Source organism: Neopsephotus bourkii, unplaced genomic scaffold (genome assembly GCF_033783945.1).
Source record: "Neopsephotus bourkii isolate Nb327-2 ecotype Australia unplaced genomic scaffold, CSIRO-AGI_Nbou_v1 NB_42, whole genome shotgun sequence".
Classification (NCBI taxonomy): Eukaryota; Metazoa; Chordata; class Aves; order Psittaciformes; family Psittacidae; genus Neopsephotus; species Neopsephotus bourkii.
Genome location: NW_026900559.1, coordinates 879,067 through 1,167,424, shown reverse-complemented (window position 1 = coordinate 1,167,424; position 288,358 = coordinate 879,067). Strand labels below are relative to the sequence as shown.

Here is a 288,358-nt window from a genome sequence, read left to right as displayed (position 1 = left end):
GTAGCTGGAACAAAGTAGTGATGTGTATAAAATAGCTTCTAATCCTTTATTTGTTTTGCATCAGTTTGAGACAAGTGGAGGCAAAAAAAATTAACTGGTGAATCGAGAGGTGACTCTAAGCTGTCAGTATTCATTGATTTCATACAGCTATGGAAACGCTTAATGCTTTTCTAGAGAATATTAGAAAAGATAGTTCTAGTAGAGAGAGAAAAATGTCTTATTTTATAAAATACTGCTAAATCTAAATTCGGAACACTGTGTACTGTTTTGGTCATCTGTGTTCAAGAAATATAAACTTAATTTGGAACAGATGAAGTTCTTGGAAAGGCTCCTGGGATGAATGAGAGAATGGAATATCTGTCTTTAAATGGAGAGAACAAAGGAGTTTGATTTATTCTAGAAAGGAGATATGATTCCTTTTTGTACATAAATTCAGGGCATAAATACTGGAAAGGGATAGAAACTGTTAAAGACAAAAGGTACATATCACTTGAATTTGGAATGGAAAGTAAGTTTTCCTAACCATTCAAAGAGTAAAGTTCTGAAAGGGTCTTCCAGATAGGATACTGTGAGCCTGGAACCTAACCTAATTAAAATGGATCTTCAAAAAACTGCATAGTTAATCAGATATTATGGAGACAATAAATTACGTCTGCAATACAAGGCTTTGGGTGTCTATATACTAGCATATTCAAGAAATTTTGAAAGGAAAATCAGTAGATTATGCCATGAATCTCATCCTTTGGGGCTTTTGCTAGTCACCTATGGCACACAGAAATATATTTCTTCTCCTTAGAACCCTTAGCTACTGAATGCTAACAGATGCTGAGGTAAACTGCAGGCATGTGTGTTCACCTTCTTAGAGATATTAAATTCACCTGTTTAAATGCTCCGGTTTGCATTCATCAGACTTACTTTAGAATTATGAAAGAAGTTTTTTTGGAATTTGGAGTTATTTTGGGATCCTCTATGACGGTCATATATACATTTAATATTCTGCCAATTCAAGGATTTACTTGATGTTTCTTTCTGTAGCATGGTGTTGTTTTGAATCACTTGATTAACATGTGAAATAGGCAAGAAAGTGTGGGAAGTGTTTGGGGAACATGAAGTATATGTTCTGTAGCGCCTTCTAAACTGTACACATTGCTTATTGTCAACAATGGACTTTGGGGTTGAAGTTCTAACTTCCATACTGGTTTTCCTTTAGTTTAGAGCTCAGTTCAGAACCCATCCAAAATCTTTTATTTTGAAGTGTATATATATATATATATATGTATATATATACATGTTTGAAGTATCACAGTATCACACAGTATCACAGTATGTTAGAGATTGGAAGGGACCTCAAAAGATCATCTAGTCCAATCCCCCTGCTGGAGCAGGAACACCTACATAAGGTTACACAGGAACATGTCCAGGCGGGTTTTGACGGGTTTTGAATGTCTCCAGAGAAGGAGACTCCACAACCCCCCTGGGCAGCCTGTTCCAGTGTTCCGTCACCCTCACTGAGAAGAAGTTTCTTCTCAAGTTTAAGTGGAACCTCTTGTGTTCCAGTTTGTACCCATTGCCCCTTGTCCTATCATTGTTTGCCACTGAGAAGAGCCTGGCTCCATCCTCGTGACACTCCCCCTTTATATATTTATATACACTAATAAGGTCACCCCTCAATCTCCTCTTCTCCAAACTATAGAGACCCAGCTCCCTCAGTCTTTCCTCATAAGGGAGATGCTCCACTCCCTTAATCATCTTAATCATACCAGGTCTGTTCAATAAAGTATATATGCTTCAGGAGTCATGCATTTAGAAAGAGCAAGGAATATCAAACCCTGAGCAGGTACCTAGCAGAGTGGGGCCCTCATTCCAGCTGGGGCCTCTACTACAGCATAAATTGTTAAAAATACTGCTCATGTGTTTGAGAAAAGAAGAGGTATGTAGTGAATTTGCAAAACCCAGTAGCCATCTTATAAGCATACCCCAAAATAATGCTTTCATAAGTCTTCATTATAGTGTGGATATTTGCCATTCAGTATTACCCACTTCAGAGACAAAATGTGACTCATTATTAAATTACTTCAATCTGTCCTGATGTAGAAGCACCCCTGACACATCTCTTTGTGAGCCATTTCTTCAGAGTAATTGCATTAGTAATAGCCGATTACACAGCAATCTTATGTTCCTACAGAATTAAGGTAATTACTGTAGCTAGAAACACATCCCCCTGTACTCTGTCCTAGCAAGGAAGCTGATAAAAGGCAATGTAATTGTCTTTTCAATTCTTCAATTCCTTCTAATAAGGGAATCATTAAGGTATAATTATATTATTGATGTGGTGTAGGAGACGTTTTCATATCTGAAAGAGCATGGAAACAAAATTATAGTTTGAAGATAAAAATTCCTAGTCCATAAAGGGGAAAAAAAGATCTTTTGCATTTAGGTTCCTTAACAAATGTGGAGGAAATGTATTAGAAATACATGAATGAGTCTGTGTTCTGCACTTTGGAAGTAGTAATGTCTGTCTTTGGAATAGATTTATTATGCAAAAGGTGTTTTTTCTTTTGAACTGGATTTTCCAGAGAAGCTGATACAGATTTGTTTCTTACTGGAGTGAATAGATATTAATTTGTTCATATGGCAGACCTTCTGAATACTACTGGCAGCTTCTAATAAGTCTGCATGCTGTAGAACTTAATTTGTGTTTTAATTTTCACCTTTCTTTGAATGTCTTTGAGGAAAACCTGACATTTCACGTTTTGTTTAATGCATTATGTTTAATATAACAGCAGAGGAAGAGCAGACAGGCTATTCCCTGAGAATTTAGCTAAGTAATTCAATGCTAAATAGTCTAAAAGGGATACTGAAAAGTCAATCTCTTCACAGGTATTATGGGGTGTCAAAATTCATAGGCAGAGAGTGCCACTAGGTCATTTGAGAGTGGCAGCTTGTGTTTGGCTGTGGGCTGATGAGGGAATGTTCCATGACAAAAGTACTCCTTGAGGTTTTACTTTCTCTGCCACTAAGGTGCCATGCTTGAATTGCTGAGTGCAAGCTGATGGCCCTGGTGTAGAAAAGAAATACTCACGGAATAGTTCTTGCAATATATGATACACAGAACTGATAAGAATAACAAGCTCTTGATTCCAAAGGTAAAGCCCAGCAAATGAGTATGGACTGCTTAACTAACGTACTAGAATACAAGAAAAGTTTCAGATTAAGCTAAATCTCATCGATGCAAGTATCTCAGCAAATGTGGTATATAGTTGCCGTTTATTAATAATAGTGAATGAAGTGGCTCCTTTAAAATGTCTTAGAAATAAGAATTGTGATGGGATCAGGTTTAAGTTAAGACATTGTAATGTCATAACTTCTGCATGTGGATTTCAGTATCTTACATTTTTATTTTTCTGCTAGAAGACCTGATAAAAGAGAAAAGGTAAAAAAAAGATAAAGATGAGGGGAATACAGGAATATCTTCCTCCCAAAATGGACTGGTGTTGTATAGCTGATATTCTGAAAATTAAGAACTTATTTGATTCCAAAGCTTTTCTGCCCATGTCTAGGAGCAATATGAATTCAGAAAATTTGTAAGAAAAAAGTAATATCCATGAGGGAAACTTTGGCTCATTTTAACTAATGAGAATCATTTACAGAGTTCCAGGAGTTGGGGTATAGACAATAAACTTAAGTAGACTGCCCCAGTTCTATTGTGTAGAAGACAATTGTGACTGCTGAGCAGTTTGTTCTTTATTGAACAGACCTGGTACGATATTTCAGGAACCAGTCCTTGCAGAGATGAAGTCTGGCCTCTGACAAGTCTTTCCTGTGTTATAGGTGATAAAATGAAGACATGCAGGTGGCTTGCCAAGCAATCAGCTGTTGCATGTATAATAAGGTGATTGATAGGCAGAAATATAGGAAGATATTTTCCACAAATGTACTGTGAGTTCGATCATTAAAGCTTACAGTTAATTTACAGCTATGGAGATTTTTAACTCTTTATTGACTCAAGTAGCTAGAGCAAGCTTCTGGCAGGAGCTGTGATCCTATAGGGAAATCTTGCTTGAGTACTCCATTAAGGAGCACAGTCTGTGGAAAAGCCGTAAGGTGAAGAGCGTGAGGAGGAAAGAGCCACAGACACACAAAGCATTATGAACTGTCACTAACCCCCTGCACTGCTGGTGGGGGAAGGAGGTAGAAGGGTTGAGAGTGAGGTAGAATCTAGGAAGAAGGGAGGAGTAGGGGGAAGCTGGTTTTAGATTTGCTCTCATTTCTCATCTTCACATTCTGATTAATTGGCAATAAATTAAAGAGATTTCACTAAGTCGAGTCTGTTTTGCCTGTGATGGTAATTGTTAAGTGATGTCCCTATCCTTATCTCAACCCACAAGCTTTTTTGTCCTGTTTTTCCACCCCTGTACTATGAGAGGGGGGAAGTATAGAGCAGCTTGGTGATCACCCAGCAGCCAGCCAAGGTCAGCCCATCACAGTCTGGTGCTGCAGAAAGCCCCTTCTCCCTGAGCAAGAGGTTTCTAATGGGTATCCTATTATATCACTGCTCCTTTTATCTTCCTGTGCATGTCTTAAACCAATTTTTCACTCATGTCCCCTGGATTTCAGGATGGAATAGATACACGGTTGTTACAAACAGTCCAAAAATTCCTCCTTGTTTTCTTTCCATCTTTTCCTAGGCAAACTGCAGAGATCTGTAGCAATCTGTTCAAGCAACCTCCCATATTGTCATTTCAGTCATAGCTTTGATAATTTGTTACAGATTTAACCCCATTCACATCCACCCCATGCGCTACTACTAGCCTCATTGTTAAAGAGATCTGACAGGATTTTCCCTGATACCCACTCATAAATCCTTTTCTGCCTTGCTCAGGCCTGTACGTTTTTGGTACTCTTCATCTTGGATTGAAAAGATTTTTACTATAATTCTATAATGAATACAAAAAGAACATCAGGTAGGCTATGACAAAGGAAGATATAACTTTTAAGTTGGTTTCTGTGAACTAGTTATTTCAAAACATCTGTATTACAATGACCATTCAAGACAATAAGAACTCTAATAGCATACTGTAGCACAATACAAACATATCCACAATGCAGAAGGATGTGACATTGGCCCATGCAGTATATGCTTTTACAAGGAAAGAACTGAGGGGACCCACATCCCCTTTAATCTCTGTCAGAAGTGTCATATCTTGAATGAAGTCTGCTGAGCTGTTTGATTTAACATTCTCCAGGTAGCTCGCTATAGCCATAGTGAGGAATAACATATAGGTAGCTCTGTCCATACAGGACAGATATATAGGTTTTGCATTCACCTATGTACAGCACTGATTCCCGAGGGCATAGCTAACTCATCTTACTGCTCTTTAGCAATGTTGAAAATCTTGGGCTGAGAAGCAGGGCTAATTCACCTGTGAGGAGCATTATGTAGTGCAGACAGACCTGTAGCACAACAGGAGTCCAAGACCCTTTCAGAGTGTCAGGCTCAGAGTGCACACGCTCCACCCCTCCTGTGGATTTTGCTGTTTGGGCTGAAGGCAGCTTAAATATGGTGCAGGTACTCTTTGCTTAGGAGTAGTTTTTCATCTAAGTTCTCATACACGGTCCTTGCCTAATCTGTGTTTGAACCATTCCTGTACCTGGCTGATAAAGATCCTGATTTTGTCACTTGGTCTTGACAACCTGGCTTGATCTCAGACCTGCTTCATTGCTCTGAGCTTGTCTGGAAATGTGGACTGCTGGCTGAACCTGGTTACCATCACTGTACCTGTTCTGCTCCTCTTGCTCAGGTACTGTGGGACTGTGTCCATTCCAGTGTGGGCAGTGTCCCTGCCTTCTCACCCTCAGGTACTAGCTGGTTTCCCCTGAGACAGCCCACCCTTGCTGCTCCCTGTCACATAGCTGTTGGAAAGTGAATAACTTTGCAACATAAGGCTGAAGTTTTTACCTGCCCTGACAGTGTCTCTGTATGCTAGGAAACACCCTCTCCCCCTCAACCCTCCCCACATCTTCTTAACAGGCATCTGATACTTTGCTTTGTAGGAAAAGGTTTATATAAACAGGTTACCAACAATAGCAAAGGACTGAACTGGGTGGGCCAAGAGGTTTATGTTGTCTACTACCACTGAAAGTAAATCCTATAACCTTGCTGTGCAATTCTGCATGCTTATTGCCAAGTACTGTCTGACTGCTGTCTGACCTACCTCTGCCTATCTAAAAGCTGTTTATTCTTGCTCAGCTGGCTGTGGTGAGAACTAGAGTATTCTGAGAATCAGTCATGCAGTTCAAATCCAAGTGTTGAGCACCCCAGAGGTAATTTAGTTTTTCCCTGTTCATCTGCTTAAAGGCCATTGCCTTGTTACCAATACAGGTAACAATTGTAAGGTATTGTAAACCTTAGAGAGGTTAAAACCAAGACCTTTAAATGGGTCAAGGACGTCAGGAGAAAGGAAACAACAAAGTTACAGAATTATAATTAAATCTTATATGAGAAAAATAATATTGAAGAGGAACAATATATGTGAGCTTTTTTTAAAGAGAAGGGGGGGGGGGGAAAGCCTTCTGAAAAAGAAGACTATCTGCTCTCCTGTCGTATATATATTTTAGTTTGTCGATGACACCAAGCCGTGTGGCTCAGTTGATACGCTGGAGGGAAGGAATGCCATCCAGAGGGACCTTGACACGCTTGTAAGGTGGGCTGATGCCAACCTCATGAAGTTTAACCATGCCAAGTGCAAGGTCCTGCACCTGGGTTGGAGCAATCCCATGCACAGCTACAGGTTGGGCAGAGAAGAGATTCAGAGCAGCCCTGAGGAGAAGGACTTGGGGGTGCTGGTCGATGAGAAAGTGAACATGAGCCGGCTTCAGTGTGCGCTCGCAGCCCAGAAAGCCAACCGTATCCTGGGCTGCATCAAAAGGAGCGTGACCAGCAGGTCTAAGGAGGTGATCCTGCTCCTCTACTCTGCTCTCATGGGACCTCACTTGGAGTATTGTGTGCAGTTCTGGTGTCCTCAACATAAAAAGGACATGGAACTGTTGGAACAAGTCCAGAGGAGGGCCACGAGAATGATCAGGGGACTGGAGCACCTCCCATATGAAGATCGGCTGAGAAAGTTGGGGCTGTTCAGCCTGGAGAAGAGAAGGCTGCGTGGAGACCTCATAGCAGCCTTCCAGTATCTGAAGGGGGACTATAAGGATGCAGGGCATGGATGTTTCATTAGGGGCTGTAGTGGTAGGACAAGGGGTAATGGATTAAAACTTAAACAGGGGAAGTTTAGATTGGATATAAGGAAGAAGTTCTTCACTGTGAGGGTGGTGAGGCCCTAGAATGGGTTGCCCAGGGAGGTTGTGAATGCTCCATCCCTGGTGGTGTTCAAGACCAGGTTGGACGAAGCCTTGGGTGAAATGGTTTAGAGTGAGGTGTCCCTGCCCATGGCAGGGGGTTGGTACTAGATGATCTTAAGGTCCTTTCCAATCCTAACTATTCTATGATTCTATTATTCTATATGCCTAAGTGAGAATTTTTGTTGACAAAAGGAAATTGCTGTGGGACAAAGCGGTATGATTTCTTTCTTCCACTAACTTGCTACCTTCTGAAGGGATGACAAGCACCAAAATCACATCATTAAATAGTCTTTCTTCAGCGTGAAGAATTCCCACATGAATAGGGAGTGATTTATGAGTTGAATCCTTATGATGAAGAGCTCATATTAGCCACAAATTAGATAGCTAGAAGATGACTGAATTATTACTCACATGACTCAATCACGTAATTATCACAGAATTGGTGCAATCTTTCTACTTCATTTGATCAAGGATAAAAGGCCCAATTCTAATACTTTTAGTGGAGGTAATCTTTGATTGTGCAAATAGTGCCTTGATTTTACAGGGGATGACTTCCCACTCTGGACTTAGAAATGATTAATGATTCACTGGTAAAATGTAAGTAAGTTCATGATTTTCATTATATTTCTCAGAGAACAGCCAATGTAGAATACTGTATGCTGTAAAATCTGTCATGGCTAGAAGTGTTTGAGTGGAATGGGAGATTTACAAATCCAAATTCCCCCAGGCTTGGTTCCATTGATCTGAAATACACTTTAAATCGTCACACTGTTTTTCAAGTATCATCTTGTTGTCAGTAAAATCTGGTAATAAAAGTGTTTTCCCATATAATAATTGCTGAGCTACATGGTTAGAAATGAAGTGTCACTTTATATGTATCTGTCCTGGTTTAAACAAAGCCAGCCATAAATCACGCAGCCGCTCTCTCACGCCCTCCCGCTTTTTGCTGTTCTCCCACTCACGGAGGGATGGGGAGGAGAATAAAAAAAAAAAAATGCAACTCCCACGGGTTGAGATAAGAACAGTTTAGTAACTAAGGTATAACACAAATCACTACTGCTGCCACCAATAATAGTAATGATAAAGGAAATAACAAGGGGAGAGAATACAATACCTCACCACCCGCCAACCGATAATTCGCCCCTCCAGCCCGACCAAGCACCGACCGATACCTCCTGCAACCCTGCAGTCCACCTAGCCCTCCCGGGTAACTCCCAGTTCATCCTGGCCATGACGTGCTGTGGTATGGAATACCTCTTTGGTCAGTTTGGGTCAGGTGTCCTGTCTCTGCTTCCTCCCAGCTTCCCCTCCTCCCTGGCAGAGCATGAGACTCACAAATTCCTTGGTCAGACCAAACATTTAAGCAGTAGCTAAAAACATTGGTGCTATGAGGCCAAAAGTCAAAACCACAGCCCTGCACCAGCTACCAAGGAGAAAAAATGACTGCTGCTGTTAAACCCAGGACATTATCCACCCCATATTCCATACCATTCACGTCATGCTCAGATCCCACATTTTCAATATACCATCACTCTTATCTAAGTGCACTCTCATCGTAGTGCATGGACCAGTCCCTATAAATCTGCTGAGTCCATCTGGTCCATGATGTCAGGCTCCATCTCTTGTAACAGTCCTTCAGAGCAAGAGAGTCTGTGTGCAGTGTTCACACTCATGAATAGCTGGGCAACAGTATCCATTGCTAAGTCCACCCCTCGATCATGAGTCCATTTCTGTTGCATCTCTGCTCTGATGGCCTTAAGGGTCATGGGCTCACCAGGCTCAAAATAATTCACTGTCCCCTTCAGCAGTTTCTGCAGCTTGTTGCTGGGGACTCCATGCAGCTGCCTTCCATCTCCAGTGCTTCCAAATCACTGGAGGGGCCCAGTGGACTAGATACTTGCCCATACTGTCCCACACACCCTGCCACTCATGCCTGTCCAGCCTTGGGGAAAACCTCTTGGTCCTCCCATATCGTCGTCTAACCCCAGACAAGACCCAAACCCGACTCTGCTTAACTTTTGAGATCAGACAAAATGGTGGTGGGTAAAACATACTCTGCGTGTGTGCCAACATGGTGATCCCCATCACAATCAGCAGGCAGGTCCCAAGGGTACCCAAAGGCCATCCAAAACCCTCAGAACTCTCACACGATGCTGCTGTACTTGTCACTGGGGCTGGTGTAGCTGCTGTGCTTGCCGGCTCTCCCACCACCAGCTTCTCTTTTCCTGAGTCCAGCTCTTCCTCCTCTGCCTTGCTGGGAAATGCTGCGGGGTCTCCTGCGTCCTCCTGGGGCTCGGCGGGCGGCTTCCGGGGAATGCTCTCGGCCGTCCCGGGGCTCGGCTCCTCCGCGGGGCTCGGCTCCTCCGTGGGGCTGGGCTCCTCCGCCGCCTTCTCCCGCTGCTCGGCAGCCGCCCCCTCCCGCTCCTCGACCGCCCCGACCTCCTCCACCCTTGCGGTCTCCGGCCCCGCTCCCGCTCGGTCCCCGGGGCCGCTCTCCCGGGCCGCTTCAGCAGCCGCCGGCTCCCGGGGCCGCGCCCCCTCGGCTTCCCAGAGCCTCACGCAGACGGAGGCGAGGGCGAGGGCCAGGACGGTGAGGAGCAGCCGGAGGGCCAGGGACCAGTCCACGGCCATGTCCGTCCCGTCCTGCTGCTGGAGCCCACCCGTATTACAAGTCATTGCCATAAAGTACAGTGAGACAGGAACCTTAGCCCAAGCCCCACACTTGATAAACACTAACACAGCAAATACCGGCTCTAAGTAAGGTACAATATACTGAAGCTGTGAGATCAAGAGGAACAACTCTGAGAGCCAATAAATCAGCATTGTGACGAGTGACTATCAATCCAGTCAGATCTGTCGTTATCTCAACCCTTCGAGCCCCACATTGGGCCCCAAAAAGAACTGTCATGGTTTAAACAAAGTCAGCCATAAATCAAGCAGTCGCTCTCTCACTTCCCCCCCCCCCCCCCATTTTTGGCCTCCCCCTGCTCCTTTAGGGATGGGAAGGAGAATCAAAAGAATGCAACTCCCATGGGTTGAGATAAGAACAGTCCAGTAACTAAGGTATAAAAATGACTTATTTTTATAAGAAAAAACGACTGCTACTGCTGAACCCAGGACAGTGTCCTAACCTCATTTCCACCTTCTGGAAATTCTTCCCATGCAGCCTTAACACCAGTGTATTCTTTGGAGTCCACAGACTCCAATACACAATGTTTGGAAACACTTTTCTGCTGATCTATGTGAATTATAAGATAACTGACTTCTTCCTGGGACTGACACACTGCCTCCAAACTTTCATATCCAAATGTATGACTTTCTAAATTAATACATTTGCCTTAAAATGATATATATGTTGGATTTTTTCTGGTGCTTTTGAACACTGGAAGCTTTTCCCTCCTCTAAGTCCACCAGGATTTTGGATGATCAGTGTCTGACATCCTGCATTTCAGGTTTGAGGCCTCTCAAAGTGAGTGTATACTTGTTCCAGGTTAGGTACTCAGAGTCACCATCATGTCTTTAAGGCTGTAGAGAGTAAGGAGATGGGATGGTCTATATCTCTTCCCTCAGTTTAGTTATGACCTGTGTGCTGTCTAAATCTTACAGTCACATCATGTCTTAGTCAGTAAATTAGAGGATTTATGACACCTTCAGACCCAAGAAGAAAAGGTCAGACCCAAACACAGAAGCTAAAGACTGTCATTTTCACCCTATAACTTCCTGTCACTAACTGCAGTTGCACAGCTTCCAGATTCACAAATGGGACCTGCAGGATCATCTGTTGCAGTCAGCTGGGACCTCTTGATCCTCTCTTCTTCTTTGGACTCTGTGCCAAGATTGCCTTTTCTGAGACCTATGTGTGACAGTTGTGGCTATGATTCTTTACATTTGATGAGTAGTCCTAACTTGTTTTACAGACATCAAATACTGCCATCAATGGGGCACTAGAAAAAGGATTGTTTAGAAAGATGTTGATGTCAAACAATAGTTTCTGCTTCTGGCTAGTAGGGAAATTTAGCTCTAGATTTACATTGAAGTGATCAATGATCCATCACTTGAATGAAATTTCAGGTCTCAGCTGCACATTTTCTGCTTGTTTTAGCTACTTATTTGGGTGAATGATAAACATCATAGGATCATCATAGAATGCTTTAGGTTGGGAAGGCTTTCAGAGCTCATCCAGTTCCAATCCACTGCCACAGGCAGGGACACCTTGCACTAGACCATGTTGCTCAATGATACAGTGCTTACTGATGCAGTGGACCATATTATTTTTGTCTTCATTTTCAAAGCTCATAATTCCTTTTTAAGTACAATTATGTATCATACCTAAAGTGGTGATCATACTGTGGCCATCTTGTTTACATTTACCAGTATCATGTTACTGTTATTTGTAACTCATTTTTTGAGAAAGGATTTAAAGGCACTTTTAGAGCCCAGATTCTTTCATCCCTCTTTTTTCCAAGATAATGAGTCAAAACCACTTCCTGCAGATAGGAAAATAATTCTAGGTTTAGTGGGGATAGACATTCAGCATAGGAATCTGCAAGAGCATACATAGAATCATAGAAGGGTTAGGGTTGGAAAGGACCTTAAGATCACCAAGTTCCAACCCCCCCACCATGGGCAGGGACACCTCACTCTAAACCATATCACCCAAGGTATTGTCCAACCTGGTCTTGAACACTGCCGGGGATGGAGCATTCACAACCCCCCTGGGCAACCCATTCCAGTGCCTCACCACCCTAACAGGAAAGAATTTCCTCCTTATATCCAATCTAAACTTCCCCTGTTTAAGTTTTAACCCATTACCCCTTGTCCTATCACTACAGTCCCTAATGAAGAGTCCAACCCCAACATCCCTATAGGCCCCCTTCAGATACTGGAAGGCTGCTATGAGGTCTCCACGCAGCCTTCTCTTCTCCAGGCTGAACAGCCCCAACTTTCTCAGCCGATCTCTTATCTCCATATTTCACTCATTCTGCTCCTGAACTAACACTTTGAAGAAATACAAGTCTGTCCCTACTGGGATATCCTTTCTTGCAGACATCTCTGGTTTTTGTACCTTCCAAAACCACCTTCTTTTTTAAATGTTGTTTATCTCAGTATGTCTTGAACATTGCTATAATAATTCCCTTTGAAAACTACCCCCATCCCCAAACCTTTTTGCAGATCAGTGCTTACCAGAGAGCGGTGTGTGCAAATTGGGTCACTGAAACTGATGCCTTTTATTGCCAGTATTCACCTTCGAACTTCTATCAAAGTCCATGTTGTTAGTCCACAAAAGTAAATCTGGGAATCCTCAGTGTAGAGAACAGTAAGCCACAGAATCCAGAGAACAAGTGCCAAAGGTCTGACTGTCATAAAAAGTTATGCCTAAATCCAGATGTTCCCTGTCTCATTCAAGTCACCAACCCCACATTCTGCTGTTCAGATGCAGCCTGGGATTGTTGTTTGTGGTAAGACTTTTATTTTCTCTGTGTAATTTATTTCTCTGTATTTAAGCTGGTGCTCTGACTAGCAAGGTACAGAAATTCCCTCAAATAGCTAAAAATGGGACATATTCTGACCCAGTCCCTCAATGAGATATTTCTAAGAAAACTTGTTTGCACTTTGAGATTTGCACTAACAGAAAGATATACCTCAGAAGCTGCCCTATAACTTCTTGACAAGATTGTTTTCTAGACAGTGCACAACACTGTAATTTTTCCTATTGATAGTGTAAAACGGGAGTTTTTTCCCCATTATTTCTCACTAAAACAATGGTAAAGCATCCAGACAACCACTGCACAAGACTCTTGTGGGTTTTATTATCTGACTTATGTCCTTGATTTTTGTCATACTAATAGAAGGATGTTTTTAAAATAACAATATACAGTGGGTATGTATCACTTAGTCAGTGCATTTCTCTCTGTTGGTCAGTACACACTGTTTTATTGGTTCTCTTCTCCTGTTTTCTTCCTCTTTTCTAAAGCAACTACTGTTCTTTGCAATTACAACTCTAGGTAAATCAGACATTTGCGTGTCTTTAAAGCTGTTCTGTTAAGCACTCTTTAGCGTTTTCATGTGGAGCTCTATTACCACCTTGTGGCCATTTAGGCCATCTATTATTGAACTCAAGAAGAATAGGGCTTGGTATACTGCAGCCTCCTAAATTGGCAGCCTTCTCTGCTTCGTAGTTATCCTTTGCTTTCGTCTGGCTGCACAAAAATAAGAGAACGAAAGAATAAAGAGCAAGCAACCCTAACATGTTCTGTGTATTATTTGAAAATCAAAACCATTTCTTTAACAGAAAAAAAAAATAAAAAAAGGCCTTAAATCTTGATCCTGCAAATACTTGAACCTTTTCTTCTGGAACCCCTTACCATGTTTTCCCCAAAGTTTAGCATGTTGTCTTTGTTTACCTTTAGCACCTCCCATATGAAGAACGGCCGAGAAAGTTGGGGCTGTTCAGCCTGGAGAAGAGAAGGCTGCGTGGAGACCTCATAGCAGCCTTCCAGTATCTGAAGGGGCCATATAGGGATGCTGGGGATGGACTCTTCATTAGGGACTGTAGTGATAGGACAAGGGGTAATGGGTTAAAACTTAAATAGGGGAAGTTTAGGTTGGATATAAGGAGGAAATTCTTTCCTGTTAGGGTGGTGAGGCACTGGAATAGGTTGCTCAGGGAGGCTGTGAATGCTCCATCCCTGGCAGTGTTCAAGGTCAGGTTGAAAGAGGCCTTGGGTGATATGGTTTAGAGTGAGGTGTCCCTGCCCATGGTGGGGGGGTTGGAACTTGATGGTTTTAAGGTCCTTTCCAACCCTAACTATTCTATGATTCTATGATTAAAAGAATCCAAAAGGGTTGTAAGAAAGGGCATAGTAACTGTCTTGAGACATTCCGAGTGTTCAGTAACAGCAAAGGGAAAAATTATTCAGAGAATCCTCACAGAATCTCAAAACAGTCTGGACTGGAATGGACCTCAAAGCTCATCCAGTTCCAATCCTGTGCCATGGCCTGGGACACCTTCCACTAGACCCGGACTCTCAAAGCTCCATCCAACCTTCTCATGTCTGTGGTCGTTAAAATACATGTTTGGTAGAAAGGCAGAAAGAAAATTCCAGTTCTGTATCAGGAAATGCTTTCTAATCAGAAGCACTCACTGACTGGTTCATTGGAGAGATTGTGCAGACTTTAACACTGGAGGTCTTACAAACTGGCACTCTTGAGATATGGTTATAAGCAACTGATCTGGGAAAATAATTAGATGACCTCTTGCGTTCCTTTCCTGACTAACAGTTTATGAGCTGAAGAATTATTGGATTTACAAGAGGTAAAAGAAGTCCCTTTGTGAGGAATTCTTGCCATTTCTTTGGTAGATTGGTTGGCTTGATTGTGTGTATGTTGGAAAAGGATACAGTGACAGAATAATTTCTTGTTATGTAAGAACTGGCTTCTGAATGAAAAAAAGTTTTGTTTAGAATCCTTCCATAGATTTCTTCTTTTTTTTCTCGTATAAATTAATAAAGGTAAGGCTACCAAAGCTACAAGAAAGAGTTACCAGGGGCTAACTTCTTACTTGTGTTAGAGCCATAGAAATTTCCTGTTGACACAACTTTAGTAGCTATGTTATGTATCTCTCACCACCAGTGTCAATCTTCAAGCTCTCTCTCCTCTGTTAACATAAAAAGAAATTGTCAGCCCCAAGGTCAGCACAAAGTTAAGTCCGTGCTGGTACACACTTACTTTCAAATGCTGCAGTTTAAAGACTATGTGTAGCTTTGTCATTGAAAAAGATACCCAGAAACCACAAGCATGGCCACCTGTGGATTCCCAAAATCCTGGCAGCACGGTGTAACTTCCAATTTCAGCTATAGGGGCTTGCCTCTGTTGAGACTAAAAACCCAAAGGGACAAATAATCCAGGTAGCAGTATGAAGTCATTCTGTTTAACAGCTGTTTGAACAAAACGTCTGCTCTTACGTTACCTTTTAACACTTGCTTTCCAACTGGTATAAATCCATGCTGTTTACCAGAGCTCCACACTTTATTTTAGTTTGTAGCATTCCAGCCATTGGCGTTCTAGTTCCTCCGTTAGCTAACAAGCAAGTGGAGCAGAACCCTGGCTTGGCTGAGCAGGGATATTCCTCTTGAACTTAGGTGGAAAAGTTTATGGACATTGGAAGAAAGGACAGGTGACACAGGAGCAACAGAGACACTGCCACTACAGGGAGAAAATTCGTGCGGCCAAAGCCCACTTGGCAGACTGTATTTGACAGTGCAAGGCATTCTGTGTTGTGGAAACAAAAGGTATGGCCCATGTTACAGGTGGGCTCAGAGCTTGTAATGACAATGTTGCTATGTGTTTACCCTGACATTTTGCTAGGATTGAGGTGTTGGAGAGATCATTTTATTTGCTGTTAGCATCACGTTTGTGCTTAGATATATGTAAACTAATAGTAAGAGCAACTTTTGATAGCTCAAGTTAATAGTGTTCTCCACGCTTTCACTTATAAAGGGTCAGGTTTTTTAATGTATTTTGACATCCTAGGGTTCTTATTGGTATGAAGTTGGATCTGTAAGAGCACACAATTTCTTGCTTTAATAATGGTTGAGATTACATGTAAGTAATTAAATTTTCAAACCTTTTTGGTAGGTCAGCACCTGACCTCTTTTCCCGTAAGTCCAGCAAAGTGTGTTCTGCATCTCAAAATAAATTCATGCCTCCAAAAACTCTGACTTTGAATCACTTCTGAAAACAGGGGAGTAGAATCCTTTATTGCTTTGATTCTTCTGAAAAATATATCTCAAGTCTGTCCACAGGTGTGATTTCACTGAGTTCACAAAACATTATGTGGTAAAAATTGTTTTATTGTGGGGGGTTTTGGTGGGTTTTGGGGGGTGTTTTTTAGGTTGTTGTTTCTTTTTTTCCATAGTGGAAAACATTCTTTTTGTCTGAGGCAAGGAATAATGTAAAAGAGTAATACCTACTACAGATCATAAAAGGAAAAAATGTATTACATCTGCTTCCTTTTACCCAGCCATGAATATCTGGCTTGTCAACACTGTCACAAATATGTATTTTTGGTAATTACTGTGTTTTATGCTAACAGATAGCTACAGTGGGAAGAAGAATACCAAAATAATGATTAACACCACTGAACTATTATGTTTAATCAAACTGAGTTTTGGAAACATATGTTTGAGGGCTGTGGTGAGAGAGAAAATACTGGCTATAATGGGCTCTGAAAAAGGAATTCAAATGAAAAGGGACCAAAAGGCACAGAATAATGTAAATGTATTTTTAAAGGTGTTATATAGTTTGAACTACATAAAATTAATGAAGATTTCACAGGTGTGGGGACGCTTCTAAATAATACGGTATCATTTCATCATTTCTTTAATATACAGACACGGTATCATTTCATCATTTCTTTAATAGCTAGAATCACTACATTGTTCTGAAGGCCCAAAGTCCAAATCCAAAAGAAGGATTTAATGAAGAATGCACTTTGCAGCAGGCAGGCAGGGGGAGTGTTGTTTATGAAATGAGTGCAGCTATAGCTTTCGATTCTGAAATGATGTTCAGATCTGAGATTTATTAAAATGAGGGTTTTTTTAATAACGTTGCTGACTGGATAAAGTCAGCTGTTAACTGATGGAATTAAACCTACTTTCAAGGTCATCACTACCACTAGACTGAGTTTCCTAGGTCAGGATTTGGCACTCGTATATTGTCTTTGGTGACTATGTTGTGACTAAGTAGGTGACCAGGAAGAAAGCCAAGCAGACACAATTTGCAAAACTGTGTATTGAAAAGTGGTGCAAAAATGTAAGGCTTAGCTGTAAAATCACAGTTATTTTTCCAGTGTGTTCCTATTGGTCCTCTATGTCTTATGGCCTAGGTTCATTCTGCTTGATCGAATGAAGCAAACCAAAATGCCTAGTTTAAATGGTTATTCTGGATTTGGGGCCAAGGTGCACTCTCCAGCTAGAGGAAGTGATTCAGATCTTTGCTTAGCAGAACTACCGTTCAAGTGCCTAGAGCTCCTGTGAACAGTCCCATAAAAAGTTACCCGATATGTGTCCCCAAACACTGATTTGCAGAAGAGGTGCATAAGATGCTCACACAAATCTTTATAGACTCCTTTGAATAGTGTTTTAATAGCTGCAGAGAACAGTAGATGTGAAAACCACCAGAAAGCTAATGATTCCTATATCTATCTTTTAGATTAGGAGTTCCACAGAAATAGCACAACCATAAGAAACTGAAGAGCTTAGGGAAGCAGGATGTTACTCCCCTACACTGACATCTGAATAAAAAGTAAACATAAAATACTCATTCTACAAATATGACATAGGAACTCATATTGAAGTGAGTAATCAGAGCCTCAGTTTTGAATCGTGTCAAGAAATGCCACCTTTAATATTGATACATGTAAATAATAGTAATAATATTCATAAATCAGATCAATTATTTTCCGATAGAATGTTTTTTTATGAAATAAGAGTATAGTTCAAGGAATCATATGACCTCAGAAACATTCTGAAGGGGCAATGGTAGAAGCAATCCATTCTGAATTAATTATTTAAGTGTAAGTGGTAAATAGTCAATGTTTATATTTGGTACAGTACTGAAGGAAAAAAAATATGCAAAAGGAATGGAACATTTTATCTTGATTCGAGATAGGTTGTATTTTGGCATTTTAGAATTTCCCCTCAGACAGATATTCCATATGAGATCCAAGTCTCCCAGCACTCAGGCTGTATGATTTATATGTACTTAATTAGCGGAGAATCCATGGAGATCAACTCAATTAGAAATACCACAGATGACAGAACATACACAACTTGAATCTCAGGAGAATTTGATCAATATTTAGGAATAATGTAGTGCTTTGCAAGCAATGAGATTAATTCTCCTCTGCAGCTCAACTCTGGCTTTTTAAAGCTCATTTCTGGGAGCTGGCAAGTGTGACACATGAATTGTCAAAAACCCTATGGTCTGAGGTATTAAAACTCATAACAACTGACATCTGTATACCCAGCTACTGAATCTGAGTAATAGAGCAATCTGTGAGTAGCAGTTTTCTGTGGTTGGTCCCTATCATGCTCAGTCCTCACAAAATTAATAATAAAGAATTATGTCAAGCCCATTATCAAGCCTCCTCAGACATTTTCAGTATTCTGAGTCCTAGCTAATTTTTCTATGCTAATTTTGCATTCTGACCTTTACATGAGTAGACAGGTGGGAAAATACATGTATCCTGTCATCTGCCTAATGACTTCCTAATCTGAATAGACTGATGTTGGCTGTGCCACCACAGATTTCCTTTTTTACACTGCACTAATCTTCATTTAGACAAGTTGTAGTGAGACTTCCTGACAGATGAAACAGGGAAATAGGGAATATTCTTTTTCTGCATATGTCCATAATGTGTTCTAAGAAACTATTAATCAGATTTTTTGAGGTAGTGGTTTCATTTGGACCCTCAAAGGACTTTTCTTCCGTGAATAGAACTGTTTGTTTCCTTTCAGAACCTGCAGCCTCCACAATGTCCTGTGCCTGTCAGTGCCACAATTTCATCAGGACATGTATGGAAAATGACTTATTTTTCTGCAGGTGGAGTTTAAAAATGTTACTTTGTCATTTTATCAAGTCACCACTAAATCCAGGGTTACAAGAAGTGTGGAGACAGTGTTCTCACAGGAGAATGGGTAATTGGTACATAAACTCTGAATAATCCTGAAAGATACAGCAAGGCCGTGAGAGGCCCAAAGAAGTTTAAGCAAGCAAGATAAGAAGAAGCTGTAATTCACTGAGTTAATGAGATCTGTGGACTGTTGGCAAGCTTTCAAGGTCAAGCTCTCACACCTGTGCTTAACCAATTATATGTTAGTCACTAAGGGTCTTCAAGACATGTATCCAATCATAATATGCCAAATCACTGTAAGTGCCTGTAAGAAATGGTATATGAGGAGTTAAAGCTTTGTAATAAATTGGCATTCACTGATCACATTGATCGTTCCTGCGTTGTCCGTGACTCCCGCATCGACAAAGAAGTAGTGAATTTTGCTAAGCACTTTTACCACAACATCTAAAACTCGTCATCTCTCTCCTTACTAGTCTCTTGCTAGCTAAAGTTACAATATGTTTAGCCTCTCTCTGTGTATAGAAGTTGTTGCCTGTTGCTGAAGATATTTATCACTTTTCTCCACAGCTTTTCTGATTCTTCAGTGGGTATCATTTTTGCAATGAGCAAACTGCAGCTGGTGTCAGAGTCAGGAACAGTGGCATAATGATGTTTTCTGGTTTGGGTTTGGTTACTTTCATTATAATTCCTAACATTTCATCTGCCTTTCTAACGGCTGCTTAGGTTTAAAATGACATTATTTAGAGGACCATGTACCAGGAGTCTAAGCTATTTTTTCAGAGATAATTCAGGCCATCATTTTGTATATGCAAAATTAGAGTTGTTTTTCTCTGTGTATATACACTGCTGGCATCAGCATTCAATTTCATCTGCCATTTTGCTGTCCAGTCACTCAGCATCATGCAAGCCTTCTGTTCATTGTCAGAGTTAAATTTGCATGCTGAGTCATTTTGATTCTGGTAAACACTGTAACGAAGTTTGGCTCATTTTTTAGACTTTGGCTTTAGTCTTCGGTGCAGATGTTTGTTTCATCTAATCCTACACAAAAAAGGATACAGTGTATGGAAATGAGAAAATAAAATCGTAGAGAGGAAAGGGTTAGGGAATTTTTTATTTTTAACTGGAACTTGTGACATCTTTTTATTGTCTCTTCCTGTGGAAACTAATTGATTTCAAATTGTGGTTTTAAAGGCCATCCTTTATCAGGTGTTTGAGAGGCTGATTATGGAGATATTGCAAACGTTTGAAGAATGTGGGTCTGAGGTGTAAGACATGTTTTAGATAAATAAGAAAGTTAATACAATAAAATTGTTACAGAAATTGATCTAGAACACCCCTTTATTGGTTTTTGCTCCTTTTTTTTTGCAAAAGCTCTAAAGGGTGAAGAAACACTCTGAAAATTTTACCCATCTATGTATTTTGGAATATTACCAGTATGTGTTTGAATGCCCTAATTATTAACTGAAAGGATAAGGACCGCCTTTAATAATTAAATTATAGTGATCCTTTGTGGGTTTTATAATGTATGCATAGAGCACTGCAGCACAATGAGTAAGAGCTTTTGGGCCTCCCTGCTTAGACGATGATGCAAATTTTCCAAGGAACATGATCCTATGAGTTTTCATTATTTCAATCTCAAATTTCATAATTTCAAATAGATATTCTAACAAGACCATTCCAGCTATAATAAGCTAACATCATTCTAGTTTAGGTTTCAACTTTAATGAGCTGGTAATATGGTAATTTGATTGAACTAATAACGGTTTTCTAATTTAAAACTTAATTTCTTATTTCAACAGAAAAAAAAATTCAATGCTAAGATTTTGTTCTTTTTATTTGATCATAGATTCAGCTGCTTTGCCATAGAAAGATGGCTTGCTATTGAGTTTTGCAAATGGATACTAGTACTGAGCAGTCAATGAACCTAAGTCCATGGAAATCAATGAAAAGAATGCCTCTCTATTTTAGTGAGCTTAGCTTCAAGTTTATGGTGGGAAACGTGGACATTAGTCCTGAAAATGAGCGTTAGGAATTACTGAACTCTACTAATGTAGAGAAGTTTGACTCTAACTTTGCTTTCACGTTTTTGGAAGCCCATAAATTTACTAAATAATGCTGAACTGGCAGCACGTACGGTATTCACAGTGCACACTTCTTTATCATGTAAAAAAAGAACAAACCCAGAACAGGTGAATCAAGTTTAGTGAAACCTTGTCTGGATGGCTTGTTCAAGATCTTATTGGATCTAATGAAAAGAATATTTTGTACATCTTGGAAAGTGAACAGCAGACATTAGTTCGGATGACAAGTGATGACAAGAAGAATGCAGGCTGACTGACACAGGGAAATAACCTTGGGGGCTCAAATTAGACATTAGCAATTTGGCAACTAGAATGCGTTCTGCTATGCTAAATGTGAGATTATGTAATAAAGTTCTTAAAAACTTGTCAGTCTGTGCACTCCAATGCATAGCAGCATTTTTAAAGGATGATATTCCATTGCACTATGAATACAATGAAAGTCAGCTGTATGTGAAAAAGCTAACATTCGGTAGCCTCTCAAAACTTTCCTCATTCTTAATATGACAGTTATTGTATATGGCCCTAGCTTTTCTGTATGGATTAAGCATGGATCCAAGTGATTGCTGGACTTAGACTAAAACATCTCATAAAACATTTTTTTAATCTTAGGGTGGATTGAAGAGTTTCTTCATTAATGAACACAGACCCAGTATTCTTGGTGACATAGAAATAGAAGTCCTACACATAAATTTGGTGTAAATCTATTAATTTAACCTGGGCTTTGTATATGATATATGGCGTGCTGGTATGTATTTGATTTTAAAATAAAACAATGTAGTTGCTCTTTACTTTTATTTTAGCATTTCCCTACAGAAAAAACATACCAAGGAAAAATTTCACAATATAACTTTACAGGGGGCAAAGGTGGGGGTGGGGGGTATGTGAGAGGCAAACAGAGAGACACAAACAAAACAGAAGGCAGAATGCTGTTTACAACTGAACAGATTAATGCAAACAGTATTTCTCATCTTTCTCTCCTTTGGATCTTCTGTTTAAAATTCAACCTAAATCTACACTACAACAAAATAAAAACCCATTCTTCAAGTCTGGTTTGTTTCCTCTGGTGAAGGGAGCTCGTCACGGGCTCCCACCTCTGCAAAAAGGGAAAAATAAAAGTAGTAGCACATACGTAAGTATGCATATTAATCTTGGCAATTAAATAATGACATACAATTTCAGTAGTATACACATTCATCTTTTTCTTCTCAACTGTAAGAGGCAAATCCTTGAACTTTTCATATTTTAATGTATAAACCATTGTTGTTCTTTTATGTTAGTAATTTATAATCTGATAATAATTATATCCTGATATAATTTTACCTTTTTAGGTACAGCAATGACAGAATGATAGCATTTCAAAGGTTTAATGTTATCCAGTTATGCCTGCCATCCTACGGCCTGCTCCACATGGGAAGCCTTTAAAGCTTGAGGGAACAACTTTTAAGAGCGAGAGCTGAAGACCACTTTTAGTTATCACCAAAGTACTTCTTAGCAGCTAAATGTTCACTTCATCTTGCAGATCAAAAAGCATTCCTGATTCTGAATGCCATTAGTGGGAGTTTGTCCCCTCCCCTCAAAGGAGCATAACTAATATATCTGATGTAGTAAAGTTTCATTTGAGCAAAATTATTAAAGCATCTCTACCATAATAAAGCTTGTTTTTTCACCTCCTAAATCTACAGTTCTGATTTTGTGGAAGAGTTAGTACTGGGTCTTGCTAATAAATATTGTTAAGGGACAATACAACATTCTGTGTCTTTTGAAACCTGGGAATACAAGAAATATCTCAGGGAAAAGCCATTTTATATGATCTGGAGATTCTGTTATTTATTAAACCAGATAATAATACCATCTTTTCTGAATAAAGACAGCTGTTTGTCATCACTATCCCAAACAGGGAATTGTTACCTTTTTTACTTATTTGTCCCAGGGAATAAGTGATTTGTATTTCTTCCGTTCTGTTATTTTCTTTGCAAGTCTATATCATACTTCTGAATATTTTGTAGACAGTTTCGGAACTATCTGAAGATCAGAATTTTGTTTGAGTCTAGCTTTGTTTGTTTTAAATAAAAACTAAAGACAACTCAGAAGCAGCCAGGTTTCTTCTTCATGTAATGCTATAATAAAGTATATACCATTCTTATAGAATCAGCTGTAAACTAATTTTTACAATTTTTGCCACAATTTTGAGTCTCCACAGTTTTTACTAGCAGCATTTTGAGCTGTTTGCCAACACTGAGCTTACCATTGTTCCAATTTCATGATGTGATTTTATTGCAGAGCACATGTGAAAGGGAACTGTATTTCTTTTGCCACCAGCAAGTCTTTCAGCATTTCAACCAACTGTTTTTGGCGTTAAACTGAAGTCTTATTGAATTGATTTATACTAACCCCCATGTAATCAGTCTGTATTTAGTTTGTTTTCAACTCTTCTAAAAGCTGAGTCCACACGATTTTAGTGGTAGCTGTTATAATTTACTCTGGGCACTGTGAAAATAAAGCGATATTAGAACCCTGCTCTATTGGATATTCATTGACCTGCAGATTGGCAGGACCACATGCACTGTTTAAATCAGGCCTATTCCTAAGCGCACTAAACTGGAATTTACAGTTCCTCGCTGCCTTGAGAGATGCTGCTCTAAGTCTTGCACACTCAAACCTGTACCAGACATGTACTTTCAAGGATAAGAATATCTTTCCAGTAAGTTCCACACCAGAAAGTGAGAAAGATTAAAAAGATATTCACTAACCTTTAAGATGCAAGTAAGTCAAAAATTCAATTATTGTGCGCACAATATTTTCATCAGCCAGTGGTCTTCCAAGATTCCCTATAAAACAAACGGGTTGTTACTTCATGTTAACGTGGTAAAAAGATCTGTTGTGTGTGACATTGTGGCTAGGTTTATGAGTACTCTCAAAACAAAGCTATCTGAAGTTTCTTTTTCCTTAAAATCCTTAACAAAACACCTCCTTTCATGGAAGAGTAAAGCCACATAAAGGTAGGTAACTGCAATTCTCAGAATCGAAATTGCCCAGCTTCATATGGTATTGCTGCATAGGAGCTGCTTTGACACCTTAATGGTCATGATCTTAAAGGCCTTATAAGCTAAGTTGCAGAAAACTTATCCTCTGTTCTCCACTCCCTCCTTTATGTCCACTAGCCTCTGACTGAAGGGAAAGGTAAATCTAGCAAGCAAATTCATCGGCTTTGCAAAATGGAAGCTCTTTGGATAGTCTGACTTTGTTCCAAATAATCCACTCATGATAATGTAGTGAATTGTAGCCCAAAAGCTCAGAAAAGTATGTTTTTATATCTAATGCAACATACTCCTCTGATCTTGTGCAAGTAGACCTTTTGATGCTTTTTAAATGGCCCGGTTTATCAAGCTCCCTGGGAGCTTGTTATTGCACTTTGGGGGGTAGAGAAGTATGCTTTCTGTGTCTACTGAAAAAAGAAAAAGGAGAGGGTAGGAGGAAGTTATCTTGCTTTTTACCAGCAGGATGAATGATTGTTCTATATTGGAGAACAAAGGAGAGGTAATTTCCATGAGATTTTGAGTTCTCTACATACAGATCAGACGGGTACAAGTATCTGGCTGACACTCCATTATTACATCACTGAAAATACTATCCCTTGATAGTACCATAGAGAATGTGTTTAATCTCATAAAAGTCTGAAAGACTGACTTTGCAGCAGGGGGAGTGCTTCCATAATGAAAGAAGATTTTAGGGTTCTAGTGACATACAGGTCAAAAGCCTAGCACAAACAAACAATATCAATGGGGAACTGTGAGGAACACAGAGGTTTCCGGTACACAGAGAATCAGCATTTAAGAATGTATTTAAGGAATTTGCTTCTAAAAGTCTTGAAATCTAGTCTTTGAACTGACACAAAGATGCTCTTATTACATACATTGATAATACTTGTGGTATTTGAAGATTTCCTTAATTTTTATTCCCAGCCTAACCTCTTATGGATCTTTGTTATGATTAATCATTATATTAGTAGGTTACCGACTCAGAATTTTTTACCAATTCATATCTGTTGGATGAATATTTTTCTTTAGTGACTCAAGCATATCATACATTAATATTTCTATATACTCTATTGACCTTAATTCTGCATAGCAGAATAGATACTTGCAGGTTCTAGTAAAGACACAGCTATGCAATTCCTTGCACAAGTTCTTTTACAGTAAGAACATGTTAAGATACTTTTTTAAGCAATCAGCAAAATTTAGTTTAATAAAATTTCTTCTTTTTTCAATTAAAGTAAGAATCCCAAGTTCCTTACCCAAGTTTTATATTAAAATATCCTTTGGATAGGAACTCTATAATAAACTTCAGCTTCTAAGAAAACTTTTGATGGGAGAAGAGCATCTAAAATTATGTTCATAACAGAGGCAGTTATATAAATTTTCAGGTCACACCCAGACAAGTTTGATGGGGTTTACTTGTAATTTTAGAGGTGCAGGAGTACCCAGCAAAAAGAGTTCCATAACTCCTAAAAATCATATTCAAGTAAAGGAGTTGGTAGTATACCCCCAAATGGCAACATGCTGCTACATGAACTGCTCTGTTAGATTACAAATGCCTTCCTTTCACACTGTTTCTGACTGCCAAAGTATTATTTTTACACTAGTGTTTGAAGCAGGTTCTTTTTTTTTCCCATTCCTTTTCTCCTAAAAAGAACACCAAACCACCACCACCAAAACAACAGACAAAACAACTGCCACCAAAACACCACACACACAACCCTACTATGCAGCTATGTACCAGAAATAAACTGACAGTCTATTCAGGGAAAGTAACAGTTAGGAACTAAATTGACAGTCATTCTGAGACTGTAACAACTAGGAAATACATTAATGTTACTCTTCTACTTACAAAGTAATTATGACCATAAAGTTATAATTGAGCACATTACATTTATGAACTTATTTAGCATTAGACACATTTACATTGTGCTGGGTGGATTTAAAATAGCCTGCAAGAGCTCAGGGGCTGGGACTTTGTCTTCCCTCAGTGCAGAGATGAACACACTAGTACTGAAGTAAGCACTGCTTTCTTCAGCTGAGTGAGGAACAGATAACTCTTAACAGTCTAAAGATGAGGTTCATCCCAGTCCACTTTAGAGATCTACAGCAGATTTACTTTCTCCTTAGGAGAAATAACCTGGGGTGTTTTTTTCCAGAACTTTCTAGATCTTATTCTGGAGGAGGTTGTCAAAATAAACCCTAAGAGTGTCAGCTTCTCTTCCTAAGGGAATGTAGGCATATATTGTAGAGGCCCAACTTTGGATGGTGAACCCAGAACCAACAAAAAAACCCTTTTCATTGGCATTTATTACACTGATACATGCAACCTCAAAACATTATGTTGACTTGACTTCGGTTTTGACCAGGTTCTCAATCTCTTGATAAAAATAACCCATCTTGCTTAAGTATAGGAAATATTGCAAGACTTAACATTGACTTTCTGAAGCAATGAGGTCTCTTACAACATGCACCATGCAGCTTTGAAGTCTGGTTTCAGCTCTCAAGTGTGTGTGTGTGGGGGGGACCAAAAAAATAAAGCCCAACACACACAACTTCCCAGTTTCTATAGCTGTTCTTACTGGAAGATTGCTTTGTGGCTCACTTTGGTGGCAAAAAAAATGTCTAGGGTGACATTTGAAATACTTATTTGAACTTATGAAAAAAAAAAAACAACCCTAGGTTTATTCAAAGTAATATGATCTATTATACTTTAAAAGCAACATAAATGTACTTTTCCCTAGGCACCAAGATGTCTTAAAAGATGACAAAGAGCACACTGAATGGCCAAATTTCATTTTTCTCCTTTCAGGCGGTTATTAGGATTTCTGTTAAAGCCTTGTGCCTAGGTAGTCAGTTAACTCAATAAAAGTAAATAAATTACTAAACATGCAAACTAAATGAAAAATACCAGCTTTCAGAATTTCATTACCTGCTTTAATATCCTCCTCAGGCTGTATTTCACGTTTGCCAGTGAAACCATGTTTGTCATTAAAAGACCTGTGGTTATCTACTGCATCTGGTAAATGAAATATCAGAAGAGTTAATTGACTTAACAACAGCCTTTGTTATATTGCTTGCTTTTCATGGATTTCAAAGATCACAGTGGGGACTTTTGATGTACAAAAGGATGAAGCAGCAATTAATGCATCAATAAAGAACAAATTCAGATGAAAGGTTATTTTTTTTAATGATTCATATGATTTACAGACCCTGTCCTGTACTATGCACTTGCTGAAGCCATTACTGAATTCAGAGGAAGTTGTAAAAGAAGTGTAGCTTTGTACATTCATGTGTAATTTGGGAAGTTACTTTTGCTACTCTTTCCTTTAGTTTTAGAAAGTGTTGGCAGTAAATCTGCTTAAAAGAAAACTTCAGATAGATAGTTTATGTGAATAACCTTCAAAAACTATCTTACATGCCCCTGGTGCCTCTTCTCTCCCCCTTGCAGTGGGCATTTCGTTTATCAGTAAAAGCTGATCAATACGACCTGCAACAAAGGATGATTCCTATTATCCAGTCTTAGATAAATGGCATTTTGACAAGTACATTTCCCCACAGTGTGTTTGCCAATTTGGTTAGATCTGCTTCAGGGTAAATATACTTTCAGACATTTACAGACACATTCTATGATTCTAGTATGTTTAAGATGCATTAATCCTTTTTTTAGCTAACTTTAAGGATACTTACTATGACTTTGCATTCTTTTTTTAAGGTATCTGTAGTATTTGTCAATTATAACAGAATGAAAAACACAGAAGCATCGCTAATGAATGTTATTACATTAACAAGAAACAATGGTAGAAGGACAAATACTTGAGACAGCTTAGCACTGCATGTCACTTTTCTTATGGTCTACATTTGTGATTCTCCATCTTTGTAAATCGATGTGTTCCTGTATTTTAAAAACATTTTACAGTAACTATTTTTCACATAGTGAACTGTTAATATTTAGTTGTGAGTTTGTATGTTATTGTTTTAATTTGGTTTGCTTTAATTGGGAGGGTGAGATGGGGGAGTAGTATAGAAAAGCCAGGCAGCAAAGCCATTTTCAAATAGAATTAAAGGTGAAATCTGAAATACTTTGAGAAGTCCCCAAATACCACATTTTGTCATTCTTCCCTTCACATCTAAGGCACTAGAACACTTTGGAAGGGGGATGTTATTTGTTGTATGAAAATGACATTTCAGAAGTACAAAGAGGGACCAGATGTGCTTCTGGATATAAAGCATCACAGCACAGCTCTGCTTTAGAAAAAACAGGAGTTGGATAAGATAATTCTATGATACATGCAATAAACATCTAAACAAGTGTTCTCAGAAATTAGTTTCTTCAGTCTTGCAGGTTTAGATGGAATTACGGTATTGAAAAGTAATCAGCACACTAAAGTAAACTGGTTTACAAGGAAGAAAAAAGCTAAACTTCTGAATTTTGAAATGATGGAAAGCACACAAGTGCTTGACTTACGTGGCCCAAGCAGGTAACCAGCGCTATTCAAAGTCCAGCCCCTTTTTTCTTTTGCCTTAAAGGAAAAAAATGCAGGTATGCTATTGCATGAACTACACAGTGCTTCCTAAAGACAAAGCAAATCCTGAAGACAAAGCAAACAGCACCCAAATTGACATTCTTGTAGCAGAAAATATCTTCTGAAAGCTCCAAATCAAGAAATATTGTAGAAAATAAAAGCCAATAATCTTGAAGCAAACTGAACTCTTGCCCTCTCCTCACCTAAGTCAATGATGCTGCTATTGACACCATGTGGTGTGCAGATTGCACACCATGTAAGTGAAACTGCAAATCACACTTTGGAGGCAGAAATTTTTACTCTACACCCCATGTTTATATTGCTACCTGATAATCACCTTAGCAAACAGCAATGTTTTCTTTTAGTTGTGAGGACTTACACAGCAGTTTCTATAAAAGAAGTCCATACATGCACCATCTTTTCCAAGTCAGATGGGACATTCATTCAATTTTGGTCTATAAACTAGACACTCCTTTTCCCCTTTAGCCATATTACTGGTTTACAAGGGAGCTAGTATTTAAAAATCCCTAAATTCTTAACTAAAAACCTGTTATACTCAAAAGATTTTCAGGTGCTGCATCTTGTCTAACCCCTACATAAAAATACAGTGTATACCACTGCAAGGTTTACTGTTAGTAGACAGCTGAGACATGGATGCTGCCCAATGGATAAAAGGACCTCCAATGGTGAAGTTAGTACTTACTGAGAAAACCAGTCCCATTGTTTCTGACAGGGTGGCACAAAGGATTAAAGACAGAAACAGGAAACTAGTGCACCTCTGCATCTGGAAAGAAACAGTGTTATTATAGTAAGCGGTCCGAGATACCGCTTTGCCTGGATCCCCCGGGGCACCGCGAGCATCCCCGCCGCGGGTGCCGGCTTGGCACCCAAATTCCCACTGGGAAAGAGGCCGAGAGGGGAAGTACCTTGATCTGGAGCACGACGGGCTCTCCCTCGCAGCGGCCGCCGGATGCTGGTCGCAGGGCTGCAGTCCCGCGGATGGTTGCTCACTGCATGTCCGCAGGTGCGGACCTACACTCTCGACCAGGGCTCCCTCTGCGCTTTATGGGCTGCAGCGCGGCCGCGCAGGAGGGGCACCCCCGGAGGGTGGGAGGGGAGCCAAGAGCCGCCCGCCGCCCACCCCCCCTGTCCTCCGCCTCCCCTGGGTCATCTTCCCCTCGCCAGCCCACCGCATTAGGAAGGGCAAACATTATAGCAATTCAATTAGCGGTATTTGGGAGCGCGGCGCAGGCTGCAGGGAGATAACAGCCCGGGCAATTACGGCTGATTACGGCAGCCTTGGGCAGGTTGGTGAGCAGTGAGGGAAGCTCTCATCTGGGCAGCCTGGCCTGCGCTGTCACCTTCTGCAGCTTCAGCAGGGCTTGGGTTGGCATCAGAAGGCATAGAGTGAATACAGGTCACTTCTCAGAGACTTGGGCACGGAAGCAGAGCTGAAGACAAACATCTGCTTGTGATGCTGGCATACAAGATTCCGTGCCTATGCTTTGCATTTGGGAATACCGAGGATGTCGCACACCCCTGCTCTGTTTGTGATTACTGAAGCTCCCTGAAGTTCAGGCCCCTCACAGTCCCTTAAAATCCCTTTGACTCACACTCTGCTCTAGCATCAGAGCAAAAGGAGTTGAATCAAAGTTCTATTGTTGCACTTCCACACTGCTTTGTAGCTCAGATTTTTTTTTTTTTTTCTTTTTTTTTTTTTTTTTTTTTTTTTTTTTTTTTTTTTTTTTTTTTTTTTTTTTTTTTTTTTTCTTTTTTTTTTTTTTTTAATGTTATATGTGAACGGGTAGGGATGGGGCTGTGATTAAACTAGCCCCAGTCTGTTAATTCATAATCAGTGAAGTTTCACCAGTTTGCTTATCTGAGTGGTGGCTGCAGCTGGCACCAGGGTGTGCAAAATAGAATTGCAAGGCAGAGATTTCAATGTTAGTTCCCTTTTTTCTAGGCCAAATTGTATTTTCTTTGCAACCAATGAGTTTATTCACCGCAAGCCTCTCATATTCATCTTTCGGTAAGCAAAACATCAGATGTTGCACAGCATAAGTTATACTTACAGATCCTTTTTCTGAAGCTGCTTCAGATTAACTGCAAACTTTTGCATTAATGTGGAGCCAAGATGGCTATTAAACAGTGCAATACATCTATCATTCACCAGTTTTAAAGCAAACAGTATTTTAATTCAATGTAGCATAATGTTCATAATCTGAGCTAGAAGCAGAAGCTTTGTCTTGTAGTTGTGTCTCCTACTCTCTTTTGGCAGGAGCAGTACAGTTGTAGTAATCTAGCCATGTCACTGGATCTCTAATCTAAAACTGCTCAAATAAAGATTATTTTATACAGTTCTTACATGCTAATATATACAAATCAGAAGCTCAAATTTGCAGGTTTCATTTGATGCTTTTTAGCACTTGCTAAAGCTGTTACATCAGCCATTGCATGATCCTCACCCTTCAGACTAAACAAATCTGGAGAACAGCAACGTAAGTTTTGCAAAGTATTGTTTTCCTTCACCTTACCAAAAATGCATTTCTGGATGAAATTGCCTGGCTTTCAGCTCTTAACTCCCCCAAAGTAATTTATGAAACTTGAAGCTTCCGTGACACAGAACGTTTTAAAACCACAGAAGTTATATCAAGATGTCAAAATTTGCATTCAAGAAATAATACAGAAAAAGTGTTAATTGTGTTATCTTTGAACATAGTTTGTTCTTCACATTCCCACAAAAAGTATTTGAGACACTGTATTTTAACATGCAATTTTCATTCCTATTTTTCATTACAATACTTGCATCATCTTGTTAAATTACAGAGTAAAATGGTCTCTTCATCTCCACTGGAATCAGATGGGAAAGAAAGCCTCTTTGTATACTCAAAGGCTTAATCCTTCACTTGCTCATCATACTTCTTGTCTAAATCTATCTTTAAATTTGTGTCATTTAAATAATTTTATCAGCTATTCCTTCAATTGATGTTCTCATTCCCTCAATTTTCCTTGTCAAGAATGCAATTAGTCTTTTTCTCTTCCATAGGAATTTTATATTTTAATGCTCAGGAAGAATACTTAGAATTGGTTTGAATCCTGCCTTTTCTAGCCTAGCTTGAAAACAGCCATCTCTGTGATTACATGGTTTATTCTCTTATTGAGGTGACTTTTCAATGTGCTAATTCCTCCATTGATTTATTTGTTTGGTTAATTGTAGAGGCCTAATGCAATTTGCAGTAGCTGTTGGGTTATGCCTGGTCCTCACCAGAGGTTCACCATCAGACGAACTCACAACGGAGCTCATCTAAAATTTACTCAAGTCAATAGAACAATAAGCATTGATAACAAACTGTCTGATTTCTCTAAATTGATAGATAAGAGACAGGATTACCATTGGCTGTCTCGCAACACGTATTCTGCTCTAGAATTGTAACCGCATTTCATAATAATTAAATGAAAACAGAGTTAAGCACTGTTTTCAGCAAGAATAAAAAGCTTTGATTTTTTTAAGGAAATAATAATAAGGATTAAACAAGATAGAGTACTGACACATTGGGCTGGGGAAAAAAAATAATTGCATTTTTGACATTGGAGATTTAATTTTGAGAACAAGGATACTATTGCGTGTTTAATGATAATAAATTCCCTTATATACAAATGATGAGGTAGGATGACCTATCTTATTTTTAATTAACAAAAGTCATAAACCATCAACAATGGCTACTTTTTATAATATTCAGGAAAACCATTGAATAAAAGTGGGTTTTGTGGAATATTTTGGAAGGGTCTGGAGTAGCAGTCTGTTCATTACTGAGAGATAATGAATGAAGCAGGAAAAAGTGTGTCTGCTATTTCTTGGTTGAAGTTGTAGAATCATGTTTGGTTTCAGCAGCCCACCAATGAGTATCAAAATCAAATATTAAAACCCACTTCATTCACAGAGTGATGTCCATCTGCATGACAATAATGTGTGAGGATTTTTTTCCTACTTCCTAGCTTCCTAATTCTAGGCTAGGGAGATAAGTTCCAGAAAAAATGGTCTCCCATACACTGGAGTAATTTCAGTGAAACACTGACATTACAGAAGGTAAAGGCTTTATTGGGGGCATGTCATCTAACTAGACTTGAAATTTGAAGATGTGTATCTTTGAATCTACTTCAATATTTACAGGGGACCACTAACATTCGGTGTCACCAGTAACTCATGGTACTGGCTTTTTCTTCATTGGAAACAATCTTATATTTTTGAGATCAGTATTTTAACCCTGAATACAGAGATTTGCCATAACTGAGCATGGAGATCACAAATGCAATGTTTTCAATGGCTGAATCTAATTCTGAGTGGGAAAGGAACAGATTTCTTTCCAGCAGTATGGTCATTGGTAGATTTAAGCATCCAGAATCAATGGGACATTCCAGCTGCCAACAGGGCTGTCGTTTGCTTCACTGATCTGAAGATTTGGCGCTATTTTGTAAGTAAATGAGGACACTGCCACAGTTAATGTAGTATTTCTTGCTGTTCAACAGCATTACCTCACCCTTCAATATTTGTATTTCAGCTCTCATTGTTAACCTGAGCAGCAGAGATAAGTTGCGGATGACACTGCTTGCCATTGTCTGAAGATGACATAGAACTTCAATATGCAGCTATCATTTTGAAAGTAGTTTGCTCTTTCAGTTTCCAGAAATCCCTTAATTACTTTTTCCCTCCCATGTATAAAACTTGTTTTTTCTTTAAGAACAGAGAACATGGTTTGCTTTGTTTAGATAGTAATCGAAGGGTCATTCTCCTCATCCTCCTAAAGCCTTTGCTATTGTTTTCTATTTTCCCACTTTGTAATTTCTGTAGAATGTAAGTAATTTTCATTGCGTGAATCTTTTGCCCATTTTACCATCTGCAGCTCAGTGTTAAAGAAAACTGAATATTATCAATAGCTTCTGAATGAAAGGTTTTCTGTTCTGAATTACACTCATATAAACTAATAATTTCCTCTATTGCATCAATCAGTGTGCACAACATATATCACTGCATACAACATATATCATTTCAGCAATACTGGCTGCCACATGTTAATTAACCTTATATGCTTTAAAAGTTATCTTGGTTCAAGAAGCACATGGATTTTAGACTGTCTATAAAAAAAGAAACAACAGAATGAAAACTTCGGAGGAAAAAGCCTGAAAGTTAATTACTATGTGCATCAATAATAATTGTGAGAAATGAGAAAAACCACTCAGTCTTGATTCCCACTTCATAAATCTTAGAGGAGAACAATGTATCTGTCCTATTTGGTTAAAATCAGCCAACAGGTTCAAATCTATCAGGACAGGTTGCTGGTTAGTACAACCACACAAGCTTCACATCCTGAAGAAGTCAGATTAAACCAGCAGTTCTCTTCATGATGTTTATCTGTGAAAAGCACTGAGAATTTGAAATATCCTATGAAATACCATTTGTATGATTTTCCACTTCTGATACTAGTGGATCAATACAGATTGCACACCCTCCTGCCATTTCTAGTCTGATGCATCCCCAGATCACTGCTATCTGGACAAGGTGGCTCTATGCAGCTTTACTGGAATTCCAGGAGAGCCACTGCACCAGCAATTCTCTTCGTAGGCTGGGGAGGATGGCTTCAGACCCACTGCCTCTCTCAGAAGTAAATACAATATCTCAGCTCTGTAAGAGGCAACAGCACTTGCCTCTCAGCTCCTGCTAAGGTTAGAGCTCAACTCTTTGGGAGGCACAACTCTGAGTTCTGCAACTTCTGGGAACCTCTGGCTCAGAGAGCAGGTTCAGGACTTGTAGATGCAGTGGCTCCTTTCCCAAGTTCTGATTCTGATGCTTGCCTGAAGGAAGTTGGTACTTGGGTTAAACTTCCGTTTAATTCCTAACTTGCCAATGACTTCCTCCACCTTTGACAGTAAATGCAGTGGAAGCTCACACCTACCAAACACAAGCGAGATGTTCCTTCTCCTGCAAGTTCCCAGGAAGACTTACTGCCTACCCACTGATAGGAAATGATGTGAGGAGCAGCTGATGACAGCTACCTGTCTCCTGGTGAGGAATGTCTAAGATGATTACGAAAAGTTTTGAAACTTTTCTTATTTAGAAGCAACAGAGACCTGAAGTATTTTGTCTGAGTGTCCTACTCAGTATGAAATTATATGCTTATTATATCATTTCTCACTTTGATTACTAAGGGTACGTATGTGAATAGCTCTACCCAGATGCACTATGCCATATGATAAGGGTTTTTTTACATCAAGTGAAATAAACTTTGTGTATTTTGTCTTTTAATGTTAAACAATCTGAGATTTCTCCACTTTTTAAAAATCTTGCCTATGTTAAAAATAATACTAACTCTTTATTTGAAAACTACATCATCATAACACAATTAGGATTTCTGTAGTGGCTTTGATAGCTCAAAAGGTGCTTATGAGGCATCATGCAAAAGATTTCTACTATTAAATTATAGTTTTGCATTCAAATCAGAATTCTGCAAATATTGTACATTTTGCATGGGACTTAATTTCAGCACCTCTGGATAAGTATACAGTTCTGCAAAATATAAACAATTACCACACATTGTCTTAAAGTGTAGTTTAGAATGGAGTGTTACTGGTTTACATTTTATTAAAACACAAAATGGAATTAGTAGGATGATATTATGCAGCCTTCATTATTCTACTTTAAATGCATCCAATTAGTCTTTTTTCTGCTTTGATATGAAATGACCCATTCCATCTTACAGGCTCACTGTGTAATCTGAAAGTAGGTTAGGAGAAATCTGATGGGTTGCATTGTATTCCAGAAATGAAAAGGCTTGAGAACATTAGATCTCAGATCAAATACAGATCAGTCCTCTATGAATTTCGTATGTTCATATGAATGTTAAGTATGTTCTCTTACTTTGTTTCAACTTCCACTTGTGCTTTTAAACTAGTACTTCATTGCTCTGAGGGTTAAACAATATCAAGAGTCTGTTTTTCTATTATCACTGCAGACAGACAGATCATGCTGGTTCACTTTCTGTCATGCAAATATTATGCAAAAATCATACTCTTTATTCTCTGGCTTACAGGTTCTGACAGATTTGTTCAGTTTACTGTATCACCCCAAGAAATGAAGGGAAAGAGGATTTCTAGCTGCTTACAGACATGAAATTTGAGTATTAGATGTCAACCCTTTAATATCAAATGCGAAAGGGTTCCCAGGAGTCTACTTGTTCCTACTTTCTACTGTGAGAGAGATGAGAGCCACAGAGATGATTGGATGACAAGCAGGTGTCTGGAGTATGTCTCTTATGAGGAGAGACTGTGGGAGCTGAGCCTGTTTAGTCTAGAGAAAACTGAGAGCAGTTCTCATCAATGCATATAAATATCTCAAAGGCAGGTGCCAAGAGGATGGTGCCAGACACAATTCAGTGATGCCCAGTAACAGGATGAGGAGCAATGGCCGTAAACTAAAACACAGGAAGCTTCACCTCAACATGAGGAAGAACTTTTTTATGTTGAGGATAGCAGAGCACTGGAACAGGCTGCCCAGGGGGTGTTTGGAGTCTCTCTCTCTGCAGACATTCAAGACTCACCTGGACGTGTTCCTGTGTAACCTGCTCTAGGTAGCCCTGCCTTGGCAGGGGGCTTGGACTAGATGGTCTGCAGAGGTACCTTCCAACCCTGATGATTCTATGAGATATTTAAGTCTAATCTTAGGTCTGCCATGACTCTTCTTTCACCAAAAGAAAAGAAGTTACTGGTGTAATAAGAATAGAACCTTGTGAGTTTAATGTAGCTGAGGGACTGAAAGCCTCTGATGGAGATAGAAGACTCAACCTATGTGTGTGTATTATACAGATGGTACTTAGGTACATATGCCCAGCTTTAGATCAGGGACACTTACAATGGTTGGTTAAATGTCGTGTTTTGGAGAAATCCCAAGAGCTTTTATAAAGACCATGTCAGTAATGGATTTGTGGCAGTACATTTCCTGCATTTTCCTATTGAAGTTGCATGAAAAGAAAAGAAAAGCTTCAAGTCATAGAAAAGTGCTGATATGACATGTATTATGAAAAACCTTGCAGCACCCTTTTATCATTGAATTCAACAGCTTATTCTGTTCAAGATCATACAGTTTGTAGGTTGACACATTGTACATCTCTTACTTCTCTAGACTCTTGTTTTTTAGCTCCACTTTGCTAATTTTTCTTGTGATTGCTTTGGTCAAGTAAGTTATAGAGGTGACTTCTGTAAATACCCGAGTTTCATGAAAGAGAGAAAAAGCAGCAATAAATGTCTCCGCATGTTAAGATATTCTTGATGTATTCCTCAGAAAATTATCTCTGTCAGGTCTTTTTACATTCTTTTACATTCTACAAAAGCAGTTTAGAAAAGTATTGAAGAGACGATTACATATACATATATATATACACACACAAGGAAGCAATAAAATCAAACTTTTCGTTAACTGTAATAGGCTCCAAAAGTTTACAAAAATGACTAAATACATTAATTTCCATAGACCTTCTGCATATAACATTGCTAGATTTTCTCTTCTGGCTCTCCTTCTACTAGGCAATTAAAAAAGGCCCTTCAAAAAATGGTGCTCAGACAAAGAGTTACTACTTATGTCTCTGAACTGTAGTACAGTTCGCTATCATTCTTCAAAGCTTGTTTTACTCTAGATATAACCCTCTATGACCCAGAATTTAGATCATGGTTGTTGAAATTGTTTAAATAATAAGAATAGAGGAAATGTTGCTTTCTAAAAGAAGGTAAATGATTTCTGGCATTTATCATACCAACTTACAATTAGAAGAAAGCTCATTGTCCAGGTATTTGAATAAATTATTGTGTATATATGAGGGAATGTCTTTTGATTTTATGATGATTTCAATTTCCAAATATAAAGGAATTTCTGTTAAAAGTGCTGTACGAATACAATGCACTCTTTGTCCAATTTTAGTAGAACTGCTATAATTTAATTTCTTCATCACAAGGGGGCCTGACTTCTTTCTTCATACCTTCACACCTTTTTCAATCTTTATTTCTGCTTCTTAAATGGATTTATTTTTCTCTTTTATATTTCAAAATTTATTTTGTCATGTTAAAGGTCATTTTTAAAACTTACTTTACAGTTCAGTGTGCAAAGCCAGTAAGACCAGTGTATCATATTTATCTTCATAAAGTATGAAAGAAATACTGTGACAGAACTTGTGAACTTTGAGAACAGGAATAATTGCTTGGCAGAGTAAGTTATTTGTTACTAGGCTAACCGTCTTTCTTCTAACAACAACCAAACCATTGTTTCTTCCTGAGTCAGCTTAATCTCTCTACATAGAAACTGCAAAAGCTAGCTGTCTCAATAGTTCTTTGCTTGTAATCTCCTGGAATGCAATTTAACTTTCTTCTGATTCACCTAAGAAATGCTTCCAGGAACCTGATGATTCAGGATTTCAAGGAACACCTCAACGCAGAGCAAAATTTAAAATAAATTAAAAACTTGTACCTTTTAATGTGCAATGGGAATTTGCACATTTGGAAAGACTGATCATGCTAGGTGTGATATTCCTTTGCCTTGGCTGCTCTTACCAGGCGCACCTACAGTTGCTAAAATTTGGGCCGATATAATTTGGACTGCAAATGTAGTGAAAGATGTCTTCTGGAGAGATTTCTATAGCGAGACCTTTGCTGTTTTTGAAGGGAAATAAAACATCTTTTACTGAAATTTCAGTCTACCAAATATAGGTAAATACCTTAGATAAGAGTGGGAAAGGTAAATATATAATATCCTCACAAGTCTATGATATTAGAGTAATTTGGCAGTAAAACTACAGTTAGGATGATTCATACCTCTTTTGGAACTATTATTTCAAGCTATCTATAGGTTCAAGAAGACATTGCACAGGCCTTGATGGCTGTATTCAGAACCATAACTTTGCACTTTTCACTAAGCAAGCTTCAGGCAATCTAAATTCTGGTGTATAAGTACCTAAATTAGGAATCAGTGATGCCTCAAGAAAGTGATTATGAATATTTGTTAGTAATTTCCCTCTCTCTGCTAAAAATATGGGCAGCTAACATCTTGTGCAGCTAAGATGCTTAAGTCTTATTTAGATGCTAAAGGAAGATGGCATGAATGCCTCTTTACACATAAGAATCCACTTGCCTACATTACCTAGAAGCTTTTAAAAAATATCTAAATGATTTACAAAAAGGACAGATTTGTTCCTCAGATCTTCAGCCACAAATGCCTGACTTCATGAGCCATTTCACTGTGTTCTACTTTTTATTTTTACATAGAATATAACAGGTTTATTCTTTATCTGAAATTTTAATTCACTAAATGTACAAAAGTTGAGGAAAAACAAAGGGTAGTCTTTCTTCAGATCAGTTCAATGGTTAGATTCCTTCCCTCCTTCCTTCCTTTCCTCTTTCCTTCCTTGCTTTCCTCCTTCCTTTCTTCCCTTCCTTTTCTTTCTTCCTTCCTTTCCTTCCTTCCTTCGTTCCCTTTCTTCCTTCCTTCTGTTCAATTATTACTGAAAATGTACAGACTCCATTTTCCCTAAATAATCAAATAAAGCAAATTGAATAAACCAGAAAATCGCAGAAATAGCCTGGCAGACAGCTAGCTTACTAGTTTTCTTGTATAATTGAATAATATTTATCAAATAAGCTTCTATATACTGAAAAGCCACGAAACACTATAGACTTTTAAAATACTTATGTCTGTTTTTCATTGGGTATCTACTGTCTTGAAGAGGTAAATGGTGTGCATTAGCACTTCAGGAAGAGAACAAACAATTTCGTAAGCATTGCTGTAAAAAACACTTGTATCGAATGAAAAAGGCTTGCTCTAGTCCTTGACAGTTAGGAAATACAGACTCTGGTGAAGGTTGAAAGGAAGTGTTTCATAAACAAATCCCTAACACAATACTGAAAAACTGCACATTTTTGATATTCTGTGAGAGGGAGAGTGTTTATCCAATGGGAAGTTTTAAATTACCAAGGATTCTAAAGATTGTAGCTGATATTTTGAATTAGGAATAACAGGTGCGGGAGCAAAGGTGAATTTAAAGAGGGAGGGGGAAGGAAAAATGTTTCATTTTTACTTGCAGACATCTCTCTAGGCTAAAGAAAACTATGTTTTAAAATTTGTCAAAATACGTGGAAAAAATAGGGGTAGGATTTACTTTGCCCACCTACTTTTAGGCAGCTGCATATGAGCTATTCAGTTATCTTAGCTCTACTAGAGTTAAGAGACCTCTTCAATATGACCATTGGAACTTAAAGTGCATATACATCTAACTGTAGATAACTGTGTACTTTAAGATGAGATAGGTCATTTTCTGGACTCCACTGACTAGCTGTCTTTCAACTATAATGGTAGCTTGAACAACTAGTTCTTATGTAAAATACCTACACCTACACTATGGACATGGGAAGTTAGTTACTTACAAAAGGGTCAAAATTATATCTTGCAAGATGTCAAATATAATTACTTTTTGGAAAATGATAATAGCTTGTTTAGAAGGAGAACATTTTGTGCTCTATAAATCAGTTTTTGGTTTTCTACTCTGACTAGTTTTCACTTTTGTAGGAGTACAGGTTTTGACTGGGGTAGATTTTATTTTCTTCAGAGCAGCTCATATGGTCATGAAGACACCAGTGTTTCAGCTACTGCTGAACAGTGCTTGCACAGCATGGAGGCTTTCTCTATTTCTTATTCTGCTCCATGGGGGCATCCAAGAAGTCAGGAGGGGACACAGCCAGGACAGCAGTCCCCAGCTTCAATACATGTTCAATGTATTTCAAATATTCCCAGTATCTGACTGGCATGGCAGCCTGTCTGCACTGGCTTCCTGAGGGACTTTGTCGGAAAGTTTGTTTAGTTCATGCAAATGTAGCCTACTTTCAAAAATGTTTGCTGGTAATTGATGTTCTGGTCTTGTATATTACTCTATTGGTAATATGCTTACCCTTGTAAGTAGAATTAGTACAGCAGTCAACTATTAGAGGAAGTACGCTCTATATGTTTTGTAAGTAGGCATTTATTTTCACTGATGAATTCAAGACTGAGCTGAAATTGGACCTCAGCTGAACGTGAAGAAAGATGATGGATGAAAGATAAAATAAGAAATCTCAAAAGGAATCTTCCATGTTCTGTGTATCGACATTAAAACAGTATTTTAAGTCCCAGTGGCAAACAGCTGGTAAGGACTTGGTGAAATCCTTAGTATTTTAAGAGCTAACCTTGGAGCACAGCTAGTTGGAAGAATTCATTATATAGTGTGAGGAAACAATGCAAATGCTCTTGCTACCTTATTTAGCAGCAGACATCTTTCGAATATATTGAAGAACTTTCTTTGGCCTTCCTGCAAGGTGAAAATGAGACACACACTTTTCATTTGCTCCCCTTCAGATAAACTGAGATGCCTCAGTTTTCAATCAGGTTACTCCAGGTTTTCGCTGGGAAAAGGAAACACTTCAACAATAGGAACAGAATGGAAGGATGATCGCTGTCCAATCTGCGAAGTGGCACGTATGTCTTGATTTGACACTATGAGTGATCATTTTTGCCTTATTCATTTCCCATGTAAGTTAACTGAAACTGCAACAGCACCTTTGCAAAGTAATTCTGAAAAATGTTACTATCTATTAAATCGTGTTTCTGTTATCAGGCTTCAATCTGAAGCAAACCGGCTTGTTGACAAAACAAAATCCAACCCTAACCACGAAGCTGAAAAACCTCATTTTGTGTTGTCCTAAGGTTTCATTGGATTGTTTCAGATCATGGATGTATCAAATTCCAAGCTGCGCTTGTTAAAATGGGACGTTTTCCTTTTTCACTTCTAAACCAGGTATGGAAAAGTCAGCTAATGAAAACAAAACCAAACCCCAAACCTGGAAGATTCACTGACTGCATGAACAGCACAACTTGTCACATATTGTATCTAGTTTCTTTTATCACAAGGGTCCTACGGATGCTGTGTACATAATACTAGCAATTACTGCAGTTTCTGAAGACTAAGAAAAACCTGACCCTTTGAAGTGGCATTTCTGCTTTTTTCTGATCTGAACCTCAGCTATTAGAAAAAGCACAACCATTTTCTTCTCCATGATTACTGTCACCACAGAGATGTTTCTTTTGGTTTCAGAAATTCTCACCGTATCTTTGAAGAGCATCCCATTTTTCTGTCAGCTACCACTGTATGGCCTGGAGTTAGAAAATGATTTTCACAGTTTATATAAATGAAATTTACTCATTTTGTGTATATTTATGGTTAGCTTTCTTATTTTATTTTCATTTTATTCCTGCATTAACTCCTATTTGAAGAATGTATGTGATATTTAGGGAAATTTTAGTGCTTTGAAAGTCATTTCAATATTTAGAGGTGTCTAAAATATTTTTTATTAAACTTGTGTAAACGACGACCTTTAAAATGCAATGGTGCCAACCATGGAGCCTTGTGAGTCATTCTGGGCTATTAAGAAGCAGACTCATCTTTTTCCAAGATAGCATTTTTATAACAAAGTACTAAGTCATAGACTTCAGAAAACATTAAATAGTAAACCAGTCCTCTCACTGGCAGGACAATTCCACTGTAAGCAATGAGAATTACATTCATTTGTGTGCATTTGCCTGTATCCTTATCAGTCTGTTTTCTGGATGCTGTTTTATTGTTCGGTCTGGCTCCCTGGATACTCTCCATATTGAATTTTGCTGAAATTTTGCTGAAACAGTTCTTACCCTCTGCCTTTTTCTTTCTCTTTTATATGTTCTGAGCCTTTTCCTTTTCATTCCTTAACCCTGCCATGCCAATACGTTCATAAAGCTTCAGGGAATTGAGCAGGACTTGGCTTAAGAATGTATTAACACTGGCTAAGGGTGGGGGCTGCGGAACTATTGTCCCAGTCTTAAAAAGAACATCAGTTCTTTTTAAACAAACATTACCCTTATACCAACTGCAGTACATGGATGTGGTAACCACCAAGCTTCCTTATTAAGCCATGTTTAAATACTTTCCAAATTCAAAAAAGAAAACAAACAAAACCCCCTAAATTTAGGGTTCTAGCTCTGTATTTGGATACCTCAATATATTATTTGATCACCTGTATATTCTAGTTAGCCTCTTCTGCATCCATTTGCCTGTAATATTAAGTCTTCACAAAGTGGTGTTTATTGTGTGTGGTTCTACAACTAGTTGGGATCAGACTAAGAAAAATCCAAACCTTCAACATGTGCCTAACTTTATTTAGGAAACCTCTCCAAGCAGTTTTACCTTGTAACACGTTTATAAAGCATTTATAATTCATGTAATTTAAAACTGTTACAGTCAGATCTAAGCAAAACCACGGGATTGTTTTTCTTTCCCTAAATATGCCTTTGAAAGGAAAGCCATCCTAAGAATCTCTCATTCTTCCTCACTTTCCCTTCCTCCAAAGATTTTAAAGGAGGCAAATCAGGTGGGGATTCAGTTTTTCATGTGGTTAGATTATAAATTGCATTCATTGGTGTTGCTTTTCCAAACATGACATTCACTTTGATGCAGCACATACATAAAAGCACATAATTTCATAATACATCTTTGTTAGGCTATTGACAACCATATCTAAGTAGAAACTGCACAGGAAAATTGGGATAAACTATAATTACTCAGACTGGCCTTTGAGCATGACACAGAAATCTGTGGTGTGTTCATGTGGTGAGTATTATGGGATGCTGAAGAGTGCAGGCGCACAAAACAGCTCCTTCGGCAGCAGAGCCACATGAGCTACTCCTCTTTGTCTGCAAATGCTTACCCACCCTTTAGCAGGGAGTCAAGCTGGAGCTTTTCTACCTTAGCAGTGGGTGTTGGGTATGAAGCCGTGTCTCTCAGTGCACCCTGAATACAGCTTTTGTGCAAGGTATATGGTCCCAAGTTCCCTTCAGTCATTCAGCTGTATTGCAGACTTTTCCCTGAAACCACCTTCACCCTACACCTCTTATTTTTACCATCTTTTCTCCTACAAAATCAACAGTGATACTGCAGCTTTTGTCTTCCACACCAGTTTTCTACCACTGTGTTATTATTTTGCTCTATTTCCTTGCCAGTTATCTTTAATTTTCCATCTTCAAACTTTGCCATTCTGTGATGGGCATATTCCTATTACAGATGTTCATTATTACTTTTTGTACTGTATAAAGGAGGATTTGGATTCAGATCCCCTTCAGGTACTGTAAATCCCAGGATATTAAAATGTCTCTGGTACACATCCAGAATTATCTTTTTGAGAAATACGTTGGGATGTAAAGGTCAGCAGTCCTTGGCGCCAGTACTGAAACCTCCTTCGTTTTTGTCTGACTGACTTCCTGCAACTCGTAGCTGCAAACAGCTGACATTGCCCACTGCTGTGTGTTGTTAGAGCCAATACTGTCCACCCATACCAGCTTTGAGGCTCAGCTTTTTTGTCTTCAGACTCCACCACCACTGAGCCTATTCCCAGATCTGTTCTGGAAATTCAATTATTCCATCCTCAGTATCTATTTCGTGGCATGGTTGCCGGACAGCTTATGCAATTAGAGAAAATGTCTGTGGCTCTGATCCTGAGTTACTTCTTGTATCTCAGGATGAGTAGTTGTCCAATGAAGTACCAGCTGTGACCATTTACTTTCTATTGATGGCTTGTTGGTGTTTATTCCCCCTTGATGGCCCATTGGTGTTTATTCCCCCTTCAACCCTGATTCTTTGAGGAGTCTGGTAAGACCCTTTCCTTTAGTTGGAGACCCTATATAATGTACATCTGAGTTTCAGTACCACCCCCACCACACGGGACTATTCTTTAATGTGTAGCAACCTAATTGCCAGTACAGTTTTCACTAGCAATTACAATAAACCTCTTTTAACAGAAGTGGGTTCACAGAACCAGGCAATGATTCCTCTGTCTTTGTGTATGATGATGGCTTAGAGACCAAAGGGCCTGGATACCTCTACTCAGGTTCTGTAAAACTGGTGAAGAGGTTGTGTCCTATTTATCAGTAAGTATTTGTTGTGTCCTATTTATTTCAGTAAATAAATTCTGAAGTATAAGAATTATAAATACAATTCAAAGTATTATAAATACAATATATATAAAATATTATAAGTAAGTAAATAAACCTGGGACTCAGTCTGGGAGGCTAGGGCTACTGGGGGCTGGTGAAGCTGGTTTGACAACGAAGGGGAAGAATGGTTTTGGTAGAAGGCTTGCCAGGCTGGTCAAGGGTGCTTTAAACTAGATGTGTTGGGGGAGGGGGACATCATTCCATCCCAACACACCCAGTCAGTTGCCAGCACCTATAATAAATCATCCTCACTAACAAGGAGGGTCTGGTTGAAGGAGTGAAGGTTGAGGGCTGCCTTGGTTGCAGTGACCACGAGATGGTAGAATTCAGGATCTTGTGTGGTAGGGTCAGTAGAATAGCAAGTAGAATCGCAACCCTGGACTTTAGCAGGGCAAACTTTGGCCTCTTCAAGCGATTGCTAGGGGAAATCCCATGGGCTAGGCTGCTTGAAGGGAAAGGGGCCCAAGATAGTTGGTTGATGTTCAAGGACTGCTTTTTCCGAGCTCAAGATCGAAGCATCCCGACACATAGGAAGTCAAGGAAGAGGGTCAGGAGACCTGCATGGCTAAATAGGGAATTGCTCGGTATGCTCAAGTGGAAGAGGAGAGTTTACAGGTCATGGAAGGAAGGGCTGGCCACTTGGGAAGAATATAAGGCTGCTGCTAGAGGATGTAGGAAAGCAGCTAGGATGACTAAGGCCTCCTTGGAATTAAAGCTGGCGAGAGGGGTCAAGGACAGCAGAAAGAGCTTTTTCAAATACATGGCAGGTAAAACTAACACCAGAGGCAATGTAGGCCCGCTGATGAACGGGACGGGTGCCCTGGTGACAGAAGATACAGAGATGGCAGAGTTACTGAATGCCTTCTTTGTCTCTGTCTACTCTGCCGGAGGCAGTCCTGAAGAGCCCTGTACCGCTGAGACCTCGGATGAAGATAGGTCAACGGAGCGGTCTGCCTTAGTCGATGAGGAATGGGTTAAAGACCAGTTGAGCAATCTGGATATCCATAAATCCATGGGTCCAGATGGGATGCACCCGTGGGTGCTGAGGGAACTGGCTGAGGTCATTGCTAGACCGCTCTCCATCATCTTTACCAAGTCTTGGGAAACGGGAGAGGTGCCTGAGGACTGGAGGAAAGCAAATGTCACTCCTGTCTTCAAAAAGGGCAAGAAGGAGGACCCGGGTAACTATAGACCGGTCAGCCTCACCTCCATTCCTGAGAAAGTGATGGAACACCTTATCCTTGATGCCATCTTAAGGCATATCAAGGATAAGAGGGTTATGAGGAGCAGTCAACATGGCTTCACCAAGGGGAAGTCATGCTTGACCAATCTCGTAGCCTTTTATGAGGAAATAACACGGTGGATGGATGATGGCAGAGCGGTGGATGTGGTCTACCTTGACTTCAGCAAAGCGTTTGACACGGTCTCCCACAGCATCCTTGCAGCTAAATTGAGGAAGTGTGGTCTGGATGATCGGGTAGTGAGGTGGACTGTGAACTGGCTGAAGGAGAGAAGCCAGAGAGTTGTAGTCTATGGGGCGGAGTCTAGTTGGAGGCCTGTATCTAGTGGAGTGCCTCAAGGGTCGGTACTGGGACCAGTATTATTTAATATATTCATCAACGATTTAGATGAGGGAATTGAGTGTACTATCAGCAAGTTTGCTGATGACACTAAGCTGGGAGGGGTGGCCGACACGCCAGAAGGCTGTGCTGCCATCCAGAGGGACCTGGACAGGCTGGAGAGCTGGGCGGGGAATAACTTGATGAAATATAACAAGGGAAAGTGTAGAGTCCTGCATCTGGGCAGGAACAACCCCAGGTTCCAGTATAGGTTGGGGAACGACCTGTTAGAGAGCAGTGTAGGGGAGAGGGACCTGGGGGTCCTAGTGGACGACAGGGTGACCATGAGCCGACACTGTGCCCTTGTGGCCAAGAAGGCCAATGGCATCCTGGGGTGTATTAGAAGGGGGGTGGTTAGTAGGTCGAGAGAGGTCCTCCTTCCCCTCTACTCTGCCCTGGTGAGACCTCATCTGGAATATTGTGTCCAGTTCTGGGCCCCTCAGTTTAAGAAGGACAGGGACCTGCTGGAGAGAGTCCAGCGCAGGGCAACTAAGATGATTAAGGGAGTGGAGCATCTCCCTTATGAGGAAAGACTGAGGGAGCTGGGTCTCTATAGTTTGGAGAAGAGGAGATTGAGGGGTGACCTTATTAGTGTATATAAATATATAAAGGGGGAGTGTCACGAGGATGGAGCCAGGCTCTTCTCAGTGGCAAACAATGAAAGGACAAGGGGAAATGGGTATAAATTGGAACACAAGAGGTTCCACTTAAACCTGAGAAGAAACTTCTTCTCAGTGAGGGTGACGGAACACTGGAACAGGCTGCCCAGGGAGGTTGTGGAATCTCCTTCTTTGGAGACATTCAAAGCCCACCTGGACACGTTCCTGTGTAACCTTATGTAGGTGTTCCTGCTCCGGCAGGGGGATTGGACTAGATGATCTTTTGAGGTCCCTTCCAATCTCTAACATACTGTGATACTGTGATACTGTGATAAATGCTCGGAGCAATGTAGAGATATTCCAGCTGCTCCAGCCGATGAGCTGGCTTCATTTGGAGCTCGGCTCAGATGCCTCTATACAAATGCTCATAGCATGGGGAACAAACAAGAGGAATTAGAGATGTGTGCACATCTACGGAAGTATGATATAATAGGCATCGCAGAAACATGGTGGGATGGCTCCTATGACTGGAGTGTTGGAATGGAAGGCTACAGGCTCTTTAGAAAACACAGGCCTGGCAGGCGGAGAGGGGGAGTTGCCCTTTATGTTAGGGATAGGCTGGAGAGTATGGAACTCTGTCTGGGGACTGGTGAGCAGTTAACAGAGAGTTTGTGGGTCAGGGTTAAAGGGAAAACAGCGAGGGGAGACATTACTGTGGGGATCTGTTATAGACCGCCTGAACAAGAGGAATCTGCGGATGAAGGACTCTATAGGCAGACAGGAAAAGCCTCATGCTCACAGGCCCTTGTTCTCATGGGTGACTTCAACCACCCCGACATCTGTTGGAATGACGGTACAGCCCGGCACAAGCAATCCAGGAGGCTCCTCGATTGTGTGGAAGACAACTTCCTTCTGCAAGTAATAGAGGAGCCGACAAGGAGAGGTGCCATGCTTGACCTCGTGCTCACCAACAGGGAAGGGCTCGTTGGAAATGTGACACTCCAGGGCAGCCTTGGATGCAGCGATCACGAGATGGCTGAGTTTGAGATCCTCAGGACAGTGAGAAGAGCGTGCAGCAAGCTCACTGCCCTGGACTTCAAGGGAGCAGACTTTGGCCTCTTCAGGAACCTGCTTAGTAAGGTTCCATGGGATATAGCCCTAGAGGGCAGGGGGGCCCAAGACTCTTGGTTAGTCTTCAAGGATCACCTGCTCCAAGCTCAGGAGTGTTGCATCCCAACTAGAAGGAAGTGCAGCAGGAGGGCCAGGAGACCTCCTTGGATGGACAAGGAGCTTCTGAGGAAACTTCAAATGAAAAAAAGAGGCTTATAAAAGGTGGAAGCAAGGACAGGCAGCCTGGGATGAATACAGGGATGTTGTCCAGGAAGCTAGGGACCAGGTTAGGAAAGCTAAGGCCCAGTTAGAATTAAACTTGGCTAGGGATATTAAGGATAACAGGAAGGGATTCTATAGGCACATTGCAAATAAAGTCAGACTAGGGACAATGTGGGCCCTCTCTGGAAGCTATCAGGAGAACTGGCTAACCTGGATTTGGAGAAGGCTGAAGTTCTTAATGACTTCTTTGCCTCAGTCTTCACTGGCAAATGCTCTGACCGCACCACCCAAGTCTTGGAAGGCAGATGCAGGGACTGTGAGAATCATAGAATCATAGAATGGTTAGGGTAGAAAAGGACCTTAAGATCATCAAGTTCCAACCTGCCTGCCATGGGCAGGGACACCTCGCTCTAAACCATATCACCCAAGGCTTCGTCCAACCTGGCCTTGAACACTGCCAGGGATGGAGCATTCACAACCTCCCTTGGCAACCCATTCCGGTGCCACACCACCCTCACAGGAAAGAATTTCTTCCTTATATCCAATTTAAACTTCCCCTGTTTAAGTTTGAACCCATTACCCCTTGTCCTATCACTACAGTCCCTAATGAAGAGTCCCTCCCCAGCATCCCTATAGGCCCCCTTCAGATAATTCCAGGTCTCCACGCAGCCTTCTCTTCTCCAGGCTGAACAGCCCCAACTTTCTCAGCCTATCTTCATATGGGAGGTGCTCCAGTCCCCTGATCATCCTCGTGGCCCTCATCTGGACTAATTCCAACTGTTCCATGGCCTTTTTATGTTGAGGGCACCAGAACTGCACACAGTACTCCAAGTGAGGACACACGTTAGGAGGATTTATCCCCCGTGTCTCCCGGCGCCGCAATAAAGAATACCTGCTTGTCAGCTTGAAAACTTTGTTGGCAAGTTTGTTCCTGGAGTTTTCTCCGAATCAGAGGTCTCACGAGAGCAGAGTAGAGGGGCAGGATCACCTCCTTCAACCCGATGGTCACACTCCTTTTGATGCAGCCCAGGATACGGTTGGCTTTCTGGGCTGCAAGCGCACACTGAAGCCGGCTCATGTTCACTTTCTCATCGACCAACACCCCCAAGTCCTTCTCTGCAGGGCTGCTCTGAATCTCTTCTCTGCCCAATCTGTAGCTGTGCCTGGGATTGCCCTGACCCAGGTGTAGGACCTTGCACTTGGCATGGTTAAACTTCATGAGGTTGGCATCAGCCCACCTCACAAGTGTGTCAAGGTTTAGATTAGACTCTCACTTAAAGTTACACAATACGTATAAATGCAGTAGAGAAAACAGGACCAATATTTTAATTAATAGGAATGTCAGGGGCTTTTATGTGCTGAAGGCAGGGTGGATATCAAAGCATTAGCCCTATTGCCTAGTCCTTAACCCTCAAAAATACTCCCTGTTCCCTAGACACATAGCTTCTAGAAAACAGGGTTGCTACTATGTGGGTTCATCTTCATAAACCATAGCTATTCCTATGACTTAGGTAAATATTAATTGTAGCAGAATATCAGGTACTCTCTGTAATAATGTTTGGCAGTTTAGCACATCAGAATAAGAAAGAAATGTTTCATGTCAATGGAACATCTATATGTAATACTCCTATAGTAGCCACATCTTCCCTATGAGGGTGGTGAGGCGCTGGCACAGGCTGCCCAGAGAAGCTGTGGCTGCCCCATCCCCAGCAGTGTTCAAGGCCAGACTGGACAGGGCTTGGAGCAACCTGGTCTAGTGGAAGGTGTCCCTGCCCATGGCAGGGGTTGGAACTGGATGAGCTTTAAGGTCCCTTCCAACCCAAACCAGTCTGGGATTCTGATTCTATGGAGGATGATTCCTGAATCAAGCTCTAAATATCTAGACTTAAAATACAGGAAAGGTGTGTGTTGTCTTTTGAATCTATTAGCTTTTGACTTAAGAACTAACAATTTCAAGTATACAATAAAGACTTAGGAGAAACCCACAAAGAAAAAATACATATCTTAATTTGAATTCTTCCTTCCAAGACATCAACATTGTTCTGTAGCAATAGATTTGTGAGCCAGTGTGGTGGTACAAATGAAATTAGCTTGTAGTTGCAGCTCTGTTTCATTTGCTATAGTGTTTCCGAGGAAATACACTTGCAAAATTACTCTTTTTACATTTTGCTAACGAAATTATGAATATTCCACCCTTTTAAGATTGTATTTTCATTATGCAAATTTGTATGAAAAATTGATACTTGTGCCACACATCAACAAACATCTTCATATGATAACAAAGGAAAGAAAAAGTTCTGTGTTTCTTGTGCAGCTCGGAGTGTGTTGGCTTGGGGTTTTTGGTTTGGTTTGGTTTTTTTCTAGGTACCTTTAGCCTTATTTGTGCTGTACACCTTCACAGGATTTTTTTTGCATTGCTACCACCTAATGGTCATAATGTCTTGCCTTACCTCTAATGGTAGTAATTTTGTCTTACTCATGTACAGCTTTCAGACAGAAATCATACAATGGCTTTTGTCTTTTGATCAAAAAAATAAAATAGTAGTAAAATACTGAAATTACTGCCAGACTTTCATCAGCCAGTTTTTTTCTGTTTGCATGGTACAGTCTTTTTTCCTCAGTGTTCCTGAATTTCTAATGATAAAGAGGGTTATGATTAATTTGCAGATAGAATAGCCCTTTTCTAAATGCATACTACTCAATAAATGAACAAGCTGCTAACAGTAATTAAAGTAATGTCATCCTGTGCTAAAATTGCTTGTGCTAATAAAGCTAATTGGCAACAGAAAGCATTAACTGTGATTAGTCATATGCATCTAATGTCATCACCAGTGCCTATAATTTTCTACGTAGACGGAATTTCACATCTGTTTTAAATCACTTGTCTGTTGTCTGCCTTGGTGTTCTCTCCTATATTATTGTACCAAAGATTCTTCTACTACAATAGATGATAGAAAAGTTGATTTTCTGTTTCAAAGAACTGCACAGCAGAGAACAAGATATGAAGCATTTCCAAGTCACTTATTATGAAATAAATGTTCGATTTCAGATAAATTATTAAATCTGCATTTTCCTTCTTTTGCATATAGTCTGATACCTGTTTCTACAGCATGTATATTATTTGCAACAGAACATTCATCTAATCAACTTAGACCCAAGCTGTATTTCACAGTAAAGCAAGTGAGTCAAAAGATCCATTTTGTATCTGTTATGGAAATCTGCAAAAAATCACTATCAGGAAGACAAACTTTCCAGACTTCTGCACCATTTATGATAGACAAATACTTAGCTGCAAGAAGAACACTAATTCTTTGCTGTATCAACCCAAAAGGGCAGACCTTAAGTTGTCAAGAGCCAGGTAGCTGAAAACGCAGCTTTAGACACCAAAAAGTCACTACTTACTTTTTTTGCAGCATTCTTTTTTCGTATTTGAATATTTCCTCCTCCCTTCGGTTGTTTAAGAGTTCACCAATCACTTCTGCAAGTGCTTTTCACAAATTACATTTACTAGGCCTCTCTAACTCACACAGCTTTCTTTGTTCTCTGTCCAAACAGGTACCTTTTTCTAAAACCACAAGGGTGCTCTCGAGTTCTTCAGCTGAGGACTTTTACCTGTGCTGGATGGAGGAACTATTTTGTCTGACCCCCAGCATTGGCTACACTTCCTAGTTTCCTTTTATCCAGCTGCTTAGAATTACGGATTGTGTTCACCCGATGGTTGGCCTCATTGCCTATGTAAAACTGTAGAGCTATCATATCATCTCAGGATCAGCAAAGGCAAACCAACTGATCTCAGCTCACAGAGAGATGTATAGATTAAAGTAAAGGGAACATCTGCTCTTTGAACAGCTCCAATGAGCCTTTTTTTTGTTTTGCTGCAATTACCTGGCTTTTTCCACTTCAGATTTCAGGTGTACGTCCATTACTCAAAAAGCTACCTCATTGCTTGTGATGTTTTTTTAATCCCATTTCAGAGCATGACTTTTTTTCATTATTCTTCATTTTCTAAGACTAGGTTCCAGATCTACTCATAAAAATGCTCATAACTTTGGAATTTGTCATGCTATTACTCACATGAATTAAGATGCATCACTACGACCCACCCTGTGGTTAATGTGACATTAATGTCAGTACCCTGACTCTCACAGAATCATTAATTTCACAAAATAAGTTAAGTGCAAAGATATGAAGAGCCTGATACTTACCCATAGCAAAGCATTCTTAATCAGATAGATTTCTTGGATTGTATAGACCACAGATGATTTTGTTGAGTTTTTTGGTTGAGAGATCCAGTAGAAATCAGAGATCCAGATTTGAAATCCTAGAACTGCGGGTATTAACACTCATTTCGTTGGCTGACAATACAACCTTCATGACAATTCATTCGAAAGGTCCAAGTGACGCGTTTGGGAGCTCAGAGGAGTTGCCATACTGGCTCACTTTTATGTGTGCTTCTCTAAAGAGCGAGCCCCAAGCTTTTGCCTGTGCGTACTAAAGAGTAGTATGTAATTGTTGTTAGAGCTCATGACTGCCACTAAAAACCAGTTCATCCACTGCAGTGAACTCAGATACTGACAAACCCTGCCCATGGAGCACAGTCAGGACTTCTGGTCTTGTGGATAACAGAGTCAGAAGTATATGATCACTATATGAGCCATGTAGCTAATGGGCGGACCATTTACCAGATTTTTTAATCATTGACCAGAATTGGTATGTGTCTGAGGCATGTTGTAGGATAATCATATAGTAGTTACTTAATTCCTTGGCATTCTTCTCATCACTGCTTCTTCGTATCACCCTTCTCAGACTGAAGTTTTGTCATTTTATGTTCTAAAAGCTTTATGGTTCTTGCCCTCACTTTGGATCTTGCATCCTACATATTTATCATTTAGTGGTCTATTGGATAAGTAGAGCAGTGAGGGGCAAATTGACGTGCCTGAGAAAGAACAGCAATACACTGCTACCTATGTAACTGCTGTCCAATTTCCCAGAATATCACTTACATCGTATTTGTATTTATTGTTCTTCTGATTAGTAAGCAAGAAATTTGCAAGTGTAACTACAAAGCCTGTCTTTCTGTCACATTGCCTAATACAGATACTGATTCAGTCCAACATCAAAAGATTGGTGGAACAGGAGTAAGGAGTATTTTAGGGAAAGAAAAACCAAATAATTTTTGATGGAAGAACTATCCGTATAATTCAATTTTAGTTAATGCAACTATATGGCTACATAAGCCAGCTATTTCCCTAGGCTTTCCCAATAATCACTAGAGATGAAGGTTCCTCTGCAGGAACACTGAGTCTACCTACTGCAGCTCATGAATGCTGCCTTTTCAAATATAAAACCAATCATCAGACTAAATAAATATGCGAAGGTATTAATAGATGCTAATTAGACATCACTCTAATCGTTAGCATCTATTAAGAGATGCTAAAGCTTAGGCATCAGTCCAAGCTTTAGATATGAAAAGTGTCAACACAATGTCACCAGTAAGTAAAACACAAAAGTGTAACCCTGGTCATCATTTAAATGTATTTTCTACAGCAGATGTTTCACAACACGAAAGTGCCAATTCTGATTAAACCTCAGTTTAATTACTTTGTGAAGAGTTTTTATTTAAGTGCATGGGGAACATTACAAATCCCCTGACAGAATTCCAGTACTACAGACAAGACTGATGATTTTTAGGGCTTTCTCTGGTACTTCTTTTTTCACCATGGAGTTAGCCCACACCAGGCAGATGATTCTGGTGTACTTCATACAGTTTAAAAACTTTTCTTGTAAGACTGAATCGTACAGCTTTTCCGTATCCTTTCAAGACCACAAATGCCATAGACTGATATGAGTGATTACAGAGTGATGGATTATATGTGCAATTAAGGAGTACCACTATGCTGCTTATTATTATTATTATACTAAAAATCTAGGAAAAGGAGGGGGTTTTCCTAACACTGTTTATGAAAGGGCAGGTATATCTTTTAATATCAAGTTAACAGCTGTTTGAGAACCACCACTATTGATTCTCTGAAGTCATTAACAGTTGCAAAGCTGATGGAAAGAACAAAAGCTTTAATCTCAAAGTCATTTAAATATTGATATTTTTATTTAACACCTGTAATCTATTACAAACAAGTTTTTTATCTTTAAACTGAACAAATGTCTTAATTTAAAGTAGTAAAATATACTATAGGAAATGCTTCAGAATACTTTAATTCCTTAGAAAATGGGTAGAAATGCAGAGTGGAAAGAAAACCAGATTACATGCAATGGGACAAGTGGTCATGTTTTCCCTTCTGGTGACAATGCAACTTGGCTGTGAAGCTCAAAGTTTTGAAGTGTTGGCTACTACCAAAGGGAACTATTGAACTGTGCTGAGCCTCAACTTCTGCAGGGCATGAGGACCCTGCAAACTAAAACTCAAGCTGAGCATTGAGAGTCACAGGGGCTGGAAATCTGGGGACTCTGCCATCCCGTAAATGTTCTGCATCATCTCAGGCATCAGGTCTCAAGCAAGCCTCTTTCCACTGCCCAGCCATCAGTTCTTACTCCTCTTGCAGCATGACAGGCCATTTTCTCCCCCATAAATGCACAAGGAAAATACATCCTGTTTGTATTTCTACCATTTTGCTAGTTTTCAAGAGGTGGGCAAGGGAGGAGAAATAAACAAGAATTTAAGCACAGATTACCTGGGATTGTGCTGTTTGTAACTCAGAAGTTAAACTGAGCTACGCACGCAGCATATGACAGTACCACAGTTCCAGCTGATCTGGCACGCCTAAGTGGGTTACAGGGGGTGAAAAAACACAGCACCTTGGAATCTAGGGTGCAAGAAGTTTGAGTCTAAAGGCTCAGCAGTAGGCAAGTTCTGGGTTGCTAGAGGACTCCCAATCAGTGCTTAGGTATTAGTTGCATTTCACATTACTATTAGAAATAAACTAAGCAGTTCTGACCTAGTTCCTCAATGTGACAAATTAAAATTGCAGTATACCAAATCATATCTAAGAAAAAGGTAACTGTAATGCATCACAGATGTGGTGATGTACTCGGGTTTTTGCTTTTGCTTTGCAGATGCAAGGCACTGCAGTTGTATGGATGGCTGGTAAACTGAAGATAAAAGATGTAGAGTTTCTTCCGGCATAATTTAACTCTTCAGATATGGGGTAAGAACAGCTTTATTTCAGTTAGATCTACTGCCTGGATTTGTATAATGTAATATATGCCACTTCTGAATTTTAGACCTATTACCAATTACAAACTGGGGTGCTAATAGTGCATGCTTTTTTGACTGTTACTAGTAAGTAACTACTAATCCAGATCTATTAAAAGCCTTCAGCTAACATAAACTAACGCTCACCAGTCTGAGGCAAATTACTGGACACAAAGCAGCAGCAGTAGGAATGAAGTGAAATTCCAGTCTTTGTTAAGACAGCTCTGTAGCAGAGATGTTTTGAATTGCCTCTTTCAGCTTTAGACATACATGCTTTTCCTTACCAGCCTTCATTTCTATTTAGCTTCTAACACCCACTTACTTCATAAATACCTATGTCTTAAATATGTGATTTTTGCAGTTCTAATAGCAATTTATTCTATCTTTGCGGTCCCCAGTCTTAGCTCTGTGAAATCTTCCATGAGACATCAGGCAAAAGAGAATGCCACATACAACACTGCCAGAATTCTTAATGCATAGAAAGCATGAGCTAATCAAACTGCACAATGTATCTGTCACCCTATTCGCAACTGTCATCTTTGAGTGTAGAAACCCCCTCATTTCTGGTGCTGCTGTTTTCCCTTAAGCTCTGTAAGAAATTATCCTGATAAAGCCCTCAGACAAAAGGGATGTAAGTACCTTATAATGGAGGGTACTAGGCAGCGTTGACATAGTTTCTGCTCTCTCCTCCACTACTTAGAGGAGTTTGATTCAAAGTTCAAGTACTATACATCCACTGCCACTATAGATACTGCTATGGCAGCAGCAAAGCAGTGAGCAATCCTTACATATATATTCAGTACACCAAAAACTTAATAAATGTATGTCAGCTTAGTAGTAAATATCATTACTTTCTCAACAGAAAAGCTGTAGTTAAAAGTTTATGTTTATATTTGAATTTCTAAAACATTCTTAAGAGATTTGTAGCACATCAAGGCCCTTCTGTGCTTACAAAACAGTAATTCTTGCCCCATTACGCTTTCCACTCCGAGGATGAAAAAGCTTTCTTGCCATGAGAACATACAGTGAAGATTGTCAAAGGCAGAAGTATTCAAGCAGAGACATACTAGCTTGGGACAAAGCTGGAGCTAATCAAAAGTCCAGGGACCGTATTAAGTCCTATAGTCATATACACCTGTGGAATACCTCGATGATACATATGCCTGGGCGTTATGACGGTCTCAAAACAATCTTAAAAATTAATTAATTACCCTTTAAAAAATGCCATATTATCAGTTGTATCATTTGTGATACGTAAGACTAAATCTGCAGTCCTCATAGCAAGTCTAGAGAGAAGAGAAAGTCCCAAGACTACTGATGTAATCAGAAAACTATACAACCCTGTATTTTTTGTCTAGCAGCAGCAATCATTTCAATTTCTCCATCTTCACATTCCAAAGGGTCAGATTTCAGTACATAATACTCAGCCCATATATAGAGCAGTAAGGGGCAAATTGACCTGCCTGAGAAAGAAAAGCAGTACACTGCTACCTATGTAACTGCTGTTCAGTTTCCCACAATATCATAAAATCATTGTAATTTCTCAAATCTTCAAATTCCAAAGGGTCAGATTTCAGTACGTAATACTCAGTCCATGCCATCAGTATAAGTAAGAACAACTTATTCAGAGGATTCAATTACTGAGCATTCTGCTTCTTTCTTCTAGCGCATTTCACAACTTCATCTTTTTCCCTCATAATTAACTTCAGGCAAGCATCATGGCCATGAATTATCTGAAGAAAGTTCTCCCAGGGGCACACATCCATCCTGAGGTTCTTGTTTACATCATTTGCCCATTATTTTACTTAGCCAGCTAGAAAGATTCAACTTTTTCGAGCTCATTTAGAGCATGGCAATGACCAAAAAGAAACAAAAGCCTTCTTGAGATCAAAATCTCCGAATCTCCTTCACCCTCTCTCAGAGCTTAACTTCATAATTTATCTGCCTTCTTTCAAGCCAGTGTCTTGACATGCAATATAGATGATCTTCTCATTTGACTCTGTTGCCTACACTTTAACCCTGGTGGCAGGCAAATTCTTGCCTCAGTTTCTGGGAAGTTATAAACACATCAGCAAAAAGGCTCATGTAGTTGGACTATGATGGAAACAGAGAAATATTCTTTAACAGAAAGTGAAGTCGGTCTCAGAAATCAAAGACACCAGTTCCTTCTCCCATCATGTTACACTCAGGCTGGCTAGAGACCACTTAAGAGTGTCTACACATGTAGGTATGGGACCTTCAATACATTTTATACTTACTGAAGCACTCCAGAATGAGCTGCACCATAGGCACAACTACCTCTTTCTTCTTCCTAATATTCTATAGTTTAGGGATTTCAGGAAATGCACCACGCACACTGAAGCTATCCATGTTAAGAAGATAATACACCCTACCTATTGATGTGTGTGCATGTAAGTGACTACCTATATTATACAGCTTAGTTAAAAACTGTCTTAAGTGCTTGTACGTAGCAATCAATATGAATTATGTATGGATCACATAAATTAGACACTTAAAACAATTTAAATATTGTGAAGTCATCCACCACTTCTGAGTTCAATTACTTGTTTTTAGAGTACTTCAAAACAGACAGTACTGAGAAGAGCTACACACTTCCTCAGCCCTTTTACCTTTTTAGGCTACTTAATTCCGAAGAGACCCTGGAGAAAGAACAGGACCCCAAAACCCCGTGAACATGTCACAATTCTTAGCTACTACATTTTCTCATTTGAATGTTGGCTGATGAATATGCAGAGTCCCCCTGCTGTGCATACTGATCAAAAGCAACACCCTTCTAAATAAAAAGCACGTGTCAGAATGACGCCTTAGCAGTGACTACAGAACAACCACCTTCTTTAACAAGTACAGCACTAAGAAGTGTTTCTGGAAAGATAAAGCAGGAAAAGTGTTCTGGAGAAGTCTGGCAAAAACAAGGTCACTTCAGTTTTAGCAGACACTCAGTAGGCTTATCTTAGCAATCTTGTGCCACTGTCTGATACAAATACCAGCAGAAGACAGTCAACATCTTTACTGATGATGTGGAAGATGGGGTCAAATACACCCTTGGTAGGTTTTCAGACAACACCAAGTTGGGTGGGAGTATTTATCTGCTGGAGGACAGGAAGGCTCTGCAGAGGGATCTGGACAGGCTGGATCCATGGTCTGTGGCCAACTGTATGACGTTCAACAAGGCAAAGTGCTGGGTCCTGCACCTTGGAAACAACAACCCCTGCAATGCTCCAGGCTGGAAAGCTGCTCATTGAAAAGTGCCTGGCGGTGCCGACTGACGGAGCTGAACTGGAGCCAGCTTGTGCACAGGCAGCCAAGAAGGAGAACAGCATGCTGGCCTGTATCAGCAATACTGTGGCTCTCAGGACTACAGACGAGACCATCCCCCTGTACTTGGCACTGGTGAGGCTCCACCTCAAGTCCTCTGTTCAGTTCTGGGACCCTCATTACAAGAAAGACATTGAGGTGCTTGAATGGTTCCAGAGGTCAACAGAACTGATGAAGGGTCTGGAGCACAGGTCTGGTGAGGAACAGCTGAGGGAACTGAGGGTGTTTAGTCTGGTGAAGAGAAAGCTCAGGGGGACCTTATCACTCTACAACTACCAGAAAGGAGGTTGTAGCAAGGTGGAGGTTGGTCTCTTCTCCCAAGTAACAGGTGAGAAGACAAGAGGTAACGGCCTCAAGCTGTGCCACGAGAGGTTTAGATTGGGTATTAGGAATTTCTTCTCCAAAAGGGTGATCAGGCATTGGAACAGGCTGCCCAGGGAAGTGGCGGAATCACCATCTCTGGAAGTGTTAAAAAACCGTGTAGATGAGGCCCTCGGTGATACAATTTAGAGGTGGTCTTGGCAGCTCCAGGGTAAGGGTTGGACTTGATGATCTTGAAGCTGATATCCAACCTAGTTGATTCTATGAATGAGATTCTTTGAACTATCGTGTTGTCTTCTCAGTGACTGCCTGTGAACTCACTGAACGGGGGAATGCTTGATTAATTAAAGTTAGTCAAGAAGACGGTTTACTTTTTTACTTAAGTAGAATAATCTTGCTATAAAATCGAGTACAACACACTTAAAGAAGTTTAACTGGTTAACAGGGCATGAATCATGAACTCTGCCAGGTAACAGAGACATGGGTCTGAAGAGGCAATGTGCCTCTTCCAATGAACTCTTGCTTAAGTAGAAGAATTTTATCAGAAGAGTGCTAAGAGATAAACCCACTGCCCTCATCAACTGACATTTTTATGCTTTTATGCATTTATTCCATCTTCCTCAGTTTCCAGTGACTGAGTCTCTATGCACTTCAAAGCACACTGTGAAATGTGCAACGCTTATTTCATCCTAACTGCTGCTAAATGCTCTGTGCTGTAGGAAGTCAAACCTGTACAAAGGTATTGGACTTTAGTTCATCTCGCAAATGCATTAAATACCTTTTGATAAAGATGACTCAAATTCCACTGCATGCAAGTAAAATGTGATTAAACAGGCTGGGTAGCACAGCCATTCAGAACTCTCCAGCTATGTTCAAACCTTTGTAAGCCTACCTGAGCAGCATAAAGTGTTACTAAAAGATAGCAAAAGGTGTGTACACCCCCCCTCATCTGCCATAAAACCTTCAAAACACACCTCCAAAGCTTTCTCTTCAAGTTCAGGATTCCTATACAAGTAATAATAAAGTTAGCAGGTAAAACACATCCTACATCTCCTCAGAACAAGAGGATTCACACTACATCGAATCTAGGTTACATCCCAGGCTTAAATTTTGCCCCCCCCCCCCCAAGCTGTTAAAACCAACAATAATTGAATAGTACAGGAATAACCTTTGAATAGTACAGGAATTAGCATTAGGTAAGCCAACCTAGTTTACCTCTATTGCACCCTTTAATTAGAAGGCAAACTACACTGAAAGGTGAATTCAACTCACCACTACTCACACCTTCACTCAACTGGTATTACCTATCAGGAATGGAGGTAAGTGGGACAAAAATCTCCCCCTTTTCAATTTTGATTATTTTTATTATTCAATTTTGAGATTATTAACTGGATAGTGGAGGGATGTGACATTCATTAGCAGAAGGAAGGACAATATACTAGAGGACTGTGCTGAAATGCAGACAACAGGGCTGAAACAGTTTCAAGTCATTTGCTCCTATTATCTCCATCACTTTTAAGGGCTATGTAGCTAGATAATTCAACTTGCTTGCAAAGGACAAATAGCTCCACTGGAAAGGACAAAAGTTCTGTTCCTTACAAGAGTCACTTCTGTAGGCCAACACACTGCTTTCCTGTATTTGGAATTTCTACTTGAATTGCAATTCATATGGTGAAATGAATGGTTTTGTTTCCAAACCTGCTTGTTCAATAACAGATCAGAAAGTGGTAAGAGGACAGCCACCAACCTTAAAGCTAATACATAAAACATTTTTGGTCAAGCTGATCTGGAAGTAATTATGAAGTAAAAAAGCAACTTAGAAACCGATTAGATTACATCAGCTATGAAGAACAAAGAAAAGAACAACCAGAGTTACCAGTTCCACCTGTGATATTGTGGGGTTTTCGCCCCTTCAATTTTCAAACAACATCTCAGTTTGCAACAATTTGCGATGACGAGTGGCACTGAAATTTAATGTAGAAAATGCAAGAGGAAGCAATAAGGGCAATGCCATTATACATATGTAGTTTTTGTTTGTTTGTTTTATTATTTCTGTATGCAATGTAATGCTTAGGCACGTTGCTTGGGACGCCTTCTAAAATAAATCATTGGCCATTGTTTAGAGTATCCTTTTGGCTTTAAATACTGGTCAGGAAAACAAATGATGTAAAAAATAAATGAATATAACTATTACAGAAACAAAAAATGATTTGCATCTAAAAGTGCAGGAGGTGAAGTACTTTAACCCTTTCACCAGACAAGGTGGCAATACACACTATATTGCTTCTGTTTGTTTGAGAAGGCTGTTGGAATTTTACACTGACATAGAAAATTATAAATTACACAGAATTAGTTTCCATAATCACTATATATATATACACAAACCAGCTGAGAAAAAACTGGTTTAGAACATACAAATGAAAGCCTCACACAGATCAGTACAGTGAAAGTAACAATTAACATGCTCTGCTGCCAAAATTTGTATTAAAAACACTATATACTTTCAAAATGCATGTACTGTAATTGCATTAGCAGCACAGGCATTTCATTTATTTGACTTGTCTAAAAGGTTTATAGCATTTTAAATACGCAGATTGTTCTGAAATGTTCCATTGTATAATGCTTGGTATTAAACTAAATCTTGGTGGATGGGTTAAAAGGCAGGTGAATCACAAACACAACAAGCCATGTGCACTTCAAATATTCTAGTGTTTCACCTGTAAGGTATTGTTTCAAGCAAACAAGACTTAACAGAACATATGGCTTTACAGTAACATCAATTTGTCAACTAAGTTGTAGCAATAAATACTTAAAATCTCTACCAATAGACTTACATTTTTGATCTGTTCTGAACAATACAGAAAACAATTACCGATTAAAAAACCTGTTGTAAAATGTTGAACACCAAAAAATTCTTATGTAAATTACTTTTGTAAGCTAAACCAACCAAAATAACATTTATAGGGCATTTCAGTTTCAGAAGAAACATGAATTCATTTTTTTCTTTTCTTTTTACAAGGTGAAAAACGTATGAAAACTGCTAAATACTTTGGTCACACTAATTGTCAAATAGTAATGTCTCAAATACATTAGATTTGTGTATTCACTTTTTTATAAAACTATTCTTACAGCCATTTTAACTATAGTAACACTACTGTCATCATTACGTGGGTAGCAGGATCTTATTTCACAGGCCACCCATTATTTAGAACAATACAATATAAACATACGCAAAAATTATTGGTATTTCTCATTGTGCAATATTTTTACACTTATGAATTTCTGTACAATGTCTTAAAATCTAGAATATAAATGTTGCTGGTCCTGATCCCTTGCGAAATTAGTGCAGCAGTGACTGGCTTCAACAGGGTCTAGATGAAATCCTCAAAGAAACACTCAAACACCTGGATATCAGTTCATTTTCTTCAGCCAAGGTAGCAGACATCACATATCATACAGGGCCATTAACAGATGCCTCTCCTAAATGGGTGTGCTGATCAGTCCTAAGAGGCCAAAAAAAGATGTAAGCACACAAAAGAAAGATTCAAAACAAATTTGGGTAGGTGCAAAAAAAAAAAAGTCTCCCCCCAAAACAACCACCCCAGATCATGTGCAGCATGACCCTCGAGCTGGAGCATTAGCTTATTATTAGCTTATGCTTCCTCTCATCCCATTTATTTTCTGAAGTCCCCATTACCTAATTAAGCATAGCACTCTAATTAACTGAGCACACCTCTGCAGAGTGTTTGGTCTTTATTAACTGAGCTACTAAGTGATCTTCAGACATGTGATACCTCCTAAGAGAGACACTGATAAAAAGCACATTTATGATAGTTCTCCAAATCTTATTCTCCAAAGTAAAATGCAATACCAGGAGTATTTAAAGTTGCATTTCAACATAAGCAGCTAAGACAACAGGAAAAACAACAGCATCTTAAGAAAACCCCAAAATCCTGCTTTAGTTCCTAATCTAATCTACAGACTGCTATTTCGCAAGTACTTTGAATGTCAGTCCATTAGCAAGAAAAGTTCAGAAGCATGGAGGAAAATAAGAAGCAAACCTACAGAAGTGAAAACAACAATATATACATTTCTAGATAAGAAGTTAAGTGTAAACATGGCTCAGTTGCTCTGGACTAACACAAATATTAAATCAGCAGTGCATGAAAACATTAAAAATTGTAAGCAAGAAAGGCAAAAAATTTCAACTTCCATTCAGTACAGTCTACTGAATACATCTGAAGAGTCCCTTATAAAATATAAACCCATTTGGAACTACATATGAGAAAAGTTACCTGTAACTCCTGTTCTCTGATGGTGTACATCACAGAGAAGCCACTCTTGGGTCCGTGCTCTACATGCACATGACCAGCAGGAGTCCCCTAGCTAAGTCTTTGGCTGCTAAGCTCTAAAAACACTTTTTAAGAAAAATATGTACACATTAGACAAAAGACAGACAGAACTAGACAAAAGTAAACAGTTTTCAGGGAAACCAGGAAGGTACGAAGTAATTGCTGCATGGACAGGAAGTCTGATGGTCCACACAGCAGTAAGTCACTTGTTAACTGGGAAGAAGTCCATGACAGTTCATCTCCTTGTGGAGATTGCTGGCTACCAGCCAAAGACCTACCTAGGGGACTCCTCCCACTAGTCATATATGCATGGAGCCCCAAAAGCACAATTATAGTTATCTTGGTATTTATACTGCACTTGTATGTGTTTCTGCTGTGACAGCCACCTTTAGAGAAAGCCCTGAGATCCACTGCAGCCAGCGGGACTCGAGGGCAGGAATCCATGGAGATTCCATGCGACTCCAGCGCAACGCAGCCAACTGCTGGCTCCGAGCGCCCCCTGTTGGTTCACACAAGAGTCTTTACTCAGAAGGCAATCGGCTGGCACCCAACGGCTTTCTCCCTACAACTTGACGCTTATCGGCATTAAAACCAGTCTTGATAAAAACAGTACCCTCCAGAGAACAAAGAGGCTGTGAGAGACAGTTTAGGGGTTTCCCACATTAACCAAGGATATATGGTTGTTTGGGGTTTTTTTCTTGTTAGAATCCACTTCTTGATTAAATTCATGAGATTTACGCAGAGAGGGATGTCCTGTCTTACAGGAGAAGGTAGTAGCAGAGTTTTAGGCTAACAGCCAGTATCACAGAGGTAAGACATGCTAGCCCATAAACAAGCCTAAAATCCAGAACCTAAATTTGTCAAACATGCTTTCATCTTTCTTAGTTTGCACACAGTATAACCAGAACACGTAGTTCTTCCGTGTTGTATGTAAAGCTGTACTCAGTATCTTTGCCTACAAAAGCATTTCAATTTTACCCTCACTAGAAGTCCAGACACAGTGCCCATAAAAATCTTCAAAATTATTACTTCCACAGGATTTGTGAGAGAAATACTGCTTTTCTCTAATAGTTTAAAATCTATTAAGAAGCACAACAGCTTTTAAAAAACATCTAATTAAATACACATTTAGAAAATGTGTTACGTATATTCTGAATTCTAATTTTCAGAAACATACCCATTTATGGGCAAAAGTGACTTCTATAATTGCTTCTAATTAAGTAAAATCCTCTCTCCTTTCAGAACATGCTCCTATTCAGAGCATCTTCACCTCCTCAGAAAGAAGGCAGCATACCCAGCTCTGACCCCTCAAGCCCTGCCCTGCAGGAAGAGAAGCAGACCCTAGAGGCTATTCAAGAGTTTAGTAAATATACACTTAGATTTTCCTACACAGAGTTTTCTCTGGGACAGCACAGTTCCTCTGGGCATCCCTGAACTACATCTCAAGCAGGAAAAGGCAGCATACTCCCCTTTGTCTTACTACGAAAAAGCAAGCCTACGGGATTGTGCCTGATGTTCAATAAGCAGTTGGTAGTGCTGGGAAACCAGTGAACTCTTGCCTAGATATTAAAGAGCTTAGAAATACCTAAGTTCCAGAGCAAGGTCTTCACTGAATATTGCCTTCAATGGTCAAAGTCTTCTCACCTACTTTAAGCTCTTGATTGTTCCAGGCTTTTAGGATAAAGATGAATCCTGCTCTGACTAAGCCCTAGAAAGTAGCTCAGGTATGAGACATCTGCATTAAGCATTTAGAATATTTGGTGATTAATGTGTTACCCTATGTGCATTTGGTTTCGATGAAGCCAATTTTAAGTTGAGAAGCAAAAAAACACCCCAAAAATTCATACTTGAATTACTATTCTCCAAGACTGTACTAGCAGCCAGATGCCAAAAAAAAAAAACCAACAACCCCAAAACCAATAAATCACAAACCCTTCTTTCCTCCAGTAAGTGTGCTGAGCAATCCAGGCTGCTTCTGTATTTCAGAGAGGTTTTATTTGAAACAAATTATTTATGTACTTTGAAAAATCTTCACATCTACAAGTATTCAGATTAACCTCTGATGAAGACTAGGGTACAAACAACAACTGATTCACAATCAAGCAAGCACAACTTAAGGCATCATTTCCTTTCCATACAGCTGAACTAGTTAGTGGACATCCCCAAACTGTTCTATGGTATAAAACGCAGAATAAAAAAAATGGCAGACTAGCTTACATAAATTTTCAGGACAAAGTTAATCTTATTCCCCTAATATTTTCTTTTAGATCACCATTTTCACAACCGGATCTGTTCACTATTCTAACTTGACAATGTATCACAAAATAGAACAGGGATATTTACAACAGCCTGCAAGACAAACAGTACAAGGCAAATACATTTCTGTCAACTCAAGAGACTTAGAATCAACAGTAAGTATAAATTATGAGAATTTTATAAACAGATGCAAGCACATTTTTATATCGAGCCAGTAACAAACAGGAATTCATTAATCCCTTTACATCAATCCTATTAGAAAAAGTTGCAAACTGGTATTTATAGTATTGAAAGCATCCTTGAATGCAGTTACCTCTGTTCTGGACTGCTGTTCGTAGGCTGCAGAGCTGAAGAAGCCTCTTCTGTAACCTCTGCATTCTCTTCTACTACATATTTACAAGAAGCTTCCTGCGAGGTAGACAATTTTCCTTCCTCACTTAGAAATAAAGAAAGAAGTTATTTAAGTTTACTTGTAGGGAAATTTCAAGCAACAGGAGAAAAACTGGGAGACAGGTCTGTATTTCACATGCAAATGGATTTTAAATTATGATTGCAACATGAAGATCAAGCACATGGCTCTAGACTTTACAAACACCTAATAATGCACCGGTGTTTATGTCCATTAAAACTTGGCTGGGTAAAAGGTCAGGAATATGGTGATTACAAATAAAAATCAGAAAAGAAATAAGGAATGTGTGTGATGCCTGAAGTGGTAACAATCACAATCATGATCCTTTACTATACATACCGATAGGATTTCAACACTCTGAAGCCAAAAGTATGCAAAAATGGAAGAAAGTATAAAAGAAATCAAGATTCCCTCAGAAACTGGCATTAATAAAGTCTGTCCATGGAACATATCAGCAGAATCATTAACTCATGACCGTCTTCATTTATCTCCCTAATAATTCCACAGTGAGATAGGATGTATAGGTTATGAGGTACTAAGACTGCAGCCCAGACTATTTCATGAATATCCCCAGGGAGACAAAACCAAACAATTCTGTGAAAAAGCAGTACATTCACACTAGAGAGGGTGTTACCATGTAATTAGGTAGCCTCAAAAGTACCTAGCAAACACTTGTGTTTTGCCTCCAATTCAAAGCTTTTCTGCCTCTATCCTACACACTCCCACCTCAGCCACACCATCATGAGTGCACAATAATACAAATTTAACCGTATAAATGCAAGAGATAGTCGTAAGGTATCTCTGAAGTAGAAACAAACATCAACCTTATACTTCTGTGGCAACAAACCTATTTATGCAAGAAATTACGAACATCTTAAGGCTACTGATTTTTCTTCCTATTCTTATATTCCTCCTTTCAACTGATGCTTTAAATTTCAATGAAATTTAATCCTTTAAATTTCAATGAAATTTCCTTTTTCATCACGTGCCTCCTTACATCTGCAGAGCCTGCAAGAAACAGTCTTTTGCATTGCAAACTCTCATGAATATCCAGTTTTCCCCATCTGAGCTCTCCATATCATTTGCCTTAATGCTCTTTGCATTTATTTGAAATGAATCACTTGCCACCATCACTATCAGAAATGATCTCCTACCTTTTACTTTTTAAAACGGCATAATCTCTACTAGCATTCTTCACTTCATTTTGAACTCAATTCAGAAACCATATTCTTGGGCTTTGCAGTTTTCCACAAAAAACAAACCAACCAACCAACCAACCAAACATTAGGGTGCTTATGATGCTTCTCCTCCCCTCAACATTGACTTCAACACCACCAGTTTTCTATTGGCAGAAACCTATATAAAACTTAGGTCTGGAAGCATCCACTTTGCCAGGTACACAGGCCAGAGTAGGACCTCCTCTTGCTACTCATCTCTTAATCTAGAATCCTGCCATTATTTTACAAATTTATTCCAAAAGAAACACTACTTTTCTATCTCACTTTTGTTTTGGCATATTTGAAAGTTGAAGAAATCCACTTGAGCATTGACTCAGTAAGAGACCGCATACCTCTATCACAGTAGAACAGCCTTTGTATTTAATACCTCACCTTTCAGCTTCCTACATTCCCTTAATCTCCCCTTACCAACCAAATCAAGATTGCTACGGGTTTTCAAGATGTGACTGGACAGAGTGCTAGATAATTTCACCTGGGATCCCTTTTCCACAAAAGGTTGGAGCAGATTATCTTTTGAGATCCCTTCTGACCTCGGCAATTCTCTGATACTGCCTTCATTTGCATCTCTGTATCCTTTCAACTATAAGAATCAATGTGCTTACACCACAGCTCAAGCAGGAACTGGCACCGCATGCTGACTCCTCACCTTAATTTCTGCACCAGTATCAGAAGTCACAGAACTTTAAAGTGCAGGTGAACTAAACCAGTTAAGGAGAAGTTAAAAACAGCACTGATAACTACATCCAGCTGTATACATCTAACACAATAGCAGTGCAGATCATATAAAAGTGCTCCCATAATACAGGATAAACTGCAGAGCAGGTGCATAATTTACTAAGTCAGCAAGGCGCTACAGTTCCATGCCACAGCCAGCACCGCATCTCAACCCTCCCCTAAACTGCTTTGGTTCCATTTCTCTAACAACTCCCTTTGATTTAAGGGCTGTGTAGCCATAAATGCTCCCTTTTCTGTACTGAAAAAAATATCAAGTCAAGTTAGGTGTTAAAGACTGGTGGTGTTATTTATTGCTTTGATGATCAAAAGGACGGAAGTGAGAGTAACTGAAAGCCATCCAAAACAAATACTACTTATAACACTAAATAAAATGAATTTCAAATAAGGGCAATGAAAGGACAAACACTGGGAATTTTTTTCTATTGAAATGGACTGACTTTTTTTTTTTTTTTTAACTTTCAAGATACACAATTTCTTTTCAATCTTTAAAGCTAGAATAGGGACAGATACTAGGAAATTATCCTAAAATAATGAGAAGATGGTTGCATGTCAAAATGCTAGTTGTACGTTCCAATCTGTCAAGACTGGGGGAAGAGCAGGAATACACCAGCTCAAATTAATACAGGCATAATTATTTTTGCAGGTCAGACTTGGTAGCTTCTGTTTCCCTACATAAGCATTTAATGCTACATAAAAAGCACTTGATCATTAAATTTAAAGTCACAAAATCTGAGCAGACAAGATGGAAATGTGCTTTATTCCCTTGAAAGGATCAAATGTTGATACACGCAATAAGGAATATAACCACACTGTAAGTCACCTATTTCTGAATCAAGCACTTTGTATCAGAAGATACCAAAATTAACGAGTTTGTTCTTCTGGTTATTCTAGAATTCTATGTACCATCAGATCCAGAACAGATGTGTTTGCTTTTCTGCTAATGATGTGCAGGCTTTTTAGAAGTAACACTGGCTCCTGTTTTAAACAGGAAAAAAATTTAACTAGTCCAGAACAGATTTAACACGACCATCCATACCACCAACAGTGTCTGACAAGTTACTCAAGAGCAGTTTGCTCTTGAGATGGTTTGCCTTCATCTTCTGTCCTCCATCCTCCTATATAAAAAGGGATGGAGTTCCAATCCAAATCAAACAATTCTGTGCAAAATTCAAAAAGCTTAGCTTTGACATGCTATCAACTGCACGTTAGAAGAGTAACTGTATATAAAAAAAAAAGAACACAATAATGTGCATTAGGGTCAAAAGTTAGCCAGTCATCCTCTAATAAGCTTCCACTAAAAGCTTGATAAGGAAAGCATTATGTTATAATAACTACCTGAAAGGAAAATTTACTTTGGAAAATTACTTTGGAAAAAGTAATTTACTTTGGAAAAATTACTTTGGAAAAAGGTTTCTAGTTAAAGCCTCAGGAATTACCACTTGTAATGAGCTTTTTTTGATGATGTGTAGTGTTGTATCAACAGTGCTTATTTGACAAGGGTGGGAAGACAATAAATAGGTACTCTCACCTTTTGAAAACAGCTGTTTCAGTTTTAGCATCTACAGTAAGGCTCAGTGTCTCCTTCATGCTGCCATTCATTACTGTTTCAGTTACCTTGTCTGCATTTTCTATATCATCCTCTCCATCTGAGCTGGCCTCCATGGCAACACTTCCTGGGGCTAGAAACACAGAAATAACTTAGTACATGGCTCATTATCTAATGAGGAATCACAGAAGCCAATACAACCAGAACAGTATTTTTGCAGTTTTGTACACTTGAATTCTTCCTTACAGAGAAAAGCACCTTTCTGCAAACCCCACTACACATACATATACATATACATAGAGAGAGAAAGCTTAAATACCTACAGATGCTTAAGTCAGGTTCCATAACTTTTTTTTTTGCTACTGCAACAGGTTTGCCTGAACAAGGCTTTAGCAGGATTACAGTGATGTATTATTTTTCTGTACAGTCAAATTTGTTAAACAAGCTCATACAGTACAAATGTGATAGGAAGTTTTCAAGTCTTTGGGGAGTCAGACAAGCCTTTGGGAAGTCCAGTCTCCCTGGACTTCTCATTCTGCCTGTTATACGTGTATAATATATACAAAAAGCTGAAAGCCAAACATGCTAATTAACCAGTTCAGAGATGAAGAAAGAATTATCGCATCCATAATGAAGGTAACTTGGAAAGAGATGAGCAGGAAGAGGAAATTTTAACACACAGAGACTACTGGCCTACTGCCACACAGTAGGAGACTAAAGGCTACCACTCAAGCATCAGCTCAGCTAATGAAGCACTGGTACAGGTCAGGATTTTTTAACAGAAAACACTCAGCTTCCTTGTAATGCTTTTCTGTTCTCGAGGTGCAGGCTTTTTAGAGGTAAAAGTAACACTGTCCCCTGTTTCAAACAGGGAACTATTTTAACTAACAGTGACCACCCTAAATGTCTGACAAGTTATATTGGCTCTGATTTTAAATAGGAAATTCTTTGACAAGTCATTTTCATTACCTGTCAGAACAGAAGCAGAGCCAAATGAGAGGTCTCTGAAAACCCAAATTTTAAAGTTCAAGTTCTTGTTGGGTATAAGTCTTAAAAATCAATCTGTTTGCATTTTAGCATACTTACTCTCTAGGTGTGTTGCAAGAGCAGTTACATTTGCACTCAAGGGATCAATTGGGTCTGTGTTTGTTTCCATTTCTACAGGAGAATTACTTCTTAAGGAATCTTTTGAGCTTCAAATACAAAGTAAAAAAACTTTAGAAACACTTGTAAACAGCAGAATTAAGTGTTCTTAAAACAGTATTCTTAGTTCTGTATCAAACTTATGAGGCCTACAACTACTAAAACTGAGTAACAGCAAGTTTGTTTGCAGGAGTCATGGGAAGGTATGCTGAACAGAAGTTCAGTAACGCAAAATCCACCAGACATGAACTGAGTGTGTTTGCTGATAGGTTTATTTTACCTTTTATTTAGTTTGATTACAAGTAGTAACAGACATGTCCCTGATAAATAAGACCTGGTTCCTTGGAGTGTTTCCAACATGACATGAAACCGACTTTCTAAATGCACTCTTTACAACTTGAAAGATGATTCTCTGCTGAGACTGTCAAACACAGTTCTCATCGTCCACTGCAGAAGTGATTTTTGTAGCATAGCTATGAGTTTTTCATTCTGAAGGAACGCAAAAGACGAGATTTGGACACCTGAAACACTTCCCACCATTCACAGAATGTCTTTCTAGTCCCTAATGTGGGAACTCCAAGACTTTATTTTCTAAACCCTTAATGCTGTCATCAACGTATCTGCCTCAAGCAATAAACAATACACTAGTTTACACTGGGGGGTGTGTGTGTGTTGAATAATTATTTTATCTCTAAGCTCTTTAATGCCTAAACAGACAATTAAGAGCCAGATAATAGGAAGAGTCTGACTGAGAAGGAACCAGTTCTTGACAGCTAGTATGTGGTGACACAAAATCTACATCTATATGATTAAGTATTACACAGGAGATTTTGGTTATGTTTTATGTGGAGTTCAAAACAAGAATCAAAGTGTACCATAGGAATTCTCAAACAGTGCAGAACTGCCTAACCTAAGTAGCACAGCTGTACAACCATGCAAGTTTAAAATAAAAGAGAACACTGACAAAAACCTAAACCTATTTGTCTTATCCATGAAACAGAATCATCACAGACATTTTATGACCCTTACATCCAAGATTCAACCCTTCACTGGGCTCAGTTTAAACTAAAAAATTAATTAAAAAAGGAAAAAAAAAATCAATCCAAATTCTGGTCAGAGATCAATATTAAAAGACCCAAATATTCTTTGAAAACCCTCTAAAATAATGACATATTAGCATTTGTCCATCCTACAGACAGGGGGCCCTTTGGACACTACACACCTTGTATTCTACCAGAACACTGTCAACACAGTCTTGGGTGGAGATGGACACCCCAAGGACATCAAGCTTGCCCTGAATCACTAACATTCTTACCTCAAAGAGGATGCAAACTCGGAAAAGGAAACCCAACCAGTTTCTTTTGTTGGCATAGGTTCTTCGGTACTCCACACATCAGACCCAACAGAATCCAGACTGGCACCATGGGCTGTCTCCATGGGTACATCAAAATTAGCTGACCAGTTTGGTGCTGAAAAACCAACAAGTTTGTTAGGAAGAAATTTAAATAAAGGACATGAACGCATATGCGCCCAACTCACTGATTCTCTAAATGTACATTCCAAAAAGAGCAGCAAAATTCATAACTAGACTTTAAAGCACATGCAGAAGAATCCTCTTTATACTGTTAAAAGTAGGGAAATTCTGCTAGTAAAGCAGAATTTTAAAAACAGTAACTTGGAGTGTTCTGCTAAAACCCGATATAGCTTCTCTGAAGAACAAAACCAATAAACCGTACTAGATCAGAAGCATAATCACACTTCAGTCTTTAACCTAGTAACTTTTCTTATCATTTTTCAAAACAGGTATCTTTAACAATAAAAAAAACCCAAAATCTTAAGAGCTTTCAACCCTTTTTTTGTTTCCTATGCACATTTTCCTAAACACAGACAATTAGCATGTCAACTTAGACATGGACAGTCTCTAAAATAATTTCTCATGCACTAACACCACTGCTAAGTTTCAGAAAAGTTTAAGGCTTTTTACAACCTAAAATACTTATTTGAATTTTAAATTTTGGAGTAACTTAACAGTATCTAATTTAGGATAGGTCAATTCAAAAATACTTCACCTACCCAAGGGAAACATTTTTGTTAACACTTACATACAAAAAACCAGGCTGTAAAGGAAGCTCTGACTAGCAATTAGAAATTCCAGCCCAGACAGATATGGGAGGAGACCCACATGGATCAAAACTTGTTTGACACACAGATGCCAACGACACCAATCTGACAAAAGAAAAGAAAACCCTTAACTTTTCCTTCTATTTTAGTTTAATTCAATTCCTTACAGTCTAGATAAACACAGGGTTTTTACCTACTGATGTTGCCAGTTTAACTAATGCCAGTTTAGTCTACTGAAACTTTAACATGGAAACTTTAAAACCAGTTACATCAGTTAAGTTTCCACATAAGAATCTACTGACTCACATCTTTCATTCACATATGAAACCAAACCAATACAAATTCACTTGGCTTTATGTAGGAAGTCTTTCAGAGAGCACTGTTAGATGAAAAGTTGGTCTGAAAGGCTTCCAGTAAAAATCACAAGGTTTTGACAATTAACCTATTAGTTTTTGCAGGCATTCAAGATGTATAAATGATTACATTTCATCCTTCCCTTTCCAATTCTTCCTCCTTTTTCCCCCCCTCTTTAAGAGTAGAAACATGCGTTTTAGAGAGACTAAGTAACTTGACTCAAGATGTGTAAGGAATTCAAACTTCACAACATTTGCATGCTCTGTTGCAAGCACTCTTTACAGTGGGTAAGACTACTTTCACAGAATCATACAATCAACTAGGCTGTAAAAGACCTTCACGTTGAAGAGCAGTCGTTACCCAAAACTACCAAGTCCACCACTAACACTTTATTCAGATAGAATAAAAATGGTAAATGAGGAAACTACTACAAAGTAAGACTGCTAACACTTTTATAACCCAAAGCAGCTGGGAAAAAAAACTACGTACGTTCACTTAAGTCTACTTCCATTTTGTCCTCTGTATTGGTGTGTGATTCAAACAAGTCTTGTTTTGTTCCATCCTCTTCTTCAGAATCTGTACTTTCCTCACTGTCAGTGCTGCCCGAACTTAACATACAAAGACATAGTTTATATTCTGTATTTAGTATTAGACCCTAGCCACAACAAAATACTGGAGAGTTTGAGGCTAAAAAGAATTACAGCAGCTATAATTTCTGATAGATTAACAGAGGTATAATTTGTTAGATGCTAATATTCCCCTCATTTCTCTCTCAAAAAAAAAAACAGGACTAAAGGATTTTCACTTGATCATGTGAAGACGCTGTCTCATTTCCCCCCACGTTTAATACAAAAACTGGTTCTATTCCTGACACGGAAAAGGGAACAAAAAAGGAAAGTAAGGAATCGGATATGTTTACAGAAATTGTTGGTCTATTTTGTTTCTTCACACTAAACTGAAGCACTGAAACACAAAACTTTGTTCAAATTATATCTAATAAGATATAACTTGACTTACTGCAAAGTATCTAACAATAAATCTAGTAAATCTAAGTATCTCCCAACTGTATTCCAGTCCATCCTTTCTAACTACATACAAGCTTTAAACACTACGGGCATCCCTCTCTTTACTGGTGAGCACCACACAAAAAAGCATGGTAATGCGACAAGGTAAGGATGTTCCTGAAACACATCACAGTAAATAGCCACAATACCATCAGACAAAACAACTGATTTTGTACAGAAAGTATTTGCAACATGCATTTCAAAGGTTGCAAGGGAAAAAGAGAGCAGGTTTCTGACTAAAGCCATAAGGTCAGAAAAAACAAGACTACTGTGGGACAAAGTTCAGTAGATATTATGGGAGGCTGCAGAGCCCTGAGAGTTTTGGGGACCAGATGCTCCTTCCCCTCACTGCAGTTTCCTATGCGGGTTTGTCCACAACCACTCCAGTACTTAAGAGTTGTCAGCAAGCTCTGCGGAGGTACAGAGCTGGACTGGTCTTGCCCAAGGCAAGAATCATACAATGGTTTGGGTTGCAAGGGACCTTAAAGCCTATTTAGTTCTAGCCCCCTGCCATAAGCAGGAACACCTTCCACTAGACCAGGTTGCTTCAAGCCCTGTCAAACCCGGCTTTAAACACTGCCAGGGATGGGGGAGCCACAGCTTCTCTGGGCAACCTTTGCCAGTGCCTCACCATGGAAGAGCCATGGAAGAGCTTCTTCCTAACATCTAATCTAAATCTCCCCTTTGTCAGTTTGAAGCCATTCACCCTTGTCCTGTCACTACACACCCCTGTAAAAAGTCTTTCTCCAGCTTTCTTGAAGGCCCCCTTTACATACTGGAAGACTGCTGAGCAGAAGGAATAGCTGAGGAGATCTAAAAGCACTAGGAAAAAAAAAAACCCACCACCCCAACAAAACTAACAAAAGTTGAAGTACAGGAAGTGCCGGCTAGGCAGGGCAGCTGTTGTCACATTCTGCAGATTATGGCTGGAAGACTGACAGTAGAGCAATCACTCTACTCATTTCTCCACAGAATGAAGATAAGCTAGTTGTGCTGAACAGCCTGTGCTAAAAGTCAGCTTGAACCAAAAGACCTGCTGAGTACTGATGTCTCACTGTAGTGTTGAGACGAGAGAAACACTTCTCACCTGGAACGCCTCTGGGACTCTGGTGTAAATGCAATATGTTTTTCTTCCCAAATGTCTTCTTCATCAGAGCCACCATCATCAAACTGCTGTATCCGCTCCTTACAGCATGCCTCAAACAAGGCTATATTGCCCTAAATACGTCAAAAGTAAAAAATCCGTATTTATGATTAATCATTCTACTTATAAAAAGTGTAAACACTTTTCACACTACATGCCTGTTCTGAAAAGAATCTTAAACCAGTGGGGGTGGTAACAAAAAAAAAAAAAAAAAACCAACCCACAACAAAACAAAGAAAACCCCCAAAACCAAGCCCAAACCATTTCTGTAAAAGCAGCAGAAAGACAGAATGTCTTAACGACCTAAAGCTTGTCAAGAAAATATTCAGTGGTGCTTGTTTTACTCGGATACTAACAAGTTGAGTGGGCTATCAAAGAACAGCTAGGAGTTTCCATCATGTTTAAGAACAGCATACAAGAATGACACTGAAATGCTTTTCAGATAACCAGACCACCAAGTACTCCAGCTTTATTTTCCGTAGGGGGGTTCACTGAAGCTCAACTGACAAGTAGTATCTAGAGTGGAAGTCTCTGTCCTTACTTTCCTGGAACCACAGTCCCACTGGAAGACTGAAATAGCTTCCATCTGTAAGTGTGCAACATGCACAAATAAGATCGAAGCCTGTTCTTGAACCTGGCCATACAAATTAGAAGCAATTTTGTTGAATAATGATCTCAAAGAATCAAAACAGTGTCTTCCAATTAGAAAGTCTCAAGACACAGAAACAAGGTAGGGTAGTTATGTTCCAAATATTACACAAAAGAGTACATATAACAACCACTGCCAAAACATGGAGGCTGCACTGAAGTTTAAGAGTAGTTCTTCTGAGAGTACAAGAACACATACTTACACTTTCATTTGTATTGAGGGTAAAGTTGATGTCTGAGACCCGATCAAAAGAAACACTACAAAAAAATAGCAGATGTATACAATAAAACAAGATGTTGCATTATGACATGAAGACATTTAATTTCTCTTATGTTTCTCATTTGCCAATAATCTAAAAAAGTAAGATTAAAGACAATGTAATTTCTAAAATTAACACAGTCAAATTCCACGTTGAGGAGGCCTGGCACTCAAGTGTGAAATATGTTAAACAAAAATACAAGACAATGTTGTCTCTACCCTATATAGTTAGCTGTGAAAATTCAACAAGCCTAAACAAGCATAACTGAAGTAATACACACAAATCTCAAATACTATACTGTTACATACAGAGAAAAAAAAGAGGTATCAAAGAGTGCCTAATCTGACTACATTCTACCATGATACAGCTCAAAACCCTGCAAAGATCTGTGTTACAGTTCTTGTACCTTCTAGCTCTATACAAGGACCTTCTCAACAGGAAGAGAGAAAGTGGAAAATGTAATATCAACTTCTGTTTCCTAAAGAAAAAAATGGTATTTTTTTTGTAACCAGTCACTGGAGTTTATTTTCCAAACCAAACACTAAATACTAGGTTTTACGCATCCTCATGTATTAAGTTATCAAGCAGTTTCACTGCAGCGATTAAAAAAAATGTCTTAGTCAAAGACCTGCATTAGGCAAACTAATTTTCTAGGGGAAGCAAGGCTACACAGTACCAAGGGCACGATCTTAAAGAAATTCCAACTCCTATCCTTGTCAAAATCCAGCTGCTTCTATCAAATTTAAAGAGTATCTTCAGCTGCTTCCTCTCCCATCGTATCTTAATCTCAGAAGATTATGTGGTATAAAAAGGCAGCAATGCTTCTTAGATGGCACATGTAAGCTTCAGTGAACCATCACTTACTAAGCATGTTTCACAGAAGAGCACTGAGACACTTTCTAGTATTTTACCCTCCTAAAACTATCTTGAAGCAATGCTTTTTACCCTTTTCTGTATGTTCTTGTACCCTAAGACACGAATTCTTACAAGAATCAGTATCGGCTCTATTTTCAGGAAGAGCTCCCATTCTTTCCCGTTCCCCTTATGGCATCAGTTTATTTAGGAGGGGCATTTTTATGTTGGTTGGGTTGGGTTTTGTTTTGGTGATGGTTTTATTTTCTTTCTACCTGACCAGTATTCTTCTCAGTTCTTCATCACTTACTCTATTTGTAGAAATAAGTCTCAACTGTCTTGACCCTGAAAACAACAGTAGATTTATATGCCCTTCCTTAACTCTCCCCTACAGAAAAATACACTCACAGACGCGTTGTTCCTGTCACCTTTTCCAGGAAAACTTAAAAAGTAGAGCTATTTATCTTTTTTGGTACATATATTCAGCAGAGGGGGAATGGGGAGGATAAAATCACTTCTGAGGCACAGAGAAAGTGAAAATGCCCCAACAATGCAACGGCATTGCACTGGCAGACCTTACAAAAGATACATTTTTATATTTTAGCTATTTATTCACAAATGCTGTATTCTCATGTAGGCAAACCCAGGACATTATAAATGGAAGATAAGCTGTTGCTTTCCTCTGTAAACTGTTCAGGGAGGCTTCTATCAATGCACACAGATGATACAAAAAGACAGGACCGATCGACAACTGCCTCGCATCAGTAAAGGCTTGTATTTATCCTCAGCAAAAATACAGCCAAAAACACACTAAGAAAGGAAACTCCCAAGACTACAGTCAAAGCCAGTATAACATTATACTCACTTGCCGATGTCATCTTGATCAGCAAACTTCTCATCGTTGAAGCCAAACTGGTCAATAAAATTGGACGTCATTTGTTGCATCTGATAATCAGAAAAGGCCTGGCAACCCCAGGACCAACGACAGTGATATAATGATTCTAACAATACTCTAAATCCTACTTGCCCATTTTGCTCCAAAGAAATAAAAGTCTCTCTAATCGTAACAAAGGACAGGAAAATGATTTGTCTTAACCTCTGAATTTTAACTGGTAACACTGACTACACACCTAGTTACATCTACTGCCTTGAAAGGTAATTGCAGCTCTCAGTAAGAAAGTTAAATCTCTAGCCTGACCTCCTGTTAATCAGCGTATTTCCAAATGCACCTCAAAACCAGTGAAACACAATACACTAGATAAAAAAAGCTATCTTTGTTCAAGATAACATGGATTTATAAATGGCAAGGATTAGAAAATTACATCCTATATAGATACTACACCACAGCTGCATATTTATCATGTAGTTATCACTAGAAACATCAGTCTCAGCCACGCACACCAGCAACGTCTATTCAGTATCTAGAAGAAGGAAACTACTGAATATTTTACATCTCAATGCAGTGTCACTGACTCAACTGTGCCTTTTTATATTTAATAAAGATGCCATTGTCATCTGCCAGCCGATGGGTATATACCCATTAAGGTGCACATGGGCATGTTCTCCTATCCATAGTTTTTGTCCCTTATTAACAATAGCCTTGGGAAAATGATCACACATTCTCTAAGGACTTCTAGTAGCGTTATTTCCACGGGTAAAGTCAGCCAGTGCCAAGATATCCCAAGAAAAATAATTGCCAACTGTCCCGGTTTCTTGCCCAGGGAACTAAACGGATAGAGTATATAGCTGAAACCCCTGAAGAAGGTGGTAAAGCTCAAAAGTCTGGATTAAGGCACTATGAAAACTGGACAAATAAGGAGAGCTATAGAAGGATGATCAGGGCTGGAAGTAGGTCTTGAATAGCCCTCATAAGTGGTACAGCTAAGCCAAGGCCAAAGCAAGAACTCTTTTCATTTTGATCCTAAATTTAAAAAATCTGACAGTTACTTCTGATCAGGCCTTGATAGTTTGTAAACACAATTAGTTTATCAGCATTACACAGGTAGACAATCAATTACCAACTGCCTTACCTATAATTCCTCTGCTTTCCACTAGTTTGAACTCTCCTTTCCTGTAGAGTATATTCACTATTACAGATATTAAAAAGTGCATGTGACTGAAAGACATTAGTGATAATTACCTCCACGGGAAGAAAAAAACCATGTAAGTTAAACAGGCTTGCTCTGTTTTACAAAAGGTGCAACTATTAAAAACACCATTCACCAGGATAAATAAAATTAAATACATCAATTTTATTACATCAGTTAGTTACAAAATTAATGTGAAAGCTTACTGCTATGTCAAAATTGTATACAGTAAGTACATGAAACGCAGTTCTGAACTTTTAGCATATCTCAGACCCTAAGCAGTACCATCCTAATCTCAAATCTCCCTCTCATGTCTTTTCAGTATGCTTAAGAGACAAAAAGTGATATTGAACTAGTGGAGAACAGAGGAGCAATGCTTTCCTGGAGTAGAAGTTTCCAGAGCCACAGCAATACAGCACATTAAATGCTGCTGGCACAAGAAACCTTACAACCCAGAACAATGTGACAGAACATTTTCAATGTCGGTTTTGAAGTGTTATTTAGAAAAGGTGTCTCTGAATAAAAGGGAAAGGAAAAAAAAAACAAAAAAAACCTTCCTTTCTGGAACAGAGGGTCTTCATTAGAAGACAACAGTATCAAACATGGGTTGGAAAAGAAAGAAGTCATAGCAAATGTAATTCTGCACAGGCAGAAGTTAAATTTGACAAAAATAAAGCAAAGATGAACAAGTTCCTCAGTATTTTCTCCCCTTATCCAATTCCTAATGGGTCCACTTGAATTTTGAAAAATCTAGCTCCTATGTCCTCCTGTAGCTACTGGTCTAGAATAACATATCCTAGCTGAAGCCAGAGACAACTTCATGAATGAATTTGTACAGCTGGAGGATGCTCTAAGTAATTTCAATGCATTTCCCATCAGTGACTTATCTTGGTTAGTATCATGCTTTCTTCAGAAGGTCACTTTAGAAAGTATATTTCACAGAGTGGGGCAAGATGGGTCGGGGGAAGACTAAAAAAAAGTGGTGACAAATTTGAAAGAGAGAGTACTTCACCGTCTGCATTTCTCCAGATTAACTATCTGGAACTGCAGGAAATGCCCAGGCACAGCAGACATTAGGGGGATGCAGGAAAAACAGAGAGGATTTGAGGATTTTACTTTCTCACTGGAGCTGCTACAGATACCACCCAACTTACCAAGTTTGTAGTCAGGTGCACCTTACATGTACAAATAAAAATAAATCACTGAATCAGATAAAAATGCATCAGATTCTTAAAACTTCAGCCACCACCCACAACTCAAGTTTTGACAAGCATCTACTAACTATCAAACCATAAGATGCATACAGTTCCAAAGCCAGTCTTAGACTAGGTATTTACTGCACAGCTGTGAGTGCTGAAGGATTTGATTAATAATATGTTTGGTATATCTATTGGCAGTCATGTGCCATGTGGTTCCCACTTTCACCAACAGTGAAACAGTTGGAAGAGATGCGTGTTACAAGTAGGACAGCACTATTACAGAAATGCTGTCATTCTTCATCAAACTGGCACCCAGGTTCTCCGTAATCACTCACTGCAAAAATACTCTAACATCATATTAAACATGGTGTAGTTATCCATTAGTCAGCTTGAAAGCATTAAAACTTCAAGATGGATGCAAGTCTGGTTGATGGGACAATTCCCTAGGCATTCTTCTCTTTTTCATAGTGCCAAATGATAAATAACTATCCTTGAAATGAGTTGACAAGAGCAAATACTGCATTAAAATATAAGTGATCAAGTTCACTGGAAATTTAGTTCAGGAAGATACAGCTACGTACACTCACCAGGTACCAAAAGTTAGAAACACTCAAGCTGCTACATACAACCTATAGCAAAAGCAAACTGAAAGCCAGATTTGCTTTCACAGCAATTCAAACCTGCCAGAAAACACAATCAGAAGCCACCATTTCAAACTTCTATATCTAGTAAAAACTAAAGTTACTATAGAAATGACATTTAACTTTGCCAGACAACTGGCATATAAAATGTGTTCTTAGGCACAATGAGCAGAGATCTGCATCCACAGCACGATCCAAAGACTTAACAACTGGAAGGAACACCAAGATAGAGATGTGTTAAAAACCATACCTCTCTGGATCACAGTTGTGTGCATACACATCTAAGTTTAAAATAAAGCCTTCTCTATTTATATTTGCTTGTGACAGAAATACAAGTTCCACTGCCTTTTTTTAAAAAAAACCCTCTTATTTATTTTTACAAAGAGCAACTTAATGCTGTTAAAAGAATTCAACTCACCTGCTGCAAAGAAGAATCCTGTGAAAAGCCTGTTTCTTTAAAGTCAATTTCATCATCACTGGAAGAATGAATGTGGCAGGTAGTAACCTATGCAAAGGAATTGAGTTATTTGCACAAAATATGACAGCCACTCAAGTGTACCCATACTATCTGGCTGAATCTTCATTTTTGTACCAAAAGAAGAAACAGTTATTTTTAGTTTTCCAACTGCTACACTGCATAAAACAGTCCCTGGAATATACAGGGTGATATGGTCGCCCCTGAGCCTTCTCTTCTCCAGACTAAACACCTCAGTTCCCTCAGCTGCTCCTCATCAGACCTGCACTCCAGAGCCTTCACTAGCTCTGTTGCCCTTCTTTGGACCTGCTCCAGCAACTCAGTATCTCTCTTGTAGCAAGGGACCCAGAATGAACACAGGATTTGATGTGTGGCCACCCCAGCGCTCACAGGCAGATGATCATTTCCGTGGTCCTGCTGGCCATTGTAGCAGAACCTTTTATTGGTTAGAAAACTTCTCTGAAGTGGTCAAACCTTCTACCAGAATGCCAATTAGCAGTGGAAAAGAAACAACAAACCCCCCCAAACCTTCCTGTAAAGTCCATTACGAGGTAACTGAGATAGTTCTGTTACATGCTCACTTCTAAGTCTCCAGTTACTGTTGTTTTATAAAATGGACTAACAACTTGTTTGAAAGACAAAAAAGCCTAAAAAGTACTAGTCTCACAGCTATAGCAGCAGTTCATTATGGAAGGGGCCCTAGGACCACATACCTTCTTCCATTACAGTAAAAGAGCAATCTTTGTTGAGCACTAAGTGGCTGAAGCATTGAAAGCATTCATGAGACTAGTTATCTCCATAGCCTTCACACACCTAACTTATTTACATATCTTTAAAATAAGCTACACAACGTAGGAGTAAGTATACAGACAAGATCATCTGAGCTTCGTAAATCCAGTAAGTTGACTGAAGAAGATCACATGTAACAGTAGACCACAGTTCTGCCACCCAGGTCAGGAACTATGTGCTTAACTATTTGTATCACCCATGACTAGATTCTGCTCAACAGCTTGCTTAGGACGAGAAAATTCTGAATCAAGTAAGTCTACTCATCTACACAACAAAAATTTTAAGGCTAATCTACAGAAAATTAGGAAAGGTGTGCTTAAGATCTTACTCTGGAGACATTATGAATTGACAATTTAGATCAGGTACAAATACTAGTTCTAATAACCTATTGTTTTAGCCCAGGATACTTTCTTCAACTTTAAGAGCTCAAACACCCAGATGTACCTAACTGTCCAATTTATAGGTGGAGAGTATGTATCTATGGAAACCTAAGCGTGGATACATGGGACAGTACCTCTGGGAAGAAATACTGCGGGGCTGGGCTTCCAGATGTACCCACACAGTAATCGTAACTTAAATATGATTCAGTAAGACCACAGGCTCAGCTTTCTACAAGATCTGTCTTTTAGTATCTTCTGCATCACACTGCACTATACATTACTGCTTATCTTTGAGCTAAATGCTAATCCAAGGCTCATGAGAAGTGATCACACAAGAAGAGACTAAGCCTAGAAGTTCAGAAATTCAAAAGACACAGTATTTTCCAGGTGGCATTTTAGCTACAAGAATTTATTTTAATGCTTTGTGTTCCTATTCCAACTGAATATTGTGGAGTTTGGAGATATGTTGCAAATGAGGTTTTACTGTTGTTACATCAACTATGTCCAAGTAAATGATTACACATCTAAAGATCTAATTATAATGTTTTTAACTATATATCAGCTTAAAATTCTGCCTCTTCAGATGATTTGACTCTTAGCCTTGATGAAGAAGTAGCTTATAACAAGAGGAAAGTAACATTATTCTATGAGCCCTATGAACTTCTTAGTATTTTTGCCATGAGGCTGTGAATGCCAGCTGTACTATCTTGGTCCTGTCCACAAGTTGCAGAGTTTCAGATTAATTTCCTATTGCTTCTACTGCCACACACCATGGCAGCATTATGTTCCAGTTGCTATATTGTGCTGAATTACCAAATTTAACAGACTATTAGTATTACAGACCAAATACAGCACCAGCACAAGTTGAAGAAGCCTCGTGCAAAGAACTCCACTCCTGGAGAAGTCAGGTATACTCACTAACTTGTCTGCTGACGCTGGAACCAGCCTCTGCTTATTAAAGTCTCCAAGCACTTAAACTGTAGCTTTAACGTGAGAACACAAAACTTCTTCATACTTACACTTCACTTTAGCTTCTTCCTAAAAGTGGAATCACTACTGCTGTGCACAGAAATGTGACAGATGCACAACAGAAGTATGCAAAGTTCCTTAAGCAAGGTCAGTGACACATGCAATGGGATACAGGTAGCATTTTCCCATTAAATCTACATAGGCTCATCTACACACTGTCGATAAAGCAATTTAATACCAGCTCCTGCAGTTTCAGTTTGCGCTCTTCAAGCAGACAGAAGCTTTCCAGGTCACTCAGTTGAAGCTGTATAGAAAACTTCCTTCTTGGTCTGGGATAAGTTATACAAACTGAGCTACCTACAAGATTCCCATACAAAATATTAATGATACAGTGTTGAAAAGTAAAATAAAGAATTATCAGCTCAGCAAATGGATGTGTTTGTTGACACAAGTACATAGGTAACTAGGTTGTGCTGCTGACAAAAAGAAACTGGTCCCAAGTAAACAGCAGCAATTTTGATACCTTACCCACACTTACTTACCAGGTCCACTGTATTCCTCTTGTTAGTTTCTCCTAAGGAGTTTGTGCAGAATGTCTCCCATCGCTCTCTGACCTCCTCTGGAAGCTCTAGCGTAGGAAACAGTGAGACATCCTCAATTTGATACTACTGACAATGGAGCATGACTTTAATTTTCTCTTCTGCTATACCAGAATCCTCTTAAATCCTTAAGGATTATTCCATCCAGTTAAGTCTAAATAAAGTAGGTCAGCTTTTCATTGCATTTAAGCATATATTTAAGGGTCACAGAATCATCACAAAGCCACAGAAAGGTTTGAGTTGGAAGCCACCTTGGAAACAGAAGTTGGAAACAAATCCAGTTCCAACCCCCTGCCACAGGCAGGGACACCTTCCACTAAACCAGGTTGCACCGAGCCCCATCCAACCTGGCCTTGAGCACTGCCAGGGATGGAGCAGCCACAGCTTCTCTTGGCAACCTGTGCCAGCGCATCACCACCCTCACAGGGAAGAACTTCTTCCTAATACCTAATTTAAATCTCCTCTCTGTCAGTTTAAAGCCATTCCCCCTTGTGCTGTCACTACAGTCCTTTGTAAAAATCTCCTCCAGCTTTCTTGTAGGCCTCCTTTAGGTACTGGAAGGCTGTTTGTTTAAGGACGTCTTGTTTTAAATTGAATGCGTCAAGAAAGTTTCCTTCTTTTACCTGATAGCTGCCTTTAATTTACATTTGATTCATTTCCTCAAAATTTTATAATGAAAGCCATAAAGACAAATGTAAGGCCATTAACATTACCTTTAATGAGCTGCTGAACTTGTGTACTGTTTGGCCCCTTATCTGTACTGTGCACAATGCAGTTTGCTATTCGTGTCAGATGACCCATATAGCCATACCGTCTTCCTCCTTCAGCCCTGCAAGAGACAAAAGGAATTCAACTGCCCACATTCTGAGCAACTACACCACTGTATTTCATTATGCAACACTATAGCAGAGTCAAGAAGTTACCCATGACAAACACAGCAGGGGTTCTTAAACAGAGGGGTTGCATTGTAAAACCAAAGGTTCCCAAAAGGCTCAGGAATTAAAGATACCAATTGGCTTGACTACACTAAGCCAGTCTGGAAGACTTATTTATTAGGAAGTATCTGTTGCTGAGAGTATTTTTCTAAACCCCAGTGCACCAAACACTCTCTCAGAGCTTTAAGTTGATGATAAGAAAAAATTCTTACATCCTAAATACACTCTAACATTGCAGATTTTAACATTTCATTTAGCATACAGAGCTGGAAAGGTACAACCAACTGAATTTGTTTAGGTTACTGCTTTTTTAGGAAGGACATTTAAGTAACATACCAAAGGTACAATTACAAAGCAGTCTGCATATTTTTTTGTAACTGAACTGCTTTGTAGACACAGGAATTACCAGTTTTTACGATCTAGAATCATAGATTAATTAGGGTTGGAAAGGACCTTAACATCATCTAGTTTCAAACCCCCTGCCATGGGCAGGGACACCTCACACTAAACTATGCCACCCAAGGCATCGTCCAACCTAGCTTTGAACACCACCAGGGATGAAGCATTCACAGCTTCACTGGGTAACGCATTCCAGTGCCTCACCACCCTCACAGTAAAGAACTTCTTCCTTATATCCAATCTAAACTTCCCCTGTTTAAGTTTGAACCCATTACTCCTCGTCCTATCACTACAGTCCCTAGTGAAGAGCCCCTCTCCAACATTCTTGTAGGTCCCCTTCAGATAACTGGAAGGCTGTTATGAGGTCTCCACGCAGCCTTCTCTTCTCCCTGCTGAACAGCCCCAACTTTCTCAGCCTATCTTCATACGGGAGGTGTTCCAGTCCCCTGATCATTCTCGTGGCCCTCCTCTGGACTTGTTCCAACAGTTCCATGTCCTTTTTATGTTGAGGACACCAGAACTGCACACAATACTCCAAGTGAGGTCTCACGAGAGCAGAGTAAAGGGGCAGGATCAACTCCTTCAACCTCTTGTTCATGCTCCTCTTGGTGCAGCCCAGGACACGGTTGGCTTTTTTCTGTCCGAGAAGCTAGGGACCAGGTTAGGAAAACTAAGGCCCAGTTAGAATTATATATGGCTAGGGATGTGAAAGATTACAGGAAGGGATTCTATGGGTACGTAGCAAATAAAAGATAGACTAGGGACAAAGTGGGCCTCCTCTGGAAGCTATCAGGAAAACTGGCTACCCTGGATTTGAAGAAGGCTGAGGTTCTGAATGACTTCTTTGCCTCGGTCTTCACTGGCAAATGCTCTGATCACACCATCCAAGTCTTGGAAGGCAGGCGCAGGGACTGTGAGAATGAAGACTTTGGGCCCACTGTAGGAGAGGAACTGGTTCGAGACCATCTTAAGAACCTGAATGTGCACAAGTCCACGGGACCTGATGAAATCCATCCGCAGGTCCTGAAGGAGCTGGCAAATGAACATGCTAAGCCACTGGCCATCATATTTGAAAAATCATGGCAGCCAGTTGAAGTTCTCAACAACTGGAAAAAGGGAAATATAACACCCATTTTCAAGAAGGGGAAAATGGATGACCCAGGGAATTACAGCCCAGTCAGTCTCACCTCTGTACCTGGCAAAATCTTGGAGCAGATTCTCCTGGAAGGCATGCTAAGGCACATGAAAAACAACAAGGTGCTTGGTGACAGCCAGCATGGCTTCACTAAGGGGAAATCCTGCCTGACCAATTTGGCAGCCTTCTATGATGAGGCTACAGAACTGATGGACAGGGGTAGAGCAGATGATGTTATCTACCTGGGCTTGTGCAAAGTGTCTGACACTGTCCCACACAACATCCTTGTCTCTAAATTGGAGAAATATCAATTTGATGGATGGACCACTCGGTGGATAAAGAACTGGCTGGATGGCCGCACACAAAGAGCTGTGGTCAATGGCTCTGTGTCCATCTGGAGACCAGTAACGAGCGGTGTCCCTCAGGGGTTGGTGTTAGGACCTGTCTTGTTCAACATCTTTGTCGGTGACATGGAGAGTGGGATCGAGTGCGCCCTCAGCAAGTTTGCCAATGACACCAAGCTGTGTGGTTCAGTTGATACACTGGAGGGAAGGAATGCCATTTAGAGGGAACCTTGACACACTTGTGAAGTGGGCTGATGCCAACCTCATGAAGTTTAACCATGGCAAGTGCAAGGTCCTACACCTGGGTCAGAGCAATCCCAGGCACAGCTACAGATTGGGCAGAGAAGAGATTCAGAGCAGCCCTGCAGAGAAGGACTTGGGGGTGCTGGTTGATGAGAAAATGAACATGAGCTGGCTTCAGTGTGCACTTGCACCCCAGAAAGCCAACCCTATCATGGGCTGCATCAAGAGGAGCATGACCAGCAGATCGAAGGAGGTGATCCTGGCTGCAGCACCTCCCGTATGAAGATAATGCTGAGAAAGTTGGGGCTGTTCAGCCTGGAGAAGAGAAGGCTGCGTGGAGACCTCATAGCAGCCTTCCAGTATCTGCAAGTGGCCTATAAGGATGCTGGTCACAGACTCTTCATTAGGGACTGTAGTGACAGGACAAGAGGTAACAGGTTAAAACTTAAATGGGAGATTCAGACTAGATATAAGAAGTTCTTTGCTGTAAGGGTGGTGAGGCACTGGCATAGGTTGTCCAAAGAAGAAGTTGTGAATGCTCCATCCCTGGCGGTGTTCAACGCCAGGCTGGACAGAGCCTTGGGTGGCACAGTTTAATGGGAGGTGTCCCTGCCCATGGTATGAGGGGGTTGGAACTAGATGATCTTAAAGTCCTTTCCTACCCTAAGTATTTTATGATTCTGTGATTTCCTGTCCTCTTAGAACTTATGGTGTGTTCTTGTAATTTAATATACATAAGTAGACTTTAAAGTTTTTCAATATCATAATAATATATATGACAAGAATGACTAACTAGCATATTCTTCAATGGTCATGGGAAAAAGCATTACTATGCTATCAAAATATAGTATGAGAGAGCTTTAATTTAAATATTAACATTTAACAGTGTTTTAAGAACACTGCCAGCGCAGCTATGAATTAGTCACACATACATTTCACAATTCAAGTCTTATGTGGACAATTGCAGGTAATAAGAAAACTAGTTACTCACTGTTTCTTCTCATTCATCTCCCATGCTTCAAGTATTCGTTCTATTAATTGGCACTTAAGGAAGAGCTATCAAAAAAATTGAGAACAAAGAATGCTTAGCAGCAGTAAAGTGAAACACTATAATGCATTTTACGGTTGTTTTTAACAAATACTGAAGCCTTGCAAGACAACTAATTTCAGGCTCAGGATAAATAATTTCAAAGTGTTTTAAAAGTTCAGAAGCAGCAGTCATCAACCAGAAATCTAAAAGTTAAACCTACATTATTTTGACTTCTCTTTGCAGCTGCTGAGTTGTGGTAGCATAAAGGTACTGAAATAGCAATTTTTACTCTTAAAGTAAGAGGAACTCCTCCTTCAAGGAAAGTAAGTATTTGCAGGTCTGCACTCATGCCTGCTTCAAGGCAGCAAGTCTACTCTATGGCACTTTCATGTTTTAACACCCTAAATGGACATAGTAAAGAAAAACAGAAATATTCCTGTTCATTCTATAAATAAAGTAAGATCAGGATATGTTTTATGTAAGAGTAACTGCTACCACAGCTGGGAGACAGAAAAATTCAAAAGACTCCCCAAAACCCAGAACTTACATGCTTCAGCAAGAGATTGTCCCCAGTGGAATCCTGATCTGTAATTGTGCCATTTTCCGTGCTTTCAAGAGGATTTGCAAGAATCAATGCAATACAAATTTCTACTTGTGTATGCAGAAAGTTATTCCATGTGTACTTAAAGAACATGTCCTGAAAAAACAAATTCAACAAGGTTTACACAAACCAAGGTCTTGTCATTAAACACAACCAATAGTCTTGCCCCAGCAATTCATCTGTATTATTACACTGGAACAAATTCTGTAAGTTTTACAATAGTTATTATCGTGCGAGAGAAACCTTGTAACCTACAAAAAAGTTAATTATTGTGCTTGCGATAATCTGAACATAAGGACTAGAATACTGGATCAGAACAAAAACTCTAACTGAATTTTAAACTGTGGTAACCAATAATTCATGTTCAGAGAATGAATGGAGGAATGATGTTCCCTACTTACACTGCTTCTAGCTGCAGCCTGGAGTCACTGCAAGTCAAGAGTACAATGAATGCCCTGAGCAGGCCTTGAGACTCCTCTTTGAGTTCACTTAACCTTCTAACATCTACAATACTGTTTATAATGTGCTCCCAACTTCAGTGACATTCCTTACAAAATTATATCTACCTGTTTTGAACCCATCATCTACTAATTTAATTCTACTATTATAGAAGGCTACCTCAGATAATCTAGATGCAGTTTAAGATTATTAAATGCATTACACAAGACAGACAAATACTGAAGTTGAGATAAAACAGTGTTAATTTAGTTGTATTCCTAGTTCTCCATATTTTCCCTCTTAAAGATTTTTTCAAGCTCTGTGTCCCATTTTAGACTGACTGCAAAACTCAAATGACTGCTGTCACTCGTAAAATGAAATTAATACATGGCAGTGATTGGAACAGTATTAAAAAAATTTAAGTCTCATTCAAAACACAGCTAAAGATTTCAAATCCCTCCAAGTTACCTTCAGTCCTAAACTAAGGACATCCTTCCATGTGCTACTAGAGCTAAACACTTACTTTTCCTAACAGTCAAGTGTGCACAGTAATGCACTGGTGTTGCAGCAAATAGCATGAAGCACCAAGAAGTTTATATGGCTATAATTATTTTTCTTTCTTTATATAAAACCTGCAATAGAAAAGCAGGTTCAAACCTCACTGAATTTGGTTTACGAAATAACCTCCTTATAAGAACATGTAGGTATTCACAACATGTCATTCCCACAGACAACACACCCAGGAAATAGGTTATGGCGAACTTAGCACCGGGTTGCAAACCCAAGTTATGCAGAGGAATTCCAATGAAAACATTACAAATGTAGTTGTATTAATTAGTTGGAGCAAAAAGTGATTTTAGGGTAAAACCATTTGGGGCAAAGAAAATCCTTACACTAAGTTTGCAACAGCCTGCTTAGAAGTTTACATTTTGTATTCAGAAGTTACAGTGTAAGTTCCAGCATTTTTTGCTGGGTTGTTTTGTTGGTTTTTTTTTAATCCAATTACCAACATCTGCATTTTTTTGTCAACCTATATACAAAGAATATGTCCTGCTACAGCTGAAGTACAAGGCAGTAAATACTTAGAGTACACACTCCACATCTGCAAAAACAGTGAGCTAACTGACTGAAAGTTTGCTGTGCAACATACTGGTTTTAGAGGACTGAAAGCATACAAGCCACAAAGAATATCTGTCCCTTTACAGAACAACCCTGAGATATCATTTGATGTGATGTGTATTACTGAGAGGAAAAAATGTTTTGAGGGAACAACTTAGGAAAAGAATGAAAACAAGCAGGGGAAGCCTTGAACATGGCTGAAAACTTGAGAACATAAAAAGTGAAAAAACAAGCCTGCTAAGAAAACCAGTTTACTTATGAAGGTGTAGAGGATAAGAACAATTCAAGTGGTCAGAGGAAAATTCACCTGTTTGAAGTCAACATTAACAGTAAAATCCACTATGAAGGGTTGTTAAATGGCGAAAAAAAAGCTACAACAGTCTGAAAAATTAAGCTACTAAATTATCTGCAGTGACATAAAAAATTAGATCTTAATAACAATACGTAAAAATAAAGGCAGCATAAAGTTCTTACCAGTATTACTCCTATGCTGTTAAGCTCTATAAGCTCCTGATTCACACTGCTTGTATTCATCTGTAGAAGGCTAGATATTAATCTAATCACATTTAAACGCGTGTTTCCCACAGGTGGATCCAACACACCCCAGGTTGTCTTCATGACACTTTTCTGTAAAGAAAATTGTACATACATAAAATCCATTAAAATACCAGCTCATCATTACTATGCACAATGACAGAGTAGTGCTAAAAATATATATACAATTAGTCCTTAAATCTTGTCTTCACCCTGCAAACCCCCATTTTTTTATTCTGAACACTACAGCTTATTTTAACTAAAATTAGCCACACAAAACTGTAAAAACAGACATGAAACCGACAACATTGCAAAAATTTATTGTTAACTACAGAGAGGATCTCAAAGTAGATGCATTCTACCCAATCCTGAAAGGAATTAGGAGATAATTCCTAGGAAATGCTTCTCATTAGTCAATCCAGCTACAGTCTCCATTGCTACAATATTCACAAAACAGCTAGGTGGACAGTCTATGAATATTGTAATGAAATATTGTAAGAACTCAACAAACCAAGCTAACTTAAAAACAACTTCAGTAAGCAACAAGCTCCTCTGGTTTCTTGTTCTCATGATAGCCAGTTAAACAAGAACTATGTCACATAAACAGCCAATAAGAAAAACTGGTATTAGCTACTCTAAGACGTAAAAATCTTGTAGAAAATATGCAATGGGCAGGGAAATTCATAATGAAAATACCCTCCTATCTTAAGGTACAAACACATTTTGACAAGACCACTATCGCTGGATGTTATTTTTTGCCTTACCAGTGCCATCTCTGCACCAGAAAAAGAAACTGACATCCTGCTAGTTTGTTTATGCCATTCCTTACACATGACAAAAATCTAAGGATGCTCAAAATGCATATTTTCTGACAGTTGGACATACTTAGCTTTTGAATAAGTCATCTAGTGAAGTCACTGAATATGTTGCTCAAGTATCTAATGTGACCTTGCTTTTATTTTAATATAGACCTGTACCTTGCCAGGTTGTTGCAATAAAGACAAGACAGTTTCCTTATTACCTCTTCAGCATTTGGAAACTTTGAGGTCTCATCTTCTTTACGCTAAAATACTACTACTTTGATCCCCCCCTCCCCCCCCCATGGGGTACTTCATACAACTCTGGTCTTTATTTTGACTTTGGCACACAAGTCCTTTCCCCTTAGGGACTATGTAACACAGTTTAGGGTGCTGTGCTTTAGCTGAAATTCTGCAGTGACAATGGAGCATATGTAAACCCCCTATTTATACATCCTGTATTTATCTTCTGCAACAGCATGACATAGGTAAGTTGCCTGAATCAGTTAAAAAGCCTAAAGAATTTAACATGCTTAGAGTGCAGGGTATGTGCTGCAGAGCTAGTCTACTCAAGTTGTGGGCGAGTCTAGGGGAATTCTGCAGGCCTCATCTGGGCAATGCCAACATTCCCAACAACTACTGCATCCATAGTCCGTATTTCTTATTCAGATCAGATTTCCAAGCAGAAAGCAGGACCCACCTTAAGCATATATGGCAAATCTCTTTTCATTGCTTTCTGAAAAAAAAGTAATTGCTTCAAGGCTATTCTGCCAATTAAAGTTTAAACTGGAAAAGCGTATCAATTAGCAGAACACATTGGCTCAGGGACAAGAATAATGAACATCAAAGCTTTCAAGAGGCTAGAAAGAAGCCTGGGCACTTGCCCAAAATTTGTCAAACTGAGCTTGTTTTGTTATTATCGCCTGCCTGAAACACAGTCACACTGTGACAGTCTTGTCTCAATTAATTTGGTAACACAAGGTTTCACTTACTTTTGGAGGTTCAAGTAGGAGTTCATGGAAGGATGAAAGTCGTGCTTTTATGGCTTCTAAAACACTTTTATTGACTGAATATTTTGAATTGCTCATGCCAGGAGGACAGATCTCTATATGGCCTTCAAATCTAAAACACACACAATTAAAATCTGATAATTAATATCAAAACTAGTTGTAAAACATCTTTAAAGTCTTCTTTTGAGTGTGTCACAGTTCTGAAGGCATGTGAAAATAATGAAGCAAGTAAAAACATAAGGTTACAAACACAAAGTGTCAAGTAACAGCTGAGCAAGATTTTTCCAAACACTAACCCTAGTATTTTTAGGTTTATTGTGCTTGAAATCCCCAATATGGTTTTGAGATTATACATTACAGTTGTTCTATTTCCTCTTTTGAGGCAGATGAAGAGTTTCACTCATCTATCCATCTATCATATCTATCTATGATACAGTGGTACATAAACAAGTTGAATGTACCACAGAGGACAGCAGCTCAGCAGTTTCTCAATGTTAGGCTGTAATAAAATTAGAAATAACCTTTTTAAAAGTCAATACCCCCTCACTTTACTCTACATATTTTCATCAAACTCTTTCTGGATACAAGAAAGAGCAATGTAATTAGCCTGAGCTATCAAGTGGTATAAATTAGCTTCTAGAAAAAACAGCAGAAAGACCAATCATTTGGTGAAAGTGTAATAACGCCAACTGCAATCACTTGGTTTGCTCTTTTACCTCTTCAGTTACAAAAGGCCACAAAAATAATTTGGTCATAAGTATGTGAAGACACTATTGCTGAACACAGATACATTATGCAGGCATAATTTAAGTGAAAGACCACTTACGTCTGTCGTCTTGTCTCAAGTAAGGTCAATAATATTTGGATTGCACTGACTATTGCAGATTCATTTTTTTCTTTATGAAAAATATTAGATAGCAGCTGCTCTATGATTTCTTGCCTGAAAAGAAAAGTATTGGCATCAGATAAAACACTACCTCCAAATACAGCTGTTAACAGAAGTAGCTACCAGGTGCGCATGTAAAATTAATAAAGGAATACAGTGAAAACCAGTAGCTATTTCATGCTAGCAAGTACCACTAGGACAATCACTCCCATCCTCACTGTCCTGATTATATTTTCCTATTCTTTCCATTGAGCTAGATTTAGATCCTTCTATAGGATCTACTGAGAAACAACACTACAAAAAGGAACTTTTCAGTCAGACCAAAAACCTGATTCAGCTTCCCACAACAGCCTCACAAACCTAAACCTATAACCAGCAAAAGAAAGAATGGAATACAGAAGAATCTTCTCTGGCAGAAACACACACTTGGATTAAATTACAAGTAACAGATCAAAGCAGAAGTCTCCCATGTATACTCTGCAAAGTATCAAGCTGACCTCCACCTGTTTGATCCCACTAACTTTGGCAAAGCAGGAAATATTTTAATGAGACACATCTCACCCCAAGAAGTCCTCCAGGTGGGCTCTGCTTACTTGCTGAGTTATTTTGCACTACACAGATGACAGTCAAGAAAATTCAACTGAAGAGTGGAGCTTGCCATTTCTAATGTTTTTCAAGGTCGGAAATTAAAGACCTTTTTATGAACTGAAAATACAATCAGGAATGGAGCAAGCCAACTTACTTCTCTAGACTTGCAAGCAGTGGATCCGGTTCTGAACTGTTCTGTACTTGTAACATCTGGTCTCTGCTTAAACGAATAATTTCACACAGTGACTGTGATGCATTTGAATGCCTCTGGAACAGAAAAATAAAGCTTTTCACTGTAAGAGTAACAACAGGCTGCACTGTAACTCTTCCAACTAGAAAAGGTGGAAGTTTCACCTCAGACAAATCACTCCTACACAATAAACATTCAAACAATAGCTTTATGCTGTAACAAAACCTTAACAAGACAAACTTGAAGCATGAGGCAAGAATATTTTGCATATTAAGGTGGCAAAACATAGAATACGTATAAGGCTTTGACGTGGATTGAAGTGGGACCAAAAAGGGGGAAGGGGGGGCACAGCTTACTGAAAAGGGCTGAAAACAGTAAACCCAAAAAATTCTAGTACTATGTTGTACAGCAACTTGCTGAACAGACAGACCCAAAAGAGCTTCAGACCAATACTTACATCTTCATCTTGAGATGGATGTACAATTTCCACAAGCCGCTGGATGATTCGCTCCTCATTTAGCCACTGTAAAAGCATTTGTGAATCTTAGTGAGAATTTTATCCGTGTGAGTGAATTAACAAAATTAAAAGTAGTCATTTGACAATTGTGATGTCATACTGTCAATATTACTAAACAAGGACTAACAATACTTCAGAAATAAAAGGTAAAAGTCAGTGTTTCTGAGCAATTACATAAAATAAAGCCTTATTTTTAAATAAACAGCCAAAAATATAAAAAGATGTTCACTGAAGTCTAGAACTTTTTAAAAACTGCATCTGGCAGTTGTAAGTTAGATGTTAAAACCCAGGGGAACAGATCAGCCTCTCAGTTTCTAAGTCATCTCCACCAGCACAGGCTGTGTTGGAAAGGTACTAGCAGCGCCATGAAACAAGCAGCAAACAAAAGCGGCCCAAAACCCCACAAAACCAAACCAAAACCCACACACTGAACTTCAGCACACTGAAGAACTAAACTTGGTAAACCCAGCAGAATATAAGCCATTTTACAGTTCACAAATGTCAGATGAAAATCTTTTGAGACACTTCACTTACATTTAACACTTCTTGTCGAGGCTGCGGAGGTTCTATGCAAGTCAGTAGCCTGAGCAGCAAGTCCATGATAGCAGAGGTCCCTATGTGCTTAATAATGAGGTCTACAAAATCATGTTTCTTCTTTAAAAAATCCACAATCTAGAAATCAAAAAGAATTAAGCTTGTATTTACTTATCTGTATTTCACATGGTAAATTACACCAATCAGATTTAGCTTCTCTCTCCTAGCAAATGGAGAAAATAAGTAAGAAGTTCTTAAGACACTTTCATTACTTAAAGCTTGCAGTACAAGGCAAGATAAACTAATATACATGTATAAAGTAGCAAAAGTGGCACATGACAGATCCAGACAATGTGTGGTGTGTCTTGGGCCTCCTGTCAAGCCTAACTGGCTGACCATAAGCTACTTATAATCCAATGCACTGTCAGGTCTCCTTTTTGGTATAAATTACTCTCATTCCTTCTTAGTGAGCAAAGCTTGACACAGCAAGACCTTAACATAATGCGAAGAAATAGAGAGCTTGCTAGTTTACAGAACAGTCACAGACTTAATTTGCTGAGGTCTGACAGCCTGTCACTGCAGCTGTTTGCAGTACTGGGACACATGAACAGTGCAGCAACATTTATGAACAAGGACTCCAAACATCTCTTAACTTGTTCTAGACCAACTCTTCACATCAAGTTGGATGCATTCCTACCAATTCAAATCACTTACCTTCACCTTTAACAATTAATACAAGTACCCTTTAACAATTAATACAAGTACCATCATATAAAATATTGAGCTAAGCTAAGCCAAAAGGTAAGCACTCTTACACTGATCGCACACATAGCTCAGGCAAGTATGATGTATTTGATCTGCATTTATCGAAATACGTTTTTTTAATCCTGTGCATACCATTAAAAATGGTTAGCATCTTCAGCTAGTATAGAAGTTGAATGCCCTCTTTTGACTTTGCTGCTATCCTCAAACAGGTAGTCTTGAAGCAGCATTGCCAAATACAACTTTATTAGAGCACTCGTTAAACTGGAGAGGTTGCAAATATTTACCTCTTCTGGTTTTCTGCTTATTAGAATACTTAGCACCTTGCTGAAGAAACTGGCCAGTAAAGGGTTTAGAGGAGATTCATTCAGGAGGAAGCTGTACAGTTTCATAAGTAAGGATTCTTCTTCTCCCAGCCTATCATTGATCTGTGAGACATCTGATGTAAGCAGCTCACAAGATATGTTTGGATATCTGGCAGGGGGGGGAAAAAAACAAAAATACAACAAAATCATACTGCTAGTCATACTTCAAAGTTGTCATACTCCCAGCTCTGAATTCAGAATCTGGTAAAGCTTCTGAGCAAGTTTTCAAGCAGGATTTGTCTGCACTAATTAAAGCCGCAAACTACTGCACTGTAACGTAACTGTACATTCAGCATATAAACTCTGTTCTTTCACTTAAGAAATGGACTACTCTGATCTTCAGTAGCAACAGGACAACACTAGGGAAGTGGGGAAAGGAAAGGGCAAGCTTTCATCTTAAGATCTACTATTAAAGTCTTCTGTTCTATCATTAAGCCTATCAGTTCAAGTCTTCTCCTTGCAGAAGCAACTTTTTTTTTTTATAGGAAAAAGTTAATTACCAAGAAGTTGACCAGACTGAAGTACTGGACGAATACTGGGGAAAAAGTGTGTTTGCCTCTCTCTGATACAACAGGGATTATATTAAAATGGCCAAAAGGAGTCGTTTCAGGATATTAAAATATATATATACATATTGCAGTTATGTAGAAGCTCAGTAAACTAGTCAGTCTGACAAAACCTGCAAAACTAGCTAGTACTGCTTCATGACACTGAAGCAGAAGCAGAGTCCAGAATGTTGAGAAATTCAACTAAGAGGCCATCAAGACCAGTAATTTCCTGCATTTGATGTACTATCACCTACTCAGACTAAAGACGATTTTGACTGACAGCCTAAGGTTTTTAAATGAAAGCAGCTTAAGTTTCAAATGCTACTAGAAACACTTACAGGAGGCTTGGTTTACCAGAAATGGCAAAGTGCTGCAACTAACAGTGTAGCTTATTATTTTTTTTCTCCCATACTGTTTTAAGAAAAAAAGCTACTGTCTGCATAGACAACTCTAAAATAGTCCCAAAACAGTCTAAATTCTTTTATACGAACTGCTGGGTTGACTTTCAAGTTTGAACCTTCCCAGCAAAATAGCTGAAGTCATGGCCATAGCTAATTAACTCCTAGAAAGGAGTTCCTACAATTCCTCTGCAAAGGAAAACATTAGTAATCACATGTTAAGTACATTCTTCCATAAGCATCTTCAAAACATCTTTCCAATCATCAATAAAATAAAGCCAAGCACTTAACTATACTACCAAACAGGGATTTTCATTCAACTGTTTCCTTAATCACCACAACGACAAGATTCTTCATGAGAGCTCCGATTTTATTTATTTTTTTAATTTTTTGTTTAAACCTCCTTTGGTCAGCAATTGGTTTTGGATGCATTTGTGGATAAGAGGCTTCCATTTGAAAAAAAAAATGCAAATACTAGACTGATTTTTAAGTTCTACAAAGCCTCCTGAAAAAAAAAAATTGCTCTAAAGATAACAGTATTGTACTAGCAAATACGAATGCAAAACACACTATCAAATTAACCAGAGTAAGATACCCCTCTTTCCACCTTCCCAAGTCTCTCCCACCCCAAAAATTTTCCTACTTATATCGAATTTGTTCATCCATGTCTTGAGGTGGCTCTTCGATAATAAATGAAACTAAGTCTTCCAAACATTCTAACTTCAGCAGAAAATCTATAAGTTTGCGATTCTGAGCCTTGCACTCTTGCAGAACATCCTCTTCATCCATCAATTCCTTCAGTGTTACATCTTCTCTCTCTAGAAGTGTATCTATGTGGGATGACGAATGGAGGTCAAATTTCCAAAACATGCTGGTCTGGATAAGAAGAATATACACAAAGCATTAAGTTCACAAATCTATTTAAGCAGTATTTGTATGTAACACTTTATACTAGTATTTTATAGCTTCTAACCCCAAAGTTACCTGCATGCATAGAAACTTTAGAACTCAAAGGAGACACGACAGTAGATGCTGACAATCAAAAGTTACAAAATCAGGCTTGATTAAAGATGACTGAATACTCTGTAGTAATTTTTGTACCTTCAGCAACAGCCAATATTCTAACATCCAAATATAGACAGCTCCAGGGTTTTACTTACATGAAAGGAACATGCTACTCTGCATTAAAGAAATAAGGGTAACTCTGTTTTTCATCTGTGGACCAGGTTTCAGGTTCAGAACCACGTGCTCATTATTAACAGAGCTGGGAAAGATAAAATGAGCACTGCATAAATGCACTTGAGTACTATCCCTACCACTGAAGGCCACACCTATGAAGGTGAAGGAATTATAACTTATTTTAACTTGCTGGCAGTACACATCAAAGTGCTGGAGCTAATTTCAACACAGTACCTCCTCACTCACTGCCCCTCCCTCCACAAACTTGACACAGGAGGAATAACACTTGACAATAAAATATCTTATGCAAACATGCAAAAGGGCAGTGGCCCCAAACACAAACACTGCAAAAGACCGTAACAGAAATGGGTAAGGATGAGCAACTTCACCTTTCCTTTAAAAAGGCTTTGGCATATATTAATTCTGTTGCTCTAAGACACTTCGCAAGCAGTTGCTACCGAGACAACCGTGCTATCAGGGAAGAGTATTTCAGCCTACGATAGTGCCTGCTTTCACTTCACATTAAGCTTAATACAAGCGTTTGCTCCACCCCCTCCTCTCCAAAACAGGTCTTGGATATGACATTTAACCTCTGACACAGTATCAGCTGGTCTTACATGAATGCAGAACATGGACTAAAAGATACTACAGATACTAGAGTGCTGCAACAGAAACTTTTCTTTCCTTACAATTGGAACCAGTAATTGTTTTTTAAGCAGTATTCATAAGGAAACATTCCCTTTGCTCCTTTAGTAACTGCCTTCCAATTCAATACATTAGTTACTACTGTGGATTAGCCACATCAGCTGTGGGGACATGGTTAATGCAAAGAACATAGATGAATAGTAGTATTTTAGCAAGAACACATCTGCAAGCTGCAGGGGGTACGAGGCAGCAAGCTTAAATGCTTTTGCTGTACATTCTTATAAAAACCTACTGACACCCCCCCCAAAAAAAAAAAAAAACAAAACCAAAACCCAACTATCTACTTCTTATGCAAATTAAGATAAAAACAGATTTAAGCATTTATTTCCAAGTTAAAAGTGGATTCAGCATCCACACTAAAGCTATTTAAAACAGTGAAGTGTCAAATTTAGTACCTTGAGCAGTTCAGAAAACAGGTAAAAGTCCAAGCATCCAGCAAACCCCTTATGATTATCTTCAGCAGCAAGACTGCCAGGATTTGGCCAAACATTGAAAAGCCTGGTATATTCACTATAGAGAAGTTCTAATTGCTTTCAGGATTTTCACTGCTGCTTTAACCATTATACACTGATCACTTAATGCCATCTTGCTTTGCTTAGCGTAAGGCGTAAGTATACATAACTGCCCCTAGATTACATAGCTTTCTGTTTAAAGATAAGGGAGTCAAACAAATCAGGAAAAGGTACAGCTAATTTCAATTGCAGTATCAATCATATATAATCATCTGAGATTCCATGCAAGGATTAAGTGGTTAAAAAACAGAAAAATTGTTTTCTAATAAAAGAATTAGTAAATCTACAAGTAGGGTTCAAAACATCTGATCTCATGAATTAGCTTAAATCAAAATATACAAAGTTGTTAAACACACTAGCTTGTGGGTGGGTATTCAGCCTACACAGATTTACTGTAAGCAAGTGAAATTACTGCATTATTAGCCATGGGCTAAGTTTTGTTTGGTTTGCCTTTTTTAAGGCTCTAGAAAGTGGATCAAATCATTTCCCTTGCCACAATTAATAAAAGTAACATCTTTGCAAGTAACAACCATCAACGCTAATTCCAGGTGTAAATCCCTCTGCAGTGAACAAAGCTCATTTCAGTAGCTTCCATGTATTTCTCAGTTACTTATTTCAAGAGAAATTCAACAATGGAAAATAGCAAAAAAAAAAAAAAAAAAAAGGCATACTACTGCGAACATGTTACTGCGTTATTTCACAAACTGTCTCGCAGGCAAGCTCTTTTAGGGGTGCTCCCTCAACATGGCAGGTGCCGGCCAGAGATTATTCCGTCACTTTTCAACAGGAGCCCAGGTCCTTTGAAATAAGGAAAGATAAACAACATAAAATGCACCAAAGATGAAGTCCAGGAACCCTGGCGAAAACAGAATTTTCTTAGGCGTTATCTAGAATTGGTCTAGCATAGTTCTGAATGGAAATTTAAAATACAAAGTTGTTATTCTTCCCACAGCCTACTTTTCTACCCTCCCTCCCCAAACCTACCAATTCTGAAATTCTTAATTATCTTCATGTTTTTCAAATTTCAGTCCCATTAACATAGTCACAGTTACGCCTGATGTCCACAAATCACGGATGCTCCTCCTAAATTTCACTATCTGCAAAGATAAACTCCACAAATCAGCTGGGTTGTGGTACTGCCAATGTTCACCTCCACTACCAATATGAACAGAAAAATCATGTTTGGTTTCAACTAAAGATGTAAGAAACTGCTAAATATTAGATATGCTCAAGATTAGATACTTCTAGAAGAAAAGTAATCCAGGATAATACTAAAAACTCTCAAGTGTAGAAAGAAAAAGACAGTAAAGATGCTGCAGATATTTGTCTTTTGTAACTTGAGTTAGCTTTTCCTAATCTCTGAAAACTTCCAGAGAGCAAGACTAACAGACTTCTAATTCACGGAAACACCACTTCTGAATGTTCACGTCAACTTGCTGATGCAGAAGTTATGTCAATTCAAGATCTTAAAAATACTGCTTTGTTTCCCTGGTTAATACTGTTAGCAGATTTGAATGAATGCTGAAATAACATTCCACATGGTAAACACCTGACTTAAATCTGAAAAGAAGAAAGCACCCCACCAAAATGCAGAAAGCCTGTCAACTGCTCTGAGATAGAGGTAACTGAAATTCTCACTTGAATTGTTTACTAAAGGGAAGAAATAAAGCTTAGAAGCAATTCTTTCAGACCAGAAAAAATAAGAAGCCTTCTGCCTACTACAACTGAAGAAAACCACACAGTATTTTGTTTAACAGTAATTAAGTCTGTGGCTCTTTCTAGAGGCTGAAAGCTTAACTGACATCTCCATCAAAACAAGTGGTAACAACTGTCTCAATAAGTTTCTGTAACTTCCAGTCAACACAGCTATCAAACACCTTTCCTAAACACAGACATTTCTGCTTTCAAGCTACAGGATGAAGCTACGAATTCCAGTCAGACAAGCATTGTGGACAACATCTCCCATACTGAACTTTTTACAAAACAGACTCATTACTTTAAAGCATCCAGAAGTCCCTTAAGCAAGTAAGAAACCTATTCAAGTTAGCTGCTCATTTAACCTTTAAGCATCATCGTCACATAAAACAAACACAAGAAACACTCTGCCATGGAGTTACTTACAACTTGGTGCCTCATAACTCTACATAACAGGTGGGTATTGGTAGCTACAAGCAGATACAGGGATCTAGACCACTGCAGAAAGACAACCAAGGAACCTCTGCTAGTCAGATGAAGGCTGGTTTTAGATGACAACTGGATGTTAAAAGCATATAGAGCTTCCAGTAGGAACTTCACAGGTTTTACAGCAATACCTAGTTTCATTTTTCAGCAAGAGAAACTTCTGTAAGAAAAAGCATGTAAGTGTCAAGCTGAAGATTCTGCAATATACCAAAGTCTGAGAAATACTACATAGAAAATTACAAGGACTGTTAAAAAAACAAACCCTAACGTAACTGTCAATTTTTTCATGTAGCACCCTATTTTCTTACTAGAGGGTTCAAGCGCACAGATGAAAAATCAAGTTACTTTTGCAACAGCAAACTTTCCCATGACTAAAATACATCCTAAATTATTCAGCCTTACTTCAGCAAAACAGATTTACAGCTCCTGTGTAGCAACTAACAAAAGACAACTTAGTAGTTGGCTGCAAGGAAAGCAACTACCAAGAAAGTTCTTGGTGCCACTACAGGCTTTGAAGAAGGTCTTACATTTCTTGATGATAAAAGGAACTCTGATGCAAAAAATCCACTGCATTCTAAAAACCAGAGGCAGGTAGGTTTGGGGAAGGACAAAGTAACGTCGAAGATAAATTATTACTCTTTTATCATTAAAAGAATTTACCCATCTTTTTAAGACCTTTAAATGCGTTAAATTTCTTTAAAATGCTACACATGCCCTTCTGCCAGCTTCAGCTTCATATGACCTCAACCAGTTAGCTTTGAGGTACATTTAATCAGTTCCCAGTTCTATTTTTTTTCCCCTCCTTTCTCCAAGCAACAGACAGTAATTAGGCATCATAATCATTTATAAAGTGCTTATGCTTACACTGGAAGCAGACCACCTGTTCAAAGCAAAGCTAAGCACAAGTGCATGTCAAAAAATTTTAGAGCTAAACAGAATTACCAGTCACCCCACTGGAAAGACAAGACACTTGAGTGGCTACTTTTCAAACTATATTTCACTCAGCCAGAGCATCACCCACTAAGCCTGCTGCCTACAACTGCCGGCACCAAGAGGGGAGGCGGAGGCCAGTCCCTGTGCCCAAGGGGCAGCAAGATGGCAAAGTGGAGCAATCCTCAGGAAAGGGGCCCTCAGCCCACCTGAACCTCCTCCTCCTCCCATAAGAGCATCTTTTAGACCACTGCCCCCCTCAACTCCCAGAACAGTCATATTTGTCCACATACATTGCCACCACAGTGGCCCACAGATGTCACAAGCTACCTTGCTGCCTTTTGTTCCAGGCCCTATAAATACATTGGCCCTGACAGCTGGTCAAGCTCCTGAACTTCAAGGCCCTCAGATTCAAGGATGATTGGAACAAAAAGTTCCCAAAGCAGCAGAGTGGCTGCTCACTTCTGCATGGGGAAGGCAGATGGGTAGTTGCAGGAGACACAAAGAGAAGGCAGCATCAGAGGGAGTACACCATGGTAAAGATGGCCACTGCTCATACAGCTGATGGTGTGTAGCCCATGGAGGTGGATCCACCCAAAGACCAAGAAGAAATAATGGATCTATCTACAGCATAGCTCCCTTGGCAACACTGCATCACGCCAGGGCTCTTTTCCATAACACCATAAACACAGCATCACAGGAACACCCAGCCAGCACTCACCAATCTGCACAGACTCTGTACCTGTGGAGGTACATGGTACTTTGTCCCATGGAGGCTCAGCCTCCATGCCTGGCTGCCCTGAAGGTTTACCCATTCCACTTCCTCGCATTAACAATTATTTTACTGATTGCTACAGGTTGTGTGAGCCCTTCTCTTTTCCTTCTGAAGAGAGGCTAGACTAGATGAGCTTTAAGTCCCTTCCAACCCAAACCATTTTATGATTCTATAATCATCTTAGTAAGACCTCAACATCGAGTTGTAACATTCACGAATTGTGCTGGAGCATTCTTTGCACATAAGCTAGCAACATTTCAGTGTTTTGAACAATTTGCAGGTAAAGTTTCACTTATACCACCCCACCCCCCCAAAAAAACAACAAAAAACACAAAAAAAAAAACCAACAAACCCACAACCAACACCCCACCCCCCAAAAAAAAAAAACCAAACAAGACACCACACCTTCTCCCAAATGCCATCAAGAATTCCTGGGTAACCAAAAATCATTTCAGAATACAAGAGAAACACCTCCTCACGTTCATTGACTATTGGACAATTTAAACTTGTACTACAGATACAATTCCTGCCAGACCCTGTACTCATTTACAGCACATACAACCACTATACCTTCAAGAGTGTAACTACATACTCAAGTGAAAAGCAAGCAAAAGATATCAAGTGGTAGTCCTTGTTTGACTGGAAGAGAAACAAGTCAGAAAACTGCATAAGGACACAGTAATTTTCATAACATCCTCTTTTAACAGCTGCCTCTCCTCCTAATGAGAAGGCAAATATCAGACAAAGGAAAAGGGAGCCTGCTATGGCAGCAGAACAGTTAAGAATTGAGATAGAAATTATATCACTTTCACCCTTACTTATCACAGTAGCCTTCCTTATTTATGCATACTGCCTGCACTTCTATCTAGGCCAGAACTCTCTCTCTCTATATATATATACACACACACACACTTTTACATAATATGTAGATAATAGCCACAACGTGCATATACCCACATGCCTAATATGACTGTACATCCCAGTAATCAATTGCTTTGGCATGCTGAATTACATGAACAAGTCCAAACTAGTTAATGTTTATTCAAAGACACCAATCTCTGAAAAACTCAAGAGGTCATAATTGTCCAGCAAAAGCACAAAGATCAGCTGAAATCTACAGTTTGCCATGAAGTTACAAGAGCAATTTTATATCAAGTAGAAGTACATTCCTGACAATTCTTATACTCTATAACAACCCATGGTGTGTTAACAAATTAGATCTTCATTACCTGAAATAGCTACAAATTAGATACTGATCTCCCCAGCCAAAATAAAAAGGATGAATTATTTTCTAGTAACTCCACTTCAACAGCTGAATATTCACACATTTAAAACACTCCCTGGTCAAAAAATTCAGTTATATTCTTATTTTGAATTCTCCCAGCTATATTCAAAATGAATGTATCTATGTACTTACACAAGACAGCTCCACACTAATATAAAAAGCAAGCTAAACAGTGCATAGCTGTTCAGAGGACAATTTGCCACTGAAGTATGCAGTTTAGTACCAGAAATTCAGTTGCAAAAGACAGTATTACCACACTTCAATATCATAACCTATAGTGCTAAACAGCATTCATACCTAATGTATTTCAGTTTATGAACATATTTGCTTTGAAATTCTCACAAAGAATGAGAAAGTGGGCAGCAATTACACCTCCTGGCACAAAAGCAAAACACTTTAAAACATATTCTCTGTAAAACAAATAGAATAACCACAGCAGTGTGTCTAATGACCCTTGATTCCCATTGTAAGATCAAAGCAAGGCTGAGAAAGAACATAGTGTAACAGCAGGGTGGGTTAAAGACAAAGTTAGAAACAGCCATCTAGAAAGCAATCCAAGAAAACCTGCAAGGAAAGGGAATGAATGGGCACAAAGTCTGAACTGCAGAAAGAAGAGTAGCTTAGAAGGTTGTAAACATGAACCTACAGAAATCAGGTAGTAAGCCTTTAGCGGACATCAGGAACAAGAAAAACTTAAAGCACTCAGGAACCACTTAAAATGCAAGGCTTTACAGATGCAGAAGCTAAATCTACTGCTGTAGGTGAAGTGGAATAGTTTCTTACCTGTAAAAAACAATTTTTTTTTTAAAGTTAAAAAACAATGATTTGTATTCTTTCAGGCTCCTTGCCCATTACAGGGGATTCTGGCAACAGCAAAAAAATTTTCAGTCTACAGTATTAGCAGATTAGCAGGACTGAATTAGGAGTGAATTAGATGAAGTAGATTTCTTCCTACAACAAAAAAAAAGAAATATTATAATTTGATACTGTTTAATACTTATTTTTAAACCAACTTGAATTAAACATCCCCCTTTATTTTTGGGAGACAAACGAAGAAACTTCATTGCCTCATTGGAATAAAACTGCCTTTAAAATCTGTGCCTGACTGTGGAACCTAACACAAATCCAGACTCTTTTCTAATGAACAATTAGCAACTGCTTACGAAGTAACGTCTTCAGAGCTAGAATAGACGTTATTACTTGTTTTTTGCAGCAGTCTTATTTCCTTATAGCTATTCTGCTTATATTAAGACCCAATCTGCACAGAAAAAGAGCCACACAAACATTAAGAATGACAGTTATTTTGGCTAAGTCTGTATAAACAATTCAGCTAGTTTCAATCTGAAAACAGCTTGACTTGGAAGGAAACAATACAGCCCACATACAAACTTATAAAGAAACCGCATTCAGTCATGAAGACAACTTCTGCTTTTTATAGTTTAATTCTTCCAACGTAAAGGGAAGTACCATTAAAGAGCTTAATTAGATATCTACAAATGGCTTCAGAGTGCCTGTGCTTTGGTCACACCAAATAGGCAACAAAAAGCATCTGATGTAGCCGTTTCCGGAAGCTGGAAGATGAATTTCTAACACAAAAATTCACCTCCCTTCTCCATCAGTTACACAGGACTTTTGGATTTTGTTCTTCAATGCAGGTTTCAAGAAAGACAAGATGTTTATTTCTTTTGAGAACAGGGGTAACATTGGTCATTTAAAAAAAAAAAAAGTACTAGCAACTAAGGCAGCTAGCAAAGATTTTAGCACATTAATTCATGTCCATGTCTACCTAGCATATGCCCAAAAAGCTCTGCTATCAGAGTTTGTCACAAATGTATCTTCAGCTAAAAAAAAAAAAAAACAAACCCACAAAAAAGCCCACAAAAAAACCCCAACCAAACCAACGACAACAACAAAAAAAGCACAACAAAAAAAAAAAAAGCACCACTACCAAAACACAAAAACAAGCAAACAAAACAAAACCAAAAAACAAAACACACCAACCCATACACCTTAAAAAAGCATTTCAAGCGTCCTGCCAAAGCGAAGATTTTTTTCTGACTTGAAATACCAGGTTATGAGCTCCAACAGTTCTGGAACCAAACCCAACAAATACACATTTGCATTTTTTATTTTTTTTTTTTTCCACAAAAGCAGAAGGACTCCAAGCCTTTATACACAAACACTAAACACAACATTTTTATGCTATTTTAGTAACCAAGAACCTAAATTCAATGTAATATATTAACCATACTATTTTCAAAGATCATATGTTTCTCATATGCAGACCTTCAGGTCTGTATGTCTGGTAGACTTGCCAATCCCTTGGGAGTCAAGTGCCTAACTACAGCAGAAAAAGGGAGTATAATGGACTTCAGTTTGCATTACTCAAGTCTCCTTGGTTATCACTTCTGCATTTCAAATGCACACCTATGCTCAAAAGTAGAGCTCCAAAAAGGGTACTGCCCAAGAAGCTAGCGATCAGTTCAGGAAAGCTAAAGCCCAGTTAGAATTGAGTCTGGCCACAGATGTCAAGGATAATAGGACAGTCTTCTAAAGGAATGTTGCTGCCAAAGAAAGACTAGTGATAATGTGGGCCCTCTCTAGAAGGAAACAGGAGACCTGGCCACCCTGGATTTAGAGACTACTGAGGTTCTCAGTGAATTCTTTGCCTCAGTCTTCACTGGCAAGTGCTCTGACCACACTGCTCAAGTCACAAAAGACATATGCAGGCACTGGGCAAATGAAGCCCTTAAGCCCACTGTAAGAGATCATGTTTGAGATCATTGATAGTTCCCTCAGAACCTCTAAGCAATCCTCAAATGAAGTTGCTAAGCCACTGTCCATCATATCTGAGAAGTCATGGTAGTCAGGCAAAAGTTCCTGATGACTGGAAAAAGGGAAATATATCCCCACAGACCAGTCGGTCTCACCTCTGTGCCTGGCAAAATCATGGAGCAGATTCTCCTGGAAGCCATGCTAAGTCACATGAAAAGCAATGAGGCAGTTGGCAACAAACATGGCTTCACTAAGGGCAAATCCTGCCAGACCAATTTGGTGGCCTTCTATGATGGGACTACAGAACTGATAGACAGAGGTAGCGCAACTGACTTAGTCTACTTGGAATTTCCACAAGTCCCACACAAGACACTGTCCCACACAATAGCCTTGTCTCTAAATTGGAGAGGCGTGGATCTGATGGATGGATCACCTGCTGGATAGCCAAACCAGAGAGTTGTGGTCAACTACTCAATATCTGTCTCTAGACCAATAACGAGGGGTATATCTCTCAGGGGCTGGCGTTGGGACTGATCCTGTTCAACATCTTTGTTGGGGACATGGAGAGAGGGATTGTGCGCACCCTCAGCAAGTCTGCCAATGGCACCCAACTGTTTGGTGCAGTTGACATGCTGGAGAGAAGGAATGCCATTCAGAGGGACCCTGACATGCTTGAGGGCCAATGCAAACCTAATGATGTTCAACAAAGCAAAGTGCAAGGCCCTGCCCCTAGGTCAAGGAAATACCAGGCACAGCTACAAGTTGAGCAGCGAAGTGATTCAGAGCAGCCCTGCAGTGAAGGACTTGGGCGTGTTGGCCAATCAGAGACTGAACATGAGATGGCTTCAGTGTGTGCTCACAGCCCAGAAAGTCAACCATATACTGGGCCGCATCAAAAGGAATGGGACCAGCAGGTCAAAGGAGTGATCCTATCCCTCTACTCTGCTCTTGTGAGACCACACCTGGAGTACTGTGTGCAGCTCTCAACGTAAGAAGGATACGGAGCTGCTGGACTAAGTCCAGAGGACGGCCACAAGGATAACAGGGCTGAAGCACCTCCTGTATGAAAACAGGCTGAGAAAGTTGGGGGTGTTAAGCCTGGAAAAGAGAAGCTTTGTGGAGACTCACAGCAGCCTTCCAGTATCTGAAGAGGGCCTACAAGGATGCTGACAGGGATTCTTCATCAGAGACTGTAGTGATAGACCAAGGGGTAACAGGTTCAAACTTGAACGGGGGTATTTAGATTAGATATAAGGATAGGTATAGAGGCACTGGAAAAGGCTGTCTTTGTTGTGAATGCTGGCAGTATCCAAGGGCAAGCTTGACACATCCCTTGAGTGAGCTAATGGGAGGTTGTCCCTGTCCATGGCTGGGGGTTGAAACTAGATGATCTTGAAGTCCTTTCCAACCCAAACCATTCTATTATTCTATATAGAACGTCAGGTACTAGATGCTAAATAGGTGGATTACATGATCAAGACACAGACAACTGAATTGAGACTCAGTATCTTCCAGAAGCATTCTATCACCATTTCTGTCACATAAAGTGGTAGAAAGCCCCCTGCCTCACGTTATTTAAACCATGAGCACTTAATGAAAGTACAGATAGCAGCATAACTAGCTTTCCTTTTCTGAGAGACTCAGCTTACAAAACTAAGTAAAAACTGCTTTGAATATGAAGATTGCACCAAGTCTGACTTACAGAAGTTGAATGATTTACAGTAATTTTTATCTGGGTATATGCAAAAATAAGTTTTAGAAGAGAAATTAGAAACCATCAAAACAACAAAAGTTCATTGACATGTAAGAGTTTGAAGTGGCTATCAAGGTTATCTTTCTTTCCTCCTTCCCCCATACCCGAGACAATTCATATTTTGAGCAAATCACTCCGGCAATCCGAGTTTTGCCATGCTGTGCAATTATAAACAATACATATTCCAATTTTACCACATTTTCAGGCACAGATGTCTCTGGTACCTCCACTGAAGTATGCCTTTCCCACAGAATTCTTCTACATTGATGGAGATTACTAGAAAAATCAAGACTGCCTAGCAGGCAACCTTTTTCCAACTGCAATATGCACCCTACTTATTAAGAAAAAGCCAAAAACTTACATGGAAATACCAGATTTACTTACTGTTTTCTCTGCAATCTTAAAAAAAAAAAAAAGCATCTTTTTAAGCTCTACTTCAGTGCTTCTCTCTTGAGCATCAGAAGAGAAAACTTATTACACAGTGCCTTTCAAAACTTTACCAAAGCTGTAAGTGGCAAATAAAAGGAAAGCCTACCTCAAAGATTCAGTAGCATTTTTTAAGAAACCTGTTTTCAAAGGGAGATTACTTTCATACACTAAAACTTTCCACTGAAGTGATCATCAGCTGTGCAATATTCTAAGTGCATATATGCAGAGTTTAAAAAAAGCCATTCAAACAACATGCCATAGTTTAGGGGTACAATCTTTTGGAATGACCCTTATTTGAACTGGCTATGTTTCCTCTTATTTTCTTAATGCCTTTTCAAGACATGGTACAGCAATTCGCCAAAACACTTCTGGCACCCATTCCTTCCTATAAGTCCCTTCTTTAGCTCTCAACACATCTGTCAGCAGCTTTCTTCAACCACAAGAAGATGTCTCAACTTTCACCAAGAAATGCTACTTCATTACCTAGAAATTACCAAAATAACGTTATAATTAATCCAAATGCAAGACAAAGTTTCTGAAAGTTACACCACTACATTACAGGTACTGAAAACTACTGTGCTGCATGCCTAAAGCAAGTCATTTAAAATGCTAGCTCCAAACTTAACATGGTGAAGTATTTGCTACACCATTACACAATAGGGCTCTAAAAAGCAATACCCTGCTGATCAGAAACTTGTAAGTCAATTTACTTAAGAACTGAAGTCTTCTATCCTTTTAAATAATATTCAGAGTTTCATGCAGATTTTGTCAAATCTTATTACCATTCCATAAAGTGAAATCACTAGGGCAGCAAGCAGCACAGAAATAAAGTTAGTCTGAAACATTTGGAAGTCTAGACACAAAACTTTACAGGTGGTTTAGCCACAATAAAAAAAAAAAAAAAGGCAGCAGTTGCAACTCTTTCCCTCTCCAACACTTTCTTTTGTTCAACTGCCAGTTTGTTTTCAGGGTTATTCTGGGATGGATTCACTGGCTGTTGCTTGCAATTAATAATAATAAAAATAATAGTAATAACAACAACACTGCCACTTTTTTTTCCTCCACAGAAACCAACTCTGCAGTAAAAGACATTTACCATTTTCACTTGCATTCTGCTGCTTTGTATTTCCACTATATAGCATCAGTCACCAATTCACATTTCCAGAGAAGACCTTAATCTTCACAATCTCAAATTTAAACAGTTATAGACATGGAGATAATCTATAATCCCTCCCTCTCATACAGATCAGTACTGTAGCTGAATGTTTCCAGTGGCTCTATTACAACTTCAGTATGGGAGGGAATCAGAGGGCTGGGCTTGGTCAGCCTGGAGAACAGAAAACTCCGGGGAGATTTTGTAACAGCTTCTGGTACATAAAGGAGGCAACAACAATTCCAATCTGGACAACTAAATTCCTTATTTCTTAACTGGACAGTGAGGGATTCATTTATATTTTTTAATTCCATCTCTGAAGCAGAGCATCCAAGCAGCATGGACTCAGCTGTGTTAAGGCTCATTTGAGTTTTTTGGGTTTTTGTTTGTTGGGGATTTTTTGGGGGGGGGGGTGGCTTTTTGTTTTGTTGGGTTTTTTTCTTGTTGTTTGGGTGGTGTGCTTTTTGTTTGTGGGTTTTGGGTTTTTTTGGTTAGGTTTTCTTTTAGCTCTCAGAACAAATAAATAATACTGAAGCACAGCAGAAGAGCGATACTGTAACAGGTAACCACAGGGAAAAAAAAAATAACCAATATGCTCATCTATGACTGAACTTATACTAATAAGACAACTGCACCTGGCACAACTACTGAGAAATAAAAGCAATAAAACATTTATAATGGGTTGAGAAAGAGTAAAGTTGCAAGTTCAGTCCTCAATCATGTACTACTCGTCTCACAGCATAATGTGTAAGCTTTTGGATTATAAGTGACTCCAGAAGAGAGCCTCAGCCTGAAACAACAATGATGCTACAAAAGTAGAGAAAGAGCTTTCATAATCTGATGGCAGAATAGATCCCTTTTAAATGAGAAAAGACATCCCATAACACCACTGGTAAAGCAACAGGAAGGACCCAGTAATTTCAGAAGGAATTGTGAAGTTTTACAAGTATCTACCAGTTAATTAAATTTAAGCACTGAAGCTATTATGAACTCACAGCCATGACAGCAATTGTCTTTTCTTGCAACCTGCAGAGCTCAACAAGTTATGCAATGGTCTCACGCCAATTTTTATCAACTGCTGGATTTTTACCTGTGTTGCCTCTAAATCTTCCTTCATTTACCTTCTTTAAAGCACTTGTTAAAACAAAACCAGCACACTAATCACTACAGTAAAGGCAAGTAGCATAAGAAGGTTCATTTAGCTCTATGTTGACCATTAAAAAGCATAGACCTCTCATTAATGTTATCTTTACCACCTCATCAACCAAATTTCAGCTAAACAAACTCCATGTTCAGCATACATGCTTTTGCCATTAAATGTGGCTTGAAGCTGTAACAGAGCCCATCGCAAGTACACAGATAGAAGGATCCTTCGACGGAATGCTTGATTGTCATTTTCCTTCTTTTTTCAAGATGCTTGTTGACAGCAGCTAATTTTCTCAAACAAATGTCATCTACAACTAGTTTTCTAGAAGTTAACTTCCAAAGATACTTGGGTATTTGGCAAGTTTGCCAAGGGAGTAACAGAAGAAATAATGTGAATTACTGCAGTTCAAACCAGTCCTAAAGTTTCCAGTTAATCTCTTTGATATTGGAGACTGGTCAAAGTAGTACATGATAAGCAAGAACAGAATATGAAGACAGTCCGATGTCTGCTCTAAAGGTAATCTTTCTGTGAAACACACTGTAACAAGAGTTTTTTCACCAAGGCCTTATCTATGACTTTTACCCTATTGTAACTTAGTAAAAAAAACCAAACAACCCACAAGACAGAGTTTCCACCATAGTTACACAGAATAAAAGCAAACAGCATTGTATTTTTACAGTTTCTATGTAAGAAACACTAACTATATGGCCACTCCCGTACACAGATGCATAAATCCACCCTCTGGAGGCAGTGGCTGATACACCAGGTATTGAAATACCAATTTGTAGCAAACCTAGCCCTTTTTCTGTTTATTACTCCTTTGCTTTCTGCTCCAACTCAACCCCTCAAACCAGTTATGATACATGATTTAAAAAACCAATGTAGGCACATCCATACTAGCACTGGCTACAACCACTGTATAAAGCACTACTTGGGATTTTATTAACCTGCTTTTTTATTTATTAATTAGGGCACTACTACAGTGGAAAAAAAAAAAGTACATCACCTATGCGGGGACTAGGGCCTTACACTTAGGTCTTCTAGAGGTGCCTAACATATATTTACAGGAAGCATCTTTCTCTCTACTACTAGTTTGGGAAACAATGAGCTTCACTCCAAAAACATCTAGAAGTTAAAATCTGCACAATAAAATTTTACTTTATATACTTGGATCCAGTTAGAAATCCTGCCTATGGTCACTGAAGGTGGGGGCTTGTGGCACTGCACAGCAGGGACAAGAAAAGGCCTAGGATTCATTTCATACATAGTAAAAATGAGAATGCTTTTAGTATTGGAAATGCTATATTCTAGAACATATTTAATAAACCTAGAAACAAGTCACTAGTTTGTACTAAAAAACCCTAGGAGTTTCCATCCTCAATCCCAACCACATTTTGCTACCAAACTGCAAGTCACATGGCCCTTTCACAAGCCTCACCAAGGACCTGCCTTGTCATCATAAAATAGCTTTAGTTTCCTTCACGTTTACAAATATATTTTGGCACAACTGACAAGAGCTGGCCTATGATCTTTCAGTAATCATTTTCCAGAAGACTGTGGACACAGGATGGAGACCACTAAGCCATGTACTCTATCTCCTTGCAGATGCGCAACCTAGACTGTATCACGAGATTCAAAATGAAATAGAAACGTTTTCAAAACTTTGGCTAAGGAAACTAACCCCTTAATCTCACTATGGGGGAATTTCTGCTTGTGCGTACATACATGGTTTTCAATGCAGCTCTGCCTCCCTTCATGCCTTCAACCCAACTCTCACTACCAGTTTCACAGGTTATCTCCTTAGCCGTTTTGCCTAACATATACCACCACTTCAGTGCAGTGTATTACAGCTTCACAGTTCCATATGGTTGTACGTTGAGGTCCTTTTAGTACTCTTCTTCCACTGCTGGCATGCAACACACTCTATAGATTCTGTCACTGAGCATTCCAAGTTCTTAAGTCCCATGGAAGAAGAAAAGATACTCCCATTTAACAGGATTAGCAGCTGACTACAGAGAGTGAGAGACCAGTCAAAGGGTCAGTCAGGAACTTCTGCCCCTACTCCAAACATGTTTCTTGACACTTTATGGAAGCTACTAAGTAAATACAGGTCATGAAGACTCTTGTATTTTACAGTAACAGATATTTTTCCCAAATATTGTGTGAAGAACTATTCCATAAACAAGCAAGCTGTTAACAGTTTATAGATCTTTCTGATCCTACCAATTTAGTCTATCCTGCTTCCTAAGAAATGCCCTAAACTAGCTATAGAGCTGCATATAATATCCAAGATTAGAAAAACATTTTACTTTAGTTGCTTAGTAGCATATGGTTTCTAAAACAGATATTGGCACCCTGACACACCACAATTACACATGCTGTGCAAAGTTTTCAACATTATGTTTGTACTCGCTACACATTTTCTGATTGATCTTTCAGGCTTGCCTCCCACCCCAAAATATCAGGATCAAACGTGATCACTAAGTAGTTTTCCAAGTTCTGTAGTCTCTTCCTCCAACTTGACAAAGATGAGACAAGCAAGACATTATTCTTATTTATCCCTACATGTTTTATTACTACAGAAAGTTTTGCCACAAACAATGACTCCCCATCTTGCTCTTAGGATAATCCAATCAGACATCTGGTCTTCTAGAATTTGGATGTGGTGTCTACTTTGGAATAACACACTTTTCCGAAACCTGACATAGGAAATAACGTAACAGTACCCAGGGATCTTAAGGGTCACAAAGAAAGGTAGTATTATAAGAACCAAATCTAGACGGCAGAAAACATGCTTAAGACACCCTACATTACTACAGAAAACAGATCACCACGCTCATACCAGTCCCTCTACTGTGCAAGCAGAAAAAGGCATGGTTTTCATCTTAAATTCCAAAGGCCACCAATAAACCCAACTGTATGTGAGAAGTGAAGACACAAGCCTCCTGCCTACAAGGATGCTGTGTAGTGTGCTAGAACACTGAAGCTGGAAAGTGTCTTATTTCATTATGCTAAGTAATCTTAAACTGCAGAGTTAAGTAAACACTTCAAGGCTTTTTAAGCACATGGATGAAAGACGACACCAATGGAGAGAGTGTGTATCAGACAGCCCTTCAAAGCGTTTCTCCCTTCCACTGTTTCAATCCCGTATTTTTTTTTGAGCCAGCTTCTTAGCATTGCACAGTACATGCATCTCAAGCTTAAGCTGCAAAGCTGTTGAGCCATAACAATAGACTTCAGTCTCTAGCAGCCTGTTAATCTGTTAATACTAAAACTATATACATTTTTCTGCTTTAATACTTCTAAACCCAAGTTCTATTAATTTGAATTTCACTTGTAGAATATCATTTGATTCTCTGATTGGTATACAGGTTAGAGCATCACCTCTGTAAGTGCAAGAGAGAAGGGTTCTGAAGGAAACAGTCGTATCGGCTCACTTCAGTATAATCCACAGCAGTACAGTGAACAGTTTGCAGGGAGTGTTCTGAAGCAACATGCAAACAATTCAGTATCTTTAGCTTCATAGGGAATAATAATGGTTAGTTGGTTTATGTTTAAAAGACTATAAATATATTAGAGTCACAGCAATTTACATATAAATCTAACTTGCTTGCAAAGAAACTATAATGCACTACCCTGCTTAAAGACATTCCTGTTAGACAGGCTGTTTTTCCTGATTTTCTAAACTACAACTTTCAGTTTAACTCTGTGTTTACCTGAAGCTCATTGTAAACGAACCTTTTCAGCAGTTTTTCTGGCCAAGATAAAGTGTAAAAGTTGTAGAAGATAAATTTCTTTAGCATCTCATAAAGTGCAGGATTCAATACCACATATGTATTCTGCTTTCACACAGAAAGCAAGTATCACATATGCTCAAGCAACATTATAGGTAAACAAATCCTTTAAGTGAATGTTAACAAGTACTAGAATTACAAACTGCAAAGAAATAAACATACAGACTAGATACCACATTTGCATGAAGTCTCGATAACAAGCTATATATAAAAATAATTCTGCATTGCTCTTTTATATATGTATAATAGAGACTATTGCAAGTTACAGTGAGTCCATGCCTCACTACTGAAACCATAAATAAGTAACACATCATCACAGACTCTTACTAGAATGTATGCTATACTGAAAACACACACTGTACTCCAAATAACTGCGCTAATCTATTTGGAACGCTGAAACAGGGCCACTTCTCCTCTTTCATCATTCCAGAGGAGAAAAAAAAAAAAAGAAAAAAAAGGAAAGAAAAAGAAAGAAGGCACACTTATTTTGTGCAGTTCACAGGTTACTTTACTGCCTGGAAATCTTAAGCCAACTTAATATTCAGCAAAAAAAAAAAACAAACCAACCAACCAAACCCACACCATACACACCCCGTGCCATTACAGTACATTTAGAATCCCTCCCCTGAAGATTTTGAACTTAAGTACTATCACTAGCAGTAACATCTTTCATTTCTAAGTTGTCAACATCTCACAGAGAATATTTCCTAAAGCTATCCACCCACTCACAAGTTTCCTGCACTCCTCCAGTCAGAACAATTTCTTTAAAATAGCAACACACCTATAACAAGTATTCTACTGATCTAACTTAAATAACATTTACCCTCAGACATGATCTTTAGCCTCAGTTGTACTTGTCGGACAAGCCTATAACACTTATTCCCTTTTACACTTCAAAAAAGTTCTTAGCGACTAAGGCAAAAGAAATCCTGAAGAACTTTCAGAACTCAAACACTGCTGTTCTTCAAAACTTCTAACTGAAAGAAGCGGCCTTGTTAATAAATAAACAGAACACCACCCCACCCCCCAAAAAACAAACAAAAAAAACCCAACCAAAAAACCTCCCCCACGTCCCCGACAACAAAAAAGCAGCTAGCTAGTCAAAGAAATACTGAGGCACTGGGTTTGGTTTTCAAGAAGGAAAGCAAATGCAAGTTTTCCTATCAGCAACGCTTATCTGGTTTATTATGGGAGAGGTAACCGTAAAGCCAGAATGAAGTTCTCTAAGTTAAAGCAACAGCCCAAGTGACTGCCGGGCGACAGAGTTCTGCAGCCAGCCTTCCCCACCACTTAGACAACACCGCTCACCGCGCTCGGATCTGCTCTGCTTTAGCGGGGAACAATGCGCCACCCGCCAGAGCCAACCGCGCCATGACCCGCTCCCGCGCCGCCCGAGGCCGCCAAGGCTCCGCGCCCAAAAGCTGCCGTGGAAGGGCCGCGGCGTCCCCGCCCCCCCGCAGCTGCCGGCCGGCTCCCCAGCCGGGACGAAACAATGATGCCGGGAAGAAGCTTCGGGGCAGCTGCCGGAGGACCCAACGTCACGGTCGCGGGAAGAAAGAGGCAGGGCACCCAGCAGCGCGGCCTGGGCCTTCCCCACCGCACCCAGGCCCGCAGCACCCAGCAGCGCGCCGCAACCCGCCGCGCCTGACTCCGGTGCTGGGTGCTCAGTGGGCGTGAGCGAGGCGGCGCCGCACACGGCAGGCTCCAGCAGTTCTGCCAGCCTGGATCCGGCGGCGCCTGAGAACCGTCCGGAGCTATCTGCGCGGAGAGGAGCAGGCGGCAGGCCTGCGCCGCCGCCTAAGAGTCACCACCGGAGCGCTGGTCCGCCAGAAGCGGCGGCAGGGAGAGATCACCCCCACCGCCATCCCGCCCGTACCTCGGCAAGCACGCCACCCCGCCACAGGCCCCAGGCTGCCTCCAGTCAGGCCGAAAAACCACCACTTGCCACCATCACCGACGCTCCAAGATGGCGGACATTTCAGCTCCTAGGAGCCCTCCCCTCCATCCGTCCCGCCTGCCAATCATACCGCCCCGGCTCCACCCCGTCCTCAACTCTCGTCTCTCTATTGGGCAGTGTGCGGAGCTCGGCCTCTCACTGGCAGTGTGGTGGATGTCAGTCACTCAGCTGCGCGACTGCAACTGGGTACGAGGGGCGATGGCGGCGGGCTCTCGGCTTCGTTTTGGCCAATCAACGCATGGGGCGGGAGCATCTCGCTTCCCACCTTCCTGACTTAGCAACAAGGTGACGTCACCTGACGGGCGTTTCCCTCACCCAATAGGAAGAGCAGGTTCCTTTTAAAAATAAACCCTCTCCCCCCAGTTGCGAGCGGCGGGGCTCAGACCCGGCACCAGGGGGAGGGGCGGCGGTGACGTCACCGTAGCCTCGCCCCCCCGCCTAGCCATTGGCCAGCGGACAGAGCCCCGCCCCTCGGGGCGCGGAGCCGGCGCCAAGCTGCCTGACAACAAGCGGGTGAGGTGGGGAGGGGGTCCCGGCGAGGGGAATTGGGTCAAGCGGCTGAGCCTTCGAGGTGCGTGCGGCAGGGGTGGGGGTCGCGGTCCTTGGTCTCACTGTGTACCTCCGCCTGAGAGCCTGCAGTGTGTTTTAACGGCAGCGCACCAGGATACGCGTGTGTGAAAGCCAGGGGACGTGCAGGCGCCCTGGCCCCGGCCGCCTTCCCTGCCCGCTGCCTTCCCTGCCCGCCGCCGGCGGTGCTGCTTGGCTGAGGCGGCAGCTTTGCAACCCTTCTGGCAAGGGCTTCTGGTTAGAAGCTTGGGCGGCAGGTAGCTGGGCAGGCGGCTTTGTGTGTCCTCAGCTGGCCAAAAAACACCCACTGTGTGATGTTTCATGCCATGTGACTTGGAGGTACAAGCGCATTCTGGCCACGGCCTTCCCTCGCAGTCTTCCGAAGTACTGACAGGATAAGGGGAATGGCTTTAAACTGACAAAAGGGAGATTTAGATTAGTTACCAGGAAGAAGTTCTTCCCTGTGAGGGTGGTGAGGCGCTGGCAGAGGTTGCCCAGAGAAGCTGTGACTGCCCCATCCCTGGCAGTGCTCAAGGCCAGGTTGGACAGGGCTTGGAGCACCCTGGTCTAGTGGAAGGTGTCCCCGCCTGTGACTGGGGGTTGGAACTGGATGAGCCTTATGGTCCCTTTCAACCCAAACCATTCTGTGATGCTATGAACTATGTCTTTCGAAAGCAGCAGTGACCCCTCTGGCTGCTGTTCTTTCACCCCTCAGCACAGATCTCTAGATTTCAAACTGTTACTGACAGGATGAGATCCCAATCCCTGGAGAAGACAACCTCACTGGTCAACAGTGCTTCACCTGTGGGCAGCACAAGTAACCACTGTGTCTGGTTTCATTTTGTCTGGTTTTGGTGGGGTTTTCTTGTCCAACCTGCCCTTGAACACTTCCAATGATAGGGTAGTTCTTGCAGGCACTTTACATCAGACAGATAAAAACTAAAGAGTAGCACAGATCTCTCTGTTTGTTTCATATACCAAAGTAAGGGGGAGACAATACGTTTCTTTGACTTCATTATGAATCAGCAGTTTAGGATGAAGCAAGTCTCCTTTGAATAATGTATCTTCACATCTTTCACATGCTTATCTGACATACAAAGTTAAGCTCAGTACAACTGTACTTACGTCCTATTGTAAATCAATGTCCCACTCAGCAGATCTGCTCCCATTAGAACAAAATTATTAATATTACAAAGAGACATAAATATTGAGTGTGCTGCTGCAGAAAGCAGTTTCTTTTTCAGGAGAGGAACAGTGAGTCAAACTGGAAATAGGCTCAGATTCTCGGCTACAAGACCTGTCTATAGAGATAGGTCTTAATGGGAGCCTGTCTCTGCATGAAACATCTTCAAGTTGTTTTGTGGACAAAGGGAAGATGTAAAAGGTAAAGTGTGTGCTTATCTTTCTGAGTGTACTCTTTTTTCACAGTAAGGACTGATTTTTACCTGCAGATCAGAGAGAGTCCACATCTTCCACTTCACACTGGTATTGTGTTCAGGAAACTTTAAAGCAAGACATAGGCTGCTCGGGGTTCCACTGTTTTTTTATCACTTTAAATACAGAAAGACAGGTTAAGATGCTTACCTCTAAAGAGTAAGGTAGCCGTTAGATTTACAATAGCTGCAAAATGGCTAACATGTCCTGGTCTTTGTGTTGTGTCCAGCCACTCACACAGCAGAAACTTAGCAGCTACTCAGGTGCTTGGTTTCATAATGCCTGTTGCATAAAAGGCTGGACACAGCCCCACCAGATGACCAAACTTTGGCTCCTGTGCTGTCTGTAGGCATTCTTGGTTCTCCCAAATACAGACTCACAGAACACTTTACCCTACTTGTTCACATTGCCCACCAGGGTAGGATGGCACATCCTTATTTCACAAACGTCTGTGAACAGAAGCCATCCCCAAGCCATGGGCCTGCTGGGTTGCTTCCGTTAGGAGGAGAATGTTGGCTGCCAGCTCAGACACATGATCATCTTATACTGCCTGAATAAGTTAGTAGAGCTGCAGCAATTATGCATGTGTGTGATCTTAGTGTGTCGGAAACACATGGTAAAAATGCAGCAACATGAAATGTATTGATCCACAGAGTTACACAGTTAGGTCTCTGAGTGTGGAGCTTGTTTTTGTTTTCTTTTTCACTCTAGCAGATTTATTTAGTAAAATGTACCAAAAATGTTTAGCCTCAAAACAACCAGCATGAAATGGGATATTGTTTCTTTTTTCACTATTTCAGCTGGTGCTCAGTCCAGAAAGCTCTCTAGACTGCATTTGTTCCACATTTATTTTAGCTGTCTTATTTTTCTTTTCTTTCACTGGGTCTGATTTTGGTTTGTTTTGCCTGTGTCATGCCACTTGCATGTTCTAGCAGCGAGTACCTGCATTGACTACAACAAATGGAGATTTCACAATATTTAGCGTATAGAGGCAGTTCTGCTGTATTGTCACTTGTCAATGACAGTCTATAGGAGAGGCATTGTACTGGAAACTGTGAGCAGGAAGATAATAGGAAAGAATGGTGAATGAATTCAAATAATGAATAAATGAGAGTACAAAGTTAAAATGGCATTCTCAGGACAAGCAACTAAGGTTTTAAAAGGATGATGAGTTTATAACCTTTAGCAGGCACCGGAGGCAGTATCAGGAGAAGGGATTAAGAATGTGGAACAGCTACTGCAGTAAAATAGTTGACTACTTAGTATAGTTTCTGTAAGCATAAAGCTTGTCTTCTCAGCAAAGTAGTGTTAAATTGCACTGCTGCTGCCACATCCTATATCCTGAACAAATGTGCCTGGATGTAAGGGATGGATCTCAACTCAGAAGGGGCAGGATGATGTTTGTGCTGGCACATTCCTGGTTTCCAAGGGCTTTATAACCACCATCTCAATTCTGGAAAGGTTTGGGGACAGAGTTCCTGTCAACATATGCGTAAATCTTGATTTTGTATAATTCTTTTTTTTAAAACTACAACTGTCCAGCTGATACTACCATTGCCATAGCAGTTTGTAATGCTAGGGTGCTACTATCTCAAGGCAGAAATACTTCATGTCTACAAGGAGGATCTTAAAGCACTGCTGAAAAGTTGAACAATATGAAGAGGTTACGTGGCTTACCCAATGTCACGCAGTAATCTGAACCAGAGGCAAAATTCTGAAATCACAGGCCTTTATCCCTGGGACTTGTGTGCAAATCTGAAGACCTCCATGCCATTCCTGTACCTGTGATCACAGGAAAATCAGATTAAAAAAAAAACAAAACAACAAACCAACAAATAAAAACCTAGCATGCTTTGTGTGGCTGTAGTATTGCATGACTGGCTGGGAAACTGAGAACTTACAGGCATGGTCTGTGACCTGAAGCTTGAGAATGTTTTACTAAATGGGTTATTTGATTGCAGATGTCGGTATCTTAACTTTGTGGTGGCTGCTGCCTGTTGCACTTTCAGAGACAGCCACTTCTGATGGGTTCCTCCAGTAATTCAAGTTAGCCACTTCCTCAGGATAAAGTGGTATACAAATGAAAAAAAACCCCATCATCTTGCTCAGCCACCACCACAACACCCATCAACCAGTGCTGAGCATGTTTCCTCACTGCACACCATTAACCCTCACCCATAGCTGCTACTACCTCCTGAAGCTGGTTGGACCCAAATACAGAGGTGCCAAACACTACAGGGAGCTTTTGCTGGGGGCTCTGTGACTCAGCAGCTCTGCCATACCTTGGAGAACAAGCTTATCTTCCCAAGCAGTGGCATAGCCTGCCAAGCCAGCTCATCCTGTGGCTTTGCAATTGCTAGATAATGGCACCAGAGGAGGGGAAGCAGGACTGTACCCCTTCAGCAGCATTGCACTGCCAGTTGCTGCGTAGCCATAATAAAAGACCGTGAGCATGTGGTCTCCTGTGCCAGTTGTGCCAGGATGACTGTGGTCCTGTTCCTGTCAACACGTTGTCTTCCCTTTGGTTGTTCAGGACAGGGGGGTACCCTGTGAAGCGTTTCCAGCTGACCCAGCTTGCAGGCTTGAGTTTCTCCACAGGAGCAGGCAGTGGGAGCACCTATGTGCAGGTCTGGAGCTGAACCTTCCCATCGGTGACATCTGGCCATTTGATCACCTCAGGCATGAAGCCATCGCCTAAACCGGTTTTAATCTGATTGTAGTTAACTATTCTGAGCACTGACAAGTTCCACTTACGGAACAGACCTAGAAAGAGTGGAACAATGAAGTGCCTTGCACCAAAAGGTCCCCAGCTGTGTTAACACTAGATGAATACTTGTAGAGTAAGGTCAGCTGAGACACAAACACATCTGATTTAACCATAGCCCTTGCAAAATCCTTTATCACCCTCACAGCTCAGGAGAGAGTAAAGCCCTTTAAAGAATTTTAATTACTTAAAGTTTAGCCCAACATCTTGTTAAAATTGTGAAAACTAAGTAGCTTTAAGAAGAGGAAAGGAGCATTTCTGAACAATGATTTCATAGTTATGCTCCTGAGGGTGAACGTGGATGTTTGGCTGTACCAAACTCACAAGTTAATCCATTTAGTTGAAACAAAATGTTCAAATTCAGTTTTCTAATCTCATTCCCAGCACTGATCCTATTAGCATTTCTGAGACAAATCTGTTGGGGAGTAGGATGGGACCTCCATACCATCCCTGTGGCCCTGCTGTAGAGAGCATAGGCATGGAGGGAAGCTTTGGCATCAACCCATTTGATTTTAACCTGAGCCTTGAGTATTTTAGCCATCCCCCTTCCCTCACTATGGGCTGGTAGCAGTGCTATAATTAAAGGAATTACATTGCCATTGATAAATGCCTGCAAGTATCAGTATGCCTAATCCACCTGTAGAAAATCCTCAGTGGACCAGAGACTGTGATGTCTTTTATCTAGTAAGTTTAAGGGTTGCTCAGTATGCTAGCAACAGTGAATTGGACTGTAGTAAAGAGCTGTGAGGGATCCTCTGTCAGGTTTGATGCTGTCCTGTTGCCACAAGTGTAATATATAGTCCCTTTAAATGGTTTGACCTCTCTGAGTTATCTTTGTTTTTCCATGCTGTGTTGTATGCGCATACATATGCGTGGTCTTTCTTGCATGTATTGCACAACTAGGAAACTTAGCTCAGTACCTCTTACAATTTCTTCCCATCCATTTTCTAAAGGAACAGAGGAAACAGGGATGTAGTGAGTACAGCTTGGTCAAAACCTGTGCAGCACGAGGCAGCTTGACACAGTTTGCTGGAGACTCCTTGTACTTTATTGCATGGTAAAGTGGGTGCAGAAATAGAAGTCCTAGCACTGACCCCATGCATGTATGTCAGGGTGGTTTCCCTTCGACAATGACCTGTGGGGATTTTTGTCCAGATAAAAGGACTGGATGTTTACAGTTCATCTCCTATCCAAATGTAATAGTGTTAATTAGAAATCATGGGGAGCAGGGGAAGACCCGGTTCCACCAATTATTAATATAAGAACCAAATTATGCTCTAATAATAAAACAGATCATGCTGTAAGCAGAATAAAGAATGAAGTACAGTTTCCAATAAACCTTTGAGGCTAAAACCTGAGTCTAGGGATAAAGGTGAGCAGACCTGAATTAAATATCCATTAAACACTCAGTAGACACCATACACTTGCAGCACCCAGAGCAGACGCAGGAAGTTGGCTTCGATGACTGAGCTGCAGCAGCAGTCATCTTACTCTGGTCCTGCTGGCCTGACAGGAGGTTGGCAACACATTCCCGTATCAAGAGAGCTTGTAATCTGGTGCTTATAGGTACACTGCAGAGGTGCAGGTTGAAATTCCCATGGGCAAACAAGGAAATGGGAACTTGGTATCCTGCAGCCTCGTTAAGTGGACTAAGACCTAGACTTTTGTATGTAAGGAGCACCCATCACCTCTTTCTTCTCCCTGTGGCTATGCTTCAAAAGAGAACATCACCAAGGACTATAAATCGTGAAAAGTCCAGTACCCTGGAAGCATGCCTAGGACTTGGGATGCTGACCAAACTGAACTCTTGGGGACCCAGGCTAAGCAATACAGAGTTTCTTCATCATGATTCAGATGCAAGTTGCTTGACCCTCTCAGAGCCCTCACAGGGATTTTTGATACCTCAAAGCTTGTACAGCAGCTGAGCAGGAGGATTGCAGGATTGTAATTTTAGACTGGAGTGTCTTAATCCCAGTTCAAGCAGTTAAATGCTTTGGGTATAGATACTAATATCACAGAGGAAAAAAAAAAGGGAAGAAAGCTGCTAAAGAAATAATTGAATGCAGATTCAGGGAGTGTTCATTTTCCTTTTGCTCCTTTAGGCATACAGTGGGCACTGTTTTTGTTATGTAGTTACCTATTAAAAGAAAAAGTAACACTGAGTTCAGCAACAATGCTAATTACCAGCATAACCACATGACCATGCTGGGCTAATGATAGCCCTAAACCCGTGTTATCTTTTAATAGCTAAGCTGATTAAACTAGCATAGAGGTAAAACAAATTAGAGAAATTACCTTCATGGTACTTCTCCTAGGAAAATGAAGGTGCTTTCCAAGTGTGCAAAGTACATATATCACATGTCATTTCCCAACCAGCCACGGTAAAACTGCCTAGTAACTACTGAGTTCACATTTCCATGAAACTATAGCACAGGACTGAAAGAGATAAGAGAAACAGGCTGGATCATCCAGGCAAACTTGTGAACACAGGGAAGAATCATCTAATCCATTGCATGACATAAGCAGCAGTTTCAATTTATTTTTGCTTTAAGCTTTCCTCTCCCTTCTCTTTCTCCCCCTTCAATTCCACCCCAGAAAAGGGTGTTTCATCCCCCAAAGTGGTTAAGATAGGAGCTTGTACAGAGTTTAAGTACTGCAACCTTGAAATACAAAACCAAACTCTGGTTTTACCCCCATGTTCCATAGAGTAGGAACAGAGGAAAGAGGAGGTATTTCACTGTTCTGAGGCCAGAAAGGACAACTATGGTCAGCTAACACATGTTTTGGTTGCTGGAATGATTAAACCAGCACAGGAAAAACAAGATGGAGAAATTACCTTTTATGGTACTAGGAAAATGAAGGTGCTTTCTTTAACTCAGCCCCTTTCTCTCCCTATCTCTCTTAACCAGCTGCCCTCATAGTACAGTACATATAGGCAAACATGAGGGGTGCCAGTCAAATGGATTAGGGTCCTAAAAAGTGTAAGTGGTTGCAATTAACTGTGCAGGTAGTTTCCACCTCTGTGATAGGGAATGCCCTGCAGAGACCTCATGACCCACTTGGGCAATGCTATTTAACCCTTTTAAAGTTACAGAAGAGGCACAGACATACAAAGGATGACGTATCCAGTCTGAACAGAGCTTGAGATAACCTTTGCATAGATTAAGACAGATACCAGGATGTGAGGGATAGTTTTCCAGCCTCTGCTTGAGATTTTCATAAGCAAGTATCTCCAAACTCAACCGATCTCACTAAGGACTTGAGTTGTAACAAACGTGAAACACCCTTGGCCCTTCAGTCTGGCCTTTAGGTGTCGGATTTAATCCTTGGTCTGAGGATTTCATGGGACAATGTCTTTCCCAAGACTAATTTGGCTGTTGGTGTGAAAAAAATAGGAGGACATTGATGGGTAAGAGTTTTGAAACTGAGCTTAGACCATCGTGCACCAGAAGAGCTCTATAGAGTGCCTGAAACCTTTCTGTGATACCCCCAAACAAATACACCCCCCCCATGTCTTCTGCAGCATTTACAATTTTTCAGAAGTTTCTAATTAATGCCCAGACTGCTTTAAAAATCTGTGGAAGTTATAAATATTCTCTTCTCTGAAAAAAATCACACATTTAATTTTTCTGAATAAATTAGAGACTATAAATACTGAGTGACTCCACCGTGACTTGGCCAGAGAAACCCACCTAACTTAATGTGTCTCACCGCTGTCTCTTCCTGTCTCTCCTTACCTTCTGCCCCCATAGCATGACACAAGTACTCAAACGTGAGGCTTGGCAGTCAGAGGGATTAGGTTCCTAAAAACTGTACTTATTTGCAATTAACTGTTCATGTAGTTCTAACATCTGAGATAGGGAGTGCCTTGCAGAGACCTCATGACCTGCTTGGGTGATGCTATTTAACCTCTTTTTATATTAATAGAGACCTCTGCACACCAAGGATCACAACCTCAGAAGGATTTGCAGTTGTCTGTCTTCCAAACACTCACAAAGCCATCGAAAGGAATTAGTGCATAGCCTTGAGAATTTACGCCAAAATTATGTGACTGAGGCTGCTGAGGAAAACCTGGAATTCTGTATCTGTCCAAGTTTGTCCAAGCCTTCTACATGGGTACTGTGAATTTCTGCTTTTTGGGTTTGAAGTTTTTGAAGGTTTTTTAATGTCACAATCTTTTCCCCCGCATTATGTGACTGTACATATGTGCAGGTAGACCCACATTTTTTATTAGTCTTAATAGATGTGTAAGGTGTGTTAGAGGAGCCATGTGTACTTCAAGGATTTCTGTCAGGTTTCCGAGAATTAGTTGTATTCCCTGGCCTATTTCTTGGCTTTGTTTGTGCACTGATGTGTTGGTTTTCAAATTGCTTCCCACCCCCAATCCCTTTCCCAGCAATAATAGGTGACCTACTTTCAGCCCTGGACATCTGCTAACTGTAGCCCATCACTCCCTCTGTCCTTTAACCCCTTCTTTTCTTCCTCCCTTCCTCTCTGCAGAGCATCTGCCATCTCTCAGCCCTTCCAGGGAGCTGGGGCTGTCCAGCAGACTGCTTTAAGGCTGGGGGCAGAGACAGTGGCTGCCTGAGCAGAGGTTTCTGAGCCCCACACTGAGGGAGACTTTGGGTTCCCCACAGACTTCTTAGGCACCCTGTCCCCATGCTGAATAGGGATGCAGTGTTTTCTCAGCAGTGGTCTGGTCAGCAGCACCCATGAAGTAAAAATTCATCCTGCTTCTCGTGAATAGAATAGAACAGTTCACTTGGATGGGACTACAGTGATCATTTAATCCAACTGGATGACCATTTCAGGAATGATCAAAAATTAAAGCCTGTTATGAAGGCTCTCCGTGCAGAATTCTCCCTTTTACAGAGGCAGTGCTTCCTCCCAGAGGCCTCCTGTGCCATCACCGCTTTTCTGAAGCAGCCCTTGATGCTGCCTTGCAATCTGCTTCAAGACCAGTTTGTCTTGTCCCTCCTAGCCCCTTCCCTGCCCTCTGTTGGAAACCCTCAGCTGGAGGCAGCAGTGGTGTTTGCTTGCTTTGCAGGTTTTTTAGGCAGTGCCAGTTGTGTGCCTTGGTTCTGGGTGGTACGGTGGTGGTCCATAAAGCCGGCCAGGCTCTGCCCTTGCTGCTCCACATTTGCAGATCAAAAGCATAGCGCTGCAGTGTGATTCTTGCATGGCGGCGGAGAGCAGGCGTGGTACTTGTTCTGCTCTGGGCCTTTGGCTAGATCTGCAATGCAAATATGCTTCTAGTCTCATTAGTTTATGCACTGGCTTTATTGACTATACAATGTATGCTTCTGGTTTGGTTAATTTCTGCACTGACTTCATTGACTATGCAATGTCTCCCTTCTAACAGACGGTAGGTGGCATATTTGGCTTAAAGATGTAAGTGCTCTGTCAGATTTGTGAGGCAAGGGAAGATGCTCAGGGACTGGGAGGGAAATAATGCAGTACAGAAGCCCCTTCACTGATTTTTCATCGTAACTTCAATCTGCCATGGTAAAGGTCAATTCTGGCTGGGCAGTCCTCCCTCTTCTTGCTAGCAATAGGCCAACCTAAGGGGAAAGGTAGTGTTTCCCCTTGCAGCAGCCCAGGGGATAGCATGATAGTATACTCATTCTGCCATTGGAATTTGCCCATACTGATGTACTCCTGTTGATTTCTAGTCCTTTGGCAAGGTTTGATGGAGAAAGCCCACACAATGTACAGAAGGAAATAAGAAGAGGGACCAGGAGTAGACACTGGGCTCTAATTACTTTTGTGTTCTCATGTAAGTGATGCCTCATGGATAGGGTATGAGTTCACAGACATTTCAAGCTTCTGATACCCCATGCAAGGAGGAGGAAGTCTATCATTATTTCATTAATTAGAAAAAGAAAGGCCACTCAAAGCAAATCCTGCCCTTTGGACAGGAGAAGCAAAGCAGTTCCAGAAATTTGAACTCTTTCTTGTTGAAATGAACTGTGGGCTTGCGCAACTGCATGATAAGCACGGTACAGAGCAGGCTTTGCTTGGACAGACTATTTGCAAGCACCCAGCCCTGAGCTGGTCACTCCATCTGCTGCCAGCTCCTGCAGCAGCCTTGAAACCCCACAGAATTGTACTCATGTCCCTCAGGCCTGATCTGCCCCATGGATGAAGCCTGCACTAAGGAGAGGAAGCTCAGAAAAGCCGTTTAAGCCTGTGGCATGGAGCAAAGCTCAAAAAAAGGACAGTATAGAAGTGATGGACAGGGAAATAAATGTACCTTTTCTTCCTGGAAATGTGGTCCGGCTCAGGGAATATGCAGGAGTAGATTTCAGTGGACAGAGTCAAGGTCAGTTAGTTAATAACCCAGGATTCTCAAGCACTCCCATCTAAGCGTATGTAGAATTTAAAACTATAAATCTAGAGAGATGTAATATATGTAGAGATGCTGTATATATAACCTCAAAAAAAGGGATAGTAAAGAAGTGAGGGACACAGAAGCAAGTGTGTTTGCATATAGACATATAGACAGTAAATACTTTCAACAACACCAAGGGATCAGTTGTCAGAACTGTTTAAGCACCAAGCACTAGTCAAGAGACACATCATTGCCGGCTGCCTTTCTTTCTGTTAGAAGTGACTAGGAAAACGGGCTGCTCCAGACCAAAGGACCAAGGTGTCTGTGGGCAGGTAAGACACTGATATATTTCCTGTTAGAGACAAGTGAAAATAAGCGGTGTACATGTGAGAAATTATTTCCTCCTGCTGTCAAACAGCACCAGGCCTGCAAACAGAGGTCTGCACTTACCCTACGGCTGCTGAGAAGAGCAGAGGGAAAGACAGATGTGCTGATGATTCCCTTTACTGCGTTGCTTCTGCCTGATAATACTAAACCCCCCTGTGCCCTGCCCCACACAGGTGTCCCTGCAAACAAGGGATATAAGAACAGCCTCTTCTTTTTTCCAAAAGATCCTTTGGTCCTTCTGGGCATTGGTCTTTTCGCAATTTTTATATCTGGGTTTCCATAACTTCCATGTTTCCGTCCAAAGAAGAAAATAAAGGAGATAGATGATTAACTCGGTTTTAAAAATCTGCGTTGATCTCATTATGTTAAAGCTGAAGTCAGGCACCAAACAAGTTGCTGCTATAGCTACACAGATAAAGCTGCCTGGCAGAGCTGCTTCCACCACCAAAAAAGGGGGGTTTACTGTTACAGATTTTCTAGGGCTGGGGAAAATCACTGATAGCAACAAAATGTCTATTGGCATGTAATGGCAGGGCTTTATTCTGTAATAAAAATCTCATTCTGAGAAAAGCTACAGCCAGCATCAGTGTTAAAAACATAGTGCAAGGGCAGGAGACAGGAAAAGGGCAGCTCTGGAGCTGTACTTCCCTTGGCAAATGAAGTTTGGTGAGCAGCTCTCCACACCAGATGACTGTGCCACCTCGTGGTTTCAGTTAGTGTTAACTTCTAAGTATTTTGTTTCTGTTTTTTTGATATGGATGTCTCCCTGTAAATGACAGATCTAGTGAAACTGCAAGGAAGTAGTACTGAGAAAGGCAGTAGGAGTCAAGAGCCAGCTCTAATAACTACAGTTGCTGTTCCTCCCATCCCATATTAGTCTGCCCATATGCCCAACTCAACCTACTAGCTTAAAGGGGGTCAAACACTTGGCACAAGGTTGCCTGCCATGCTAGAGGCAAGGCAATTTATTCTTGGTACTTCTTAACCTGAAATCTTCAGGGTCAGACAATCTTTGGTCACTGCAGTTGTTTTTTAATATGTCACCTGAAACTCTATCCCCTTGACAGCAGAGGCACCATCACAGACCATCACCATCTCCATGCTGCTTTTGCTCAAGCAGGTGCCTCCTCGATGTCCAACATGCCTGCACCAGCTGGATCCTTCTGCATCCTAGGAGGGCACATGGGAGAGCTCTATAAAGAAAAGGCCAGCATCTATTTCAGTGGAGGGTCCCTAGGACCAGGCTGTGTGCATGGACAGAGGCAGTCTGCCCTGGCTGTATGTCAGATGAACGGAGGCAAGGCCAGCAGAAACACAGAAGGTAATCCAGCCTGTGAAGTAAGGTCACAGAGCCGCATCAATCACAAACAGAAGAAAAGCCACAAAGTCTTTCGCCTTGCAGTGTGACCCAAATGATACTGAATGCTCAAAGACCAGTCTCTTCTCTTTAAAACATGCCACTGGCTTGTCCTAAGTACTGCTGGCACACATAAGACAGGCAGGAGTTGAACTGCCATTAACTCCTTTTGTTGTTTAGGTAAGCAGCCAGGCAGTGAGCAGAGGGCTTGGCTGTCCTGGTCAACTGGTTACAGATAGTGAAAGCAGCAAAAGGGAAAAGCTGAAATGAAAACAAAGGAGCAAAAAATCACTCCCACACTTCCGTAAGAAGAGGAGGAAATTCTTCATGCTGGTTAGCTAACTTGAGGAAGAAAAAACCCCACATCAACAGATACCACCAGGTGTCCCAGCCACTCAGGAGAGCACCTGTGCACTGACCTGTGAGTGCATGTGTCCCACTGCAGCTGAGACTTTAAAGGGTGATGTATTTCAAACATCCCATACTTTGGGATGTTTAAAGATTTACAGAATTTACTGGTAAAATTTCCACTTTCAACTGAGGCTCCTACTGACAGGCGTGGACATCTCTTACGAGCTTAACTACCTTCTTTTTAAGTGTCTATTATTACACAGATAGCTTCAATATACCCATACTGGCATTCTTCCATTCAGGAAGAGTAACTTTTAGGTTAAGATGGTGAATTTCACAAATCCGAGACCACCAATATTGACTAGAGAAATCAAGACCAAACTAGACTCACTGGAACTAGTTTTGAAGTATGTTCACCATAAACACGTAACAAAAAGTCATTAGTTAATTTACTTTGACATCCTACAGCATCAATTTAAAAGACACCATACAGTTAAAAAAATAAAACCAGAGCTGACCAGGTCTAATCAAAACAGAGAGATTATTCCTTTGTAGTGTAACATTTTTGATAAGGTCATGATGCTGACAAACTTGTGGGAGGTTCTATAGCTAGCTAACTATTGTAATTCTAAGAGCACTAAGCTTTCCACCCAACCTTTTAACCTACTCGTTCTTATTGTTATTGTCCATTTTAAGATAAAACCCAAGGACACAACACCACTGCCTTTAGGTAGCATCTAAACAAATTGTGCTACTGGCTGATTATTTCTACTGTAGCTGATGAAACAGTTTTGCTCATAAAAAGGGCTGCTAACCAAATCTTTTAAAAAGTATTTATTATAAAACAAAGTCTACAGAATCTGTAGTACAAATGCAGAGTCTGTTTTCTGTACAGATATTTATGCAAAATAATCAGTTACTTCAAACAAGACTTTGGTTTTGTTAATATAAAGAAACACTGCAGTTTCATGACCAGAGAACTGTTAACCTATAATGGTCTGAAGTGATCAAAGCCTCAAGGAAGGTTTTCTTAAGACAGTATTACCAAGTTCATTTGTATGCTAGAAAGTCAGGCTTGAAAACATACTTGGTAAAGACTTTCTGTAATACAAGACAGATTTTATAGTTGTAATGAAAAGTACAGTAGTGAAAAGCTGAAAATAGCATCAATTTAATCCCCAAACACATCCGTGTCAGTGACTGGATTGTTGTGTTTTTTAATGTTATGTATTTTTTACAGGTCTCGAGACTGGTTGGAACAGACACGAGTGCGCAAACCAAAGTTCACTTGAAATACTACATTGGAGAGGAATTCCAATATGTTACAAATTCAAGACATGCATGCTCTAAAAATTTCACTTGTCAGCTTTCAGTTAGTTCCAAAACTTTTAATGTATTTTAACTTAAGAGAACCCTAAAGATGACACAAAGTTTTGTTAAAACCAGTGGAATACAATCTACATCTCATTTGGGGGCACTTGTGATTTAAGGCTTTTCTTTTCCCAGTTAATATAGTGAACTGTTTAAAACATGCAAGGCACTGAGGTACTGGGTTTGGTTGTCTTTTGTAGTAACAAATGGTACAAAAGGATACACATGCAAAGCTGTAATTGTTAGGCTGTTTGCAGCATACACATTTTAATATAAAAAAGATTGTGTGAGGATTTTATTATAAAAATTCTTGGTACTCTGCATATTCATGTACATTTACAGTAGCAGCAATTGTGATACAATTAGGTATGTAAGAAAGCAGTCTGGGTTAGAGTTTTCTTTCTGAGATCTGCGGTCCAAATTTCACATACATCAGCACAACAATCCTCCCATTTTCAACAGCTTATGTTTTATCTCTGTAGGCTGATGAATTAATTCTCTTTACAGGTACTGTGCTTGTAGTTACAACCAAAATACTGTCATACTTATTGAGGCACTGCAGGATCTTTGTAGGAATAAAACTGGAATCACTCCCTTTGTCAAACACAGCTACCTTGGGAATAGTCACAGGAGCAGCATCATTCTTATTTGGAGAAAGGTGCATAATTGGGGATTATTTGCTTTTCAAAATAATTCAAAGATGTGACTGCTGGTGAATTAGTCATTTACTCTAGCTGTCAAACTTGCTTTTCTGCCCTGGTTAAGTCCTTCTAGGCACATTCTCTGCACATATTTTGTGGACCTGTTTAGGAATTGCCACTGAGGTCTTCCATCCACCAGGGTTCTGTGTTGGCTGGAGAGAACTCAAGCCCAGACTGCAGAGGTGGGCTGAAGGTTCACGCTGGGAACAGCCAGGATGTGGCAGCATACCGTCACAGGGGGCTGGAGCACTATTGGCATGTCAGGACATGACACTGAGGGATTTTGTTGTGGAATGCAAAAGCCATTTGTATCAGACTGGTTTCCATCACTCCTATCAGCAGGCTTAACATTGATCAAGGCCAGGTTGGACAGGGCCGTGGGTGACATGGCCTAGTGGAATGTGTCCCTTCCTGTGGCAGGGGGGTTGGAACTAGATGATCTTGAGGTCCTTTCCAACCCAAACCAGTCTATGTTTCTATAATTTAAACCCAATTTTTCCTTTGTTTTTCCCTCTGCGGAAGTATGATCTTATGTCAAAAGGCCCACAGTTTAGTTGGCCAGCCTCAAAATATATAAATAAAACAAAAATACTCTTTACAGAAACTAGAGTAAGTGTCCTCAGGAATGAGAGCTAGAAGACCTGACAGGATGGAAAATACCTAAGTATATTAATATTTCTTTTAACATGTGGTAAATACTTTAAGCCGTTTAGCTGAACTCAGAGTAGCTAAAGAAAGGGATTTTTGCCTTTAATACTGAGCAGAAAATACGGCAATTCCTATGGGAACAGCTGCAGAACCAGACACTTCTCAGCATTTAGGATTCAGCCTCCCCTGAATCTTCTACAGAGAAGCCAAAATTATGGCAAGGACTCCACTCTTAGTTCATAACGGAGTCATAATAAAACATAGAAACAACTGAACAACTGATCTGTGAAAAACTACCATTGACTGTGGCTTGTCTAAGGCTCTTTCCACACATGGACATTTATATAATGTCCTTCAGCACTGTAACAGCAAATACGCTACTTCCAATTCAGGGCTCCATGCCAGACACTCTTGTGTGTTACTAGTTACTGGGAACATGCTTGCCTTGTTTTCATTTCCTGACATTAATGGCTATTACTTGTAGTATAATTATAAGCACAGCTAACTCGCTTGGATGGACTCAACATACACTCCACCAAAATGACTGACATCAGAGAAGATCAGCTTCTGAAAGTGCTAGAAGCAAACAGGACACAAAACTTCTGTGGTTTGACTGACCACGATTGTAAAGTAATACAACGTGCTCCAGAGGCTCTGATGAAGGGTACCATAAGAGCTCTCCCTAGGAAAGGGATCTGACCTCTCAGGCAATGGAGGAACATTCCTGTGACTGCCACACCAGCCCAGTGTGAACAGACCTTACTGGGTGCTCCTGCTTCCAAATCCTTTTTCACTGCTGTACACAGAGCTTGAGAATTTCAAAAGCCCCAGAATCGAAGAGGCATCAGTTGGCATAAAAATGGAGATAACTTAATAGGTCCTAGTATGTGATCTTCTAGACATCTGGCAGAAAATGGGTCCAGGAAAAATTGGCCTCGATATTTCCAGAAGGCCCATCCTAGGTGTGTAGAACATGTGGTGAGGGAAGAGACCATTTGGTTACTATGCTGAAAACAATCAGAGCTTTTAGGGAAGTGCTTGCACTTTTTGCAAACCAGAGAGATCAATGTTTATTACTGAAAATCAAACTCACTATTCCAAAGAAGAAACTTATTTCAACTTTCCTCTTTAGAATATGATTATGGCACAGTCTCATTTTTAGACTTGGAACACTTTGTGTTATAACACTATCTTAAAGAAAACATTATTGGTCATAGATACAGATTTAGCGTTATCTTAGCCTAAGTGCTCTTTAGCGATCTGTCCAGACATAAGAAAACTTAACCAGTAAGACAGCTGGGAAAGTGCTAATGAAGTTTCCTCAAAATCATCCAGCAATGATGAACAAATCAGTTACCTCCATTGCAAATGTCAGGGTGTGGTGGCTGCTGACCAGTCTAGCTGAAGTAAAGTCAAGCTGTATTTACACAAAACTTTTGCTTGCAAGTATACTTCACTGTTGAAGATCACGACTTGTCCATTTACCTTACAGCTTCACACTGCTGCTACATCTGGCCTGCGGAATGGATAAATCCCGCAAAAGAGAAGACAACCCCAGTAGCAGCTTTCACAACTGCACTGGAAGGCAGGTAAGGTGCTCTCTGCTAGGACATCTCTGCTTTAAATCTAACACAGAATCAACCATATTGTTTGCCTGTCACTAGCTGTGCTCCAGACACAGTTCTGCATTACACCCTGAGCAGTTTCAAGTGCTAATGTGCAGTCATGTTGGGCATGGAAAATAGGGGCTGAAAACACTGATTCTAATACTCACAAACACATGGGTCGCCCAGTCACATGCACCCCCTTGCAGGTTCTCAGGGGGGAAGTCAGCTTTCTCATGGACAACTTCTGACCTGTTAAAACTATGCCTAAACCTCACCAAAATGCAACCCTCCCCCACATATTTCCTATCCAGCCACAACTTGCCGTATGCATTCACTGATTTCCTGCAACTCTTTCATCCTGATCTAGAAGAAAATGGCACCTACTTTCTACAGTAAGGTGAAAGTGTGCCTGTAAGGCACCTACTTTCTACAGTAAGGTGAACTTTTGCCTGAAAGTTCACAGGATGGAAACCACCAAGAGCACTCTGAGGACACTTCTGGAGAAAAGTAGCTCCTGTCACTGAAGTTTTCTTTCTGGTCTTTTCTAGCTCCAGGAGGGCAGTCATCCTTTTAAAGTATATAATCTACAGCAATCATTATTTAAACATTAGATAGATTTCTATACAAATTCTTTTTAGAAGAGGCTTTTAAAGTCAGTCTTAAATTCTGACCACCAGACTTCCAAGTGCCTCAGAGGAGTCGATTTCTCAGCAAACATCAGCAGCAAGAGGCTATGAATGTGCAACTGAAATCAAAATGTACATGCCTGATTTGCCTCATTCAGTAAATTCTTCCTTCCCTCTGAATATCTAAGCTCCAAAAGAATTTGACTCTTACGACAGTTTAGCTCTCAGCAAGGACGCTATTTTCTTGGACTCAACTCCAAAGTTTGGATATAAGTTTTCTGATGAAGTGGTTGGGATTGTTATAGTTGTGGCTTTTTAAAAAGATCAGTGGTTTAATGAAAAACAAACAAACAAACAAAAACCCCAACCCAAAACAACGTAGTTTTGCATTCAGTGTCATCACAGTGATACAGGAAAATTAACGTGGTATGTCTCTAAGTTAGAGATGTAACATGAAACAACTAAGCTAATGAATTAATTATAAATGGTGAATAATTATCATGTTGAAAATTAAATATGATAGGAAACTGGTCTACCAACTGCTGTAATGCAGAGTGAGTACTTCTTTATGTGATCAATGTAGTACATAAAGTATCCTGTGGATCTGCACTAATTTAGTTGACTGAAATATAATCATGTGAGAATCGCTTTGTTTCACCAAATCATTAACAGTTGTTCAGAGACCTGCTAAGAGTAACAAACCATGGCCTTGTCCCTCTTGACATACTACAAAATTACTGATGTTGATAGGGGATGGGGATAGAACGCATTCTTACAGATCAAAGCTGTAATCTCCAATTCTGTATTTTTCTCCACAAAAAATGGTGGGCATGTTCTTTGTGCTCAATGTCTCAAATGAAAATGTTGACAGGAAGATAGTAAAAGCTACTTTAAGAGTTTTAGCAACATGCCAGTGGCAGCACAAGTCCTGTTCTCAGGAACAATGCAGACAGAAAGAACAGATCTGGACTAATGAATCTGAAAGCACAAACTGGATCAGAACACTTGTGGTCCCAGCCCCTCCACCACCACCACAAAGACCTCTGTCCTGCAGTTGCACAGTTTCTCTGATGTGCTCTCAAGTAACTTGCTAAAAAGACCCCAAACCAAGTACAGTTTAAGTTCAAACAAGACACAGTTTGCATTGCTGCCAACAATATTAAGGCTGTCAAGAGCCCAACACGTATTATTCAGCAGCTGCAGAAACAGCTGAGAATCTACATATTCTGAACTTCCCTCAAATGTCCCAAGCAGGGACTCACATTATCATCATCAGAGCTGAATATATGAAGTGCCATAAAATACTCCATCCCTTTTGTTACAGCAAAAGAACGAGCAAAGCAAAAATTTATCTTCTGTATTTTGAAAGGGGCTGATCCTACCCACCATTCCCTAAGAGGTTGTTTTGCAGGAGTTGGGAATATGAGCACTTTGCTGTTCATGATGTCCTGACTGTATTAGAGTTTATTTTCTTTATTTCAAATCAATTAGAAATAAGTATTTGTCTCCTATCCCCCCCCCCCCTTTTTCTATTTCTAAACCTGAACTAATTGTGTGGCTAATTATTATGAGATCTAACTGTTTGAATAGCAGATGTTTTTGCTTTGAGCTATGCAGATGCCATTTTCTATGAATACCAATTAGAAACCAAACAACTTTCCCTATTTAAATGCATGAAAACAACCATACCATTCCTCTTTGTAACATCAGCATTAGAAATGAAATCTGTCTCTGGTCTATCAATGCAAGTGAACATCTCAGAGACCTGTCACATTGAATTAGTGGACTTTTGGAAAAAAGAGAACTTGCCCTGTATTATGAGAAGCAGCTGACTATTAACAGCCTCTTCCCAGACAGTCATCAAAGGAAGGATGACAGAATTTGGTTTCATCAGAATTCAAACAGTGAGTCTGACCAAATAATGCACTTTTTGCAGACATATCTCATAGCTTAAATACCACTTTACTTGCCGCTTCCTCTAACCCACAGGTCAATACGACTGCTTCTGCTACCATTCACCCACTCAAGCGGGGAACTGACTGGTGCTAAACCAAGTTTTTTAAGGCTGGTTATCTTTTTTAGCTTGGATCATTTCCAGAACTAGCCATGTGCAGTGGCACTGGCATGAGGCATGACATGACAGCTTAATTAGGCCTGTGAGCCTAGTTAAGCTGTAAGGTTTGGCCAAAAGAAGTGTTCTTCCAGTTCAATCCTAAGCAAAAGTAGAGGGAGGTTTGAAATCCGGGTCTCAGCATGTGAGTTCTGCTGGGAAGCATTCAGCTCATGCGCAAACAGTGGCATCGAAGGGTTGTGACCATTGCATGTGTTCTCCCAGGGGTGGGAAGGGGTCAGATACTGACAATTTTATTTAAACATGTTTTTCTTCTCTGCAAATAAACTTATACCTTTCTTTAGACTCTTCCACAGGCCACTTTGCTTTCTTGTCTCACATGAATAAAAAGAATTACATACACTTCACATGTAAAAAGGTGACTTAAAAACGCAAAAAGGCTCAACATTCCCTCCCCAAATCCTTTGGAGACCGAGTAGTTTTCATGACATCAAAAAGGCAAATATGGCACAAAAGAATGGAAATTAAGTTAAAAAAAATCAATTTTATAAATATTCTTCCTCTGTACAATTTTTCACAGCCCCATCTCTCCCACCCATTTTTATTCACATTTCTTTTTTTTAAATTCCCACCCCAATTTATTTTTAAATCATAAAATATATATTTTAAATCTGTTCATATTTTAAAATATTTACAGGAAGAGTTCCTTCTGTTGAGGTCATGAGGAGTCTGTACAAGGAGAGGGTGGAGGGGGGTAGAGGTGAAAATAGCTTCGTTCCGTGGCAGGAGACGGAGGGCAACTTTCTTCTGCTGACATGTACTGACTGCGAGGTGTGGGTGGTGGGGGATAAGGGTCTGAGTCTGAATTTAAATCGATATAGTATTTGTTGGCCTTCCATCGACTAGTAGTATAGTCACTGTCACAAACATCTGTGCTGCATGGGGTTGTGGGTGGAGCTATCCCTCGTATAATATATGGCCTGCAGAGAGAAAATAAAACAAACAAAACCCCACATGCATTAGTTGCAATCTAGGGAAAACAAAAAGACAGATTGGAAATGAGTAGCTCTGTGTCCTCAGTCAGGATGCCTGCTCATGAATACTGTTGTGAACCTTAATTCATGTTTTCATAGGAAACCAACAAGAAGTACCTGAACTGTGTTAAATTGGATTGGCACAACTACAACTACCCTCTGCCAGCAGTACGTTTTTCCGGCCCCTGACCAGCCAGGGGAGACCACCAGGACCATTTAGCCCAGTCACTACCAAACAGTGTGACTAATCAGAGACTTTTATGAGGAGCTTGACGAACTGAACAGAAACCACCAATTTTCTCTATACAGGATAGTAATATAACCTACATATATTGCATTATTACTCAGCAACACTGTATTGAAAGGCACTAAATCCTGTCATGTCAGAACAGGAACACAAAGCCAACGTTTAAACTTAAAACTAGCATAACCTCCGTTTAAATGGTCATTTATTAAGAAAGTTGGGGTTTTTTAACAAGGTAAAGTCTGCTTAAGATCCAAAACTAAAGGACAGTTCAATAGAAGATTTATCAAAACTTTTTATAGGAGCTGTACCTGTAAGATCTTGTGGTTGAAGGAATGTTTGAAGAATAAAACATCTCTGCATTATACAGGGAGCGATCGGTAGCTGGGGAAGGAGGTGGGTTCAAGATCTAGGAAAAATAGGAAAAAGTGCAAAAGTTTGGATTAATTCTACAGGTACTTCCTTTGAAAATATTATTTATGCTTTCACCCTGTCACTCATTTTATTTTCCTATCCTTGGTGCTTGGGTGAATTAATGCATTTTTAAAGATCACAGAAGTTCATTATGAGACTTTACTCTGGGCTTGCGTACACTTCAGGCCTTCAAGGTTCTCTCAGTACACGGCATTTTCTTCCTTGCCACATCCATTATTACACTGTAAGGCTGTGGTAAAGCTGGAACTGAGACACAGTTTTGCTGAATCTCAGTGTACTTCGTTAGATCTAAGGACTGGCATCATCCTCAAGGAAACAAAGTCTGTTCCAATCCCAGCCCCTAAACTAACACCCTGGTTAGTAGCAGGATCAGGAGGCCAGGTTCCTTTACCATAACTAATACAATTCCATTCTTGCCTGAATACTTTTCCACTGTGGTTCTGTAAACACATGATTTTGGCACAGTTCACAATGCAAAGAGCCTAAGAGCTAAAAAACAGTTACAGCCTGCCCTAGCCTGTGTGTGCATATACAGAGTTGCTGGTAACCCTCACACTAGGAAGAGTTTGTTGCACTTCAGAATCCTTTAGGATCCTTCCCATAGCAGGAAGCAGAACCTCTGACAGGACCAGCAGGATACTGGCCTAAAAACAAGGAGTGCACTTCGTCTCTTCCAATGTGGAAAATTACAGCATTGCTACTGATGGTTGGGCCTTGCTACTGAAGTGAATATCTTGTACACAGCCTGTCCTGGGCATTCTGCCAAGCCATGGCCTGCCACAGTGACCATGATAGCATCCTTCCTCTGCCTCTGCTCTTCTCTCATTATAGTAACTGTAAAATCACTGGAGTGGAGGTCATTGGTTTGGTCTTCACTGCGCAGTGTCTAGCAAAATGATTCCTGGCTGTTGAGTTGAGCAATCACTATTAATTATAAAGCCATAGAACGGTTTGGGCTGGAAGGGATCTTAAACTTCATCCAGTTCCAACCTCCTGCCACGGGCAGGGACACCTTCCACTAGAGCAGATTCCTCCAAGCCCCATCCAACCTGGCCTTGAACACTGCCAGGGATGGGGCAGCCACAGCTTCTCTGGGCAACCTGTGCCAGAGCCTCACCACCCTCACAGGGAAGAACTTCTGCCTAAGATCTCATCTCAATCTCCCTTCTCTCAGTTTAAAGCCATTCTTCCCTCTGTCAAGATACATTTAAGTATTTTTATATAAATTCAGCTAAGTTTTTCTGTTCATCCTTCTTAGTGTGTCACTGACATATCAACACAGTATTAGCATTAAATTGTTCATCATGTTGAGGGATACTGGTGAAGCATGAGACAGGCTAAATTAGGAGGGCTGCTGACTTCTGAACATCTGCTAGCTGGACTAGCTGCTTGGTAACTTCATTGAGAAGGTAATGCAAGAAATAAGTAACAATTTTACCTTATCAGTAGATAAGCCCACAAGCCTGTCTTTTCTATGATTGCCCTTCTTAAATGGGAGAGATACCCACAAAGTATGTGGGCTCCCAAAAGATCACCTCAATAGCTAGCAGATTGACTCTGCAATCTTGTGTAAACAGAGGAGGGAGTGCATGTTTTGCTTGGAATCACTAAGGAAAAAAACTTACATGACAAAATGCTGGCTAACAGTATGCAATGTTTCTCCTACATATTCTTAAAGAATAACTCCTATTCATGGCTTTGAATTCATTCAGAGAAATGGGGACTAAAATTCTTTCACTTCCAACAACTAAAAGCCAGAAACTGGGCTAAACTACAGCTGAAAAAACCCAAGCAAAGTAATCCCTGCCAGTACAAGTGTTTTCTCCCATGCACACACTTGGTTTTCTCAATCAACAATCGACACTATCTGAACAGCAAGCCAAGCTTATTTCTTATGTGTTTGCATTCCAGTCCTGCTGTGTCTTGTTTGTCTTTTTATTCCATGTGTGCCTGCAGCATTACACAGTGCAAAATGTCACTGGGCCACTGACATCAGAGTTTACAAAGAACAAAGGAGGTGGCATTTCCAAGGGAGTCAAGACATAAGAACAGAAGTGCCCAGGAGTAACCCAGCTGAATACCACTCCAGTAGCAAAACATTTTAGACACCGTATAGCATTGTGTAATCCTCATGGACTACAACAAAGTCCTATCATGGAGTTCAATGGGTGTCAGACTGCGCCTGTAGATCATAAACAGTCATACCTTAGAATAACCATTCTATTTGGTAGCATATAATTTCATCTTCTCTTTTTTTAAAAGTGGGAGGTACTTAATTCAAAGGTATATTTTCAAGACATACCTGTGGGTAGAAAGTGGCTTTAGTGCTGGATGAGCTACTTGAAGAGGCTCCAGTAACATGGTTTCTGTCATATAAGGGGGCACCGCTGCTTCCTCCCATGAGACTCATGGAGCTGATCACGGACTTTCCACAAGAGATGCCTACAGTGAGACAGAGAGGAAAACAAGGTTAGGTAAACCATAATTCCATCTACCAACGCAAAACAGAACAAATCCACAGCTTGGCAAACCCGTGCAATGCTACTGGTTGTCACTTTGGGAACAGTGTTTTATGTAAAAACAAGGAACAACATATTTTGTAAAGAAAACATCTCGCCCCCACACCACTTAATGTCTCACTGCGGCACTGAACTCCTCACAACCTGCTCTCAGCACTCTGCTAGAGAAAGGAATCTCCAGAACAGCTGACCCAAACTTTTCATCCAAATTGTTAATTAAGAAATTTTCCAGTTAAATTCAGGTGTTTGCAAAAAACCATTATACACTGCCCAAGAAAAACAAGCTAGAAAAAACAAGCTACAAAGTTTTCATTTCCATCCAAAGCAAGTTAATTGAAAGTACATGAACAACAGCAAAAAAACCATTATTTTTATTAAAAAAAATCAAATCAAAATCAAAATCACTGCTTAACTGACACCAGCAGTGGCACAAAGAAGGAATCCTGGGTGACAGGAAGAGGGAAGACAACATTCTCTAATCAGTTTTGCCGCAATATACACTTAAATCAGATCATACATTTTGAGCTTCTTCCTGTCAGAGTACTCAGTGCTAATGAAACAGTTTAGTTTGGGAAGGTTTCAGAAAAATTTCAGATGCAGGAAATACTTATTACAAGCAGGGTGGCTCTATTTAAGACCAGCATTCATGACTAACTGTTTTGGAACTGTCGTGGTATGAGGAACCTATGTCTTTTCTTTAGAATGAACAACAATGGTAAAATTTCCAGCTGCTGTAACTTGTCACAGCAATATGGATTAGAAAAAAGATAAGAAATACAAATGAGAATCAAAATGACAGCTTGGTTAACACCTACAGAGGTACAGACAAAACCCAGTGATACCTGCTTTAATTAAAAAAGCTTCAGTGTGAAGTCCAGATTAGAACCCTGCTGCAAAGATTTCACTTGGACTTCTTTCATACTTAAATTTTATTTCCTACCACAAAAACCTGTCAATAACCATAAAAACATACTTTAAGCAGGAATAGCTGACCACAGCCATTAAAGTGTGAGAAAGGCTAAACCTAAGTTACATCTGGCTATCTTCAAAGCCATGGCTAGAAGAAAACAACAATTAGCACGTCTCACAAAGTTGTTTAATATGAAGAAGTGCCACATCTTTTCATTTGTCTTTAAGTTTATCATCCATCTGATTTCAGCTGACATGAAAAGCAGACTCCAAATACTCTTAAGTATGGATTTCCTCTATTGTGACCCTGTCTGGCAGGTTTACAGATGAACATTTACTTTCCAGCTTCCTGAACAGTATGAAGATAAATTCTTTCTTCTCAGGGCTCTATAGTTAAGACTTTGCTATTTCCTCCATGAAAAGTATGTTTTACTTTGCAAAATGATCTGAGGTACACCATTTAAGTGTTTACTTTGATGTCTATTTGAGGTTTCTGGGTTCTTATTTATTAGCTGAATAACCTAAGCTTTTATGTATACTTCAAGTCTTCCTTCGGTCTCAGCATCATAGTTGCATGAACTTCTCCAACAGGACAGTTTGAGTCCTTTGCGAGGTAGAGAAGCTTTGCTGTTTCAGAGATGAAGGACTGAGACAGAGAGAGAATAAATGCTTTGTCCAAAAGCAAACAGGAAAGCAGTCTCAGAGATGGGGTAAAACAAAAGACATGTTTTCATTACACTTCAGGCAATGAGCAGGCAGACTACGATGCCACACCCAGGCTGCTTATGTTCTTCCACTCTGCTGCTGTAGCTTTGGGAAGCTTATCCCGTGCTTTTTTGTATTACAGTAAAGTAAGATGCTTCACTTCTTTCCTCTGCTTCTTTCCACTGTGGAATAACACACCCATCTTGGGCAAACAGGCCAAAATGTGTGAAGAACTTTAATGGACAGGACAGACACAAAGAATAACTCAACAGAACTTTCACCAGAATGCTAAATGGCATTCTAGGAAACAGGAACATGTGCACACAGTTCACTAGTCTTCATAGTATTTTGCGGGCCTTAGGTGTGAAGTACTATGCAAAGCTCAGGCTTTATTACATAAACAAGAATTAGCTATTTAAAGAGCATGTTTTCTCTGGCAAAATACAGTTAATTTTCTATCAAAAAGTTAAACACCTGTGCAGATGCAGTTTAGCATGAAAACTGCTTTTGAAAATATGGCAAGATGTCTACTGAAATGTGTTTTTGCAAATCTGATCCAAATGACAGATTTATACCAAAACCACTGAGCTGATCAACAACATCTAATTTCTGCACTCTAAATAATGTGTGTAACTCCAAATCCAGACAATGTAATGGTACTGATTAGGTGCAAGGTCCTTACCATCCTTACCAGTAAAGGTGCCATGTTGAGAACTTCCTGGAGCAATAAAATTAAGAGGGACGTGAGGGGTGCCACTGACATACTCATGTGGAAAAGGACTATTGGGCCCAGCATAGCGCTGACACACCACTCGCTGGCAAACAAAGTACATTCCTCCCATGACAAAAAGCGACAATATTATACCAATGACAGGACCAATGGCACTACTGTGGGGCTGCGACTCATCTGAGGATGGCTTTGTTTTTTCTGGAAAGAGAGGAGAAAAAAATAAAGAAGGGCATTAAACATGGGGCAATTCATTATGTTGCTGTCCTGGAGCTCGTTACAGCGAGTAAGTCAGCTCAGTCATTCACACAATGTCTTTGGAAGCATCTGCATCAAACTCAGGCATCTATAGCTCCACATATTCTGATACCATGCACAGGACTTCATGCCTCTTCCTCCCCTCCATGTACATCAAGCTGTATTAGCAAGGTACTCTCCTTTGTGTCTAGCAATTCATCTCAGAACAGGATTACTTAGCATCTTGATAAGAACAGTTGAGGAAGTTTTCTTTTCTTCCCCCCACAAAGTCTACAGATTGAGGATATAGGACACTTATAAACATGAAGTCCTTACTCAGAGAGGACTCTGCTCTCTCAAAAGCCATTTGTGCTAGTTTTTGAAAAATTTAAAACCACTAGAAAATAAAAACATTTAAAAAAATCATTAAAAATTTAAAAGGTTTTACCAACAGGAATGCTGCCATATGTATTAAGCAGTGGATGTCTTCCTTGCTAATTAGGGCTTAAAATACTACAGTTTGCCTTACTAAAATATGACTTGCTTTCTAAAATAAACCTTACAAATTGGAAGGAAAACAAAATACAGAATATCTCAAATACTTCCTACTTCTCATTTGTTTGTTCCCTATACAGCCCAATGTTGAACCATAAAAAGTGCTGCAGTATTTGATATGAACTGTTTCCTACCTTCCCTCATTACGGGTAACACATTCAAAATTATTGCTAAATAAACCTGACACCTCTATGTTTTTCATATATGTGACATTCTTCAGTGAAAACCAGTTTTTCCACGATTCACACAACATTTATAGTTCTTTTCTACCTGGGCAAATATACATTTTTATTCATAAAGTGGAAAAATCAAAATAAACTTGGCCAAAGCCTTTCAATTTTACACATTCAGATCACACTATAGACCCTTTCCCCTCTTAATGAAGCTGAAAGAAGTGAAATGGTTCACATTAGATTCAAGCCTTCACTTCATAACATTTTTCTCCAGTGGCTCTGGTTTCATTCCTTTCAGTGGAAAAACAACTGAAATTTGAGAAGGAAGATAAAGGAAATACAAAATTCTAGTGATAAACTCTTTAACAGCGCAGCATCAAGAATTCATTTCTGCTTCACAGTCTTCACACTTATTAGTGCGTGACAGCTTTTATGCCAGCTAAGTCCCTAATTTTCAAATAGATTAGATCAGATATGACACCAGAAAAAAACAAAGCCAAAATTAAAACATTTTCCCAAACTAATTTAAAACACACAGTTCTCATTTTGGTTAAATCTAGATTCACTTGAATGCAAGATCCTTATCTAGAAAGTAGCAATCATTCTTATTCCCTGCTTGAGTTCCTTCCCTCAGTCAAGCAAGAAACCACAGAATGCTCTGTTCCATGAAGAGACTCCAGAGGAGACAGTCTTATGTCTGCATAAAGACACATTTAAATCAGTTAAGACCTAATTGCAGGACTGGACCCTAACTGCAAACAGGAAACAGCTGCATTAACTTGGCAGCACGAAAGTTTGTCAAGTGCACAAAGAAAATAAACTGAAAAAGAAAAAAAGAGGAAGAAGTGGCTTTACATTATCCAGAGAAGCAAGGGAACAGGGTGAGAGCTGAGAGATAAACGGAAGATGTGGGAGAACACTTTTTGTGGCTATTCTTTTAGCCTTTTCTTCTATTCACCACTTCAGTGGGCTCCCATCACCACTTTTGTTTATGAAATACACTTTTCCTTGCTGTACCCTCCATGAGGATGGAAGGAAGAGACAAGGTTACCCAGACCACCTGGTGACCCCTCTTTTCATCAGAGCAGTGGCGCAACTTCTGACAACTGGTGCTTTAAAACATGACAAGACTCTAAGATATTACAAACCCTGCAATTAGCCAAGGCCCTGTAGGCAACATCATTAAGCAAAACCACCCAACACAAGGTATATGTTCAGAATGAATTACCAACAGATCAGCGCATCTATTTGCTTCTTTTCTAAAATGCTATGTTCCAACTGTTCTGCTAAACACCTTGTGAGCTACTAAATGCTCCCTTTATCTGCCCCATTGCCTGAAAACTTCATGCACTAGTCATCCTGATGGTGCAAAAAGAGGGAAACTTCAAGCAGAGCACAGGTAAGTGAATTTTACCATCCACTTCGGACTGCAAAATAACAGATCCTGCTAAGGACTAATACAGCAACAGCCATCAGCATGCCTGTAACTTGCATAAACCTACTGGCACGGGAATGGCAGTTCAAAGTAACATTTTGCCCAGAAAAATCAAGGTCTCTCTCCTTATATCCTTTTCCTATCTATCTGCATTTTAAGAGACCAGCTTGTGGTCTCCTGTGGACTTTTGCTCACTGCATGCTAGTTTCTCCACATAATTATCCCACAGCTTGACCCTGTAATTGCAGTGGATTGGGCTGTGCACTTTTAAAAGCCACCTCAAGCTTAGCAGCAGCTCTGCAAGTACCAAGGTGCTGAGCATAGTAGAATCAGATCCCCTGGGTATAGATCTGAAGGCTCATCTAAAGAAGGCAGCATTGTATCCCATATAGCATTTTGTGCCTAGCTTGAAGTAACACTGGGATTTCAGATCATCTTCACTAATGCTGTATTGCATTTCCTGGAACAACAGCATTACATACTTTATCACATACATATTACATACATACATCTCATACAACTATGAGAATATATGGCCAAGATTCACTGGGCTACCCTGAAAGAATATTACTGTGCAAAGACTGGGGCTCTGCATAGGACATTATGCCTGAACACAGCACTTGAATCTCAAGGAATGACATCTCACCACACATAAGCTCATCAGAACCGTCAATGCAATCTGGAAAGGAGTCACACTGTTGCTTCAGCAGGATGCACTGGCCGCTTGCACATCGGAACTGATTGGGTAGACAAATTGCTGCACAGAAAGAAAGAAAAGATGAAGTACTACTTGCATGGCAGCATTTGAGCAACTTTAGAATATAAAAAGTGAGACATGACGCCGCAGTGTATTTCTGACCAGGTAGGCACCAGAACATCTGCTTCGCTGCTGTGGGTAAAATGCAAGTCTGCATATCTCTTGATGCTTCCTTCTTATTGACACATCCTAGTCAGTGAGGCTAAAATAAAATTCTGATCCCAGTCAGCCATAGGATCTGGGTCCCAAAGAGAAGTGTCAATGGGTGCATTTGCATCATCCTTTAGTTGATGGGAAACCTTGCATATTCTGTATCTAGTATCAAGGCGTAGCTGAAACAGACACTTGACTATGAGCTGGTACCATGGCTTCTTATTGCTGTACAGAATTTCAGGAGCCTATTCAGTAGTGCGGCTCTTGGCCTGTTGAAGCCTCAGGACCATCGGCTTTACCCACTCAGTGACTAAGAACTGCCACTGGACCAGCAGGATAGACATTTGTGAACATTTCAGTGACTAATTCTGTGGATTTGCAATGCCTTCTCTGTAACTTTGAGCCTGGATACCAGAACGCCAGTGCCACCCTTGCCAAGAAGAGGAGGATCAGTCATGTCTAAGTTCCTGTCTGTCTTATGGGAGGTGGTACTTGCTAACTGTACTGCTGCAGTAAAAGTTCCTTGGATGTCATTTCACAGATTTCTCATGGAAAGGTATATCCAGGATTATAATCAGCTTTCCAAGAGTGAACTCTCAGAAAAGCCAATTCAGCCACAGGATTAGGGTGTCCTGTGGCACCTTGCTGTGACCACTGTCCAAAGGTGAAGTGGACACCCAGGAAACAGTGCAAGCTAGAATGATAATGATACAGGGAAAAAAAAGCACGTGTTAAGTTCTGCCAGTTTCTATCCTGTTTTTGTTCAGGATATGTATTAAAGATACTCTCCCCCCAACCTCCCACACACCTGTAGTTACATGGTCAGAAATTTAAGTAGCTACAGAGAAGTTTAATCTGAGCAACAGAATAAGAAAGAGGGAAAGAAAACAGTGGATAGCTTAGTTAAGGCTTATGGTTAAGGCTCTTTTTCACCATTCGAAACTAAAATCCTATACAGACATATGAAGAACACTTAGACTCCCAAATGGATGCTTATGTTAAAACCACAAGTTCAGGAAAATCAATCTTACTATCACAATCTGCTTCATCAGATTTATCTTGGCAGTCAATTTCTCCATTACACCGCAAGTGTGCATCAATGCACTGTCCTTTCTCACACTGGAACTGGGATGCAGAGCATATTGGGCAACTATCTTCATCACTCTGGTCATCACACTCTGGAAATCCATCACATCGCCATGCCATTGGGATACAGTCAATCTCTCCAGTTGCACAGGTAAATTGGTCTGGGGAACAAGTTGGAGGTTCTGAAGAAAGAGAAAACAAATCACATTTGTATATTCAATTTTAGCCCTTACAACAAAACAGCAACGTGACAGACTTTTAAAAGAAAAACACACATCCCTGAACTGAAGTTCTATCACAATATTAAGATTCCAGCAAAGAGGAAAACATGATTTTGCATAGGGGATGAAATTTTGCCAACTTCATATCAAAAACTGGATGCACGCTGGTTGAAGAATCTTGCTGTAGCAGCTGAGCACTGAACTAAGGACAGGAACTACAAATACTTACTTTGGCTCCTACAGTCACCCTTTGGAAGACACTGTCATGCACAAATTCAAATAAATACTCAAACCACAGTCTACACAACTGTAATCCCTGCAAATATATTATCCTGGAACAATTCTTCATAAGAAAACTTGGCACATTGGGTTAATTGAAAATTAATCTACTTAAAACATACAACATCTGCTTCTACAGTATCTGTTTCTCTATTTTTCCAGTGGTTTATCCACAAATTGATGAGTTAGGTATGAAATGAAAAATATGAATGTAGAAAAAGTATCTGTAAAGGCCTGTTAAACATTAAGCTAAGTCCTACTGCTGGAAAGTCCTGGGCTGTAGGTCATTGGAGGTTCAGAAAGTAGTCTGGGGAGCACCACAGCCCTGCCTTGGTCTTACATTCTTTCACTATCGTCAGGGACAGAACTCTGAACTTTTATTGTTTTGCTTGTTGGACCTAAGAAAGCCTGGATTTCCTTAAAATTTGACTTTTCATGGACCCCAAGATCCTGGCATCAATCCACTCCACAAATATACTGTTGCCCAATCACACGCTGTTAGCATTTAGCAGCAGCTACAACCTGATGTAGAGATGCTACAGTTACGCTATAAGAAGACATTCATTGTTGCTTTCTTGTGAATGTGAAAAGACAAAGACAAACCAGATCAAGAATCTATTGCAAAAAATGCTGCTAATTCTTACATACATCGAATTAGCACACACTTTTACACCATTAATATCAACATATAGGCCATTAGCCAACATATAAGAACATTCAGTTACTGGAGTAGCAGTTATTTATGTTGAAAATGAAGGAAGCATCTCAAAACATGGCTGCAGCAACCAGACACATTTCCACTGATTTCAAAAGTTGCTGGGTCAGATCCCTGTGATGTAATTAAACAAGTTAACACAGGCAGTCACTGATCCCCACAGCTGCTGCTGCCAGCGAATGCTCCAAGTAGATGCTTTACCACTTGGATTAACAGGGTACCACATCACACCCTGTCTATGACAACAATATTGAGCAAGGTGGAAGTGTGCTCTGACACTGGATGGCAACAATTCTCTGAAAACCGAATGAGCTTTTATTAACATCCCGGCTCAGCACCGGACATCACAAAGAACCAGCTTAAGGAAAGCTCTGCAGTTGTAACCAATGACAAGACTTTTGTACGAGTATTTTTTTCCGGAAGGTTTAAAAGTGCTGCTGTCCTTCTTTCATTAGGCAGAAATGTTCAAAAATGAGACTCAAGTATAATCAAGAGCTTGAAAAACAGAATGCAAATAAAAATCTGAATGCACTTTGGTTTTGACAATGTTATGATTTTAAAGTTTCTGATTTACAATGATTTGGTGAAGCAATATAAGAATTGCAGCCAGGGACCTGACAGCTGTAGGTAAGACAAAGATGCCAGATACGCATATTAAGATAATTCTTTAATTAAATTCTGGAATGAGTGTGCTGTTTACATAATTCAACAGACAGATTACTACTTCTGCATTTAGAGCCACATTTAGTGTTGCATTATGGTTGCACTTGGCAGGCACAACTTGCATTTAAAAACTTGTCAAGAGCATTCAGGAGAGTACATGGACAAACATTCTCCAGCCAAAACACCTATTAATCTTTTGAAATATTTTATTGTTTTGAAATAATGTGTTGAAATACTGGCTCTTGGCTGCTACTATGGTAGACAGGATCGGTTAAAAAGTTGTTGCAGGCTTCGTGAAGGATTAGAATACAAAAACCAGACACTGATGGAAGCCCCTGGATTCTTTGATTTATAACTGAAGGTAACAAAGGAGGGAGATGTAGGAACCTCACGTTGGCCATGTTACGCAACAACAGTAGAGCAAGAAATACAAGTAGGTTGATTCCCCACACAGATGTAACCACCACCACTCTAAAACCACATAGCCTGTTGTGGTTATGGGAAAGCAAGCAGTTTATAATGGAAATGACTGTCCCTTGAGAGGTCAGAGTTCAGCCAGAAAATGAAATCTACGGCAAAATGAATACATAAAAGAAGTCAAGAGGACAAACGCAGCCAAATAATTTAAGATATGTTGCCTCCCAAAAAGCAGCACTTTTTTTGCTTGTTTTTAATTCCCTCTGCAAGCATAACAACAAATCTCAAAAAACGCAAGAATTGTGAAAGAGCAGTCTGCAGGAAAAGTCTACTATGTGGAAAGAGGAGAGCTACCTTAATTAAATTAATTAAAAAGGATTGCAATGAAGCTTTTGGCCTACATTTTGTAACTAGACAGTACAGTGCTTCACGTTATGGGGCCAAATTCATTTGAGAGACTGGAATATGACACAGTGGGAATCATATGTACATTTACTGCTGCTAGGTCATTACGGGTTGATGCAACATCACCTTGTAAGCTTTTGTTTAAGGCACAAACCTGGCACATCATACAGTTATAAAAATCTCAGTAGAAGATGCAAGTATTTTTGGGTCAAACAAGAATATTCTGCTCACAATCATAAGTCACATATGTCCAAATACTGAAGCAGAAAACAGTTGGCAGAAGAATCAAAGGTCAATTTAACACATGATGCAACATATCATGTGTACAAAAAAAGTCAGTGTGCAATCCACATTTTGGTTTGGAATGCAACCTCAACTCCCAACTTTTTTGATGTAAACTGCTCAACAGTAGAATTAAACATAACTCACCTCCACATGTTAAGAGATTCTGCAGAAGCACAAGGTGCTCGGGGCATGAACATCTTGGAGTCCCATCCCCTTTGGCAATGCAAATGTGTGAGCACCCACCATTGTCACGGGAGCATGGATGCACAGCTGGAGAAACACACAGAAAAGAATATCAGAAAGCATAGAAGAAATAACCAGTCCTAGTTAGGGCAAACTCACCAAACCACTCACAAACCAGTTCTATTTGATTAACCAAGATTTCGCTACAAATTAATGGGAAGATAAATGCAGGATTTTTCAATTCAGTGCTCAAAAGCTGATTTACTACTTCATGAAGACTACATTTCTCCCATTAATAGTGATATGGACACCTTTAAAGGACTCTAAAAAGAATCTGGGAGCTAAGGGGAAAAGGAATGAGAAGGCAGATTTTGGAGGGTCACATTTACAGTGTACCTAGACATCCCACCTGCATTTCTAGGGTAGCCAGGCATTAAGAATGAACACACATCACTGCAGAATCACTGCATCACTCCCAACCCCCAAATCACACATCACTGCCAACCCCCAAATCTTTCAGGAAGTCTTCTTTAATCTTAAAGAGCTCGTAATATCTAGCCCCTCAACTTCCCTGTTACTTGCAAAACTGCAACATAAAAACACACAATTGATATATATTTTTTTAAAGAAGCCATATGGTTGTGTGCTCAAATCACAAAATATGTAAATTCTCTTTTATATTTCTGTTAAGCAGGAGGAGGTGTAGGTTGTCACTTTGAGGAGTGACTACTTTAAGAGGTTTCTATACTCTCCCTCAGGCCACAGAACTTGGACCACCAGTCCAGAAAAAGAAGGTCCTGCATGCGTAACCCATTTCAGAAGGGATGACCTAAAATGGCTCCACCTCTGACGGCAGAGAAATTCTACTTCCACAATAATTCATTGTCGGAGTTTTCTGTACATTCTCCCTCCCTCACTGGAGGCTTTTACATCATTGATTGTGCTGAGTCAAAACACTCATGCTTTACACAGGGGTCTGAAAACCCCGGAGAAAATACAAGTACTATCCTCTTTTCATATGTTTTTCCAAGTGTTATTATTTGGTTGTACTTTAAAAATTAGTAACCATTATTATAAGTCGCTTTTACTGTGAATTCAGTATCATGTAAGCTTCTACAAAGCAGGTAACTAAGTGCCATGAAATCACATTTTCTAGCTGCAGAAACACTCTTCTAGACAAGAAAGAGGAACTTTCTCGTCTGTTTCTCGGATCCCAGCTGGCTGAGTTGAAAGCACTCCATGGCTCACTTTAAGTCCGCTAGGCAATCTTACTACAATATTCAGCTAGATGAGGGCTTTGAGAGACAGTGACCAAGAGTGAGAGATGTCAGATACTGAAATAAACTCACAGAATTCTTCCATATCAAGCTCTTCTACAGCATGAATACCAGTTAGGTGAGCAATTCGGCCTTGAATTCTAGTCCTTTTGTATCCATTTATTTTCTCCACTCTCTCAATCATCTGCTGCTGACGATCAATCCAATACAAGTGATTGCCCAGCACAGTAAGTCCCATTGGCTGAAGGATGTTGGAGTCCTCCAGGGTCACGCGGTTAGCACCTGCGAACAAAACCAATGACTAATTCTATACCAGTTGACTTTGAAATCATTTCATAAAAATCAAGCAGCAACTGCATCAAACCAAACCAAATATAGTTAGCTCTAAGGTATCTGGCTTCATCTGTCTATGCAGACCAAGGCTCTGTTCAGCTTCATCTCAAGTAAATGCAACCAGTTGCTGTGTCATGAGGGCAAGTAGATACAACATGAAACAAGAGCTCATCCTTGCATACACCAGCCAACCATCCAGGATCATGTTGACATCCTGTCATGTGTATCTGCGCACAGTCTCCAAAGCCTGTGTCACTGACAGACTCAGCTCTTGGGTCACAATTTTTACAATGCATTCACACATCAAGCAACAATACACTTTGTTGGAATCTACAACCACGAGAGACATTTAATTATTGCTTTTGTTACGCTCTTGTTACACTTTTTTAGGGTGAACAAAGATTCTGAATTATTCTATCAATTCACAGAAACCATTTTGAGGCTGTGTAATCTTAAGTACACTGGGTACATTTGACTTTAAAAATGAGGTATCAAAACAAAATCATAGCTTGGTGCTTCTTTTGCTTTCACATTTCATTTTGGAATAAAGACCTTATGTCTGCTTGGATTTAAAACAGAAAAGTTTTTAATATCTACACAAAATGAGATTATAGAATCTGAGATATATAATAAAAATGCTATGAGCACTGGATTCAACTGATTTGCTGCATAAATTACATAGAACTCAGCCAAACATAAGAATGTAACATTTATTTCAATTACAGATTCTATTAGTTTTGCACATAAAATTACCATCTGCAATGACTCTGGCTGTTACGACAAACAGCATGCATTCAAATCAGATGTAGTTACAGAGACTTGCGGTTGGGGTTTTAGTTCTTTACCCCTGAATTTCTTTTGTTTCCAAACCAATGCGGTTTTCAGGAGGTAGCCAAGGCACCAGTGGATTTTACTTGTAAAGAGTAGAGCAACAGATGTACCCGCACTAGTGTCACTAAATGGGCACTAAACCTGACCATTAGCACTACTCTCCAGCAGTGCAGATCCTCAGATGTCCTTTGTCTTCTCCTAAGCAGGTCTTAATATGCAGAAACACTAGGAAACCTTTTGACAGGAGGTTCTCAAAGAACAAATCACAGGGCACTTGCTTATTTGTCCTGCAACCTGCTGAGCAACCTTAACTCCTATGAACTTCAGTGTCATTGGGTTTTCAAAGATGACTGTCCTTTTGTGAGACTAAGCAAATGGGACACATTGACTCAAAATTTTCAGCTGCATGGAAGATACAACAAAAATAGGAAAGTTTCATTTCAGCTGAATATAAAGAAAACTCCTGTCTTCATCAATTTTTTAAGTGCTAAATTGCTCATCCATTTAGAAATAAAAGGCAAGCTGGTTTCCTGTAGGATATCCTGAAGGCAGCCTGCAATTGTGAATACATGAGGCATCAGGAGACACTTGCAATCTAGCAGCCCTGCTAGAATCCTAACCTCTTTGAACAACCTACCAAATCCAGGCCTAAACCAGGCTTATGGGGTTTTTATTTTGGGCAAGTAGGTCAAGCATCATCTATTTTTCTCTCTTATATGTAAAATACTGAACACTGGTGACTTGGAAAGCTGTGAAGGCAGCAATGGAAAAGGTGGTTAATCTATACTATAGTTACATTGGATATCACCTTGATTAAATGACAGTTCAAACTATTAATGAATAATTTTAAAAGGGTACCTATGGCACTGGATGACAGCACTAAATTGCTCTTTGGAAGAGTGATCAAAATGAAAAAAACTCGATCTAAATAAAAAAAGGGCTATTTTCAACAGTTATGGTTAGAAACAAAGATGATAAAACATGTTGCAGGTAAGGAAGTGCTGAATTTCCATAGTAATTAAGTACTTTGATTCCTAGATGAAACAGATGTGTAGTTTTTCAAGATAGAAATCAATAGTTAAATGTAAACAACATTAAGCTGGAAGGACACACAATTTCTCTATTTAAAAACTAATTGAAAACAAAGCATGTTCTCATCGCAGGAATTTTGTATCTTTTCCAATCACTTCAACAATAATATAAAATACCACTTTTTAATTGCCTGGTGTAGCAGACAAGTTATTTGTGAATGTTTTATGAATGTCTAAAACACATCAATAACTCTAACTGAAAAATCCAAGAAACTCATAAAGAAAACTGTTAGACAGGTTTATGGTTCTTTCAACCCTCTCTGAAAGTTAAACATTGCACATCTGTGGTTACTTCATGATTTAGCAGTATGCAGTTAAGCAGTATATAGTGTAAGCTTCAGAATCCTCCATAAGAATGTCCTCTCACCAAGCCTATGAGGGAATAAGTTGTCCAAACCAGTCTAATTGGCATAAAAACCATTATACACAATTTTGGTCAAATTTATTCAGCAGCCTCAGATTACACTGAAATCATTTTGCTCATGTATTCCCATTTTAAGTGCTTTTCTCAGAAAATACTTTTCAGAGGAACTAATTAAAGCCAACAAAATTTTGGCTGCCAAATTGCTTCTGAAGCTGTGATGCAAGTCCCCAAAATAGCTTAAAATAAAAATATGCTGTTAACTCATTAAAAAAAATCAACAGTTCAGTGACTCACATTACAGAGAGCTCAGCTGGATCAAATACAACCATGGCTTTCTGGCTACATAATGCATATTCTCTAGTTAATAAATATTGTTTTTCTTCTAAACCTATAGCTTTCCCCTGCATTTGTCTTACTTATAGGGTTTGATTCTTTAGCTGTGGCCTGATCAAATAAATGTGCACTAAAACCTTGGGTTCAATACTAACCAGAGAAAGCTTAGCTTTCCCTGTAAAAAGACCCAAAGAATTGTATTAAAATATGTATTTAGTATGCAAACATATGGTTATATGGAGTTTTAATTCCATGAAAAGGAATAATGTGCACAAAGGAAGCTGCAACCACAGGCTACAACTACCAGCATGTGATGGCCTAACTGCCATTTATTCGTATGTCAGTTTACCCAAGTCCTGTTGTCAGGTCTTACTCATTCGAGACTTAGATCTAAAATAACAATCAACAGACTCCCCTGCATTTTATGCTGTACTATGCAAGGACACAGTCCATCATTTTTGTACATACACATGCTTTGTTCCAAATGTTTAACTGTGTATCACATACCTGACAAGTCACAGCTTTCGATGCGCTTCAGATCTGCATCCACCCAGAAAAGCTTTCCAAGTTTGTTGTCAATCACCAGTGCTACTGGTCGAATTAGCCCAGTTGTAAAAAGTACTTCTCTCTCTGTGCCATCAAGGGCTGCACGCTCAATCTTGGGAGCTCGCTCTTGCATGTTGGTGAAGTACATGTACCTGAGTACAAAGATATCAGAAGCTTCAGAAAGGAGGAAACTCACCTTTGCACACAGGTTCTGCATGTAAGTGGGAAAGGCAACTGTGGTGACCATTGCTCCCAGCCACAAAGATCCAGATCTGTCAGCTGCAGAACCCTAAATATTTGCTAACTGGCATATTGAGGTAGCCTGAAATTAATAGCATTTGTCCTTAATACAGGCCATAAAATGCCTCAGCACTCAGCACTGCTGTGCTGGCAGCACTGTTGAGGTGAGGGCTGTAATTGACTTGCACAGACTTTCTTCAACCATCCTTGGGTAAAGTTGATCCCATCCATGAATCAAAGCCCAGAAGCTGTTTCTGACAAAAAAAAACCAAAGCCATTAGCCATCACCTCCTCTCCTTCTGGGTTGCTTTTCTGCTCAGCAAGTACAAGTTCCTTCCAAACTTGAGAGGAACAAAGACTCCAGAAGGAAAAAGAGCTCATGATGACATGTCCTGATGTCTTAGTACCATCAGTTATTTTCAACGGCCTAAAGCCAATTCAGCTGCAAACAGAAAGTCTCTGCTTGCCCCATGCATAGGGAAAAAAGGGCTTACGCACCCACACGGCAAACTAAGAACTCCCTCAGGAAAAAGTCAGTGATTTTTTCAGTGGTGGATAACATGGGCATGCTCCCTAATACAGGGGTGTGCATTGCTGCATAGCCTTTCATGTCAGCATCAGGAGGAGAGGCAGCAGTCGGAGCGTGCAGCCAAGGGAGAGGTGAAGGGCAGTATTCCTGGCACTAAGGCAGAAGTAGTCCAGAATGCAGAGCTGACTAGAAAATATGAGAGTTTTGGAGGTCAACAAACTCAAACTTCTGTTTTAATAGAGAAAGCAGATCAGCTTTTGCAAATACAAATGGAAAACTTTTATAAATATGAACAAAGATGTCCAAGTGACTTAAGTACCAATAAGATTGGAATCTTTCCTCTAATCCTCCACTCCCCACACCAGTTTTTGAATTGTGCAGACTACACTGAGTATTGTATAAAATACCAACCCTCGACAGTCTCTGGGTGCCTCTGTATCCACGAAGTTACAAACCATTCATACAACATATTTTAAGCACATGGTAAGTAGTAAATTGGGATTTAAGCATCTATCTTATTAAAGAGAACAGTAAAGGACACTCTTTGACCTCTGAGAATGAAGCTACTAACCACCTGAAGCAGAGGTGAGGGTGTGCTGAATCTAGCCAAAACTGCTTTGTATTTTCTACCTGTGAGAAATCACTTTAGTGTATCTTACCTGTTTTATTTCATTTCAGACAGTTTTGAGATACACATCAAGGCAGAACTAACTTAAAAGCAGACAGAACACAGGGGTTGGTTGGTTTGTTTCTTTGATTTTATACTATTAGATTAGATCATGAGAGACCCTTTTATTTTTTTCCTGAAAGCATTTGTTTTATGATGCTCGAGCATTTATAAGCCAGATCCCCAGCTGATACAACAGTGTAAATTTTCTTGCTTGTTCTATTAGGTGGCCGGATTGTACACAGCAAACAGGATAAGGTGGTTTTACTTTGCTTTCCCCAGCTGAGTTATTTCTTCTCCTCACTATAACCAACCACATGGCTCTGTGGACATCTAAGCATACCAGAGTAGGCAGGAAGGAGAGAACAGGAAGAGAAACCTGGATACCTTTAAAAGCCAGAATTGGACAAGCAGTCAACTGACATCCTGAACAGTAAAATATGCAAAAAGTCTCCTTTTCAAAATATACAGATGCAACACAAGATTCACACACACAGCTGGCAAACATCCCAAGAATGGGATGTGTGTACAAGGTACAGAGGAATCTCACCCTCGTTCTGCATTTACTACAATGGCCCTGGGCTTGTCATGATCCCCGCGCAGCACCATTCCAATTGACTCGCCGTTCAGCCTGTGGACATTGACTGAATTGGTGGCCTCGCAGGTCCAGTACAAGGTATGACTGTATATATCAATGCTAAGGTCGTGTGGCTGTTTCTCTGGGTTCTGGCTTTGGTTTGGAGTACTCATGACAGTGAAAGGCTGCAAGACAACATGTGGGGAACAATTTCCATTAAATATTGTGATTATTGACTGAAGAACACTGATAGCACAGAAAGCATGGTTTACCTACCTACCTACAACAACAAGGAAACAACAAATACAAGAAATGTAATAAAGCTTAATAACAGTAACAAAAAAAAGATTTGATTCAAACTGTGGATTAAAGGAAAAACATCTGGAGAAAATCCACAAGATTATGCAAAACTCCCCAGAAAGCAGTTGTGGGGCCTCCTGTAAGTAGAATTAATTAGCAGGAAATGGAAGAAAACAATACTGAATGTTTATGCATGGAACAAACTTGAATGGAACAATGCACGAAACAAGGCAGCCATCTGGCCAGACCTGTACTGTTATACAGTCAACTGAACAAATCTCTAACTTTTGTGAAAGTCTCCTTACTTTATTATTTATAGTGTTGTAGATACTGATTTTCTTTAAGTCCTGGCTTCTCTTAAAAACTAAGATCTTGTAATGGAATTTGGTTCTGTTTGCTTGCTTATATGTTAAATGGCTACAGCTCTGTTTCACACCCATACTAGCAACTATCTTGCTTTTACCCTCACAGTCTTTATGACAGACCTTACAAAACTTGACATTGCCAAGTTCCTGGAAACATTACCCTCAACCCCTTCCAGCATACTATTTACTACACTTTTAACTCTATGTTGAATACTAGACTTCAAAACTATTTCTGTGAAAAGCACTAGAGCATATAGAAACATCCCTAAAGGCAAATAATCTTTCCATTGTTTCTTTAACATTACACAGGCTCCACTAGCGTACAGCCAATCCCAGTGCCCTTGGGATAGCACTACTGCTGGCACGACTCCCAGCATCAAAGTCGCCTTCAAAGGTGACTGCTTCTGGTGACATGATGATGGTGAGGGGGCAGTGGTGGCTTCCTTAAGTTTCCTAATGCAGTGCTCCCAGTCCAAACATAGAAACAGTATCAGGGAAAGTTCATATGGGTCAAGAAAGCTGGAGACACCATTCTATGCTCAACTTAAGTCAAATGAATTACAGAACACAGCATTACTTGTGAAAGTTGTATTTCAGCAACTTGATTTTAAGCCACTAAGTTCTGCATAGTGACATACAGGCTTTTTTGTTTTTATATAAAGCTTTATCTCTATTTTGTCTTGACAGTGCGACTAAAAAGAAATGATTCCTTTCCAAAGTCAAGGGTAACATTTCTCAGGTATGAAGTTCGTATGCACTGTCTGCAAACAGCACAATTTAGCAAAATTAAGTAAAAATAATTAGTGAAAATTGGAAAGCCAGAATTTGCAGGGGTTCTACATCTTCAAAGCTGTGTGACCAAGGTAAAGGAAAACACAGAGCAAATGAATCTCTATTGCAATTTGCACCTAGCAAATACCAAAGAGAAGCTATACGACAACAATTAGCACCTAGCATAATCCCAAAAAGCAAGAGCAAAACTTCTTCAAAATTCATCCACAACCCAGCTAGCTGCCCATCCCAACATACCTCCTTCCAACCCTAAAAGAAATGGCCAAAAAATAAAATTTCCTTTAAAGGAAACTGTTTAACGGTTTAAACCGTTTAAACCTCTGAGTCCCTAAATGCACGACTCAGATATAACTGCCCAAGAATGAGGAAAATATAAGTTGCCCACTGTCCATTTCCTCTCACATTCTTACTCAAACCATATTTAGAGTGTCCCTTGATCTGGGAGCTGTATGTTAACACATAACACTGCCTAGAAGAAGCGTACACTTCTTCTCACTGTTGTGTGAATAACTAGCGCAAAAAGAATACTGTTCCCAACAGATTTAAAACAACTAAGCATGTAGATAAGCCTATACCTGTCTGTCATGGCAATCAACTCTGCATTCAGTCAGGGTTTAACTACAGCTTGGATAGCTGAGAGTTTTCAGTTTGAGAGAGCTTTACAACAATGGCAATATTATCATACAATTGGCATGCACAATATTAATTTTTAGAATACAGTTTATCTGTGCTGAGTGTAAAGCACAGTATATAAACTCAGTATACTCAGTCTGCCTTACTTCAGTGCTCAGCCTTTATTAAAGATTGTAATTCAAGGCTTAAAGTTCCAGATACACACAATGTACTACATTGTATTACACATCTTTGTGTATAAATTAAAATCATTACCCTAAAAGCCCTCAGTAATTTTCACACATAAATAGCATACGCATAAGAAAGTGCTAGCAAGAGTGAAGTTTAAATCCATGATTCCTTGGTGCAGGAGATGGAAAGGGATAGTCAAGCATAAAGCACACAAAAAGACCCGCACAGAGCTACACCATGTAAACTTGCCTGAGTGCCATCATCTTTGGCTCTTTTTATAATATTCTGACGTCCATCCACCCAGTAGATAAATTTATCTAAGGGATCATAATCAATAGCCTTAACATTCCTTAGACCATGCATAGGCAGTATGATATCTGGACTTTGCTGATCATCTGGTATCATCCGGCTGATTGCAGATTTCTGGCTAAACAACAGGAAGCTGGCAGGGGCTAAAACAAGCCAAAACAGAATGCATAAGAAAATGCAACTCACATGGTCAAAAATACATCCACACAGAAAGCAATATTCCAAACAAAATTCCAGAAAGGCAATTACATTCACAATGAAAATGAAGATAACTCATAATGGAAGATTTTTGCTACGAAATTGAAAATGTTTCTTTGTGTACTTCTGCAGGGTAAATGTGCATATCCTCACCCAGAAGGTATTTCCTTTCCGTATTATAAGTACGTGCCCCATATGGAATTTAGACACCAGTGACAATGGGCAATACAGAGTCAAAGGTTTTTCTGTATCATCATAGAATCATTTAGATTAGAAAAGACCACCCGCTAACACAGTACTGCCAACTCCACCACTAAACCATGTCCCTAAGTGCCATATCTACATGTCTTTTAAATACCTCCAGGGATGGTGACTCCACCACTTCCCTGGGCATCCTGTTCTGATGCTTGACAATGGTTTCAGTGAAGAAATTGTTCCTAATATCCAATCTAAACCTCTCCCGGTGCAAGCTGAGGCCATTTCCTCTTGTGTTCTATCATTTATTACTTGTGAAATGAGACTGAAACCCACCTTGCTCCACCTTCCTTTCAGGTAGTTGTAGGGAGCAATAAGGTCCCCCTTGACACTCCTAGACTTGCTCTCTAGACCCTTCGCCAGCTTTGGTGCCCTTCTCTGCACCCGCTCCAGCATCTCAATGTCCTTCTTATAGCGAGGGGCCCAGAACTCAACAGAGAACTCGAGGTGCAGCCTCACGGGTGCCCAGTACAGGGGGATGATCACTGCCCTGGCCCTGCTGGCCCTGCTATTTGTGACACAAGCCAGGAGCCGTTGGCTGCCTGGGCACAAGCTGGGTCATGTTCAGCACTGTCAATCAGCACCCCCAGGTCCTTCTCCATGAGCACCTTTCCAGTCACTCTTCCCCAAGCCTGGAGCATTGCAAGGGGTTGTTGTGACCCAAGTGCAGGCACTGAGCCTTGTTGAACCTCATACCACTGGTCACAGCTCACAGATCCAGCCTGTGCAGATCCCTCTGCAGAGCCTTCCTAGCCTCCAGCAGATCAACACTCCCACCCAACTTGGTGTGGTCTGCAAACTGAGGATGCGCTGGATCCCCTCAGCCAGATTATTGCTATAGATACCAAACAGAACTGGCCCCAGTACTAAGCCCTGAGAAGCACCACTTGTGACCAGCTGCCAGCTGGATTTAACTCCATTCACCACCACTCTTTGGGACTGGCCACCCAGCAAGTTTTTTACCCAGTGAACAGTACATCTGTCCAAGCCATGAGCAGTCAATTTCTCCAGGGAATGCTGTGGGAGATGGTGTCAAGAGCTTTACTAAAGTCCAGGTTTACAGCACCCACGGCCTTTCCCTTGTCCACTAAGTGGGTCATCTTGTCATAGAAGGAGATAGGTTAGTCAAGCAGGACCTGTCTTTTGTAGACCCACTGTTTCATCCATCTAAAATGTCCTTATATGCTACTGTGCCAGGATGCCCGAAGGTTTGTTGGTTTATTTTAAGTCTATGGTGTATTTTATATTTATCTGCTATTTTCACTAGAAGCTTAAATTCTTACTGGACAACTAGTGAACTGGCAGGCTCATAACATCTATCACACACAGAGGGAAAACAAACTTCTATGGATTTCAAGTGCATGTGCATATTGCGCAGACTACTTAGGAGGCTGTTTTACTGGATGTTATTTTTGATGATTTTATTAAACACAGAAGAGAAAAAGACTTTTTTTTTTTTTGTTTGTTTAGAATTTCTGTTCCACCCACCTACACACTTAGGTAGGGACCAGGAAAGCTTCAATCACTCTGCTGAATCACCTAGAAAGCACTTCTATTAAAATAAGTAAGGCCAGACTTGACAGTGCTGTTATTTCTGAGACCTGAAATACAAATCTTCAGCCCTAATTCATGTCAGAAAAATGGACATAAAACTCCCTACCATGTTCTCATATTTAAAGGAGAACTTTTAAAATCATACAATCATAGGATCACAGAACAGTTTGGGTTAGAAAGGACCTTAGGATCATCTACTTCCAATCCCTCTGCCACAGGAAGGAATACGTCACACTAGATCATATCGCCCAAGGCTCTGTCCAACCTGGCCTTGAACACTGCCAGGGATGGAGCACTTACCACTTCTTTAGGCAACCTGTTCCAGTGCCTCACCACACTCACAGTAAAGAACTTCCTTATATCTAACCTGAACTTCCCTGTTTAAGTTTAAACCCAGTGCCCCTTGTGCTGTCACTGCAGTCCCTGATGAAATGGACTTGAAATATCCCTTCACTTGCTATACTGAAAGGGATCACAAACACCTGGGAGCCACAAGCACTGAAGAATAGAGTAGCAAACAAAAGACTTACAACTACAGTTCCTGCTGTTGGGATCCAAGGTATAATGAGCAGCACAGCCACACCTAAATCCATTTGGTATGGCAAGGCACAAATGACCACAATAGCCATTATTTTGCACACAATCATTCAAGCCATCTTGACGTGAAGAATGGAAGACTAATATATCCATCACAAAATCCAGATGGCCCTGAATAAGTGTCCGGTTCTTCCCACTGGTCTTGTCTGCTCTCTCTATGCTGTGAAGATTCCAGTCTGTCCAGTAGATGTAGTCATTGTATTGGGTTAATCCGAATGGATGAGGTAGATCATCTGCTATGATTTCTCGCTCTTGGCCTGCAAAAATAAGGATAATAACTAAAGGACAATTCCCAAGTCATGAAATCAAGAGTGTGACTGGCATCAAGAAAATGTTTTTGATTCCCTTTTTAACATATAACCTCATTTTCCAAGTTAGCATCATGGGATTCATTATTAACCAGTATCTGCTCAATGCGTAACCTAAACATTTGCATTCAAAAACCGTATCCTGATACTGTCTTGCCTATAAAGCAGTCTGAAACTGTGCCAGTGTGTTGCCATTTAAATACTGCCCTGTACGTCTCACGCTTATCATCCCAAACAGATGTGGGAAAACATATTCAAGAATACCATCAGCTCCAGGAATATCTTAGGCCAATAAAACCCCCAGTTAATATGCATGAAAGCAACAACATACAGCAGTCTCAAGATTCCCAGAGAAACAAGTATAAGAAATTATGGTGTTTCACTCTAGAAACACAAATCTTTTGCAGTGCAATTTAACATACCAAGAGATCAGGAAACCATTTGTTTGGCAGAAATCCCAATACTCCCACACTCAGTGGCTCAGATAGCAACATTCACAACAGATTTAACACCTTGCAGAGCATTAGATGGCCTCTGCCACAGATACACTACTAAGTACAGTCTTATTGTAAATCACCTTCCTAAACATTTTCAAGTACAAACCGCTATGAATCTCTGCAACTTTACACTAAATGAAGATGTAGCCTTCATCAGCATCTTCTCCTCCACAAAACATCCAGTGCTAGATTCTACAGAACACTTCATTTTGTTTCCCCTGCCCTATTTACTGTTGTGCCCTTTCCCATCTGGCCAAGACTGCAGAAGGCATGAAAACCCCCAAAACAAGAACATGAAGCCGTTTCCCTATAAAACACCAAAGTAAATATAGAGGCAACCTTCCCAATTACTTTTAGGCATCTGAAGCATCCAAGTTAGGGGCTCAGATATTCTGCACACTCTCAGGTACTTCTTAGAGCAATTCTGGTCCACAGTGATGAATTCAGGGGATAGGCTCTTTTGAAGGAAGCAGAGAAGCTGTCTAAATGAATTTGATAGTATGTAGATGGAGGACTATCTCCCCCCAGAATGTGATTTTTTCCATCTGGGTAATGTTTATAATGACCAAGATCAAGCTGGGACAGCATTCATTCATTCATTCATTCACTTAAAAGTGCTTCATTCATTGCTGGTGGGGCAGACGTTTCTATCAGCAACACTCATTCAGATCTCTCCTGGCAAGGAGACTGGCATGGCATAACGTAGGCCAAGTCTAATAACATTTCCTTAACTGATTGAGCCTACTTGCCAGAAGTCTACCGGAGTCTTTACAGTCTGCCAACTAAAAAGACATCATACAATCTTAGCTTCAGTGCTCATCCTTTTACTTTCTCATCACAAATAACAGTAACAGTAGGTTCAGCTTTAGAATCAGTTTAATTTACCACAGATGATTTCAATATTGTGTTTCTTCTCAATGCCACAATTAGTTTCTAGTTTAACCTTGCCTATGGCTATTTTGTTTCCCCAAGTGTAGTGTAGAAGCTTAGTTAGAGCTTTAACAGATCATAGACACTGGATGGAAGAATAAGCAACTCTAGATGAAGGCCAATCTTACTGCAACTAAACAGTAATACAACAGTAATCCAAAAAGAAACAAATACAAGAAATACAAAAACAGTGATAGCATCGGAATCCAAACTGCATCACTTTCTCTGTTTTCCCGAGCTTAGTAGCTTCTCTGGAGATAAAGCACATACAATAAACCCTTTAAAAAATAAGCTAATATTCTCACTCTAATGATAGCTTTTCACAGATTAAAGAAAAAAAAAGTTGCAGCGAAGTTACATATATCATCGATCAGAGCCTTTGCTGTAACAATCATGTATGAGTTTGCTTAAACACTGTGTTCTGCCAAATAAACTTTGATTTTAATATGCAAACCCCAGAGGCATTAATTCCCATCTCACAAAGGCCTTTCCTTGAAAATGGTACTGGGATAGGAAGTCAGGTCAGGAACTTCTGGATTCCATTTCTCATCCTATCTCTGATTCATTGTGTGGCATGTGGAAACTTATATAAACTCTCTTTTCTCAAAAAGTCTGCCTCAGCTAAAACCCTGAACACCATTTAATATTTACAAAACAACTGGACAATACAAAAGCTCTATGTCAGCTGCAGAAAACAAAATTTCCTTCTTTTATCCAGTTAGTTATGTCAAAATCGGTATGAAAGTTTAGTAAATCTTAGCACACCCCTTGTATGTATAAACAAAATTCCAATGGAAGATATGAAAATGTGTAAAGTTGTGTACAAAACATGTTATGATATACTGCAGAAGTAGCTGCACAACACTTCAGACTGCAGCAAATGCAAGCTGTATTTTGGTTTTGCTTTTCAGCTAATACAACAGTGTAAAACTGGAAACAGAGATAATACTTCAACAGAAAATGAGTGTCCAGACTGAAAAGTCAGAGGTAGAGTGAACCTATATGCTGCCCAGACTGAGAAACTCAGAGACCACCTCTGCTTTGGTAAAACACAGGCATTTTCATATCAACACACAGAAATGACATTCTATCTCATCATCACTATAAATCATTATATGGTTATTAATTAGGAATATTTAAAGAATATTCTTAAACATTCAACACTTCATTTCCTCTCGTGAGAAAAATACACACAAAAGTTTAATACGAATTATACTATTCCGATTTTATATTATTCAACTGTTTTACTATGGCCAGCACACACTGTACTGGCTGGTGCAATATAACACTAGATTACCTAGCATATTTGATGACTCAATCATGCTTGTGTCTAAGTCAGTCCAATATAGCCTTTGGTCTGCATAATCAATAGTGAGGTCATTGGCACGACCCACTTTATCCACCAAAGTGATGCTGTTTGTTCCATCCATATATGCTCGAACAATTCTAGGTTTACCTCCCCATTCAGTCCAGTACATGTATCTGCAAGGACAAGTGGGACAAAAGAGTACATCAGCTAAGATTGTGTTTAGCTGCATGCTTTGCTTTTTCTACATTTATTTCCTTAATAATAACAATAATAAAAAAAAATAGGAATAACCCATGCGGTATTGCAGTACTTAAAGGCAGAAAAATATGATTGACAATTCTTAATTTTTCATTGTAACCCACAGGATTCTGGAACATTTATCATCTTTCTGAAGACTCTAAAGAAATGGAGCTATGTAACCTGCCAATTAATTTGTCATATACAAGAATATGCACACAAAGCTTTGAAAAACAGCACTGTCCCTTACCCTTTGGTAGGATCAAGAGCCAGAGACCTTGGGTTGTCCAAGTCCTTCCACACAAGGACCTGCCTGTACTGTCCATCCAGGCGGGCTACTTCAATGCGATTCGTGCCAGTATCTGCCCAGTAGAGGTTCTTTCCCATCCAGTCTACAGCCATTCCCTCAGGATAATCCAGCCCAAACTCAATCACATGTTCAACAGAGCTCCCATTCATGAAAGCTCGGCTTATGGTCTGGAAAACAATCGTGTAAAACTATTACAGTGTTTACAGATAGCCCACAGAAATAAAATGAATGATCACTATCAAGTTTAGTGTACAAAAAAAATAAATCAGTAAAAAAAATCAGCCAGTGTTTCATTTTCTAAAATAACTTTCTGTTGCCAAAAATGACACCGAATAAAAAGACGTGAATTTTCAAAGCGGGTGGTTTCTGATGGCTAGTCCAGGACATCTTAAAAGGGTATGCTTTTCAGAAAGCGTTCTGTATCTGCAGATTCTTCCTTATCTCTTCTCCCTCCTATTGACACATACAAAGTTTGGTGGGCTCTTTTTAATTACTTCATTCACTGTAATGTTTTAAGTCTCAGAAACAAATCTCAATTCAGAGAAATCTGAATTAACTGTTTCTCATGACCAGTCACCAGGAGCAATTTTAGTGATCCCATCTACACTTCAGCACACTCAAGAAAACAAGTCATGGGGCAAAGACCATGTACATACAAAGAAGCCATTCCTAACAAGGAGCACCAACACAACCCCTGACTAAATCACTAGTAACTTAACTTCCAGGACCAATGTACAAGTACCCACCCTTGTTATCAGCATTAAGCAATCATGCTACATACCTGCTAATATTTCAGCTATTAATTTCTTAACGATTTAATAAATGAATGTGTCAGGGTAAGAGACATTTTAGATTTTATCCTGTAGCAGGGGTGGTCAGAACTAGATGATCTTTAAGGTCCTTTCTGACCCAAACCAGTGTGTGATTCTGTGATTTTTTTAAAGGTAAATCCAAAAACCAGAAATCATGTAGTATATTTGTACAGTCATAACCCATGTCTCAAGAAAAGTATAACTGTTTTTGAAAGCCGATCCTCATACAACCAGAGGCAGGAGGAGATCAGGGAAGTGGTGGTCATCAAAGGAAAGGGAGAAGACTATGGGCTCTGAAGTTACACTACCTGCTGCTAAGCTGCAGGAGGCGGGCGGGCAGAAGGAATGAAAACCCAGATGTGCCGAAACATACACTGACATCTATGTGAAAATAGAGTATGCTGGATAATTCAGGAGGCCACAAACAAGTAACATGCTTGCCAGTTCTGCACAGAGTGAGACTGGGATCTTTGCACTGACGAAGCTGAAATAATGTGTTTTCCACTACAAATGGTTAAGGTGACCACAGTCCAGCTCTCCATGTGCTTGTGGGAGATCCATTTAGTAACTGTGTCTGCAGTATGCTAGCTTATTACATTGGCACTGTTCCTGAAGGAAAGGTATCCACACCACAACCAGAACTGTTAACGCTAAAGCACAACCCTCATTAGTCTTCACAGAGAGGCTATGGAAACTTCATATGCCCTGCAGTCACTAAAAGTGAGCTTTTCCCTATTACGGCTTAGGCACATTGGCAAGGAAACTTTGATTGCTTCTGGAAAACCTATTAAAAGGAACAGAGGAATCCAGTTCCAGTGAAGTGAATCCATCATTTTCTACCATTACTTCACTTCAAAAGCGAAGTAACGCTGATGACCAGCGCAACTCTTATTTTAGCATGCACCTGGATGTGAACCAAACATGTCACAGGCAATGTCAAACTCCTGGGGAACACACTGAGACAGAACTGGGGACAGGCTGGGGCTTAACACAGTGTGGAGGGTACTGGACAAGTTCCCTGGCCTTTTCTGTGCCAAGCTGGAGCCACAGACTAACAGCAACCAGTCCAAAGCTCGCTTGCCAAATGTTAATATTGAGTAAGATCGCCTTTCAAGTCAAAACTGGAAAAGGATAGAAAGCTGGAGTGGTTGCCAAGCTCAGTGTTTAAATTACTCTGTGACATGAAAACAGCTTTTCTACAATAGATGCATATATGGATGCAACACATGCAGCATCCAAGGCATTTGGTATGGGCAGATACTACTTTGGATTTTTCTTTGAAGCAGGAAAATGCCTGTCACCCAACTGTGCATTCAACAATGCAACTGTCTTCATCTCCAAGAGTCTTCTTGGATGCAATTCAATGACAACATTAGCAACTGCAGCACAGATCATGTAACAGAGACCTTTGTCAGATCAAAGTAACTGCTCTGTGGCTTTATATTCAGGGAATTCACATGTCAGTAATACCTTCAGACTAACATCAGTCCAATAGATTCTGTTATCAGAGACATCAAAATCCAGAGCAGATGCTTCCTTGACTCCAGTAAGAGGAATAGCAACATCATTATTATTTGTTTCAAGGGAAATCCGATGAATTGCTGCTCTGCTTGTGAAAACTAAGAAGGCTTCAGGAATGATGCAAGTCTTCATGTCACTCAACAGCTCAAGGCCAATGGGACAGGCACACCTGGTCTCCTGGGGTGTAAAGAAACACAGATGGCTGCAGCCTCCGTTGTTCTCTGCACATGGGTTAGTTCCTTAAAGAAAACACAAAACAAAACAGTTGTTGGTGCAGTGTGGAGGTAGGGGAAGGCTGAATGGAAATGCAATGCCATTCTAATTTTTCAGACTAAGTTACCCCTATGGGTTGTCAACAGGGAATTAAAAAAACCCCAAACCCAACAATCCAAACCAACATTCAAAACTGTTTATTTCCTTCTATCCAAGGATTAGGAAACTGGTCCTATCCCTCCTATAGCACAAATAACACCTACAAACATAGCCCTCTAGTTTCCCCAAAGATTAAGTTCCTTCACTGAAGAAGGGTAATTACATACATGTTCAGCTTAGCCATTTTTGGCCAAATACTCCATCTTTGTATCTCTTTGAATCCACCCGTTTTTCAAATGTTCACTGATACAAAATAATGAGAAAAGAGCTGGGTAACTGCAGTTCTTTCTCAGCTGTTTCATTTAAAGCTGAAAAGATTCATTAGCAGAAACAATTCCAACCAGATCACCACAATCTCACACTTATTCTTCCTTGTGAACAGCCACCATCAGATAGGAAGGGAATGTGGAAGACAGAGTAAGGACCAAAAGATAAATAGGTGCTATACCCCATCTGCTGCAACCACAGATTTGGGTATTTAAAGACTGTTACCACAGGGAACTCTACAAGATCAGTCTCAACCAGGTTTCTTTCCCTTTTTAGGACATACATATTTCAGGCTAATGCCGTAACTTCAGCTTGAGGACTTGACTTCAAGTAAAATTTCCTGAAAGGCTGGAAATCTATGGACTAGCAAGGTGTAATTTGACAATCTACTGCACGTGATCCTTCTGCAACTATTCTCTGTTATGCCCAGACTCCAGTATTCCACGTAGTTCACAGATCTGTGGTAAACACGCACCTCTCATGAGTTACTAGTGAAGCCAGAAGGACCTGTGACATACTGCCCTGCAGAGTGCTGGCAGAGGACCTAGAACGCTGGTTGCTTGTTTCAGCCAATGCAGTGGAAGAACGTGGAGCTCTAGCTGGTGATTCCATACTAAGGGCAAGATTTAATTGTTAATATTTAGGTATGATTTAGGTGTTAAAGTTAACAGTGTAGTGCCACGTACTTCGAGGCGATGCTGTAACGGCCACTAACTCTGCGTACACTACTCAACCTAGTAAAAACCATTCTGCTAACAGAACGTCACTGAGACTTTGTACTAGAAGAAAAGAACATCAGAAAATGGAGTAATTCTGTGAGCACCGAAAGTAACAATTCCTATTACTGGAGGCAGCAATAAAGTTTTCCTCATAATTCAAAGAGTGCAGTGGGAAGCTGTGGAAGACTTACGTTAAATGTCACTATGAAGTAGAAGCCCATACTTCTTTTGTAACACTGTATTTTCCCAACTGTAGAGACAATAGCTGCAGTTTTCCTTTAAAATTATTAAAATATATGATCCCACAGTTACTCTCAATACAAACGATCAACAGTTGCTTAATGAAAGCAAACCCATCTAGAAACTACTACAGGGCCTTTGGTGATGTTGTTTAGAGCAATGTGTCCCTGCCCATGGCAGGGGGGTTGGAACTTGATGATCTTAAGGTCCTTTTCAACCCTAACTATTCTATGATTCTATGATTCATCCTATGATTGCCCCTGCTTACCAAACACTTTGGTAACACTTGTTGCTTTAAGGCCCATTAAATCTGGCAGCTGATCAATAATGATGTCTCTGCTAGCCTTTATCTTGTGAACTCTTTCAATGCTTCTTCTCTGCCAGTCAGTCCAGTAGATGTAATCTCCCAGCAGTGTGAACCCAAATATATGTGGAAGCTTATCTTCTAGGAGGGTTTTCCTCATTGTTCCATCAACATTTATGACCTATGGGATGATAAGAAAATAAGAATAATTAATCCTCTCTAATGCTATTACAATTAAACGGCAATACCAACCACATTTTGACAACTTCTCTAGTTTTACACACGGACCTCCTGAAATTCACAGCACGCTGCTTTCAGAAGAACATACTGCTAATTTTGTTGAAAGATAAATATATTGGAATGACAAGACTGAAAGCAGCTCCTCTCACACCTTCTCCATGAAAAACCAAAGCAATGTGAATTTAACTTGCATCAGTTCAAACCTGCAAACAGCACTGCAAAGGGACTTTTTTGTGGGGATGGGAGTGAGATTCAGGAGATTTTCAATCTCCATTCATGCCTTGGTCTCAACTGAACTCTATCTGCAGAAACAAAGGATGGCTGGACTGACTTTCAGTACTAAATCACAGGGAACAGAAGCCATCAGAATTCTTTCAGGGCACAACAAGGCCTGCACTTACGATAAGCAAGATCTTTAAGATGTGGAATAAGTGTTGACTTATGTAAATTTGTATTCTGAAAATTGCAGGGAAAGCAAAATAGTACTGGAGATGGGATAAGCCCCACATATATATATATGTATATATATGTGTGTGTGTGTAATATATATGTGCTATCGGCTAATTATTTCATAAGCAATTACTACAGTCACCTCGTGCTACCCCATGTTGCTTGGCATAAGGAGAGATTCATATGGTCTGACCCTGATCAACAATCATGGGGCAAGATAGGAAATTAAAATGTCCACATACAATTCCCCCTGCCACATGCCTAAAGTCACCTCCATCTACTACACAAACTGTAGTAATCTTTTGAGCATTCCAGAAATCTCTCATCCATGGCAAAGAGCGTACGTTTATGACAGAGGCAAAATATTTATCTGACAAATCCACAGATTCCTCCCCATCCTGCTTCTTGCAACTGGTAGCTGCAATGTAACTACAGTATTTTTTAAGGCGCTACTTGAAAACTTACACTGCAAGCAGCACGAAGTTCAGTGTCGCATTAAAACCAAAGCAAAAGACCACAGCTGAAGACAATTTATTTTCCAATGTGTTTTGATGAAATTGCTTCTAGAAATGCTTCACAAGTGGACAATTACTATCCTTAAATTTAGGCTACCATGGCTTGCGATTGATGTTTTAAATAGTCTCCTCTTCACTACTATTTGGAAATTATTTGTTTATTCAGACTCATACTATCCCTGTACTTTGTAGGTGATTAAGTTGCCTTCACTATGCAACACTTTTGTGATTTAAAGGGATCTATGGCCTTTTCAATGCCATATTCCCCTGACTTTTAAATTGCTAAGTGTTTATTTAAGTGCAATATTTTTTTCTTACTTTAAAAATGTCTATAACTTACACGCAATGTGACAGCAAGCCATTAAATGCCTAACAATATTGTGGGCAGTCAAAACCAACCATCAGTTTTAGCATAATGCAGATATTATACAACAGTAACTTGCAAAGTTTTCTCCATACATGATAGGCAGCAGAAGCACCTACGATTTCTTTTTTCAACCCTACTAATGACAACCACATCTTACTAAATTAGCATGTGAATTTCATTATGCACACACACACCCATAGTAGACACCCGAATAAATGAAATCTCCATTTTGAAACCTTGTGATAATTTACAAATTTGTGAAAACAACACGCATCTCTTCTGTGACACAGTTAAGTTGCGCCCATTTCTCATGTAGACAAACACCAATCAGGCGTGGTCAACAAATTTTACTATGTGAATTTTATATTAAAAAATAATAAAAAAATAAATGTTAAATGCTACCACACTGAATTGGGTTGGCACGGCAAGGAGGACTGTCTCCCATGGGAAAAACTCGACACTGCAGCAGGGGAAGAGTGCAAGGACCCCATCTTTGAGGAGGAAGGAGCAGCAGAGAATGTGATGAACTGACCGCATTCCCCGTTCCCTGTGCTGCAGCACCTCTCTCTAGGAGGCAGAGAAAACCGTGAGTGAAGTTGAGCCTGGGACGAAGGGAGGGGTAGAGAGCAGCTGTTTTAAGAATTGGTTTTATTTCTCATTCCCCTACTCTTGTTTTGATTGGCAATAAAGTAAACTAATTCCTCTTGAGTCAAGTCTGTTTTGCTTGTGACTGTAACTGTTGACAGGTCTCTCCCTGTCCTTATGTTGACCCATGAGCTTTTCATTATGTTTTTTCTCCCCTGTCAAGTTGAGGAGAGAGGATGGTAGAGCAGCTTGGAGGGCACCTGGCACACACCTCATCTTCCAGCCACCACCAGTCAAACAGCAGAGGTGAGCAGTCAGTGACTGCGTCCTATATTTGCCTATGCTATGAACAAAAATAATCACCGTAACAGTCTATTTTGCAATGCTACAATGAAGACATCTTCAACAGCAGAGGAGAACAACTTCACAAGAACTTTACGCAGGAGCTTATGTGAATCTGAATACAGGCTACAATGTAAACAGGATGCAGAAACACACATTACTTAAAATCATGTGTACTTGAAACATGTGCTCATGAACCTCATGAAATTCAACAAGGCCAAGTACAAGGTCCTGCAAAATGGGTCAGGGCAATGCCCAGGATCAGTACAGGCTGACAGATGAACACACTGAGCAGTGCTGTTGAGAAGGACTCGTGGTCAAAAAACAGGACATGACCCAGCAGTGCGTGCTTGCAGCCCAGAAATACACCCATGTCCTGGGCTGCATCACCAGCAGTGTGACCAGCAAGTCAAGGGATGGAATTCTTCCCCTCTATGTTGCTCTGGTGAGACCCCCCCTGCAGTGCTCATCCAGTTCTAGCCCCCCGCCACAGGCAGGGACACCTTCCACTAGACCAGGTTGCTCCAAGCCCCATCCAACCCAGCCTTGAGCACTGCCAGACATGCCACATTAACTTGTTATTTAATGCCTGAAATGGTGTTGTGTGCTGATTGCAGCCAAAAGGAAACTTTTAAGGTGTATTCCTTATCGTTTAGCACAGAGACTAAAATACAATTTTTTCTGCTCAGGGTTTTTATCCTCTTTCTGTAACTGATGAATGGATCTCAACGTGGGTCAAAGGACAAACACAACACTCAATCTTCTATATTTTCCATACAAAACACTGAAAGCCCCCTTGAACAGAGGCATACACTAAAAGTCCCTGAGCAGTCTTAAGACTCTGATGATGAATCTCCTAATAAGGCATCACCAAACTCAGCTAAAATCTGCTGTGGACAAAATGAAATCAACATCAAACCTTAATGAACTGACTGACACAAAAACCACGGTAAGGTGATTAAGGTGTGATTTGTTTTTTTAGATGCTGTGGCAGTGTATGAAAAATGATTTAACAAATATTTCCAAATATAACACTCAAAAGCTCTTGGCTCTTTGAAGAAGATTAAAGTAAAACAATGCAATTAAATTCTACACATCAGCATGATTCATGTAGTAGAGTTGTATTTCAGGTGCACCTGTGAAAAGAACTGCTACTCAGCATATGTATAGGATGTCTTTTGATAGAAAGCAAAGAGAACTCAGACACCTTGCTCCTAATTTAATTCATTAAGATAAAACAAAATTTATTCAATTGCTACAAACAAAGCTGTAGTCAAATGGAAACCAAAATTTGGCTGAGCTAAATCACTATGTGAGCAGTAAGCGAACATAACAGGTTGTCAATGTTAAAATGACATGACTGCCATTAAGAGAGAGATCTGTGTGGTGGGCTTGTGGGTCTATAAGCATTCTCTTACAGATCTATTCCTCTTCCCCTATGGAAGAGAAGAGCTACCCTTTCTTTTGCTCTGAGGGTGACTGAGAACTGGAATAGGCTGCCCATGGAGGTTGTGGAGTCTCCATCCTTGGAGCTCTCTAGTCGTGGTCCTGGGCAACTGTCTCTAGTTGGCCTTTCTTGAGCAGGGTGCTGGCATCAGATGACCTCCAGAGGTCCCTTCTAACCTCAACAGTTCTGCCATTCTGTGAATGGCTTCTAACGATTCTCACCAAAATAGTCTAAAAAGGCATCTCAAGTGAACAATGCCCAGTCTTCTTTGGCTGAAGAAAGAACTTGTGAGACCAATCAAGTGGGTGGCAGTCAGCAGAGAAAGTAAAAGATAAATAGAGAGAAGTGGAAAATCTGGAGGGTAAGAAGCCTGCCTCAGAGAAGATTGAAGCAGCTGTAGGCAGTCTATACCACAGCCTATATTGATTTGAGTGTAAGCCATTTGTTAGTATTTCCAACAGCTGAAACACAACCACCTTTCATCAATGCTTTGGGATGAAAGTAAGCCCTTTTTTTATTTTCTGGTCTGAAGGGACTCTGTTAAGCATGTATCGGCAGGCACTGGCAAGCTGAAAAGAGAATAACATTAAAACTAACAGTACCAGAATCAATATATATATAAAAGGGTAGGGAAGGATAGACAACAGATGTATCTGGCTATTTTCCACACAAAAATACTACCACGTCTCTTAGCAATCTGTTGCCTCAAGCACCTGAGACTTGAGAATTTAGAAAGCAGTTCCTCATTGCTATCTATAATTTCTGCCCACCTTGACAATATTTAGGCTACCTGGTAAAAGCTGCTTCGTAAGTAAAATTCATCAGGTTTCTATTGTTATCACATTTTGTGGATTAATCATACGTGTATATTGTGGCTTTTTTTCAGATCATGCTCATTTCAGTTAAGTTTTGATGTTGATGTACATTTTTACTATTCTCTGATCTCTCACACTGCTAGGTGTTAAGCGTTCATTGCCAATTGCAAACTATCACTCACTTCTCACTGCAGAACATGCCATTTAGCTTGTTGAGGATGCAGTGTAACAAGACGTATCTCCTATGACTTCACAAAATCGTCTTAGTTCCACAGAGAGTATTGCAGTTTTGGACAAGACTTTCAAAACATGAGCACATGTAATAAGCTGTAACAGACACTGATGGATAAATTTCCTCTCATTGGAAAGGTTAACATGACTGGGATTCTGAACCTGCTTATATCTTATAAACCTCATCTAGAAGCAACTAATGTTCTCCATATGAGTTACATCAGCCTGATAGTTCAGAACTTTGTTCTGTTCACAGGATATCAAAGGATTTAGGGTGCAGCTGGTGAATTCTTCAACTTATCTCTCATAAGCAGGAACACAATGACATGCTTCAAAACTCCTTAAAAGGGGAAAATGTTCAACACAAACATTCTCAAAATAATTTATGGCAACTGGTGGCTAGACCCTAAAACACAGAGAACCTACTGAATTAATATTTGAGTTTTATTTTTAGGTATAAGTTGCTTATTGAGTACACTTCAGGGAATTTTTACCTTCTGTAAATACTTTTTCATTCTGAAACACTGACCACCATGAGTTAAGTTTAAGGGGACATGTGACAACTCTACAATTTAAGCTAATATTCATTATGAAAAGAATACGCCTTTCTAACTTCACTACAGCACGATTATCAGAAACCACTTGTAGCTCTTCACACCCTCTTCATACAACCATAGGCATGTACAGTGCTTCAGAGAGCCAAATGATGAAACTTTAATGCTCTAAGTCACCAAAGTGTCACATATGGAAATGCCATTGGAGGTCAAAGGTTAAAATAATAGAATCTACATTAGCTAACATGTCCATCTATTCATGGTAGTACACCTTGAAGAATGGATGCTTTTATCCCCATTTAATAATAGATTAGCTAAATCTCATGTACCTCCCTTCTTCAGAAATTGAATCAATCGCTCATTAAACCAATATTTCTGTCAAAAGGAGACAGATGAAGTATTAGTGCAGTACAAATACGACCTAAGGCAGTAGGCCTATGACAACTCTTTGGAAGGAGACAATGGAAGGCTAACGGCCTTCTGTATGCATCTGCACGTATTCATTCAGTTTATCATCTCATGAAGTTTCCTGGCCCAAGTTTTGGATGGGAGAGCTTGTTTTTAGAAGGATGTTTATTTCTAAAACAGTTGTTTCTGTAGCATACAAGCAACTGCAACATTGCAGCTCAGGCTAGAACAGCAGTGCTGGAGTATTAGATTTTTAAATCTGATTTTATTTTTTAATATGGCATTCATGTGAGCCACAAATACACTCCTCTAACAGTACATTTTAATATAAGTAAAGCACAAAGACAAAAATGCTGATGACTAAACCTTTAGCTCCTGAACACCTAAACTATACGGATCAACTGTTGCCCTTCCATGTCAAGGAAAAAACCCTGAGCTTAAAAATAATTGAAAGAGGAGAGGGTTGTTCAGGTAAATAGCATATGCATACCCAGCTTTTCTGTAGACACTCGTTTTGGTTCACTGTTGGACTCAAATACTAGGAGGAGATGAACTTTGGCCTGAACCCTGTTGCCCTTTTTTAATTTCTCAGCTCAGAAGAGGTCAATGGCACTACTGGAAGATGTAGGGGTATTCACAGAAGTCCATCTAGGAATCTGATATCTAATATTAGAAATCATGTTCTACTGGAAAATGAATCAAAAAAGCTGCTTCTGTGAAAAGAGCTATATAATCCAAGAATGTTTTCTGAAAGTATTTGTACGTACAAGTTAAAAAAAATAAATCTTACCATTTTCCAGACAAGAAAATCTGAAATATGGTAATTCAAAAAGCATTATGATATATTTGCTCCTGGCCTGAATAGGTGGATTCTTTGATGGTTAAAAAACTGGCTAGATGGCTGAGCCCAAAACTGTAGTGGGAAATGATGCCACATCAAGTTGGTGACTGGTCACTAGTGGTGTCCCCCAGGGTTAGCTACTGGGGACAGTCTTGTTCAATACCTTTATTGATGATCTGGCTGAGGGGATTGAGTGCACCCTCAGTAATTTTGCAGATGACACCAAGTTGGGTGGGAGTGTTGATCTGCTGGAGGCTAGGAAGGCTCTGCAGAGGGACCTGCACAGCTGGATCCATGGGCTGTGGCCAGTGGTATGAGGTTCAACAAGGCAAAGTGCTGGGTCCTGCACTTGGGTAACAACAACCCCTTGCAATGCTCCAGGCTTGGGGAAGAGTGGCTCTAAAGGTGCTCATGGAGAAGGACCTGGGGGTGCTGACTGACAGAGCTGAACATGATCCAGCTTGTGCCCAGGCAGCCAAGGCAGCCAACAGCATCCTGGCTTGTATGAGAAATAGCACAGCCAGCAGGGCCAGGGCAGCGATCGTCCCCCTGTACTGGGCACTGGTGAGGCTGCACCTCGAGTCCTGTGTTCAGTTCTGGGAAGCTCACTAAACAAGAGATATTGAGGTGCTGGAGTGGGTCTACAGAAGAGCAACATTTGTTCCCACATCGATCATTCTATGTTTCTGTGTGATTGCTGTTTATGAAGCCTTTTTATAAGCATAGACGAGTGCTTCTCACTTCCACTACTTGCACCCCATCTTGTACCCCTGTAAATCCCTCCACATTGTGGTCTCCAGTACATATGGAACGCATTTTGAACACACAGTCTGTCAGCTGTGGTAACTGAGAACCACAATACTCTTATAAAACAAGTCAATCCCAATTTTGGTGCAATTATGTTAATAAGCTTCAAACATAACGATAATGAAAAAAAAACCAACCCTGAATTTTCTTTAGGATTATTAAACTAGAGTAAGAAAAAAGAAAAAGCTGCACCTTGGTAAATTAAGTTGCAGAATTTAAAATTTTTCTTGTAGATTAAAAAAAAAAATTTAAAACCTAGGTTTGTAAGGTAAAGTTGACATTTCAGATACATTTGTAGGTATTATTTAAAATATATGTACTGTTAAGAATATACCATTTCTGTTTGATTTTGCTATCCACAGGTTATTACCATACCATAGGTGTAACGCCCCCATATGTAGACAGAAGCAACACCTTTCTAGTGTTTGTAAGTATATTTTTAAGTAATAACCCCATAATAGATGACACATCAGCTCCTGAAATGTTACTTTCCCTTCATGATCCCCCATCTTTTCACATACTTGATGAATCATTTACCAGTAGAAGAGGAAGTATCACAGATCTAATCAAGACTTCCTTTTTGTCAGATGTGTTCCATTCAATTAAAAATCTTACCTTATCACATTAGAAAAAGCTTATGAATTGCTGATGTAGGTGGGCAAACCTGCACGGCACACGTCAGACTAGCAGGATACAGACTGGTACCAAAGAGAGAAACACATTTCTCCCAGCGCTGCGCAGGCTCAGGAGACTCTTGTGATCTTCATTTGGGATACCTGTATCGCACCCAGCTTTTGGAGTATCAGAGAACAGACGACTAGTTAACAAGTATTTCTCAGATATACTGCTACCAGCATCAGAGAGTGCTGGCTGAGATGTACCTCTTGAGAATGTGCCACCTGTGGGGCTCTAGGTATAAGGTGCCAGGTACCAACTGAAACACATTAATGGGCTGTGAGTACACCCCCTCTACCCTTTACCACAGACCTCTGCAACCCCATGTGGTGGCAATCACTCATTTACCAACCTCTGTAACTGCCAATGTTTTCTGGTTTTATGATCATCTCCACCAAGTTTGCAGGCCTGCAAAAAGACCTGGTTTCAGTTTTCATGGACACAAGTATTTAACTTCTTTTCTAAAGTTAGATTTAGACTTTAGCTCAAAGTGCAGGGCCCCAACACTTGTGAAGCATGCTACCCCTGTTCTAAAAAGGGCTCAACATTCCTGCTTTAGCTCCAGCTACCCTTTTGATCTCATACCTTGCACAGCACTCCTGGTTTTAAGGCTGCTGTACCATTCAGTGGCAAGTGCAGAATGAAAAGATATCAGAGACTGAGGGATGAGACCGTCCTCATCAAAAAGCTAGGCCCTGCATATTTGGTTTTTTGGGTTTAGTTTATTTATAATTAGCTGAAAGGGATTCATTTCTATGCACCATTTCACCAGTACTGGTTTACAGCTCCACTGTAAAACACTGAAATAGCTACAAAACTAAAAAACACACCATGAAGTGGCCATGAAGGCATTCTCCAAACAGACAAAACATTCAGAAGGCTCTCTGCAGACAAAAAAAACCCACAACCCTCTAGATAGCTAAAGATAAATACAATTTTTAAGGTCTCCATTGCCCTAAGGGAAGGAAAAGCCTACAGCCAGCTGCATCTTGATGCAGTTCTGCTTAGCATGGCTTACAGAGAAAAAATTGCCTCAAGATGGGACCTGGTTAGTTTGCAGTCTCTGAGAACGACTACTAGGTATGTGCTTGTTCTGGGGAGGACAGAAGAGAGCTGGCAAAAAAACAGCTTACTGCAAGCAACACCCAGTCAGGACTGTGGGATCTGACTGGGCTCACCTTGACTTCTGAGGGCCACAAGATGTTTCTCCTCTTCACCAAGCCATTTCTGATATGACCGGGATCCACATTACCTCCTCAACCAGAGCAAAAGGAGGAGTTAGGCAGAGAACTTATGTCCCAGCAGAGCTCAAGGGAGGGAAGCAAAGAAAACCCATGGTGACACATGGAAAGGTGATCAACAAAAATGAGCCTACTAGTCTGGCTGGGGCAGAGAAGATAAAGACACAGACTGCCATATACTAAGTAACTGCAGTTCTGTTTAATTTGGGGAACAGATGACCAACTGGACCTGCCTTTCAGAAGATGCCATCTCCTGAAGGCTGCGGAACAGGACACAGAAGGGCTGCTTCTGTGAAAACAGTTTGTAGAGCTGACAGGAAAAATAAGACCATCTTTAACAGACAAGGATGAGGATCTATGTAACACAAAGGCTGTAAGTCCGTTGTAATGTTGGAAGGCTCATGTTCCCTCAGACTGAGGACAAGCACTCAGAAGAGGTAGGGAGGTAAGCTTACTGTAGCCGGAGCAGAGAAATGATAATGTTCACCATTCCTTTTAAGAGTTCATCCATAAACTGGGAGGAAACACATTTTAAACATACATAACTTCCTCTCATGCTTCACAGGATGTCTATGTGCATACACAGCTGCTAAGACCATTAACATCTCCTCAGATCTTGTAGCAGGTTATACAAATTATCATCACTGTACCTATTAAGTAGTAACTGGAGGAAATTTCTGGCCTTGGTTTTCACTTACCAAAGCAGGAAGAAAAATCCTGTTTTCCCAGTGCACTGATACCTCAGTTCCAGAATGATGTTTGTCTATTGAAGCAGAGTAGGTAGAAATAAAGGGCAAAAGGGGATACATATGAGATAGATCCAAATTCCCCATTTAAGAGATGTTTTGGAAAGCTGAGAAAGCAAGCAAGGAAAAAGAATGTCCCTGGCTTTGTTTTGATAAAGAACAACTTGAATAGATCAACACAGGTTTTAATATCTAAATTAAAGAATGAGAATAACATCTTCAAGAATGGGATTAAACAAAAGATTTTGTCAGCATGGAAAAGTGGAGGAAAGGGCAGAACAGAATGTGGCTGGAACACAGCCAACATTAAATGTTTTCTAAAGAGCTCTGCAAACAAGAGCTAACTGATTAATTGCACCTACAGTGATAACACTCATCACTTTCTCCAAATCCCATACATCCTTCTGATTCTATAAACTTTTTCCAGAAACTCACATTCTGTTTTATTACATGTGTAGAAGAAATGGGATGCTAGAGTGGGAAGACTTCTTCCTTTCTACTTCTACCGGCCACCTGCAAGACTGAACTAGTCTCTTGGTTTCAGTGCCTCTCTCTCTCCCTCTCCTCTTTTGTTTTGTCTATTTAGCTTTGGGGCTTGGTGGGTGGCTGCTTGGGTGTTGCGGTTGTGTTTGTTTGGTGTTTGTTTGGATTTTTTGTTTGTTGATTTGTAATTTTTTATTTTTTGGAACTTACATTTGGCATTTTACTTAAATCTTCAGCTCTTGAGAGACACCGACTGGGTGGGAATCTTGGCTTAAATTCTAATATAAATGTTTGAAGTGTTCTGGGTTTCAGAGAAATTTAAAATATGTAACATGAATCCCGGAAAGCCTTAAAAGAAAAGGGCAAGAGGCAAGTTACACAAAAGTATTTTAAGTCCCCATTTTTAAGCAGATCTCCTTTAGGGAGAAGAGCTGTTTCATGCATGAGCTGCACTGCCTGGGGCAATGGGACAAACCCATCGTCTGGGTTTAGTCATACTAGAACAACCACACACTGTGTTTTCAGGCTGTGACTGGCATTAGCAAGATTCAGAGTCTTCATTAGGAACCGAAAAAACAATATTCACTTCCTCCTTATCAGGAACATTCTCATGGAAGCAATGCCTTGAGTAAGGGCTGAGAAAGTTTCAGGATTTGGCTACATGTACGCATGTGTGTATGTATAACACAGATACATACTTACACACATATATTTGTATGTGTGCTCATGTAAGTGCATACGTCTGTGTTGTACGTTTTCAGAAATCCCGTTTCCTGCTGGAAGATTTAAAGATGGGAATCCATGGGCAAATCAGTTACATATTCTTTACTGCTCAAGCCAAATGCTCCTAGTGATACATAATGAGATTTTACATACTTTGTGCCTCATTGACTAATTAGATCAGTGCAGGCTACTCCCCCTGTCCCTCCCTTTTTGTACTAGGGACTTTCATTGCCTGTAGCTACACAAGTGTGGTTGCTTTTGCCAAATACTTGTAGATACTGCTAATGGCTTCATTTGAACTCCGCATTGCTGCACATTAGTATGGAGGAGTGGGGGTTGGTTGTGTATTTTAATCCATATTGTGATTGCTTTGATGTTGTTTGTAATAAGGAGTATGTTTTTATTTATACATATCAGAGCTGTTATAGGAATTTGTGCTTCCCAAAGGATTAGATTTCCACTATCAAACAAACACAGTGTATAATTAGAAGGGGGAGCCTGCTAAAGGTCAATTTTCCACTAACAAACTACAGTGCTTAGCCCTCTTTCATTTTTTTCCATCCATGGATCCAAACGATTTGTGCAGAAAGCTGTAAGTTATCCCCACCTCGCATGCAAGGAAACTGAATCAGGACACTGCTGCACACTGCTGTCAGTGACATGGATGGTTAATGCTGTGTTAGTAAAGTCATAGGACCCACTGCTGCCTCCGGATTGACACCGACATTCCACACTTTAAAAAACACACAGGAACTACCAAAAAGAAAGGATCCATAATTTTTGCATCCCTGACAGGCAGTGCATAAGAGGGCAGAAAGAACAAAGTTGAGGGGAAGGTTTGGCTGAAGATATTTTAAAATTGAATCATGAGAATATACAGAATCACAGACTGGTTTGGGTTGGAAGGGACCTTAAAGACCATCTAATTCCCTCCCCATGGGAGGGGGGCTGGAATGTATATGGCTCCTATTACTTCTCCTACTTCCAAAAGCTAAGACCACAAACCACAGCACCACTTTCTTCTCCCTTCAGAAGCTCAAAGTCCATGTAGAAATTATTAGTCTCTCGAAATTAAGTATATATGCCAAAGGCAAGAATGAAACTGCTCTTCCACAAAACAGAAAAGTGGTGTCTCATTGCTAACCCCCAAAGTCACACACTGAGTACCCAAGATAGAGGTGACTCTTTGGGGAAGCAACCCCACTGCCATTTATTGAAGTTTCTGCTCCAGGTCACTTCCACGCAAATTAAAATCTGACTGAAAGTCTCACTGTACAAATGCCTGGAAAATAAAACTGTCTTGCCAAAGTGAGTTTTGTCTCCCAGTTGTCGTTCTGAGAATGCTGCAGGAGCCTTTATCAATAAACATTTAATTTTAACATGAGTATCTTTTAAAATTACAATATTTGATCACTTGCAATGGAAGAATAACTTTTCAGAGTACTTTGTGGACTCTCCACAGCTTCCCCTTCAAAATTAAACTTCAGGCTGGGGTATCTGTACCTCTTCATATGTATGCAATGTGTATTCAGTGTTTTGCTTTGACTGATTTAGTTGTTCATTATCACTATAGCATTCTGGAGGAAAGAAATTACAAGGGTGAAATAAGGAGAATGACACTGTTGCAACACATCTGCTAGAAAAAGCACTTCTACAGTCCTTTCAGCATCTTACAATAGAATCAGAGAGTGGTTTCGGCTGGAAGGGGCCTTAAAGCTCATCCTGTTCCAATCAGGACACCTTCCACTAGACCAGGTTGCTCCAAGCCCCATCCAACCTGGCCTTGAACACTGCCAGGGATGGGGCAGCCACAGCTTCTGTGGTCAACCTGTGCCAGGGCCTCACCACCCTCACAGGGAAGAACTTCTTCCTGGTAACTAATCTCAATCTCCCCTCTGTCAGTTTAAAGGCATTCCCCCTTGTCCTGTCACTACAGGCCCTTCTGAAAACAGTCAGAATCACTGCAGAGCTACAGAAGGAAGAGGGCTCATAGTTAATACATGGGAGAACCTGAATGCTCCTACCTGCCAGAACAGGACTCTTCAATTATGGGGTGTGAGAAAATTGGAGCTTTTCTCTGACCCAGTGAGTGGCATGTATTCTAAGCACTTTTTAGACACTAAGAAAGCTGCTGCAATCACTCATTTAATTAAAGAATGCAAGCTCCATGTGACTAACATCTCCCAGTACTGCTGCTGGACAAGACTGAACTATATAGTTCTCCTATGACCCAACTGACCAAGATGAGGTAGCACTGCACGTCACTCATGAAGAGGGGTAAGGACAGATGGAAACCAACCCAGCCTGGTGTGTTAGCCATTGTGATAACCCCAGCTGAGCACATTGGGTCTCACCTGCTACAGAGTATGGCTTAAGGCTATGTCTGAGCCTTCTGCAAGTATGACAAGACAGGTCACAGGGATGCTGCAGAGAACCGTGTGTGTCAGCAGAGGTACAGACTCATGGAGGGCCTCACCCCTTGATGTTATTAAACAAGGCTGAAAATCTGAGAGAGTAACCTAAATAGACCAAAGGAATTAGTTTTCTACTCAAGTTACTGGGTTGACATAAAAGAACAGCATTTATATCAAGTAATCCGGGCGTCTATTGGAAACATACGGCTTTTTGAGCCTGAGGACATGGGAGAAGGCAGCCACTGTGACTACAAAAATGTCAGTTTCCTGTTTAAATTTGGGACTGTATTTAGACTTGAAGGCTTATCATCTGAGAGGTTTCTCTGGATAAAGGGAAGGTTTGTTTGTTTGTTTGTATTAGGGATAAGGCAGTTTCCGGATTGGGATCACAGTGTTTATATTTGTCAACTTTATGCCAGCTGTCAGTAAAAAAATATTATCAACAAATTTACTCAAACACTATTTGCGGTGAATTTGTTTCTGTTTATCCAATCCCAATTCCTTTGGTTTGGTTTGTTTTTTTAAAGAATTGGTCATATTCACACAAAAAATATTTAAAATTTTGGGAATACCAGGACTATGCAGCTGCTATATAGTAAACTATTAGATACTTAGTTCCTCTCAAAAAGGAAGCTGAAGCATATTTGACCAGAAATAGGTTTCCCATGACCTTCCATTCACTGCCAATGTGTGAGTTCTAACTGTATATTCAACATGAGACTTCTACCTACCACTTGACTGTGAACAGCTGGCACTGGCTACTCAGTTGGCTCTCTAAGGAACTGTCAAATGCAGCTGCAACATGGAGAAAAGAACATACTTGCAAAAAGCTAGGCTGAAAACTTTCACCTACTTGTTTGGAAAGATACCAGGGTGAGAAGTTGACACATGGCTTTGGCTTGTCTAGTACTCACCTCTCCAAAAGGAATGTAACTTACTTAAATGAATTTCATCTCGCTCTTTGCTGGGGTCTCTAACAGAGAAACTTGAGTCAACTGACTTTAAAACACAAGGGTGAAAAGGACAGCAGTTCTCAAGCTAGCTCACTAATGGATTAGTTGCTCAAGAAATCAAAGACAGGCAAAGATCTCGATGTTATCAGAATAAACTGCTTGAGCCTCATCTGCTGACATAAACTTGTCATGTTAACACAGTATACAGATACATAAGACCTCTTCACTCTACCTATGCCTCTCCTCCAAATGCTTCTTTCAGCATGGAGAAACTGAATGACAGAACATGTCAAGTTTAACTGAGAGAAAAACAAAATTATCTCACCTGTTCCAGCATTCATCCACAGCATAAGGTATTCCACTCCACTTTGGAGAGTGGACTGATCTGACGTGTTTAAGAACTTAGTCTGTTTCTCCAGGTTGGACAGGGCTTGGAGCAACTTGGTATAGTGGAAGTTGTCCCAGCCTGTGGCTGGGGGTTGGAACTAGAGGGGTTTTAAGGTCACTGCCAACCCAAACCGTTCTGCGATTCTGTGAATAATCTGTAGCAGCAGATTATCTTTCATCTCAGCCTATCTTCCTCCTCTCAAAACTCATTGTCAAGCTTTTCTCTTTTGAGAGCCATTTGATATATGCTTTCAACTGCTTTCACAACTAAGCAAGCTGGGATATTCACCAATAAAAGCATTTAACTTTGCATTGACAAAACTGTCCTGTGCCAGGTGCCCTATTACAATCACAGGTTCAAACTTTCAAAAGCCAGGAAATACATAATGGAGGCAAAAACTGATGCAACCTTTAATTTGTTCTTAAACAATGGTAAATAACAGCTAGCATTGACTTCCATACCTTGTAGCATCATCAACAGGTTACTGACAACTATGAAAATGAAGGAAAAAAAGACCAGCTATCTTGTAGGTCCTCCCATCTCAGAGGTAGAAGACAACAAAAACATGTATGAGAAACTCTTGACTACACAAGGGTGGCTTCAAGTGCCCTCATTAAGTGGAACAAATGGGATTCCTCCTCCCTGTGAACTGTTTCCAGTTCTATAGCAGGAACAACCAACTGACAAAGCATAACTGTTGTGAGGGTGTTACTTACACCAAAAGAAGATCCTGCTAAAGCGTAAGTACCATACAAAGTCTCTAGACCAACATTTCATAATGCCATGAATGCAAAGTGTCAAAGACAAGGAGGAGATGATGTTCTTCTCGCTGCCTGTATGGCCATGCTAGAAGCACGTTGATAAAACAAGAACAAAGACAAATGCTTGTACCAAGAACCATTTTGACATTTGGTCTGCTACTGAATCCTCAAAGGCTGATTCACAAGATGAGGACATTAAAATCCTAAGAAAAAACATAGGGAGGAAAGAGCAGAAGCTGAAGGAGAAGCAGTGGCACTTCACAGAGATGCCTTGAATCTCCCCATCTCCTGGCTTCAGTCAGTTTGCATTTACATAGCACTTCACAAACCTTAAATTAGTAAGGCATCAACAAGCTGGAAACACTAATCTTCCTTCACTGCAGCGGCACATGATGCTGAAACACCCAATCCAAGGTCTTGCAGCAAGTCAGTACAAGTACTGCCTATTTACTTTTGTCCCCTGGGGATCTGCTTTACGCTGAAAGATTTCCCCAGTTCAACTCTGCCAAAAATGCCCACCCAGAGGGCAAAGGAACATCTCACACTGAGGGAAGGAGTGCTAGTGCTCTCTGGATGACATGACACTAAGGAAATGACCTTCCCAGCTCTAGCACAGGCTGACGGGCATGATTTCTTCCACACTTCCTACCCCTCCCAACTCTTAGACCTGGCCCAAGTCCCAAATCTAACTGCCTCCAGGCAGTCCACACAACTGAAACATGTCTCAATTTAATAATCAGCAACAGGAAAGGCAATGATGCTCCCTACACACAAGAGCTCTTCAACCTTCTAGAAGTGGGTGCTGCAAACTTTAAACCTTCCCGAAAAGCCTCACAGGATGCTCTTGACAAGTCATTGCAAAATACAGTATCCCTCTAGGTGAGTAAAGGCCCCAGGCTAGGCCTTATTCAACCTCTCCTGGGCCACCAGAATGCAACCAGCCCTTGAGAAAAACAAATAAGCAAACAGGAATAAGCTAAATTTGGGAATTCTGTAACTACTACTCTAGAAGAATCTTCAGAATATTCTGGTTTTGACTTCTGTCACTGTCCTGGGTTTAGCAGCAGCAGTCATTTTTCTCCTTCTTGGTAGCTGGTGCAGGGCTGTGTTTTGACTTTCGGCCTGGGAGCAGAGCTGATAACACTGATGTTTTGGTTTGGCCAAGGACTTTGTGAGTCTCATGCTCTGCCAGGGAGGAGGGAAGCCGGGAGGAAGCAGAGACAGGACACCTGATCCAAGCTGACCAAAGAGGTATTCCATACCACAGCACGTCATGCCCAGGATGTAACCGAGAGTTACCTGGAAGGGCTAGGGCACTGCAGGGTTGGAGGAGGTATCGGTCGGTGCTTGGTTGGGCTGGGGGGCGAGTTATCGGTCAGCTGGTGATGGGGTGTTGTATTCTCTTCCCTTGTTATTTCCTTTATCATTACTATTATTGGTGGTAGCAGTAGTGATTTGTGTTATACCTTAGTTACTAAAGTGTTCTTATCTCAACCCGTGGGAGTTGCATTCTTTCTGATTCTCCTCTCCGGCCTTCCAGGAGTAGGGGGAGGGCAAGAAGGGGGGGGAGTGGGTGAACAAGCTGTCTGACTGGGGTTAAACCACGACAGCCACCTCCCAGATTCCCTGTGGAACCTGTCATTAATTGGTCATTCTTCTTGCGCCCAACATTTCCAAATCATAGAAGCAAAGAATCACAGAGTCATTTCTGTTTGAAGGGACCTTACAGACCATCCAGTTCCAACCCTCTGCCACAGGCAGGGACACCTTCCACTAGACCAGGTTGCTCCAAGCCCCATCCAACCTGGCCTTGAACACTGCCAGGGATGGGGCAGCCACAGCTTCTCTGGGCAACCTGTGCCAGCGCCTCAGCACCCTCACAGGGAAGAACTTTTGCCAAAGATCACATCTCAATCTCCCCTATGTCAGTTTAAAGCTGTTCCCCCACTAAAGTAGTATTACACCTTAGACTGAGCTGTGCTATTTTAGAGTAGTTCAGCAGGACAAAGTACACCTCTTACATCACTTTGGACTAGTGAAAATGGTATCTCTGGAGCACGGCATATTCTCAAATATACTGGAATAATTTCCAATCTAGGCATAAATTTACTTGCACAAGATTTCCCACCTGCAGCGATTTCTACACAAGTTGTCACAGGTAGTGACAAGATGGGTGTTGAAAATTTGCTGAAGTTGACATTGTTTTGGTGGGAGGTGTGCAAACAAACCCAAGCAAGTCTCTTTTTAATGCTTATGACAAATATTTCACTTACACTTTAATGAAGACATGCATGTCTGTGTTTTCAGTCCAGGTTCTCCTTCATGTTGCTACATGCAGGTAGCACTGACTACAGTCGGCTGCTGGTTGCAGCTTCTAAGCATTCTTATTAATTTGATTTAATAATACATTGCCTGCTAATATATTCTGTTTTGACAATTGACTTGGGCAGTTGTATTTTTGATTATGAATCTGCATCAGTGTATCTAGTGCTCAGAAACAGCTACACAATGAGCAAAGTGAACATGTGGACTTAGCTATGCTAAAATATGATGACACAATTTCATAGGTTCATAGAATGGTTTGGGTTGGAAAGGACCTTAAAATCATCTAGTTCCAACCACCCTGCCATGGGCAGGGATGTTTCACCCTAGTCCATGTCAGCCAAGGCTCTGTCCAACCTGGCCTTGAACACTGCCAGGGATGGAGCATTCACAACTTCCCTGGGCAACCCGTTCCAGTGCCTCACCACCCTCACAGTAAAGAACTTCTTCCTTGTATGCAACCTGAACTTCCCCTGTTTAAGTTTGAACCCATTACCTCTTGTCCTGTCGCTACAGTCCCTAATGAAGAGTCCATCCCCAGCATCCCTATAGGCCCCCTCCAGGTACTGAAAGGCTGCTATGAGGTCTCCATGCAGCTTCTCTTCTCCAGGCTGAACAGCCCCAACTTTCTTAGCCTATCTTCATACAGGAGGTATGTCAGCCAAGAGCAGAGAGGAACCTGAGATGATAAACTAGAATATTGACTCTCGACACTCTTTTAGCAGTTTTGTAAAACCTTCCTTATTGCTATCTAAGTAAGTGGAGAGAAGCCTCAAACCAGAGTTCTTTCACCATAGACAATGGTGAAACTGATGCACTGAATTTATTAATTCTTCCTGATTATATGATAAATTGAAGATCCATTCTGAGATGTTTTCAAGAGACAAGGGGTTTGAGGGAGCACTCTCCTCATGTAGATCTATGATAACTGCCTCGGGCTAAATCAGAAGGACTAACTAAAATTAAATAGAGTAACTGAATAAATAGAATAACTAAATAGAAGACTAACTGCCTGGGGCTAAAACAGGAATGGAAGATGACAACAGGGTAGCTGAGTTTTCAACTTTGCTGCTTTAACCAGCCTGATGAAGAGAAACCCCAGGGGAAGGAAACAAAAACCAGTTTTGCTCTCCTAGAGACAGATCTCACCTGCCCTCTCTCCAAGGACACAGCTTTCATGACCAGTGGTTTCTAAAGCAGAGGGGCTCTCCTGTCCTTTACCTGCTAAGTGAGAGCAATGTGGTATTCAGGCATTCAAAGTTAAGTCTAAAATGTTAATAGCACATATGGCAGAAAGGAGGCAAGTTTTAGGCTAGAAGCAACTACTGAGATTTTAATTATATCCTTCGTGGAAAGTTTCTTCCTGCCTTAAATTTGACAAAAATGTTTGATACTTTAACACAGAATAAAACCAGGCCCATAGCTAGAAGAAAGGTGCATTCTGTGCTTGTCACCCATTATACAAATCATGTTTTACTTTTCACCAGGTTATATACATGTATAATTATTAAATATACATATTACATATACATAGACACTAAAGATCTTACTTATAAGTTAAAAAAGCACATGACCAAAATTTCATATAGTCGTGAACTAGTGGGCAATATAAATAAGATAAGCCTTATCTTATCTTATCTTAAGCAGTATCTGATTTAAGAAAAACTGCAAGTGGGTTTGTTGTTGTTGTGAGATTTTTTTTATCTAGAAAGTAACTAAGTCAAGTGGAGAACTAAAAGGCAACTCAGATGAGTAAATGACAATATGCAATCTGAGTAATTGCCTCTCCTTGTAAACTATGAGCTCTGCTCAATGAGATGTAGAAAGGTAAAACATCCCATGAAGGAAAGGTACCCTAAGAGGCACGAAAAAATTACTGTAAGAATACGAGCTAAAACAGGAAATTTTATAACTGTCAGTGGATGGTAGGTGACATTCACAAAGCGGCTTGAAATGTTGGACAAAAGTCACTGGAGACAAGGCAAGATGAAAAAGCCCAGTGTGTTCATACAATGGCTCACAAGAGACTCCTGCGGGAAAGGGAAAAGGCAACAGAAATACCTAAGCAAGCTGCAAACACCAAAGGACAGCAGGGCCCCATCATAGGTGAAGTCAGTCACACAATGAAGGTGACAAGGAAAACATATGGCACCTCAGACAGAGACCAGCACACAGACAAAATGTAGAATGACAAGGATAATCAAGATGTCCCAATAGTCAGGATCAACAGAAGGAAACATTTCTCTGCAAAGTTTTTTATTCATGTGTCCATCCAGCTATGAAAAATCTGACTAAGAGTGACACTGGCCATCAGCTTTAAGCTAGGAGAATTAAAATTTAGAAAACTACACAGATATTAGATATTATAGAATAACTTCTCTCCTTAACCTGCTTAATCCCTTGCCAGCTCAACCTCATAAAACTGTTTTCCTAGACTTGCTGAAGAGCACATTTCTTTTTCTGCTTTCCCCCCCTTTTTATTAGAAAAATGAACAGCAACCTCATGTTACTCCCTTTATTTCCCGTCCGTTCACTGTTGCCCTCATTTCTGCATTAGCACTAATGTGAAAAGTGGTGCAAACCATGCACAGGCTAAGCTTAAAAAACTTACGGTGGGTATTTGTCAACCTTTTAACTCCTCCGTTAAACAAACAAAAACCCAACAACCCACACAACTAGGAATCCATCAGTAATGGAAAGAGCAATGCAAGGAATCTGTAGACCCATTCTTTAAAAACTATGAACAGGGAAAAGAAGACTCTATGAAGAAGGCTGCCCTTGCTAGCTTTTTGAAAGCAGAAAAAAAAACGTGAAACAAAAGGTCTGAGGAGAAAATTAAAAGCAGCCTTCAAAATAACCCAACATAAAACACCACTGTGTTATGAAGGAAAAAAAAGGAGGGACAAAGAGGGGGAAAAGGAAAAAAAAAAAGGGGGGGGGGGGAAATAAAAGGAAAAAAAAAGGGAAAGGAAAAAGAAAAAAGAGAAAAAAGCCAATCCAACAGCTCAAGTGCTAGGCTCTTTAACATTGCCAACTCACAAATCCGTCAAACTTTTCCCCCCATCTACTAGGCTTCTTTCTTTAATACTACAGTCCTTCTGAAAAGGGGAAGCAGAAGAAAAATGATTGGACTAAATTTGCATAACTGCGCAACATGGGAGATTTATGAGCATTTTTTAACAGCCAAATCAGCCAAACAAATTGCCTGCAGGACTGCAACAGTAAGCTATTGGGGTTCTTACCATCGGCAACATCACAAGTAAGCTGGGAGAATCAAATCCTTTATTATAAAAATCAATCACAATTCCCATTCTGTTCTTCAATCCCTAAAAAAGAAACCCACCCCAAAACCCCAGTGCTGCAAATCTAGCCTTCTCACTGAAGAATGAATACTAGATAAAAAGAGAGCCGACAGCTGGCCCAGAGCCAAAAAGAAAGCTTTCAGGCACAAAAATTGCTGAGAACAGTGTTCGGTCTGCGCTCAAATTTTTATACATGCAACTCTGTACAGGCAAGACGGGCACATCTAGCGACATGGCTAAGAATATACATTTACGATGGAGGATACCGTCTTTTGAAAGGAGAAATAAATTACAGATTAATGCCTTTTTATGCAAGATGCAAGGAGAAAAAATTCCTGGAGCAATTCAATTCAGCGCAAGGAACAAGGTTTCTTTCAAAAAGTCACCCTTTAACTGGGAAGGGCGCTTCTTTGCAGGGAGTCTGAACTGAGAAATACGCAGCTCCTTGCTTTCTATTTATAGTCATTCAGGCAGTGAATAGTCTCATTCCAAATGCCACAAGGCATGCTCACAGCCTTTTATTCTAGAGACCTGATTTGTGTTTCATATGAAAAAGTCCAGCCCAATGGAAAAGGAGAAAAAAAAAAAAAGAGGGGGAGGGAAAGAGAAAAATGGCAATGCAACATGCAACAGAAACATTTTTTTTCCCTAGCATCTCCTTTATGAAGCTGCTGGTGGAGAGTGTGGAGAAGAGAGTTTTTTTAGAAACTTTCCTATGGGAAGGAAGAAAAATATGAGCTTTGGAAATGCATGCATTTTTACTCATTAACACTGAATAGCAGTTGCCCTGCAATTTAAGCAAGTCTGGGGGAAGGAGGAAAAGGAGCGAGGGGTGAAAGCATTTCAATTACTTGGCTTTGAAGGACCCTTCTGAATGAGAAAGAGACAGAAAACACTTGTCAAATGCAAGTTCAAGTGAAAGCCACTTCTGCCAATGAAGTGTGCAGATGGCTGTGGGGGTTCCGCTGAACCCTAACTGGGCCCCTATTATGTCTTTATTGCTCACAAAAAGGCAAGGGTCACCTTCAGTTTAGAATAAGTTAGCATCCTTTCCCACAGAATGACTCTGGTCAATCAAGCCAAGCAAAGGAAGTCTTCCTTTGAGTGACTGCTATCCCATCAGCGCACTGAAGAATTTTTAGAAAGGCTAAATAGACACAAAAACCTTTGGTCTCATCAACACTACTGACATTTATCAGAAAAAATTCCCACCGTTGCAGCCAATCTTGGGAGAACTAGAGTAGGCCGGTGGTGGCTGTCTTAGATTCCTTTCTCATTAGGGATGGATGATACAAGCCTAAAAACGGTACTGACAGCTTTCAAAATTTCACTAGTAAGATATGGCATGAAAAGGAAGTTCTACGCATCAATTTTTTAGTGTGTGTTCTTCCAAAAGACAGGAACCCCACCAGGCCAGTCCATTACACCAGGTCTACTGTTTTTAACTGCATCCAGGTCTGCATGTTGCACAGCTGAAAGCTGCAGAAATTCTTGCTGATTGCATGGGTGGTACCACCACCTGCCCTCCCAGCATCGCTCAAGGCAATCCAGCCCATGCTTTCCAACACTATCTCCTGTGATGCTGGGAAACACCATCACCAATGCAGAACCTTTAAAAAAACAACAAAGCTGAAACAGAAGAAAGCAAGAATTTGTGGCACAGAATTCCACATTCTTCATCTGAAAAGCTCGTACCCAAGGTCACTAGACACCAAAAAGTGTGTGGTGTCCTTCCCAGCAGGTTCAAAGGATTACATATGAGAAGGAGAGTTCCAGACGCTGAAAGGTCAAGTATCTCTAGTACTTTCCTACCAAAACAGCAGCAGGAAAATAAGAGCAGGAGAAGGACTTTTTCCCAGTGAAAAGTTAGTTCCCAAACTAAGAAAACTACAATGACAAACCAAACTACCTGATAAGGTACACTGTGCATTATTGACACAACTATCCACAAAGTTGTCAGTCAACACTGCTGTTAAGACAATATTCACAGGATCACAATTCCTGGGCAGCACAAGTCACCATCTCTCTAGGTCAGAGGTAAGCTGTATGGCGAAGCTTAGTATTATTGGAAGAGAACAGGAGAAAGCAGGAAAACGAAAGAAAAAGGGGAGTAGCCTGCAAAGAAAATTCGTCATACTACTGGCAAACGATATAGCAAGAAACTTTGAGATTACAAAGTTTAAAACTCTCGACTACCCTACCTGCTAGTTTGACAAAGGAATTCAAAGTTAGTTCCATTTCCACAGAAGCCACCTTTTTCTCAGCCATTGTAAAGAGACAGACTTACTCTGCGCCAGAAAAGACATAAGGCTCTCATAAAGGGGGGCCCACTTCCACATTTCATAGGTACAGAAGCTTTCATAGCACTAAATACAAAATCCCTTTTTTAAATACAGGAAGTTGATCCCAGCAAGGGAAGTAAAGCAGAATTCCCTCCCTAGCAAGCAGAAAAAGGGTGATTTGATATAAGATAGCCTAAAACAATCCTTCAGGGAGAAAGGAGAGCCTCAAACATGTAAAATTCAAATTATTTTTCAACTTTGTAGTTTAATACATCCTCAGGATTTCCTCTTGATAAATATAGCAAAAGCTGCACACAGAAAAGTAATTCCTGAGGACTCGACAACGACCAAATTTAGAGGCTGTCAGTTGGTTGTTTTTTGAGTCATCCCTTTAAAAGAAGTAGTACAAAACAACATAGTTCCTGGAAAATATACAAGATTTAGAAGTGCTTATGACTATACAGCAACCAAATCATAAATGGTTGTAGATGAAAATAAGTTCATACTGGTACAGATTCCACTGTGGAAAGACTCAAAGGAGTATTTAAAGAAGTAGCTGCCAGTATTTGTGGATTTTTCACTCTGAAGCTAATGGATACAGTCATCAAACTGGGTATATAAAAGTTTGGGAGAATCCCTGATCAAGAGTATCCTATGGAGGGTCATTCAATCAAATCATTATTTGAGAGTTTTCTACTAGTGTGTTAAGTGGCATGACTAACACAGACTGCATCATCTTCTGTATCACCTGCTTGGGACAAGAAGCCCATGCTGTGACTGCTTCCACACAATGGTGTTCTGCTGCAAGGCTGGTCTTCCTCTGCTTCTTCACAGATTAATATTTCTGGTTATTTATGATGCTGAAGGCAAGGTCAGCGAATATGAACCTTGCACTTGGAACACAAAGTATTAAACTTTTTTATGTTTTTGAGCTCCTGGATATTGGGAAAAAGGGGGAGGAGGGGAGGTTTATCCAGTATCTCTGCACAAACTTTAAGAAAAAATTCTCTTTACTGCTGAAAAGATTTGCTTTTATTGTGGAAAATAAATTTATGCTCAACAGTACCCCAGATAGCAGTCTTCACTTCAGATGTTCAGCTGCCTTTTCCATATGCATGGCCTAGATGATGGAGAAAAGAATCAGAGTCAAGACTGCTGAAGAATAGAAAATAACATGTACCTCCAAGAGCACTACTGAACACAGGATGGAAGTGGCCAAAGTTTGCACATGTCCCTTACACCGAACGCTTTCCTCTTCAACACTGTCATAACTTCCTCTTGCTCAGGACTCAGATACAAGTTCACCTGCTAGCTAACTCAAAACACTGAAATTGGACAGGAGGGACTTCAGCTTGATACGTTTATCTTCTTCCATTTGGCCAAGGAGCCTCTGCTCTATGAACACTTCCTTACTACATAGTTCAGAGCAGAAGACTATGACACGCTCTGATCAGCTAAAGCAACTCATTTTCTCCAGCAGCTCATACACTTGGTAACAGTCCTCTTAAAAGTTAACAAAGCTAATGTGGTGCAAGGTATAAAATAACATATTGAAATTCCTGATTAAGTAGTAAGCATAATCCAGACAATCTGATCTTGTAACTAGAAGATGGAGGCTCTATGAAGACTAGAAGGCTCTATACTCCTGAACAGTTTACAGGCACTGTGTGTCAGCAGCTGGTTATACTTCTGTGTTCCAGAAAGAGGTAGTCTCACACTGCGAAATGCTGAACCAGAGTTCAGGGTTTAGAAACGTATAACACAGCCAGAGGAGTTTAAGTCTGAAATTGCTCAGTGGCCTGGCCTGCTGAACATTACAGATCATGTCATCTCAGCAGTCTCTGTTCCCCACTACAGACTGGTGTGTACAAGGCTGGACCAACTGCAACAGAATTACAGACTCACAGAGCAGTTGGGGCTGGAGGGAACCATCAGAGGTCATCTAGTTCAACAAGGTCACCTACAGCACATTACTCAGGATTGGGTCCAGGCAGCTCTTGAATATCTTCAGGGAAAGAGACAACCTCTCCAGGCAACCTACTTCAACGATAAGTCATCCTCACAGTAAAGAAGTTCTCCCTTGCTGAAGTCCAGGTAGACAATATCCATGTGTGCCATGCTCTGCCCTCACCTATCCAGACAGTTGTCCCTTCACAGAAGGCAATCAGGCTGATTTCCCTTTGGGTGAATCTATGCTGACTACTCCTGATCACCTTCTTGCTTTCCACATGCTTAGAGATGGCCTCCAATATGAGTCATTCCATCATTACTATGGTAGCAAACTAGTTAAGAAAGATCATTCCAACATGCCTGAGCAGAAAACTAAATTGTTTCAGCAGAGGAAGTTGACTTCCCTGCCAGTCTGAACTGAGGTGCATATTCTTGACTCCAGTTCTGGTGATGTGTCTTGATGGTGCAAGCAAAACAGCCAACAGGCAGATGAGACAGTAGGGATTCCTGAAGGGGAGCGAATAAAAGACCCTATTCCTATAGCTACCAGATTTCCTTCTTCTCCCTAATGGTGCATATCCCCTTTTCGCCGAAGAAGCTCTGTCAGGCTTTAGAAAATGTTGTAGAATTACTGAGAATCTGTTTTATTCTTTATGCTCTCCACAGACATTTGTAATGGTCATCGTTAAAGCAGTGAAGCTGAAGACAGATACAGCAATCTTCCCTCCCAGAAAGCCTGTGTTCCATCCCAGCAATGTCCTTCTGGGAAAAGCAATCATAACTAATCTGTCATCAGTCTTAACAAAGGCCAAGAAATGCCAGAGCCCTGCAACATTTTAAGAAAGTCCTTCCTACAAATGACTCCTCCTGCCCATTACACAATGACTATCTGGCTGCTGGTAAAAATTTGTTCCCAAGCCTACTAGTGCAGCCTATTGCTCCTCAGCTTGGAACTAGATGATCTTTAAGGTCTCTTCCAACTCAAACCATTCTTTGGGTCTATGATAGGTAACTATATGCCAGGTCTTTGGACACTGCTATGAATATAGCTCTCGTGTTCATGCTTGCTGAGCAACTCCCTTCAAGTAAAACAAAAAACCCCATACACCTACTATAACATTTGTGCTTGCTGGTTCAAGCAAAACACATAGCAATCCAGAGGCCTAACAGCTATTTAAAACTAATAAAAACATAGTGGTATATAATGCTCACAAACCACATACACAACCTCCAACAAAATAACATACCAAATGTCCACAAACATGTACACATGTCACTCCCGCAATAACATAGTTTAATCACAGGCAAGAAAACAGTACATTGCAAACAGAAAAAGCTAATAGCTGTGTTCAAAGGAGCCATCCTGGTTGCAGAATATGCTGCTGAACAGAGCTATATGAACAGCAAGGATGCATACATGGTTTGCTAGCCCAATTCTGATACATGTTATCTATAGAATTACAGAATCATTTAGATTGGAAAAGACAGCATTGAGTCCAACCATTAACAAAGCACTACCAAATCTACCACTAAACCACATCCCTAGGAACAACGTCTACATGTCTTTTAATTACCTCCAGGGATGGTGAATTTACCACTGCCCCAGATAGCCTGTTCCCACCTTTGACAACCCTTCTGGTGAAGAAATTGTTCCTACTATCCAATCTAAACCCCCCCGACACACCTTGAGGCCATTGTTCTGTCGCTTACTACTTGAGAGAAGAGACCAACCCCTACCTTACTACAACCCCCGTTAGGTAGTTGTTGAAAGCCATACGGTCGCCTCTCAGCCTCCTTTTCTCTAGAACAACTCCAGTTCAACATTAACATATATTTATGTCATTATAACATGATACATACTACTTTAGACATGTAGCACTTGCATCTAGAAAGGATATAATTTACAAATGTATTAGAAGCAAAAAGTATAGGATATAGTATATAAAAGCTTCATCTAAGGATGGTAGTATAAGCTTCAGTTAATAACCCATTTCTAACAATTACATTAGCTGATATTTCTCTGCCACAATTCCAAATTGAACCAAATGTCACCAAGAAGTTTCAAAAGAATCACTGAAATTAAGGCTCCCTTACTATCATCAATTTAAGTGACTTTACTACTGCAGGTGTCTACTACTGGTACCTGTTCTTTAGATCAAGGAGAGTCTGTATTTCTTATATCTACATCCATTTCACTTTTCTGTTTTAATGTATTAATATACAGTGTGGGGATTATTTGCATTAATATAAATATAAACTAGGTCTTCTGAAACACACTTGTATTTACAGAAAATGATGCTTTGATTTTTTTGTATCTAATCAGCATGCAGCGATAATTTTAAATTGGTTGTACTCTCTATAAGATTTGCCTGTTTCAATAAATCAGTGCAGAGTATCTCCCAAGTAGTATAATACACTACACTGTCTTTTTAATCCTTTGGTGAAAAATGTCAATGCACTGAAACACACACACAAAAAAGTATTAGTTATGAGAAAATGTCTCATGTATAAATTAAATATTGCATTTTTTTGGTCAAATGACTGGAAAACAGCGTATAATATGTAAAGTATACTCAGGCTTGTTCAGAAAAAGCAGCCTTAAATTGCTTTAGTTAATTTTTCTCCCCACTACAACTGACTTCTGCAAAGCCTATTTAAGTAGCAGATTGTTCCAAATATCCTTTTACATTATTTTTGCAGAATGGAATCAATGACAAACTAATTCTAAAGGCTGTTGCCTTAAATTACAAGGACTCCCACATAACTACGTCTTGGAAACTTTTTTCAGTGAAATCCAGGGTTCTAATCTGGTGCTGACTTATACTTCAAATATCCTACAAACTTGTAAAGAATTATTGTACATAATTATGGGTCTTCTGTCCCTCAAATGAAGGACATTTGTCAATAAAGGGGAAAGGGGGGAGGACACGGGGAAGCTGTCAGAAGGGACAGTTTGTGTAACACTGATTCCAAGAAAACTGCACAAACTTAAGTAAAATGCATACATAATAACAGGCACCTGAGAATTCAGTAATTGCTCATTATACAATTATACCTTAGGCATTTTAAGCTAATGCTGAAGAAATAATACATGGAAAACCTGGCTAACCACAAAATTGTTTTTAAGGAGAATTAGGAAACTCTACACGTGGGTGCCATTGGGTCTTTGCTTCTCTCTCTGCTGGAACCCTGTAATCCTTATTAATCCTCTGTTTGTTCCTGGAAAGTACCTTTTCTCTGTCAGTAAAATCCAGAGTTTCAATTGGATTAATCCATGCCCCTTAGCAGTGGCTGGAGCTGTATGGGCAGACACATGATTTTGACAGACATGACTCAAATTTTTTTGTGCTTTTCCTTGCTGTACACTTTGCCAAACAAATTAAAATAATAATAAAAAACAAACCTGGGAACAATGTTACCACAGGGTGCCAAATTTGCAGCGAAAGCCCCATAGGCTCCTGTCATGCAAAATTTTGACAAGCCTTGCCAAATGGTTTCTTCAGAATGCAAACTGCTTGCAAAGTGACTGGGTCCTTTGTGCTGCAGCTGAACGCTGCAGATGGAAAGGTTAGGAAAGGGGCTTTTGCCAGGGAAGCAAAACTGCTGTCTTCACCCTATGAAGTTTCACCCTTCACAAATAAAACGTCTCCTGGTACAGGACAGTGCTTGGCACCCTCAACAGCTCTGCAGTGTTCCTTTGTGAAAGGAGCACACCCAAAAGTAATATCAAAATGCGTTACTGAAATGAAACAAACCCATCCCCAAAACAAATAAAAAAAACCCTAAACCAGAGGCATTTACAGTACATTTCAAACCCGAGGTCCAGCAAAAATAGGACACGACTCCAGATTATCAAATTTCCAAGCTGTACAACTTTCAGACACTGTTTAAGAACTTCATATATGAACAAGCCTTCCCTGAGAGAGTAAGACTACCTGTAGATCTAAAATGCTAGAAACCAGAGCAGAATGCCATGCAGAGATACACAGCAGAGATACACACACAAACACGCGCAAGCTATGCTCACTCTTGTTTTTTCTATATGGAAAGCAGCTGAAGTAATGCTTTGTGATGAAAGTAATTCTCAGCTACAAGAGCCTTGTCTGAAAGCTACAGAAAAGGCTACATAGTTCACTGTTCACATTATCAGCCATCAGTCTCAATACAACTTCTTTCCCAACAGGCTTCAAATATGACCATGCTCTGCACAACAGCAGAGATAATGGTTTCGGTTTATTCTATTTTGCAATTTCTACACAGTGAGCTGGGACATCCTGAGGCAAGTGAAAGAAGATGGATAGCAGAAAACAGTGGAGATGAGAATTTTCTCCTTTACCTTACACCTTCTGCAATTTGGTCTCTGGAAAATAGACTCATAAAAATCACAGACTGGTTTGGGTTGGAAGGGACCTTAACGCTCATCCAGTTCCAACCCCCTGCCACAGGCAGGGACACCTTCCCCTAGACCAGGTTGCTCCAAGCCCCATACAACCTGGCCTTGAACACTGCCAGGGATGGAGCAGCCACAGCTTCTCTGGGCAACCTGTGCCAGGGCTTCACCACCCTCACAGTAAAATTTTCTAGTTGCTTCAGGAGAAACTGGAGCTTTTAGATGAGAAAACTGTCAAGTGACAGCACTGCAAAAGCCCAAGAGAAACTAATTACTCTGAAAATAAGTTGATGTAAGTAGATAATGCACCCTAACTACACCAATGCAGAGCAATATACTGGCCCATCCACCGTCCCTCTCTGTTATCATCTAACAGCTCTTTGGCCTCCCATCTTCAGCATGTACAAGGCAACATGCAGGAATCCACATGCTGCTGCTTTACTTTGTGCAGCAGAGTGCAGCTGTGGAGTACCACATTCTAAACCATGTGGGGTTCAGAAGGTGGCACTTCAAGCACTTGATTGAAGTCTTCCTCCTTCAGGACCGCTCAACATAAATCTGAGTATCATTTTAGGTGAAAAAAGAACCCTCTCCTTGCAGTGTAGCAACAGAGTAAATCACCAGAGACTTGATCAACTTTTTTTTTTTCCTAATGAGTTACAAAATAATGTTACAACTTATTATCTACTACATCATTGACGCTAATTTTACAAAGGCATTAACACAGATTAAGAATATCCAGTAATATGCTTCAAGTCAGTTTTAGATGCTTACCAGGAAAACAAAAAATCCTAATTTAAAGCTAGATCCACTACAGTATAAAAAGCAAATAAATGTGTATCCTCAATTTGCAGTCAGCTGGTTTTTGTTTCCAACGAGCTGTGGATGCAACAGGCATACATACACTTAGAGAAAAAATCACTGAGACACCAGCTGTGCTGGCAAGCCACTGTAATGGTATGCTCTTGGCAACGGAACACATGCGTGAGAGAATGAGTTTATGCTGAACAACTTTAACAGTGAGTAAAAGCCTTCACACACCATACAGTAAAGCTTCATGTGTACTGGGCAGTGGAGTAGCTTACTGGGACAATCTAGGGTATCAACAGAACCTCTCAAACACAGAAATCTTGCAGGAAAGCACTGTTAGGTTACAAATATAGCAAGATGGGCAATAAAAGTGAAATACAATCCATCATATAAATTTGCCTCTATTTTAAATATTTTCTTAGTGCACTTTTTCTCATCTTGCAGCTTCACTATAACTTACTATAACAACTTCAGATTGAGGTTCAAAAGCCAGTTTTTCCTTCTTAGAAATATAAGCACAAGTAGCCAGGAACAAGATGCACTTTTAAAACAACTATTTTAATTAGAAACTAATCATTGAGAGTGGTGGGGAACACAGCAAGGTCCCAAGTAACTGTTTGAGACTTCTTCAAAACATCCGTGTCCTGGGTTCAGCAGAAGCAGTCATTTTTCTCCTTCTCAGGAGCTGGTGCAACGTTGTGTTTTTGATTTTCAGCCTGGGAACAGAGCTGATAACACCGATGTTTTAGTCTGGCCAAGGACTTTCTGAGTCTCATGCTCTGCCTAGGGAGGAGGGGAAGCCGGGAGGAAGCAGAGACAGGACACCTGACCCAAACTGACCAAAGAGGTATTCCATACCACAGCACGTCATGCCCTGGATGTAACCGAGAGTTACCTGGAAGGGCTAGGGCACTGCAGGGTTGGAGGAGGTATTGGTTGGTGCTTGGAAGGGCTGGGGGCGGGGACAGGGGAGTTATCGGTTGGCGGGTGGTGAGGTGTTGTATTCTCTTCCCTTGTTATTTCCTGTATCATTACTATTATTGGTGGCAGCAGCAGTGATTTGTGTTATACCTTAGTTACTAAACTGTTCTTATCTCGACCCGTGGGAGTTGCATTCTTTTTGATTCTCCTTCCCATCCCTCCAGGAGCAGGGGAAGGCCAAAAAGGGGGGTTGGGAGTGAGAGAGCAACTGCTTGATTTATGGCTGACTTTGCTTAAACCATGACAATCTTGCTGTATTCATATTCTCTACCCATAGCCTCCTCTGTCTCAAGGTAAACGGACACACTCATGAAAGTAAGCCCACTACTATATACAGGTCTTCAGCAACATCATGAATACATCCACAACAAATGCATAAAATGGCTATTCCACAGTAGTCTTAGATTACACAAAACTCATGTGTCCTCCTACATCACAATATTATCAAGCTCTACCAATATGCTGAATTTCCTCAGTTGAATACTGCTGTTAATTATTCACTGTAACCTCATAATCTCATGAACACAAATGCACAAGCCCAAAAACTCCTTGTCCTAAAAACCTCCATTTTAACCCTTTCAGTTATTTATCACCTTCTGCTCTAGGTGAAACTACTTTGTGACTCAGTTTTCTGCAGCAATATCTAAGACTCGTTTCACTTCTGTGGCAGCACAATTACTCTTTTAGGTTAAGATTCAATCACGGACACTAATGCAAAAACAACCAGGAAAATGGCATCTCCCTTAGGAGAAAGTCTCTTGAAACATACTGGGCTTCCGTGGTGCAAGTGTCAATATCCATGACTAGACCAATACAGGTACCAGCTTTGACCGTATTTTACATTTAAAGCAGTGAATTTCCAGAGACACTTCACTAACTCCTGGGAGCACATCGTAACAAATGAGCAGATAATTTGTCCAAATTTGTCTAGTGTCTGAGCAATAGGTAGACAGAACAAATTTTTTGCATTTTTAAGAAAATTCTTCCCAAAGAAAGGGGAGCATAAGGGCATCACACTGTTCTATCAGAGACTCCTTCAACAATTCAGAAATAATACTGTCATAGATGTTTATAAACATTGTGAAGAGGATTTCCTCTCCTCAAATTCAGAGGTAGAATGTCTACATTGTTTTCAGAGCAGATGGCACATTAAAAATTACTTCTTGTCCATTTATCTGGACACCATACAATCATTATGTCCTGAAACGTGGCTCTCTAGAGCCTACACATTCACCTTCTCCTGTACACGAACACTGCATCAAGTCTTTCACATGCAGCAATTTTAGATACTAGTTCCAAGCACCACAGACAAGTCAAAACATCTTTTAAAGAGGCTGTACCTGAATGCCCTAATTTGTTGCAAAAGCCTCAGGTAAAACCTGAGATTTCAAGCAATTCAAATATACTTGTAGCAATGTAGACATAACAAACAATATTTCTAGCAAAAGTTATCTGAACAACATGAATGTGTTTCCTTTCTTCTCAAATATGTCTTGTTAGGTTAAATATCATGTTAATATTAATGAAACAACAGACTCCTCAAAAAATACATAAATGTACCCCCCAAGACATAAAGCAACACATGAGAACTGCCTTGTTTTCTAAGAATGCACCCAAGTATGGCTCTATTACTTACCTCAATTTTATCTGTTTTTGCATCTCCCCAGTAAAGCTTGTCTTTTTCCAGATCCAGTGCCAAGCCATTAGGCCAACCCAGGGATGTGTTAACCAGAACTCGCCTTTCTGAGCCATCCAAATAAGCACATTCTATCTTTGGACTTTCACCCCAGTCCGTCCAATACATGTAGCTGTAAAAATAAAAGAGGGGAAACAGCCTATGTATGTAATATGCAGTCAAACAAGTGTCAAGATCTGCCCTGCTTTTGAAAGAACCTACTAACTTTCGCCAACTGCAGGAAACAAGTTGACTTGAACTACAATCACTGATGACAATCTAAAGTTTGAACATTACATAGATTAAACTATTGAAAATGGGCAGTGGACCAATTCTTTCATAGTTATGATAACATTGAAGACACAGAGAAAGGAAGATATAACCAACCACACAATGTATATGTTCACTGAAGAACACTATTATTTAGAAATCACTTTTTATATACACAGTATTAAAGGGATAAAGCAAGGGAAATCTAGCTATTTCCAGAACATCTGACAAATTATACACACATCATCCCCCAAAATGCACCAACCACAGGGCTACCAATAAACACAAAACTTACCCCATTACAGGATTGAGCACTATTGCTCGAGGTTCGTCTAGGTTTTCTGAGATAAGGATCTTTCTTGATGTCCCATTCAACCGGGTCACTTCAATGCGGTCTGTTCCAGTATCAGTCCAGTACAGGTTCCTTGCCACCCAATCCACAGCAATACCATCTGGATGATTGATTTCTGTGGTTACCAGAGTCTGTGCTCCAGATCCATCAAGGTAGGCCCGACGAATTGCCCGGACATCATCATCAGTCCAGTAGATGTAGCCTTCCACAGGATCATAGTCTATGGCAATTGCGTGCCTGATATTGTCTATCTGCAGAATAATGTCAGTGAAATCTGGCATGTCCAGGGAAATCCGCCTCAAGTCAGTCCTTCTAGCAAGCAGCAGGACTTCTTCAGCACCTGGGGAGAAAACCATTCTGGGTATCATTTCCTTTCTTATTGTGGTGAACACTTCAATACAGCACAGCAGGCTGTGAACAGCCACTGTCACTATAAGAAGAGATTTCCTTGAAATAAAAACATGAAACTTTCATCAAAATGCAGACTTGTCTGAGCAGGGAGTTATTCCTAATCAGTTCTTCACAACTAACTACTTGTGCTCGCACTCTTATTTCATAAATACAGCGTCTTTTTCCCAGCCTCCTAAACTAATAATGAACACAGCAATCTCTAACTAGAATCATAAAAAACCCAATAAATTTGGTAGGTGTAGTTCCAAATATTTCATCATGTTATATAGCATTCCTCAGCCCAGCCAAACTTCCCACTAGCTGTATCGGTGCATTGGATGGACTTTTCACACACAAACCCCACATAATAAATGACATGGGCTAACAGAAGACTTGACTATTTTGTAAACAAATTACATTAATGATTTACTCCACACAACCCAGCAAGAAAGCAAGTTACAACTACAGCAAGTATTTCTCATCTGGCTAAAGTTAATGCAAAGCTAATTCTAAGGCAGTAGGACTGCTGTTCTTTTCGCACCTCTATTCCTCCCCACTTCAAAGTTTCACTGCTAGTGGAAAGGGTGCCAAACAAGAAGCATATCTGAAAGACAAATGACATCTTCAGTGTCATCTTTCTCACAACTTCTTTTATCAGTACAAAACAGGACATTTAGTTGCATAATGCATTTTTCCCAGATTCACCCCTGCATGCTTCAGCACAGAAAAAGCAATATGAGTATGTGTCTGTCCTACCCTGTTATTAAATTGATGCTACAGATTCAAAACTGACAAGGAGTTTTTACCATTTAGCCACACTCCAAAACAAGAAACCAGAATAAAAGTCACTTGCAGCATTTCATCCAGATCAGCAAACACCAGCAGGAGGTGGTAACTTCCAGTTACCACCTACAGCAAAGTTGAATAAAAATGGCCAACGTGGGACATACCTTTTGAGCCCACCAATAATAGCAGAAATTCAAATCCTCATGAGAATATTCTTCTAGGAATAATTCACATCTACACATGCATATGGAGGTCTGGAGGCTTAGAATTTGAATCTATTGCACATCAAAACCAACTTCACATTAATTTTGGGATCTGCACTGTGCCATTTGCTTACATATTTGGAAATCAGAGGTTAGTTTCCAAATACTTATCTCAGAAGCTCTGAAAAGAAATAGTGCTTGGGCTGCAAGGAAAGGCTCTAGGAAAGCAGTGTTGTAACATCCCCCAAACAAGCTACACAGCACCGAGGACACAGTTTAATGCGCACATTGAACTACCTCAAGTCACAGCAGCTCCTGAACAAAGAGGTGCTGAACTTCTCCTTGCCATGGGCTACTTGTTACCACTTCTGTATCACGTATTCTCACATGCAAGCACAGCATGGTTGTGTGTTGCAAACCACATTAAAGAGCTGATCCAAACAGGAATGAACTCAACAGAAATAAAGCCATCAGCCAAAGTTAACAACCAGACCGGTTTGCTGCAGAGCTCACAAACACTTGTTGCGGGCTCAGGGAAGGACAAGAATCATTCATCAAGATTGCTTCTCCCAGTCAGTGTTAGCTGACGAGGTTTGATAACTACAGCATCAGCTGCACTAACAAACTTTGAGGAAAGGCTTGAGAAGAAGGAAAGAAACACTAACTCAGAGCTTAAAAACCATGTGGAGAAAATGGAGGCAGGAGAGCCCATTCTTGGCAGCAAAGCAATGGAGATGCCTACCACCAAACTTACACAGATTTTCTGACTTCAAAAGTTGCAAAATAAAAAACAGTTTTCAGGAAGTGTTTCATGTGCTTGAAAGTTCTGCTTGCTTCTCGGGACACAGCAAAACTGTTGCCCAAGCTGAGAAGGTGACAGTCTCAGGTGACCAGACAACTTAAGACAGCCCCATTCCTCCATTGACACCTTAGGTAAGCACAGCAACAGTTCTTAATTTTTTCAAGATTCCTTTCTGTTAAGGGAACATTGCATCAGCAATCCTTAGAAGGCACTGCAAAAAGCATTCATTTTCAAAAGTTTATAAATCTGGATTTTAGCACCTTTACTAAATAAAAATAACAGGATACCGAAACCAGTATTTGATATTTTACATTATCAAAGAATTACAGAACCTGGCCTTGAACACTGCCAGGGATGGGGCAGCCACAGCTTCTCTGGGCAACCTGTGCCAGTGCCTCATCACCTTCACAGGGAAGAACTTCTTCCTGATCTCATCTCAGTCTCCCCTCTGTCAGGTTAGAGCCATTCCCCCTTGTCCTGTCACTACAGACCCTTGTCAAAAGCCCCTCTCCATATTTCTTGTCATCTGTTTAGGCACTGGAAGCTGCCCTAAGGTCCCCCCGGAGCCTTCTCTTATCTAGGCTGAACGAGCCCAGCTCTCTCAGCCTGTCTCCAGAGCAGAGCTGCTCCAGCTGTCTGAGCACCTTTGTGGCTTCCTCTGGACTCGCTCCAACAAGTCCATGTCTTTATGTTGGAAATTCTATGCCTAAAAATGTTGTTTTACTTCCTGAAGAGTGAAAAAAAAAATTAAAAAATCAATCAAGCAAATGTTTTCTTAAAAACGACCATGGTGTACAGAAATCTAATGTATAGCTTACACCTCCTCTTCTACCGTGCTGCTTTGCTAGATGTACATTCCAACAAATAATCTTTTAAAGATTAATTAGGTAGAATAGCAAACAGCATGAAGGAAAGGTGAGACTGTCAACTACCTCACTGGAACTACTGCAGAGTACACCAAATGTGAGAGTTCCGAGACAGCTATTTTAAAAAGCTACCGGGAACAAAAGCAGTCCATAGTCTGTCATGGTTTTCTCATTCTCTTCATCAAGGATTAGCCCAGGAACAGTGGTCTCGGCGCTACACTGATTATTTCTGGATTAGAAAACAGGTCAAAATCAAGACAACATGAAAAGCACCAACTTCAAGAAGAAAGGGAGGATCTTCAAAATAGTAAAAGGGCTGTATTCAAAACTGATCTATGCTGTGTTAAATATGTGGTATTTCTATGGAGCCTGTTCAAACAGAAAGTCTTTCAGATCCCTTTTATTTCATTAACTATTTGGGTGGACATTTTCTTAGAAGTATTTATATGGTATCAAGTCTCATGGTACTAAGGATTACACACACTTCTTTTTCCTGACATTACCATCTCCAAAGAATTTACAGTGCCATCAGACACTGTTTTGTCCAGAGAATGCTAGCTTGACCACAGCAGAAGTGAAAAGGAACACAGGTCTTATTAAATAAGGATTAATATTATCTCCATATTATCTCCAACAGGAGAGATTGTCCACGACCAAAGAGCCTCTTTACAGAGAAATTTCCAAAAGATCCTACTTCTTAATACATTTAAACACACAGAAAACATTTGATTTTCTAATGCAAATTAAAATTACACCTTGATAGCCAAAGCAAGGGGGACAGAAGGGGACGGAGGGGGGAATTACTGTTAGAGAAGCACCTTCAAATCAGGACACTGATCTGCAACTGCAGAGGTTAGAGAGCATCCTACAACAGCATAGCAAGTATAGCAGAAGCAAAAGTTATGTAGCACTTCTTGCTTGTATATTTCTGAAATATTTCACTTGTGGGAGGCAAAATAAAACCTCCTGTTTTGTGCAAGTTAAGTAAAAATTCAGGCCTCAACACTCAATGTAGAAAAGTGGATGTATCTGGGCATCCAAACGCCGTACGAACTCTTCTGAGTTTTAAACTATAAATTAGTTTTAAATTGTTTTAGCTCAACTGTCTTAAAAAGTGAGCAACACTGCAGCTGTTCAGCCACCCACAGCACTGTGAGTTTCATATCCACCTTAACTTCTGAATTTCCACTATATTAATGTGTCTGCAATCACAGCCCTAATAATTAAGTACGAGTAGTATGAAGCAGAGGAGAATTAAATATGTGCCTAGGAACTGATAACATAGCAATTACAAATATTACATGTATTTCTAAAGACGATCAACATTACAAGCAACATTGCATGGGAACTGACAGATAAGAATCGAGTGTATATGTTTTGCCTCTTCACACAACTGATTGCAGTCTCTGATGTGCTGTTTCTGACATTTTCAGCTGCTCTGGCTATCCGTGTAGGCAAATACTACTGTAGAAATATTCCCAAACTCAGGTCTGTCCCGTGAATATCCGCAGCTGGAAAACGAGCAGGGAGAAGGCATCTTTTGTCTGCTGACATAGCAGACCAGAAAAAAAACACCTTCAGGTGATAACCAGGACAGTAGTTGAATTGCATGATTCGTGAGAAATTCTTCCAATTTCTAACATACCTTTAACTGAGACTTATGGGGAAAAGAAATAATAAGGGGAATGAGCTACTTGGCCAATTTAAAGTTCTGGCTGCTTGGCAATCTCTACTATAGAGATGCTTAAAACTAAGTCAAATTATTACACAAGATTCCTGACAGACGTGCATCTACACCCTTGGACACTGAAAAACACGTGAACAGAGAAAATGTTATCACAGCATATTTCACTCTATTTCACCCCCTCACCGCCTTGGAAGTTTGCAAAAGAGCATTATTGTGGGTAATTCTGAATAGGTACAAAAATCCTGGCTTAGTTCAAAATCAGAGACTTGGTTATAACCGTATTTTGTTAATAAATTTCTGCTAGAGAAAGAAAAGAGTTGGCAGGAGGCTCTGAGCACATCCCTAACAGATGAGAACTTCACACTGGTTCTCTCTAAAAACCTGGACAAACACGCTTGTCTGGCTCATTAGTTTTATCTGTATCATGGAGGTATTTTGATTATTAACGTTGGTAGGAATGTTTTCAAGGCTACGAAAGTGTTATGCCATGACTTGTCTACTGTTATCCTAGATACCCTAGAATCTGCCTAATACATGGCAGCTAGCTATTTTACCTAGTGCTAAAGTGCTACAGCATTTATTTAATAAACTTCATCTTCAAAACCTCTCACCACAGTCACTTTTGTAACCACATGATTAAGAGATTCCCAGCAGAATTGCTAACTGCTACAACATGGTCATATATAAACACCATACAATGAACAAAAGCCTTTTTTTCAGGGGAGAGGGAAGTGCAAGCTATTCCAACATCACAATTGCAGCAACCAAACACTGCAGCAGAAGTTTCTGTGAAGTCCCCTATACAAGCCACAGATCACAAAATCAGAAAGAATTAGGTCCCTCTAAAGTCTCCATTCAGAAAGCATTTTAAAAGACTGAAAAATTGTCTTAATTTTTCCAACTGTTTCAAACTTTGAACTGCTTCTTTTTCTGTCATCTTTTTTTATTCAACAAAACCTTTCTGCAGACCTTCCACAGAACTTTTCAGTTTTGATGAAAAGCTGATGAACTGTTCTGGTTAACATGCAGAACAATATCTGAACTTAAAATGCAAAGAGAACAGAAAACAAAGTAATACCATTCAAGGCAGTTATTCTCACTCCCTGAAGACTATATTCACTCTATGCAATCAAGAAATCCTACACAAGCAGGTTAAGAGACTTCTTTTTTTGCTCATATATGTGATGATTTCCTCCCCTACCCAATAATCAAATATTTTTAATATCCATGCTAGGTATAGTGTTTGCTTTGATTTGGTTTGTGCTCTCATTATTAAAAATCCACGCTCCAGTGCTGGAAATGGCAACTGCACTCTATTTGTAAAATTAAGTACAATCGAAGCTGACAGCAGCGAAGCAGGCAATCCCACCAGCTTGACAAGAGCCTTTTCTATTCTTCCCTTGGCCCACTTCACATTTGACAAGTGACAAGACATCTATAATACAGTAACAAATGCTCCAATTTATTCACCCAATCTAAACTAATGTAGACTGCAGTGTCTGCCTCTGCTAATCTATGCCAGAAAACGCCACGCTATTCCTTTCCTATTTGTCTGCCTGCTAATTAGACTTCAACAATGCTCCATTGTGAGACTCTTCCCCCAGTTTTATGTATGTGCACGTGCATGCATCTGCATGTACACACTTAGGCTATTTACAGGCAACTTTGGAAATCTCTGTATTTGGCGGGGGGGGGGAATGACCAGATAAACTGTAAAAATGGGAAAGCTTTTAGCTCTTCCCCAAAGGAGAAAATAGTAAGCACTTTTTGAAAACTGTGCTAGAAGTACCCTGCCTGCAGGCAACTCTTTTGCAAGCTGTTTGAGCACAGCTACCTCGGCACTCTTGACAAAATAAAATGATTTATCGGAAAAGCAAGGGATTTTGCCAGTTGCTGTAATACAGTGAGTTACCTGGCAAAGTCTCAACATATGGCACAAAGCATGGCGTAGGGAGGAGCGTGCAATGCAGAATATGGGTGTGGGAGAAAAATTAATTATTCTGTATGGAGTCTATAAAAATAACTAACATTGCCACGCAGTCTTATAGGCTAGCCAATATTCAAAACAATGACAACAAGGCTTAGCAGTAACTGCTCTTCACACCACAGGAAAACCGAAGTAACAACACTTGCTGTGAGATGTTTAAATCAACAACACTTAATTAAACCCCATTCCTGCTATTCAGCTTCCACAGAAAATAAAATATTTAAGGAGTTGAAACAAACTTTGGTAATGCCTAGAAATAACGGAAATTCTTTTTATATCATAGAAACACAGACTTGTTTGGGTTGGAAGGGACCTTAAAGCTCATCCAATTCCACCCCCCTGGCACAGGCAGGGACACCTTCCACTAGACCAGGTTGCTCCAAGCCCCATCCAGCCTGGCCTTGAACACTGCCAGGGATGGGGCAGCCACAGCTTCTCTGGGCAACCTGTGCCAGGGCCTCACCACTCTCACAGGGAAGACTATATTCTCCCTGGGTACCTCAACAGAATCAGTTACAACATAAACAGCACTATGCATCCCAGTTCAGGTATTTATTTATCTTCCAGCCTGAGGGGAAGAGAGCACTGTTTCATACTGCGTGATGTTGAAGGGCTGGGAAAAGCTGTCGAGGTACTCTCCTACTTGACACTGCAGAATGTGGAAAACACGAGAGGCAGATCAGGGTTACCACCTTAAAACTGAGAGTTGCGTGCAGTGGGAGTATGCAACCAACAAAACAGAAACAGGAAGGGTTTCTTTGAAAGAATGTTTTGAGTGCTCACATTCAGACAGGCCTTGATTTAATTGAAAGGTAAGTAGGCAATAAGGAAAACTAACACTTGTGACAAAGAAAGGAAATACCAGAGCGCTCACGTAACTCATAAATTACATCATATCTGTCTGCATGTTACAGTGAAAAGTTGTCTACTGTTTCTTCCATTATCTCAGTAGCTGAGTTCCAGCAGTTACTTTGCCTGAACCACAACAAAACCCCCTACAATTCAGAGATTTGACACATTTATACCGTCATTAAAAAAGCCCTGCAAACAGAATATTAAACTGTACAGCTGGTAAGATCATTAGCACAAAACAGCAGACTAAGACAAAATTAGTTTCTTCCAGAGAAAGCTGCTGAAACACAGAAGCCAGTTACTTACTCTAATTTAGGACTGAGCTTACGTGAGACACCTAAAATTTGTGCATACTCAGTATTACACGTGGGAGCACAAAGCTTTGTAAAGTTACTACTGACAGAGCAGACAACTCAGGAGTTACTCCTTTTGAGTAAGTCTTAGAAATATTTACTCAATATGACATTCATGTAACAGTCATGACTGCATGGGCAATAAACAGTATCAAAGGTCAGCACAATTGTCTGGCTATCACTGTACCGAGCAAAGAATCTGCCCTTATACAGAGGATTCATTCAAAGACCTCAAAGCAGCTGAGCAACTAAGTCTTACCCCAGACCCTGAGGTCTGTCTATACCATATGTGCTTTAAAGAAAGAGAAGAGAAAGTTGGAAATGTTAAGTGGTAAATCTGAATGTTAGCTTATAGATATCATAGTCCCGGATTCTACTTTGTATTAACAACAGAAAAAATAAAAGATCATCCCTTTGCACAGAATTCTTAACAGTTCATAAGAAGCCATAGGAAAAAAGATGGGCCAAGAAAAAGTCTGCCAGAAATCCTCACTGCTAGAAAAAAAGAACAGCCTCTGGATTGTGGCATTTCATTCCAAAGCATAGTTTCATAGTTTAAATGCACCTATTCTCTGCTGGAGATATAAAATACCACTGGCTCCAAGTAAGGAATCACTGACTTGAGAAGGGGCAGCCATTTTACCACCCGTTCTGTTGAACAGTTTTGGTGGTGACACCTTCAAATAAACACAGAATATGGTCAAAAATTTATTACAATCTAACAAGATACACACTCAATTTTTTTTTTAATACTGAACAGGAATACAATATTTGTCCTACAGCCCTACTGCTGTTGACCTCTAATTGCAGACATTTCCCACTCCCTAAGAGACCTTGAACATGTTAGTGTCTCTGCATTGCTGTCTTCTTTTACACAAACAGAAACACTTTATGTCCCGTGAGCACTCTTTGAGGCTGACAGCTATATAATGCTTTGAAGTTTAAGCATTAGTTATTATGTTTAATGTATGAGGAAGCCACACAAAATTCAATTCTGAGCTAACACAATCACCTGTCAAAGGGTAAACATAATGGAAAAAAGTTACAAACAACTGTAAATGAGGGCTTGCAAATCTAGGGGGCATCTCAACCTCACTGTTGTTACATCAGTGCAGCAAGAGAGCTCGAATTATCACTGGGTCTTCGTAACTTTCCATGCGTAGGTACCATGGTGAACACAAGATAACAAACTTTACACATAAACCTTCTCAGTGCAGACCCAGGTTGTGGTTCTTCTGCAGCATAAAATCAGAATCAATCCAGAGACTCACTAGTGCTGAGGAAGAAGGTACCATCTCTTAACTAGCCAGTGTTTCAGAGTCCTGGAAAGCAGTCATCAATCTGAAACAGGTACCAAAGCCCAAAGAGAGTTTCATTAACTAGTCCAGCTAAATCACTGACAACAGAGCTGTAAGATGAGACGGCAGACCTTCTAGAATACTCCTCACTCCCTCCAGGTTTCCTCCTTGTAGTATGTGTCTAATAGATTTTATCCAATGAAATTATAAACAAGGCCATTTCCACTAACAAAAGCAAGGAGAAAACAGACTCAAAACAAGCAAGATGTACACATGAATGAAAGACAAAAAAAGCACTCATGAAATTTTTATGAAATGGAGTAGAAATAGAAGAGGTAGCATCTAGATTTCCTTGACTGTCATGTACCCATTGCTGGACAGTTTTCATAACCCTGTCTGGTGTATTGGAAAGGTATCTCAGTGAAAAATAGTCCCATGTAATACTATTTCTGAGTAAATAACACCTAGCCCATTGTTTTAGTGTTAAAGAATCAACAGGATGTGTTTGGAGATTAGGACATGAGTGCTCCCCTTCCCAATACAGCCCCAAGCTAAACTCTGATTCTGTTTCAGTATTAGCCACTGATATGCAAGATTTTGCTTCCAGCATCTTCCAAGTGCTAGAAGACTGACACTTATATTAGGTTATTCACATAAGGCCAGCAGAAGCTTTCTCAGGTACTTAAAAGAGTTGATTTACAGCAATTATCCCAAATAACAAATGTCGCCCTAACCCTTCCCTTTCACAAAGAGGCTGTTCATCTCTAATTAGCAGTTTTCCTACTTAATCAGAATGTCTGGATTAGTCCATACTGTTTCTCTTTATTAATCAGGAAGATGTGTTATAGCAAAGGGACCTCCTTCTCTGAAAATATAATAAGGGAAGCTGACTCTTCAAACACCTGAAGTTAGCGCTGCCTTTTCCAATTATGAAAAAAATTTCCTCTTTTTTCACTTGAGCAAGCGGATTTTCCTAGTTCATTTGATAAACTACAGCTGGCACACCTTCCCGGCAGACAGAAACCTGCGGGAGAACTCATGACAGTCTGGTGAAGTTCCTGATGACTGGAAAAGGAGAACTAAAAAAACCCTTAAAAAAAAATATCTAAACCAACAAAACACCAAAAAAAAAAAAAAAAAACCCACAAAAAGCCCCCACAAACAGGAAAAAGGAAGATCCAGGGAATCAGAGGCTAGTCAGTCTCACATTGTTGCCTGGCAAGATCATGCAGCAGGTTCTCCTGGAAACTATGCTAAGGCACACGGAAAACAGAAAGGTGGTTGGTGACAGCCAACATGGGCTGTCACCATGTTCACTAAGGACAAATTGTGCCCAACAAATCTGGTGACCTTCTATGATAGGCCAGAGCAACTGTTTAGAACCAGAGAGAGAGCAAGAACGAATCAATACCAAAAGCCAAAATTAAAGAATAATGAACTATTCTTTTAATGCTGACACAATACTTACAGCTTCAGCAGACCAACAGTTATTTGTTTAGAAAAAGTGTAAAAAGTGTAAAAATTTGTTTAGAAAAAGTGTAAAAAAACCCTGAATATCACAGTTTTAATGCATTGAGACGTAACACACAGCACAGCAAACAGTGGTGCAGCCTGTCCTTTAGTTCACGTTTCCTTAATTACCTAGGCCCATTACCATTCAACACTGTTCGTAAAGAGCTACAGAGCTCTCACACCTGAACATTACCAATATATCACAGTATCACAGTATGTTAGAGATTGGAAGGGACCTCAAAAGATCATCTAGTCCAATCCCCCTGCCGGAGCAGGAACACCTAGATAAGGTTACACAGGAACGTGTCCAGGCGGGTTTGAATGTCTCCAAAGAAGGAGATTCCACAACCCCCTGGGCAGCCGTTCCAGTGTTCCGTCACCCTCACTGAGAAGAAGTTTCTTCTCAGGTTTAAGTGGAACCTCTTGTGCTCCAATTTGTATCCATTACCCCTTGTCCTTTCATTGTTTGCCACTGAGAAGAGCCTGGCTCCATCCTCGTGACACTCCCCCTTTATATATTTATATACACTAATAAGGTCACCCCTCAATCTCCTCTTCTCCAAACTGTAGAGACCCAGCTCCCTCAGTCTTTCCTCATAAGGGAGATGCTCCACTCCCTTAATCATCTTGTTGCCCTGCGCTGGACTCTCTCCAGCAGGTCCCTGTCCTTTTTAAACTGAGGGCCCCAGAACTGGACACAATATTCCAGATGAGGTCTCACCAGGGCAGAGTAGAGGGGAAGGAGGACCTCTCTCGACCTACTAACTACAGACTATATGTATTCTTCAATATCCAAGAGAGCTGAAATCATCTAAGAGCCTCAGGGCTTTTCTGCACAAGAGTACTTTCTGAGAGAGATACACAGTAACACAGCTCTATTTGTGCCAGGAAAGCCCCATGCGGGCACAAATTTTGAGAACACAATGCTTTTTTCCCTTGCAGACAAATCGCCAGTAGCATTTGAGTAATTCACTTGAAATCTTAACATCAAAGAAACTAATATGCCCAAGTGACTTTGTACTTTGGCGCTTTTGCTCAAGCCAATAGGAACAAAATGCAGACATGGTGAACACTGTTGCATCTGTAGTTCCTGATACGACTTCACCACAAAGAACTTGTACAGAGAACAAAAAGTCAATTCCTTGCAACCAAGAATTTAATTAATAAAAGGGGGAAGAGAAGCACATGGATGTTGGCATAAGGCAGACAGGACAACAAAAGATGTGGAGCTTGGGAAAGAAATAATCCATAAAAATGAACCAAAAGGCCACATTCTTATGCAAAATGAGATTTCCTGTTCCCATCCCACTTTTTTGCTCTCCTTTGACAGAACACCCTTGACAGATTGTCTGACCTGACAATGGAAAGGTGAAAGCACAGTACAAGCAGTCGCTCCTGCTTGAGCTATCCGCCAAAACCCCAAGAGCAGGCTGACCTTCATTCCCACTGCCAGAAACATGAGGTCAATATTAACGTTTAAAAAGGTTGTCCTGAGCTCAGCAACGTTTGTTTTTAGAGCTGTGAAAAGGAAACTTTCCAAAGCTGGAAGGAGGAAATAGAAAGGTCTTTCAGCAGCTGCAAGAACTAACTTACAAGCCTTTCAATTGCAGCAGGATGAGCTAATAAAGCTGGCCCTTAAACCCTAGAGATTCAGTGTTCAAATTCTGCTTCGAGTTCACAAATGAAAGCAATATCTTATGCTTGCTAAGTACTCAGAGGAATCAAGCCACATCAGAAAATGACTATACTATTTGACTAGACTCATTGAAAATACATTGGAGACAGGCAGCAGAGTCTGTTGGCAGAACGTTCTCCAAAACCTTGCCTCCTAGTAATTGCCTGCTTTTGTAAGATGCATTTTTAAAAGAGGCTTCCTGATCAATGCTAGTACAAAGTTTTCAATGTTTACTACTAGACTCAGTCAACTTCCATACAAAATACGCATAGTTACACCTTTCAATTAAAGCATATTACTTTAGCTATTACACTTTAAACAGCTTTCTACTAGGCATCACAGAAGGGTTATACACAAGCCTGTCCTACTGCTTCTCAGTAACATGAACAGCCACCTAAAAAACTATTTTCTCTAGCTCAGTTATCTCAAGCAGCAAACCTTGTAAGTCTTTTCACAGAAAGCCTTGCCTCACTTTTAAAAATTAAATACAATGTCAAAAAAACATAAACTAGACCCAGGAATTAAAAATTCCTAGTGCAAATTTCTCATAAACCCTTCCCACAATGCAGCCCAAAGGGAAACAGAGGGATGATTAATCTTCAGAACCAGAAAGACAGTATTGTTAGTTTAAATCTTGATTTTTCTGTACAAATTATTTCAGTATAAAACTAAGTGAAGCGGGGGTAACTCACTGGGTTATCTCTAAAATAGCACCTTGACTGAATTATTGGCACATCTGTGTACAGAACATCCCAAGCATAACTTCGAGATGCAACTCGAAGGCAACAGGTTGGCCACCACTACTGCATCACTGACCACTACTGGACAGTGAATGGGGGGAAGCAGAAGTCTGTCTATGGTCCACTGTCCAATCAGAAAAATGGCCTACAATAGCTTACTTCTAATAAATTTTTTCTACAATGGGCTCCACATACTACTTTATTCCTACAGAGAACTGGTAACACATAATACAGTCAAAAGACACAAAATACAGCCAAAATTCTCCAGTTTCTGATGCAATGGATTGCTCTAATTCATAAAAATTACTCTGTGACTGTAGAAAAGCCGAGCTCCTACCTGATTTGCAAGTCCTGCCATCGTCTTCCAGCTGCACACCAGTGGGGCAGGCACAGCTGTAGAAGGGGTCTCTTGGAGAGAGCAGGCACAGATGAGAGCAACCACCATTGTTTTCTTCACATGGAGTGTGAACTGCAATAAACCAAACAGATTTATTTTCATATTTCTAGAACCATTAAAACCCTCTTTTCTCCATGAGAAAGAATATACAGATTCAAAATGACTGGCACAACAAGCAGAGGAACCACAATATAAAGTGTTTGATTCTCTCCTGTTCAGCATCTCACTTCTAGGGACACCTAAATTGAGATGCACACAAGAGCTGATTTTGAAAGAGCTGACAGCTCGGCACATTCACACTCTGCAGTTCTTTCAATGTTTCTAAAGCTGAAACAGCTAACAGCTTTGGACTTCGATTACTTTGTGGATGCTGCGTCTGCAAAGTATCATGAAAATGGAAAACAGGGCTTGGAGGATGGTGATGGGGGTGGGGGAGACCACTTCTAGGAAAGAAAGGAAAACACAACAATTTGTACGATTCCTACATCACAGTCGTGCTGCATGTTGGAAATACCTTGGAAATCTTTTTCAAAAGCTTTCACAGCAAGACATATCTCTGAATCATCAGGAAATGCAGAACAGCAACATGTAAAGTCCTCAAGTTTGAAAACATTAAAAAAAAATTGGGGGGAGGCAGGCAGGGACAGGATGGGGACAGGCACGAGAAGTGCATGTACCTACCTCATTTATATGGGGGAAAAATGGCAGCAAGAGATCAAACTCTAACCACAAATAATTATGAACAATATTGCCAGCTATTAAAGAAAAAAAACCCTGCAAGTTGTGCAAGATCTCTCAGTTATAGTTTGAATAAGCATCTGAACTGCTTTAATATAAAACTACAAAATTTCCAGCTAATTTGGCTTGTGTTACTTCCACTGACAGTCACAAAGAGGGAAAAAAGGGAGAGGAAGAAATCCAAGCCTGATCTTAATGAAGTCAATGGCATCTGAGCTATTTTCAGCATATGCCATTTCCCTATGCACCATATTTTCTTTGTGACTGACCCAGAAATACGATGACCCAAGGCTGGGACATTCCATGAGCTAAAAGCAATGCCAGGAATTCAGCACAGACAAACTCTTATCTAGAGCTGTGAGATAAACCGGGGTGCTGTGCATACCCGACAACCTCAATGAAAACTTGCACGTGTTCCATCACCAAGATGATCTCCAAACTTAGAATCATAGAACAGTTAGGGTTGGAAAGGACCTTAAGATCATCAAGTTCCAACCCCCCTGCCATGGGCAGGGACACCTCGCTCTAAACCATATCACCCATGGCTTCGTCCAACCTGGACTTGAACACTGCTAGGGATGGAGCATTCACAACCTCCCTGGGCAACCCATTCCAGTGCCTCACCACCCTAACAGGAAAGAATTTCCTCCTTATATCCAATCTAAACTTCCCCTGTTTAAGTTTTAACCCATTACCCCTTGTCCTATCACTACAGTCCCTAATGAAGAGTCCATCCCCAGCACCCCTATATGTCCCCTTCAGGTACTGGAAGGCTGCTATGAGGTCTCCACGCAGCTTTCTCTTCTCCAGGTTGAACAGCCCCAACTTTCTCAGCCGATCTTCATACGGGAGATGCTCCAGTCCCCTGATCATTCTTGTGGCCCTCCTCTGGACTTGTTCCAGCAGTTCCATGTCCTTTTTATGTTGAGGACACCAGAACTGCACACAATACTCCAAGCGAGGTCTCACGAGAGCAGAGTAATGGGGCAGGATCACCTCCTTGGACCTGTTGGTCACACTCCTTTTGATGCAGCCCAGGATACGGTTGGCTTTCTGGGCTGCAAGTGCACACTGAAGCTGGCTCATGTTCATTTTCTCATTGACCAGCACCCCCAAGTCCTTCTCTGCAGGGCTGCTCTGAATCTCTTCTCTGCCCAGCCTGTAGCTGTGCCTGGGATTGCTCTGACCCAGGTGTAGGACCTTGCACTTGGCATGGTTAAACTTCATGAGGTTGGCATCAGCCCACTTCACAAGCGTGTCAAGGTCCCTCTGGATGGCATTCCTTCCCTCCAGCGTATCAACCAAACCACAGAGCTTGGTGTCATCAGCAAACTTGCTGAGAACTTCTTTTGTTTACTTTCAGTCCTGTTTACTGACATCCTATAAACTCTACTGGAATAGCAAACATTATCTTCAGGGAAGCAGACTTTACTGGCATCAGTAAATAGCTGGCATAAATAAAGCAGCAAAACGAAAGTACAAAAGTTTCTCTCCTAGGCAAGAGGTGATTCTTCCCATAGCTACTCAATTATATACATTTCCACCACTGCTTTCAAATCCCACCTAGACTAACATAGCCACATGCAGCCAAAAAAAAATATTTAGGCTGCATAGTATCACATGCATACACAAAATATATACCACATCATGCAATTCTCAGTTCTCTTCACCTGCCTTCCTTTGAGGTAACATCATACACAAAGAAAAAATAGAGGCAGGTGTATGTTTCATATAAGAGCTCAGATTTAAGTCCCTTCCATACTGAAACATTCATCAGCTATTTGTTACATATTGAAGATAAACATGATCAAGTCTGGAATGCAAAAGCTGTACCTGTAAGTACAGGAACATTACATATTTTGTGGTAATTCTACTTAAATAAGTAATGATATGCAGTTTTTTCCAGTTATCTTTAAAATAATAGTGTTAAAAAGATGCCAGCTGAGGTTTTATCATTTTCATTCTAATATTTCAAATCAAAAGACGTCACTGAAGTACAGCACTGGATTTTGAATTTTGTTATCCCAAGTGGGATGATGATTGAGCTCGTATCAGTTCATGTTGGAATTTTCAAAGAAAGGTACAGGATTCAGATACTTACATACCTTTAGAAACCAATCTCTTGACAAGTATTCAAAACCCCGTAACTTCACACTAACCATTTTGTGCTTAATGTTTATCCTAATAAATAAGTAACACTCATGCAAAAAGTTTCAGGGGAAGTAAAACATACAGTATGGCTGCCGGTCTGGGCTTAAAACCTGGATGTCCATCGGTGAATACAGAGAAGACAGTATTTCTCTCCTTTTCTCTCCTGTCCTTTTGTTACAGGCATGAATGGAGCGCGTTTGCCAGTCCGTCCAATACAAAGTGTCCCCAGATAAGGTCAGTGCAAAGGGATGAGTAAGACTACCTTCGACAACTTTTTGCCTGGATCAAAGAAAAAACAAGGATTAAAAATGCATTTTTTCCACTTGTTACCATGCAGAAAAAAACCCAAACCAAACTAGGTTTGTAAAAACTCATAGGAACTGGGTTGTTTTTTTTAACAGATTCACTGGACCAATAGATTAATCTGGTGATCAGTGATAAACAGACTGAAAAATATAAAACAAGACTTTGCTCCTTCATAAAAATAAAGACAAGAGCGTACTCAATTTCATAGTGATGTGGTATCAGGTCAGTTCCACAATGACCCTTGAAAGACCACACTTAAGCTCCTTAACAAGCCTCTGCAAATACCCAAACACAATTGCCTTTTAGAGTCCTATATAAAACATGGATACATCCAAAGGATGTAACATGTTGGAGCAAGTCCAGAGGAGATCACAAAGATGCTCTGAGGCCTGGAGCAGCTCTGCTATGGAGACAGGCTGAGAGAGCTGGGCTTGTTCAGCCTGGAGAAGGCTCCAGGGAGACCTTAGAGCAGCTTCCAGTGCCTAAAGAGGTGACAAGAAATCTGGAGAGGGGCTTTTGACAAGTGCTTGTAGTGACAGGACAAGGGGGAATGGCTTTAAACTTACAGAGGGGAGGATTGAGATCTTAGGCAGAAATTCTTCCTTGTGAGGGTGGCGAGGTGCTGGCACAGGTTGCCCAGAGAAGCTGTGGCTGCCCCATTGCTGGAAGTGCTCAAGGCCAGGCTGGACAAAGCTTGGAGCAACCTGGTCTAGTGGAAGGTGTCCCTGCCTGTGCCAGTGGGTTGGAACTGGATGAGCTTAGGTCCCTTCCAACCCAAACCAGTCTGGGATTCTACAACCTGGAGGAAACACAGGTCTGAAGAGTACTCCTCCAATTAAAACATTACTTTTTTTGTCCCCCTATGCAATATATGATATTTTTCTCCAGAACTTCAGTTGTACTCAGGTCTTTGTTGCAGCAGAAAAAAGAAGAAACGACCTGGGAGTCTCTTTAAATTACCCCTCTTAACCTGGTCAGCAGCAGATTTAAATGTAGAACAGTGGCTGTATTCTAGTATCATAGCAGCTGTTTTCCAGAATACGTTGCCCCTATTTCCATCATTCTTAGATATCAAATCTCCCCTTCTGTAATTACATCCCTTGAAAGAGTTCCAGCCTATGTGCTTGCGAATGGATGGGTGCTAAGATGGAATCGGCAGATTGCTCCAGCAACATTCATTCACCATGCAGAAGGCAAATTTCATTTTTATTGTAATTCTGAAGGAATTCTGAAGTGATTCTGGGACAGAGGATGGTAGAAGCCTTTGAAACACTGTAAGATTTCTTAATTGGCAAGTCTGGGTGAAACCAATTTAGGAAACTTAAACTCTGTGTTTAAGGAACAGAAGCAACCTCCATAGTTATCATCTATGAACCAGTATTGAAGCCTACCTAGACATCAGAACCTGTAAGTCCCAACTTCACAGGCTTTTGTTTCAACACTTATCAGTGGAAGGCAAAAAAGAATAAAAATATCCTTTTAGAAAAGAGTTAAAATTAAGATCAATATTCATGGCATTTTATTAATAGGCACAAAATTTTAAGAAGGAAGTTTTATCATACTGTAACAATATGAAATATACACAGCTAAATGACATGAAGCTATTATATTGCACAATGCAGTTAGACACAAGGAATTACCAGAATGCATCCAGCACAGGAATATCCTTAAGCATGCATTTACACCCTCCAGGAGTTAAGTAAAAGATGTAAGAAGTGTACAACATTGAGCCTTTTTTTTTTTTTTAAATGCAAAAATACACTATTTTTTTCTAAAATATTGTTTCATTTACAGTTCAATAAAAAACTGCTTGGGAGGTGGTGGACATGCACTGATCTATCACAAAGCAATTTGGACAGATTGCTGGAACTGGTGTATTCAAAAGCTCGCTCCCCTTTGGGTGGCCCTTCCCTACCTTAAAATGAGCAAAATAGATGTTATTAACCAACTGCAACTGTTCACACATTAATGCAAGTAAAGTTTATACAATTTGTATGTGCATCATAACTGCAGAATCAGTGTGGAAACTTTACTTGCTGCCACTTGCATCCATATCAGAGAAATATATTCATGTTGTGCTGTATGAAAATCTCTCAGATTTTGAATTTTGAACGAGCACTTTCTTTCTATGAACCTGCAGCCAGCCTTTGAGCTACTACTCCCTTCCATAAAGGCCTTTTCCCTTGTCTAGACTTCTGTCAGTCAGTACTTGTCACATACTACAATGCAACCATTATCCAGCTCTTACACAGTGCTCTCAAAGGAACTTAAGAGTGTTTTATAAAGGGTGTCAATATTGCTATTCCTCTTTGATAAGTGTGAAAATCAGACACAGAATGCACCTCAGCAAAAAAAAATGAAAAACACTGTGGAAAATGCAGTGGGTTTTTTTTTCTTTTCTTGAGAAGGGGGGCGTGGGGGGGTGGGATATTATTCTTTTTCACAGATATGCATAAAATACAACTCCTCAAAGTCTTTACCAAAGCAAAACGATTTCATAACATAGGTATTTCAGATTTTTTGAAATCATAGAAACAAAAATGCCATTTTAAACCACCTGAAGACCAAAGCCAGACCAAAATGCAGAGGCTCGCCTCCTCGGCAGGACATTTCAGTGGCTGACAACATACTTCAGGGACCAACACAACCTGCCTATTGAACACTGCCCAGAACTGAAGGTGAAGTCTCCAACTTCTAGGTGGGCCCTGTCTGAAGGGTCACTTCTTTGTGTGTACAAAAGCCAAAACTCGACAGCACACTTGGTCCGGAGCCACCAACCAGAATTTCCATACTGTCCTTTCTACCAAGTTTTAAGAAAATCTGCTTCCTTCTTGCTTACAGTCTGAAATAAGCTGAATTTGGTTAATTTACAGGCGTACCACAAAGGACATGTTTGGATGAGGACAAGAATAAGTGTGTCTCAGTGTATATTTCCTGTTGAAAAAAAAAAGATACAGTAACAATACTGTAAAATTCCAGTCACTTGTTAAACATTAGATTGCCCAGGACCATGGATAAGCATCTCCAACTACTTGCAAGACAAACATGAGCCTAAAATTGAAAAATCCTGCTGTACAACAAGGCTATAAATAGTCTACAGTGAAACATTGATAGAAATAGTCTTACTATTAAAACTATTTTTACAGGACGTAAGGTTACTTTACTTTTTGCAAGGCTATTAAGAATTGCATTTAAAAAGAACAATAAGGCACTGGCATTATTTTAGATTACTGAAAAGAAATGCCTCAGTTCAAAATTTATGCATGAGGTGAGAAATAACTTACACTGTAAATAACATAACTTACCTAAATGAGCCATCCAGATTGGCCCTATGAATGAAACTCAGTTTTGCATCAGCCCAGTAAAGTTTCTGCTCATCAAGATCTATCGTGAGTCCATTTGGCCAATAAATATCTGAATCGACAATTATTTTTCGTGTGCTGCTGTCCATTCCTGCCCGTTCTATTCTGGGTGTTTCCCCCCAGTCAGTCCAATACATGTATCTGAAAAGGAAAGCAGAGATGCACACAGATTAAATCACAATACAAGGTGGTTAGGTTTAGGAACAGAAGGGATAAAGTATTTGTAGAATCATAGAATTGCGGAAGGGTTTAAGGTTGGAAGGGACCTTAAAGCTCATCCAGTTCCAACCCCCTGCCATGGACAGGGACACCTTCCACTAGACCAGGTTGCTCCAACTCCTGTCCAGCCTGGCCTTGAACACTGCCAGGGATGGGGCAGCCACAGCTTAATGTAAATCAAGCCACAGCTCCGGAGGATGCAAAAGAAGTCCTTCATAAGAGCACTGCCCCTGCATGGTGTATTCCCCTTCCTTTACAATGCTGGACAGCACCTGACTGTCATAAGCATTTACAACTAAGTATCACCATTGCACATTCTTGCACAGCCAGTTACTACAAGTTAATATTCTAAACCACAACTGAAGCAACTAATCACCAATCCAAGCAGGCAATGACCATAGCTGAACCTCCTTTTGCAAGTCTGTATGCAGAAAAGAATTAGAATCATAGAATAGTTCGGACTGGAAAGGACCTTAAGATCATCTAGTTCCAACCTCCCTGCCATGGGCAGGGACACTTCACATGACCACATCACCCAAGACTCCATCCAACCTGGCCTTGAACAATGTCAGGGATGGAGTCAAGCCAAGAGCCATGAAATCTGTTTCTGACAATAAATAACTAATGAATCCATGCAAACTTAGAATGTCACTATTTTAAATTTTGGGTGCTTTCCTCCCATCTCCCATCCACGTCCCAGTTTGCCTTTGTAACAAAAGATGCTCCTGTAAACTGCAGTAGCCCGGTAGCTGCTTCATATGCAGCTGGGGCCATCATTCCAGGCAAGGAAGAACAGGCAGCTGTACAGTTATTCCCAGCATGTCACTCACAGCTCAGGCTTAAAATGCTCTGATCTCCATATACTGCACCCCGATTCAGCTGTACCTCCAGTTCCAGCACCTATTTAGACCATTCTGGTCATAGTAACATATATGATCATTAGCATGTTTATCCCAATGAAGAGGAGAATATAGGTGAAAATACAGACAGATGGAAGACCGATAGAAATGACTCGCATCACAATGCACATACACTTGAGTGTGGGAGGGTAAAACAAGGAGTTTTCTAGTTGAAATGGCAAAGCTTCCATACAGATGAGTCCTCAGACTTCTGAGACAGCTCACCTCAGAGTGGCTGCAGCGGACTCGTGTCCCCAGATGCCTTCCCCAAAACATGTCAGCTCCAGCAGCCAGGACAGACTGACTGCTCCTGAAGAAGCGGCAGCAGTCGCTGAACTGCCCCAGTTCACAGGACAACCTATAAATATAAATTGCCGCTCATTTTGGTTTTCCTTAACAAGTCAGGCTGTAATTTGTGGCAGCTCAAACTGTGTGGGGAAGCAGCTATTGACAAACAACAGAAGCCAGGGAAAAGCAGACATAAAAGAAACTGTCTATGCAACCAGCTGCTGAATCAGACAGTGAACCGAATCTGGCCAAATACTCATTTTTGATCAAGTCAAATCAGTTCCCTGCTCTGACTCACCTGCACTAGCTTGAAATATTCAAAGGGCTCACTGAACCACCTCCAAAGAAATTAAAATATTAAGAAAAACCTGGTTATTAGTGACTTTGGGCTGTATTGCATGGCTATGACAGTCTCACACCTATACATATATCGAAATGTATAAATACAGACTAAAAAGGAGCTTAAACCAAAATCAAAAGTCCCATGACAGTTGTTTAAAAGCAAAAACAGAGGAGACAGAACTAGCGAAGTCAAATTAAACCTTAGAGGCAGGTTAAAATAAAAAGGATTAAAAAAATATCCCCAAAATTACCCTTCAAGCTAAATTCCTTTCCTCAAGCTTCTTACTAAAATAGCAGCCTGCCCCAAAGCATAATGCATTTAGGTGACAGAAAAGGGAAAAAAAGTAGGTAAGCCAAACAGCCCTCACAGCTTTTCTATGATACTAAAGGAGCTCTATCTCAAGAGCCCCCCCCACTAAAAACCCCGTTGCTTAATTTCATAGGTGATGGTTGTATATCCTTGGCCACGCAGAGGCTGCTGGACAACAGTACTTTCAACTTCACACATTAATTTGTCACAGGAAAATTACATTCCTGCATTTTAGCTCCCTAACAGATACCAAGCTCAATCCTTACCAAAGCCTGGTCATTCAGAAGTTTAAAAGTATACAGTATTAGCAAAGTAACAGTGCCACTAAGGAAGGCTAGCAGAATAAAGATGAATTCAGACAACACATAGGTCAATCTGAATGCAGGCAGTATTCTTTCAAAGCACTCCTCTCCCAGCTGGACTTTTTTAATGCAATGTATAAAAGATCATTTTTACTCTGTCACCACCTTGCCCTGATTGCAGTGTTTCTCTGCAATCCTGCAAGTATCATGAAGCTGATCTTCCTGGTGAACTTTGTTCAGAGTATGATGAGTCTCTTCAGTAATCAAGCACGTACTGAAGTAATCGTTTTGTTCCCTCACGTGCTACAAAGAACCCCTGTGGTCTATCACAGGAAAGCATGCCAAGCAATGGAATGGCAGGAGCAATTCTTGTCTCCATTTAACCCCTTCCCCTTTTCCAACAGCTTTTCACTTTTCTGGCAAGCAGCAGGTTCTGAATTGCCGTGAAATACAGAATATCAGGTCTGGTTTACATGAATTATATGAACTATAGCATATCAGTTTTCTCAACACAAGACCCCAAACTGGGAGTTTCAATATCACTGCAAGAAGAGATCAGCTGTACCTGCAGCAGAAGTGGGAATCCCTGGTCTATGTAAGCCTATTTAAAACCATACCACTTATCTTCTCCAGGCTGAACAAGCCCAGCTCTCTCAGCCTGTCTCCATAGCAGAGGTGCTCCGGCCCTTTAAGCATCTTAATGGCCTCTTCTGGACTTGCTTGAACAGGTCCATGTCCCTCTTATGTCAATTCATTCTCAATCCAAAAACAGCTTGTATCTGACCTTGCTATTGCCCTGGCCCAGCTGCAGGACCTTGCAATTGGCCTTTTTCAGCTCCATCAGGTTTGTATCATCCCACCTCTCCAGCCTGTCCGGGTTCCTCTGTATCCCATCCCTTCCCTCCAGCACGTCAACCACACCACACAGCTTGGTGCCATCAGTAAACTCAGTGAGAGTGCACTTGATCCCACTGTCCATGTCACTGACAAAGATGTTGAGCAGCACTGGTGTCAACACCGACTCCTGAGGAGCAACACTCAACAGTGGCCTCCACATGGCATCAAGCTGTTGACCACAGTTCTCTGAGCGCAATCATCTAGCCAATTCTTTATCTGCTGAATGGTCCACCTGTCAAATCCATGCCTCTGCAACTTAGGCTGCAACCACACAGCTGAAACCACCTATGAAACTTCAACACAGAAACAGGCATTCACTCCAGCTCCCTCTGAATAAGCCACTCACAAATTACAGCCTTGAACTCTACAGTTAGCTAGGGTCATCCTCTTCATCCTTCTTCTGCCACCATAACATACAGGCTGTTTTGACAATTTTGGTTAACGCAAGGCACAGCACAACACTGGACATCAGACTCTCATAAGCCATAAAACGTCACGTTTTAAATGCATGCCTGCATGGGATTGTCAAGAATGCACAAAGTCTTAAGCTTGCTTTTTTTTTTACCCTCCTCTATTTTGAATGACAAAGGTAGTTCAAACCAAATTAAGCACAAACACCATCCTGGCTGTGACACCCTGCACCGAGATTCAGCTGAAGACCGAAAACTTTTGGGCAAGTTGGAGAAAAAAGAAAAATCCACAGTTATTATGGAAAGAATGACACAAGCTCAGCTGAAGCAGCACTGCAAATGTAACTTGAATTTTCATACATCAACACAAAAATTTTGGGGTGGGGAGAGCTTCTTTGATTTGAATAGTTACTAAGAGAAAGCCAAAGGCTTTATACCTACCCTTTAAGTTACCCATGGATCTGTTTAAGAAAATAAGTCTTCTGTCAAAACTACTGAATGTGCTTGCACTACCCCTGCTCATCAGAGAGCGTGCCAAACACTGGAGAAATTATACATTCTAGTAATCTCAAGTAGTAGCCATTATTACTTACACTTGGCATCTTCCAAATGCTCCCCATGGCACAAGATCAATTGTTATACAAACACTAGATGTTTCTGGTTGGGGCTTTATGGGTGGGGGAGAACATGGCAAAAAACTCAGAATGGCATCTCAGAGTTAAAAAAATCATTCTGCACACCATTTGTATGTAAGGAACTGATTTAAATTGAGCTGATTTAAATGTACCTGTTAGAAGCTCAGAGTGGTAAGAGGCATACTATTTCTGCAGAACAAAAGACCACCCATGCTCAGTAGTCTCCATTTCTTATTGAGCTCAACAAGACCCAAGCACTTTGAAATAATCTAGACATCATCAGTGTTTCTGGGACAGCTGACAGTTTGGGACTGATTTTTCTGGTTTTCAAATATAAACTTTTTTGCTGGTGTCCAGTACATTGGCAATCCCTATCATTTTTATTTCACTATTAAAAAAAATAAATAAATATTTAGCCCAGGTAAATTCAGGAAAATTCAGCAGATTATGAAAGGAATCTCAGTCCAGTACTGCCTGTGATATTAAACACTCCCTGTTTCGGAAGCCTGTTTAAATGTATTTAGGTAGTTTATTTGCTTGATTTTGTTGCTGGTAGTGGTGTTTTTCAATGTACATTACACAGTTCTAAATATCCCTGGGTCAGGCCATACCATAACAGCTGTAAACAGCTAGAAATATCAAAGCCAGTATTTGATGTCTTAGGACATATTAGATCAATCACATTTTTGGGACTGAGATTTGGCATCCTGGGAGTTTTGCATCCCACCTGGACTGCAACAGGTCAATAAAGTGTAACAGCACTGATGCCATAAAAGAAAATTAAAACATAGATTCCTAAACAGCTAATAAAGAATAGTAATTTAGAAAAAGTGTAATTCTGAGCAAAATTCAATAATAAACAGCAATCACAAATCAACACTTTAAAAAAACCCAACCAAACAGCACTAGGAAAGCACTGAACAACTTGGGTTACTTTATTCAGTTATTCAGAGATGCCTAAGTGTCTTTGTCCTCACAGGGTTTTAACCTTTAACTCCAGACTTTCAAAGCAAAAAGGAAGAGAGGGCAGGGAAGTGAAGAGTTTAATATCTAATAATAATTTTGCAACAATTGCACCAATTCTGTTCCTAAACTGAATTGCACTTTGCTACACCAAAGAAACAAGAAGGAACGTCAAGCAAAACCCAAAGCCCCATTGGGGAGAACATGTAACACACAACAGTCCATCCAGTCTACCACCCAGAAGTACTGGACTCGGTCTGTAAGATTCTGTTATTGCTCTATTAGTAAGCACAGTAGCTGCAAGCTTCTCTACCATGCTCTCTAGTCCAAGCCTTTCTGTAAGGCAATTAAACAAATGCAGCTCAAATGCAGCCAGTAAGTCGTCGGGTTTTGGCACATACTTAATTACCACATCTAATCAGGGCTTCAATGGTGCAGTATTATCAAACGAATGGGACTGAAAGCCACCTTGCAAAAATAAACAGAGTTTGAAGATGGTAAAACTTCAAACTGCACCTCAGGGGTCTGAATTTTTATGTTTGTTTGGTTGGGTTTTTTTATTACTATTATTTTTTATTTTATCCCCTGAGCTCAGTTTAAAATAATTCCAGGTGCAGAAGCAAAAACAGGACGAAGACCGTATTTCCCCTCAGTTTTAAAGCTGCAGGTCACTTCTTACTTCCTGGTGCTTCACCTCTTTCGTCATCATTTTTGCAAAAATTAGGAATCCTGGCCGTGCTTTCCAAGAGCAGCCCATCAGCCATCTGCGCTGGAAGGTATCGTGGACATCATAAAAACCGACCAATGCTGCCCACATGTTTTTTCCACCTCCTGAAACGCGGTGCTGTTGCCAAGCCTTACATAACCTGCTTACACAAAGGCAGCCAGTTGTACAGATGATGTAAATCAGCACAAACTTCTCCAATTTCAACAATGCTCTTGAACTTATAGGAGCCCAGTGCACAAAACAGGAGTTTACAGGAAATTGCTCTGAAGTTTAGATTCCTGCATAAAACTTACATCCCCGATCCCACCTTTAAAATTACAAACACTCCAGTGTGAAACTCAATAGCACCAGTTGTTTTCAGAAGGGAAAAGAATGGCTATTTTGCATAGCATTGAGCTGCAAATTACTCACTCAAATTCCCTTTTTTTTTTTTCCTTCTTTCTTTATTTATTTATTTTTCCCCCACAAGCACTGAACTTCAAGACCTGGATGTTCATGGCAAAAAAAAAATTACATCAAATCACACCCATTCACACTGTATTCAAAGACATATTTAAAGCAGAGCAAACAAATATACATTCCTCCTCCTTCCCTCCTCTTCCATCCCCCCCACCCCAAACCACGGTTCTCCACTGCAGTTTTCCTACAGTCTTTCTTATTCTGACAGGTTTATTCTTTTAAAACATATCCATTACATATATATAGTATACTGTTTGACAAGTGAGAACAAAGAGGAAAAACATAATTGCCTGTCAACTGATAGATGCTCAAATATTACTGCTATAAAATGCTTGCAAGGAAAAAGCATGTTTTTCCCTGTTCACCCACATGAGAAGGAGTAAGATGTCCCAGTGATTTCTCAAAGGTAAACAAGCATGCGCTCAACAGAAGCTTGTTAAAAAGTCAGGTTACACAGAATCACAGAATGGTTTGGGTTGGAAGGGATGTTAAAGCTCATCTAGTTCCAACCCCCTGCCATGACACCATGGAGCTGAAGAATCCCTGGAGCAAGAGACTCAAGAAGATTTCCAAACACATTAAGCTACAGAAAGAGGGCAGCAGTAAAGAGATACTTGCAACACTACTTAAGGGGCATTAGGAATTGAATTTTCAACTTGGAGTGCAGTATTACTGTAAATACCTCTGACAGAGAAAAAGAAACTGCACTGTTAGGATTTCTTGGGTTTTTTAAAAAAAAAAACAATCACACACACAAAAAAAGAGTTGCAAGTGCTATGTGTGTTATGCATTTTCCCTTCTAGAAGAATGACCCACACATTTGTATGCAAAAACTCTACATAAAACAGAAAACCAAGATAAATGAGCCCTCATAACTGCTCCTCATGGTCACAAATAAGGTAAAAGAGACAACAAAATATAACTCTTACTTCACAGACATTTCTGAGAAGAAATGAGGAAATATTATATATAAAGAAATTATTTCACATTAAAAGGACTTCATAATAAACTCAGCATTATACCATCACTCTGGGGGGGTCAGGGAAGTCACAGTAAACAAGACAGGGAGAAGACATCATGAGGTCATAAGCCCTGCATTAAAAAGGCTTCTCTTTCACCAAATCACTGAATTCTTGAGGTTGGAAAGGACCTCTGGAGATTGTCTACAGCAACACCACCACTCAAAGCAGGGTGAACCTTCTCTTTTCTAAGGTAAAGAATTCCAACTCAGCCAGCCCCGCCTTTTATACGATGCTCCAATCCCTTAATCTTTGTGGTCTGGCCTTTTGTGAGATTCATACCTGCAAGTCCACATCTCTCCTGTGCTGAGGAGCCCAGAACTGGACACATTATTCCACAGGTGGCCTCACCAGCATTGACTAGAGGGGAAGGCTCAGCTCCCTTGACCTGCTGGCAACACTCCTAATGAAGCCCAGGATGCTGTTGGCTTCCTTTGCAGGAAGGCCATATTGCTGGCTGATATTCAGTTCATTGACCCCAGGTCCTCATTTCAAAAAAATACAATTTGTTTTAAGAAAGGGAACAATAGCATGCTGTAGCAACTCAAAAGTCAGGAGATCCTCCTATCAAAAGGTGCAGTAACAACTGTTCAACTCTCTCCACCAGCTTGGGAGATACCTCCCACCATCTGCTATTTACAGGTAGACCGTAAACTTAGCTCAAGGCAATGCATTTTACCTGTTTCAGTGTGCTGATGCAGTTTATCTCAATATTTGGGAAAAGAGTACACTCAGATGACAGCCAATAATTTGTCAAGGCACGCAATATAAGTATGTTCATTTGCACACTTATAATTACAGGCTGAAAGAGCTAGGCTCATTCAGCCTGGAGAAGAGAATGCTCCAGGGAGACCTTAGAGCAGCTTCCAGTGCCTGAAGGAGCCAACAAGAAATCTGAAAAGGGGGTTTTGACAAGGGCCTGTAGTGAAAGGACAACGGCGAATGACTTTAAAATGAAAGAAGGTAAATTCAGATCCCCAAGCCATTCTCTGATTCTATAATTCTGTGAATTTTAAACATAATTTAACAAACAAAACTCTGTTTTAATACAGATTCAAGAGATTATGTGGAAAAACTCTTACTTCAGTTTATACTACTGCTTAATTTTACATGAAAGCAAAAAATGGAAACATGTTTTGAATTAATCCAAAACGACCCATTTACAACAAACAGAATGGTGCCAGTCCAGCCAGACCCACTTGTTGCATATGCAATGATTTCCAGACTGCCTCTGTGCAGATATAAACTACCCATATCAAGTTCTCTATATCAAAGAGAATTCCGCTTCCACCATCTCTTTGGCCCAAGAGCCAGAGCTTCACGACCACAGGTACATTCTTGACTTCACCTGAAAACAAACATAACACATGGTGCCACTGAGATAACCAAAGCCATCCTCTTGTTCCTTCTGCTCCCTTGAGAAATAGTGTAGAAATTAAAAAGATAAGAATACCATGATTATTACCAAACTACTTAAGACTAAATGTATATGGAGCAAAGAAGCCCCCAGTCTCCAGGAGTCAGGATATGAGAAATCACAGAACTTGTGGCAACAAGACTGCTAACAGTGGAGTGAGTTCTGCAGGGTAATTAATGAAGTCTACACATTTCTATCCCTGCCCCATGCAATTCCAGTTGGGGAGTTAAAAAACAACAACAACAAAAAAAAAGGTAAATCACCTTGTTTTGTTTTGTTTTTCTTTTTCCTGTCTGAAGCAGCAGCTCTGCTCTCAAATCACGCAAATGGTCTTTGAGCAATTTATGCTCCTTAGTCATATGTATGAGCAGGAAAAGGGAGAAATAAGTAAAAGAGACCAATGAAACATTTATGGAAAGGCTGTCACCATCTAGGACATCCATCTGAAAAATCAGAGTAAATAACACTTCCCACAAGAACTTCAAGTTTCTCATGCATGAGACTATTTGTAGCAATTTGGCCACAAACATATCAAAAGCTTTCCAACTCCCAGAAATTACAGCCATACCAAGATACTGGATATGACTCGTAACCAATGTCATGGTTGAGTATTTTTCTTACATCTAAGAAAACAACTGTACTACTTCTACATTCATCCTCATTACAGTGTTTCAAACCATTAATCAAGAGCTTCAAAATAATTTTATACTTGACATTAATCACTAAACAGAGACACACAACATAGAAACTAATCTCTGTTTTCAAGGCAGCAGTAATCACGTTTCACACAAACCTTGGGTATCTTCTGTGTTTTAACTAAGTAGCTATGAGTGAAAGTAAGAGTTACTAAAAAGCTTAACCTTTACCCATACTATGTTTTTCCTGTCCAGTATTTGCAACAGTCTCAGGTTTTTATTAAGTATTCTCCTACCTCTCAAACAGTCCAAAGCAGGTAAGATCAGACGATACATTGCTAAAAACATTTTACCATTCACAGTCTTTGAAATTAAAGCCTCAGTCTACATCAGATCATACAATCAGGCTTCAGCATTCAGATCCCAATGATTTCTAAACAGAAAGCCAACATGCTTAACTGTAAGTACACGACATACTGTTGTTGTGTGAGACCAAGGTCCTGGAGGATCGGCAGTAAACACCACTGCTGTTTTATTTAAGTGCTGCTATAAACACAGTTGTGAGTGATGTAAGAACAATTACTAGGTCTGGCTCTTTGCTGTGGCACTAAGGAAACAGGATTAACAGCTAGGCATGACTGAAGTTTTTCATTTCAGACCCTGAACTGACAACTTTTTAACCTTGACAGCTGTCCCTTCTCAAATTTTTTTATATATTTTTTTAATCATATAATCATAGACTCACAGACTGGTTTCGGTTGGAAAGGAGCTTAAAGCTCATCCAGTTCCAACCCCTCTGCGGTGACCAGGGACACCTTAAAGAAAGCAGTCAAAAAACAAGGAACTACAGCAGCTTACAAAATGTCAACCTGGTGTTGGTATTTCATAGAAAGTGCCATTCCATTCTCTCTATGTACTTCCGTATAAAATACCCCATTTAACAACATATTTGCTCTTTAAATTACACTAGTGAACTCCAGATCTAAAGTTAGTCTTCAGCATTAATTAACTCTGCATATATTACTTGCTGTCAGGATACACACAGGATTCCTGCTAATTTAATATACTTCCATATGGCCATTCCCTATGGGAAGAATTCCTTTCACCTTAAAGGCATCCACAGTGAAGTCAGAATTAACAGGACAAGGTCCTCTCTGGAAAAGTACTTTGGTCCAACAAAGTCACTTTCCCTTTTACTGATTACAGCTGTACCTTTCCACCAGTTATCTGAAGGATACAGGCAGCTACAGCCTCTGACAAGTGAATAAAACTAAGGATTTTTCTTCTTTGGGTCCACACAGTTTCACCTAGTACTTGTAAGTATTTTATGTATAAATACATAAACCTATAAATGATAATTCATATAAATAATATAAATACATTAAATAATAAATTATGTAATTAATTTACCCATAACTCCTCACTCATCTAGCACAGCAGACATTCAATCATCACTGCAATGAATATGGGGCCCAAACTACACAACATCAGTGCTGTTTGTGCACACGGTTAGTAAATAGCACATGGAAAATGGTGAAGAATATTGAAGAGGGAGGAAGGAACCAGACAGAGATCCAAGTATTTCCAAGAACCCTAGAAGCAACACATCCCTTGTTCCTTACCTGGTCACCTTAGATCACCAAGAGCCCCCTGAATCCAGAGTCACCTGGATTCTTTTACTTGCTGGCACAAAGATGATAATTCAACATTGCCACTTAAAAATATACTGACTTTGTTTACCAAAGCATAGCAAGTGAGAATTCCTGTTTAAACTCATGCAGATTCACACACCTTGCTGTCTAGGTACATTGAACAGTATCACATATCAAAAAAAAGTTAGCTTGCAAGACAGGATAACCAAGAAAATAACAATAAAAAGGGGCTTGGAAAATTAATTACTCTTTGGAAGTGCAATGGAATAAGTTAGGCAATCAAACTGAATACTTGGCTTGGCACCTAAGAACAGCCGTATTTTTCTTTTTGGGTCTATGTCTTGGCTGTTATTTCTTGCCACAAAATATTTAAGCTCAAACATATGTTCAGCTACAGGTCTTGAGAAAAATACCCTGGGAAAACGCAAACTGAAAAAAGGCTATGTTTCTTTTTCAGAGCTAAAAACTCCACATTTATCACCACTGTATCCATTTAAGCATTTAAGTCAAATTAATATTTACCCATGAGCAGGATCCAAAGCTATTGCCCTGGGCTGATCTAAGTCTTGCCAGAAGAGGACTTTTCTAGATGTTCCATTCAGATTAGCTACTTCTATCCTATTGGTTTCTGAATCCGTCCAGTAAAGCTTTTTCCCAATCCAATCACAAGCCAGGCCATCCGGGGAAACCAGACCAGAAATGATGACATTCTGCACCACATTCCCAGTTTGGTTAATGTGAGTTTGCTTGATGGCTTCTTCACTCACATCTGTCCAGAAAACAATGCCTTGCGAATACTGGAAGTCAACCGCAGCAGCATCCTCTAAACCACTGACCACAACAGTGGACTCCAGCTTTGTGCCTCCAGCATCCACGAGTCGAACATCCCGCCGGTTGGCGAAAAGCAGAAAGGGAGATGCTACAGGGAAAAAAAAGGAAACCACGTTAGTATTACTGGCATTTATAGATGTTGAAGCACCAAGTAGGAATAGGGCAGAGAAGGATTTCTTTTCCCAGGTTAGCGGGACAGGCAGTACAGCAGAAGGAATGTGATAAGTTTCACGAGAGAAAAATGAACACGACCCAAAAAATTCTTCCTTCCACATGTCAGATGCAGGAGTAAAAGACAGAGGGAACAGCAGGCCCAATTCTATAGCTACAGGATATTGATAGCATCTTCAACACAATTAAGAGTTCAAACTGAGGCCCTTCAACGATACCTTCTGTCAGTCATAAACCCAGACTTAGATCAAATTAAATCTCCATGGTTTAGAAGCCTGATTCAATCACTTGAAGTAGTAATCATACATAGAAGGCAAGTTCTGGTGACTTTTAGTAGTAGGCTGAAAGCTAACATGACTAGATACAATACCCTGAACACTCCTACCAAGTGACCTCCTAGACAGCAAACACTGCGACGGAGGTTCAGAACTACTTTCGTCTCCCCTGAACCACAACAAAGAAATTACAGGAAAAGTTTGAAGAAAGATGAAGATGTGGGTTGTGGAAGTTTGTGGGGACTGCCCACAGACAGAGGCAGACAGAGCAAAAGGACAAAGGTTCTTGCTGTTAGAAGCTTTAAGTGGGTGGTGGAAGCTAGAGTCCTAGTACTGAATGACAGGGAAGGCTCTGAAAGGGAAGGTAACTTATGACTGATGCAAAAGGGATGGGAATCTTCAAGATAGGTCAAAATGGCAGCCACAGAGATATTCCAGCAGTACCTGCACAGGTTATAGATCTCTTGTCTGCATGATTCAGTTGGATAATGACATGACCTTAGCAGATAACACTGGCATTCACAGGCAGAAAGGAAGGAGATCGGGGAAGAGACTCATGATAGGCAAGAAAGTTAACCTCGCTGATTTGGATCTAACAGTAAGACAAAAGCAGTGGTAACACCAGTAGAGATTTTACCAAGACAAGATGACTTAACTGTCACATCAGATCTCATCTGCCATTATACGCAGAGATAAACCTGTGCTTAAAACTGAGGCTGTCCCTCAACACTGTGAGGAGGAAAGTTGTGAAGGTGTGCGTCCTACAAATCCTCCCTCCACTTGCCATGCAGAATATTACAAAACTCTAGCAGAGGGAGATTGTAAAGATCCTCTGAAGGATCTGCTATGGGGGGAGAAGGAATGATTCAGAGACAAAGGAATGATTTGGCCCAACTGCTTCTTCCAGAAGTGGACATTAAGTAGACATACATTGCTCCCCAACCATACCAGCCACACCGATGGCCAAGTTTACCACTTAATTTTTCTCCTAAAAGTAGAGGCTTGCTTCTTCATCTAGCAGTAAACAAGGAAAATAGTTACCTGCAGATATGGCTGGGGAAGGCAGCAGCCATATGTGCAAGCTCATATCACAATGACTGCAAGCTCACACTGCTGGATCATGGGGAGCTTCCCACCAACCAGCACCCCCAATACAGGTCTAAGTTCCAGCTCTGCTATGCCAGCAGCCTCACCACGTGCTGTTGGCTTTTTCACAAACTCTGGCTCCAGCTACATGCTCACTAGAGTGTGTGTGCCACTGCATGGGCCAAAGTGAAATACATCTCTGACAACAGTGTATATATTTATGGGAAGGCCAAGGACCTCAGAATCTACACCTCAGCTTCAGATGAAAAACATGCATAAAAATTCAGCATCTTTATTCTGCATGGTCTTTTCCCCCTTCTTTACACATCCCCTTCTCTTCCCACATCCACCCACCCGAGTCAGGAAGGAGGTGGCCTTGTTTTTCTTCTTGGAGGAAGTCTATGCTGATGAAAGTAATAAAGAAAATTTAAATCAGCTGGTGGTTTTATTGAGGATCTTCGATGGCAAAGAACACAAACAATTGTTACCATAAATGTTTCACTGAAAACGCAATATCTTTGTTTTCTACAATATTTAACTCAGGAAAGTTTATACAGCATGAGGAGAATTATTTCCTAAGAAATGAAGTCTCAGTATTACTCCTCTCTCATTTCCTAACTTGCCAAGTCCTCCTCTCTGTCATCTTTGAAAACACTAGAAAAAGCACCCGACAGGTTAGTTATTGAAAACAGAAGAAAAAATGTCTACAATGCAAAGTACTTGGTTTCTTCTCTGCAACTCATTGGTTCCCCATAACTATGTCAATTTTAAGTGGCACTGTACCAAACCATTTGAACACTTGGAAAGTTTGATGTTAGCAGGCTGTTGGGGCAGACTGCTTCTCAAGTTATGCATACTGCCTCACAAAACCAGACCCATATCCAGCCAAATATCAAAGCCATAAAAATTCTATGTACAAATTAATAAAAAAAGGACCCAAAACGTCCCAAAAATGTGTTTTGCGGAATATGAATAGACGGATTTTCAGCCAGATATTTCCATGCTGAAGCCATTACTAATGCTATTACAAAAGAAAAAGGAACCTGAAACATCAAGTCCAATCAATCTCAGAGCACCTCAACAGCTTCTTAATTAGCTTCTTAATGATCAGATACAAACAATAATCTAATCCCTTTCTAGAGATTTCTTTCCCACTGATGTATACATCTTCTGTGCTACACAGTTATCCTGGCTGAAGTGCAGCCACATTGCGCTGGCTATGAACACCCAGTGGGGAAATCACACTCCCTGCTTGCAATCATGTTAAAATTCTACTGCATTTATACACCAGTGTAAACTGCTTCTTGAGAACGGCCTTTTAAGAACAAAACTCATACTCACTTCTCTGATCCTCCCCAATTGGCCTGTTCATTAAGTCCAGATTTTATAAAAATTGTTTATGAAGAAAAAAAAAACAAAAACGGGAACCCCCCCGCATCCAAGTGATCAAAACTCGTAATTGGATCTCAACACTGATTCTTAGAAAGCTGCTGAAGAAGGACAGGGTCTCCCAACTTTAAAAATAACACATAAGTCATAACAGCGATTAAATGCTCTGTTTCTGTGGCCTTACATTTATCACATCAGGATGTGATGGCTCACTAGTTGGCAAAGCTAGCTCAGGCAGTATTTAGTTGAAGCTGCAAAGCAAGCTCCAAGATGTCCCAAGAAAAGTTCACAGAACTTCAAATTTCCAGCTTTCCCAGTTAGGAAGCAGTAAATCTGAAAAAGGCAATCAAGAAGGCAGATAATTTTCTAGATGCACAGATGCATAGCATTTAGCTTCATAGAATTACTAAACTCAACAGTTTAACAATTCCAAAGGCACACTGATACTCTATGTGATTATAACCAACAGGTTTTTAAGGCAGTAGAACGAGAAGGAAAAAAAAACCAACAAACCTCAGAAGGCAACAAATCAAATGGCCAATTGACGAAAAACTTGATTTGCTATCCTATCAACAAACTATCATAGATACGAGATCATTCCACCAACACACAGTACAAGTTTCTTATTTTGAATCCCATATATATATGTAGACTCAAGAGTTCCTTTCCAAGAAGGTGCACACCAATCTCCTTTCAAATCATGCTGTTCTTCCTGAACTGGGCTTGAAGGTCCAGAGAATATTCTTACCCTTGGCGCATTTAATTCTTTACAGCACAACTCTTGCCAAAGCAAACTAGAAGGCCAATTAAGAGAGATGGAAGGATGAGGGATACCCAAAAAAACCTAGCAATAACTTTGATTACCTTCAAATGAGCTTATCTGTTACACAAGAGGCAACATCCCTTGCTTAGGAAGTTATTCCACTGTTCAAAAGTTAGGAGACTTTTAAAGGAACACTTAGTGTTATGCTCTATTTTGACCAGCCATACTGCTGATAACTGCAACTTGCTTGAAAAGGGAAAGGCCAGCTTCTATTTTGAAAGGAGAAGATAATAAACAGTAACAGGATAAATTATGAATGTGGCGGACAAATTGTTTATATCCAGTCTATTACCACCAACTGAAAGGATAATATTTTAATATAGGGGTTTTTTAAAGTTCTATACTCTTTTTTTGGTAAAATTAGAACAGTTCATATTTTTCCATAACAGGCAATATTGAAAACCTCCGGACATAGCTGGAGTTCACAATCCTTTGACATAGCAAGAACGAAATAAAAAAAGAACCTGAAATCCCTTAACTCTAAACAGATTACAACCTAAACTGTAGAAAGTTACAGACTTTTTGCAGCAATTGCACATTCACATGTGGATCATGTAGTACTTGATCAACAATGCTTCATTCTAGAAAGACATATTATTTCTATTCAAAAAAACCCACCAATTTTCCAGTGGTTTTCTGCTAACTGGAAAATACCCCCTTGACCTGATAATGGAGCTATGTACACAGAGGCTCCTTGCACAGCAGTAGGACAACAGAGGTTCTCATCAGCCTATTAACTGGAGAAAAGGAAACACTCCTGATCAAACTGGCTAGGAATCAAGTATAAGTTCAGCTTTGTTTTGCTCTTTATATCCTGAATGCTCTTGGGCAAATATTCTGTTCCCTGCATGGGGAAAGCTGTTTTGTGCAGACATAAGACTGGAGGATTTGTACATTCTACAATGTATAAATTATCTGGTTAACACTATAAACAATATCAGTCTTAGTACATCTACTACAGTTCCCTTACCACCATCTCTATCCCATTCATAAGTGATACAAAAAAGCATTTTTTAAAATGTCTGGTGGCTTAGACTCCTCTGCACTTCACCATACATAAAAAGGCAGCAATAATCTCTCTTCTTTTTCTTTTCTTTTTTTAATGTTAAAAACATAAGCTCTGTTGAGTACAGAAGCCTAATGCTACCTGCCCAGCTGTAACTACCTTCCAACAGAACAGGCTAATGTATTGCTTCTGAATTCAGCGTTAACATTTTCATTTTTCCCGTCCACAGAACTTAAATTTTATTAGGTGCTTCAGAGGCACTCATTAGCCTCAGCAAAGTGATGTAGGACAAGCAACTAAAAACTGCACTATATGATCTTTGCTATTAGTTTCTGTAATAGCTCTAAAAACCAGTTTGACAGGGCTCAACTCATTTATATATCAAGGCTAAGATGACACTGTGTCTCATCCCTGGCAGTGTTCAAGGCCAGGTGGGATGGGTCTTGGAGCAACCTGGTCTAGTGGAAGGTGTCCTTGCCCATGGCAGGGGGTTGGAACTCTAAGTTCCTTTCCAACACAAACCATTCTGTGATTCTATGATCATAAGTTGTATCAACAGAGCATTTGTCATCAGTTGCTGGTGAGCTGCAAAGTTGCAACAGTTCTAAGACAAGCTGAGACAGAGAGTTTTATAAAGTTACACTACTGCTTGATGCTTGTCGACATGCCTACATTTTGCCTCCTTCCCCTTAAAGCCACACTAGAATGACATGAGTATAAGGGGGCATGTGCATGATTCCTACTCTTGAAAGCACCAGAAGCATAGAATACACATGAATGCTATGTACAGCACAGGAGAAAAGCTTTCTTTAAGAACTGTTAAATCAGGCCAAAGGTCATGGAAAGGTTTAACCGTGCTTTTAAAAGAAGTGACCAAGGATCTTGGGATCCTGGTACACAACATAAAACAAAGATCTCATTTTAATAAGCATACAAGCTAAAATAGCCATTCAAAATTACAGTACGTGCAACAACTTAAATTTTAAATATTATTTCAATTCTTAACAGGGCAAACGCAGAGGCGACCTCTGCGGTTAAGCCATCTGTACTGCTGGACAGAGAGAATAACATGTAATTCTTGCAGCAGTCAATGTCCCAAACCGCAAAAACATTCATTACCAAGGAACAAAAACAACCTCCCCACACCCCTGCCACAGGCACACAAGATGGTAAAAAACAAATGTCAAAACTTTTGCACCCAAGGGTGTACAGTCTTATGGAAACTCCAAGACAGGATATGGAGTAAGCATGCCTCAGCCTTCTATACTTAAAAATAGCTGCCATGCAGAAACAGGACCATGTAGTCAGGGTTCTAGCAGCCATAAATTAATCAGAGAAACCAGTTCTACAGCACAAAGTGATTGCTCTTGTCCAGCTCTAACTCTTCAGGAGCATAAGAAGGCTTAGAATTTTGATGAGTAGCTTGCGAATCCTTATAAACATTTACGGAATAAAGTTATTCCACGTGCTGTCGTCCCTTTGGGCATTACCCCCAGTTTTCATGGCTTAGCTCAAGGGGAGAGAGATGGCAGCTGGTGGCAGCAGGAAGCTCACATACCAGGACACACAGACACTACAGGAGCCGTAAAGACACAGGAAAAAGGGTAAAAAGGAGAGAGATTCGGTCATGGAAGGAAAAGGAAGGTAGTCGGTTTAGCCAAACCTGACTTCAAAAATCAAGCACAACTAAAAGACTCAGTCTGAGACCTCGCTAGGCAAGAAGAGAATATAGCATGTAGAAATCCCACAGATACTTGAAGTTCATTTTACTCTTAATGCAACTGTCCTGTAATAAGCAGGGAATTGGAACTAGATGATCTGCAGGTTGGAACTAAATGACTTATGGTCCTTCCCAACCCTAACCATTCTATGATTCCATCTTAAATACTGCGCATTCTCAACCCCAGTCCTTTTTATTGGCAGGTGCTGCAGAGAAACCGGAATCATCGACTTCAAAAAGTAGATTAAATGTTGATCTTCCTGTAGTAACTCTACATACTCACCCCGAGTTTAAACTTGCCAGGTACAAGGACTCCAAAAAATAGAGGGCTATTGCTTTCGTCCTCAAAACACATTACTGTAGATAAGGTGAATTCCCAATGTAATTACTAAATTATAGCATACCCTTGCTGCAACACAGAGGTAGCTGGTAGCAGTTTGTAGAGCACAGGGCTCCTCGGTTTCACTCCCACATATACCCCTTTAGTGAACCCAAGTGATCTTCAGCCCAAAGATTTGTAAAAATCATTCCACCTACTACAGACATACCCTTCCTTCTGCTGTTAATTATCTCAAAGGGCTGCTGGGAAGCCTGCTCATGCTTGAGCAAGGCACTTGAAGATCTTCAAGAAGAAGGCTCCATGACGCGTTCACCTTTTCATTCCTGACATGGCTAAGACTTCTCTCTGTGAATCAGGGAGTGAGTGTGGGTCAGTGCACTGTGAAGGAACAGCTATTTAGTGACAGCAGGGTTACAGCACTATTTTAAGAGAAAAATATACTTCTTCCTCAAATTTCATTCCATTCCTGTAACCCTGCAGATCAATATAATTTCCCTCTCCAAATCATGAAAGAAAGCTTTCTGGTTATTAGGTAAGGCAGATTCATTTTCATTTTATCTGATTTTAGGTAGAATCAAGGTCTGAAATTCAACAGGAAACAGGAATGTTATTTTAAACCACATTTATACGCATTGTGTGCAACAGATGTTAATTAATTTTTGTAAATTTTACTCTTTACCAGCCTATGTTTTAAATTGTTTAGATGGTCACAGCAGGAGTAAACCAGTTCAAAATAATCCAGTATAGACTAGTATCCCATATTATAAAATGTATTTCGTGCCAGTTTCATATGTGCTAAGTATTGTTCTGAGTATCGCTGCTAATACCAGAGGACAGCCAGGATCTCCATGAACTATTTGCCATCAGACAATGGTAAAATAAAAGGGAGGCTGTTCATCCGTCAGTGTACCTACAAGAAGTGACACAGCTTTAGCCACAAGCATAGGGGGCGGAGGGGATATGTGTGTGAAAAAAAAACCAACAAAACACAACCAAAACTGGGTTTGGAAAACATACGAAGTGTGTGTGTTCTTCTCATCCAGAAGAGGAGCTGGGAAGGCAATGAGATTAAAAAAACAGTAAACAGTCCCAAGCAGTAAATGCTTTTACGAGAGGCTGAAGATCATTTATTCCTAGCCAGTGGAGAAAGGACACACTGAAGAAATTAGATGGGGTTAGGCTTTATGGTTTTCATTGCTGGGGATGAGAACGCAGAGACGATGCAGAGAGAAACATGCTCTGAAGATACTGGAGCACACTACAGAAGATGCAGAATTGCTTATAGCAGGTGATTGTTAACAGCAGTCAGATAACCATTCCCCAGGTATGGCTTTTGTACCACTAATTCCTGCCTCAGTGAAGGAGTTTCATCAGAGCTCGACGGACTGAACTCCCACTACCATTTGACTATGCTTGTGTCTATGCTCAGGCTTACACAAAACAGTTTTAAAAACTCTCCCAGTAACATAATACTCACATCACTGTCCATACTGCCCTCCTAGAGCAGATGAATTTAGTAGCTTTATCAAATACTAACATTAAAATATTGTTAGATAAACTCCTAGCTACCTTTTAGGTTTGTTGGGTTTTGGTGTTGTTTTGGTTTTTGGGTTGTTTTTTTAATAAAACAAGCAGTACGTTTTTTGTAGATCTTGCTGTGTTTTCTGGACTGTGCATGTTCATCCCCCCTCCAGTAATGACAGGGTTTTAGGAAGACAAGAGATCGACTTCAGACTGTTGGTTTTGTTTGGCAGACTACAGTTTTTAAATTATAATGTTAACAGTAACAACAAAATATAGCACTGATTATATACCATTTCATCTCCATTGGCCTGAATTACTTCATTTCCATTGGTCAAGAGGACTTCTCTAAAGAGCATGCTCTGAAAAAGTCCAGCAAAGGTGCTTTCTACAAATCATGAAACTTAGGATTTGTTCAGATTGTCTGGGATAGCAATAAAACGTTTCAAAAGTCTCCCAACAGCACACTCTGAACTTACTCGTTATTGTTTTATCCTGTTTCTCACTATATTACCTACTTCAAGTAAAAATCTTCACATACCAGAAAAGCCAAATGACTGGATTCAGTGTGCATAATTTAGTGCACTCCCATCTCTGCAGAGCCTGGAAGCAAGTTACATGTTTTTAAGATCACTTTTCTATGGACGCATTATTCTAAAGGAGGGTTCCTCAAACTCTTCTGTCTTTTCCCACAGACCACCCATTAAGCACGCCACATGAACTTCCCTCCTGGTGCACAAGGCAATGGCTCTCAGATTGTCCTTAATACCCCTGTAGCAAATACTGAAATTGGTTACATGGAACAGCATATTTCATCTTCTTTTAACACAGTTCAGCAGCTGGAAAGGAGGACAGCCAAGTCCATACGAGCAGCCAACACTATACGGACCACCAAGCAGCATAGAGAACATGTTTAGCAGAAAAACTAAACAAAACATAGAATATCAGCTGTGATTTAGGGACACATCAAATTGCTGAGATACTCATTAGGTAAGACTCGCAAGCACTTTAACCGTTTTATTTAGAGGAGAACACATTCACTAGAGCATAAGGCAATTTTCATCTTTTCTGTTTTGTTAAGAGGCAATTTCTAAACATTATTGCAAAACTGGCTCTTGGCAATCTCTCCCTGTGCAATGCACAACTGGTGTTCAGCCAAGTTCAGTTGTGAGGGCTGCAGCCTCATGCAATCCTGACTAGCTAATGCTAAATAGATAATATCTTTGCAGTCTGAGCCCCCACCTCCTCCTGACCTCAGGTTCTCACCCGAGCATTTTACAGAGGTTAAAACACACATGGGACTTTCCCAAAAGCAGAATTACACTGTTCACAACAACTTGCTTATTCTTCTGAGGATTCTGCTGCAATTTGCTACTCAAGACCCACAATGCACATGACAGCTTAAATGCAAATATACCATCTACTGGGGATTATGGCATTTTGCTCCAGACATCAACAAGAAGCTTTGAAAACTAGCACTTTGAAAACAGCTGTTAGTCTGAGCATCCTCCAATATTAAAAGTCAACTTTTTTATTTGGTGCTGTTGGAGATTATAACCTGCACTGAACTCCATGGGAGGATAAACTGACAACTTCCATCAAACTTCAGTGATGGTGGGCAAAACTCCCAAGGCCCACTGCAAATCCCACTCTACATGTAGACAGTAAACCCTACAAGTAAAGTAAAAACTTTCCTGCTTTTTTAAAAACAGCTAAGCAACAGGACCTCACAGGTCTGCACTGTGATGTTTGAGTCTAACCCTGTGTTCGTATGAGCAACTGCATAGCAGAGGGAGATCCATCACATACACATGGGTGATCTACTGACCTGCACCACTGTCAGCTTTCATAGAATCACAGAATGGTTTGTGTTGGAAAAGACCTTAAAGCTCATCCAGTTCCAAACCCCTGCCACAGGCAGGGAGGGACACCTTCCACTAGATCAGGTTGGTCCAAGTCCCGTCCAGCCTGGCCTTGAACGCTGCCAGGGATGGGGCAGCCACAGCTTCTCTGGGCAACCTGTGCCAGTGCCTCACCCCCATCATTCTGTAATACCAAGTATTTCCATTGTCTTGTCAGTAAGAAGGTTTCATATTTTCTTTAAGGATTCTTTAAATCACAAACTTGTATTTTGTCTAATACTATAGGTCATTAGGTTCAACTCCATAACACAGTTTACCATATTCAAACCGCACTGGAGCTATCTGTCAGCTGACTCATGACAGTCTTCTTTGTGAGAATTAATATGGAACTCTGCTTGTACCCACAAAAATTGGAAACAGTCTGTCCACTTAGATTTCTGGTATTTTCTGATTTTAGAATGAGCAGAAGTGGCACTGGGCTTTGCCAAATGGCTAAGTGCAAAAGCAGTGCTTAAAAACAGGGACCAGGGATATGGCAGGAGAAAAAACCCAACACTTGGATGTTTCACATTCTGTGATGCAGAGTACATGGCAATAATTTTGCTGTTGTTATTTTAAATTCCCCTAACCCCCATGTCAGGCTCAGTAAGAGTTTTAAAACTACAGAGGAAAATGAAGATTCATGCGAATGTGCATGATCTGACATAGAATAACGCAGACAAAGGCGTGACTTCCTTGGACATCTAAACACAGCTCCTGTTGCAAGTAACAGGTAAACCCAAGAATGGAAAAAAAACCCGTGGTGTCCCCTTTTTAGGTTCTGGATGCCAATGGGAGCAAGGTTCTTTTCTGGTTTTGGTTTGGAGGCTGAGGGTTTTCTTTTTTTCAGGGTTTTTTGGGGTTTGGGTTTGGGTTTTTTTCGGTTTATTTTATTCCTCCCTGGTTTGGCAGACAGCTGTCTGGCCAATAATAGCAGATTATGCAGCAATGATGGTTCCAAACTTCTAATGGATAAAACAGTGTTTCTACATTTGGCTTGTAAATTTTCTCCAGGACTTGAACAAATACAGGCTTGACAAAGGTATGCTTGTTTCTGATCTGAATTGTTTCCAATTTCTAGTTCCAGATGTTACATTAACTCCAAAGGCGCAAACCTTAAGCTGGAAAAAGACATTTTACTTCTACCTCCAACAAATGCATTTGTAAAATGCAGAAAACCACTAAGAAATAGCGTGTGCTGGATTCAGCTGCTGGCAAATGTTATTCATTGGAACAAAAGTGAAGTCGAGTCAGATGTGGAAAACTCAAACATAGGTTCCACTATCCGATATGGTTTTCTTCTAACAGTTAAGAATCTTCCCAGATAAAACCATCGTGTTATGGGAACCCGCCACATGAGGCTGGGCAGTGTGAAGCTAAGCTTTTAGTGCCAATCTGTGGACAGGACTTCTGATTTTTGTGAAGACTCATTACTCTCTTCCAGTTAAATATTTAAGATTTCAGTTTTGTGAGAACTTATTAATAAGGAGAACAAAAAGAAGATGAGGCGAAAAGGGCTACTTAAGATAATGAAAACTGTAAAATTGTGCTAGTATTTATATCACCGATAATACTTAATTTACCTCCTCTAACAGAGGACTCTAAAGTCAATGCTTGTCCAGCAAGTTACCTGGAGCATTTGTCCTGCTGGAACTACAAGAAGAAAGATTTTCTGCTCTCTTATTATGACTACTCTATTAAAGTGTTTTTCAATATTGTGGAGACAAAGACATGGCGCTTTTCATAATTTAGCTTTTTCTCAAACATCTGTTAAAAAAATAGTAGATTTGCTGGAAAAGAGAGTATGTTCAGATTTCACTGACATTTCTTCCTTTTTTTCTTCCAGAAGTCAGCCAAGGGTCAGCAAAAAAAATAATCTTTCTTTATTTTGGATCATTGTATATTACAAACCAAGCTGAAGATTCAACTTGTCCAATATCTGAAAGAAGTGTTAATTAAAAAGGTGTCATGATGCCGTTGAACACAGCTGTTTTCATAAATTGATTTCACGCATCTTTGGTGATCAGTGTGTGATTCTTAAGGACATAATGGAACGGGATCCTATGCTCTTTGGTACACGCTTGCGCTCTGTTGTTAATGCAAATTACACAAGCTTTATCTTCAATGATGTTGCAGTTCACATACTCACAAATCACACGATTAGCTAAAATCATCTAAATATGTAAGTAATATTGCTCATTAATTGATGGTATTCTTGCTTTAGAGGGTAGACCACATTCTGTTATCATTTACCTGGCAGCTATCATCTGCAGCTGTGGCACATTTTTATCCCTGGGTCCAAAAATTTTTGGTAAGCTTTCCACCAGTGACTGTATTTAGTTCAACACTGCATCCTTAGTACCAAATTAAGATTTGGTAGTATGTCACTTTTAGGCAGAAGAGTTTGAGTGATGTTTTCCCCATGAAACTGTTTTCCTTTTACATTGGAGGTGCATGTGGCTCACTCATAATTCTGCTGTATCGCAAAGTAGTGAAGATCATAATCTGGCAAAAATTGTTCCTTCCTTTATCCAGCTCTATAAGTCTTCTTGTACCTATTTTGTAGGCTGGTAGTCTGTGTCTCCAAGAAGGAAAACATGTTCTGAAATTCAGCCCAGAATTTGCTTTCTCAGAAAAGGCTTTGAGTCTAAATAGTTATTTAAAACGGAAGAAAATCTGAGAAAGAATGGAAATTTGGGGCCTTAAAAGATGATTTACATAGGAGCTGGACCAATTTCGCAGCTGACTCATTACTGCTCTGTACAATCTCATGGCTATTAATTGGTCACTCTCTTCAGTGCCTGTTGAATTCTGGCATTTGCAGAATTGTGTGGTATATATGTGTATGACATCGTGATATGCAATCGAGGACAAAGGTCGCCAAAAGAAGACTAGAAACAATATTAAAGTGGTGATGCTCTGCACTGAGAGAAGGTTGTAAAACTGCAGAAGGCAGAGCAGCTGGAGGGGTTCCCCAAACTCACAGGGCAGTGCAGGGTGTAGTGCATACTCCCCTGACAAACATGGTATTCCAGGCCAAACCACAAACTCTACAGAAATCAAGCTCCAGCTATGCTGTGCTAGAGGGGATGTCGATTTAAATATGCCCTTTGTATTGGGCTGGATCAGATGTGTTTTGCTCTGCCAGAAGCTGAGTCTGGTTAAATTCCCAGTGCCCCTCTAGCCCTGTTCCAGCCCATCTTCAGATGCATGTTGCTCCCAAACTCCCAGTCTCCTACTACCTCACAGATGTTTTAGTGCCCTGAAATCTGCCTGGGTGACTGCAGACATAGTTCCTTTCCTTGAGGTGATCCTGTCAAAAGGATCACAGTTTAAAATGGCAAATAGATTTTAAAAACTACTAAAGCAACTTCTCTGCCCAGCTTAGCTGCACCCAAAGCATTGCCTGGTTGCAGACGCGCAGAGCACTGGCTCTGCGTTGCTGTGTCTTGTACACACAATGCTCAGTGGAAGAAACTTTTAGCAGTGGTTTTGTGCTTTCAAAAAATAATATGGTAAAGCAAACATGTTTCCTTTACACATATTTATTAATATTTTCATAATAGGAGAAATCCTCCTCTTAGGAATAAACAATATTTATGACATGACTTTGAATAAATTACCATTCCATGTTTAAAAGTCATTCTAAATAAAGATAATAAAACATACTCATGGCCACATACACAACAGATCTGACAACTGACATCATACACATCAGTAACAGCCATCTCACCTTCCTGATGAAAGCCAAAGTTCTTAGATCGAGCTTGGATAGCTTAAAAGCTAAACTTTCATTGAAAGAAATGTTGCCAAGCATGCTAAGCAAGCACAACTTACTCACGGTAATCTGTTCCACATGTCCTGCTGATACTTAAATAAGAAAATAACCCTGCAAAGTCCATTCCTCTTTATAAACAGTCAACATTCTTTCAGACTTTATAGTAAGAAAATGGTGCTAAATTTTCTTTTTGCAGTTTTAAGTGTGTGTGGATAATGCTTACACATCTCCCACTGCGCATGACTGTTCTATTCTTGTATACAAACTCTTCAGTTAAAAACTTATCAAAGTCTAGATTCTGGAGAAAATTGTGAGGTTTTTGTAGAATTCAATATTTGGTTTCTGCCTCACAATAATGTGTCAGAAAAGTTATAAGGAGAAAGTACTGCATGCAGCTGTAGTTCAGAGCACAGCTGACAAGTTATATTTTTATCCCTGCAACCTCTCCACGTGCCTGTTGATGCCCAAGCCTCCAGAAACTATGCAACAGCTTTTCATTAACACTGCTACATAGACTTTCAATTGCTATGAAGCTTTACTGAACCAATGATGAGCTCCTGTCAACACAGTGGTTTGCAACAGCAATAACAGTCACGCAGCAGGGAAGTCAGACCTGAAGTCATCTTAGTTTCCAACACAGACCAACATTTTATTTATAAAAAAGAAAATTAATTAAAAGAAATGAACTGCTGCTAGAGTCTAAAACTGAGCATAGGAAAGAATGTGTAAAGCAGCTTCCTCCTAGTTAATGTCCAGGGAGCTGAACAGCTGGAGAATTTAGCCATAATAAAAGAAGAATGTCAGAATTTACAAGAAAAAGAACAAATTCCTACCCCATACCAATACACTGATTTGACTGTACCTGTCCTGAAGTGTGGGCTCCTAAGCAAATTATTACTTTTCCTGTTGCCCATTCAAACAAGTCCTTCCATCTACCTCTGGCTCATTGCTAAGTAAGAGCCAAAAACACATCTGGAAGACCCTCTTGCCACAAGACCTGAAATGTTTTTATAGGCTCTTAGAAATATGTTAAAGAACACCTAAAAGGCACCCTTGTCCATCAGAAACTAGTATTTGTGGACCAGAAGATTCTAAGAGGCTGTCAGCAAACATATAAACAGGTGTCATGTCATAGACAATCATGATAACGAATCAGATTACATGACCAGCAGATGATCAGATTCAGTAGCAAAAGCCTGTTACATAGTCCTAATCCCTCCAGTACAAAATGAGTTCCAAGGCTAAAACTGAGAAAAGACTATAATGTAGTATTCCAGGAAAGATCTTTGTGGAAATTCCAAAATACAAGCACCCCTTGGGATGTAACTGTGGAATAGCTGTTAGGTTTTGTATTCATATTCTATCTTAAACAAAGCAAGTTTTGTTACGCTAAAAATGCCTTATAATCTGCACAAGGAAGGTGATACTAGCAGGTTCCAAGAACATTCCTCAAAGTTGGGCACTGAAGTACATACCCTTTAAAAAAAAAAACCCTTCTGTCCTGCAACACTGATTCCACAGGATCCTAGGAATCAGAAAAGCACAAAAAAAGCACACCAGAATCTTTATCTGCATCTACCAAGTGCCACCTGGGTGGGCACAGTGGCTTTTACATGCGCATTTTTGCATTTTCCCAGTGTCAAGGAGGAAGATAGCTTGGAGGACTGAGTCATTTGTATCAAGAACTTACAGTACTCCACATCCTCCCTCATTGCACACAGACTTCCTCAAGGGAACAAAAAACCCCAAAACAACAAAAACACAACCAGCAACTCAAAATAACCAGGCGAGAGGCCAGTGCTTACAAAGATCCCATAGCCATTGTTCAGAGAAAATAAGTCACTTGCATCATTCCCCACATGCAATAAGCTTTGGGCTGGCTGAATTCTGCCTCTGAGGACCAGCGCCAGATGTGCTCTATCTCCAGATGCCAGGAGTTCCATACCCTGGGGATCAGCAACCAGACTTATTTTCCATGAGCTGTAATTACTGTAGCAGGATGGAGGAGGGCTGGATGTGTCAAGGTGGTAATCCCCAAGGTAAATGAAATCCTAGATCATTTAAATCTTTTGCAGATAACAATGAAGACCTTAATTTGGACCAGGCAAGTTGAGAGATAATATGGAACAAAGGTCGCAAGTGCAAAGTACTTCTGGCTGCTCATCTTCTCTCCATTGTGCAGTAGGCTGAATGCCAAACAGCAATCCTGAAACACAGTCTAAGCTGCAGCTTCTTCAGTTTTACCAATTCCATCACACACAGACAATGTTAGCAGAGACACATGCCAAGGGGACAGCATGCAGCCTCTTCAAACTGCCAGAATTAGGAGGGTGGTCTGGGGTGTTTTGTTTTGGGGGTTTTGGTTGGGTATTGTTTTGTTGTTGTTGTTGGTTGGGTTTTATTTGTGGGCTTTTCTTTCCTTCCATTCAATGATGCTGCCCCATCATCCTACTTAGAGAAGTAACCCAACAAGTTTCCAAGAGCTCTCTTGACCACTGTTTTTAATTACCCACCTACAAACATTCCAGCCTTTAGCAATCTTGGTTCTTGGGAGAAGCAGGGAGGACAAGACACAACACAAAGCAAGCAGGTAAAAGGAGAAACAATACACAAGATCCCTGTCTAGAAGAGCTTTCAAGCTGAGAAGAAAAATTACCAACACAGGAAAAGAATACAACATGCAGGAACTGTAAAATAAAAACTGCAAAAGGTACGGGAAGTTGTAATGCAAGATCTGAAGACTATGGGGCACAACTTTCATGAATAAAATATACATCACCCTACCTTTTTGGGCATCCCTTTCCTACCATTCTGTTAGTCTGCAGCTTCATTTCTCTCCAATGAAACACCAGTCATTAATAAAGTAATACGATGGAGTCAAACGAAGTAGCTTTATTACTAGAAGGTTATTTAAACAGCATTATGCATAGGAATAGATTACTCTGAGGTGCTATTTGTGTAAAACACTCTAAAATGCATTCAGAGAATCCTTCTATATACCAGTGTTGCCTTTTCTCAGATGAAAAGCTGGAGTTCACAGACTTAAGGACATGCTACTGTAACAACACCAAAAACAAATCCAGGTATACTGAATCCCAGTCCCATACCCAGCAGTTGTGAAACTTTCGTCCTTAAAATTATGTATTAAGATTCAACATCAGCAGTTAAATTCTCCATAAACAAGGTGAGGTTTTTTGGAAATAGAAAGTTATTTAGTAACACATCCACTAGAATGAAAGGGAAGGGGGGGAAAAAAAAAAGGAAAAAAACCAACCCCAAATAACAGAGCAGGAGAAACTGGTTAACCAAGTATTTAAGTACATAAGAACATATATACATATTATGTACACATATACATATGTGGAATACCTCTCTCTCTCTCACACACACCCCCCAATATCTCACACACTTCCACATGTACATACTTCATCATAAATTAGCCATGACCTTATAAGATAATACTTTCCTAGGTCAACACTTCTGCCAACTACAAGAAAACCAGTCCCTGCTCTGGGAAGCTGAGCGGTCTGGAGCACATTTAAACTGAGTAACTAGCAATCACAAAGTAAAATCCGGGCATTTTCCAGTTCTCTGGCTCATGCTAAACAATTTCACTTTACACAAATGTCTTGAAGGCTCTTTAAAACACTAAGATTTGCGAACAACAGAATGACCTTGGCCTTAACAGGTAGTTACATGGGGATTTTGTCACAACCAGCCAGGATTACCCCAACCATTACCACCCCCCAATCCTGAAAAACATGTTGCTTTCAGTTGCTTTGGAAGAGGAAGGGAAGCTCAAAAGTAGCCAGGATGACTCCTTGGCCAACTCTGCCCTTTAAATTAGAATTTTCATAGCTGAGCATTTAATTTTTCAGTTGCAGTCAGATGTGGAATGACCATAGCCATGAAAACATTTCAAAGAGAAATTAATCACAACCTGTATCACATTTTTGGCCACAAACTGACTGTGAACGGACAGCAACTCCTCTGAAAATATTAGACCGTGTTTGTCGAAAAGTTTATTAGGCAAATAAGACCTAGCAGCAGACTGTTAATATACCTACTGTCAAGCATGCCATTTGAAGTTCAAACGGTATGGATTAGTTCTGCACACAAGCTACAGAGCTCACTTCAGTTACCTGCCTGCAACTCTTGTAGAACACCTACAGTTTATCTGTTGAAGGGACAACACAGCAGGAGGTTCCAGGAATGCCTCGATGACTACTTCCTTTTGGAGAGGTGACAAGAGGACTCAAATGAGGAGAGGGACTATTTTGGACCTTCTTTGCAACAAGGAGGGGCTGGTGGGGAATGCGAAGCTCAAGAGCTGCCTTGGCTGCAGTGACCATGAAACGTTGTAGTTCATGATCCTTAGGGTGGTGGTGGGGGGAGGGGTGCACAGTAAGCTCACTGCCCTGGATTTCAGGATAGCTGATTTTGGCCTCTTGAAGGATCTGATTGGTAAGATACAATAACATAAAGTCCTGGAGGGAACAGCGGCCCAAGAAAGCTTGTTAATACTCAAGGATCACCTCCTCCAATGTCAGAACTGATGCATCCTGACAGAGGAAGTCAGGCAAGACCTCTATTTGAAATAACTGGTTACGCGAATTAAAACTTCCAAAGCCCTATTAAATGATATACACAATAAACATAGTGACTGATACGCTGGTTATGATTCAGTGGTCAAAGTTGACACTTGGTATATAACAAAGGATTAGGTTTTTGGGTTTTAAATTCTGCTGCTTTGAGATATTCAAGAAACAATGTTCTGGCTTTTGTACTAAGCTACAAGTGCTAAGACAGAACATTAAGTATGTTATACAGATATCCCCTATAGTTAAATATCAGAGAATAAATCTCATAACCTTTCATTTCTTCTCCTTCTTGATTTATTCACTGTATCAGCAGGGACAGCTTGTTATCCAAGAGCCAAACTTGCTTTTTCTCTTCCTCCATAATGTAATGGAAAACGCATACAAATATACTTCTACTTTGGAAAGTATTTTCGTGGCATCACCAAGATGCTGGTTTAAGTGATTAAAGTAAAACAGTATCTGAAAACAGACACACAGCAGCAACATTTCCTGGGTTACTCCAAATGCCATAGCTTTGTGATTGTCGTTTTCACACAGTACTTCTTTGCCCCAAACCCCTTCTTTTTCTTTTTGCACGATAACTTGTAGAAGCTGTCCTTCATCAACCATTTTGAAATGTTCCCTGAACGACAATAATAAAGGCATACAGCCTTTCACATTGCCTCAAATATCAAGTACGAACCACTTCTAAAACTTAAAGCTTAGGAATTCAACTTAAAAGAATTAATGAAGTTCAAGACAGAGATTTCAACCCTCAACAGCCTCTTCATGGTTAGACAGGAATATGCCACAACTCACAAAGTATCACAGAAATGACAGACTGATGGAAAAGGACATGACAAAGTAACCAAGCAACCCACAGGGTGCAAGACAGACCAAAATCTCCTAACAATGAAATAGCTGGCAGACAACTCACTCAGTGTCACCAAAAAGTACCCCTCAGTTTTATCTGAAGAGCCAGACACAGACTAAGTTATTTAGGAAGTCAGAGAAACAAGAAAAAAATAAAAACTGCACTCTATAAAGAAACAAAGCTTCAGGTGGCATAAGGCAGCTACTCCAGAAAAGTCCCAGAGATGTGTCATGGTGGGAAACCTTAAAAACACTTTTCTACATCATGCACAACCCAGCTCTTTAGTTCAGGCTCTTTAGTTCAGGAACACGTACTTCTGGTCACCACTGTCACTGAGTCCACTGAAAAAAGAATTTCATCTCTTACAGCAAGGCCAAACCTAGATCTTGATTTAAGAATTACCTAGAGAAAAGAGAACGGCAGAAGTGTGGCATACTGACGTGCAGCTGTAGGTCAGGACATCCTACACACTAGACAATTGGAAGCAATATAAGTCTCACAAAAACATATTGGTTTGGTTAATCCACAAGATAAATTCTCATTTCCGCATTCTGTGCTGTTGTTTTTTTAATTCACACTGAGGCAGGCTTAGGGGTATGTCTCCCTCTCAATTTATAAAGGTACAAAAGGAAGCAATTTCACCTTCTTCACCGGCATGCTCTCTAATGTGAAGGTTTGCACTAAAAATAATAATAAAATATATTGCCAAAAAAACCTAAACCAAACATTCTCTTTGTCCCCTCCTTCTGAAGTCCAGCTAGGATTATTTTTAATTTGGAAGAACAGAAAAGAATGTGTTTATGCAAAATGAATGAAAAAAAAAAAAAAAGTACAAGAACTGGACAAAGCATCCATGAATGTAGAATTCAAGTTAAACTGAAACTTCCACAGAAGGTGTGCTAAAGTTTTTGACAAGGATTTAAGTGAATTCTTGTTGTTAGGCATAATCTGGATCTAATTCAAAATGTGGAGTATATGGCTTAAGCTTTAAGTACATACACTATTCTATAAAAGTTCTCAAATGACATATCAATAACCCATAGATTATAACAACACTGTAAGCTTTCATTACGTTTTCTCCTATCCTCCATTCTTTTCCCTTTTGATTTAATTAAAACCAGCACTGAACATCAGAAAAGAACATCCACAGTATCACATTTTAGTAATTCTACTTGATCTCCAAACCCAAAAGCCAATAAATTCACTGAGCAGGTGCACTCCAACCACAGCTCCTCCTCATCCAGCAGCAGGTTTAGGAACATGAAACAGGCAACACTTGCTCCCACTCTGGCTTTTTTTTTTTGGCTCTTAAAACACCACAGAAACAAAAGGTCAAGCTTCTGTCTTCACTTGCTGCCACCTCCTACATCCATTCTAATGCTTCTTGAGGATCAGCAGTACCCCAGAGCTAATTTATCACTTTTACTATCATGTGCAACAAGCTACAAGTATTAACGAATGTTTAATGAATCACATTTAATGCAACAACACAGTGAAGGGAAAGTCAATATATACTCCAGGCAACCTAAAGAAAGGGCAACAGAGAACCTCTGGAATCATCATTGTCAAATCCCAAGCCAAACGAAGAAACGTCAAGGTAAGTAATTCAATCATTCATCTCCCTCTCAGACAAAAGTCCAGCCAACAAGGGTACTGCAAAAAGGTCAGAATCATCAAACTAAGAGCACTGCACTTTGAAAGGACCTCATGTTCCCTCTAACAAGAATCCATGAGAAAAAAACTGAAAATCCAGCCACATCAAAAGACAGCAATATAATTTCAATCTTTCCACCTTTCATAGTAGATGGAAGAGGTATAACCTAGCACACTTGCCACTTCCTCTCCAGTTGCATCCTTTTCCATCATAGTTCAAGAAAAGCATACCCCATAGTTTTATTGTACAATTACCCGGTTTACCTCTTTAGTCTCAACAGGAAGACCAGAATTTAAAAACCTTAATTCTGCCTCCACAAAGACAACATTTATTACTGTTCAAAGGAAGCTACCTTTAACTGGGGAAGCTCAATTTCCTTATGTATATAAGATAAATAATAGATGCTGTGTTAGCAGAATATTCACGATTAGCCAATACTCATACAGCACTCCAGAAAACCGAAGTGACAAACAGTATTCAACAGCTATTATAAGTGGGGACGTTTTTAAATACATATGCCAACATTTGAGTTTCTCACACCATTGACAATCATACTAGGAACTTACTAATACATCTGCTGTCAGTGCTATTTACTGCAGCAGCAATAAACCTTCATACTGTGAAATGAAGACAATTCTGTAGCTTATTCACAGTTGAGAAATTCCTTTTCCCAGCAGACTGTCCCCATTAAGCTAATCTAACAAACCACACTCATATAAAGTATTTATTGGTCTAAAAGCAGTTGCAGTCGCTTTAACCTTTTTATCATCCAGAGCAAAGAAACCAAATCAAGTATGTTTCAATTTACCAACATCCTTGCAAAAGTCCCCCATGGATTTAACATTAATACAAAATGACACCTTACATCTCCCTATGCTGGCAGGCAAAGTGTAAGTCAAATGAGAGTAAAGGAAACAGCAAAACTGAAAGTCCCATTTATTACAGGGACCCTCAACACCCATTCTTTACACTCTTTGGAGCTCAGCAGAATTTTGCGGCTTAACAGATACTTTCAATCTTTACTAAACAGAAACCACAAAGATGAGATGCTGGTGATCTCCACATTCTGATTTTTCTGAGAGAGAAAGAGTGGAAAGAACTGTTGGCCCATAAACTCCTAATAAACCACTGCACCAAACAATACTTTGTGGGACATACTTCCCAGTTTCTCCCCTCCTCTCACCACAACTGTTTCATCACCCAAAACCTCAAGACATACACAAAATATCCTTTGACTCTGTCATGAGACTTTCCATAGCCCAATGTAATCGCAGTAAGACTCTCCAGGGGTAATTCCTGCAGTCAGAGGTCCCAGCTGTGGGGTATCAGGAGATGGCACATCTTTGACTTCTTCAGAAAGTTTCAAGCATCCAAACAGCACATGGCTTTGGCCAGCCAGTGTCCCCAGCCAATAACCTAATTATTTGCTTCTGCCCTAAGTGAACCTGCAGTGTTGTTGGACACATCCTGATGGAAAGCAATATAGCAAAAAAGGAAAATAATCCACATGCCTCTACAACTACTTCCTTCAAGTGGTTTCGGTGCTGTGTTTTTTCCAGCCATATCAACTCCCATGAGAAATTCCAAACTTACAAAAAGCCAAATGTTTTGAATGTTTAATAGCTCTTGAGTTAAAGACATAATGAAAAAAAATTAGAGGTTTTCTTACAATGACAAGAAATAAAGTTACCTACAATAACTTCTTTCTAACAAAGAATTTAAGCATAGTAATTGTGCTCAACCTCAAGATGGCAGATTGTTTTCATAAAATACAACACGTTCACAAAAAATACTGATCTAACACGTAGTAAACCTTGTCATTAAAGCTATTTCTGAGCATCACAAACAGTGAAATCTCCTTATTTGTGCTTTAATAAAAAGAGAGAACTACTTCTAACTCTGTATTGCTGGCTAAACTTTAACTAGAAGCAAGGTTACATTAGACACTCTTTGTAAGTCACGTGTGTCTATATTCAGAGAGATTTTGTAACCTTTATTTGTTGTTATGCTGCCAGGCCTTACCATAACAATAAAGGGTAACAAGTTCCTAGAAACAACCTCTGTGTTTGCTAAAAAGTTAACGTGGCTTGCATTAGTTAAGAAATCTGCCGAACTGAGAAAATTCATAGCTGGAACAAAACCACATTATAAACCAGTAAAATAAAAAAACCCAAAACATTCTTAAGATAAAAGTTAAGGCAGCTGTCATTTAACAAAACAAACAAAAAAACAAATAATACAAGAGGCAATGGTGGAATTTACACCAGGCTATTGATGAAATGCATTCACGCTCTTCTGAAGTATAGACGTTGTGTGTCACGCTCATTTATATATTACAGACACATCTACAGCATGAGTAATCTTAAAGAATCTGTGGATGCTTTAAAATTAATTTAAAATGAAACTGATTTAATTTAAAATGAAATAGTAACAAATGAATTCACACACCATACCTAAGACTGTTAAAGCCATCATACTTTGTCTGGAGATTGAAGATTCCGTGCTTCTGAAGGATCAACTTAAACTTCAGAGTCAGACTGGAGTTGCAGTATTTCCTCACCATTTCAAGAGGATTTATGATTATAATTTGTGACAGACCCTCATATTATGCTAGTAGCAGTTACTAGGAAAGTAGCCCCCTAAATCAATGACAGACTGACTGAAATGGCACTGAAATGCCATTAAGGACTCCTACATATCACATTTCCCCACCATAAAATTAAAATGCATTTTTTATTTCACCTCCATCTCTAGTTTCAAACTTTTGTAACCACCCTGTCACATTTCTCTGCTCACCTTTGTCTGGAGTTTCTTAATATCAGGCAAAAGAATCATAGAACAGTTAGGGTTGGAAAGGACCTTAAGATCATCTAGTTCCAACCCCCCTGTCATGGGCAGGGACACTTCACACAGAAATAGTCTTTCCATTGAAGAAATCTAAGATACAATCCCACAGTTTTGGGAAATGTTTTAGTGCACAGCAAGCAACAGCTAACCACGCTTTTGAGGGTTTAAGTAAAAATAATTCTTGCTTGAGATAATTCTCCTTGAGAAGAATTATCTTAATTACTTTCACGTTTTAAGAGCCCCACACAAAACACCTACTGTGCAAGATTAAACATTTAGAACTTTCAGATGAAAACATGCTGCTGTCATAACTATCTTGCTCCTTAATATCTTGCACAGGTAAGAAATTCCTCCCTTCAAGGAAGTACTGAATGTAATGATAATTTTGTCTTATCTCAGTGAAAAGAGTCAAGTATGACCCATATCTGAAAGAGGTCCGTCATTATTTCAAGCCACATAAATAACACCACTCCTGACACCACCATGTATACAGCAAGGACACAGCTCTGCAGCAAATTATTTCATAGCCAAAATATTCAGGATCCATTGCAACATGCCAAACTGTGCAGACACTTTAAAACTGCAGACATTCCAGGATATCCCACTCATGCAGAGATGTATTTAAATATTTGTAAGATAAGCACACAAAAATAAGAGTTGAAAGTCCCTTGAAGTCAGGCATCTGTGTAAGGAGAGTGGAGGTTCTCAGAAACTGAACTATAACCATGGAAAGCCTCTCATATAAGTACATCCATACTCCTTCTGAAAGGACACGAGCTGTCCTTTAAAGTACCATCCAGACCAACCTAACAAAAGAGTCCCATACCTTCCTACTAAATAGGCAGAACAAAAGCAATGTCACTAAGATTTATAACCATGACTCTTTAGCTAATTAGTAAAAAAAAAAAAAAAAGGTACATTTGTAGAAGAGCTTTTCCATGCACATTAAGGAAGGTGACTCTTGATACAGAACACGGACTATGTTAAAAGAATCACCGTCTCTAAAACAGGGCAAATGAAAACCAAGCTCCAAGTTACAACTTATTTCTGAACTTTTATTTTCCTCAGAGTTCCAAATCCAAAGTTATCCCTTTTTTAATATTCCCATTAGGGTCTGTTAAGTAAGTGTAAATGGTTAAATCTGTTAAGTGATGTAAAGAAAATCCTCAAGAACACTATCAGACTGTTCTGTCTTCATCTAAGACTCCTGTATGTTGATTCCCCCACCCCCAAAGCTACACAGCTTCATTCAGTCAAGTAGGAACATGAACATCTTTACACAAACGTAAGCATTCAGAAGGGGACAAAGCTAAGCTTCAGGTTTTCTGAAACATCTAAAAAAAAACAACTAAGGCAACATGCACAGAGAAGGTGCATCGAGAGCTGTGAAGGGCATCTTTTCACATAACCCTAACAGAAGAAGCAACACATAACACACACCTGCACAGAGCTCCAACTAAAAATACAGAACGATGATGCCAGCAGAAAATGCTGTTCTCTGGCTCTGACACTTCTAATAATTACAGACAGTTTGAAAAGGTGGGTGGCCTAATAAAGGAGGCCCCGAGGTGATGTTCTGACAGCCTTGGCCACACTGCCGAGTTTTCTAAACTACATAGGAAATCACAAGTAGGCTTCAGCTTGCTGAACCTCGGGGGTGATGTATTCGGGCAGACCAGACACAGCAGCAAAACAACCCCAGAAGTCTCACACATGCAGCCCTAACTCCCCATCTGCGGTGATACCAAGCGGAGACCGAAGCAGGGATGAGCAGAAAGGATGGGGAACGGACCTCAGCGTCTCCCCACGGGTGCTACGGGCAGAGCACTGCCTCTATTCGTGCTTTTAAAAGATTAACGCGTTCGCCTAAAAACGGAAAGCAAAGGGCAAACTCCGCGCCTGGGACGGGCGGCGGGTGACTGCGGGCCCCGGCGCTCCGCCGGCACGGGGCAGACGGGACACAGCTCCGGCAGCCATCGAAGCACTGGGCCCGGGCCCGGACCCCGCACCCTGGCCCGGGCCAGACACCGCCCGCCGCCGCTTCCAGCTGGGCCGGCCGGTTCCTCCTGCCGCAGTCCTCCCGGTCCCACAGCCTTAAAACGGAGCTGGGGGGGCCCGGCGGGGACCCACACGCACACATTCTCTTTCCACTCTCTTTTCCCCCCACCCCCTCCCCAGCCCTGCCAAGAGTTTGATGAGCGACACCCGATACCCTAGCCAAATCCGTGCTCGGAACCGCGGAAGGACGGGAACGGAACGAGAACGAAACGGGGAGGAGGGCGACTTTTGTCTCTCTTGTGGCAACTGTACCCATTTACCTGAGCCACCAGCGGGGGGAAACCGGGTTCACCCCGCAGGAGGGACGGGAAGCAGAGGCCTCCTCCTCCTGCGTCCCCCTCTGCACGAACATGGGTGAGGAGGAATAGTTTGGGGGGAAGACTCACCCAGCCTCCCGCCCTCCTCCTCCCGTCCCGTCCCGTCCATGTGCGCGTCCTTCCCCCGCCGCCGGAGCCCTGCCCGGGCCGCCCTCCCTCCCCCCCACGCCGGCGAAGCGCGAAGGAAAGTTTGCTCAAGTCCGACAACAAAAGGGACACCGGCTCCCGCCTCCCGCCGCCCCGAGCCCCCGAGAGCTTACCCCCGGCCGAGCCCGGCCCGCACCGCAGCACCGAGGCGGCCAGGAGCCGCAGCAGCAGCAGCGGGAGCGGCGGGGCCGCAGCCTCCATGTTGTGCCGCCGCCGCCGCAGCTGCCGGAGCCCACGGAGCGTCTCAGGCAGGCTCCATTCTCGGGGCGCTGCGCTCGGCGAGGAGGAGGAGGAAGGGAGAGGGCGGGGAATGGGGAAGGCGCTGGAGACGACCCTCCTCCTCCTTCTCCTCCTCCATCATCCATTTCGGAGCCGCCCCTGGGAAAGCGACCTTGGCCATGGCTGCTTAAGCTTCTAGAAGGAGACTTCGTGAGCACTGAACCGATAATTTGGTGAACTGGAAGATATTTCCACTGCTGTCAGGTGACTTGTCTTAATAAAGATAAATACATGTGTTTATCTGATCTGTTAGAGGGAGTTTAGGGGAGGTCATGAAGATGTGTTGAAGGCTGGAGCCACTCTTCTATAGAGACAGGCTGAGAGAGTGGGCTTGTTCAGCCTGGAAAAGGCCCTGAGGAGACCTTAGAGCACCTTCCAGTGCCTAAAAGGACCGACAAGAAATCTGGAGAGCGGCTTTTGACAAGGGCCTGTAGTGACAGGACAAGGGGGAATGGCTTTAACCTGACAGAGGGGAGATTGAGATGAGATATTAGGCAGAAGATCTTCTTTGTGAGGGTGGTGAGGCACTAGGAAAAGGGTAGAAACCCTGCCTCTCAACATGAGGCCTTTGCAGTGCTGGGGATGGGTGGCAGAGAGCTGACCAGCACCTAGCTCATCCTGAAGCATGTCAGGTACTGCCCCCACCTTCCTAGCAGGGATAAAATGAAACAGCAGAAGTCAGGAATTTCCATCTGAGTCTCCTTTTCCCCTTGTGTTGACACCAATTCTACAATAGGAAAAGAAGTTGCTCAATGGCCTTGTATAGATATGGAAACAATAAGGGTGTGACTGGCATCCCCTTACACTGTTTTTGCAAGGCTGAGAGTTGGAAATCACAAGCAACTACTTAACAGATGGATGATATGCTTTATAGTTTTGTTTCATTTAAGAGACAAGGAGTTCCAGGTTTCCCAGTTGCCATGTACTAATTTATCTACCTTGCTGTAGGTGCTACAGCAGGAGCTGAGATTTCTTTCTGGTGCCCCATGGATCCCTGTCCACCTTAAACTCCAGGATCGAATACTCATGAATTAGGTTCTGTTGCTTACTCCATTGCAGATTCCCCCCCCCCCCTTGGCTTCCTTTCCTCAGAAGGGGAAAAGGTGCAGGGGTTTGTTTTGGTTCTAAAGGCAGTGGTATTCAATTTAGCTAAGAAAGCAGTTTAAAATTTCAAGGAGTTACAAAAGGCTTATAGTCCTGACCTTGAAGTTGACCTGCAAAGGAAAATAAAGTTTTCTTCTCTATCTTGCTGCTGCTTTAATGTATAAAGAACATGTATTTTAAAGAGGCCTTTTTTTAGGTGGCACTTAAACCCCAGAAAAAACCCTCAGCTTTCTTGAAGACAGGAAAACCTGAAGTTGACCTTTCTTGATGAAAGTCTGTAATAAACTGGATCCCAACTCTGGGCAAATATAAATCATTAATGGCAAAACTTTGCATGAACATGAACTGAATAACAGTTTTGTTTTCAATCTGTTTAAAAAAAAAACCAAACTGCCTGACACCAGACAAATAACTGGAAGAAAGATTTCTTTGTTGAGGACAGTGAATGGACTTTACTTTCAATGGGTCTAACCTTCTGAATCGTGGAACTTAGCCAGCTGCTCCCAGCACTTGGTGTCTTGGAGCCGAAGGTCCTGTACTAGAGTGCAGTGTGGCTGCTGCTGTTCCTGCTGTATCCGAGTATTGCTTCTTTACCTCCCTACCTGACCCTGTCAACCTGCACAGGCAATTTAGGACTGGCAGCATTTTATAGAGAAATAGCAGCATCTGAGCAGCCATGAGAAAGAAGCAGTATTTTATACAAGAGGCTAAAACAGATAAACAGATAAAGACAATGCTGACTGACAAAGGACTTTGGACTGAGAGATGTCGAAACAGAAATATACCCACTATAAAAAGAGATATTAAACCAGGTAGATCCACTTGTGGCTGATCCAAGCCACACACAAACCTTGCTGTGATGGGTGACTACTCACAGTTCTGGGAAGACCTTATAGCAGCCTTCAAGTATCTAAAGGCCTTCCCTTCCTTTCCTTTCCCCTTCCTACCCCTCCCCTCCCTTCATTCCGTTATGTTCCATGCTATTTACTTTAAGGTTGAAAACTTTCCTGCATAAACAGGATTTACAAGTGCCACATCTGGAATTGCAGTCCCAGCATTTCCAGCACAGTGGTTTCCAGTGATAAGATCACAGCAAGACTGGTAATGGCAACCACACACAGGACTGGGAGCTCACAAAAAAAAAAAAAAAATAATGTGGTAATGGGACTACAGAAGGAAAAAGGCAGAGAATGGCAATCCTTTAGCATTTGCCAGTGCTTGAGATTTCCTGCAATACCCAGAGCCCATCTGCCAAGAACTTCTGCTCCAACAGGGACAAACAAGACACACATGCCAGTAACTCATACAGGGAAATCTGGAGACATTGCAAGCCAAAGGATTAGAGTGTTATGGGACAGAGACTTCCTGGCAGAAAGGAGTTTAAGGAGAGAGATGGCTCACAAAGGTTTGTAAGAGAGAAACTAATATTAAAAAAAAAAAGCATGAAAAATGTCCCCCTGCTATCATTTGAATCAACATTTAAGGTGATTCTGTGTGGATGAGACAGCAAGGGTAAAGAGCCTGTTCCCAAAGCCTCCTGTTGGCTAGCAACCTCAGGAACAGAGGGGCTGACACTGCTTGAGAAACATGTCCCCAAATAAAGTTCTGAAAACATAAAAATAGTTCAGTGGGTTTTCTTGGTGGTGATTCTTGGACTCTGAATGCTTTTCTGGTTACAACTCCACTCCCTGCTACAGCTACAAGAACATCAGTCATCACATTTCCTTGCACTGTACAAGCAAGAGTTTCTCTTTAAAACCCCCATGACAGCCACCTTTGAAAACTGCTTGTAAAATTAATTCTTCCTGGCGCTGGAGCTGCACCTTATGTCTATTTATTGGCCATCAAAGTTCTGTATCATAGAGAGAAAATATTCTGAAGGGAAAGGAAATTCCATTGTAGAGGAGGGAGAAGATTACCATCTTCAGTGTCTCAGAGTAGAAGTCCTCTCTTTAGAGCTCTTTTCGCCTGTGTTCCTTCTGAAAGACCATCTTCTAGCAAAGAAATTCAAGCAATGAATAGGCATTCAAGCAATGCCTATTGCCATTGTGGCAATCTAAAGCAATAGCAAATATTAAAGAAGTCAGCACAGAGATAAGTATTGAAATAACACTAAAAAATATCCCTAGAGTGAATCATAGATTCACAGAATGGTTTGGGTTGGAAGGGACCTTCAAAGGTCATCTATTCCAACCCCCCTGCAATGAACAAGGACATCTTCATGTAGATCAAATCGCTCAGAGCCCTGTCCAACCTGACCTTGAATGTTTCCAGAGATGGGTATGTACCACCTCTCTGGGAAACATGTTCACTGCTTTATCACCCTCTTCATAAAAATCTTCTTCTTTATATCTAGTTAGAATCTGCCTTCTTTTAGTTTAAAACCATTCCCCCTTGTCCTATCGCTACAGGCCCTGTCTCCATCTTTGTTATAACCCCTTTAAGTATTGAAAGGCCACAATAAGGTCTTCCTAGAGCCTTTTCTTCTGAACAACCACAACTCCCTCAGCATTTCCTCATAGGAGAATGTTCCATCCCTCTGGTCATTTTTGTGTTCTCCTCTGGACCCTCTCCAGCAGGTCCATGTCTTTCCTGTACTAAGGACCCCAGAGTCGGACGCAGGACTGCAGGTGGGGTCTCAACAGAGCAGAGTAGAGGGGGGAGAATCCCCTCCCTTGACCTGCTGGTCAGTCTGCTGATGATGCAGCCAAGGGCATGGTTGGCTTTCTGGGCTGCAAGTGTATGTTGTCAACTCATGACCAGATTTTCATCTACAAGGGTGGCCTAATCCTACTGATCAGGGGTACTCTCAATCCCTTCATCCCTCAGCCTGTAATGATAGCAGGGGTTGCCCGAACCCAGGACCTTGCACTTGGCCTTGTTCTTGATGGCCCAGTTCTTGATCTTGTCCAGGTCCCTCTGAGGCATCAACTGCACCACTCAGCTTACTGTTCTCGGCAAACTTGCTGAAAGCACACTCAATTCTACTGTCTATGTCATTGATGAAGGTATTCAGCAGTACTGGTCCCAGTACAGACCCCTGAGAGACATCATTTAGGGGTGATCTCCATATGGACATTGAGCCACTGACCACTACTCTCTGGATGTGATCATCCAACCAATTCCTCATCCCCTGAACAGTCTATCCAACAAATCCATATATCTCCAATTTAGAAAGATGTTGTGAAATAAAAGAAATTAAAATAAAAAGCTGAACACAACAAGAAAATATGTTCTGACTCCTCCTTCTCTTTTTTTTTTTCCCAGACTGCAAGGTTGTTGTCTAGCCTAAGCTGCATCCGTGTAAAAAACAAAGCAGGTCTGTTTGTAAAGCAAGGAACTTCCTTTTCTCCGTAGCATCTAGGGAAATAAATGACACAGGAAAAAGGGTAACAGAAGCCTTCTCCAAATCATAGAACCACAAAATGGTTTGGGTTGGAAGGGACCTTAAAAGCTCATCTAGTTTCAACCCCCTGCCATGGGACAAGGATGCCTTCTACTAGACCAGGTTGCTCAAAGCTTCATATCACCTGGGGCAGTGTTAATTTGACAGATCTTCCTTACAGAGAGGTAGGATATGATAGGTAGGATACAAGAACAGATGTTCAATGGTTCATGAGAAATTGCGTGATTTAGGGTACTATCTTTACATGCCCCTACACTGCCCCAAGCATCGCTGCACTTCATGGATGTCTAGGTACTGAATAGAGCAAGAAAAGATTCTTTTGGAGGAAGAGTAAACACAATGTTTATTCATATAACAGCCAAGTCCTGTCTCACTTTACACCCCAACCAACTGTGGTTGATGGGCACATGTAAAATAATAGCAACCTGTTACAATCTGGGTGGCAGGCCATAGAGTGTGTAACCTCTGTAGTATTATTACCCTTTCAGCGACCAGTTTGGTGTGCAGAAAAAAAATTGCAAAACACTGTGATCTGTTAGCAGTTATTCATTCTTGTCATATTCACACCTTAAATGAAAAAATTCACTTCCACCATTAAAAGCATCACCAACTGAAGTACATGAGGATTGGAAGATGTAGTATCATGACAACCTGGTGGTAAGGTGCTCCCTTAAATTACAGGCAATGTCACAGGCTGAGGTAATTTCTTTGACGTTTTCAGTCTCAAAAAAAAAAAGAAAAAGAAAAGAACAGTTTCTTTTACCTTTGAAAGCTGCTCAAGATAAAGAATGTTGTAAGCAGGTGTGAAGCCATGCTTGACTAGTTATCATCTGACTAATTTTGTGGGTGTTTAAAGATACCAGGCAAGACTTGCTGTGTCTCAGCAAGATGGGAATCTTTCTCGTATGCTGTGGAAAAGGCCTCATGATATGGCTCAGTGCCATGACTACTTAGATATTAAAATGGTGGATGTTGAAACTGATCCTGAGCACAATCTGTTACATGAACTCTTCCTGCCATCTGCTTGCTGACAGCACTGGGAGTGGTTATTGCTGGGATTACACTGTGTGTTCCAGTTGGCTGCCAAAGAAAGTAGAAGGAATCATAGAATCACAGAATGGTTTGGGCTGGAAGGGTTCTTAAAACTCATCCAGTTCCAACCCCTTGCCATGGGCAGGGACACCTTCCACTAGACCAGGTTGCTCCAAGCCCCATCCAGCCTGGCCTTGAACACTGCCACTGATGGGGCAGCCACAGCTTCTCTGGGCAACCTGTGCCAGAGCCTCAGCACCCTCACAAGGAAGAACTTCTTCCTGATATCTCATCTATGTCTTCCCTCTGTCAGTTTAAAGCCATTCCCCTTGTCCTGTCACTCAGGCCCTTTTAAAAAGTCCCTCTCCAGATTTATTGTTGGCCCCTTTAGGCACTGGAAGGCTGCTATATGGAAGTTAATGGAAGAGAAAAGCAAGATGACCTGTGGGAGAAAGTTACAGACAGGTGTAACTAGGGAAAAGAATGTCCTGATAAAGCTTGCTACAAGATTCACGCATTACTAGACATCAACACACACCCATTTATTTCATTTAACATTCACTTGAACAGTATCTAGCCAACATTTTGTGGTACAGAGGAATATATACAGGAATATGCTTGTACTGAATTCATTACATGGCAAATCAGTTGACTGCAACTCTGCCTGTACAGACAAATGAAGGTATTTCTATGGTGGTGCAAACAGGTGAAGTGCGTGTGAAAGTCTGGAACAGAGAATAACAACCATAACAGTGCTGTAGATGGCAGCATTCGTGAGCGTCGCTAGAGACAGCAGCTTCCGAGTAGCTGAGCTAACATCTACGATTTTGTAGGAAAGTTTTGTAGCACCTTTCATGGTTTAAAACAGGGTGGGATTTTTCCATCATTAATGTACTTTTCAGTATTTGTGCTTTTTAAATAATTAGTGTTTCCTCTCTCATCCCTGTTGGACAAAGTACCTTGGCCGGTTGGCAATAGCTCTCTGAACAAAATCAGAAGTATTTCAACAGCTCATGGGAACCCTGGCCAGTGATAAGGGACTCACTGCAGTGAGCACTATAAGGCCTTATGCTGTTCCTGGAAGAGAAATATTCACAGTAAGTCAGTATAATTCACAGCCAGGAATCTACTGAGGGCAAATCCGGAGGTCCTACTGATCTGTTGACACTATCTAAAGAGCCTCCATTTTCTTTTCCAGGGAGTCCAAGATTAATTATGATGTGAACAAACCTTTAGTCACACAGAACAGCAAAACCTGCTCTCACTTTAGAGTCAGTTTGAGTTTCAGATTCCCTCATGCCAGAAGATGACTGTGGAATTGGTGTGGCAGACAGGATGGGGGAACTGATCAGGTTGGACTGTATTCAACGTGATAAACAAGCACAACGCTGTTTCTGTGAGCTTCTCTATCCTCTAACCATTAATTCTTACAAACTGGTTTTGGGGCTGGAGTTTTTGCTTCTAGCATCTGTTCAGTTCTTCATACCCTATAAACTGCTGGTGTCCAGAAGAGAAGATGAATGTTTGACCAGGACTCTCATCCTGGTGGGGCACTTCAGCCACTGGAAAAGTAACATGGTGAACTGTAGGCAATCCAGGAGATTCCTGGGGAGCACTGAGGATAACTTAAGTCCGACCAGAGGGGATGTGGTACTGGGCCTGTTACTCACGAGCACAAGTGAATTTTAGGAAAGCAAACTTCCAGCTGTTCAAGGAGCTGGGCAATAGGACCCCCTGGGGAACTGCTGTCAGGGATAAGAGAGCACAACAGAGCTGGCACTTCTTTAAGGATGCTTTCCATAGAGCACATGAACTCTTAATCCCCATCTGTAAAAAATCAAGAAAGGACTGCAAGAGACCGGCGTAGTTCGGCAAGAGACCTGTCTGTCAGACTGAAGGACAAGAAGAAAATGCACAAGCAGGGGAAGCAGGGACGGGTCTCCTGGGTTGGAGTATAGGGATATAGCCCAGTTTTGTAGGAATGGGAACAGGAAGACCAACACGTGGCTGGAGGGATGAAAAGAATAATAATAAGGGCTTCTACAGGTATGTCAGCCAGAAAAAGAAGGTCAAAGGAAGTGCACCTCCCAGATGAGCAAGAGTAGCAAACTGCTAACAACAGATGAGGAGAAGGCTGAGGTACTCAACAAAATTTTTTGCCTCAGTCTTTGTTGGGAACCCCTCTTCCCATACCTCTCAAATGGATGGACTGCAAGATGGAGACTGGAGGAGCAAAGTTACTCCCACAGTAAGAGAAGATCAGGGTAGTAACCACCTGAGGAACCTGAACATCTGTAAGTCTATGGGACCTGACAAGGTGCATTCCAGAGTCCTGAAGGAATTGGCTGATGTAGTTGCCAAGCCACTCTCCATGATATGTGAAAAGCCATGGCAGTCAGGTGAAGTCCCTGGTGACCGGAAAAAGGGAAACATTGCAGCCCTTTTTAGAAAAGGTGGAAAGGAGGACCCTGGGAACTACTGACCTGTCAGCCTCACCTCTATGCCTGGGAAGATCATGGAACAGATCCTCCTAGGAACTCTGCTATAGTGCATGGAGGACAGGGAGGTGATTTGAGACAGCCAACACGGCTTCACCAAGGGCAAGTCCTGCCTGACCAGCCTAGTGGCTTTTCTATGATGGAGTGACTATGTCAGTGGAAAAGGGAAGAGCTATGGATGTCATCTATTAGAATTTCTATAAGGCCTTTGGCGTGGTCCCCCACAACTTCCTTCTCTCTAAATTTGAGATATATAGATTTGATGGATGGATTTTTCGGAGGGTGAGGAATTGGTTGGATGCATTTAAACTCCTCAGTGTGGCTGGTGCAGAGATAGCTGAGACAAATTCAAGCCGCAACAAAACAGTTCAGAAATCAAATTTCAAAACTTTAGCCAAGCTGCAATATTTCAATGGTTACCTGGAATTGCTTAGGTAAGTAAGAACCTAGAGAGATAGGAATGCCACAGAACCCAGGCTGCTTGGCTGGTTGTTTAGCTTGATGTGAGGAGAAATGCTGCAGATGCAGCATTCTGAGAAATCATACAGAGGAGTGAAGTCCTCCCTGTTTGGGCATTCGTCAGCAGGTGGTAAGCAATTACACTGTGCATCACTGTTGTGTATTGGAGTGTTTCTTTTTTTTAGCTCTCTTTGTCATTTCCCTTTTTCATTATTATTATTAGTAGTAGTAGTAGCAGTATTATATGGTAAAGTCTCAGAGTCTTAGGAGAAAGTGAGAACAGCAAAATAAGCTACTGTAAAGAGCATGGAATTAAATAAACAGAACTGAGATCCCATGGTAAAGAAGTCCATAGGAGTCTTCAGTCCTTACCAAAGCATACGTAAGACACAAACCATCCTAGTGTAGAAGTGGCAGGGAGAAAGAGACTGAATCGTCAGGCTCTTTGGCAACCATCCCCATAGAGAGCAAGCATCTGGATTGTGGGAAAAGAGATAAAAATTAAAAGCAATGATAGTACAGGTGCATAAAGATCAGAGAGGCCAGGGCAAAAGGAAAATACAAGGAATACAGAGAACAAAAGATTATAAAGCTTGAATTGCTACAATATTAGTAAAAGTGAAACAAGTGAGGAATGGATCTATTAAGAGGCAGTGAAAGCTCCTACCAAGCAGGCAGTGTTTAATGAATGTTTTTCCTCGGTGTCTATTAAAAAGTCACTACTTATCAGGTAGGCAGCAGAATTAACATCAGCAATATCAGGGATAACTTAAGGCTAGAATCAGAAAGAACAGACTAGGCAAACTCTATGGGCTTTAGTTGGATGAAATTAATCCAGAGAAATTTAGAACAACCCCCAAAGCTGTCAATACAGCAGTATCTGACAGTTTGTGCAGGACTAGCATGTTCCAGAACAGTTGTAAAGATGGTGTCTATCTTTGAAAAGGGGAAGGGAATGAGTCAGAATTATGACTTGCTTCATTTAATTTCAACTCCAAGAGAAAAACAGAACTAACAAACCATTTGGGAACACCTACCAGGTAATTGGGAGGTAGGTAACATTCAACCCACATCTGTCACAAACATCCAATGAAGCATGTTTAAATTTCTTTTTATGACACAGACCTTGTAGAGATACAAGGTAAGCAAAAGAAACTATATATGCTGGTTCTGTTGAGGGCTTTAATGATGTTTCATATGATCTTGGCAAAAGCAAACAAGGAAAAATATCATCTGGATGAAAATATTACAGAGTAATTGCAATATTCGTCATAAAACTGTATCAGTAGCTCAGTATTCATTGGAACCAGCAGTCTAAAGGAAGGAGGTAAGAACAGTATTAGCTTCTGTAAAGAGAAAAGGAGTAACCTTCCACACCCTTGGTAAATGGCACAAGAAATACAGGGATAAAATTACAGCAAGAAGGGTGTCCAGCTTAGATAGGAGGAAAAATATTACAACATGCATGACTAAAGGTGATTGAGGAATCAGCCCTACCAGAGGTTTTAGGAGGTCAGGTGAGACAAACATCTCTCATATTGATTGTACACAGTCAGCTCTGCCCTGAGGCTGTGGGGATGGGGCAGCTGACCTCCTGAGGTCAGTTTTCTCCCTTGTTTACCTTAAACTTAACACTTCTTTGCAAAAGAATTCCATTAGTTTTCTAGGATGTACAGTTAGTATAGAGAGGTAAACCAGTGCTAACAAGCAGAAGTATAAACTGACCAGCTACTCTTTATAACCCAGGCTGAAAATATTCAAGTATTCACCAAGAAAAAAAAAAAAACAAACCAAAAAACCAACCAAAGATAAAAGAAGTAGACAAGGCTGTTGAACTGCCTGACTTTTGTAGCATCAAATATCCCTAAAAAAAACAACCCTCAAACATTTTTAAAGAGGGCAATATCAACATCTAACACAATCTCTTAAAAAGTCCTGTAAGAAAAAAGAGAAATTTTCAGGTTTTCAGAGACTTCAGAAACTCTCTCTTTCATTTAGAGAACAATGGAAATTCAGGGGAGGATGGGAAGTGGTGAGAACAAACAAGACTCACCAGCCTTTGCTTTCCACCATTTCCTCCCACCATTTCTGTGAATGATCTGAAAGTCCAACACATAGAATCATACAATCACAGAATGGTTTGGGTTGGAAGGGACCTTAAAGCTCATCCAGTTCCACCTCCCTGACATGGGCAGGGACACCTTCCACTAGACCAGGTTGCTCCAAGCCCTGTCCAACCTGGCCTTGAGCACTGCCAGGGATGGGGCAGCCACAGCTTCTCTGGGCAACCTCTGCCAGCACCTCACCACCGTCATAGGGAAGAACTTCTTCCTAATATCCCATCTCAATCTCCCCTCTGTGAGTTTAAAGCCATTCCCCTTGTCCTGTCACTACAGGCCCTTGTCAAAAGCCCCTCCCCAGGTTTCTTATTGGCCTCTTTAGGCACTGGAAACTGCTCCAAGGTCTCCCTGGAGTCTTCTCTTCTCCAGGCTGAACAAGCCCAGCTCTCTCAGCCTGTCTCCATAGCAGAGCTGCTCCAGCCCTTGGAGTATCTCCATAGCTTCCTCTGGACTTGTTCCGACAGCTCCACATCCCTCTTGTGTTGTTGCCCCAAGAGCTGGACACAGCACTGCAGGGGTTATCTTATGAGAGGAGAGTAGGATGAACAGATGGTCAGGACAGCTTAGCCAGAGAATTGCAGAGTCCAACAGGAAGGAATGAGGAACGGTTGCACTGCCTGTGCTTTGACAGCAGCCTATTGTGTGGCCCTGGACATGCCATTTCATCTTTCTACCTCTTGTGAACTGCAGGTGATAGTGCATGCCTGCGTGCCAGCACATTTCCAGATTGGACCTGCAGAGCAATTCTGTACTTCCCTCACTTCCCTTTATACCCTCCACTTCTCCTGGCAGAAATCTCTGAAGAAACTCAGAACAGCAGGCATAAATACTAACACTTCTTCCACAGTACAAGTCCAAGCTGGCCTGAGAGCAGAATTTAAAATACAATACAGAAAGCAAGCAACAGATTCTTAAATAAAGACGATAGAGACAAGTGGCTGGCCCATGGCACAGTTGGGAACTGCACTGCAAGTACTGCCAGGTGAGGTCAGCAACTTGTTATTTCAGTGCAGATGGGGAGGAAAGGGCAACCCTATGCCGAATGCATTCAGGTATCACCTGAATGATTTGCAGTGTCCTCCAGACTCTGTCCCCTCTCCCTCCACACTCATCCCTGCCTGCCTTCCTGTACCTTTTACACCATCTCTACCATAGCATACATGTGTTCCTTGTCACCAAGTCCTCCTCTTGCTCTCTTATAATGAAAAACATCTGTGCCAGGCATGTTCCAAACAAAGCCTTACACATTCCTGGTGGAACTGCCTCCTCACCACCAAAACCCCCAGACTTTATATTTACTACAGAAAATTCAAAACACAACCACTCTTCCTCCTTCAAGCTGTAATTTCCTCCCTGGCAGGCCCGTCAAATTTAAGATTCCACGTACTATTCTTATCTCGAGTCCTTGCTTTCCCCCTGCTCGCCACTTAGCAAAGCTGAGAGCCCTCCAGCACCATGAGCATTACTGTAAGTAGCTTCTGTGGAGCAGAAAAGCACATTTTTCCTTCTCTGAAGAAGACCACTGAGGGTGGTTTGAAGCAGACATGGGAAAATCACTGTGGTGCAACAGGAACCTGCCTGAACTGTACTAGACCTTCTCACCATGTGGACCTCTGTTTAAAATCAGGCAGGTGGTGAACACCTTTCCCCTCTCACTTGTGTTTTACTTTGCAACCTATTTTCTGGCAGTTTTGCCCAGAAAATACTATGGCAAAATTCAGATGGAAAGCCTGGGCTTAGGATACTGCAGGTCAGTTCTGCAAACTAAGGATGTCTGAGTTATTTCAGTTTAAGTTTCAGTACAAAGAAAAGTGATAGGTGCCTACTGTGAACAGAAGACCAGTAAGTATTTTACCGTTTCAGTTTGGCTGTGAATGCCACATCTTGAGCTGGGCCTGTGCTTCCACAGAAGCAATTAAATTAATTTTTGTAGTTTGCACTCTGAAAAACCTGGGGACAACACGCATTGATCTGCATTACTCTGTGAACCATGGCAAGTTATCACCTGTAATTGTTGCTACTAATAAGGGGGGGGGGGGGGAATAACCATATGCAAGCCACAGCATTGACAACCATATGCATTGACATAGCTAAGACATAATGGATGAGTTCAGGCATCAATAGTACATGTCACAGAATCACAGAATAGTTTAGATCGGAAGGGACCTTAAAGCTCACCCAGTTGCAACCCCCTACCACAGGCAGGGACACCTTCCACTAGACCAGGTTACCCCAAGCCCCGTCCAACCTGTCCTTGAACACTGCCAGGAATGGGGCAACCACAGCTTCCCTAGGCAACCTGTGCCAGGGCCTCACCACCCTCACAGGGAAGAACCTCCCTGTGTTCAAGGCCAGGTTGAAGAGGTCTTGGAGCAACCTGGTCTAGTGGTAGATGTCCCTGCCCACGGCAGGGGTTTGGAACTGGATGAGCTTTAAGGTCCCTTTCAACCCAAACCATTCTTTGATTCTGTGAAGTGAACACATGGTGGATACAGAACGCAGGTGCAGCCATACTCCTCAGCCCTCCTAAGTTCCCAGCAGCAGGCATATGTGCCAAGCATGTTTCTACTATACACAGTAGGGGAGAAGCAAAATCCTTTCTCAAATTACATGCTATCCCTTCCCACAAGCAATTACTTCAGCAGCTGAAATGTCTGCAATTAATTTGTGCAGGAAACTGCATCTCGCCTCCTATTTCAACAGGAGATTTGTGGGGTTGCAGAAGGGCAGGAGCGGCTGCTCTCTGTTTTGAGAGGAAAGTGTGCAGGACATTCCTCTGGAGGCAAGACATTGTAGAATGGGTCAAGGAATAGTCAAGAGAAAAGAATGAATGACAAAGGTTTGGTAGCTTCAAATGGTAATTGTAGTAGGAGAGGAGCTTTAGACCAGGCCCTGTAGTGACAGGACAAGGGACAAGGGGGAATGGCTTTAACCTGACAGAGGGGAGATTTAGGTGAGATCTTAGGCAGTTCTTCCCTATGAGGGTGGTGAAGCCCTGGCACAGGTTCCCCAGAGAAGCTGTGGCTGCCCCATCCCTGGCAGTGCTGAAGGCTAGGTTGGACAGGGCTTTGAGCAACCCGGTCTAGTGGAAGGTGTCCCTGCCCGTGGCAGGGGGTTGGAACTGGATGAGCTTTAAGGTCCCTTCCACAAAACAGTCTGTGATTGTATGAAAGAACACAAAGTGCAGACCAAGAAATAAACAAGAAGAGTCAGAGTTGCCCCTAGAAAATGATAAAATTGACCAAGTCAGTATTTCTAAAGCCTTGTGAGAATATTCAAAACAATTGTTGAAGTCCATTTGAGAAAGACTTAGCAGCAAGAGAGGAGGGAAAGCTACAGTTTATGACAAGAAGTTGCTGAGGAAAAGGCAGAAGTGATACAACTCTCTTTCCAGCAATGTATGTCCTGTGTTCACTGAGAGACCTCCACAAATAAAACCCCTGCAGCTCCCCTGTTTCATGCCCACCAGGCAAAGAATAATGCTTTGCTGATAGTTAAAAGCTATGCGTAGGCTGATCAGCTGCAATGGACATGTATGAACTGGGCAACCCACATCATGCTGATTTGGCAGAACAGATACTGGGACAGTGTCACAGCTGAGTTCTGCTGGTCTTTTCCCCAATTAGGGCACCAATCTGTGCTCCTCTCTTCTGCCTACCAAGGGTGTTCACTGAATTTTTAGGTACCTAACAAATATTGTAATGTCAAGCCCTCCACCTAATTTTGTCATCAGCGAGAATCATAGGCATTATAGGAACCATTCCAGGAAATAAATGATTCAAGTAGTGACTGGTTCACCTGCTGGTTTCAGTAGGTGACAGTGTTTGGCGCTGCTTGAGGCCATGGCAAATGACAGCCCCCCAAAACTGCAGGCATGACAGGCAAAGTACAAGGAGAAAACAGACAAGCAAGCAAGCAAGCAACCTTGTTGTGTCTCCTCTTTCTGTAAAGTCTGTCTACTCAGCCTGAGACTGAGCTCCACAGAGATTCCTACTCATTCAGAAAAGATCTCATACATTGCCAGCATATCTTCTGGGCAGTAATGCTGCAACCTCTTAAAACAAAGCCAAGTGATAGGCAGCTTTAGTCACCAGTGACTGCAAATACAGCCCCTCTCACCACTGCTCTGCTTGCTTCAAAACTGTATCATCCTCTGCCTCCTCACTGAGCGCAGGAAGGATGTGGTTCACCAAGAATCATTTTCCAAATTCATCCCAATTGCTCAATTAATTATCCTTTAGCTTTGACATGAGGAACCAGTTTCTACCTTCTGTAGCAGGTCTATTTTTAGTGAAGCATCCATTTTCTGTTTTGTTATCCCTTACTCATTGCTAGTCCTGCCTACACAACAAATCTGGTATTGATCAGTTGTGGTAGACAAATATTTTTGGCTTAGTCTATGAAAAAGGAAAGAGGAAGATTGTAGAGAAAAGGAGCTCTTAATAACCAGAAAGAGCATGACTCTGTAGCAGAATTCACATGGAAGAAGCAAACCTAGCAGAAATAAAAGAAGGGCAAAAAAGTGTTATTAGTATGTAGAAACGAATGTACGCTTATGAATATAAATCTGCATAACTGACAAGCATCCCTCAGCTTCTACCAGTGCAAATTCAGTTCATCAAATTCAAGTCAGTATGAAGGAAGGCTTCAGTTTTGGCTGGTGTTCCCGGTGGGCCAAAGATGGCCTTGCCTACTGCCCAAGAAATCCCTTCTTACAAAACCATGGACCTAGATCAACACAGGAGGCAAGACTGATAGATTCTTTTGTGAGTCCAGAGGAGGCCACAAAGATGCTCTGAGGGCTGGAGCAGCTCTGCTCTGGAGACAGGCTGAGAGAGCTGGGCTTGTTCAGCCTGGAGAAGATTCTGGAGAGACCTTATAGCAACTTCCAGTGCCTAAAAGGACCGACAAGAAATCTGGAGAGGGTCTTTTGACAAGGGCCTGTAGCGACAGGACAAGAGGAAATGGCTTTAACCTGACAGAGGGAAGATTGAGGTGAGATCTTAGGCAGAAGTTCTTCCCTGTGAGGGTGGTGAGGCACTGGCAGAGGCTGCCAAGAGAAGCTGTGGCTGCCCCATCCCTGGCAGTATTCAAGGCCAGGTTGGACAGGGCTTGGAGCAACCTGGTCTAGTGGGAGGTGTCCCTGCCCATGGCAGGGGTGTTGGAACTGGATGAGCTTTAAGGTCCCTTCCAATCCAAACAATCCTGTGATTCTATGATTCTATGATCCTCATAACAATTCCAGGGTCTGAACAGCTGTCAGACAAGGGATTAGTCCTTAGGTCTCATCACTGTGTTAATTACTTTCCTGCCTGGATGAAATGAAAATAGGTAATAGGGATACTAATGTGACCCACATACTGCAGAAACACAGAAAGTACTGTTCTGAGTGATGGTCCTGCTACTTTAAATGGGAAAAAAGGAGAAGACAAAACAAAACATTCTCCTTGTCTATATTCATCCACCTTGTAACAATGCTAACACCTGAAATTATTTGAAATGAATGGCTTCAAGGCACGGTTCAGCCCTGTGTGTTAACACACAAGTTCTGTCACCCTAAACTGGTGACACACAGCACCACATGGCTCCAGCTGCAGCTGCCCCCCAGCAAAAGTCTTTCAGAAACTGTTATGAATAGTCTCAGCCTCTAATTTCTGGTCCTGTCTCTCACACAGCTCATCTGACCTGCCCTGCTTTCCTTAAAGAGTGTATCCAGAGCTGAATTAGATGTAAGTGATGGAGCAGCATAAACTACTCCTCACCACAGTGCTTCTACTCCATCATCAAAATTTAATTATAGAATATTTAGGTTGGAAAGGACCTTTAAGATCATTGTTATCTTCACAACTGTTATCTTCACAATTCACCTCATAACACAGATATTCACTGACACTGCCTGAGTAAGGTAAAATAAAACAGGATGACCAGAGCCCTTTGACCTGCATGATTTACAGCGAAGAGATGCTGAAAATTATAAAACCAGCTGGACATTTGGTGCAAAGTCCTATTCTACTCAGCTTCAGCCTGCTTTATGCAAACTCATACACACCACTAGCTCTCTTTCGCAAGCTGTGTTAAAAGTATAAGAGCCTTGGAGCGACTTGAGCTCACTGCTATATTCTTAAACCCTAGCCTGTGAGAAGCAAGGGGGCCTCTGCAAGAAGAAGAAAGCCTGAAACTTGATGACAGTAGTTTATTGGATTCAAGTCAGCAAGAAATAGACTCAACTCTACCTGAAAAAGCCATTAATACTATAGATCCTGTTATAGACTGAGGAACCCATAGCAGGATGGAAGGTGAAAACCAGGAAAGGCTGAGGGGCAAAAGGAGTGCAAACTGTTCATAAACTGCTTATCACTGTGCACATGCATAGAATCACAGACTGGTTTAGGTTGGAAGGGACCTTTAAGCTTATCTAGTTCCAACCCCCTGCCACTAGACCAGGTTGCGCCAAGCCTTATCCAACCCGCCCTTGCCTACCACTTTTATCCCTCAGTCACAGTTTTGATTCATTCTAGCCCTGGATGTGATCTCCATCCACAGTGTATGCATGAAAGGAAAATAATCCTTATTTGATCTAGAAATCTCATATTCCTGACTCCAGCTGCTGCTCTGGGCCTGCTGAAAGAAACAGCTCCTCCCAGCCAGGCCAGGTGTTTAAGTAGCTTGGACTGGAATTCACTGCCCTGAGCCACAGTTTAGCAGTTGCTAAACCTCTACATCAGCCAGTGCCCCAAACTATTTAACCAATAACTCCATCAGCATTTTTGGACCAAACCATAGAAACAAAATATCAGAGATGCCTACAATCAGTCCAAATTCACAAGCTGTCTACAGCTATGAATGTCTCCATCCCTTCCAAAACAAAGGAGAGAGGGAAGATAAGCCCTGTGGCAAGACATTTATCTTAGCAATATGCTCTGAAAGAGTTTTCAGGAAAGGAGCAGAGTTTGGGTGGCAAATCAGAAACCCAGCACAACTTCCATGGCTGCTGTTGGTAGCTAAGAGGAGCAGGAAAGGAAGATTATTAGGCTCCACCTAGAAGTCTGCCCCAGAGCCCCAGGCCTAATGCTGCTGCCTACCATCCACTCCCCTAGGTGTGGCCAAACCCGCTGGTATCGCTGTGCCCTTGCCAGCTCTGTACAGGGTTCATGGGTACTGGTGGAGCCTGTGGCAGGTACACCCGCCCTGACAAACCCTGACAAAAGCCTGTGAAAGCTTCCCCCCACAGACAGAATCCTGGGAAAAGTCCCTGTGCAGCTCTGGTCCCACCCAGGTGGTGGAGGTCAGCATGTACGAAGGCAAAGAAGGGGTACTGAGCCCATGGGGGGGCTCCATGACCATGTCTGATCACAGACCAGATTTGACCAGGGTATAAAAGGAGCTCCACCGGAGAGCTGTTTGGAATTGGTACTCCTTGAAGCAGTGGGCCTGCAGTCAGGGACTCCCCCCTTGGGTTGGGACACCATACAAGGTAACTCCTTAAGGTTGAGAGCCCTCCCTTTATTAGGTGAGTGATCGCACATTTTGGATCATTGGCCATAAACTGTAAGAATCAGCAAGCATAGTAGTGACGAATCGATGAGACATCCCAAATCTGTAGTTGGCAGAGCTTTAACTGAGTTTGAACAATAAATTTTGTTTAGCCTCTGTTGGTTCCATGACATTTAACTTGGTGTAACCGGCAGGATGTCAGCAGAGGAACTGTTATGGGGGCATGGATGTGCCCCTTCTCCCGGGCTGTACACTGGGTGACAGAGAAGTGGTTCGACCTGAGCGGTGGTAGAGAGCATGAAACAACGCTGCGTGTATGGTGGAGGTGGTAAAGAGAGCGTGTGCGCCACCTTGGGCATGTGCTTGGTGGCGACACAGGACTAGTATAATTGCTTTGGATGATTAAGAAGGGATGATTTGGAGAAGCAGTTGGAGATGGACTGTTTAAAAAAAGAATTGCAAAGAGAGAGAGAACATGTTTATTGCACAAAGAATTGAAATTATACTGCTAGATTCAGAAGTTGATTATGGGTACAGACCTGAAGGATTGGGAAGGGGGTATCTGGGGAGATTGTGATGAGTGTAGTTCTGAAGATGCAGAGGAGCTGGAGGAAAGGAATGTATGAGCTCTTATTAAACCACAAAAGCAGATGGGTCCGCAGGGCAGCAACCCTTGAATCATGGTTTGTATGGCTCCCTGGATGGGACCTCAGCTCAGGGAATTGCACAATGCTATTATGCAAGCTGGGTGACATGGAAAATAAAGAGTATTTGTGAAGAGTCTCTCTGATGGGAGGAGATCAAATGTTCTTACCTGATGATGAAGCGAGTGAGTTTTTGGGTCCAGGAGTGTGTTTGAGCAATGGACTAGTGGGCAATCTATTGATAACCTCCCAAGTGGCTTATTGGACTGAGATCATGGAGCTGAGGGGAAGAGGAGAGCCTGTCACTGTTCTAGTGGAAGGACTATCTGGAGGGCTTACAGATGTTAGATGCACTAGACATTAGGAGAAGTTCTTCCCTGTGAAGGTGGTGAGGCCCTGGCACAGGTTACCCAGAAAAAACTGTGGCTTCCCCATCCCTGGCAGTGTTCAAGGTCAGGTTGCAGGTGGCTTGGAGCAAGCTGATCCAGTGGAAGTTTCTCTTCTGAGCCGATCTGCTTCTAGCTCTGCGGCTGCAGCAGCCAGCCTGAGGGAAAACTCGGTTGTTCTCTGGGGGGTAACTCTATACCCTCCACAGGCGGCCACGATGGATGGGCCGGATGGTGTCAGATGGAGTGAAACCCTCTCCCTATCTGTAGTTTCGCCTCGGCACAAAGCCCTTTCTCGTTACCGGATCCCCCTCAGCCGGCTATCCTGGGTGCTCCTCCAAAGCCCGGGGCTGCTGGCACGGAGAGACAGGAACTGGCGAGGCGGCCCTGGGCCCTTCCCGCTGCAGAGAATACAGAGAATCCCGGTACCCCGCCGAGCCGAGCCGAGCCGAGCCGAGCCGAGCCCCAGCTTAGCCACCTCCCTGGGCCGGCTTCGGGTGGTGCTGCCCGGCGGGGCGGGGCCGGGTTTGGTCCAGGGTAGGGCGGGGCCAAGGGCTCGCTGTAGCTGCGATTCCGTCCCTTTCCTACGGCCCTGCAAGACTTTCGGGTCAAGGAGCGGCGGGCGGGTGTGCCAGGGCATCGGCATGGGGCGGTGGCCAGCTGGGGGGGCCTTGCAGGCCGGCGCTGTGGGGCAGCTCGGGGCGGGGCGGGGCTGCGCTGAGGGCGGTGCTTGTCTCCCCGTAGTGTCGGTGATCAGCGGTTCTATTCCCTTGTTGTGTTTCCATTCGGAGCTGTTACGCTACGGCAGCTCGGAGGTGAGTAGCGTCAGGGAGGTGGCCCCGCAGCCCCGCTTGTTCTCTTTGTTTTTTAAATGCCTGTGAAGGTCTGTGCAATGAAATCCCCCGGGCACGTGTTCGGAGAATGACAGGAACTGTTGTGGCTTTGGAATGACTTTGGAAGCTGTGCTTTGTGGCTGTTAATAACATGCAGAGTTAGGCTGTCTAGTTTGTGTGCCTGTTTAAGGACAGTGCAGATTGCTCTGCCTTTGCAGTAGCACAAAGTTTGTACCTCAGCAAGGGGAATCTTTTATGGGGTTATTTGGTGTCCACGGGGGAGCTGTGTGAATTATGACACCATTAATGTGAGCTGTCTTGGAATAAAGCTAAGTTATGGCTTTGCCTTCTCGCCTCTGCTGCAGGCTTTGCATCCTTGAGGGACCAAAGACCAGACATCCATCACTCCCACAAACAACAGTTGTCATTTGGTGTTTCTCATTTATCCTACCTGCAAATTCCTGTAAGAATGGATCCTTGACAGGTTCTGGACTGTCCTTCGCTGTTATTGTCTCTGTAATAATGTAGTTTCACCCACCTATCAAGCTGTGTCCTTCCCCAGAGGTGTTTCCATCTTGAGGGATTTGTGATCACAAACTTAGGGTTTGTGAACCTGGAACTTTTTCTTTGGTCCATCAAAACCTGGAATCAATACTGAAAACTTTTTAATTGTTGTTTGTTTGTTTGTTTCCTGGTGACCAGTATGTTATTCAGAAAAGTAATGAAATGGAATTGAAAAGGCACAGTTGGGGCATTCCTCTCCTTTTCTAGCTTTAGGTTGTTCTCAGGACTGTAATGTAACAACCCCTGGGCTCAGCAGGTGCTTGAGAAGGGGTTCAGCCTGTAGAGTCAGGAAAGGTAATGAATGCTATTAACCCTCCCTCCAAGGTTGTAATTCTTGCCCTACAAAGAGAGGAAAGGAGGAACAGAAAGAGACAGATACTTTCTTTCACATGGGGAAGTTCCAAACTGCTCATAGCTGTGGGATGCTGATGATGTTTTTGTAGTAAACTTCTTTGCCAGGAGTGACTTCTCTGTTTCAATGGAAGGCAAAGCCGTCTTCAAATTCAAGCACTGCATTAAATCAGCTTGTATCCTTATGCTCAAGTCTCAAAAAGTACACTGAGATGCTCAAGCTCCTTCTGGAGCATTGGGCTACCTTTCAAGGTCCGGTCCCTAATGTTTCCTTTATTTCTTTGTTGAAGAAGGGTATGCCAAGGATTGAAGTCCTGAACTGGAGCATTTTTTTATAGTAATAAAGATGGTAAGATGATTCTTGTGCTTTTGCAGGTGTTGTAGTAGTTGTGACGATGTCAGAAAAGCCTACAGGTGGCAAGGTTTGGCCCCCAAGAACCCAGAGGGTGGAGAGCAGTGCAGGAGGGAAGGGTTCAGCCGGAAAATGCAAGACTAGAAGAATGAGGGCTGCCAAGCGTCTGGTTTCCTAGAGGTCAACAAGGTGAGAGATGGGGTTTGCTGTGAATGTGCTGCATGATGGTGATGGCTGTGAAAAGGAACATTTGGGCATTCCTCTCCTTTTCCAGCTTTAGGTTTTTCACAAGACTCTAATGTAACAATCCCTGGGCTCAGCAGGTAATTGTGCTGGTGAAGGGGTTCATCCTGTAAAGGAGAGTCAGGAAAGCAGTGGGAAGGGGCAAATTCTGTTTGGCTGTGTGGGCTGCTGGGAAGCATGCTGGCTGGAGAAGCTGAGCTTTTGCTACTGTCTAGCTAGCAAGTCTTTCTGCTGAAGTTCCTGGAGGAGGAGAGGCAGCTTCTTTGAGGTTAGAGTCTCCCACCTGCCCTACTAGTATTACAACAGGCTACCAGTGGATGGTGGTTGCTGCAGATAACAGTAGCAGTCATCTCCTGCTTTAGCTGTGGTGGTTGGCAGCAAGTTCCCAGCATGCGGTAGAGTCCTTAGTGGTAGATTCCTTAGCAGAAAAAGAATTATCCTATCACTTCCTTCTAATATATTCCTTCTATTAAGGGGAAGCTGCAGCTTCTCATTCACCCCTTAGATTATCTTTGGACCATTTAGTTGCTGAGGAGCCATCATCACTATTTTTAGGGCAGAGCTTGCCCATCATACTTTATTGAAAGCTTTTCAGGATTCCTGAAGATGTATCATTAGATTCCTTCAGTTCCGTAGGGAAGAAACTGATGCTGATGACAACATTCAGTACATTCTTTGTCCTAAAGACATGGTCTCAAGGATCGTAATGATTTCTGTGAGTGAAGCAGTTCTGTATGTAGTTCAAGTTTTGTGGTTTTCTTACACCCTACATGGTCAACTGGAGGAACAAAGTTATCTTTGAAGATGCTATTTTTGTGATTACCATTTGTTTTCCTCCTCCTTTGTGGTGATGATTGTGGAAGGAAAAAACCTAAGGAAGGTGCTTTTTGAGATGAGGTTTTGGAAAAGGAGCTGCTGCTACTCAGAGCAGGCAAGCTTTGCCGAGAAATGCGTGCAGCTTTGCTAGCTCTTTAAGAGTACAAATTCACTGGTCAGTTGTACACCTTTATTAATGTTCTGGCTGTGTACTTAAGGGATTGTTTATGCCCTTATTACAGAGGTGTGTTTGATAGCCAGAACCTATTTGAAGGCACCCTTGGACACAACGGATGATCCCCTAGCAGCCTCTCTTCAGTGTTTTGAACGCTGAGTGTCAAAAGGACATATAGTTTGACTAGACAGGGAGTCAGCAA

General features: G+C 40.6%; 3 protein-coding genes and 1 long non-coding RNA gene across 19 annotated transcripts; 1 reads left to right on the top strand and 3 right to left on the bottom strand.

The window, feature by feature from the left end:
• Nucleotides 1–21,847: 21,847 nt before the first annotated feature.
• On the bottom strand, nucleotides 21,848–29,719 carry GAL (galanin and GMAP prepropeptide). Of its 2 annotated transcripts, XM_061346829.1 has the most exons (7): nucleotides 29,560–29,719; nucleotides 29,337–29,417; nucleotides 28,576–28,630; nucleotides 27,526–27,597; nucleotides 27,040–27,126; nucleotides 23,823–23,900; nucleotides 21,848–22,165 (listed from the first exon to the last, which is right to left on the bottom strand). In XM_061346829.1, the coding sequence occupies exons 2-7, from the start codon at nucleotides 29,415–29,417 to the stop codon at nucleotides 22,113–22,115; spliced, it is 426 nt and encodes a 141-aa protein (XP_061202813.1). In that variant the 5' UTR covers nucleotides 29,560–29,719; the 3' UTR covers nucleotides 21,848–22,112. The 2 variants fall into 2 exon arrangements, with proteins under 2 accessions (XP_061202813.1, XP_061202821.1); XM_061346837.1 differs by lacking the exon at nucleotides 27,526–27,597 and having other exon boundaries at nucleotides 29,560–29,714.
• Nucleotides 29,720–61,158: 31,439 nt separating this feature from the next.
• Nucleotides 61,159–118,404, bottom strand: PPP6R3 (protein phosphatase 6 regulatory subunit 3). 14 transcript variants are annotated; one of them, XR_009724514.1, is made up of 27 exons: nucleotides 118,263–118,400; nucleotides 106,119–106,286; nucleotides 100,836–100,962; nucleotides 98,412–98,644; nucleotides 96,745–96,931; nucleotides 95,696–95,833; nucleotides 95,102–95,167; nucleotides 94,609–94,721; nucleotides 93,807–93,920; nucleotides 92,963–93,092; nucleotides 91,114–91,266; nucleotides 89,029–89,178; nucleotides 88,443–88,507; nucleotides 85,109–85,224; nucleotides 84,339–84,424; nucleotides 81,602–81,688; nucleotides 78,122–78,219; nucleotides 76,348–76,402; nucleotides 75,440–75,570; nucleotides 73,778–73,896; nucleotides 72,129–72,282; nucleotides 70,757–70,863; nucleotides 69,653–69,803; nucleotides 66,491–66,508; nucleotides 66,056–66,178; nucleotides 63,430–63,551; nucleotides 61,159–62,637 (listed from the first exon to the last, which is right to left on the bottom strand). XR_009724514.1 is itself a non-coding variant. In XM_061346873.1 (26 exons), the coding sequence occupies exons 3-26, from the start codon at nucleotides 100,845–100,847 to the stop codon at nucleotides 62,586–62,588; spliced, it is 2,658 nt and encodes an 885-aa protein (XP_061202857.1). In that variant the 5' UTR covers nucleotides 100,848–100,962; nucleotides 106,119–106,286; nucleotides 118,263–118,400; the 3' UTR covers nucleotides 61,159–62,585. The 14 variants fall into 14 exon arrangements, 13 of the variants coding, with proteins under 13 accessions (XP_061202857.1, XP_061202878.1, XP_061202922.1 ...); XM_061346873.1 differs by lacking the exon at nucleotides 63,430–63,551; XM_061346894.1 differs by lacking the exon at nucleotides 63,430–63,551 and having other exon boundaries at nucleotides 78,122–78,201.
• LOC133208993 (uncharacterized) lies at nucleotides 99,684–101,039 on the top strand. The gene is made up of 2 exons (XR_009724556.1): nucleotides 99,684–99,766; nucleotides 100,830–101,039. It is a non-coding gene; the product is annotated as an uncharacterized LOC133208993 (long non-coding RNA).
• A 20,686-nt stretch (nucleotides 118,405–139,090) lies between the features above and the next one.
• Nucleotides 139,091–265,709, bottom strand: LRP5 (LDL receptor related protein 5). Of its 2 annotated transcripts, none has more exons than XM_061346848.1 (23): nucleotides 265,514–265,709; nucleotides 238,605–239,001; nucleotides 226,852–227,049; nucleotides 223,323–223,519; nucleotides 220,292–220,423; nucleotides 206,747–207,143; nucleotides 206,143–206,314; nucleotides 172,448–172,664; nucleotides 170,531–170,820; nucleotides 168,189–168,415; nucleotides 167,690–167,874; nucleotides 164,591–164,914; nucleotides 161,994–162,196; nucleotides 159,457–159,668; nucleotides 157,432–157,622; nucleotides 154,045–154,254; nucleotides 152,657–152,782; nucleotides 149,473–149,709; nucleotides 148,178–148,288; nucleotides 145,087–145,332; nucleotides 142,574–142,713; nucleotides 140,148–140,245; nucleotides 139,091–139,538 (listed from the first exon to the last, which is right to left on the bottom strand). In XM_061346848.1, exons 1-23 carry the CDS (start codon nucleotides 265,599–265,601, stop codon nucleotides 139,277–139,279), a joined length of 4,860 nt encoding a protein of 1,619 aa, XP_061202832.1. In that variant the 5' UTR covers nucleotides 265,602–265,709; the 3' UTR covers nucleotides 139,091–139,276. The 2 variants fall into 2 exon arrangements, with proteins under 2 accessions (XP_061202832.1, XP_061202842.1); XM_061346858.1 differs by having other exon boundaries at nucleotides 145,096–145,332.
• Between the last annotated feature and the right edge of the window lie 22,649 nt (nucleotides 265,710–288,358).

Coding starts and splice junctions, on each gene's coding strand:
- LRP5 (XM_061346848.1), bottom strand. CDS start 265,601: ATGGAGGCTGCGGCCCCGCCGCTCCCGCTGCTGCTGCTGCGGCTCCTG. Junction 162,197..164,590: donor CAACAGCAGGAACTGTAGTT/GTAAGTCTTTTG, acceptor GGCTTGTTTTAG/CCCCTGCCAGCTTCCTGTTG. Junction 145,333..148,177: donor TTCTGATGAGCTTATGTGTG/GTGAGATGTCAT, acceptor CTCTCTTTCCAG/AAAAAACAAAGCCATCCTCA.
- PPP6R3 (XM_061346873.1), bottom strand. Junction 95,834..96,744: donor TAAGCAGAAAACCAGAAGAG/GTAAATATTTGC, acceptor TTTGATTTCTAG/ATTGTGGATTTTTTAAAGAA. Junction 76,403..78,121: donor GATCAAGATGACATCGGCAA/GTGAGTATAATG, acceptor ATTTTTTTGTAG/TGTTTCTTTTGATCGGGTCT.
- GAL (XM_061346829.1), bottom strand. CDS start 29,417: ATGCAGAGGTGCACTAGTTTCCTGTTTCTGTCTTTAATCCTTTGTGCC. Junction 28,631..29,336: donor CAATGGGACTGGTTTTCTCA/GTAAGTACTAAC, acceptor TTTTCCTTTAAG/GCAAAAGAAAAAAGGGGCTG. Junction 23,901..27,039: donor TGAGGAGGATATTAAAGCAG/GTAATGAAATTC, acceptor TTTGTTTTATAG/GGAATCTTGGAAGACCACTG.